General features: G+C 39.7%; 3 protein-coding genes across 9 annotated transcripts; 2 read left to right on the forward strand and 1 right to left on the reverse strand.

The window, feature by feature from the left end:
* The first annotated feature begins 17,924 nt into the window (after positions 1-17,924).
* On the forward strand, positions 17,925-80,718 carry SIM2 (SIM bHLH transcription factor 2). Of its 3 annotated transcripts, none has more exons than XR_015704812.1 (12): positions 17,925-18,911; positions 28,022-28,104; positions 31,110-31,199; positions 37,724-37,832; positions 53,781-53,866; positions 56,102-56,301; positions 60,100-60,206; positions 65,736-65,883; positions 67,789-67,957; positions 69,083-69,491; positions 76,379-78,747; positions 80,073-80,718. XR_015704812.1 is itself a non-coding variant. In XM_087757969.1 (12 exons), exons 2-12 carry the CDS (start codon positions 18,737-18,739, stop codon positions 77,104-77,106), a joined length of 2,304 nt encoding a protein of 767 aa, XP_087614095.1. In that variant the 5' UTR covers positions 17,925-18,523; positions 18,729-18,736; the 3' UTR covers positions 77,107-80,718. The 3 variants fall into 3 exon arrangements, 2 of the variants coding, with proteins under 2 accessions (XP_087614095.1, XP_087614096.1); XM_087757969.1 differs by having other exon boundaries at positions 17,925-18,523; positions 18,729-18,911; positions 76,379-80,718; XM_087757970.1 differs by having other exon boundaries at positions 17,925-18,374; positions 18,729-18,911; positions 76,379-80,718.
* A 137-nt stretch (positions 80,719-80,855) lies between these two features.
* On the reverse strand, positions 80,856-208,718 carry HLCS (holocarboxylase synthetase). 4 transcript variants are annotated; one of them, XR_015704811.1, is made up of 12 exons: positions 208,196-208,718; positions 204,586-204,738; positions 198,873-199,035; positions 195,091-196,028; positions 191,549-191,731; positions 161,998-162,269; positions 93,894-93,961; positions 92,740-92,900; positions 89,531-89,645; positions 85,654-85,867; positions 84,898-85,138; positions 80,856-82,635 (listed from the first exon to the last, which is right to left on the reverse strand). XR_015704811.1 is itself a non-coding variant. In XM_087757966.1 (11 exons), the coding sequence occupies exons 1-11, from the start codon at positions 208,395-208,397 to the stop codon at positions 84,967-84,969; spliced, it is 2,571 nt and encodes an 856-aa protein (XP_087614092.1). In that variant the 5' UTR covers positions 208,398-208,718; the 3' UTR covers positions 80,856-84,966. The 4 variants fall into 4 exon arrangements, 3 of the variants coding, with proteins under 3 accessions (XP_087614092.1, XP_087614091.1, XP_087614094.1); XM_087757966.1 differs by having other exon boundaries at positions 80,856-85,138; positions 208,266-208,718; XM_087757965.1 differs by having other exon boundaries at positions 80,856-85,138.
* A 5,655-nt stretch (positions 208,719-214,373) lies between these two features.
* Positions 214,374-221,315, forward strand: RIPPLY3 (ripply transcriptional repressor 3). 2 transcript variants are annotated; one of them, XM_087756302.1, is made up of 5 exons: positions 214,374-214,504; positions 215,417-215,486; positions 216,972-217,041; positions 219,002-219,065; positions 220,321-221,315. In XM_087756302.1, exons 1-5 carry the CDS (start codon positions 214,374-214,376, stop codon positions 220,466-220,468), a joined length of 483 nt encoding a protein of 160 aa, XP_087612428.1. In that variant the 3' UTR covers positions 220,469-221,315. The 2 variants fall into 2 exon arrangements, with proteins under 2 accessions (XP_087612428.1, XP_009471840.1); XM_009473565.2 differs by lacking the exon at positions 216,972-217,041 and having other exon boundaries at positions 218,998-219,065.
* Positions 221,316-226,097: the final 4,782 nt, after the last annotated feature.

Genomic DNA, 226,097 nt, shown 5'->3' on the forward strand with positions numbered 1-226,097 from the left:
CTCCTACTGAAACCAATGAATGCTTTCATCATGAATAAGGCAGGCCCACAGAGGAGCTTATCTAATAACATGAGTTTCTTTTTCGCTGGTTTCATGATTCACATTTCCTTATGTTCATACTTACAGGGAAGACTTGCTAATGTGATTTTATGTGACCTACCCAGTTTTCTCCTATGTCTTGTTGGGGAGCCCCTACAGCCCTTTGCTGTGCCCAGCTTTATTGCAGTACTCTGGAGTCTATTGGACTGCCTCCATTAGAAAAGTCACATCTGACTTTGTGTTCCAAGACTCATATTTGTTTATTAAAATGTGGCACTCGAGTCAATATTCTGTAAACATGGCAACCCAGCCAGGATTTTCCTGTAACCTATTGGCATTATGTTCAATAGCATGATCCTGACAACAGATTTATTGCAATGTTTAACACTATGTCAGGTAACATGTCTCCTTTAGTCAAATCCTGATCCATTTTAGTGCAATTAAATCACGCAGTCTAGAGGGGAAAATTCACACTTAGACAAGTATACTTCACTCTGTTGGCCCCTTGTGCCTTTTTCTTGAGGCTCAGCAGAGTTTGCACAAACACTTGCTTTCGCATTTTCCCAAATTACCGCCCATATTTTCTGTTCCATTCAACCACGTATAGACGTGTCCAACTGCTCCCAACATCATGGGGTTTCTATACATTGTAGGAGGAAGTCATGGACACTTCTTCAGTTGTATGACAACCAAACACACAACACCACGACTAATATTTGTCTCTGTTTGGTTAAGATGAATGGCATCTTAAAAAGTTCCAACATGTACAGTAATCATTATAATCATGTGGACAGCCCCTTCCTTAGTTTCTTTAGTCATGACTTTTGCCCTTTTTTCTTGGTTGATAAGTGACAGCTTTGCATTCTGGACCTTGAAATATATATTTACAGTAGTCTAAGAAATTTGTCCTTAATCAAAGGAGGCTTGACTTGCCAGCACATCTTTAGAATATTATTGAGTAACTCATTAAAATGTTAATAGCTTCTGTCAGGATTTATTGATCCTGATGTCAGCTTTTCTCAGAATAAGAAATAAAGCTGATTTTGATCTTATCTTCAGACCATGCTGAATGATCAGTACTTAAATAGACTAATAAGAAGTGCTTGAGTAGAATAATCAGCATCTAGCACATCTATCAGTTCTGAATACAGACAGAGCCCTCCAGATATATAGGTGTATTTTATGTGGTGTATGAAATAATATGTAATATAAGGAAAATGAAGAAGACATTTTATCTGGATGATTTTGACAAGTATTTTTTTCTGCTGAAGCAAATAGAGGGAATACAATTGCATCCAATATTTTGTCTTGAATGAAAATAAATTTTTTAAACATCTTAGTAAAATAAAAGTATGAGTGCCCTTGTTGTTCATTGCATCCTAAGTTATACAAGTTAAATAATGACCAAATTCTATTCCACTGAATTTCTATAAGACAAACATTAGATACAGAATATTCTCTGCTATTGTCACATTGTTTTGGCTATGTGTGGAACTGAACAAAAGACTGACTAACCTAGTGAAGGAGAGGGAGGGAAGGGTATTTGTTTTTCAAAGGCAGCTGCTAATCTCAGAATCTTTCCCACCATGAGTAATGTTGTCCAACAAGAGTAAAACAGCAAATCCCATGCTGACCCCAGCAGAGGCAGGATTGTCAAGTGTCAAGATGAATGAAAGAAATAAGAGAGAAGAATCTGTCTTTTATATCTTGCTTTAAAATGATTAAGTGAGCCTTCGTCAGGACACTTGAGTACGTCAACAAGTATTTTACAGCATGTTCAGGACTTGTAACAGATGGGTACAATGTTGTGATACTTTGCTAATTCAAAAGACACTGAAGACAGCATATAGAAATCTGTCCCTTAAACGTTTATTTAAGTAGCAGCCTACAAGGCAATTCCCTCTGAGCCTGGCAGGTAAGAGCCACTGTGTCCTGTGTAAATATGCTGTCACCTTGTACCTGGAAGGTGATAGGCATTTACTGGCAAAAGGACTGGGGCATTGCAAATGGGCTGAAAAGTTACCTGGCTGCATTTAAGCTAAAGCATGGTCAGCCTGTGAAAAGGCTATGTAATATAAGTGTCTGCAACAAAACAGGCTCAGCCTTCTGATACAAGAGATTCTTTTAAATCCTGTGCTCTTATAACATAAGAGTTCAAAAAAGACGGTGGGATATTTAGCAGTTTATTTATAAGATAAGGGCAAGAGCAATTGCCAAGAGGGTGATGAATGCTGTAAAACTTAAAAAAATAATAATTTTAGGACATCCTGAGAGAAGCTTCTTCTAAATCAGAATGCCTTGTCTGGATATTAAGTAGAGTCTGCAGTCAAGGAGAATTTATAGGAGTTATAGTTATGAGTGATATTGTTATGGACGTGGTCAACTTACCTTTTCATCAGATTAGTCAACATAATAGGACTACGAAATCTGGCAAAACAGCCAGATGTCATCACATGCTTAGTGAATTTTAATCTGGCATTTACAGTATTTGAGAATATAATGTGAAAAACGCTAAATGATGCCTAGTTTATGTGACTTGTGGGTCTGATTTTCATTAACACTTTTCTTGTGACAGTTGCCAATAAATCCTGGAATTACTTGCGTTCCTTTAAAAGGACGAAGGCAATAGCTGTGAGGATGCAGACAAGAAACATTATTTGGTATATGGTAAACAACATGCACTTCTGAAACCTGGTTGAATCCTTAATGTAGCATATTAAATGTTTGTGCATAAAGTGCAATCTTAATAACATTTGTCCAGAGTGACACTTACACATTAAGGTCTTCAATACGCAAACACTTAAGCTTATGGGTAATTTTACATTTATGTGTAATCCTGTTCGATATGCAATATAAAGTTGCTCACGTATGTAAGTGACTTTAGGATCAAGGTCAGAGTTTATAGAGTGATTTGAGATTCCTCAGGATAAAAATGCCATCTAAATGTAAAGATACTGTTTGTTAGGCATTAGTGTTTTACAGACAGTAAATTTAATGGGCCTGATTTTCATTTACCTTTACAGTCAGATGAGGGATCTATTTTGGAAAAGTCACCACTGTGGGGGAAGAAAAACAATAGCCAGGAAATTGCTAATGTTAATGTGATGTAAAGTCAAGCAACCATTTCGAATCTCGTTTAAACTTTGATTCAGGAAGGGACTGAAACATGCGCTTAATTTTAATCATGTCAGCAGTCCCAGCAGTCAGTGAGACCGCTTAAAATTAGGCGTATTCTGCCTGCATGGAGGTCTCAGTCAACAGAGTACAAAATACATTACCATTTCTTGTCCGAATTGCCTGTGCCCACTTCTTAATGGATGGATGGTCTTCTCCCAAAATACAATGTCAGAATTGATATTTAATGGAGCAGAAAAACTTCTCTGCTGAACTGAGTCAAATGAGATTTCACTGAGAGGAGAGAGAGTCTCATCCTCTGAGAGGCATATATTTTAGAGGGACTAAGACAGAAGGTCAAGCAAAATTCCTAATGTAGGTGCACTTTTGATGACTCATACTGGGTACCCATGCTCCTAACTTAACTGACTAGGCTAAACACCTAAAGTAAGAGGGCATGAACATTTTCCAGAGAGGTTTATCTGTCTTCTGCTACACCCCAGGGCAACATGTTGTGTCATATCATTCATCTGTGCCAGCAATAAATAATTACATCAAAGAATTCACCACAACTGTGCAAAGCCAAAGGCTGCTTCAGAACCACCTTCCTTTCAATGGCACTATTCAAATTATCTGTATTATTCCTCATTTTAGGAATTAACATTTCAAGGGAGCTACTTTGAATGCCTACTTAAAACAATATCCCCTTGTGTATTGAATTTAAAAATAAAGCATACATTCTGGCTTTTTATAGCACATATTTATAAATAAGACATGGTCACAGTATATATTTTGCACTTTCATTTTTAAATGCTGTGTGATCTAGAACTTGATGGGGTTTGGTGTTTTTTCACAAACACAGAGATCAGAAAGAATCGTTTATGCTGTTTATAAAGTAATGATGTGCAACTTAACGTTCTGCATAACCACTCATGTGTATTTATATACATGTGTATGTGTAGAGATATTTTTATATATTGTGAATATGCATTTATCCTCGTGTCTTTAAAAAGGTTGTTCACAACAGAAAGGATTACACAATTCTTCAGGCATCTGCATTCTTTTGAAGAACCCATTAAAATAAATTTGCTTCTGACACTCAGGAACTTAAAGAACTGCTAGTGTGTTTGGGGGTCTTTTTTAACTTTTTTTGGCTTAAAATTGGCAAGATGTATTTATTTAGCTTATATATATTTTCTCCCAATAGGCAACTAGGTATTGTATGTGATTACAGCTAAAAGAGGGGACTGGGAAACAAGAGTGTTTTTTGAACTTTGTAAGCATCTTACTGCATGATCTGGGAAAATTTTGTAGGTTTTAAGATCGTAAGGGATCATTACAATTTTCTATTCTCTTTCTCAGAGATCTCCCTGAATCTCCAGTGTGATCCAGGCCACAGGATGCCACCCATGGGACTTTTGTGTGTTTAGCCTCATGGGAATGGTATGAAATTTGAAGAGCTAGGAATAAGACTTGGGGTTTTTAACTCAACATGCTATGTATGTACACATGAGTTAATTTTAAAGGCCTCAAGTTACAGGAAATTTATCATATTCCTTAGTAAAAGTTGTCTTATTCCTAGGTTGAACTCTACATCATGCAGCCGGATACCACGTGCCTTTGGTATGACAGACAAGGAACCTCCGTGGGATGATACTTTCTTACAGCACATTTCCAACAGAGAAATGGGGAAACTAAGGCACTCAGATTCAGTTATTATTCCTCACACTGGGTCTGCTGCATGTTTGTGATCCCAGCCTGATGCTTTTTTTCTCAGTAATGACTTTCAAAACCATGGGTAAAATCTCCTGTAATTGTAGGAAACACATTCAATTTAAATTTAATAGTGTAAAAAACATATCATGCATGAATGCAGGACTACTTTAGACCACATTATTTTCCACTATGCCCAGGCTTTCATATAAAAGGTTCACTCTCTTAATTCATAGTTTACAATAGCTTTTAAAAGATCTGGTTAGGAGCAGTTACAATGTTTCTTCAGGGTGTTATCAATGTAGGAGGTTGGTCCAGTCCTTACTAGCACTGCAGAAGTTTCTACTCCTGCCAGCTTCCAAGGTCAGGAAGGTCCATGGAAACGGACTAAAAAGCTCCACAGTTTAAATTCTAAAGAAATCTCTGCCTTTATTTAGTAATTTACTTATCTTGATCCTTATGAGAATATGTATACAAATCTTACTAATGTAAGGCTTAAGCAACAACCTGTGGCTTAAGCAACAACACAAAAAAATGCTGCTGATAAATATTCATCTGATCATGACATGGCCCATGTGGCCTGGTAATCATTCACTCCTTAAATTCAATGTCAGAGCCAAAAAAATAATTTGAAAAGAGATCTTTAAAATATTTTACTAGAAAAGACCGTGAGCATTGAAATTTCATGGAACATAATTAGACATGTGAAAATATTCCCGAATAAAAATATAGCAAGGATATTTTTTATTCCATCTCCTTTAGCTAAAATTTGCTTCCAAAGATTCCACTTTCCATCTAATCCAAAAGGCTGTATTTTAAGTGATTTCCCAAAACCACCATTACGTCTAAAGGGGCAGCAGGAAAGAGACCTTCTTGGGGAGAACAAACACCTTGATAAAAGAAGGCATTTCTCTCTAGAGGTGGACATTTCCTAGAGTATCTGTGGGGTGAACATTTACACTGTAAAAAATTGCCAGAAAAGCCTATGAAGCTCAACTGGATCTGCTCTAGCAAAGATGCTATCGCTGACTCAGATGGAGGGCAAAGTGTCAGATGTTTTGTGTCCCTGAAAACACTTGAGATTTTGTGCCCATGACCTTGAGTGTCTCAGAACAAATCACTGAGGCAGACCCTTGCTGATTCGTTCATAACAGGATGCCCCATCCCTGGAAACATTCAAGGTCAGGTTGGACAGGGCTCTGAGCACCCTGATCTAGTTGAAGATGTCCCTGCTCATTGCAGGTGGGTTGGGCTAGATGACCTTTAAAGGTCCCTTCCAACCCAAACCATTCTATGAGTCTATGATTCTATAATGTGTCACTAATAACACGGCATGATCCATCCAAGCCACTCATTTATACACAAGTAATCTAACCATTTCTAACAGCGAGCAGTAATTTCTAAATACATTTCTCTTTCTCTTCTGGTTGCATAGGTGAGGGAGAGGGTAGAGGTGTGCTTCGTTGGATGCTTACAGCAACCAAGCAGACAAAAACGATGCTAGGAAAAGCTGATTGGTTTATTTTACCTGCTATCCCATAAAAAGTGGTAATTGACATTTTAATGCATGACATGTTGCATTCCTTTATAACGCTACAGTAATTGAATACACATGAAACTGTAGTGCACTGGGTGACCCCGGAGTGTGCCACACACCTGGAAGCAGTGAAGTTCAATTAATGTGTCATTGCTACTAATAACAGCTACTAGTGAGAACCTCCAGCCAGTTGCTACACCAGAGGAAACAGTAATCCTTGTATTTAGACAGATAGTATACAGTAAACACCAAGGATCCATTGTTTACATGCAGAGCTGTTTTGGATCAACAGTTAAAATCTTGTTCTCTTAGTAACTTGCTTTTTCACTAAATTGCACAATTTAATTTACCCCTGCACTGCATTTGTCTAACTTTGTGTGCAAAAATTTACAGATACTAAAATAAAATCAGCTGAGAGCCATTAGTAGACTAAATCAAATAGTACTGAGACAAAGGTTCATGCAATAAAAAGAGGACATAAATCACACACTTGTGGAGAAAAAACTACGGTAAAATGGCCTTAAGGATTTGATTTAATCTGTCGAACCCCAGGAAATTTAGAGTTAAGAGTTGAAACTCCTTCCTTAACTTGCCTTATTGTTAAAATCAAGTTATCCAAAGTCCTACATTAAGCATACGCATATATAGACGTGCTTACACAAACAGTGTGAATATTTTCTTCATTTAGTTTACAAAAATAGAGGACATCAAAACTGAAAATGTACATCTGTGGTGGACCAGAAAAGAGGCAGGCAGGGCTGAAGTTCTCCTTTTTAGTATCTCAGCATCAGGTCTGATTTCACTAAATAATAAACATCAGGCTCTTGAGACAAGTTATGTGTCCTAGGTGCTGAACCTAAGAAATTATTAAACCATTTAACCAAAAGCTCGTAGGGAAGAAAAGATCATTCCAGTGTGGCCTGGTTCCACAACATCTCTGTCCTCACTAGGATTACAGAGTAGGATATCAAGTTACAAACATTACATCATTTGAAAAAGCCTCCACTGACTGAAAGCCATGTTAATACTGAAGACCATGATGTTGATTCATGAGGAGTTTAGCCTCTTCACAGGAACCCTGTTTGCAGTATCAGACCTGTGCATTTTTACCAGTGTTGAGACAAATCTCAGAGGAGTTGTAGTTTCTGGTTGAGTAATCCCCAGAGATAAAACATCTTATTGAAAATGGGTTTGAACTTCTGCAGAGCTTCACTCCTCTTCTAGCACCTATCATCACCACATCTATTTTATTTCTCCAATCGTGCTGCTCTCTCATCTTAGATTTGTCTAAGATTTATCTGTCGGCTTTATCTGCCCCTAAATTAATTTCAGCTCTCTAGCTGATTCTCTCAGGCATTCATGATAAATAATATTCTCTGTGTTCTTCATGCTCCTATTTCCCCTCACTTTGCTTTTATATGTCTTGGTTTAAAGTCTGTCCTACTGACCTGCCTGAAATCCCATACGTTTATGGAATTAGAGTACAAACTTCCTCAGCCATCGGTCTCTAATAGTCAGTAAAGCACTGGGTAGGCAGTTGGGAGAATATTTATCTTGTATTAATTGCACAAATATTCAGCTCAGCCCAAGATCCTCTCCGGTTTTGTGAACTATCTAGTCCACGCTGCATGTGTTCAGAGGGTTAGAGACATCGGTGTAATCAATCCCACTGTGAGTATTTGCACTGTCCAATACTTGCAATCTATTCAGGGTAAACAGTTGTCTGCCAGCCCCCACTTCAGGAAGGTTTCCTAAGATATGCTAATAGCATGTCTCCAGTGCTGGAGAAACCCTGAAGCAGAGAAAGCTGGAAAAAAATAATACAGAAAAGGTTCTGAGTTCAAAATGGAGGAAAGAGGAGAAAAGCACTTTCTGAATTTGACTTTTATATTGGGCAGCAGGAAGCAAATAGATAAAAGACTTTGTGAAACCATTCAAGTGATAAAAGGAATGTTTGGAGACAACAGTATGTACCAGTTTCTGTTGATGGAGGGAATCTGCTGTTGTCTTCTCTCAGAAAAGAAATAAATTGCACTTCTGGAAATGCAAGAAAATTCTACATAGGTTTAGGGGGAAGGAAGGGTGGAGGGGATGTGCCTTTCTTTCCATTGCAGCATGGTGGCCACCATTTGGGAGACTTAAGCCCAAGAATCTTATTTGGCTGAGGTTTGTTGTAGGGAGATGGTTATATGAGAACAGATGATCCCAGGAATGTTCTGAAACTCCTAATAAGTAGCACCAGAAAACGGTGGAATAATTTCATATATTGCTCCATAGCGATGTGAAAACAGATTTCTCTTTGCTTTTTTTTTAGATAGGAAAATATCCAAAAAATTACTTTGGAGACACAAAGTTAGGTGTTGCAACCCCTCGAAAATTACACAAAACCTTTCCAAACTCTGTGTTAGCTACCTAAACTACTGTGGGATTGGACTCTTCCAAAGAGAATGCATAAAAAAGCTGAGCAGTGAAACACGTAAGCTAGCCATGAGGGAGATGTTAAGGGAGTGGGCTGGTTCTTACTGCCTTCTTCCTGCCTCAGACTTAAACACCTTCCTCATCATGAGGTTCCCTGACTGGGATTTTCTTCTAACCTTTTCGTTTGGTTTATTTGTTTGGTTGGTTGGGTTTGGGGTTTTAAGAGAAAAAGCAAAAGAAAACACTGTTTCAGCTCTAAGACTGGAGGCAGAACACCAGTTTTCCTCATCTTCCTAACATACCACAGAGTGGTCCTGAATTCATTAAATAAGGGGAAGGTTCAATTGCCTTTGAGGAAGTTCAAACTTTTATATGTCCATCTTTTCAACAACAGCAGGATATAAATGGGGCTGAGACTCGTAGTCCCTCCTGTTCACATCAGGCTACTCTGCCTAGAAAAACCAAAGGAAGGGAAAAAAAAGAATGTGACCCTAGCCTGCTTGGTAGGGCAGTTGGCTGGGAGAAGGGGGTCCTGCACCTCATCCTATTCCAAAGACTTTTAATGCATTTGTGTGTGATGTCTGTTCCCAAATAATATACATTTAAAACAAACAAACAAAAAACCCTTTGAAAAGTCACCAAAAGTTTGTCCTTTCCCCAGTAAATCTTGATTCTTCTATGCACAATGAAGTCAGTTCAGTAGCCCACAGGCACACTCAAGTGGACAATGGTCTGATACCTGGAACATATTCTTCATAGACACCAGAGCAGAGATTCCCCTGCAGCCCATGGTGAAGACCATGGTGAGGCAGGCTGTTTTGCCCGTGACGGTAATTGGCGAATGATCTCTCCGTGTCCTTATCTTGACCCATGCGCCTTTCATTATATTTTCTTTCCCCTGTCCAGCTGAGGAGAGGAGTGATAGAGCAGCTTTAGTGGGTACCTGGCATCCAGCCAGGGTCAACCTCCCACAAGAGGCCTTGTGGTTGAATCCCTTTGGACAACGGAAGGGAATTGAGTCTGGATATTCATGATCATATCTGACTAATCTATCTCCTGTATAAAATGAAGACATCTTCTCCTGTTGATCATGGAGAGGAAGATGCTTTCAGCACATTTTTGCAGAGTATTCATTGACTGTGTTGGGCACAGATCAAAGGAGAGAAGTAGAGAAATACTTGCTTCCTAGGTCTGCATTAGGTACCATGTTGAGGTACCTTGCTGAGGCTGAGGTGCAACTGGGGGTATGTTTGGGGAGCTGACATGATGAAAATCAGGCTTTAGATATGCCCGTAATTAGCCAGCAACTGAGTGGAAGTGTTCAGCATTCCCATTTTAGACTTCAGCATCTGCATTCTTCCTGAGTCCCTTTCTGGATCTGGCCTTGAGCTCCGAAACTGAGAGCACACTCAAATGGCATCCAGTGACTGAAGTGTCTAATTCTTTGGTGTTGGTGGGTCTTGGGGATCAAATTTCAGGATCAGTGTCTAAAGGTCGAACAGATCATTTTAGAGGGCAGTATCTTCTGAGTATCCTTCTGATGTTAACAGAGACTGAACTTAGGTCATCTTTGTTCAGTTAAGATCGAACATATCCCAAGGTCCCCGTAATAAAAGCACGGAAACCTTGATAATATGAACCCTGACAAAGGAAAAAGGCATACAAAGTTATAGACAAAGCTGGAAACAATAAGCAGTAAGTTCCTATACTGACAGTAGCTCCACTTTCAGATGCGTTTGCTAACTGACCAGCAGCTCAGATACAAAACCTGCTAGAGTGAGTTTGCTGAGGGGTGAGTTACTGATACAGGCAAATGCCTTGTGTGCCCATGCAGGATGTTTTGAAAAGTTTCAGCGTTGCATGTAATTGCATTGTGGCAATTACTGTCCAAGAAAACAACTGTCTGTTTTTATATTGGAAAGACATGAGCAGAGGCGCCTCTTGCATTCTGCCTTCGGTGAAGTCAGCTCACACGGGCTCCTTGCACACTCGCAAAACCTTGACTCTGCAAGGATGAAGGTTGGGAGGCTTGCAACCCATTTCAAAGAAAACACCGTGGTATGAGGCTGTTCTCTGCTCTGCCTTTTGAACCAAAAGGGATCACGTACCACACCACCAGTTGCCCAGGAGCTGAGCTTATGAATCCTCACTTTTCCCATGCCCGCGCCAGACCTTCCCCATCAGCTCAACCACACTAGCAAGGAAACAGAGCCCCCTCTCCCCACTCCTCTCAGTGCCTTGTCCTGCTTTGCTGAGGCTGCACTGCTGTGAGTATTCCACGCTGTTTTAAGCTAACGGCTTGGTGAGTTGTCTGGTACATCTTCATTTTCAGGGCTGAGGTCTTAAGTTCACAAAAGCATCCTTCACTGGAGCCTCTGCTTCTCTTCTCCATCCCCTCTCCCTTGCAATAATGTCCCAGTCCCATGTGAATAGCTTATTCTGGACTTAAATTTCTCTGCCTGTACGTGGTAAAATACCTATTCAGAAATAGGCTATTATATGTGTTATAAAGGGTTCAATGGACAAATGCAAAAAATATTGAATCAGGATGTTACAACAAACCAAAAGTACGGTAATTAACAAGAGCACATACATTTGCTTATGAATGTGCTTCGAACATAGTAAAACATCACATAATGATGTATAAACAGTGTTTTCCCTTCATCATTTCTAAATCATGACTGAAGTATTTATAAACTTTACCATAAAGTATTACCAAAGTTCTTCTGACAGCCATTATATAATATATTGAATGCCAAGCAGCATAAAATACCATCAAAAAAGAGAGATGTTTTTGCATCAGAATTCCTCTATTCCTTGCAGATCCATTACTCATCTCCACTAGATTAGTCACACTATTCATATAAGCCGAGGGCCACTGAGAAAACTAGTCCAAGTCACCGAACATAACTTAAAAAAAAGTAAACAAAAATACTTACATCGACTTTCATAATGTTCAAAGGATTTCAGACAAATAGAGCAAAAACGCTCCACTGTGTGCCTTTCATACTAGATTTTTCCTATTTCTTCAGCCTAGAAGCTTCCTCTCTATGATTGATACATTCCCTCTCCTGTTTCCAAGGACAGCTTTCACCTTTTAAACTACCTACTGTAGTTAAAAGAAATACAGTTTGCAGCTTATATAGTCATGAAAGTTTGGGCATCATAATTAATATCAATTATCTGAGTTTTCTGAAAATGCTTTCAGAAAATTCATCAAACTCCAGGTCCAGTTGGAAAAAAAAAAAATAAAGTTGGTCTTAACAAAATAACTTTATTCTCCTTAGAAAACTGAAATTGAAAACCTGACCCAAACATGAGCATTCACTGTTTTTAATTTAGACATATTTTCTGCAAATGTCATCCATTTGGATCAGTCCATCAACTCTGACAGCTCCTGCAGTGTTGCATGCCTATATTATCACTGTACATTATGTACAGGCACTGTACATTATGTACGCTGTGTACCCCTTTCTACATCATGTACAGAAAAAAACCAAACAATTTACTAGTTCTAAGGAAAAAATCCTTTTATTTCATTTTTAAACAGCAGCTGTTTTTTTGGATAGTTAGCTCAAGCCACTTTTGACAAACTCTTAAAAATGCTATCTGAGTAACAAGAAAGAGCGTTGAGTTTTCCTTCCCTCCTCTCTGATTAGAAACGGGATCCACGCCCCAGCTGGATATTTCCAGTTCATGCCCAGTAGAAATAATTTTCTGTCCGATTGCCAAACGTTGTCCCATGTGGCCAGCAAAGGTTGGACAATAGCAGTAATACAGCTTCAAGTAAAGAGCTGAAAACGATGCCGTGCAACCGGAGGCCTCAATTCTGCATAGTTTAATAATTCTACCACCATGATTTAACTTCCTTTTTTCCTTTCAAGTATTCAGTGCAAATTAATCGTATTGTCAATGCTTACGTCTCCTACCTTACTTATTTGTAAGGACATGTTCAAGTGGCATACTAGAAGGTTGATCCTGCGGTCTATGCTTAACTAGTAATCCTCATGCACACTAGTAACCCCATTGAATATCAATATAAGATTGTGGTGCCAGGGAAAGTTAAACAAATCCTGAGGAATCTGTTTTATTAGCATTTATAGGATTTGTGTGTGTGAGCGTGTGTGTGTATACATCCACACTTGGGAACAGTAGTTACAGGAAAAAAAAATATAAGGGATTCCTCTGGGGACAATAAGCGCTGCTAGTTCTTGAGCTCATACCAATGCTGATGTTGCAGCCTGTAAATGTTAAAATATCTGATGATGTTTTCTTTCCTGAGGAACCCGGTGGCATTTCTCACAGTTAATACGTTAGCCAAGCACATCAGACAAAAGTTCAGACCCGCGCTGCACTTGGCCCCGCAGCCCTGTTTTCCCTAGCCTGGACCCGTTCGGCGTTGCCTGTATTACACGAGCGTACGAGACCGAGAAACACGGGAAAATTACACGGACGCGCAGGACCGAAGCCACGGCCCTGCAAAGGTGCCTGTCGCAAGAGCTGACCGGGGTGGCACCGGCACCGCTTTCACGCACACGGGTGGACGGCAAGCCCCGGCCTGCCGCCTGCCCCTGCCCGGCCCCTTCTTCCCCGCCACCCTCCCCACCGAAACACGCCAACGCCTGCAAACGGCGGCCGAAGGGACCCTGGAAACCCCCGCCCCGCTCCCGGCCGGGGCGGCCGCCGCCGCCCGGCCCCTGCCGCCCGGGGCTGCCACCCCGCTGCGCACCGGGGGGGCTCCCGCTCTGCCGCCGCCCGCTCCGCCTGCGAGACGCTACTTGCGTCTCCTTCAGGATTACTAAAAAAAAGGCGTTAAACCCCTCGTTTTCAGCTTCTCTTTCCTCAGCGCCTCCCCCGGGATCTCGCCTCCGCGCCCCGGCGTAAACTAAGCCCCTGGGGCTTGCCCCCGGCGCGACGCGGACACGCGTGGGCTGCGCGCCCGGCTGCCCCCGCCACTCGCCTCCCTCCGCAGCGGGGCGCGGGGAAATGCCCCGCGGCCGCCCACTCGCGTAACACCCACACCCACACACCCACACACAGAAGCCCCGGGGCCCCTCCGCGCCAGCCCCAGTGCCTCCCGGCGCGCTGCAGCCGGGCGGTACGTGATTCGCGGCGGAGGAGCTGGTTGTGGGGTGCCGGCTTGTTGGTTTTTTTTTTTTACCCCACACGTTTTCCCCTTTATTTTTCATTTTTAGTTTAAACCCTGGGGAAAAAAAAAAGGGGGGGGGGGCGAAATGTTCCCCTGCGTTACAGCTCACCTGAGAAAGAAACGCTCTCCCTTTCCCTCCCACCCGGTGAAGTTTCCCTCTGGAACCAAGGAAAAGGGTTGTTAAATAACAGTGGGTTTTGTGTGCGCCCAATTTATGGTTCAACAACAACGTATGGGTGAAAATATGATCCGAATATTTAAATAATTAATTGTTTTATTTATTCTCCTTGCTTATTTTCGTCCCTGGCGTGGAGTTTGTTATTAAAACGGAGGGAGGGAAGCCCTTCCCCGAAGGTCCCTGCAGCCACCTTGGACTCACCGAGTTGAATATCGCAAATCCACCTCGATAGGTCTGGGCCACCCTTGTAGCAACGTGATTTTTCTTTTTTCTGTCGGGATTATGTTGCAAACATTCGCAAACCTGCCCTTTATCCAAACCCCCGTAATTTCTTAGAAACGTGACGTGCTCCCCTCTCGCTTTCCTTTGAGACCCAGTCGCTCGTCCCTATAAATTGTTTACAGGACACAGAAATGTCCCATGCCGTTTTCTTCTCGGGGTTAGCGATCGCGGAGCTTGTTGTATCGGACCCGTTAGGACCTACCTTGAAACACAGCTACATTCCGTATATATATATATGTGTGTATATATATATATAATATTTTTCCCCCGTATAATTTTTTTTACCTCTGCTAATAAGTCCAGTTTCGGCGGCGGGCGGAGGTTGTATTGAATTTTGAGAATTCCCCCGAAAGGCTGAAGTTTCTTTTCGAGTGGTGTTTTTTCTAGATTAATTTTGGTTTGTTTTGCTCGGCGAAAAGTCCCAGCCGGAGCATGCCTCCGTAAAAAGAAAAATACGGCGGCGGGTTTAATCGCCGACTACGTCTGCCGTCCCCAAGCCTGCACCAAGTGTCCCCGTGAGAGGGGCACCCCTGCGAGAGGGGTACGGGGCTGCTCCTGTTTTGCGGGTAAAAAGGGCGGTGCGGGAGGGTGAAACGGGTCGCGTCGCCCGGGCTCCTCCGCGCAACCGTTTCGCTCCGGTTTCCTTGACCTGGAAGCCGGCTCTAGCCTAAATCCCACCCAGGACGGCGGGGCAGAGAGCCGCTTCCCGATCCCCGCCGTCCTCCCTGCGAAAGCCGCTTTCCCCCGGACGCGCCGACCAGGGACGGGCGCGGTGCGGGTACCTGAGCCGGGAGGGCGGCAGATTTGGGACGGGACGGGGCAAGAGGCCGTGCGGGCAGGGCCCCAGGCCCGTCGGGGCGCCGCTCCCCCTTTCCTTGCCCCACGTTTCAAGCAGCAGATGCAGAAGGTGCCCCAGCCTCCCTGCTCGCCATCCCCCGGGCGCGGTGAGGCAACCGGCTTTCCCGGGCGGCGGCGCCCCGGGAGGGGAGAGCCGGGGCAGCGGTGCCGGCCCGGGGGCCGCGCAAGTCCCGCCCGCGGAGACGGGGCCTCCGCCGCCGGCGGAGAGGTTAAAGAGCGTGGCCTTTCCCTCGACAACGCCGGGCCGGGCCCTTTCTGGTGTAATAGGATAATTACAGAGGGGCGGGCGAGCTTAAGCAAACACACTCGCCCGCCGGCCAGGCCTCTCCCGAGGATTAATATTAAGGACCGGTGCATTGTGTTTTGCAAACGGGCGATCCCATCCCCCTCGGCGCCCTCCCCGTGTCCCCGGTTGGGGACTCTGCCCGCCGCTCTGCCTGGTCCCTCCTTTTCTTCGCACCGAGGGTTTTCTCCTCACTGCTTTAATCGCCGGCTGCAGCCCAGCTCCTCCCGCTCTGTCGGGACGGTGATGGGGCCACGCGTGTCCGTGCGCAGCCGGCCCGCGGAGCAGCTTTTTGCGAGGGGCGCTGGGCAGGGCTGGTTCCCCGTGGCGGTGTGTGTGTGTGTGTGTGTGTGTGTGTGTGTGTGTGTGTGTGTTTTACCCCACGCCTGTGCCTCTCGCAGCAGCGCGGCGGTACCCTCGGAGCGCGAAGGGCTCCCGTCGGGTCAGGGCCGCCTCAAAGCCAGGCCGGGCACGGCGCGGTCCTGTCCGGGCCCGGCTTAATCCTGTCGCTCGGGACATGACGCATCGGGAGGGGGGACCCGGGCATCGCTCTTGTTTGAGCGGCTGCCGTGACAACCTCTGCAAAAGCCGACTCCGAGCCCTGCAATTACAGCCCTGTGAGCGCCGTCTGGCCCGACTCTGCCCACGCCGGGGTTCGTGGGGCCGCCGCCGGGTCTCCGCCGCCCGGAGGGAGGGGGCCTGGGGGCACCGGCAAAGCCCGGGCGCTCGGGGAGTTTCTTAACCTTCCCCCGGCGACGCGCTTCGGCTGCTCCGGGGCTAAGCCCTGGTCGTGGGAGGCCCGCCGGGCAGCGGAGAGTCACGTCGGGGCTGATGAGCAGCGGCGGCCGGCACGGCACCGGCGGGGAGGGCAGCGGGGACCCCGGCAGCGCCCGCCACCTCCCCCGGGGCTCGGCCCCGCGCTTCCCCTCTCCCCGCACCCAGCAGTGCGAGAGGCCGTGTAGAAATATATATATATGTGTGTGTGTGTGTGCCTTTGTAAATGGACTCACGTGTCTACATGTATATATACGCAGACACAGGTGTAATGTATATACAAAATATATATAATGTGTATATATAGCATAAATGTGTGCTATATATACGTAGGCATGTGCACCTATGGTAGACACACACACGCCTGTGTGTACGCAGGTAAGTTTTCCCTTTTTACCCCCTGCAAAAACAACAGGGGAAAGCGCTCGGGTGAATTCATGGCGGTGCAGTGGGTCTGGTGAAGGAGGGCCCGCGCGTGTCGCGGCCTCACGCGTGCCCGTGCCTCGGCCCCCCTCCGGCAGCCGGGTGCCGGTTGGGGGTACGGGCCCCCCCCCGGCGCCGCGAGGTCACGGCCGGTGCACCAAGGGCGTACGTGAGCGGCGGCAGGCTACGGGGCGAGGGGGCGGCGTGTCCCCGCCGGCGCTCCGCGGCCGCTTAGGGGGGCCGGGGGGAGCGGGCTGGGGCTGCCACAGCAAAGGGCCCCCGCCCCCGGCTCCCCCCGCCCCGGCCTCCGGTCCCATCGCAAGTGCTAATTGCGGCTCTTCTCTGGCTCCTCTGTATTTGGGTCCCTCGGAGGGCGCTGCGCGGGAGGACACGTCACGGATACATTATCCCCTCCCCTCTTGAGGCTCTCCTGGCTTTCTGCAGCCTTTGCTAAAGAATTAACCGAGGGGTCCACTTCAGAGCTCCTTCTGCCCCTGGAAAAAAAAAAAAAAAAAAAAAAAAGGAAAAAGAGAAAGGAAAAAAAAAAAAGCGGAGATATCGGTGCCTTCAGGCGAGGAGCGTGGCGGCTAGGATTTCCGAGAGGAGGGGAATTTTACCTTCGATCCTTGCTGTATGGTGAGGATCACTGCTCCTTGCGGGAGGTGAATGTAGCAAACCCTCTCTTCGCCTTCGAAAGGCATGTCTATGCGAAAGAGCCACCGCTTTGCTCTTTAAATACGTGACAAATAATAATAATAATAATAAAAGAAACAATTCCTGATCTTGCAAATTCTTTTTTCTTTAAAAGGAGGAAAAAAAACCCAATCAATAAATCCAACAAAATCAAACCCGCGCCTTTGCCAGCGCTCGGACTTGTTTGGAAAGAGACAACGCTGAAGTGGCACTGGTCCCGAGGAAAACGGATCCTTTAATTTGACTCCGCATGAGAACCACATTTGGAGCCGGGCGCAGCGGCCGGAGCGGCGGGAGCAGCCCCGCGGCCAGCAGCCCCCGGTGCCCGCAGCCCCGCCGCCAGCCCGGCCCCGCCGCCGCCGCCGCCGCCCCGCGGGGCCCGGCGCCCCCCGCGCCCCGGCGCTGAAGCAGCCCCTCGGGGCCGGGGGAAAAGCGTCCTCCTGCCGCCAGACCAGCCGCCGCCCGCCGAGAGCCGGCCGAGGGGGAAGCGTCTGAAGGAAATGCGAGCTTGTGATTTCGGAGCGCTCCGGCCGTCAGCTCCCTCCGCACGGGCTGCGACTCTCGTTTAGCGGGGGGCTGCCTTGCCGGCTCCTCGTCTCCTCGGCATCTCGGGCTCCGGGACCAGATCGTTTTGCACTTCGTTAAACCAGCAGCGCGGTCTTTCCTTTTCTTTCTTTCATTCTTTTTTTTCTGTTTTTTTTTTTTTTTAAGAGACAAAGTGTCCAAAAATGGTTCAGCCTGCTTAGCCCAATGATTTCTTGCGTGGACGCTCTATTTTTAATATTTTTTTATTATTATTTTTGGACGGGGAAGGAGTGAGTAGAAGAAATCCTTCAGTGAAGGGAACCCAGTGCTTTGCTCCCCGTTGAGGAGAAGACCCGATTCCAGCTGCAGGCAGAGGACCGTGGTTCGTGTAGGTCTTTCAGTCTCAGTTTCGAAGCGCTAGATATCGAAGGGTCAAAACAGAACTGCCTTCTCCCGAGCGGCTTGCCTGTCGTGGCTGTGGCTCAGAGATCGCCTCCCCCCTCCTCGCACCATTTCTCTTGGTGGTGTTTTTGTTTGGTTGGTTTGGCTTTTTTTCCCTCCCCCTTTCCCCTTTTTTTCTCCCCTTTTTAATTTTTTTTTTTTGTTACCTATTTGATTTGATTTGGGTGAATTCCCTCCCTCCCTTCCTTAAACGAAAATACTAACTCTGAAGCCGAAATCCATGCCCCCTGCAATTCGGAAGAATCGGGTCTAATATGCCAGTGTCATCTTCGCCTTGCAGTAGTCGCGATGAAGGAAAAATCCAAGAACGCGGCAAAGACTAGACGGGAAAAAGAAAATGGAGAATTCTACGAACTGGCCAAACTCCTGCCCCTGCCCTCGGCCATCACCTCCCAGCTGGACAAGGCGTCCATCATCCGCCTCACCACCAGCTACCTGAAAATGCGAGCCGTCTTCCCCGAAGGTAACCACCCCGCGGCTCCCCGGGAGGGGCCGTCCACCGCCCGCCCGGCCCGCGCAGGAGGGACGGGGCAGCGCTGCGGCCCGAAACGGGGCGCGGGGGGGGGAGCACGTACCCCGAGACGAGGCCGCATCGACTCTACGTCCTGGGAGGAAGGGGGGGTGTTTGCAGGGCTCCCAGCCCCGGGTGGCAAGCGAAGGGCGAGCGAGGGAAAAGCCGCCGGGGGTGGAAAGGAGCCCGCTTGCCTGGGAAGAGGAGGCAGCGCTGCGCTGCTCGAAAGCGGAGGCTTGCGGCGGGGGTGGCGTGCGGAGGGCGGGCTGCAAGTAGCGGCTCCGGTCCTGTGAGGCCTAAACACGAACACAGCTCGCCGTGGCCGCGCGTATGAAGACGAGCCCCCCGCCCCGGGAGCCGCGCCCGGGGGTGCGGGCTGAGCGGGGACCCCGGCCGGGGGCTGCGCCGGGCTGGCGGCGGAGCGGGGGCGGGCGGCCCGGCCGGCGGCGGCGGGGGGGGGGGGAGGGCAGAGCCGTCCGGTTAATCCCCCCCTTATCCCCCCTCCTCCTTTGCTGCCGGTTCAGCTCCGTCTGCTCGGGGGGACCGTCCTGAAGAGAACGGGCTCCGTTCGTCTCCGCCGTGCCCGGCGTCTGCGGCCCCGGGAAGCAGCCGCCCCGGCCCCCGGGGCAGGCCCCTCGGCTCGGCGCTCCCGCCGGTGCCCAGGCACGGCCTGGGGGAAAAAAAAAATAGTGTGGGTGTTGTTATTATTTTGTTTTGGTTGGAGTTTTCTGGAGGTAGGGAAGCAGGCTGGGAAACAAGGCGCGGCGGCTTCGCAGCGAGGCCCTCCGCCTTCTCCGGCGGCCGGGGAGAGCGGGGAGGGCCAGCCCGAGCCCAACCTGCCCCCGAGCGGGGCCGGGACCCCGCTGCCTCCCGGCCGGGGCCGTGCGGGGCCGGGGCCGTGCGGGGCGGTGAGCGTCGGTGGCTCCCGCAGCTCTTCTCGGAGACAGGCAGCAAGGAGGCCTGACACCGCTCTCTCCTTCCCCCGCGGTTTTGTAAAAAAACAGCCCCCCCGGGCCATCCGCACACCTACACCCCGAGGGCCGAAAGGACGCGGGGTTGGGGCCGCTGTGGGCGAGGGGAGGCAGCCGGCCGGCACCCGCGGGGAGCCGTCGGCCGCCCGTCCTTTCCGTGCCGCCGCGGAGCTGATGGGAGACGTGAGATGAAACGCTGGTTAGTGTCTGCGGGTGGCTAAATAAAGCCCAGCTCCCCGCTTTGTCACTTGTTTGTGCCTCTCCGGACGAGGGGGTGTGAAGGAATTAGCAAATTCCGGAGTGGAAGGTCTGCTCTCCGTCGCGGTTTCTAAGAACCTTTATTAAAAGCCTGCAAATTAAAAAAAAAAAAAAAGGGGGGGGGGGGACCCACTCCCAAACCGAGAAAAGCTTACCGTTATGGCCATCTAATTCAGTAATTTCGAGAGCAAATACTAGCAGTGCTAGGGAAAGCCGGGGCTCCTTTAGCGTGCGCTCCCCAGGCACGCCGAGCCAGCGGAGCCAGGGGAAGCGAGGCGCTGCTCCGCTGCAATTTCCAGCCATTATCCCCCAGCGGGAAATTTCCCGATGAGAAATAGCGCGTCGTAATTTCGGGGGGCCGCTCGCCGGCCCTTGCTGGGGAACGTGCCCCCGAATGGCTTTGATTTAGGAGGGAAGAAAAGTGGCACGTTTCGAGATGCTGCTGCATGTATCCCTGCTTTTCCAGCCCTACCGATCCTCACGAGCATCAAGACGACCCCGAGAGCAGGTTTATACCCCCGGCTCGGGTGTGTTGTATGTGTCTGTCTTCCTTAAACAGGCCGGGCGTGCGCTTCCGCACACTCTGCTTATTAAGAGCAACGTTTAAATGCATACAGCGAATTCCTGATCTTTCATCGTCTTAAGTACGGATGGAAATACGTTTAAAACCAAAGCTTTGCATGCAGGGACGACAGGCCGGGGGAATAACCGCCTCCCGTCCCCGAGCCGTGCGTTCAGTGCCTGGGAGGGTGGAGGGCAGAGGGGGGAGCCGGAGAGAGGCGGCCGCGGGCAGTGCCCACTCCCCCGCCGGCGGCAGTAGGGCGCTCGGTGCCGGGCAGGGGGGGCTGCCCGAGGGCACACGGGGCATCGCCTCTCTCTTCCCTTCCCCTCGGGATTTGTGTGCGGAAGGAGGGGAGGAGGGGTTCTCCCTCCCCCCCTACCCGGCTGGTTGTTTCCAGTTGGCTTTACTGGGAGGCGAAGGGGAGAAACCCAACAGGCCGAGGGGGCGGCCCGGCACCGCATCTTCAATTCTGTGGGCAGCAAGACTGGGGGAAAGCGCCCCTTCCAGCATGCTGGACCCGATGCGGGGGGGACGACCCGCGTCCGAGGTCCTGGGGCTTGAAATAGAGGTGGGGCCTCTGCTCCCGGGGCAGTGGGAGCCGCGCCGCCCGCGCTCCCCCGGGAGTCGCCCCCGAAATCTGCCGCCGCGGGTCCAGCGCCCCGGGCCGGCACCGAGGCATCACCCCCGTAAGGCTCAAGGGGGTTTACTTTTTCCAGCCCGCGGTGGCGGGGGGACACAGGCCTGAGACCCCTCCAGCGTGCATGCTAGGCCCGGGGTAGCTGCAGCCAGCGTGATCAGAAACGTTGTCCAGCTATAAACCTGGCTCCCAGCTCTGTCTAGACTGGAGGGGAAGAGAGAGAGAGGGCTGTGTTTCTAAAAACTCCGGTGGATGGCTTCCCCCACCCGCTTTATTTCCAGAGTGAGCTGACACATAGTTTAGGCAAAGTTTGAGACCCTCACCAAGATGTCTGGTCCCAGCGCTTCGACAGGGCTTGTAAGGGGGCTCAGACAGGCTCCCCCTGCTCACCCCGGCCAGGGTTTTCCCGAAGATGCACATTTTGGACGGAACTCACAGATCCCCCCGCCGAGGCGCCCGATCAGGCTCAAAGAAGTGAGAGTGAAAGGAGATTTATATTCCAGCTCCTTTCTCCCCTCAAAGTGCAAGCCCTGGAAGGCACAATTCCATGCTCCGCTATCACGGATTTTGCCGTGCGGTTGCGCTCTGACCTTCAGATTCATGAATTAAAGTCCAGGAGACAGCAACCTACAGCCTCCCCCGGGCTCCCGCTCTGTAAGATCGTCGTCTCTTGTGTTTTGATATTTTGCCAAGGCATTTATTACTGTAGAACAAAAATACACCACGGGACTGCTTCTGTCTTGACTGTCAGTATTTTTTTTTTTTTTTTTTTTAGCCGGAAAACGAGCAAATGAAAGAAAGAGACGCGAGAAGGAATTGCGTTTAAAAACCGCGATTCTCTGCCCCCCGGTTATGGCAGACTGGTTAAATCGTTACCTTCTCCCTCCCCCATCCCCGAGGGGGTTTCCAAAAGTGGCGATGAAACTGCACATTTATGGATGTTTAAAGCGGATGGAAACGACGTGATTAATAAGGGACCCAAACGATAATGTGCGTTATACAAAATAATCTGAATAAAATGACTCAGCGGTAGAGCTTAGACCTGTTCCTTATTCCGAGACGCAGACAATAGAATTTACTAGAAGCATACAGAGTTTTCGGTCCCTATTTAAACCTGGCCGTGAATGTATATTTTAAGAAAATCAAGGCGAATTGCAGCTATTTCATCTAATTTTCATAGGCACTCGGAAGAGGTTCATTAATGAATCAAATAAATAAATAAAGCCCGACCCGGCGGCGTGAGTAATCCCTCTACGAAACCTCCCCTGTATTGTAACAGCCGCTAATAGTGGCATTAAAGGTCTTACTAAAAGAGAAGTGCCATTAGGGCTTCCCTGGAGCTGCGCGGCCGTTCCCAGGCGGCGGGAGCCGGCAGCCCTCGGTGCGGGGACGGGCGGCGGCGGCGGGGTGGCCCCGGCCTCGGCGGGAGGGCGGCAGGGGGTCACCGCCGTGGTAGCCGTGGCTCTGGCCGGGACATCGCTTTTTGCCGTGCGCCCGCTTTCGGGCCTGTTAACATGATCGGGTGTTTCTGGCTCGCCGGGAAGAGCGGGGTTTGGGTTTGTCCGGCTGTCCTGGAGGGCGTTTTTGTTGCTTTGTTTTGTTGGTTTGGTTTGCTGGTTTGTTTTTTGGTTTGGTTTTGTTTGGTTTTTTTTTTTCTTTGTCTGGGACTTGGCCTTCTTCTTTTTTCCTTTTTCTTTTCTTCTCTTTTTTCTCAACTGAAGTCTTGATCTCTACGTCCGTCGCTCCCATCGCCCAGCCCTCGGCCGCCTTTCCAGCCGGTGACGCTGAAGCCTGCCGAGAGGAGGCGGGCGGGCCGGTACGGCCCCGCCGAAGTTAAGCTAAAGCAGCCCTGCTCCTTCCCAAAGCGACCCCGGCGTGAGAGCCTCCCGCCCCGAGCAGAGGTTACCCCCGCCGGGGCCGGGGGCTCCCCGTCGGCTCCAAACCCGTCCCGGCCCCTCGGATCCGCCTGCCGAGCGGTGCGAGCCTCTGTGCCGTCGGGGCTGAGCTACCTCGCCCCCCGCTGCAGCCGGGGCTTAGGGCAAGGTGCCGGCTCTGCTCCTCGCCCCTCGCCCCGCTGCCCCACGGGCTGACAGGCCGCCCCCTCCCCACCCAACCCTGGGCCTCGCCTAAACGAGGGAGCCGAAGCTCGACGGAGGGCAGGGGCCGCCTCCGCCCCGGCAGCTCGCCGTCCCCCCGGTCGTTTCCCCTTCGCTCTCCCGGCCGAGGGAGGCACAACCGCGCTGGGGAAAAATCCCCCGGGAGAGGCGGCGCTGAAAATCCCGGCGCTTGTAGTGGACCCAGGTTCCTTGTGAAGGATGGCTATTGAATAACGCGGGGGGACCGTGCGCCCCGGAGGAGCCGGGGAACAATACAGCAGACACAAAGGAAATACTCCAAGTTACAGGGCAATCCGATACTTAACATAACGCGTCGCTAAGTAATTCTTTTAGCAGAATCCCAAGCAGAAAAGCTACCGGGCTTTCAAATGTGTGTGTGTACGAATTTATATATTTGGAGAGCAAAGGTGGGAGTTGTTCCCAAAGATTTCTAGATCTTGTTACAGTTTAACTCGCTCCCCTCCCTGGAAACTGGGAAAGGGTGCAAAGCCGATGTTGAGGTACTTTGTAAAGCAGCCAGAGATGCCAGAAGACGGTGGGGAGGAATCGTGCCCGGGGTTGCCGGGGGCGAGTTCGTGTGAGAACCCCCACGTCTCTCAGCGGCAGAGCAGCACGAACTTCGGGGTGCCGGTGCGAAACCCACTCTCTGTCCCCGGGACGCCGTTGCCGGAGCCGAACCGGCCGGCCGGTGCCCGTGAAGGGGTTGGCGGGCACAGCCGCCCTTAGGGCCGGTTATTTCCCCCTTAGCGTTGCCTGCCAGGCGTCCCGCTGCGCCCGTCCTGCCCTTCCAGCGCCGGCCCGTCCCGGTGGGGACGGGACCGGCGGTCGTTACAGACACCAGTAAATGGAGGGCAGACAAGGAGAGGGGCTCATCTCACCCGTGTTTGCCGACGGCGGGATGCCAGGAAAGAGGAGGCTGCGCCCGGGGCCGGCGAGTCGCCCTCCCCGCAGGCAGCGCTTCGCCGTGCCAGCTCCTGCCCGCCGGGGCGGGCTCTGCCGCCGAGCCCGGCTCCGGCTCTCCGGGCTTTAGGCTACCGGCAGCGCCCGGAGCAGCCCCAAGCCGCTGGCTGTAGGCGATCCCCTACCCTCTAGCGCGGCAAAGGGGCTGCGCTCGGGGGACAGGCCACCCCCCCCCGGTGTCCCCCGCGTTTGCAGGAAGGATGCGCCGGCTGCTCGCAGGGAAATCGCTCTCTGGGCCCCCGTCGCAGGTAATTCGTGCCGCACTGGGGCGTTTTCAAACGGTGCCTTCGAAGCGACCCGTCGGACAGCGCACCGGCTGCGCAGCCGGGCAGAGACCCGGCGGCCTTCCCCGCCGGAGACCCCCCCCCGGCCGGGGCCAGCCCGGCAAACTCCCACCGCGTTTAGGCGGTGTAGGAAACGCTCGCTTTGTATCGGCAGCTCTTTTGGCCGCGCTCCAGCCCAGTGAGCGAAAACGTGCGTTATTGACTGGCTGGGCAGGAGCAGCTCGTCTGAGTCTATTGCATCCATATGTTTACAGGACGTAGGCTGCGCGTTTGCAAATCTCTCGGAAGACAAGTTAAGGGGCGTTAGTCCTCTATCTGAACGTAAGGTTTTATTCGTTTCGTTTCCACCTTCAAAGCGATCTGCCGGTGGATTAAATGATAAAATCATCGGCTTTAAAATAAGCTCAGACGAATGCCAGGCTGAGCCACCAAACGCGTTTACGTTTGATGAGAGTTCGCAATTGCAACTCCGATTTACAATTTCAAAGGGAACAAATCTGCGGAAGCGACTTTTTTTTTTTTTTTAGTCCGGGTTAGGAAAGATCCTCAAAAATAGCGGTGATTTGGGGGATGCTGTGAAACCGCGCCTGGCCAGCCGTCACGGGCAGGACGGAGCAGATTGCCACGCACGGGCGAGGCAGAGACACGGTTCGTTCTTGAAGAGCTTCTTCGTGAGTGGCTCAAAATCTGCTTCGTCCTTCGGAAAGTTAGGGCTGGTTTCAGGACAGTTTTTACACCGCTATGCGTAACCCCCTTTGTAGGGATACAATACCCATGTTTCGAGATTTGCAATTAGCAAATCGAAATAAGGGCAAGCCGCGCAGCAGCGGGACTGACTCCATCGGTTGCGTTTGTTACCGCCTCGGGCAAGAGACTGCAGGATCTCTGCCATCCTCAAACTTTTCGCCCCAGGGGAAGCTGCGTTTCAGCAGAAAGAACATTTTGACGGGTCCCTGGAAGTTTAGGAGCCTTCTCCAAGCTGCGAATTGGGAAACGGCGGTAGAAAAATGCGACTTTTCGTTTGGTTCTTCAAGGCAAATTTCCCAGTGCGTGGCCAAGCGCTTCCCCCCGCGAAGGGAAGGTGTCCTCCCCCTGCCCGCACGGAAGCGCAACCGCACACCGCTCTTTGGAGAGAGCGGCCGGGGCAGCCGGAGCGACGGACACGGGGCAGGGAGACAGACGCCTCCTCTCGGGATTGCCCTGGGGTGCTGCCACTGCCTTGCGACTCCAGCAAGGAGGCGCCGGGGGCGGCCGAGGTCCCCGGGATACCCCGCCTGGTGCTGGGAGCCGCCGGCTCCTTTGTGCTTGCCCGGCGGGAGCGGGGCGTGGGGCGAGGCTCCGCTGCCACCGGGGCACCGGGAGGAGGCGAAGCTCGGGGGGAGGCAGGGCGGGCAGCCGCGCTTGGCCACGCGTCCTCTCCGCCGCCCCCCGTTCCTCCAGTGGGAGATCCTGTCCGCCCCAAGGGACGCCCAAGAGCGGGCAGGAAGGCTCCCATCCTTTCTAGACCTGCGGACACCCGGCCAAAGGGTGCGCGGATCCGGAAGGGCTTCAGGCGGGACGTTCAGAAACGCGCTCCAAAGCCGGGGCTTAGGGCAGGGCTTTCCGCCTGGGTGTCAACTTCTGCTCCCTCCCGTAACGGAGCCGAGCGGGGCTCCCGCTGCAGCGGCCTTTGCCCCTGCAGGCTTGCGGCGGGAGGTTTCTTTGAAAGCACCTGGTCGGTGAGAGGGCAGCGGAGGAGAACGCGGCGCTGGGTTTCATGGCCGCACGTATCAGTTCGCAGCGACGCTGAGGGCTGCCCGGGTGAAGGGCGCAGGGCTGCGCACCCACCGCACGCGTGTGCGCCCGCGCGAAACGCCGCAGACGGGACCCCCGGTGCCCCCGGCCGCCGCGACCCGGGCTGGCCGCACCGAGCGTCCCCGCCTCTCACCCGCCGCCGGCCCTGCCCAGCGCCTCTCGGCTGCAGGGAAGCACGGGCAGGACCGCGGCCTCTCAGAAGCGGCGCTGCAGCCCCGAGGGCTTAAGCCTTCTGTTCTCTCCAAAAAGGAGGCATTAAATGGCTGCGGCCCCCTTTCTCCCTCCTCCCCGCCCCCCATCTGTGCGCCCTTGCGGGCAATGGCGCGCTGCAGAGCCTGCCATCAGGTGCCGACGTGAGTCTCCAGCTCTTCGGCTGGCACGGGTAGTGGTCCCAGCTCCACCGGGGTGCTGGTGCAAGCCTTTTTTGCATGGGAGAAATGAAAAAACAAACAAACAAACAAACAAACAAACAAACCCCAGACCAGGGCCCTCACACCGCCCCCCAAGCGCCCGACAACACAGCTCCATCAATAACCTTTCGCTGTCCCCAGGGCAGTGCCGGGCGCAGGGGCTGCCCCCAGCCCGCCGGGCAGCGCTCGGGCAGAGCGGCGGGGCCGGAGCTCGGCCGGGGCCGGGCTGGCCGCGGGAGGGGGCGAAGCTGCGCAATCGCGCCGGCAAATTGCTCGGTGCCGTCCGTGCGCAGGTGAAGAGGCCGTCAGGGCACTTTCCCCCACGACTGAGCTCCGGCCCTCTTTAACCTCCTCAGCCCCCTCCCCAGCCGGGGCCCGCCTTGGCCAGCGCGGGGGTCGTCGGCACCGGCACCCCCGCGCAAGCCCGCCGGCCGGCGGCAGGGGCGGAGGGCAGCGGGGCGAGGGGCCGCGGCCGGGTGTCAGGGGCCGTCCCGCCGCACCTCCCGCGGGGAGCACGCGTGGCCGGGGCGGTAATAGAAGACAGGCGAGCGTCTCGCAGCTCCTTGTGCCTTCCGTGGGGGAACCCCCGCGCTGGGCGCCAAGCGCCCGGGGCCGTGCCTGGCAAGGCTGCGGGCAGGCCGGGTGCTCCGCGCCTGCCTCCACGACGGCTCGTCCCTCGGGTCCTCAGTGTGAGGCCAGTCTTCCCTCATCCCGGCCGCGGGGGAAGGGGGGACGGGCACGGTGCTGCCGGCAGGACGGTGCCGGCACGGCGGGCGAGGGGAAGCAGTTGGGCAGGCGCGTCCCCGGGGGAGCGCTGGAGGGCGGGCGGCTCTCCGGGGAGGGAGAGGGCGCGTCCGCGGGGGTGCCCTCGCCGGGACCTCCAGAGAAACAGCAATTCCCTTCCCGCGGGTGTGTGTAGAAGGCACTCGGTCTCTCCCGCCTCCCGAGCCCCCGCGTCGCGGCCTGGTCCGCTCCCCCCGGGAGAAGGGGGGAGAGCGTGTCCCGACGGGGAGGCAGGGCGGGCCCCGCTCCGCTTCCCGCTCTAACCAGCTCCTTGGTTCCCTTGCAGGTCTGGGCGACGCCTGGGGACAGCCGAGCAGGATAGGGCCCTTGGATAACGTGGCCAAGGAGCTCGGATCCCATTTGCTTCAGGTAGTGGACGCCTTCCTCCTCTCGTACGCGCTGCGCATCGGAAGCCTGGTGTTGCGGTGTGCTCAGCCTCCCGCCTCTCCTCCTCCTCCCGCGCCGCCAGAGGAGCCTGCGTGAAGCCTTCTCCTTACTCCCGAGCCTCACACCGGCCGGGAGGGGAGAAAAACCGAGACGCCAACCACTTCAATTATTTTGTTTTGTTTTGTTTTCGCCTTTGATATTAGCAGAAGTAGCAGCTTACCGTGGCACTAACCGCCTCTCCGTGCACGCAAAGTGTCTCCCGGCCGTAAGAGCGATAATCAGAGGCCCCAGAGCTGCCGGGGATGTCCCGCAGGCAGCCCCCGGCCAGCGGCGGCGGGGAGCGCCTTTAGGCTGGAGGGGTGCCGGCCATCGGGGGCCGTCGTTCTCCGCCGGTGACTCGGGAGGGGAAACCTGTGAGGGAGCGCTGGGCTCCCGAGGCGGGGGGTGCACAGCTGGATTAGATCTCCCGTGGACGTTAGCACCTGAAAATACCGTTGTTCACAACCCCGTTGATCTGCTCTGGAATTCCTCTCAACTCCCCCCGCGTAGGACTGTTTAGGAAGTCGTAGCTGGGGCGTGTGTGCCAGCCGGAGGAAAAAAAAAATAATTACGTTTAGCTCCAATTTTTTTATATGCTGCATTTGCTTAATACAGCAAGGGTTTTTCTCCCCCGATTTTAAAGACCTAGTAAACCGTAATCATTTAACGGCCGTTTTTATTGTGGGAGGTTAATTCCTGGTCACAGAGCTGGAGCTGTTTTAACTGTTCACTCGGCTGGGGATAAAAACCTCCACAGAAACCCTGTTCGTGGTCTGCGGCCGCTCCCCCCCGCCCACCAGTCGCCAGGAGGGCTCGCCCACCTTTCTCCCCGCTCGCCGCTGGCGTTCGGGGCCAGCCCCGGCCGTTGGCCCCCCCAACGCCCGCCCGCCGCCCCGCGCCCCGGCCGTTGGCCCCCCAACGCCCGCCCGCCGCCCCGCGCCCCGGCCGTTGGCCGCGGCCGAAGGGCCGTGCGCAGCCCCCTCAGGTAGCTGCCGTTCTCCTCAGGCTCAAGCCAGGCGCGTACTCCGCGGGAGGTAAAGAGGCTGCCGGGCGGGCTGGCTGGGAAAACTGTGCGAGGCCGCCCGGCGTTTGAAATGCCGTGCGCAGTTAGTTATTTGTTACTGCGGCCCTGCAAAACATCACCCGTTCTCCTGAAGTAAAAAGAGAGCAGGCTTCGGGTAGAGTGATTTGAAGCGTGCGTTACTGAGAGCATACAGTGAATGGAAATTGGTGAAGTTCAAAATTATCTCCTGTGGAGGTATTTCTAGCTTTGAAAATTCTGTTTTAAGTAGCTGATGTCCTATCAACAGTTTCAGAATCACTGGTCTACCTAGAAAATACATATACAGTTATATCATAAAAATCATTGTTGTTACACTTGCTCCGCCTCCCTGTTAGCTATTTCACATTTTGTCTGGCATTAAATGAACTTAAGTAACATTATATGCTAATCACCTGTAATACTCATTTTACAGTTCAGTTATTTCTGAATTATGAATGCTTAACATTTTAATCAACCCACATTTACTGTAGACTTTTTTTGAAGGGTTCTTAGACTGAAACATTACATGTGAAGTTTCAGCTTCAATGTGCTTCTCTGTATAGGAAAGTTAGAGACCTACTGCACCATATAATGCAGTAATGGAAGCATTGACACGGTTTTAGTTGTGATACTGGGCAGAGAAATTGCAAGATGACAGTGTTTAAAAGCAGAGTTATGGCTAAGGATGCAATAATTTATTTCCCATTTGAATACTTCTACAAAATTTAATTTATGTTCCAAAAAAGAAAAAAAGTAAAGGCAAAGAGTAATCTGGTTTCAATTACATGCTGTAGAATTGTTAGTAGGCCAGAGAATAATTTGGAATATTTTCTTATTGGGGCAGCACTGTAAGAACATGAAGCATACAGGATTTTATTGCTTCTCTCCCAGTTCAGTAACTTAAAAGATGAATTAAAATAGGTGTTTGTTTGATCTATGTACTGTAAAAATTTTTTTTCTATTCCACATATATTTTCCAATTATGTTCATACGTATGTGTTGATCAAGGCTTCCTAAACTGGTTAGACATAATGGATACTTTTTGACTGGGAATATCAGATACTCTTGAAAAAATGCCTCAAACTGGGCACTGAAGAATCAAGATACCCCCAGACTCATAGTTTGCATGTCCAAATCGTGGCCAGTTTTGGCTAACCTGTACCATTTGCATCGTATTATTTTTTCTCATACGAATGATATATGACTAAATGAAACTTTAGTTTTTACTTACACAAGTAGTATTTACCTTCCAGTCAACATCCCATCAATAAAAATTTGTAGGATTGGAACTCAAGTTTGCATTACGTATTACCATTGGTTGAGATTCACTAACTGTAGGGATATAGCTTAATGAGCATAAATATCTCTCCTCAAGCGTGATAAAGTTTTGAATGCTGATTTATTTTACTTTCTTTTCCTAAGTTTGCACAGTTACATAGCAGACAGCCCTCTGTTCAGAACGTCATTATTAAAAATATAGTCAAAGAAATTTAAAGCATTGCTTATGGTATCATTAAATATATTGCAAATAGCGGTAAGCTGTGTCTGCCAATTATACCATAAAAAATGGCTTGCATAGTACTAGACTTTCCCCTAAGTACCACATAGCTCAGGATTTGTACTAAGTACTAAAATAACCAGAATCAACAGGAGAATGTTAACTTAAAGTGAAGCAGTAAAGCTAGCATCTGTAGGGGGAATGAATTGGATTTCACAATGTGTGCGTGTGTCATAGGGTTTGTAGGAACAGCATCGGATAAAGGTTTCAGTTCCTTAAATTTTGCTGCTATTTGCTGCTGTTGAAGTTGGATAGCAATCTTCCTCCAAAAGACTTCAAACATTTTTTTCAGTGTAAATGATTTAAACAGAGAGCTTGCTTTTTACCCTACATATTTCTCTTTTTCAGACTTTAGATGGCTTTGTTTTCGTGGTAGCATCAGATGGCAAAATAATGTACATCTCAGAAACTGCATCTGTACATCTTGGCTTATCTCAGGTATGAGTGATTTATTCTGTCTATCTGTTAAATACGGATACTGGATTTGGAACCTAACACTAGTATCTTGCTATGTATATAATGTAATCGTTTTTTAGGGGTATTTGAAGCTTCAACTTTGTTCTCTGACAAATGGCCTTACTTAAATATTCAAGTTTCCTTTACTTACAATCACATCATGACTGTCTTTATATCTTTTCTTGTTCATTGTATTTTACTCCTCATTACCTTTAAGAAGGGTAATAAATAATATGATATTGCAAATTGCAGATATATACAGAGCTTGAAACCCAAACCTGTTGCCTGTGGGGTAACGCTATACGTCTGAAATAAAGTTTAGAATTCAAGTCTATATGTTTTAGATTGTGTAAGATATTGAGACTTGCTATGAAATACAGAGGAAATCTGATGTGGAACATGAGTTTTATGGTAAATGTGCTTTAGGAAAAAAAGAAAAGGGGGGCAGATTTATGAGTGTTCACATGGAATTCAGGGTAGTTTTTCCTGAGTTTTTCCAGCTCAGTGGTCTTTTCAGTAAAGCGTTTTATATGGTTGTGATAGAACTCATAAAACTCAGTTTACTACTGTTCTGCACAAGAAGTATAAGGGTTTTTTATTGTTTTTCTTCTTAGAAGGACATTTCTAATTTTTTGCCTTCTTGGGATAGGCACAAGGGCAAACAGTCTGAATTTATTGCAGAGTGCAAGCTTCTATACCTTTGTGTGTAAGCGTATTACACAAATTCATTGGTAGCACCTGACCTAAAGCTTGCTGAAGTCCAATAGAAAAACTAATTAATTTCACTGGGCCCTGGATGAGACTTGCAAGAAACAGAACTGTTTCTTCAGAACCAGTTGCAGCTCAAAAACTTCTCAGAGTTAAATAAAGTGAAATAAAGACTTAATAGCAGAGGGAAGAAAAATGAGGAGATGAAGGTGAGAGAGCACAGGGTGTTCTGAAAACGTCTGGGGAATATGCCCTGTGGCTATTCCAATAAACAGAGAAGGGGCTGAGTCATGGAGATAATATGTGTGCTTTAACTTTGGTAATAACTAATATTTTTGATCAAAAAACTATGAAGTTCTTTGGATGTGTGTTTATAATAGTGATATTAAAATTAGTAGCTGTAAGAAAAAAATAGAACTCTAAATAGCTAGAAAAAGCAAGTATATAATCTCATAAACACCACTTCCAAATCCAAAGACAACTAAATCCCTGTTTTTGTAATCTCTTTCAGAAAAAGTAATTTTAAGAATCAATATTCTGTGTGGATACTTTTTTTTCTGCCAACTTTTAAAAACATGTCCAGGGAACATTCTTAATTCAAGCAGTTTTTCAATTGAGTCTGTTACAGTATAGTATTAGTTGTTTCATAACATTTAATGCGTGTTCAAATTACTTTAAATAGTGCTTTGTTTTAGAATAAACTTTCCTAGACAATGGCCATATTTTCTACCCTGAATCAACAGCATTATTAAAAGTTTTTCTCGCCCTAACTTTTGAAAAGATCTACCACACTGCTGACTGCTTAAACAGATTCATTTAGTCAGTACAATTATTCCAAAGCACTGAGTGTTCCCATCTGTCCTTGCTGAAGTAGAGTTTCATTGTCCCGTGCTGCTTGCTGTTTGATAAGTGCTAACTGATCTTCCAGGTTTTGTCCAGAAATTGTTTCTTTCTTTTCTTTCTTTTTGAGGAATATCAAGTCATCAGATCTTGTAGGTCTCAGTATTATCCAGTCATCTGGTGAAATTAAAGAACTATGGGATCAGTAGGGCACTAAACAAACTTGGCCACGTTCAAGGAGAGGGGACTGAAAGCGTCATACAGGCTTTAGTCATATTTAGCCCTCATGACCTCATGGCCCTCTGCACAGACTGAATTCCATGTGCGTTGCACATGTAAATATCTATAAACCCTTAGTGCAAGAGGTGCTGATGAAAACTAGAGGATTTGGTCATATTGCTTATTGAAGTCAGTTTAATAAGTAAAATCACCAATATTTCACTTTAGCAGAGATTTGTAAATGAATATGCTGTATCCTTGAACTCCCCAGAAAGCCACAGATTGGAGAGGACAGAGGGAAGTGAAATTTAAGGGCATGTTTTAGATTCTCAGAACACTAAGTGCTCCAGCAGTTTCACAGCGCAGTTTTTTATTTATAAATACAAAACCCCAGCTAAACAAGGCAGTGATTTTTCACCTCGTACTGTTTTATCATCTAATCTGTTCTTGCTATTTCTCAATGTTCTATTTTTGAAGGGACAGTTTTGCTTTAAGTAGCACTAGCATTAATACTAGGCTACTCCTATGTACTAGGATATTAATACATTAACACGAGGATATTCCTGTAAGCTTCCCAGGGCTCTAAATGAGTTCTTGTTCCTACTTCTCTGGAAATCACTGGGAGTTTTGCCACTGACATCAACAAGAATGAGATTGGTCTGTAGAAGCAAATTCTGCAAGTCTCCCTCACCAAGTCATAATCCCACACTATATTTTCAACAAGTGCTCTTATAGAGCTCCAGCCAATACAAGCTGAGACCAGAGTGATGATGATTGTAGAAAATCTTTTAGAGTGTGCATAGAAAGGCCTTTTTATTAAATAATTTGACAATTAACTAGTCCACACATCAATTTCCAGTTAAAGTGCAATTTATTTTAAAATATATATTTAAACTAAATAAAAAGTCCATTTAAAAATATTTTGCAGGATATTCTTGGAGACCTACTACAGTAGGCTTTATCTTCTAGTTGATCTTGAATTTAACTTCAGCAGGAAGAAATTAGAGCTTCTGAATAACTCTTCACTGGCTGGTGTAGTTAAGCTAGTTTAAAATTTAAAAACAACATTAAGGATTGTTTTTCAGCACTACTTCACTCACTTCTGTCTGCAGAATCAGAGAATCAGAAACAATATTTCTGAAAAGGCTACATCTTCATTTGTGGACTTATCACTTAATTTGTGGGTTTGGATTTTAATCTGCCTTTGCTCTCAACTGTACCAGTAAACACTGTAAATACTGATGGGTAGGATGCCCTCCTCCATTTAATTTCAGCTGGCCTCAGACCAGTGTTGAACTGACTTGTACTAGCTGAGAGAGCCAATTTCTTGCCTCTTTTTTTCCATGGATAACAAATAGGTTCAATTCCCCAAATATTTTTTCCCCTTAGAGGCCAAAGACAGAATGGAGAGGAAAATCCTCTTAGGAAACAATGGTGAAAGATTTTTTTTTAATTTTTTTTTTTTAAAATTTTGAAAGTCTGGAGCTTATTCCAGCCATTTTCTGGGTCCATGAGGGAGCCAAGCTTATCTTTGGCTTTTGATAAGTCTTGAAATATTTAACCACAAACATCTGAACTTTTCCAAGAGTTTATTTTACTTTCATCAAATAAGTATATGAAAGGCAAAATATGTAATTATTTGCTCTAGAATCCATCTACTTAGTCCTCTGTGTTTATTATGAATTGTTTCTTGGCAGGAAAAAAATGTGCAGCTGAGTTACACATAAAAACCCTCTTAGTAGGAAACAGCGATATTTGGTAGTAAGCAGGTATTTACAGATAGTAAAAAGCTGCATCGAGGAAGCTGGTTTAATAAGCCTGAGGCATGGGATTTTAGAATGTTTATGAATTGAACCATATAATTTATTTTTTTAAGTTTTCAGTGTTTCATTGTAGGCTTTAAAATAGCATGCATGCACTATGCGTAGCAGGAGACTGTGGTCAGTTTCAAAATTATGTATACATATTTTGGTTATTTGACTCCTACATAGCCCCCATCTCTTTGCTGACGGCTTTATGTTTCCACTTGCATTTTTACAGTCAATTTTGGTTTCAGTGTTGTATGTTCACCTCCTGCTGATTTTGCTGGGGTTGCAAATGCATACATCAGAGTAGAAAATATTCCTATGTGTATAACGAGAAAAACTAGTCCTTAGTTTGACAAAGCACTTTAGTTCTGAATTTTAGATATAAGCCCTGGGATACAAATTACGGTTTAGATAAAACTGTGACCTTGGGTCCAGTCCTGTGAATCCTGTGAACAAATGTGTGTTTCCATGAGTAGTCCTTTTGAAATAGGTAGTGACTTTTGGAAAAGCAAGAGATACCCTTGAGTTACACTTTGTAAGAGAGTAGATGCATGTTGATGTGGTTATGATTATACTCAGTAGTAGCAGAGTTGCAACAAGATCTTTTGAATTACTACAGTTGATGTTGCTAGTCAGTTTGGTTGGTGTTGTTTTTGTAAGAAAGTCCTTATATTGAAGGGAGAGATTGTTTGCACATAGTCACCCATGAACAATTTTTTTTGGGAGCTGTATGTAAGGTAAAACATACTCCTCAGTAAAATCACCATTAGCCAGAGATAAAATAGTAAGAACGGGGTCATAAGTGATACTCCTTTTGGTTTGAACGCTGATCACAGCTGTACATTTTTGCAATGATAATTTTTTTCATGTTCTGGTTTAGCATACAAGCCAATGACATGCCCATCACTGTAAGAATTATTAGATTTTTTTTAAAATTGGTTTTATGTGTCTGTAGGTGATTATGATATTTAGGGAGATAGCTATTTACAATGTATTTTTCCCCGTGTAATTCAAAACAAACAGAAGCATTGAGAAGCATGACTCACAGTGAGATTGTATATTCTCCTTCCTCCCCCGCCACTAAGCTTGAATATGGGATGTTACTATAACAGGTCCCCACCTGTTACAATCCTGAAAAGAAACAGCTAGTGCTTTTTAAGGAGAACATTTAGAGAAAATTTTATAAATGAAGCAACACAGATAATCTGCTTCCTTTCCTTTCCTTTCCTTTCCTTTCCTTTCCTTTCCTTTCCTTTCCTTTCGTTTCCTTTCCTTTCCTTTCCTTTCCTTTCCTTTCCTTTCCTTTCCTTTCCTTTCCTTTCCTTTCCTTTCCTTTCCTTTCCTTTCCTTTCCTTTCCTTTCCTTTCCTTTCCTTTCCTTTCCTTTCCTTTCCTTTCCTTTCCTTTCCTTTCCTTTCCTTTCCTTTCCTTTCCTTTCCTTTCCTTTCCTTTCCTTTCCTTTCCTTTCCTTTCCTTTCCTTTCCTTTCCTTTCCTTTCCTTTCCTTTCCCTGCCCCTCCCTTTGTCCTCCTTTCCTTTCTCCTTCTCTCTTCCCCCCTTTGTCCTCTCTCTCTTTTTCTTTTTCTCTTTCTTTCTTCACTTCTTTCTCTCTGCCTTTCTTTCTCTCTTTCTTTTTCTCTCTTTCCATCTCTCCTGTCCTTTTTTTTCTCTTTCTTTCTCTCTTTTTTTCCTTAACAGTGAAATTTTATTCTGGTTAGAATATCAAATCAGTGTTAGTGTTTTTGTTTTTGCAGGGAGGGGTTGCTGGAAAGAAGCAGTGGGGAATAGATGGCTAGAAAAAAGTTAGTTTGCATAGTCTTGGGAAGAGACATTCCATGAATAATGCAGAAAATGGAACGATGAGAAACATTTTCAGAAAAAGATTGCTTTGTGGGGTAGGCAACTTCATTTATTCCAAAGAAAAGGCAACTCGCACATCTTAGCAAATCAGTAGGATTGGCTCAGAATAATAGGTTAAATTACTTCACCTCTCAGCTGTCTCTGATCTTAGGGGCCCAAGGCACATCAGGCCACACTGAACAATTGGGCAGCCTGACACTAATTTAAAACACAGGCTCAAAGTATTGGTTCACTCCTTAAATCAATTACTGCATCTATCTGGAGACTTTTGTTGGTGAGTTTTATACGTGGCAAATAGAGTTAGCAAAAAGGACATACGGTGCGCGCCATTCATTTTTTTGTGCAACAGTTATTATGGGTACAACAGTGGGAAAGACAGAAATACATTCTTGTGCGAACAAAGTTCAAGTGAGAAGAGGGAATGCACAGATATTTAAGACAGATCTAGTCTTTACTGTGCATGTTTACTTAAAGCAGAGAAGGCTCAATCCAATGCCCATGAAAATCTATGGAAGTCTGCCTTTTGAATTCACTGGCTACTGTTCTGAGCCCTTCGCACTACTGCGGATTGAGTGTGGTGGATCATCTTTGAAAAGACACAAAGGAATTGTGTAAGTCTAGTGGTTTGGCTCTGAAGGCTGAGCTGCCAGCTGAATGCAGGTGATAGTTTCTGGGAACCTGTAGAAACATTATTTTTTTGGATATCTGTCTTCTTGAGAGACATTAATACAGTTCACAGGGATTTTATCCTGTTTTGTGGCAATCTAACATTTCTACAGCTGCTCTAGTTTGTCACTTCATTTGCCAGCTCTCTCTAATAGCAGCTTTTCTGTATCCGGATCATCACTAGAAATTCCCACAAAAGTGCCTATAATATTAGTTACTGCTGAAGAAGGAATTAATTCAGTTTAATGGGTATAATTTGGAACATGGTTTTGATACATTCAACTTATGTTTTAAAAATGATGTGTAGTTGCCCAGATGCAGTGTATGAAGGTTACTTAAGAGCACTTTTGGGATAGGAAAAAAAATAGTCGGCTGCACTGCTTCATGTGTTACATATCTCTTCACAGGTGGAGCTTACTGGTAATAGCATTTATGAGTACATACATCCTTCCGATCACGATGAAATGACAGCTGTTCTTACTGCTCACCAGCCTCTTCATCCTCACCTCTTACAAGGTACTTGCGTGATCTGTGACCAAACTACCATTGAAAAACTAAAAAAAGTAACAACCCTAGGCTCAAAAGTGGGAAGTTCGTATTTATCTGATATGAAGCTATGCACGTGAATGGAGGAGGAGCATGAACTTGAAACTGTGACCCAGGATTTTGGTTTGTTGTAGTAAAGGGAACAATGTATCTTAGATTAAATAATGCTTTTCATGCCATGGAGTCCATGCAGTTTTAAACAGGTTTTTAGATTTTGCCCAGTGGCCATTTCATCTCTTTTACTTTGTCATCACTGATGAGGTTGGAGGAATGTTGCAACGGTCTAGCTGTGCACAGCTGCAGCTATGCGGTCTTAGTGGAAAAAAAAAAAGAATAATACATTAGGCAATTGGGAAATAGGAGGATACTTTTAATGTTTTAAAAACAACTGTTAAATTTGAAGCTTGGACAAAAAGCCAGACCTAATAGCCTCCACTGTAGGAAGAGCAAAAATGGGTTTTGTAAATGACCTACATTTAGAAACTCTCATAAAAAAGTGATCTCTCCAGGAAAATAATGTCCTCTTGCCTTGATACTGGATCACTGATTCGCCAAGCCTCTCCACACATCCTGTTCGTGTGCTGCAGATGATTCACCCACGCGTACCCATACAGCATGATGCTAAGCTGGATGCAGTGTCAGGGAAGACAGCAGAACTCTTATTGATTATGTGAATGTCTGAATCAGACTGTCCACTCTGGCTGTGCTCAGCCACCACACATAAATATTAACATAATCCTTTGTGTATTAAGTTGTTACTTCAGTGTTGTAACTACTATATAACTAACAAAGATATGCTCATCTTTGCACTATTTTCTTCAGTAGCTTTTGTTTCCTTGGGGGCAATTCTTTGAACTTTAAAATATCAGAAATAATCTGACTCCACCATGTACAATGTGCTTTCACATATATTTCATAATCAGCTGGAGTTCACATCCTGCTAGGTTTTACTGGCCTTCTTAAGGCACAGCTCCTAAAAGCATGAGGAGCTTTGGGTTCGCACTACAATTCTGTTTAGGATCAGGCATCTTTTTTGCAGTTCTGGTGCCTCTGCATTTTCTGTACTTGGTGATCTCACCACAGTTCTGACTGCTGTGATTTCATCAGCACAGAACCATGTACCCTCTGCATGCAGAGAAGTTTAATGTTCCTGGAAGCATATGTACTGCTCTGAATGGTGTAAATGAAAGTACTATCTTAGCCTCCTTCTCTCTTCTTCCTCCCCAAAGGGGTTGTTTTGTGTATCCCTTGGTGTCTTGAAAAACAAACTTATTTTGCTTGGACTCTTCTGATTCTAGTTGTTACTTGACTGTTTCGTAGTTTGCTTATTCCTCTGTCAGGGATTTTTTTTTTTTTAAATGTTGACACTTTTTAAATAACAACATTTTTTTCCTCGTTCCTACCTTACCTGATAAGCAGAGGGGATAACTCTGGTATAAATCCATGACTTTTTGTGCAGTTCTGCTGGTATCCAGAATTGGTAGTAAGACCAGTTTTATACCCACTGTCTCGACAATGGCAATAACCTCCTGGTTTTGTTACAATTTTTTTTTTTTTAATTTGTTAAGTGGAAATTTTTTACAAATTTAAAGTCATGGGCGGCTGATTGGAATTAATTTCTATGTCAAATGCAAATAAGCCTGCAGCTCTTCCTGTTCTCTGTTTAGTGTCATGACTCTGGTTTACCAGAAGCAGTGAGACAGCACACTAGTACTGCAGTTCCAGAAGGGTTTCTTTTTTTTGTTCAGAACTAGGTAGTGCCTGTTTCTTGCTTACATTTGGATGTCTCTGGATGCTTATCTTGCCTATTAGCATCTGTTTTCTGAAACAATCAGGTCGTTCTCATTTTAGCTACTTATGGTCAAATTCTTGATTTCCTTAACAAATTCTCCTCACCACATGTGAAGTGTAATTCTGCTCTGGTTGTGTTTGAAAAGACTTTACACACAAATGAAACTGTTAATTTCAGTTTACTTGCAACTTTTTTGGTCTGAAATTCTGCCGATGGTATAATTAGCCCCAGATATATGCCTCATTCTCTGTAGCTTGCTTTACCTCATTCTACATAGATGCTGTTTTTTATTAGCATCAAGCTCTGGTTTCTCAATAGTGCAAAGGTAAAGGAAAATTTACCTTGAAATGTGATCCATTTGCATATGTTTTGTTCTGTTTAAAATTTTGTATTTTAAGAGGAAATTGATAAAAACCTCAAAATCAGATTCCTAGACTTGGAGAAGATAAATAAAGGAGTTAAGCCGTGTTCTGGTTTGTGTAGGGATTATTTTATGCAAATCTTACTTCTGCATGTCTCTTCCCCATACAATGCATGGAGTGGGTGTATTAAAATACCCAGAATCCATAGCTAAATCTTTTTAAAATGAACAGAGTGATCAAATATTTTTTTTTTTATTTGTCTTCCCTGTCCCAGTAATTCCCTTTTCTTCAGTGTATATATTTTATACGTATATATCTTGAGGTATAACCTGAAACTATCTGGCCTACAGAAATCAAAACAGGTTTCCTATTTTTCTTCAGTGAAGCCCTGAAACCTATTTAATAAATGTCAGGAATGAAGCAACTCCTGTCTGTATCTTCGTAGATATTTTGAATATTTAAATAAAACATGGAGTTCTACAAATAACTTAGGACAGAGGGAAGTTGAGTGAAAGTGGCTTTATTTTCCAATAAAAAGGTAAACAGACTTTTAAAAGAGCATTTCTTGTCATTTCAGTTCGATTTTATCTCTTTTAATCTTTTAAAACACATCTGAATCATCAAGTCACTGAGTCAAATAAAAACTTTGCTTTTATAACTTCATTATCTTATAGATCTCTCCAATCTGTGGTATTATTCAGGAGTAAAATCAATATTGCACTGCAGACACAGACTTTCATAACATAAATTTACAGCTTGGCTCATGTAACTTTACTGGCTCAAGATGTGTTTTTCAGCTAATTCTCAGATACGTGTATACATTTTTAAGTTCAGTTGCTATTTCAGCAGTTGTAGCTGGGTAAGATCTGTTATGACAGAAATAAAATCACAAATGTGAACATACATATCTATACTTTGTGGTATTCTGTTACTGGTATTGAATAACCCAGAGTACAGATGATTTTTGACCTCCAGTTTTACAGTCTTTGTAAATTTGGATGCTATCCCCTTATTTATTTCTTCGTTTGCTTTTCATCATCTTCATTTTCCTTCATTATTCTCTTCAAACCTTCTCTTGCATTTCCAGTGCTTCATCAGTTCCATAGAAGCTTTTCTGAAGGACCAAGCAACATGAGAAATTTAGAAGCCTTGCAGCTGTCGAGCTCTAGAAATCTTATTTGCATGAGTTTTATTTCTCAGGGAAATGCAAATTATTGCTCTCTGCATAAAATCAGACATAGTGTGGATTTCTTTATATAATGCTCACTGTCACATTGTTTTTCTTCAGATTTCTCAGCCTGGTACTAAAAAAATTATATATTAGTTGAAAAGGCATAAGCCTTCTTAAATTATAACTTTTTAATTTTTTAAGTTTGCCCTGGACTTCCTGATGTTTCAGGTACAACAAGGCACATCTTCAAACATACAGGGTAGATACTTTGTTTTTTTAAAAGACAGTGAGAATTCTTGAATAATCACGTGCTTCCAGAAGCTGGGACTTCATAGCAATATTAAATGTAATAAAAATTGGGGAAACGGATGTTGGTGAACTCGCTGTTGTGTCATCACTCTTTAGATAAGTCCAATACAGTGCTACAGCAGGTTTTGGTAAGGAAAGCTTTTGGGACAAGAAACTGGAAGGCAGCAACTCTGAGAAGCATCTAAAGGTCGTGACGGACAAACAGCTCGGTTCGAGCTCATGTTGTGAAGCTGTGGCAAAAAGGGGTAATGGAAAATCCCTGTGCATGTAAGCAGAGGAATAGTGAACAGGAATAGCAAGGATGAAGAATTGCATTCTTTATAAAGTATTAGTGAAATGGACACTGGATTTTTCTGTATAATTCTGTTGTCCACTTTAAAAAAAAAAAAGGCAAATTGGAGAAAGTACAGAAGAGAGCCACAAAAATGAATGAAGGACTGGAAAGGCTTATAATGAGAGATTAAAGAACACCATCTGTTTGGTTTATCAAAAAGAAGATTGGGAGGTGACTTGATTACTGTGTGTGCATACTTCCAAGGGAAGAAAATACTGGGAACTAAAGGACTGTTTTAGAAGAAAAAAAACATATCAAGAACCAATGTCTGTGAACTGAAACCACAAAAGCTCAAATTAGAATAATGCATACATTTATAACGAGGAGTTTGATTAACCACAGGAACAAAATACCGAGGGAAGCAGTGGTTTCTTCCTCTTTTGATGTCTTCAGATCAAGGCTGCATGGCTTTATAGAAGATACACTTTAGGCAAACAGAAGTTACTGAGCTCAGCACAGGAGTAACTGCCTGAAGTTTAATGAAGTTACACCTATGATCTAATGCTCCTTTCTGGCCTTAAAGTCTACAAGCTATGACTCAATGAAAGCCATAAGCCCCATGATCTGTGGAGGTTTTGGAGAAAATAAGCTTTAACTTACAAAGTCTTTAAGCTGCCTTTTTACTTGCACGACCAGCTTTGAAAATGTAAAGCAATATGTACTGATCCCTTGCTATGAAAGAAGCCAACAGCTGGACCCTCTTTCTGAGGGTAACTGGGGTGGGGAAAAAGAATGATCTCTCTCACATACACATTAAAGGTGGGGTATGCCTCAGCAAATCACCTCACATGAGTCTTTAGGCCAACTTTGCACCAATTGTAACAAAATGAATCAATTATATTCAACTGGGATGGACTAGCAGAAAAAGAAAAAAAAAAGAAAAAAGAGAATAATTTGGTATCTTTTCTAAATGATGTGTACTGGCCGTGCTCAGATCTCAGATGACTTCACTGACCCTTCATGCCTTTCCAAATGTTGCTTAATGTTTTTCTGGTCTGCAGCATTTTAGTGTGTTCTGGCTTAGTTTTGTACCTGTGAAGCCTTACACTTCAGTTTTGCACTCCCTGTACCACCTGTATCTGTTGCATAGGCTGATATCAAGATTCCTGGGCCTCTATCCTAAGACATGCAACACTTAACTAACAGGAATGTGGGAATTGTTTCATGGTGTAGGGCTGAGAAACTGATTTCTTAGGATGTAGAGAAGTGGTTTTGATGCATGCTGTCTTTCCTTGAGCACTTACAGCTCTGAAAGCTTTTCTTTTCTGTTTCTTCAAGCAGTGGAACTAACAAACTGGGTCCACTGGATGAGATTTGCCTTCTGGGGCAGAAGGTAGTCATCCAGCAGGATGGCTGGGCTCCAAAATGTGGGGATGATGAGGTAACAGTAGTTTCTGAATCTTGGAAGGCTGCGAGGTTACGTTTATGACTGACTGTAGAGACTCAGTGCATGCTGCGTATCTCCCCTGCTTAGTGCAGGAGACCTAGTAGGTTGTGGCTGTGGTGCCATGCAAAATTCTGCCTAGCCAACAATAGCTCCAGAACTTCATGGAGGCATGTGAGGAGCTTGCCCCTTTTCTCACCTCACATATAGCACAAAACTAAATGTCTTGTCAGGCTAGTAAGTCTAAGCTGCTACAGCTCAGCAGCAAAGCATTTTGGTACTAGCATGGTAGGGGCTACAATGCTGGCAGAGGTTTGTGAAGCGACTGTTACAAAGTGCCTTGTCCAGAGGTGATAAGCATTTTGAATGTGTCTGAAATAGTGGCTGGCTTTCAGGGACAGAAGGTTGAGGACTGCACCAGGATTATTGACTACACCCAGCTCCCCCTAGCATGCTCTTTAAAGGAAACAACATACTGATGCAAGCTGGGATGCATATGCTACGATAAGTCCGGGACCTTAAGCCCTCAAATGATGTTGCTGTCAAAAGTGTGTCTGTATGAACCATTTTTGCAGAAAATTTTCTTTAACAGTTAGCAGCACAGAGAGTTAGGCTTGTAGCAGGATAGTAACACTTAGTAAACCATCTGGAGGTTGTGGGGAAATGCTGTACCTCCTGAACCATATCTATAAGAATAAAGAAGGAAATTTTTGTGTGAAATAATCAGGGTAGTGAAAGCTGGGTATGACTACTCAGTCCATCTGTCATCATTGCAGCTGAACACAAGCAAGCAAGCAAGTGAAATAAGAGATATTTGCACTGCAGGTTAACTGACACAAGAAATTAAGCAATGCTGTGAGGGATTCAGCATTGTGTGCTGCTCTTCCATGTGTGTAGCTGGAGTCAGACATTGTGTGTCTTTTGTTGGTTTCATATGCTTTTTCTGAGATTTTAATCCTTTAAAACATCTATAGCATCCCAACTTTTGCTGACTTGCACACCAAGGCATGGTGTACTAAAAGCAAGTTTATCAACATTCCCCAGAGCAGACAAAGGGAAAGAGGAATACTGTAGTTATTGTTGACTTTCCAGTTGTCTGCTGACTGGATAATTCTTATATGATTAGTTATAAGCCTAATGTAAGTTACACAAGGAATATGGAATACATTGTTTCAGGCTTTCTCCACTCTAGTTGATTCTTTAAGGGCACCATTTCAGTCAGCTAAGAAGTAAATGCCAGTGCATGCTTTTCCTCTCAAGGAAGAACATCTTCCCTACATACATTTTGTTCGATATTAAAAGAAGGGAACAGAAAATTGTACATCTGGAAAGATTTTTCTTACATTAAGTTTTAAAGAAACTTTTCTAGTAGTACATATGCAAAAGACAAGTGTCGATAGGAATTTTTGTTTTAATTAATTTTAAAAGATTTTATAGGAGAACAGTTATTGAAAGATAACGGTTTAACATGATGATCCTTTTACTACTGTTTGTTAATGTTATTTTCAACTTGAGAAACCTAGAAAATATTGTTATTATTTTGGATGTACAAAAGTGGAAAAGAGGGCAGACTGCTGGAACCCCATTAAAAAATCTTTTTTTCATTGGTAATTAACAGTAAAATATACCAAAGAGAGCAGAGTGTCTCGGACTGCAAAAGCTATCCTTTTCCTTTCTGCCTAGTGCTCTGTTGCGTTTCCTCTCTAAGAAAAGTTTGGAAGCATCCCTTACAGGAGCGAAGGAAAATTTGGGCAAACACTAGCAAATGTCTGAGTTTGGATGACAGAAATTATAATAGAGACAATATACCCTCTGCAGCACTGACAGGATTCTGAATACAGTCAGGACACAGAACAAACTGTCCAAATAGGGAGGAACAACTTGCTCTTTCTATACATATACTTTGCGATTTTGCCATATAATCCATTTATATTTTATATTTTATCATTCAACTGGTGCCACGCATTTGCTAAAAAGATGAGTATTCTCAAATACTTAAGCCTGTAACATGCATGTGTATATATGATGCTGCAGTGTAATAGGGAGAAGGGAAAGTATGTCTAACAAACAACTGTTTTATTTCTTCTCTCTTACTTGAAATCAGTTTTGACCACACATACCAAGGAAGGACAGGGAAATGTTGTTTTCATACATCCCTTTGCGTGCAGTATTTCACTTTGCAGACTAGTTCTAGTCACAACCTCGCTTTTGCACTGTTCTTTCTGGCATAGCGATAAAGATGGTCAGTATGCACCAGGCATACAGGTCTGACTCCTCATTTTCCACTATCTCACCTCCAGGCCTGCTCCTGAACAGGCTCCAGACCTGCTTTCCTGTCATGAGGAAAGTCCACCAAAGGCATTTGCAAGTCCCTTCTCACACTGGCCCTGTTGGTCTGTCCTGGATTCCCAGCTTCAAGGACTACCTTAAAACTGTGTGTGCTATTAACGCAAGCATCTCTTTTGCATGTGCCCTACAGTGCTTTTGCCTCTTTTTTGTTCTAGAAGTTGGTGTCACCCTAATTCAGAATTAAGGAATAGAAGTTTGGCATTCTCTCTCCTGTGTCTCACAAAAGCTATAGCCTTGTTATGCTCACAAGAGACTAGCCAAGATACTCGCATGCTCTTTTAGTCAGCAATGTGCTGTGTGGGACCCAGATGCTTTGCAGATTACACAAGAATAAGAGTAGAACATGTGCGACTTTATAGTGTAGAGGAGGTAAGATGAAAATAACCAACTGAAAGGGCAAAAATATGCAGAGTGTTTGGGGGATGGGCAGTAAAGCGTTATCCAGACATGAACTTGTGGTATCTGTGTTTCCACCCTGTAAACAGTCCAGCAGGGACATGGAGCGCAGCTTATCACACATACGTGCCTTGTCTCCAGAGGAATGCACTCCCTTGAGGCAAGCATGTGTCTCTGCACAAGTCGGATGGGAGGGAAGGTAGAAGCAGGTGACCTTGGGCACAACAGTGCTTTGGTCTAAATGTGCCCTTTGAGAATAGTTTTCATCTCCTACACTATAGCTGAAATTTGACATGGCACCCAAGCTGCCATGTAGAGCGAATATGAATCACTAGCTGTGTCAAGAGCTCCCAGTTTTAATGCTGCTTTGTGTCTTTTGTAGTGACAGATCAGACATACATTCTTAAAACAGCACATGGTGCAGCAGTGTGTAGTTTGCATGCTGATGTATATTAATTTACAAAGTGGTTCTTCAACAAACCAATGCCATATTGTGCTAATGTCAAAACTTGGGAGCTTTGGGTAAGAGATATAAAATAGTAGCTTTTACCTTAGAGAAAATAAAGGCATGAGAGGTGAAGCTGTAGAAAAAACTATGGTGATCTTTTTTCTCAGTCCACTGTGCAAGCAGCATGAAAACCACAGAATTTTGTGACTGTTTTTTTTTTCAAAAGAGATGAAAGATGGAGTTGAAAGCAAAGATGGATTTCATAGTTGCACCCCCAGGGATGGACAATTCTGGCTTCCATAAAGCTAACCATAATTTCACAGAAATACTTGGAGAATCCTGTTTGGCAGTCATGTGCAATATGAGTGAACAAATGCACAAATTCTTTATCCAAAATAGCAAGACTCATTTTCTTTACCATGACATTTATTCTGTTTATGAGAGTAAGAAAATACAAATCTGTAAAATATAAACAGGCTATTTTCTTCTTGACTAGTGCTTGCAGTCAAACTGTATCGCGTGGTGTACTGAACTAAGAAAAGAAAAGGGATTAATGGAGAAGGCATACTTTGTAGAAATGGTACTCAGTGCTGTGAGAAAGAAATACATCTTCTGTATGTCCATAGACAGCAATGTTTTTCTATGTTCTCATTCACAAGTTGCTATGTTTCAGCTCTGTGAGGATGTTAACATATGGATAAGTTTGTGTTGGGATTTGAATGAAGCCATTTACTCTCTGCTTTATTTATAGCTTTTACTGAATCTACTAAACTACATTGCAGCAGTGCTTCAGGGAGGGAGCCTCTGTAAGATGACCAGGCAATATAGTAATATATTAGTAGAATAGAAAAACTTCTCTGAATCTGATAAGCGAAATATGAACTTTGGCTAAAAAATAAACAGTGATGCATTTGAAACTGACATCTTGGACATGGATATGGACTCTGACTTGCAGTGCCTCCCCCTATAAAAGTCATTATAAATGATACCTCAATTTTATTAAAATATGTGCTACTAGACATATTGAAAAACTTGGGATCTCAATAGCCTCAGTTACACCCTTCCAAAGAAGAGCATCAGAAAAGACAGAGAAATCTGCTCCAAGTATATAATTATGTTGATCAAAACTAGTATTTTACTTGCATCAGTTTTTATTTCCAACTATCACCAATCACCCAGCTGCGGAAAAATGGAAAACTGGAATTCCAGGATAAAAACTGAGAGTCTCACAGGTCATTCTTAAAAAGATTTCGATAAAAGCTTGTGGAGCAGTAGGGAGAGGACAATCACTTTCAAATGTTAAACATTGAAACAGGGCAAACAAAATCAGAAATTTGCTATCATAAGTAAATCCAACTTATAACAAATATTGGAAGTAGCTGGAATAGAAAATAGGCCTGTGATTGTGTTCCACATAACTGGATAAAGAAAAGCACTATACCAAAAATGGGAGGGTAAACATTTAGAAAGAACGCTAAAGCTCTGCTTTTCATCTCTAATTCCTGTAGTAGATAAACATAATGTCAATAAATTCTGGGAAATGTTAAAAGCTGTACTAAGATGGTTGTTCCGCTTTTCAGGAAGCTATCATCAGAGCCTTTCAAGATACTTGACAAATTTTGTCATATGTGGTGGACTTGCTGGAGTAGTAGGTATTTGAAAGAAATGGTGCTGAGCAAGAGATACAACAACAGTAAAATTTAGCATGAGTTGCAGCAAAATTTGCCATTTCCTTGTGGTGACTGCTCAGTTTTTTGAAACCTCACGTGGCTGGGAAAGGAGTGGCTGGAGAGCAGCCCTGCAGAAAGGGATCTGAGGGTGCTGGTTGATGCTAAGCTGAGTCCTTACTGGCAGCCAAGAGGGCAAACCACATTCTGAGGTGCATCAAACACAGTATAACCAGCCAGTCAAAAGAGGTGTTTATCCCACTGCATTTAGCATTGAGGTGGCCTCACCTTGAGTACTGTGTGAAGTTCTCAGCCCCACAATTTAAGAAGGATGTTAAGGTCCTTGAATGCATCCAGAGGAGGGCAACAAAGCTGGTGAAAGGGCTGCAAGGCATGTCCTGTGAGGAGCAGCTGAGGAATCTGGGTTTGTCCAGTTTGGAGAAAAGGAGGCTGAGGGGGGACCTCATTGCTCTCTATGCTTCCTGAGGAGGGGGAGTGGAGAGGGAGGTGCTGAGCTCTTCTCCCTGGTATCCAGTGACAGGACGTGTGGGAATGGTTCAAAGCTGCCCCAGGGGAGGTTCAGACTTGACATCAGGAAACATTTCTTTACCGAGAGGGTGGTCAAACACTGGAACGGGCTTCCTAGAGAGGAGGTCAATGCCCCAAACCTGCCACTGTTTAAGAGGCATTTGGACAATGCCCTTAATAACATATTTTAACTTTTGGTCAGCCCTGAAGTGGTCAGGCAGTTGGACTAGGAGATCATTGTAGGTCCCTTCCAACAGAAATAGTCTATTCTATTCTGTTCTGTTCTGTTCTGTTCTGTTCTATTCTATTCTGTTCTGTTCTGTTCTGTTCTATTCTATTCTATTCTATTCTATTCTATTCTATTCAGCTTATTGTCAGTTTCCCAGTTTTTCAGCTTGCTTCTGGAAGCTGTAGTCAATGGGGCAATGTAATATATAATACCTCCTGCAGCAACAAATGTGAATTTACTCCAATCTAAAATATCCTCCATACTACACTGTGTGAAGATACCGTTGTTTCAGTTCCAGGTGGTGTGAAGGCGCAGTTGGAAAGTACAGTTTACCATGGGAGACATTGCTATACTTAATGAAGTCTCCTTTGTTTTTTGCAGCTCTAAAAATGCTGTTTTGTAAATACATCAAGTTACAAACACACACAGAGTACATACATGGAGATTACAGTGCTGTAATAGTGTTCTTTTAATCATTATCACTAATAATAATATGAAGTACATCCTCATGCAGAGAAATGGGGTTTCTTTTGTTAGAGATGAAAACATCTTCACATTGGATCTGGTTTTATTTCTTATTCTCCATTTTCATAAAAGGAAAAAAAAAAAACAAAAAACAAACTAAAACCAAAGCTGAGCAATATGTAGTTATCAATATCTATAGGGTTTGAATGGATTAATTTTTCTTCTGTGATACATATGGAAGACAAAAACCAACAAAGATTGTTATTAATATGGTTTTTTTTGTGTTAACTCAGCTGGAACATCTCTGTAAGACTTTCTGGTCTACTCAGTAGCATTTTGTTTCTCGTCCTTCATTAGCTGATGTCTGCAACCTGTTGGTTTCATCTTTTCTCTATAACAAACATAGTGTATATGTAGATTTTTAACATTTTGTTAACACTTAAAGGAAAGGTGTTAACATCACAGTGATGCATTTATATAATTAAATACAGTGGTTAAGCTTCAGTTATTAGATGGTATGAATATTCTCTAATAATTAAGAAAGGTGTTTTCCTTCAGTGTTTCTTATATCCTGGTTCAGTCATAACATTTTTCTGTTCATTATTCGCTCTCTTAAGTTTCATACAGATGTGCTTAACTCACAGTTCTCTCAGCCTTTAACTACTTAAGAACTGGTAGCACTTGATTGGTTTCCTCTCTGTTTCAAACCTCTTTTACCTTCTTGGTAGCCTAAGATTCTTTCCATTATTTATATGTGCTGTGCTTGCATGTTTGCCTGAAAGAACACTAGTGATATCAATAATTACATTACTAGGTCTAGATGCTTTATGTTGTTATATTTTTGCAGTTTTTCAAAACTTAATTCTGATAGATAAAATCACTTAACTCTTAAGAATAATCGGATACATACACCTCTTACTTAAGCCTGAAGTGCTTATTTTACATTTACTGTTTTTCAGTCTTCCCTAATTTGAGACTTTTGGTACATCCCTGGACATCTCCAGCCATTCTGCCTTTACAGCATGTGCTGGCTATTTATCCTATAGTCTTTTTTCCTGCTTTAAAACTGAGCTTTCATGCCTACTATCTCCTCACAATTTTGTGATTAACCTCTGCAGCAGGACAGCATGCATTAGTAAGCACTCTTCTCACAGCTCATCTGATTTCTCCTATTTGAATATTCAGCGTCTCCCTCTTTGCTTACTAAACATTTAAGTACCTCATTTTCTTCCTATATTCTCTTCATCAGAGTAGACCATCTTAATTGCATCAGGTACAGCCTGGATGTGATATTTTAAGTTTTGCATTATATTGATGGATGTGTTAGCATCCAGCAGGATACCAGGGCTCTTTATTTCCCAATCAGCTTTACAATTACAAATTTACTTCGGTTCTTTTTTGCTTTGCTACCCCCTTCTGCTACTTTCAGGGGTATTGGGGAGTCACACTGGCAAAGGTATCAGTTAATATGAATACTAATTCACACTGTTCACAGTCTTGCACATCTAGATTCTTTATGTGAGGGTTTCAGTCTTACTGCTCCTTTGTATTTTGCAGTCTCTTGATCAGGTCTGGAGATAGTTTTATTCCCAGTAGGCATGCACAAAGACACATGTACACAGAGCCAGTCAATGTCAGATCAACGTGGAGAGCAGAGCAGTGCTTTTACAGGCACCACATACACACTAATAGCACTCACAGATGCCAGATGCCATGTAGCACCTGCACATTGTTCACTAGGCACCTTGATGCATCCATTAACCTTAACCAGCCACGTAACAATCCCAGCTGGCTGGTTAAAAATGCTGTGGCACTCTGCATCCACCTGTGCTATGGGACATGCTGCGCTACTAAATAACTGCGTTAACAGTTGTTACGGCCCCAGACCATCCAGGAATTATCAGGCTCTCCTTTTCTCCTTTAGACACATTCTTCTTTCCCCCCCCCCCCCCCCCCAAAATGGCAACTCTCACAGTGACACTGGGCTGCCACACAAACACAAAAAATCACTCTTAATACACGCAGGAAGAGGAACACTTATCATCATGTATACACTACTTTGACCTCTTCAGGTAAAAAGGCAGTATGTCACTCAGGGCCCAGATTCTGTTTGGCCACATGGGCCATCTCTCTTTTTGCTTACTTAAGGCATCTTAATAGCAGCTAGCTCAAGCCTCAAAAATGGAAGCTCCCAGATGAGTCCCCAGTTACCTCATGGGTAACTCTTCCCTCTTTGGATTGCAGGCATGAGAAGTAACTGATTTAAGAGGTTAGTGTTTGTTGGTTCAGCAACACACTACTAAAAACCTAATAATTCAATGACCAATAATTAATAAACACATCATTATTAAATTAGTTATATAATTTTGCACTTGATTACACACAACGACAAAGCTGCCGATTATGACTCTTCAGCCTCACAAATCGCATGCAGCTACTATTGAATTACAATTCTATCACCCTTCCCTCCCCATACTGCTTAGTGCTAGGGTGCAACTCTATCCCTCTTTACTCTGTCCTCCTACACCACACAGCATCCTTGCCCTTGAATTCTTTTAATCACCCTCCTGATTTCCTAGGCAGCCTGCAGCTAGTTACAAGGACTAGTGTTCCAGAGGGACCTCTTGCTTACAATCTACCATCATGAAATCAGGGAGACAAGAGCCCTTCTTAAATAATGAAATAATTACCAATTTTAAACGCTAAAGGAAAAATTACAGTCTGGGTACTACTCTAGTTTTGTAGACACCTAAAGACTACACTGTACATCGTAACCTATCCCTGGTAGAATAATGAAATTAGAGCTGAGTGTTTCCGTGGCAGTGCACTAGTCTGCAGTAACATTTAAAAATGAAGGAAGCAGCAAATAGAAGGCTAACGAATAAGGTGCCTGGAAGGAGCTTGTTACTGGAAGAGACTCTTTAAGGGTTTGTGGCAGGACATTTGAGAAGTTTAAGGCCTTGCTTCCAATTCCACTCATCATCTCTTTTTATAGAAGAATGTAAGACATTAAAATTGCTAGCAACTCAGTCCATGTCCGAAGATGGTCTTTGTACCCTCATTACTGTGTGTTAATTATTTTTCTCCTTTGGCACCCTTGAAGGGAAAACATTACCTTTATTTTGTGTGCATGGGATAGCAGCAGAAAGAGAGCAAGCACTAGCATTAGGTCACACAGAAAATCTGTACTGAAGCCACGAATTGCACTGATGTTCCCAACTCCCAGATCCATTCTTTACTCATGAGATCATGCTTCAGCAATAGTAATCTGTACTGTATGGCTTCCTCCCACCAAATTGTATACATTTGTATTTAAAACTCAATAGTAGATGTGCCAGTTCATTTAAATGCTTGCTTTTCTCCATATGGATCTAATTTGCATTAGGAAGATAAATGGAAAATTCAAATACTCAGGAAGGCTGATACTATTTGAGATGCACTACATATTGCATGTCTTTTCCCTCCTTGCTAAATCTTTTTTCCGTGGTTGTATCTTCAGACCTTTAAACTCAGAACTTAATGTAGAGAATTTATTGGTTTCCAGGTAGTGGTCTGAGGCTCAAACCACTGCAGGTGTGTGGCTAAGAGGTGTTAATTGGGTGATGGATGCACAAAAATTGGGAACACAACTCAATAGTTAAATTAAAGCAAGACTCCAGCTGAATACAGTGGACTTTGGATCAAACCCTGCGGGGAGTTAGGAGGTAATACACATTGCAACAAGTCTGAAAACCCCTCTGCTTCCCCGATTTTCCTATTCACAGACGTATGAAATGAGTTTTCTTTTCCTGATATAGTTGTGTTCAGCCAAGCTGCAACTTTCAGTAAAAAAAGTCAGAATTATTAATGATGTCTGAACTGTTATTGAGAATAATTAGCATTAAAGAGAATAGTAACTTATTCTTAGCAGAAAATATGTGTGTACCTGAGCAATATTTAGCTTTAAAACATTTCTGGAGGTTATCATCAAGACATTTGTTTAAAAACTGTCCACCAAGATGGTTTTGGAAGTCAGCGAAACAGGTAATAATATTGCATACAGAGGCCAGAAGTTCACCAGTCGGGGCATGACTAGCTATGTACACTCAAATTATTACAAAATAAATTAATTTTCTTGTTTCCCATTCTGCTATTATTTTAGAGAGTACCTTCATTTACCTACACTCCAAAGGAGGAGTTTCCTTCCCTTTAACAATATGGGCTGGTACCTAGCTGTTCAGAAACAAGGTGTTTGCCTTGTGAAGGGTGGTAAAAACAGAGATTTGGAGACCTAGTCATGCTGGCTTGTTCAACTTTCACAGGGAATCCTAACACAAAGGTGAAATAAAACCTGAGGGCAGAGATTGAGTGGGAAAGTAGAATGGCTGACTTCTATTGCTGCCTAAGACTGAGACATAAATACATCTGTTAAATCATGAAAGGCAGTGTTATGGACAGTTTTGAAATCTTCAGTAATAAATAAACAGTGTGGTTTATGCTTTCAGAATATGAAATTGAGAGATCATTTTTCCTGAGAATGAAGTGTGTCCTAGCCAAGAGGAATGCAGGATTGACATGCAGTGGCTACAAGGTAATGTATATAAGCTTCCCCCCCCGTCCCTGCCAAGTATTCAACAAGTGACCAGTTTATTTATTTAGGTTTTTTTACGTATGTGTAGCTGAAGGCAAAGTCTATAATGGAAAGAATCAGAACAGATGCAAAAAATGCCACTGCAGATTGCAGATTCCCTTAGTAATGCAAGTCTAGACTCTCTCACAGTGGGCTGGAGTTTGCTTTGTGGGACATTCCCACATCCTGATCCCTGATCTTCCAGATTGGGGAATTGGCTGGAGCACAGCCACGGAGGTGCAAGGAGAGCACACAGCTAGGTCTTATTCCTCTATGGAACTGGAGGCAAGTGAGGCAGGAAACCAGACACAGGAACTTGGAAGTCTTCCCACATCCCTCTTCCTCGGTGTTACCGTGCTCTGGCTGAGCAGCCACCCAGTTGCACAAGTCACCTCATTTGGCCTGACCAGAATTACCGCAACATTAACGAGACCATAATGTTACCCTAAACAATCATTACTATCAACTCAGGGTTGAATTGTACTAAGCCACCAAGTCTGTTTATAAATCTTACAGTTTGTATTAATTTTCTATTTATTACATGAAATCAGAAGCCACAGCAAATGCTGAGATTCTGTAATAACACCTGCCATTCAGGTAGTTCTTATTTTCAGCTTTACAGTGTGCATTTGCTGCTCTTTGAGCTACACAGTATAATTCTATCACTTAAGCATCAGGAGAGGAGGGTACTTCACGTGCAGTCTAGTGAGGATTCATTTTGAGTCATTCAAAAGAAAAGTATGCAAGAGAAGCAGAGCTCTTTTAAGGAATGCGTTCAAGGTCCAGACATATATCTGTCTATTTACACTCCTATCTACCTGGTGAGACTGATAATTCTTCATTACATGGACCCCTGTTTGCTCAGCTGCTTCCCAGCAAAAATGATTCTGTCCCAAAGCTGAATCTGAAATCAGGTAAAAGAGTAGAGCTTGTAGTGGTGGTATCTCTGTATGTTTTGGTTTTGTTTTGGTTTGGTTTTTTTTTTCCCATTTATGACTGCTAATCAGAGGGATCACCTTTCTTCTTTTGCTCACTATTAAAAGTTTACACAGTGAAACATTTAAGGATGTATTCATCTAGAGAGATGTTGGCCTAAATTTATTATCTTTAACTGTATTAGAGTCAGAACTTAATAATTTTGAAAATATCACCTGATTAGCTGAAGCTCAAGAAAAACTCATGAATCAAATAGTATGGGAATTAGTAGGATCTGCTGAGAGATCTTAAATAAGTTTTGCTTGCTACTGTACTTTTGCTAACCACGCTAATCGAAGGAAGGAAGGTTATACAGGAGGAGCCTATTTATAGATGACTGTGTAGTAGGTTGTCCAGGAGTACTAAATACAGTGGAAATTAATTCCTTTCCTTTGAACACAGTTAAAAGTCAAACAAATACAGAAATTAAGCTGAAGGATGTGTAGTATGCCTGCTTTTTGGACTAGAAAATTGGCAGAAGCACAAATGATTTCTAAACCAGCACTACATTGAATAAATCTTATGGTCTGGAATAGTCCCCAGGTTACAATTTCCCCCCTCTTTAGCTGACATTGTGAATTTTTACAGTCTAACACTGAAGTTATCACTCCTGTGATTAGGGATTGTATATGGGGATTCAGGAATCTGGTCTCAAGACCCTGGGCTTGGTCACATGTCGAAAGAATGTCATCTGAACTTGACTGGAGAACTTAAAACTCATTTCTAGTGCATTTACATGCACAGCAGTTAAACATGATGCATTAATTTCCACTGGATTTTTAAAGTGTCTGTTTTTCGTCAGAATAACAACTCATTGAAACATAAATATTTATATATACCTCTGTGTGTGTGTGAGAGTCATTTTAAAAAAAGCAACTTCCAGATTTTTTTATTAATGAACAAGAATTCTGACTGTATCTACAAGAAATCTATATCAAAGAGAATTTAAAGTATTAACTAGAAAGCCATCTAGACAGTCCCCAAAGCGCACGTGCTTTAGTACTGGATTAATCATGTTGAGAGTAAACACAAAACTTGCCTTTACTGTATTTTAATCTCCATTTATAAATTAACCACACTTCTGAAGCCTTAACAGACTATGCAGTATTTAATTGTTATAAGGGTGTATTGCTTTACAAGCTCATTGAAACTGGGTGGTCAGCTGACTTGCAGCCTCTTCCACTGCCATCAGATATTGAGTGTGTTTTCTTCTCATGCCAGGTGATCCATTGCAGTGGCTATTTGAAGATACGGCAGTATATGCTAGATATGTCTTTGTATGATTCCTGTTACCAAATCGTTGGACTGGTGGCTGTAGGTCAATCTTTACCTCCCAGTGCAATCACTGAGATCAAACTTCACAGTAACATGTTTATGTTCAGAGCAAGTTTGGACTTAAAATTAATATTCCTAGATTCCAGGTAAGCAGCTATTTCATTTCTAACATAAAATGTTTTCAAAGTCAAGTGTTATCATAAGCTACCGTGGTGTCCAAACAGATCAAAATATCCATGAAAAAATAAAGCAGTCCAAAATAGATCTGGAACACAAAGACCATGCAGGTCTTCAATGCCCTTCAGGTACCTGGATAGACCATACTTAGTCTTGAAAGCCAACATATAAGAGCCTGTACAATTTACCTACAGTTTCAGAGAGTCACCTAAAGCCTTCTTGCTGTGAGTAATTGGCAGATGAGCAGTAATACATTTTTACCTTAAAGGACATAAATTTTAACATGCAAAGCTAGCAAAAGTAATAAGGATGTGCCATCATCCATAATTTAAAAAAACCACAACTGAAACACTGAGGTCAAATGACTTGCTGGGGTCATCCAGAAAGCTTTTGACAGAGTAGTAAGAAAACACAGTCTTCTGCACTTTAGTGTAACACCTTAACAATGAAACCAGCCCTACTAATGGGGTTGTTAGAATGAAAATTAATTCAGTTGACTACTACATGAAAACATAGGCTTTTTAAACAAAACTTGAGAAAACAGCTATTGCTGAGGAAGGAGAACCCTTACTCTACTCTCAGCTGATATAGCTCACATACCAGCTAAGAGCACAAACCAGAACTGAAGGGGTTGTGAAATGATTCATTCCTCTCTTTTTGAAATATGGTATCTTTTAGTATACAATGATACTTTGTACAGTGCAGTTCAAGATACCTTGAGGGGAAAAAAGCAGTTCCCAGACAATATAACAGATTTGACTATTGACAAGATGATCATTCTTCAAAAATCCCTGCATGTGGAACAGTATGTCACATACTCTCTCGTTTCCCTGGCATGCTGGATTTGCAAGAAGCAGAAGTGATATTCACGTGTAGCAGTGAAAATGAGTCCAAGGCAGTAGAGAAGTTTTGCGTGGCAGGTCAATCATGCAAGAACATGCTCTTTCTCCATGCTAAGTCAATGAGATAGTGGGCCATCAGCTGCTAAAATACAAAGAACTAGTTGTTTCTGGAATCCTTTTTTTTTTTTTTTTTGGCATGCTTTACTTAATGTAACAGCTACAAAGAAGCACAAGTGGTTCAGCAACATGTCTTTGCATGTGGAAAAAAGGAAATGATGCGCCTAAGAGGAACTGCCTGAAGACATAAGTGTCTTCAAAGGAGACAGTATAACCAGAGGTGTTGACAAGAGCACAGATAGAACCAGTACTGTTGCATAGCTGTGTTTACCAAAGAGCAGATGGGTGTCATCCACACATAGGACAATCAGGGGTATTAAACATTACCAAAGCCCTTTGCTCTCCCAGCTGAGCAAACCGAATTATATTTGCTCAGAGCAGGGATATATTAGGAATAACACAAAACTGCTTTCAGGTTTGCTTCTGATATCCATACAAGGAAAAATGTTGCTAGATCTTTAGAGGTATCAGTCACAGCAGACAGACCAGGATGAAAGCCATAGGAAGGAGCAGTTAAATAAGCCTTTCTAGACACTTGATACAATGTAAAACGTGCAAGAGTTCATTTATCAAGGTCACTGGAAAAAGGAGACAGTTACTTGCCTCCAAAGTGATCTGCTGCTTCTGATTTTCATGGTGCAGCCTAGGCATTTGTTGCTACGTGGTTTACAAAGGCTCTAAAGAACTCTAAGGGGCAGAACTGATCATTGGGGCAAGCTGTTTCCTTCCGTGTGCCCTGTCACATGCAAAGAACAATCTTCAGAGCCCAGGGTCCCTACAGTGGCTTATTGAGGGGTTGGTTTTATGTTAAGCAAGTCAAGCAGCTGAGTTTACGTCCAGATTCAAACTTTTCAAAAGTTTGGGTGTCCTCGTAACTGTTAATGGTGTTTTTCCGGCCCATGGGAAGACCAGCTTCAAAGTGAGGCTGCACCTCCAGAAAAAATAACACCTGGCTTAGGTTTGTGGCATTTAGTTTGTTTTCGGTTTAGCTGTTTCTATACTCGCCAGTTAAGTGAGCAGGATGAAACTGCCACTCTTGTTTTAATTGCACTGAAGTTAGAAGGAGCACTGAAACCTGAACAGGATCTTTCACCAGTATTTCACCATGCTGATAGGCTTAAGTGAGAATTTGGGCCCCTAGAATTGCAAGCCAGGAGGGACAGTGCACACTGCAAAGGAGAAACACAAGCATATATTCACATATCCTCCTGCAGAAAGAGAACACGTGCCACTCCACGTTGGCAGTCCCTGACTGAGGCAAAGGCATGCAAGAGTTTCCCAGATGAAGGCATAGCTAGGGGAGGTATGGATGTATTTGTACTGTACTTATAATAAATCAGATCCCAAAGGCATTTTTTTTGATGTTTTTCTGATTTCCTTCAGAAGAATCCCACCCCCCAACACTCTCTCTCACGTAGAATGTAAAGTCCCCAGTCTCTGTGGGGTCCACATGATTGCTTAGTGTTAGGGTAAGAGTAAAGAAGATGCATAATAGTTACAAAAGAAAAAAAAAGTAATCAAAGTTTATGTTACCTGCAACCTCTCAATGACACAAGTTTCTTGAGACCCCTGTATTCATTTTTGTAGATAGTACTGTGTTATTCTCTGATACAGTGTATCCTTATTAGTGTTTAAGTTCAGACCAGAAGCATCCTTTTGAACGTCCTGACTGTCCTCACTCATTGCACTGCAGTACGTGTCATGAAGAGGCCTTAGGAATGTGAACTGGATTCCTTCTAGATGAATCTAAACTGGAAGACAACCTCCAAGAGCATGTCTAAGGCACTCCAACTGTTATAAAGCTTTCAGTCCACAGGCCTAGATTAGAGCTAGTCCCAAGTAAATGTCCTGAAGTTAAAATATACAGATGCATCTGCTGCTGCAGAAGTAGATCCTCAGCAGTAATAATTTTACTCTACAGATCACCTGCTAATGGACTGTGTTGCTTGTTAATGTAGATGTACCTTTGTACGGTACCTCTGTTCTGCCTTTTTAGCTGAAGAAAGCCCAGGACAGTGTAAAACACCCGCAGCAACACTAGTTAAACAAGCCACATTGTGGCTGAGTTGCACAATGTACTTTAAGGATTTTTGTTCTCAAGCAACTATGCTGAACAGACAAAAGTCCATTTTGAACCATGCAGTTTGACTCTTCAGGTCTGACTGAGTGTAAGTCTGACGAGCGTAGCCTGCTTCCTTAACATCTGCAGAGATGCTGCTGTTTCACATTTGTTCCATTATTCTACTTCTTATCATGTGAGGATGTTTTTCTGAAGTCTAGCTTCAGCCTTCCTTTTCTTAGCTTGTGATCTTCATAGCTCCTTGTCTTTCCACATTCTCAGCTGGAATAAGCTCCTGCTTCCTTCTTCTGTTAGGCGTTAGCCTGAATTTATTTATAGACCATGATCACAGCTTCTATGGACTGACATCCATGCTACACTTGTATGTTTGCAAAAGCAGATGAAAACGTGTCAGCGGTCCACAAGAGTAGTTTTATGATTTCATTAATGGCTCCTCAACTAGATCTTTGTGCAAAGGATCATGCATGGCAGTGGCAAAAGCCCAAAGTGGAAATAAGTAAAAGAACTCTTTTTCCTGCCTATGTGTAAGGCTGGCCAGGGAGTATCCAACCTTGCTTTGGCTGGGTTGAGAGACTTTATTTTCTTATAAAGATGAGATGTCTGTTTCCAAAACTAACATTTTGGCCTGCATTTTTTAGGCACCTAATTTGTTGGCACAATCAAATATTAGGTTAATGAAACTTAATATTCCTAGAGATTTTGTTTATTTTGGGATCTTCCTTTTCCAGGGTGACTGAATTAACTGGATATGAGCCCCAGGATCTGATAGAAAAAACCCTCTACCACCATGTTCATGGCTGTGATGTGTTCCATTTACGATATGCTCATCATCTGCGTAAGTAAAAAGAATGCTAGACTGAAATTTATTAAGTAGAGTGAGAAGTTTTGCAGACAACAGGCGCTATGCTGGAAAGTAGAGAAAGCTTTCCAAATCTTGACTGGAGCTAGATTTTCAAAAGTGCTTGGCTATCACTTAAGGAAACCATTAGTTCTGCAAATAAGCTAGATACTCAATATGTTGTGCTTCTGAAAAAAACATATCTGGCTACTTTTATCTTTCTACTTGAAGGATCTAGGCTCTTTTGAAAATTTGGACTTGATTCTGGGTGGTGAACTCTTGAAGGAAAAAAACCAAAAGAGCAAGTGAACGAGTGAGAGAAAAAAATCTGAACTTTACTATCCTCTGTTATTAAAAGAAAAATTACGCAACAGCTCCCCATTCCTCTGAAATATGTTAGTAATAATCATCCCATGTTTGAAGTGAATGCAAACCCGAAAAATCCTCAGATATATCATGTGGATGAGGTTTGGAGAATGGAGTGTCAGGAAAAAAAATTACACATTTAATAATTCCCCATCTGCCAACAGAGACACTAATCATATCTTCAAACATCTGGATTTGGGAAGTAGTTCATTCGGTAGCACATTAATTTGAGAAGCAAATTGAGGGAATAGCTGAACTCTGGATTTGGCTCAGTCTGCCGCAGCCCATACGATGCAAAGATGACATCCAAAAACCAATGTCAGTGAATTTTTTTCCAGATTGCTCCTGTGGGCTGAAAGCAGCCAGATTCAAATCCTTCTCTTAGGCTTCCTGAAGGAGAAAGTAGTCAGTTCTTCACCTTAATATGTGCTGTTCATGAGAACGTGGAATATAAAGGAGGATGTATCTGTATTTGGCAAGTCAGTGCTGAAATTCCAAGTGCCGAATTCTGTTGACGGCAGTGTGTGCTGCACCTGGGAAGGCAGAAACCGATCTTTACAGCAAGCTCATATTTACCAAAACACCACTGAATACTCTGGGCCATTGCAAACTAAAAACTAGAATGACCAAGGTAGATGGTAATGTCCTGTTGGGGGCATCCTCTTTGTAATGTTAACGCCTGCATCTGGATGTGACTGTTGACCTGTACAAAATATCACTCATTATTTTCACAAGACTGTTTGAAATACCTATGTCAACCAGTATAGAGATGATTCCATTATAGCCACCATCACCTCTGGAAAACAGTTTTCCATTTTAGAGCAAAGTGATGGATAATTCTGTGTGTGCAGTAGAAGACTTGTACTTTGGCTGCCAGTTTGATCTATGTATGACTGGAGTTTTAAATAAAGAGACATATCATGTTTACTGAATTAAACCCCCTCCCCCCCCCCAAGAAAAAAAAACTCAACCAAACAGAATAACTAAAAGCAGTTCTCTAGATACCGTATTTGAACTACAAAGATAAATTATTGTCAAGTTTAAAAACAGAAGAAAAATGCAAGACACATGCCTAGAAATTTATGAAAGTTTCAAAGCAAATAAATGCCAAGAAGCAAAAAATAATGACTAATGCTTGGGCAACAGTGGGAACAGTGCAGAATCACAGTCAGAATACCAAGTAATAGGAATTATTAAAACAGATGTAAAGTGTACAGACTTCCTCTGGGGAGCACTGTTATAACTCCCCCACCATCCATCAGTAAATGTCTTAAGAACATGAACAGTAAAAGGTTGGCAAGTTTGACGTACCATTCTATAAAGCAATTTGATGATTAAGTGTCATCTGATGAAGAAATCTGGAGAGAAACATCTTACACCTAATAAGGGTATAAAGAAAAAAAAAGGCAATCCTAAGCTAGGGTAACCAATTGCTTTTTCAAAGAGGAAAAAAAATTCCCAAACTGAAGACCAAAAGCAACTGAACTTTAAGTTAGGCAGCACAGAGAACAAAACAAAGGAAACAGTGAGGGGAACAAGTTAGAAGGGATATAACAAGAACACCAGAGTATGAGGAAAATGTCGATGTGAATATTTGCCTAAGGTGTGCTGGCAGCAAACGGTGTTTCCTGTTTTAAACATTTGATTAGCTTCCAGCTATATGAAACAGCTTCTGGTGTTTGAACTAGTGTTGTTTATTTCTATAGCACCACCAATATACACAGTGTTTACTCTGCAATTGGGGAAATGTGGCCACACAAATAATAAGTCCCTACCTAAGTATCTTGCATTCTAAAAGACGGGGTAGAGAAACTGTTCCAGTACAGACAAAATATTTCTCTGTTCCAGTACAGACAAAATACTTTTCTGGCCTCAGAGAAATCACTTCCTTTGTACCATTGTCTCTCTGTGAGGAGGATTTTGTGCATCCACATGTTGTAACATCATTGCTCTTCCCACATAAACTTTTACAAAAGTCACGTCTGTGCCTTGGCAAGGCAAGCCCCAGCTGATGTCATCACCACACTGTTCTACCCCTTCCTGGAAGTCAACCTATGTATTTATAGAACCTGTCTTATAGCAGAGCACAGTTTACACTCTGTCCATGGCATTGAGTCTACTTTTGCTCCCCCAGCAATCAAGCCTTCTGGCAGAGCTGCACTAGTTTTTAAGAGGGCAAAAGAACTGTAGAGTCTGCTAGGGCACCATCCATGGACCACGCTGCTCGAGGGCTGGACCGATGACATGCCAGGTTGTGTGCACCAGGGAAGCTAAAACAATAACTGCTGCAAGTGAGGAACCAAGAAGTCCATTTCTCTTAGCGGTATCCTTAAGTGCAGGCTAGGAACTCCCAGCCACATGCCTGTGAGCCTTCTGGAGCCTTTTAAAATAGCCATCTATGACAGACCAGAAGGACCAGCCCAGCCAGCCCAGTGCCTTTTTCAGCTTGCCTGCTAAACCAGGAGGGAACCACAACAGCGGAACACCCAGTTACAAATGGCACATCTAAAAGCCAAGACTAAAGCCACTGAATCCTCCCCATTTGACTGCAGCGGAGGCCACCAAGAAGTCTGAGCCTGCACAGATTCTCTTGGTAGTGGATTTACCTCACTCCTATTTCTGAGGTTTCCCAATCAGCATCAAACAGGATAATTTAACACAGAGCCAAATGGAAATTGACCTCATTTACTGTATCGGAAGTGCAGCTACTGTCCCCTAGCCAAGGTCAGACTTTCTCCAGATTGCTAAAAATGCAGGAGACACGGAGTCCTCCCCTGTCCCAGGAGAAATATTGGTTTATCCATATAACTAGGAAGGAAAGCTGACCACTGTAGTCCTCAGTGGTTTTCACATCTTTTAAAATACTGTCTTAACTGAAGAGCTAAAACAGGGATTTAAAAAAAAAATCAGTGGGAGAGAGAGAGAAAGTCAAAACTAGTCCCAAAGCACACGGAAGACCTTTGTTATAGCTAGTGATCCATTACAACATTAATTTCTATTTTGGAAGACTGAGTAGCAAAGCATTTTGAATTCAAGGAAAACCTGACCATTAAACTAGCACGAAATCTTAGTTCTGAAAAGCCTAGACCACATTACAAAAAATATCTGTGAGATGATCTAGGCCAAAATGTAAGCATCATTTCCTGGAACTGGACCATTTGGATTATAGAACACCAAGAAACACAGTGATTCCATGGCATATAGCTGATTATTAACAAATATTTTTATGACAGACTTATTTGGCATTGTTACACTGAATCTTTGAGTAGCAGCTACAAGACCTTTACCTTGGAGCGATATGTTGCACTTAAAGAGTACATATGCCTTTATATTTTGTAGGTGTGTTTACATACTTACACACATATTCCTCATGATTTTCTTAAATATCTGTACATATGCGCACCTCCACCCCATAAAGTATTCTATATAGAAACGTAGGTGTGAAAAAGGACACCAGCAAGTACGAGGCAAAAAGCTGATACCTAAGAGAGACTTCAAACTCTAAACAGTAGTGACTTGGTGTCAGCGAGGATGGGTTTTTGAGTGTCCTGCAAGATGTTGTTTATCTTGTTGCTTTCTGAACAAATGGATCCCATATCCTGTAATGGAAGGAGAACTGACACTTCCAGAAAGACCTGTCTATAGTCATTTTCTAAGAGCCTGATTTTCTTAGGGAGATGAACTGGATTTGAAGAAAAGTTTAAATATGTTGTGACGTGTGCAAATGAATAGGAGAGTAAGCAGTCCGGAGAGATGGCCTACATGCTAGAGCACCTTTTAGCAAGAACAAGAACTCCTGCTCTTCTATTTCTGTCAGTCTTACATTGGGCTATTCACATTATTCACATTATTGCAGTCTCTGCTAACTATTGAACTCACAAACTTCTAATTCCCCAAGTAACAACTGAACAAAAAAAGCCAATCCCAGTGATGACTGATAGCTGTATAGTTAATGACCAAACAGTAAACAAACCCCCAAAGGTTATGCACTCCTTAGTTCCCGATTTAGCATTGGATGTCCTCCCTATCAGAAAAATCTTCTATGAATCCTAATTATAAGGCCATATATTTTAATTTCAAGTGGTCATTTGCTCTACTAGAGTTGGCTGAAAGAGAAAGCTGTTGTTTTATTTCCTTATTATGTATCTGCTTCTGCACCAAGCATGTACAAAATTACAGTGAGCTTTGCTACTAAGTTCAGTCTAGTACAAGCCCTGCCTTTGCAAGCAGTAATTCCATTTCTTAATCATGTATTATATAAAGGAATTGCTTCTATTGATCACTTTTTTTGGACATAGTTTGTGTAGCAAGCTCAGTCCCTTATTTCCTAATTTAACATAAATAACTGATTGTATGGAAGAGTAAGAAGATGGAATTTCCTAGAGGAATGCTCCAGGGTCACACAAGAGAAGAACCACCTTCTAAGGTTGGGCATTATCTTCCCTTGAATCATTAGATAAATGCCTGGCACTGAACCATAAATATTTGTGGCTAGATTAAATATTTAGAGATGCTGCACAACTCCTATTATAGCATAGCCTTATGCCAAAACTTCTTTGTTCACACAGAATCCAAACGGGTGTATAGAGGATTACACTTCCAGTGAAATCTACCAGATAACTGATTCACCTCTCTGGCCTTGTCTTTATTTGTGTGCTTTAGAACCAAATAGCATTTTAATTTTCCTCTTTTAAATCAACCTTCAAAATGTAGAGCATAAAATACATTGCAAAATACACAATGATCTATTAAGCTATGAACGACAAAAGTGCTTCCAAATATCCTGGAAAAATTCAAGCTAGTTATGTCTGCTTCAAAATACTTTTGTTGCCTTGAACTTTTCTTTTTCAGCTAGAAGGTTAGAAACAGTAAGCGTTTTTGCAGAATGTAAGCATAAGAGAGCAGGGTGAACTGGAAAAGAAGGAAGACAAACTCTAATAGTTTGCAACATACTATTTGTAAACAATACTGTGACCTTGTGAACCTGTGTAAAGGGGCAGGACAGATACCTTTGCAGGGGAGCTATTTAAAGTTTGGTGGGAGAAGGAGGTTTAAAGGAGGGGGAGGAGGGAGAGAAGTCCCTGCCTTGCAAATAAATGTCTCCAGGAAGTGCTCACAGGTACAAGCAATGTGAAATGCTTTTTTGTATTGTATTCACAGTGTTGGTGAAAGGCCAAGTCACAACCAAGTACTACCGACTACTGTCCAAGCATGGAGGCTGGGTTTGGGTACAGAGCTACGCTACTATTGTGCATAACAGCCGTTCATCACGGCCTCACTGCATAGTGAGTGTCAATTATGTCCTTACGTAAGTCAAAATACTTTGTACCATTACGTGTTATCAGTAATTGATTCATTTTGTGTGTTATCAGTAATTGATTCATTACTAATTAAATCCTTTAAGTTTGCTTTACTCGTGTCTTCCAGTATCATTCTGTGCTTGCATGTTACAGACACTTTTCTCTCCTTATATTCTCCCTCTTTTACTTACATTGAGCTAAAAAGAGCTAGCATTCCTGATGATTACCTCATACACCATATGCTTGAATGTAATACCACTTGTAGCCATTTGCATTAAACCTGGACCCCAGCTCTGTAATTAGCATCAGAACTGCGCTGGGGCTGTCCAGACACAGTGAAAGCTGCTGCTACCCAGCAGAGGTCACAGAGTCAGTTTGCGGGACAGAGACATGGTAGGAAGCGTTACTCCTACCAGGGACAGGTGAATCATCGAGGATTCCCGTGCTTGCCTTGGGTTGCACAGATACTCAGGGCAAACCTACATTCTCACAATGGCAAGTATCTCCCACTGAGCTGGTGAACGTACAGCGGTTTGGGTCTCCAGTTTATGAATTCAGTTCAAGTCACAAAGGTGTTACAAAATTCCTATCTTGATATAAACCTGAGAGAGACAAAAATCTATATAGATAAGAGGGATAAGTACCAGTGAAACAGGCTGTGACTGAACAGACTATCTGTGGGGAAAAGAAAAAAAAAAGGGACAGTGGGGACCCCTTGCATTGAGTAGTGTAAAAAAGCAGGGAACTATACACTCTTTTCTTTTGTCTAGACTGGTCCATTTCTTGTCTGGCTTGAAAGTAAGCTGTGTTTGCATGATGTGTGTGGTAGGATGATGTGTGTTTGCATATTACAATGTTGTCTCTGATAGCTGACTTTGGGGAGTTAAAGTGTATGAGTTGAGAAACCATAGGGTGTTTCCTTAAGCTACTTGAAGTAGGTACTCGGCTCCAGACACACTGGCTAATGCTGCCCTCTTTCCTGTACAGATGTGAGAGCCAGCAGTATGAGGGAAAGACTCAGCCCTGCAACCTCCTTGACTCCCATGAGTTGGGGCAAGTGATTTGAGTAAAAAGGAGGAAACTGTGCCAGGGATATATCAGCATATTCTTGAGGTGAATTTACTCCCAGGTTATTCACCATCAAAAAGTGATGGAAATGAGTTCCAGCTAGGAATTGAGAGATAAGTAGGTTTTTTCTCTAGTTATCCTTTCAAAAATATGCTCCGCTGTTGCTACTGATAAAACCAGGGGAGACCATTTAATCATCAGGACTGTATCAATTAATGTTTCAAAATATGATCCACAGTCTGTTCTTGATTTGTTTTTTAACCTCTTTTATACAGAAATCTGCCCTGTCTGTGGGACAGGTAAAACTGAATAGAACAGAGCAGAAATGAAAGACTAGAGATTGTCAGAAAAACAGCATTGCAGCTCCTGTGGTCTAGTTACAAGCACTTTGCGCTGACAGGAGAGGAACATTGCTCTTTTTCCTTTCCTCAGGGCTAATTGTGAGAGCCAGGGCAGAGACCAATTCCTGATTGAGAAGGAGGCAGATGAATTGAGCTGTGTCTTTCTATCAACTGACATGGATGGCTGGGATTCCAAACTACAGGGTGCCACGGATGGCTGAGAAGTTGGCACAGCTTAGGTTCAGAGAGCGGGCACATTTAGTACAAAGATGTTAACGCGGTTCCCAGTGGAAGGTTTGTGATTGATAGACTTGCATGGGGATGGGGTCAGATCATAAGATCCACTGCCTGCTGACATCCCCAGACTCACACTGCAGAGTCAGTGAAAATCTTGGAAGAATTAAAATGAAAACATTGTGAAAGCTAACATGTATTTTCAAAGGAGCTATTTTGGATTTGCGCGGTATGGTTGAGCATGTAATTTATTGGACTGTTCTTTTGCAGAGATATTGAGTATAAGGAACTTCAGTTGTCACTGGACCAGGTTACCATTTCTAAGTCACAGTTTTCATGCAGAAACTCAGTATCTACCTCGCAGGAAACAAGGAAAATAGTAAAACCCAAAAGTAATAAAATGAAGGCAAAACTCAGAACAACGCCTTACCCACAACAGGTAACTTTTGTAGCAATATTTACTTACCAATTGTTGTGGTAGAACGCTTGGGACAAGGTAGAGATCATCCAGAACTGAACTTACTGTAAAACTGACTACAGTATGCTCTGCCACAGGAACTCCCTTGTAGGCTGGAATACAATTAGACCCTTTTGTTCTTGGGATGGACAGCACAAGTAGTACAAAGCAACTCTAGCGAGTGATGCACACACAAAAACTTTTGGATTTGGAGTATATAAAGTACTTCAAAACCAATCTGCTTTCTTGGTAAAAAGAAGAAAAACATGTACTAAGAACAGCTGTGTTGTGAAGATTTGTGCTGGTGTAGAACGCATCTCATTCACTGTTGATAGACTGACTTCTTAATGTCACGTAGGTATTAGCAGTTTCCTTATGTTGGAGAATGCATCATGAGAATTAATCCTAGCAAACAGAGCACTGGAGTGGGATTTGGAATATCTCTCACTGTCACTGGGTGAGCTAGAACCAGATGTGAAAGGAAAGTATGGAGACTGTCCATAAAACTGGGTTGGTGAGACTGACACCCACCATGAGACATTCTGAGATTTTGCAATGCTGGAAGGGGCTACTATTACCTTAAACCAGCAGTGAATGCAGCTACATTCAACACAGTGAGAGCGCAAAAAGCATTTGGAGTCTGGAGAGGGGGGTGGGAGAGAGTGGGAAGAGAAAATCATTGTGATAGAAGCTGATGCAAAGGACAGATTTTGTGTTCCTACCATTCTAAAGCTTGACATGCCAACACACGCAAAATCACGTTCATGGTCTGCTACTCCATTTACCAGTGACTTCCAGTGCTTTGCAACGAACTTCTGCCCTCTGGTATTTGCAAATGCCTACACTTACTAGCTAAAATCCAACAAGCAAAATTATCAAATAAACCCTTAACATTAGGATGACAAAATAGTTTTTTGTTCGCGTGAAGGTAAAGTTATTGTGAAGATAAGGAACTTTAAATGCACTGGTAAGCCAGTCCCTTTAGCCAGTGAGATCACAGTTCAAGGAGGTCCAGCCTTGGGCTCCTGTATGATATGTTACGCGGTTTCATATAGAAGTTAGTCATTTAACTCTCTTCCCCTCCTTTTTTTTTTTTCTTTCCCTCAGCAATACAGCTCATTCCAAACAGACAAACTGGAATGCAGCCAGGTGGGAAACTGGCGATCCAGCCCTGCAGTGAACTCTGCCACCATTCAAGAACAAAACTTCCATTCAGAAAACAGTGAACTTTTATATGCCCCGTCATATAGCTTGCCTTTCTCTTACCATTATGGACACTTCCCTGTAGATTCTCATGTCTTCAGTAGCAAAAAGCAAATGCTACCTTCAAAGTTTGGGCAGTCTCAAGGAGCACCTTGTGAAGTGGCTCGATTTTTCTTGAGTACGCTGCAGACAAATGGAGAATGCCAGTGGCATTATGCCAACTCCTTGGTACCCAACAGCCAGTCACCATCCAAAAATCTTCCTGATCAGCCAGTGAACATCATCCGACATAATCTTGCACAGAGTTATGAAGGTGGGTGTCACTTTAAAAAAAGAAAAAAAGAAAAGCAAAGCTGCGGGGTGTCTGGGAAAGATTTGTAATTGTAGTTTGAAAACAGGAATTACAAGGTGTTTAGGAAATACAGAAAATCAGAAACAGTGAAGTGTAACTGCCGCTGTGCTTATAGTATTTACATGGTCATCCCTCTTCCCATTACCATAAGCACTTGATTAGGAATATTATCAAAGTATCAGTTATAAAAATGTATTCAACAGAATCACTTTTAGAACAGGGCAGAGATACTACCTCCTTTAACACTGGCACAGTTTACCTTCATGTTTTGCACTATCAGAGTTATTTAGTGGAATTCCTCAGGTAAGTCACTCCCAAAGTCAGAAAGAAACAAATGTACTTCAGCTGACATACAGAAATTAAAATAAACACAATCTATTTCCATAAAAATTGAAGGTTGTGCTTTCTGAGTGTCAAGCCATTCTGAATGTCTTTACCTTACAGTGAATGAGCAAATGAAATGCAGTCTTCTGCTTAATTTAAAAATGTCTTCAGTGCTCCTCCGCAACCAACGGCATCATCTCTCTGTACAGACGGTCAGCTCAAATACTTTGAAGGAAGCACTGAAGACATCGACTTCCCTGAGGTGGCAACCTATAAGAAATAACCTTGCAAAGCTATAAAGCAACTAAATGGAAACAAGCTCAAGACACACTCTAATCCTTAGATCTCATATACATTACATCTATCTGCATGCACCATTTTGATTAGTTAAAAATCACTGGCGAGGACTGACTGGTTGACATATTGTTATGAAGTTAGATAGAAACGCTCCTTTCTTCTAGCTTCATTAAGGATGGGACGGAGGAAGCAGTACTGGAAATCTAAAATAAAAAGGCTAGAAAAGATAGGCTCAAGATTCTTGAGTACCAGAAACAAGCATTTATTCTCTTAGGGACATGACATTAGATATCCTAGATCTGAAGGGAATACCTGCATATATTAAAAGCTGAGCTTGCTACGTCAGACAGAAGACAGTATCAGACACTGAATGTGTCTTCCAGAGGCGCAAATAACTTCTGCCCAGGGTTTTGTACTTCACAGGACCGTTTGATCTCACCTAGCTGATTGACCTCACCTAGCTGACCTAAGCATTTTATTTTACGGTTCTGTGTTTAGGTTGGAAATGAGCAAGACTGAAGCTCTTCTTACAGCCTAGTGCAGGTTAAATGCTTTTTCTGAGCTCATGCTCCTCTAATGTGCTGGCTTCCTTTTGTTGCCGTTGTGGACTGGGTGTGAAAAGGATAAAAAATAAGAAATGGTTGTATCCTTTCTAAAGATGCTGTATCTTTGTGGAGAAGAAATAAAAGCTACATCTTTTGAGGATAAGTATAAGGATTGAGGTAAATCTTGCAGATCCCCAGTAAGTCTGCAGGAACAAAACTATTCTAGGTGTACAGAAGTCAGTCCAGCTTTTCTCCTCTGCTTCCAGACTAACAGATGCCATGAGACTGACTGAGAAAGTAGATCCGCCCCTTGCTGGTCAGAGGGTGCCATCAGATACACTGAGAATGGATGTGGAAAGAACAGCCTGTTCAGAGAACAGCCTGCAAAACTGATCGTGGCCATAACATTTGCCAGAAAAGCCCAGTGAGCATAGCAGCAGACAAGCAATTTACCATCGGTCGGTTGATATGGGCAGATAACTCCTAGTAAATATATTGTCAGAAGGATTCCACAGGAATACTGTTAAATATGTTAGGGGAAAAAAAATCCCAACAAAAAACTGCAAGCAACTGCTGGTATTTTTCAATTGCATCATGCATGCATACCTTCACCATTTCCTCATGAACTGGAAAACGGAGCTGTGGTACCAGCGGTTCTTACTTCTGGTTCTACATCTACTTAAGATTTTATTGCTTAAGCTGGAATATGTGGGTTCTCTTTCGAGCACAGATGTATTTTAACGGATGTTTAGCTATTGGGCATTTAATGAAAACTGACTTGGTACAATTAATTTTCTGCAAAAGCACTTACAGTTGTACTGTTTAGGAAGGAGAAAAGAATATGGTCAAACTCAGGCCTGGTCAGAGATCATTGCTTGAGGTCACACACAGTGTTATGAGAGGGGAAAGAAAAACGGAGCCTCCACTGCAAAGAGGATTTATATCTGATTGTTACAGAGTTTGTTTCCTCCTGAGGTAGAATTGTTGTACTTTTGCTGAGGCTGGTGGCAGAAAAGAAATCTGAACCTTTGGAAGCAACTTTTTGCTTTGAATTGAAAGGGGCATCTGATCTTCCTTACATTGTCAACTGCTGCTTTTTCCAGCGGTTCGCTGAAAAACTGACAGCCAGTAAGCTTCAAAGCAGAGAGGATCTGCTTAGCATCATTATCTTCAATCCAAAGGCAATGCCAAATATGACATCTGGCAACCGGGTTGGATGCAAGGGCTATTCCACATCACATCCATAGAAGCATCTGCCAAAAATGCCGTAGGCCAGAGACATTTTTCTCTATGGAAAATAGCTTCTTTTGGAGAGATCAGAGATTTTAAGATGATCATGCCAAGCCATCAAAGCTCTGGAAAAGCACGTAGCAGATAAAACTGCCTGCAAATCAGATGCTGCTGCCTCAGAATCTGGTTTTGAAGCTTCTTCCACTTTTTTCCAGCTGGCCTAGTCATCAGAAAAGAAACTCACTTCAGAGAAGGCAACCATATTCTTAGTCAGAGAAGCTTCCTTTGCATGCTTGAACGGCTACCTTACTTCCGTGGGTACCACAGCACCCACTTCTCAGTAAGTTACGCTGTTGGCCAGTCTGTACTATCTGCGTGAAGCTTAGTGCCACTAATCATGCCAAAACTCTGGGAATGATGAAGAATACTAAGAAAATCTGTGAAAAAACTGTCGTCTATTTTCCTCCCCCAAACGAACTCCCCAGGTTTCACCTGAGACTACTGGACAAAATACACGACATCTTCTTTGAAAAGTGTATTCCACTAGAGACAAAGAGGGCTTGAAGATCGTGTCGTCTTACTATTGTTTTTGGAGGAAGAATAATGGAGAACATAGTAGTTACAACATCAGCCCATGCCTCAGATGATTTGCAATTAGGGTTCAGACCAGGACACAGCACAGATATTGAGCTAATCTAAAAAATATCTTTTTCACGGACATGGATGTTATTAAGACTTGTTGTATCTTTGCCTTGTTTGACACGGAGGAATATCAGCATGCCTTTGTGACACAGGAGTGCGTGACCTGAGCAGTACAGCAGCTCTGCTTGTTGGTCTTCAGCAAAACTCAGAGCGATTGAGTAATTGCTCCTCTTCTCTGAAGGCCCTCTTGTACAAAGGATTAGGAAACATACTGAAACATCATGGGCTACATGCCAGCATCCAAGTGTCTTTTCAAAACATACAGTAACTGTCAGGAGTACACTCTTCTGAGATTAGTGTAGATCAGAAAGCCCAAGAAAAATTATGCAAGACAAAGCATGCATGAAGAGGGCTTCAGCTGTGTCCTAAAACCAGACCAGGTTTTTCACAGACAGGATGCAAGACTCTGTTGATAAGGACTGCATACCTTTTGCAAGAAGATCAATGCTAAGTACCAGTCTTTCCTCGCTTTAACCTGTTTCCAAGATGCCTTTCTTTCATTTTTACTGGAATAGACGGGGCAACAAGAGAACAAGGAGCAGCTCTACCTATTAATGTCTTGATACAGAAAGGCATGTCTATGAATGAAATACCTTTTCTGCAAGCATCTTTCCCCATTGAGCACCATCCGACTGCACTATTTAAAGGTGAGGAGGGAATGCTCCTCACTGCAGCGCTATGTTTGACAGGGGAAAGATCGCTCCAGTATACTGTAACTATGAATAGACATGATATGTTTTAAACAAAGGCCAGTACCTGCTAGAGTCGCCTTCCTGTTCCCACTTGGATGGCTGGATGCTGAAATCTGAGCAGGCTGCCAGGTGATGGGGCTCTTCTCTCCAGGTTTTCCTTCAACTTGCCTGATCTGCACCCCATGCGCCAGCAGGAAAGCAGAGCTACTTGGCAAGAATTAACAGAGACATGATGCCCGAAGGACTGAGTTCACTGTTGCAGTTGTAGGCAGCTATGAATGGAAGCAGTGTAAGTAGGTATAAAGGGCCTTCTAGAAAGCTGCTATCACTCCGGTATGATGTACAAACATAGATGTGCAGTGTATCTACCTCACTTGGCATAGCTGAGTTGCTCTGGCGGAAGAGTGGTCCGGAAAGCAGCCCAAATTAATGCACTGACTTCAACGGCTGTAAAGTCTTTTCAGCACTGGAGAAGTGCAGAATGCATGGGACCCCCTGCACCTGCTGAGGCAGGTACGCTGGCAACCGCCCGCACCCCAGATGGGTGGGAGCAATGCTGGGGTGCTGCCCTTCTACAGCAACACAAAGCAGCTGGTCAGCTTTCTATTAAAAGCTCTGTATGAACCCCGCCCGCCCCAGGAGGAGTCTGTCCCAGGGCATCCTTGCGTTTTTGTCTGCAAAGGAAGACAAAAGCAGGTTTAAGTCTAGCTCCAGTAACTGTTCTGAGTGTGAGCGGACAAAAACGACTGTGCTCTGTTGCACTGCAGACACGACTTGCTTATCTGTCTGGTCTAACTCCATGAATGTGCTGACAACTTTAATGGAAGCCTGCAAACAATTAACCAGATGCTTACCTTCTTCTCAACAAAAGAGATGAAAACCATGTTTGAGAAACAGGATAGAACAGAATGGATAATATCCTGTAAATCTCCCAAGTATGCAAACTACTTCTTGGTACCAAGAAGGCAGCCATCAGCCCAGCAGAATTTGAGATTACAAACATGATGATAACAAGACGGGGGCCAAGTGGTTGCTGTGATGCTTCAGCTTCTTACAAGCGTGGGCTCTAAAAACGGAAAAGGAAAATCTTTTATTCAGAGATTAGAGTACAGCCATCAAGTGACAATAGTCCATGCTGCAGTAAGAGAACAAACCCATCACTCCTGTGGGTGTCTCAAGTCTGAAAAACACTAAAACCAGTACCCTGGATTAGTTAAACCATAGTAGTTATATGTCAGTCGCTCTCAGCATGTATACTTATTTCATAGTAAAAATGCCAAACGTGGAGTTACAATTATAGCAGTATAATTACACTGGTACAATTTCCCAGTTATACTCAAGCATGTGGCTGAATTCCTGTTTTGATCTAAGAGGGCCATTTTTCAACAGCTGATGAGAATTCAGTTTACTTAGGACTGCATATACTTCTCGGTACAAAATATGTACATGGAAATTAAAAAGAAAAACTTGAAAGGTTGTTGTTTGTAGGAGGGTGGTGGGTTAATCAAGAAGAAATTGGATCCAGATTCCTGTTTAAATTCTGGTGTTAATTATGTGGTGCAACTCCCTCTGAAATTAATGAAGCTCTGCATATAAAAAAAGGTACAATTGAGGTATTTCTGCTTCTTCTGTTATACATGAAGGCTCTGCCAGTCTACTATAGCACAGGGAATATTTAATTATTAGTGGGTACAGTTACGTCAGCAACCACTACAGGGGAACTCCAAAACTTTTAAGATGTTGAATAAAATTTTTAGAAAAACAGAAAATCCCTTTTACAAAAGGCACTTAGGTGTCCAGGGCTTTCAGCGAGCATAACACAAAACAGAGTTTAGGTTTAATTTGAGAAATTTGCTAAGTGCCTCATTTAACCTTTAACATAAAACTTTCAAATATGCCTTGGAGGAGAAGTATAACTGTCAAACTGTTCATACAAGACAGCGCCAAAAAATCAGTACTCGCCTAATTTTAGCCATACTGTATAGAGGTAAACCAGCGGCTCTTTCTCTTACCATTTGAAGACAGGAGCGTACAAAAAGGAAAAGCTGCATAAGCCAAGCAGAAAATGATAAAACCAATTCAAATTGTTTCAAGAGTTCAGCTATCGTGCAGAAACTTAAGAGAAAAGTAAGATTACTCAATATATTTTAGAGGAAAAGCCTGAATAGAAATCCTAGGTTCATACTCTCTTGAAAATTTAAGAATCCAGCTCCTGATTTTCCATGCATACGCCATTTAGTCCTCCCACATTCAAACAAACGTTCTCAGTGCATGTTGTAAAATACATTTATATTGTACATATAGCTTTATTACACGATAGCACCTTAAAAGCAGAGATACAGCATTCCTCAAGAAGTATTTAAGTTTCTTTTCAATAGGTGTTTTTAATATCTGATGCTAGTTTTTCAAAGAGAAAAAGCAAAGCCTTTAACGTGACGCAATCTAGATCTTAAATATATCACAAAGAGATGCCATGCCTTAGATACTGACACGTCACTATCTAATCCAACACACTCTTCTTGCCTTACAAGGGTAAGCGTCCAATAGACTTCCACAGTGACAGGAAGAATAAATTCTGGTTTACTCTAATCACTGAATCATTGACATTTAATAAATGTTTTCCATCCTTTGGTGAATCGTTTGATAAATCTCTGAACAGACCTTACTTAAGGTCAAGGTTTTTGATAGCAGGTCACATTCCCAAATATTTGCGTTAATTTCCCCAATTTAACCATAGTAATAATGACAGTGATTTATAATTATTCAGTCGAATAAACAAATGGGCATTTCACATGGAAAACCTTTACAGAAGTGTTCAACACTGTTGGCCTTTCTGAATGGGTTGGGTTTGGTTTTTTTTTTTTTAAATTTTCAGCACTGTCTCAAAGAGACCTATACAAAGCCACGGAGGCAAACGGGAATGTCTCTGATATCTTCACTGAGACTTGGATCTGGCCCAAACCAAATGGGTATTAATGTTGAGTCATGAGAAGTGCTAGAGTCTAACTATTACATGAGCTCATTGTCAGTAATTAACGTGTTTTCTCTTTCCTGCAAGTGCCCATCTCAAACAGAAGATACAGCCAAGATGCTCTATCTGACAACTTTACAAGCTGCACAGCACCCATGCCAGGCAGCCGCTACAAAGAAGAGATTTATGATTCCGGCATCGTGAAACCCAACAAAATAGAAACCAGGATTCAGCCACCTCACCACCTCATTAAAGAAGAAAACAAGTTAGCTTTTAACAGAGACCTACAAGAAAAAATGAGCATTAATGAAAGTTCTTTCTCAAACTCAATAGCTAACTCCTTGCTGCCAAAATCAGAATGTTTCCAGTCTAAAGCTATAGGACAATTAAGTCATCTCCTGCCAATGCCCTCAGTATATGAGCAAACAAGAAGGATTTGTATGAAAGAACCCAAATACGGGCATATTGGTCACCACACTACAAATCTAGATGAACTGGAGAGCGATGAGAGAATGACTGTAAAGCTTGATCATGACTCCGAAAGCGAACGTGTGATGGATGTGAGACCCTCCGGACAAGTTCCATTTGTGCTTTTAAATTATCACCATGTTTTAGCCAAACATGGTACATTTCAAACTTCATCATGTACAGCCACAGGACACGTAGGAGAAAATTACGGATACAATTCTGAGGAAGTAAACACATTTATTTACAAAAACCAAAGCCCCTCATCAGCTTCTTCTCCAGAAACCCACAAGGAATCTGCACTACCCCATTATATTGGAACTTCTGTAATAATAGCCAATGGAAGGTGACGGTAATAGAGGAGTATTTACATTTAATTAAGAAGCCAAACTGTAATGATTTGCAAAACGCATGAGAAAACATGGTTACATTTACTGAGCATAGCTGAAGGTCAATGAGGGGCAGACTCGTGTGTTCCTGGCAAGCCACGTGCAACAGTACCTTCAAGGTCAGGAAAAAACCCTACATCTAGCTTCAGTGCTTCGTTGTCACAGATCAAGCTCTGGTGCCAGTGAGAAGACATGTTACAGATCTTATTTTTGTTATTTTATAGTGTGCAACAAAATTAAATGATAGGTGTTATATGCAGAGATTTATATGAAGAACATTTTTTTCCTTAAGCCCTCCTTCTCAAAATACATTCAAGATTTTTTTATCATTATCATAAACTATACGCTCTAGTTTAGGTATTTTTGACAAACTGTGTGAAACCTTACATCAACTCTCCAGCCACGTGTTAAACATCCTGACAAATGAACTTTGTTTAAAGAGTGGTGACTTTTAGTACCCATAACTCAGCTGTACTAACTAAACAGAACTTTTTTTTGGAAAAAGCTTATTTATTAATTACCCAAAAGTTTTTAAACTAAATAAATCAAACCTAAATTTGATTTATTTAACATAGATTTCAGTGTTCTGAGATTGTTAGCACCACCATTTATCTTGACAAGGAACAATATGACAGATTAATACATACAAAGATACATATTAAAGGGTTACAGGTCTTGTCATGGCAAATTGGGACAAATCACATAGCAGGAACTAAAGACTATTCCCCATAAAATGTTGAAATAAGAAAAAGAAACTTCTAAAACGTGTGTGCCACTGACTATTCTGGGAGAAGGCTGTGCAGATTTTCAAACCAGCTAGTCAAAAATACATCTTAATAACAGCACCAGAGATGTTTTCCTTATAGTCAAGGCAATAATGAATATTTATGCTTTATTTTAAACTTACCAGTAGCCTTCTGAAGTTTGAAAGGTTCAGCTTTTACTGCACTGAACTTCCTTAAGCATAAATCTCATTGTCAACGCAAAGGTAAGGTTAATATTTGACTGATCCGTGCACTTCGCAAATAATGTCAGCGGACAATCCCAATACAGAAAGGCGAAAGTCATTGCACAACCACAAACCCCAAAGTTGCACTTGAAGTAAAGCAGAGTTGGAGGACATTGGGGTTTGGACCGGAACGCTTTGCGCCCATCTCAATTTGTGCTAATAAACTGTAGCAAGTGAAAAGCATACAGCACACACTTATATTTTGTCCAGCCTGTTAGGAATAGCTACTCCCCCGGTTTTACTTCTTCGTAGAGTTTACAAACGAGGAGACATACGTCCCCGTGTGTGTTTAATTGACAAGTCAGTCCACTCTGCTTTTCGACCGCTTCCCCAAACATTGTGGGCTCTGGATAAAACAGCCAATGACTCCCTAAATAATAGCTGTAAATACCAACAATAAAGGTGGTTGTAGAGCTGCGTCAGTTATACTTAGCTATATTTCTTTGCCCAATTCAAGGCTAATTTACACTTTTAAAACTCTCTCTCTCTTATCAGACTCTCTCTAAAGAGACCTTCACTGAAGAAAGCGCTTACCTGCCTTGTGCAATATGGAAAAAGAGTTGCCTGTGGATCGCACCTTGTCAGATAAAAACGTAATGAAACACACGCTTTTAAAAATTACATGTTCTCCATTTTTTATATGCAGCAGTAATATTCAGCCACCTCCTTGTATGCATGAATATTGACTGCTATGAGTACATAAAAATACTTCTAAAACGTACGTTTCAAAACAATTTTCAGTATTTTTATTGCTTCCTATTAAAAGGTTAACAGAGAAGACTTCATTATGAGGCTAAATTGATGTTCACTGGGGAGCTCACAGTTGTCTTTTTTCATTTGCTAAAAAAGCATGAAAAATAGCTTTCGTGGTAAATATAACAAAGAAATACCTGCTCAGCCAGTACCGAGTACTGACTTAAAAAAAAAAGAGCAGGTCTAGAAGAGCATATTCCCTCACGCAGTGTAACTGCGCCCCTCGGCTCGGCTGACGCTAGAGAAGCGAGCCAGCCTCCAGGAGCGCGAGGAGTGACTGTTAATCGCCATTCGGACGTCAGAAATTGAAGCGATGAGACACAAGTTGGTTTTACAGTGGCTTCGGTTAGTAGCCCTCCAAGCCAGTGTTACTAATAAACGGGCCCAGCTCCTTGAAAGATACAATTATGCTGAGACTGGTACATTACTTTTTTAAAATTAAACCCATGCCCTGTAAAGGAGCAACTGACATTGTTTGCATCATTAAAAAGAAACCTGACACATACCTCTCATACTACACTTTTCTCTATACCTCGTTAGTGGCATTGCTGCACACAAAGTCAATCTGGTGTATTTTTCTGTTCTCATAAGTACTTCTCACTATAAAAACATGTTTTCAGGAACCTACAAATTAGGCTTCGGTTAAAAAAATGCCATTGATATTTTTAAGTAGAATACCACAAAATATTTTTCCAGCGTCTACCTTGTTATTCACACTTCCAGGCTTTATTCAGTGAGGCTGAGCAGAGGAGGTGTTCCATCACTCTCCCGCAGATGTTTTACAGTATGCGATATTCAGGCACGTGAGCTTTCCCTCCTAGGCAATAATGAATCAATTACGCATTCACATATGATAATACCAGGTCGGTTTTAGTAAAGACCTGTGATTAAAAAAGCAAATGTGTGAAACAGTTTTCCTGCCATTCCAAAATAGAAACAACAATTGCATGTTCACATCTGGAACGTGAGTAAATTATACTGAGAGAAAAATAGGACTTTCAGGCAGTTAAACTACGGATGCTCATAGCACACTCGTACTGCAGAATGCGGCACGGCCATTGACAGTGGCGATGTTTTTAATAATTGGAAAAAATTATGTCACAGAAGTGGAGTGTGAATTGGAATATATTATGAAACATAACCTCATTTCTCTCTGCCACCACAGATACCTTTGTCATGCGACTTGATGGGATTTTAACTCTTAGGGGAGTTCAGACCTAGCAAGGAAACGATACGGAGAACGAGGGAGAAAGAGAGCGAGAGGGGGAACACTTTACCAAAATTTAAAGTCGGGAATGTTAATCCCATGTTGAGGTCTCAAAGTTTTTATCCTATTAACAGAAACACTGCAAGGTAAATAAGGTGATCAGGGAGCAGACTTCTCTCCGGGTCGCAGTAGCCCTGTAATTTGAAAAAGGGTATTAAAGTAATTCAGTGAAATGAAGCACAGTGGGCAACAGATGTAAAACTGGGGAATACATCACTGAGAGAAAGTGCAAAGGAATGGGAAACCTGCCGGAATACCAGTATTCCTCTAAAAATCACAAAACAGGACACAAGGATTTTTTTCAACATTTCAGTCATACTTCAAAAACAACACAAAGAAAATTTTATTATTCCATTTTTTCCTGAACATTAGATTTTGCTTTTTTTATATGATGCAGATGAAAGCTATTTGGCAAACGTAGGTGAAAAAGCACGCAAAACAAACAACCTATTAATGCTCAGAATTATATATGTACTCCCTAAAAATGTAAAGCATTTTTGCTTATTTATTATGTAAAACAAAACTGTTAAAATATGAATAAAATCCTGTAGCCAAAGGAAAAGTGCGTTGGATTTCTTTTTTACTACAAAACACAGGGTTTCACAAAGAATAATGTTGCATGTTTGAAACCTTATTTCAATTGTAACACGTACTATATTTGACAGTTAACGTACTATAAAATACAAGGACTTTTTTTTATTTATTGTATTTTAGCCACGTTGCACTTTAAAGGAAGACTCTTGGAGAACGGCAAATAACACAGAATCGCTAATGAGAGGCGCTGATGCAAGACGCTCAAACACGACACCAGTTCACAATTCCTCCCTGCAGTTCTCCTCTCTCAGTTGTGGCTCACCCGGCCGCAGCCTGCGGCGCGCCGTTGTTTTTTGACCTCTGCTCTTTCCTCCGTCCAGATTTAATTTCTTTGGTGCCTGATCAGTGCGGTGCATCGCTGCAGTAACTTCTGCATGCAAATGCTTTTATCGAGCCAGTCATCCCCAGGGAGCGGCTCTTTGCGGCACAAATCTTTTTCACGACAGATAGTAAGCTGTACTTCAATTTTATTTTTTTTTTTACATAGCTACTGTATATTCCACAGCAGTGGCAGAGAGTAATTTTTTAGACTGCTGATGTCTTGTAACTGAATCAGAAAAAGAAAAGAAATTAAAAAGATCGTTGTACCATGAGGCAGCAGCAAAAAGAATTAAATGCTTTAATATTCTTTCTAGGTAATAGCCCTTGAGGTGTATGATACTTGTTGGATATATTTTAAAAAATGCTCTGCAGTCTTACAAAACCTTTTACTAGAGGCGAGATGTACTGCTCTAACTCCTACATGTTAAGTACATTATTACTTTTTCAAATCTTTGGAAACAGCATTGGCGCTGACGGGACACGACCCGCTCGCTCTTTCTCAACACAGCCACGTGCCAACACACCCAGCTTGCTCGGCAGAAGTTTTCCTATCAATAAACAACCTCTACAAATATTTTCACAATGTGTAATGAGAAATGATATAACAGAGTCCAGGAGGAAAGAAATGAAGTCACAGAAATACGGACACCATAATAAATGTTTTTTGAAAGCACTTCATCAAGAAAATAGTTTAAGATATGACATCAGCCTTACAATGAAAGAGGTGTTTTACTAATCTAGACAGTTGAATGAAATTAAGCATTTTCAGTGCATTACTTCTGGATCTGGAGTCGTCCGATTCCCTCCACGCCTATGTCCAGAGACGCTCTGCACCACGTCTGTCTGTCCTACCTGAAGAGCAGCAGTAACAACAATTCCCGTACAAAAACGTTGTGCCTTTCTGGCTGTGCCACGTTTGGCACGCAAAGAACAAGATGGCGGGCTGCGCTCCTCGCCCACCTGCAGGCGAGCGCGGTGCTGGAGGGGTCACCGGCTTTCTCGACGGAACAGCTGTGCCTCAGGAGGGCCGCAGGCAGCTGCCCGCTGTGCAGCCCGAATGGTCTTTGTCAGGTGCTTTGGTTCTTCGGCAGGAAAGGCCAGGGTTGTGACAAACGCTTCGTCCAACTCCAGGCTGTTTCCTCAAGACAACCGGTAGTTCTATACACGCAGAACAAAAAGCAGAGGCAACGGGGCACGTTCCCACAGCACCCGCCTGCGCTCCGACACGCCCACGCTGGGTTAGTTCTCATTTGCAGAAAGGAAGCGCAACACGGAGTTTCATTCCAGTGCAAAAATTTTTGGAATAATCTTACAACTCAAAGTGAGAAGAGAACAAGCTTTTCTTTAAGAAGGCTATGACGAAACCCAAAAGGAACAATAGCAACCAGGAAATATTGCTGCGTTTTACTATTAAAAAATCCATCTGCCTGCTGCTCAGACGCCGTGGTAGCGTAGCCGAGTGAAGGTCTGCAGGTCCATTCTGCCCTTCTTCATACCGGAGCAGGTTGCGTCACTTCCCCCCGTCACTCTTTTACAGTATTTGTCCCTAGCGAAGGGAGAGCGTGTTTTGAGGAAGCAATTCAAGTCAAAACCTGATGCGTGACCTGGCCGTTAGAAGAAATCCCTACAGGCGCTCATCAGTCTATCTGGAATATGAGCGCAATCAAAGGTGCTCCCTACAGGCACGCCCCCCGGTACCAAAACAGAGAGAGTGGTTTAGCTGCAAGTATGGGACTGAGGTACGGATGTAAAGCTTTGCAAAACTCTGTGGTTGGAAGAACAGCACCAGAGCTGCGCTTGCCACAGCTGACCTGCAGCAGCATGCGTTGCTCATAAGCTGCTTGAAGGAAAAGGTAGAAAAGAAGCGAAGGAGCACAGAGATGTGGGTGTGCACATGCACACACACATTTTTTATATATGTATATATAAATGGGCTCTTCTTTTTATTTCAACTTTGTTAACTTGGACTCAAGTTTCATTTATAATATGCATCAATATTTGATTCTGAAATAGAGGTAGCTGCCAAAAATTAACAGCCCAAAGCAGTTTTGAAAGCATCTGGTGGGAAAAAGCAAAAACTGGTGTTCATGTGTGTCATTTTAACTATGCCAATTAACAGCTGTCTACGCTCCACTGTACAGTTCTATGAAATATTGGTGTGCAATCTCATCTGATGCGGATCATGGGGGAAAACAAAACAGCAGGGTACGGACAATCAGGCACACAGACAAATCTACTGTGATATGGAGCATAAAATCCCAAATGTAACAGGGACAACTTAATTTCTAGCACTTGCTGCCAAACCACCTAAACCCTAATATGTGAGGATTACTCTAAATTACCATTACAGACTAGCTTCCTTGTTTTAAGACTTCTTGGCTTTATAACTGAAACAATCTCCTAACATGTTCAGATTGTTTATGAGGTGAACTTTAACCTAAATAACCCATTTCTGGCTAGTAGACAGAAGTCCTTTGTGGAAACCAATTTGGCTGATCCACCTTCAGTAGGGACAAGGTAACGTAATAAGCAGCGCTGCCCACTTGAGGAAATGAAGCTGGCCACATCACACCTACGACAAACTTTTCATTTGCAGAGAACTGTTTGAAGTGCTGTGGTGGCCAAGCCTCCTGGTGCAAATACGCCTTGCCCGGGAGAAAAACCCGACGAGCTGCCATCGCACGGGAGCTCCCACGTGCCTCCTCGGCGCTGCGTTCCAGTCGTGACCAGGCCGTTACATCTAACCTGGCACCGCGCAGCCGGCCCCCAAAGCCAGCTGCTTTCAGGTCAGCAGATGTTAAGCCTCTTGCTTTTAATGGTTAGCAGCAAGACCAGATGGTCTTCTTTGGGGAAGGGGGTGACAACAGAAGCAACGGAAGAGAATTTGGACGCAGGTTAACGACGTGTTTTCTCTTTTTCACTGTAGTAGTTGTTTACAGCAGTGATTTTAAAAGCGGGCGTTTTTCTCTTATTTATTCGCTTAACTTCACTACTATTACAATAGAATTACTATAAAATTGTATACTATTTAGACTTCCCTCTCCTGACACGGGATTCTACAACAACCTGGACAAGAGGATTGCAACCAGGTGATACGCTGCTCCAGTGGGCTATTCTTACAAGGGCTAAGGCCTCTTCGAAGGCTACGATTCAAAGGAGATACGAGATGATTTACTCAGATCCAATTGACTAAGAAGAGCAGAGTACCAATAATTTGGATCACCAACCACAGTTCTGAAGTGCTGATGGAAAACTCCCCAAAAACTCAAGGCAGCCATGACAGAGTTGCAGACCTGAGACCAAAGCACAGGACGGTAAACTGTTGCACAGGCCCACGTGGAGAACCAAATCAGCAAGGCTTTACTTAGATCTGAATCTAAACACAGCGGTAATGCCAGTAATTCAGAAATATATGATGAGCTCTTCCAGCTGTTTCCACCGCAGACAACGCATAAACCAGAATTTAGTTTAAAAAAACATAGTAAAAATGTAAATATTGTACTGGCTTGTGCTAAGGCACAATAAAACACAGAGCCACTTCCGTTTCTCAAATACAGTGTGTAATTGAAGAGAAAGTTCTGATCATTGCAAGGTATTCCTTTGCAATCAGGCTCCTTTTAAAGAATAGATGCTTACAAAGAATGACAACATAGATGTGTTTTAAAGTTAATATGAAAGAATAAAGGCCTTCAGCAATGAGAGAATTACCTCTTCTTAACTGGTGAAGTTATCCACGTCAAAGAACAAAGATATCAGAAAATCAGAAGAAAAAAAAAAAAAAAATCAAGCCATCAACTACCCTTCCCACCTTTAAGCAAGTTTAGCTGCTTGGTGCCAAATACTAAAGAGCCTCCTTTTGCGCTGCGAGCTCTGAGGACTATGAATGCTTTGGGACTATGAGGTTTCTCAGCATGTCAAAGGAGTTGCCGTCTGGGTGCACAGACACTACACCCTTGCCTTCTTCATGGACCTGAAGGAATCCATAATCATCTATCCCGACTATCCACGCAATTGGGCCCTCCTCATTGTGGAGATGGACTTGCTTACCACTGCAAATAAAGAGAACCAGACAGTTAGGAATTAAGTGGTGGACACTGCACAAACGATTAAAAATAGCTTAGAGGACTAATGTCTAGCAGAATATTTTTATTTCCCACTTCACTGCTTCTTTACAGAGAATGATTTTCAGCAGCGTTTTCTACCTACTTTAATTTCTTTCTGTGGAATTACCAGAGTTGGAGTTAATCCAAACAGTCTATTTTTTTGTAGAAGACATGAGTACAGCAGCTTCATCACTAGCTAAACAAATCATTCCCAATTCCCTTTGTTTCGAGGTGATCCATGTAAAATACCGAGAAGCATTCTTTAACTCATGCTAGTCCACTGATCTTACTACTTGCCGTTTTTATTCTCCCTTAAAAAAATTACATCCTACTTGGGAGTATATTTTAATTAAGTCACTAGTTTTAAAGGCAATCTAGTAGAAAAAGTAGAAAAAGACAAAATACCCATGAGTTCTTTCCAACTTTCTTAAAAGAAAGTTCGAGAAGAACACTATACTTACCTGTGTACCCAGTACTTGTAGTAACGGGGGAGAACTCCGTTGGGCCCTTTCTCCTGAAAAATATCTACAAGCCTCTCTAGCACAGTTACAGTTCTTGCAATAACACAGTCTGTAGTTAAAGCCTTCAGCTTTGTCCCCTCTTCTTTATTAAATTTCGCAATGAGATCATTGATGCATATGGTGGGGTTGCTGTTATTCACATTAATTCCAAAGCCTGAAGAAGACAAATCAAAAGAAGAGGACAGGATGTGTAAATACAAACGCTTTGTAACCACCAGAAAGTCAGTACTTTATTCAACTACTTGGTACAATTATCTCTAAGGATGTTTCCAGTAGCTGTTTTCTTCAGTCTTTTACACCTTTAAACCTTCCTACTTGCATAATTACAAACCACAGTCCAGATTTTACTTGTTTCGTGCCCTTAAAACGTCTCCTCAAAATTGTAGAAGCAAATCCAGCGCAGTGCTTTCAACAACACACCACCCTATCAATGAGGCTTAGGAAGCCAGTAAGTTGTAACTTGCACGTTGGTTACAATAACATCAAAGTGAGAAATTCTTTTACTCCCTAGAAGCTGACAGGTCATTAGCTAATTGAGAGTAAATCATTGATCATACTCTAAGACAGAGTTTTATCTTTCAGTCTAACATTTAATAAAGAGACCTTTCTGTTTACTACAGTTAGATGATTGCATTTTCTGAAAATTAAGCCTTTTTTACTCAGCTGATAAGCCTTGTTTGGCTTGCTCTGAAAAACCCAGAAGACTTAAGTTAGCTGCGTAAGCCTCCAGTTTGCTTAATCTGTCTTTCCACAGCATATCCTTTAGAAGCCTCAAGTCTCTCACTGAGATTTCTCCAGCTAGAATAACGTTGGCAGAACGCCTTTCTTATTTAAATATGGCTCTTGGGGCCTTTTTTGCAGCCTGCTGAAACAGGCTTCGAGGGATGTAAAGAAATATATTGTATTACCTGTTTATTTTTTTCTCCTAATAATTTGGATTTTTCTTTCCTCAGACATTTGGGATAAAACCCCAGTCTGTCAGTCAGGTTTAGATATGATACACCTCCATCTGCAAGAAGGTCCAGATGCACTGTTTTGTAAATTTGCTATTAGTGAGACCGTTCATGTATGGAAGTAATTCATATTAACTATGAGGAGAAAGATCTCTTCAGTGAAAAGGAGTTTTTGACTTTTAACTAGTCAGAGAATGCAAGCAAAGAAAGCCACAGTGTTACCAGTACCAATACATAGATCCTATGGAATTGAGGAGAAATGTATTATCAGACAGAAACAAAGGAAAATGAACTGGAAAATCTAATGTGCCATGCCAGCAAATCCCAACTCGGCTGGTTACACTCAAATACAGTACAAGTGAAGAGAGAGTGACCGTGGCCACTATCCTGTGATTGGTACTGTCAGGGTGCATAACGGGGCCTTGGAGTCCATCTGCAGGCTCAGGGCACTCAGGTGCGTATGTATGGAGATCAGTACTTAGCCATCCAAAAACTGAAATGGACACGAGAGACATACTGAGATGACAAGCTCAGCTGAGGCAGAAGCATCTGGGGATAAATGCGGTGGCAAAAATGTAGCCAGCTAGTTTGAAAAATATTAGGTGTTCAGGACTCTTAGGGCATCTCTGCATTGTCCATGTGAGGAGAGTGAAAAATAAACATCTAGCACCGACCTTGCAGCGTGCTGATGTGGCTAATACATCTTCCAGTTCCAGGGCTAGCCCTGCCTTCAGCATCTGTGCGCTGGTCGGACGTGCCTTAGCTGCATGCAGAGGCAGACAGAGCTTTTGCAGGTCAGGCACGTTGGCTGTCCCTTGCATTCCAGTTGTGTTTGGCTACCTACATCTGTTCTGAGTCTGGCCCTTACATTAATGACGTATATTCTTCTGCAGAACTCTTCTTCCAAAAGTCCTGCAATAATTAAGTTCTTAAAAAAAGGTTTTCAAAAACATGTTTAAAAGTATGAACGTGAACTGTGTCATCTGTGAGGCCTTGAGCACATAGTACAGGTGAAAAGGCAGGTTTGTGCCTTAATCTTCAGTGGTACTTCTCAGAGCAGTGAAGCCATGTAGATGATCTTTGATTTTGATCATTTCCCTCATATATAGAATACTCTTCGTGAGCGTCATGTAAACAGTGAGGTCTAGGAAAGGAATCTCCATGACTGTAGAAAGGGGATGATGCATCTGGCTTACCTGTCCTGTTACAGAAGTTTGATCTCGATGCTACTACTAATACAAGAAGTTAGACCTACGACTCTCAGTGACATATATCACTGAAATGATGAAAAAGATCCTTTGATCCTATATGGCAAGTAACTTGCAACCTTAGAAGCTTCCAGACAAAAGAAAGTTGATGAAAATGTACATCTTTGTATATACTCCAGACCTATCACCACCAAGATGACCCCTAGGGACATCTGAGAGAATGCATACAGAAAGTTTCCATTTTAATTTGAATGTTTTGGTGTTTAGGATAAGAAACACGAGGTCCAAAACTAATACGTGATGTGCAAAGAGATGTTTGATAAGATGAACTATTTTTGGAGCCATTTTTGCTTTTCTTGTGTTAACCAGAACAGGCTCTGGAAAAACATATGGAAGCAGTAAATGGTTGATGGGGCACAAAGAGGCTCTCAAGTGTCTCGGTGCAACTTCCATTCTGTACATGTAGACTATTTACAAAATGAGAATATAACAATTGAACAAAAAATTTAATGGCTGGGCATGTTTCACAGAAGGAGGTGATGACTACTTCAATCGTTTTGCTTGTTCGTGCCTTAGAATTTACAGCACCTTGACAGAAACGATATCATGCCCACACGCCCTTTGCAAGATACTTTACTTATTTACTGTGCTATGTTCAAATATAAACCAAATCTTATAATCTTCTTCTTTAACCTTTTAGACTTGCTAAGGAACTTTCACTTAATTTTTTAGGCATAGCACAGATAATTATTTTTGGAACCAGAACCTAGATCTCTGCTGGCAGGTTTCTAAGCACGACTGACAGATCTGTGCTGCTGCTGGTTAGGGGAAAAATTTTCCTTAACAAATAGCAGGATGATTATCAGACTTGAAACAACAGAAACATCTCAATACTTATTGTGTGCACTTAAATGTCTTCTCCTGTTACAGCACTGGGACTTGCTGGAAAATACATGTACAGCCTTTTTGAGACTGGCCATGCTACCTTTTTGGAAGCACCCTTCCAGGTAGACTGTTCGTCTTCACAATAAACAGATTGTCGCTCCTTGCTCCCCCATCCGGCCTTCCCAACTACTTAGCAAATTTTACTTTTTGAAAGAACTAAAGAAAGTGATTAATTAATCAAATCATTACTTCACTGCTGCTTCACCAGCAACACTCCAGTTTCTAGAAAGGTATCAACAGAAACAAGTTATGAATAAATTTTAAAAAGATGAAAGGAGAAATTAGAACATTACTATGTGTATCGTAGCTATTTTTCTCCCAATTTAAAAAGTACGTTATTTATTTAACTATTTGTCATGTTGCAAAAAAATAAAAATTGAAAAAAATGGATACATTTTTCAATATATTCTACTAGTTTTGCAATAGATCAAGGAGGACATTTTCCCTCTCTCCTGCAATGCTCTTTCTTTGAACTCCACTACACCAGCCCAGATGCTTGCATTTATGTTTTCCTTGTCAAGCATATGGAATTATTAAGAAGAATGAAAACATTTACTTTTTGTCCTTCCTTTTGATTCAATATTGTGCTTTATTTCCTTATGCCAGCTGTCACTATTTGTTCTTGTCCTTATCATTTGAACTCATAAAGACATTAACAACAAATTTCTTTAGAAAAAGACAGTATGGAAAAGTTTGAGAATAGACATTTACCAATAAGTACATGAAATGTTGTTTCAATAAGCGTAGAGTTTACCAGAACTCCACCAAGCTTCATAAGATCGCTGTAGTAAATATCATTTGGCCATTTTACTCGCAGATCAATATCCTAAAGAAATAAAAACATACATTTAGAAACACTTTGCTCTTCGATATCGATTATAAGAACATGGCTCATTCATCACTCCATATTCTACATTTTCTGTACCTCTTTGCCACACTGAATGTGATACTGTCAACTGTTCTTCATAATGAGAACCTATTTAAGTGCTCCACAAATGTACTGAAAAAGTCATAGTAACATGGTTACATGGTTTACTAAGGAGGTTGGCAGCTGTCAGAGAAAAAAATAAAAATAAAAAAAATTATGGCAGATAATAAAGGTTTAGAGCGATCAGAAGGAGGACTAAAGATACTAGAGATTTTCAGTCTCAAAATTGTGAGGTTTTATAGAATTCATTTCCTTCATTCATGAGTGCCTATTAAAGATTTAAAAGATCTATTCAAGAAAGATGCAAACTGTGGCAGCCACTGTGGCTTACTGCTGATAAACAATCAGGGTAAGCCCACAATAACATCAACACCATACTTGAGGATCCTTGCAGAAAGCAAACAAGGAGACAATGACATCTTGAATTTCAGAAAGGAAATTTAGCAGACAGGAGAAATTCCAGTTCACAACTATGTAAATACTTCAGTAACGTCCTAAATATATTCACGCTTTCGGCAGCTACGCTCAAGCAACACCATGGAGCTGGAAACACAAACTGCGCTGTGTGACACCATTCCAGCGCAATAGAGAAGTTTTTGTTGAAACCACAGATCTGAACTGAACTTTGCACCGGCTACTTAAACACAAAAAGAAAGCAAATGTGCTTCCTGTAGTTTGAAAAACTGCATATGACTGTATCCCCAGAGGCAAATTATGGGAGGTGCTCCAGGACTACAAGAGTCGCATTCCCTCCTATTGTAGATTATGAAATCCCTTTACAGGATGTGTGAAAACTGCACCTGGGTCCATGTCTACTTTTCTGACAGATTTAAAGGCCAGAAAGGAGTCCATTACACGTACATTGACAGGAAATACTACCTGATTTTGCTATCAAAGCATTCTAAGAGAGAGTATCACCAATTCATATTCATTATGGAAAACAACTTGACTCTTCACACTGGGAAAGGATTTATAGAAGACTCTCGAGACATGCGAAGAATGACACAGTTAAACAGTATTATCAGTGTTAAGAGATCTTCCGAAGAGCTACTCAGTAGATCTTATTTAAGGAAAACATACACCTGTAAGACACCAGACACTAGCTCTGCAACTGAAGTGACAGCAAGCATGAAGAACAACCAAGTCAACTGGGTATTCTCATGATGTAAACTACACAGCGGAGACTTTGCCACAAAATGGAGTTACGAGGTACTGCACAACTATCTGCGTGTCAAAGAAACGATGGGCTTCACAAACTATGAAGGAAATGGAGCACTTCTTACCTTCACTTACTAGAGAGAGATGTCTGCTGTTCTCAGAATGGGAAAGCAAAGCACTCTCTTGATATAAGGCCCATTTGCATTTGCAGCACTAACATCTGACAGCAAAACTTCCAATTGAGCGGTCAGATTTTCTGCATGAGGACCCAGAACAAAGGCCTCCGTCACTGCCTGTTTAGCACAGTCAGCATTCGTGGCAATCCTAAAAATGATGACTGACCTGAGACACAGGTATTTCAGATTTTTGAAGGGAAATCCTGAAATGGACTTTGAGCATAGCAAACGACATTACGGTGTGTTAAAGTATTATTGAGATTCTGACATATGGCCACAGAGGTAAGGAAATTTGAAGGAGAGAATGAAACCTCATCTATAGATTAGCCCATTGTTTGCAGCTACTGCAATTTGCATAACACGGATGTTCATCTGACATAAAGAAAAGCCCTGCATTACCTAAGTCTAAAGGGGAAATGTAAGCATTGCGTTTCTGATAAATCTTTTCATTTCCTTGCTTTAACGTATTTGAGTGCAGCCCCTTAACATTGCTGTCACCCGTTGTCTAGGGTGGACGTACTGTTAAAGACATTCAGTAGCTCTGTCTTGGTCATAGCGAGCTATGTATTGTACATGTGCTATGTACAGTACATGTACTATTGATACATACTGCTTTTATATTATTATTTTGTACTTCACTCACCTTTTTCCTCTTGAATGGAATAAAATAAACCACGCCACAGTATACCAGGGTAGGTGTACAGAAGCAAAACCACCTCCATCATAAATTAACTCCTTCCCCAGTCAGACTCATATTTTATAAAACTAACTCTTGTCCCTTCTATTTTAAATGGTTAAATTATTCACTCTAGCCAAATATTTTATATTGCAAATTTTAGCCTGAAGCATTTTGTTTTTATAGTCAAGTTATGAAGCACTCAAGTTAGAAGGTTTTAATAGAAAGGCTGACAGACCCTAAACTACAGCAAAGCTACTGGGTGCCACTATAATAAAGTTCATGTGTAAATGTGTATAAGTCATTGATTTTCTGTAATATAGGAAACATATGCTTTAGTTAACTACTTCTGTAAAATACCAAAGTTTTATAGTTAGCAAATATTAGGAAATGGTAACATTAAAAAGGAGATATATGAGGTGATGAAGAAGACTGGTTCTTCATTTTAATACTGATGACAGGACACTTGATTCCCTCTTGAGAGCAATACTCCTAAGTTCTTGCTTTAGAAATCAGTTTTCAACCTTAAACAAGGGTTGGAAAAATCCTTTAAAAGGGATAAAGTGACCACTGAAACAGCACCAACAAAAAAAGCAGAAAAGGATTTGTCAGTTTTATTCATTTTTCCCTCCTCCCTCTTCCCCAGCTCCTTCAAAATCAAAACAAATTAACTCAATTGTTAGACAAACAAAACTGACGTTTTCTTTACGGCTGAAGACTGAGTCTTAAGTTTCATAAGATTATGAATGAAATGAGTGTAGTATACTTAATCAGGTCAATAAAAGACAGTATTCATCATATGTGTACTAGATTTCTTAAAACATATAAATAATCAAGCATGTATGAAGGCTAAGTTTACCACTGTATTAGCGCTGAAGAACTACATTATGCATTCAGTCATTCAACGCATAGAAGACATAGTTAAAATCTGAATTTAATGAAAATGGAAACAGGAATTTTGAGATAAATTAGAATGACATACCTCATATCCTGGTATTGATCTAACTGACTCTACCATTGCCAAGGACACTAGGTGTTGAATAAAAGGAATTCTCTGGCCCAGGTTGGAATGTAGAGGAATGGTGATATGTAAAGTGGATAGTGCACAGCCCACGGGACTGAGCCAAACATTTCCACCACGGCCTGAGGACGGAAAGAATAAAAGTTAAATTCAACTCAAGAAAAAAAATATTTATAAAAAAGATCACTTTGTTAATGTAACAACTACAAAAGAGAAAGATTCAGTAGTATTCATCCAAGAATCTCCCATAAGTCCTGTAATGGAGTTTCCAAACTAATTTTGAAGGAAAAATGGTTAAAGTGCAAAGCTTTTTCTTTAAAAAATCAGCAGGTTGTTTAATGTGCATGCTGCTACTCGGTTTCCTAGAATGTCCTAAATGACTTGCTTCCAGGATTTTCTTGGTATCTGGTAACATACACATTTCAAAAAACCTTGCTTTGTTTAAGTGAAGCAGTATTTGTGAAGATGCTCTGTGTGCGTCTAGAAATCCGTCCACATTAGGAATCAACTCGACACAAGCTAGATCTGTACTGAAAGCCAGGTAACCATCTTCTTGTAGATCTGTGCTCAGAAGAGCTTATTAGGCTGGGCACTGTGTTCTAATAAAATGAACGTGGCTTTTAAATCAGTGCTAGCACCTTCCTGGGAAAGAGACAGAACTTGCTCATATTTATCTACAAAAGACTGTGAAAGCCCACACGACAGTTCAGGCAGGTCCTGCAGACTCAAGAAACCTCTGTCTCGGAGCAAGTCAAGACCCAGTCTTGTTCCAGTTAAGCCGAAAAGGAGTTCTGATTTGGAAGTCTGACTTGTATTACACTAAATGTAGTGATGGCAGTTTCCATGACTGGGGAGACTTTTGGCAGAAACTAGAAGACCACTAAATCATTTCTGCAAAAGCCACGAAATGTCCTGAAAATGTTTACTTTGGTCTCTATTAACTTAGGTTTTGCGTTTGAATCCACGGTTCAAGCAGGAGGAGAAGACGACACGATTATTCTATAGATTATATTATCAAAAATACTCATAATGTATCTTTAAGGCAGCTAGGTGACATTAAAATGTCCTACTTCATATGTTTAATACACATTTATTAGCACTAGAAGGAAACTTACCTTTCCCTTGTGTTTGTTGAACAGCAATTGCTATTAAACCCATCTCCTCAGGCAACTCGAACATTAACCTGCCAATTAGGAAAAAAAAAAAACCCATGCTTATCAGCTGGAACACTAAGCTACATTCATGAAAATCTAGGCTTAAATATCAGGTAATATTTTATGTTAACATTGCACTACCATTTATCCGTTTTCAGTTAACATTTATTCTTGACCAAAAAGCATTAGAATATTAAAAAAAGATTAACTGAAAAATGATCATGTAAAACATTATTATATCTATTACGCTGGAAAAAGTTATAGCCGTAGTTCATTTAAGGTGCCTTCTGATAACATACGTTTTGTATTTCTTCCTGTTTTCTTGAAGTGCTTATTTTTTGCGTGTCACTATCTTCAGTAAGTGACAACTAGCAATTCTAGACATTTGTTTCTACTTATAGCAAATTTTTGTTCATACTACAGAATATAAGAGCAGCAGTTTCTGATTATTTAGAAAACCAATATGGTGGCAATAAAGCAGTTTAAAAGATACACTATCCCCTGAGAACTAATTATGATTTAACTACAGTAAATAAATCTACACCTTCTGAGAACTCTAGAGAACACTGGCTTATTTTAGGCTTGTGTTCTGCTTTTAAAATAGTTTCACTTAAAAGAATACTAACTTTCCTCTGGGGATAAGTAGAAAGTGCACTTTAACACCACCAAATGAGTCAATGCTAGACTTGAAAAAAAGAAGAAAAAACCCTACTGTGAGAACTTCGTTCAAGCCACTTTAGAACAGATCTGAACTGTACTACGATCCTCCTCCATTTCACATTTTCAGGAAGAGTTATTTAACAGATAAAAGAGATATTCAGGATGTTGCCAGCAAGGTAAACCCAGAAAGAGATTTATAGCCTACAAACCTACTTCTAATATGGGCACAAATATCATGTTGTTCATTCATATAAAAGCGATCTTGTCTTGGAGATAAGTGCAGTCCAGATCAGCAAAGAGTACCGTTCAAAATTATTTCCTCTGAATTTCAGATATGTATGAAAGGTGTTTCAAGTTCTGCAATCAAGCACGTATCACTGGGCAGCAGATACCAGCTGCAAGCAGAAGCGTCCCCCCGCCGCTCACAGACATGCGACAGCTAAGGCACCATCAGGCCAGCGGCAAGCTAAGGAACTGTCCATCCCTCCTGCTTCACAAGTTGAAAAGCAAGGCGTCAGCAACTCTTGGGGCTGTATCGGTAGCAAAATACAAGTAGGATCCCCCCAAGGTTTCAGAGTATCTTTCAAATGGCTGACTTGCTTTCATGGTGATCACAATGGGAGGCTATTGGAGGGCCCAAGCGAAGTCTGGACCACAAATGCCTTCACTAATTAGAAATGCTTGAACCCAAACTGACGGAAGCCGTAACAGGCCCCACGATGTTTTCCCACATTACTCCTGAATCAGTGAGATGTTGTCAAAGAGCAATACCCAGATGATCTCTTTGCCAGTCCCCTTCCAGTTCACGTGAAATACAGCTCAATAATTCTTTCCTTTGGACCCTATGGATTACACACTGAGACCAGGCTCACCTATCTATCACCAACCTTTAACATTAAAAATACACCTCTTCTTATGCTGGGACCTAGGGGAAAACCCTCTGTAGCTCTTTATGCCCATGAGGCTTCAGCCCTGTCTTCTGGGAACAGCATGATTTCAGTTACAGCACCAAGTTCATGGTTCTGCAACATGAAAATCTAATTTAGATTTGGAAGCACAGTTAGGAAGAGATCACAGGCTTTGTCGAAATACACTGATTTCTGTTGCTTCTCCATTTACATATTTGTTTTTAAATAGGGGGAATAAAAAAGTCATGTGCTGCCATGATGGGAGGAAAATAATCAGAGCCACGATGGGAGGAAAATAATCAGAGCAGGAAAAAAGTTAATTATGAATCCAAAACACAGGCTTCTAGAACAAAGAGATATGATTAACAGAACATATGAATGTAGCTATTAGAGGCTTGGCAGCAGGTAACAACATATTAAATGCAGAGACTGAGTTTGTACTTTTAAGGGCCATGAAGAAATTCTTCAACGGACACAACATGGGGAAGTTGTTAATACCCAGACTGATACAGCAAGAGACAGACAGATTTATTTTTACTGCTTCCTGAGATTGTGCTGGAATTACCATGAAGCTTATGATAATAAAAAACCCCACACAACCGCCCCCCAAAACTTCAGAGCTTTGTAAATTGCGTGTGCTTGTTAGTTTTTTTCTGGGAGAAACAACTTGGATTTTCCTTACCAGAAAGAGTAACTGTACGTGCACTTTTTTACATATTGACTTCCCTTCTTTTCTTTCAACTTAATCAGTTGCAGATTTAACGATTTCATTTTTCTGCAGAACGACTTAATCACAGTGCTCACCACATTTTTTCCCCTGAAATTTTTTCCTTCAAGAAATTCTGTTCTTTTTTGTGTTCTTTAACTAACTTGGTCTACATATTAACTCAAAAGACCACACTGAGATACAAGAGTAGAGAAACATGAAACGTCTTGAAGACAAATTTAACCATCAGGAAGAATATCAGATGGCACCTATATGATTGTAGAAGATGATGTGAGAATTTTGTGTAAATTTTTCTCTTCTGCTTTGAACATTTTTGTGGTATTTTCCAAAACGTGAGCAAGGCACTTTTAGTATTCAAGAATACTAAACCAGCTGAAATATTAAAAGAGAGATTCTATAATTTTTTATACAAATACCCTCCCCCCTGCCCTGTAGCGCATACTACGAATGCTGTCAAGAGTAATAAAAAATACTTAATTGTTTTATAGACATTTCAAGTCTAAGGAGGCCTCTGTCTTCATGCCTAGTCAACACAATGACTTTTCTTCCTACACGAACATAAAATGGGAATTGAAACCACAAAAAACTATGTTTGAATAATGTTAACGGCCTGACAACTATAAATTTCATTGATGTTGTGGGTTTAAGGTTGAAACTCTCATTAATGCATCCTGCTGTGTTACAGTATTGCAGAGGTATTGCAACAGGCAGCATTACATTCCAGATGTTAAAATACCTGGGCACAAGAGGGTAAGTTATGAACAGATTTCTCCCTTCGCTTCAAGCTCCTTGTCTGAAAATCTCACTCTCAGATATCTTGTTTATAGAGTATTATAAAAGCAACATTAAAAAAACCTTTCCATTTTTAGTCAGATGGAAAGGAACATGTCTTCTGACCAGTTTCTTGTATTATTTTGGACAAAAAGGTGCCCTGAACACTTGCTTTACTACTTTATATCTACTGTTTCTGTCCATTATGTCCAATGGGAAAATGAGCAGTGTGCCTACTAACATTTTTCCTAAATTCTCCTCTGTTGCCCTCCATCTCCTTTTCATAGCCCTCAACTGCACGATGCTGTGTCTGATTCCAGGCTCTGTGTGCTGAATGGCCTGCCGGAGGGCGTGCTGGCCAAGCAGAATAGGTAACTCTTGAGTCCACACTGCAGACTCCTTGGTGGCAGCACTGATCTGGGTCTCTCTCTCCTACCTGGAAGCCTGTTTCCATGAGAACATGAATACCTGAAGGAGCTCAAAGATATGAAGGTCTTCTGTAAAACAGGCAGTAGACTGACTGAGAGCTGGTGGGCCACAATCAGAGAAGTCACCAAGAATGACATCATGGTGGGATTCTGTTACAGATCACCTATTCAGGAGGAGGAAGTGGAAAAAGTCTTTTTGAGCAACTTGAGGATGTCTGCAGATCACAGATCCTGATTCCTATGGGAGACTCCCATCTCCTGATATCTGCTGAAAGGCAAACAAAGTGGGATGCAAGCAATCCAGCTGACTTGTGAGGGATGCTAGGGACAAGCTCTCAACACAAATATCAGATGATCAACTGGAGTGATCGACTCCATCTGCTACAAACAAGGGAGAGCTGACCAGGGAGGTGGTAATCTATGGCAGCTTTGGCCATAGCAACCATGAACCAATGCTGTTCAAGATCCTGAGAGGGATGAGGAAGGCACATAAGAGAGCACAAACCCTCGTTTTCACGAGAGCAGAATTCAGTTTATTCAGGGGCTTGACAGATGGGATCCTATGAGAGGCAGCTCTGAAGGGCAAGGGAGCTCAATGGACCTGGTCTTTAAAGACAACCTCCCACAGACACAATAACAGTCCATCACAATACTGAGGAAAATAAGTAGATGAACAAGGAGTCTGGATTGGCTAAAAAGGGAATTCATGACTGTAAAAAGAATGTACAAAAGAGACGGAAGCAAGGAGAAATGCCACACGGGAGAAATGCAGAAACATTGTCCCGACAAGCAAAGATGTTAGGAAAGCTGAAGCTCAAGTATAGTAGAGATTGGCAAGAAACATGGCAAGAGGAACTTCCAACTGCTACATGGTAAGAATAAACAAGGAAAATGTGGGCCTGCAGCTGACTGAGGAAAAAGCACAGTGGACACACATAAGGCTGAGATACTCAATGCGTTCTTTGCCCCAGTCTTCATGAACAAGGCCTCCCAGGCTTTTACACATACAGACAGGGTTCAAGGAGAAGAGGAAACACCAACAGCAGAAAAGGATTGATCTTATAAATCTCTTGAGAAACCTTGACTCATACAAGTCTATGAGGCAGATGGGACGCATCTGAGAGTGCCGAGAGAGCTGGCTCATGGCACATCAAGGCTGTTTTCTACCATCATGGTCATGGAGATCACGGGAAGTCCCAGATGAATGGAAAAGGGCAAATGTTGCAACCATCTTCAAGATGGTCTTTCACAGCATCCTTGTATCCAAGTTTGGCCATTGTGGTCTAGATGGATGCACTACCAGATGAGCAAAAGGTGTCTGGATTTTGGGATTGAAAAGTAGTGGTTTGTACTCTACCTATAGGCTGGATACAACAGCAGTTCCTTGGGGGTTTATCCTGAGACCTATCCTATTTAATATCTTAATATCTTTACCAATGACCTGTAGGAGGAAATGGCATGCACATTAATCAAGTTTGTGAATAACATTGAACTATGAGGATAACTAAGCATTGGAATAGGATGCCCAGAGAGGCTGTTGAATACTTCTGTCCTTGGGGGTTTTCAAGATCTGGCTGGAAAAAACCCTGAGCAAGCTGGTCTGAATTCATTGTTGACCTTGCTTAAAAGAAGGAGGCTGGACTAGAGACATTCAGGGATCCCTTCCAGTCTGAATGATTCTTTGACTCCAGGAAATGTACAGAAACTTGGTATCTCTGCTGTGTCTAGCTGTCCTTTAAGTTTGGTTGAAATTTGTCAGAAATGAGCCATTAGCTACTAATTACTAAATTAGCAATTTAGCCCAAAGGCTGTTCACTGGAATCCCCTATCCCAAGTAGGATCCTAGATTAAAGTCATTTTTGCACTCTCTTACTAGCCTAAATATTTCATTTTACCCACCTTCCACTTCCCATGCGGTATTTTATACATGACCAGGTGCAATATGCAGGCTCCCAAAAGACTGACTCCCACAGCTGAGACAGGTAGAAGAACACCTAAACTGTTAATCCTACTGAGGCTTATTTAAATGATAGGAATCTTACCGCTCTGCACCGTTATAACTTTGCCTGTGTGCAGCAGGCAAAATATGTGCCAGAATACACTATTACATGAATGCACTCTTCTGTTCTATTGCAAAAATTCATAGCTTCTTTCACTTTATAGTAGGTTTCCCTATAGCGATGTTAGTAGAGAAAGGACCGTTTAGTGTCAAATTCTCTTTGAACTCCTTCGATACATTAAAGTCCTACATCAGTGAGAAAAAGCGTTAAGGGATTACAATGTCCCATACTTGTGGAAAACTGAAAAAGTACTGGAACCTTGGACTGCTAGTTTCTTGTACCTTACTTCAATAAATACTACAAAAAGAAGATTGTCCTTTACTAGTGATGACATTTGCAGCAAGGAATAATCTATCGATACTATGAATGACATAGGTTAGCAACTTATATATATACTTTGGCTAGTTGGTTAGTCCTTGAGAGCAGTGCACTAATAACAATGTTGTTTCAACAAAACTGCAATATATAGGAAGACTGTAAGTAGGGTAAACTCATGTGAGTTATTTTTCAGCTGGATCAATGCTCTAATCTGGCTCACCATAAATGAACACTGCTGTTGGCAAAAGAGAAGCAACAGTAAAAGAGGCCAGTGGATAGAAGGGAAGACTAAACCACCTCTTTCTTACCACCCATGTACTTATGCTTGATTTAAATTATCATATTATGGCCTCAGAATAGTGCATACTTTGCTTGTGGAATTGCTTTGAGAATCAGGTCTGCTGAACAGACAGGGTAAAACTCTACCATTAAATGCTCATTTTTTCTGCTCACTGCATTTTTCAGCTGGTAATTTTCTTGTCTCTCTATTTTTATACCAGATATTTTATAATTAGTCCTTTGTATATGTTTATAGGTTTTTCCTCTTAAAAAAAGAAAAAGAGAATTTTAAAACACAGTACCATACAGCCAAAGGTGTCAGGAAACATACCCAAATAAGAAAGGACTCCAAAAAATTGGTTTGCCAACAAAATGCCAGTAAAATTTGAAACCTGGGTTCAGACACACTGGTAATGTTCCAAAACTGAAAACTTAAATAACTTCTTTATTCAGTAAATCAGCTTCTCTGTGAATATCATCAAGACCACAAAGTTACAGTAAAGGAGGGAGTTTCCAAGGGAGATGTGAGGAGAGTTTAGGAGTTTAAGTTGTTTCAATTTTTGATTTGAAAAGCAAAAACCTCTACTGTTTTGAACAACTTATTTCATTTTTTTTCCTATAATAAGTAATCTTTTCAAGTCATGACTTTTCTTTATTTGAAATAGCTACCTGAAGCATACTGAAAAGTTAACATAAGACAAATGGAAATGAAACAGATTTCATTAAAAAAATGAACACTAGTGCCAAGATTTAAGAAACAGAATAGTTACTGGAATGCAGTGAAACGTATTTATCATAACATGTTAAGAATAGAATCTTCAGAGTGGAATAAAAAGTTATAAACATATTGATCAAAACCAGATCTAACCACTCTTGTCCAAAGTAAAGCACAGTACGGATGCTATAAAAACTTTAAAACAGAGATCAATGCAGCCTGTAGTGATGTTACTTTTAACAGTAATTTCATCACACTTCATTAGATAAGAGTGTACAAGTTTGGTCACTGTCTGGGAGGGAAACCTTAAAGTAACCCCATACAGTCCAGCAAGAAACAACAGCATTTCAATAAGGTGGCAAATCTATTTTAAATCAGCATTGGATTCACTAACTTATAGTGTGAGGCATCGCAAGCATTAGGATCTCAAAAGTAATCCGTTGTGATTCTGAATTCATACAGTATTACTTAAAGTCACCTCTCAGATAAAATAGCAAACCGAGAACTTTTTGCATACACAGCGATTTTAACTTGATATTCTGGCCAATTTCTAGTCTGGGTAATTACATTTCCTTACGAAAATTTCTCTGCAATTTACTAGGACAGCACTTCATTTCCTGTCTTAAATCATACAGGGTGTTAAATAGTTGCCACGTTCCACCAGAGAAGTGATGAAGTTATTCCCAAGTAGCCACTCAAACAGTTAGGGTTAATGTAGAACAAAAGACACTGGACATATCGCGCAAATTAAAGTGAGCATGAAAAAGAATTCTATGTAAGCAGAAACTAGCTGCCCTCCCCAGATCCTTCACAGAGGTTTCCATTGCAAACTGGGAAAAATTAAAGCATTTCAACAAAAAACATCCATTCCTTGCTAAGTAACTGTAGAAGACCTAAAAAATTAGCAATAACACTTATTTTCCTCAGATTCATAATTTTTCCCTTATCGTTTTACTATTGAAAGTTTCATCAAAACCAATCATACTTAAAATGACAGAAGTAATGGATAGTTAAGAGAATACTCTAAAAGCCTTTGAATTTTCCTCTGTGATTTGCTTTTGTTTCTTTTATTTTATGCCTCAACATATATTGTACTCCAAATTTAGGCCACGATGGTTTATGATAACGGTAATGTGGTTGTTGCTATAAGCCTAAGGATGTAGCAAATTTCTAGTCTTCCTAATCCAATGGTAACTGAAAAATAATTCTATTTTTTCTCCTCTTTCTGAAGGTACACTCAATAGTTTTCCTACACTAAAACAAGATGTAGGATATTTTTGCATTGTTTTACATTTCTTGTGGTCTATAGATTAGATTTTACCTTTGGGGGACCTGTTGGTTAGTTTAACATTCTTTCTGAAAAATATTTTTAATGTGAAAAACAATTAACTAAAATTTCACGCAAATTTCTTCGTTACCACTCTTTTCCTTGGCCAAAAGCATCTGAGTCTCAATTTTAAAATTTCCATGTGTCTCTCTTACCATGTAATTTAAAAATACACACAGAACTTCTTCTAAGTTCTAAACGTTTGTTCATATTCTTATTTCTATGATATGGGGTACACTGTACAATGTATGTTACAAGCATTGTCACGAAGATGGCAATTTGACACGTTATTTGGCATTAAATCAAGTCTATGCAATTTTGTGCAGGTGTTACAACTATTATAAAACAACTATGGCTTCATAAACTGGCAGGCAAAGCACAATTATTTTACTTGTGTGTCTTTTTTTCCATTGAACACTGTGAAATACGAAATCTTTGAAAAAAGTATGACTAACATGTGTTTTGCTGTGTAAAAGCAATCAAAAGCACTGTATTCCTTCTGTGTCAATAAGCCCAGAATTTAATTGCAAAACTCCCACAGACAAAAATGTCATTTTTTTTCCTCCTTCTCTATTAAAAAAACCTACATGTGTAACATCTAGAAATTTCTCAAGCATAATGTAAGAAATTAATGCAGAAGGAAAAATGTATGTTAACCTGGGAAAAAAGGTATTTTTTTCTTTAAAGAAAAAGTATTCCAGTGAGAGGCATTCTTAAAAGAAATTCTTAGAAAATGGCAATTTAGCTCTAAAATTTTAGTTATAATTTGAAATACTTTGTTTAGCAAGTAAAGTTCAGAATATTATTTTTTAAAAGGCATTATTAGACCTGATCAGATGTTTTCCGTATAAATAATTTTTCATAGAAAATATAGATTCAGAAAATCCACTATTCCATAAGAGAAGGAGGAATTAATTTGTCTGAAACAGTGCCATTTTTCCTTTGAAACACTTAACACTTTTTGGAGGTATTTTCAGCCTAGTCAAACATATAAATTGCTTCAAATATATGGAAATGCTAAAGTTTTGAATTATTTAAGCTTTGAAATGTATCTACCCATGGTGCCACAACTGGGCTTTCACATGCCTCAGTTTCCCCTTGAAGCCTCAGGTTCCGTTAAGGAGCTACATTTGCCATCCAACTTGTGGTTCCCCTTTGTTAAGCCACACGATGCTTCAGAGAGGATCCATTTTTGGATGAGGAGTCTGGCCCATCAACCAGAGCAGCAACATGAGGTATCCTAACCAGAACCTTCACGAGGCATAAAAGTCCTATATGCACTTCTAATTCATTGTTGAGCTGACTTGAAATGAAGCATTGAGCTGGGTTATAAATCCTGAACATCACACTTCAACATGCCTAAATAGAATTTCCCTGCAATTTCTTGTTCCCTGTGTGAAGAAAGAACTGACGAGACTTCAGCTTTTTTCTGATTTCAAGTTGCAGATCACGTTAGAGATAGTAATCCAGAAAAATTATTGCGTTTTTTATGGTGAATAAAGAAAGGCAATAAACACAATAGCTGAACTCAGTTGGCTCTGTATTCATGCATCTAATAATTAAAACACAAAAATGCTCTCATCAAGTACCAGAGTCTTATACTAGCTGCTCCCTCACAGTGCCAACAGAAACCACAAGATTTCTAAATTCAGTATTAAAGCATACAGCACTTTTCTCATGCAAGAGCCAACATCCAAAAACATATAAATAAAGAACAGAAAAGTTCTGTTTCCAAATATGTTGTTAAATATTTTTAAACCCCCTACTATTAGACTGTGCCAACTTGAAGGCAGTCTCCAATAGTTAATTTCATGGGTGATTAAGAATGGATTTCAAAATAAGGAAGTTACTTTATGCCGGCCACAGCATCCTCTGTAGACTCCAGAAACAGTCATCATAACATAGACTTTAACCACAGACTCAACACAAAATGTAGCTGATACTCAGATCCCAAAACAGTGGATTCTCTTTGTCAGCGTGGGTAGGAGAAAACCCAAAGGTCCCCATGTAGCCTCGTTACTTGAAATTCTTCAAATGCAAGAAAAGCAGTAACTTCCTACTTCTGTAAAGTTCAAAGGCATGCCCAGTATGAGATATTAAAATATGGACAAATACCTCTTTCCGTGAGACATGGATGAATGGGGAAAGCCCTGAATTGGAGGGAGCTGACATCCAAGTGGGGAGGGCTGCACGATCATGAATCACGTATCTGGATCATGCCTGCTGCTTAAGCAGCAATTGCTAGGGAGCAAGAAACCATATAGGTCCCCAGATAAATCTATACTTGGATCTTGGCATCTTGCCACTTCTCTGAGCAATGACCACTGACATTTGCACATAGTGGATGATGAAGTCTGAACATACCAAATATCGTCGAAGAAAAAAATACCTTTCATTCTCTCATTACTTTAGTAAACTCAGGAATTGCTTGCCAATACTGACAAATATATCAAGTTCTAACTGTATACCGCCATAAACAGTATTTCAACTTCCTTATATGAAAACCAGCTCACCCCCTGCCATGTCTCCCTCTCCTCCATCTCCGCTGCAGTGTTACTCTGTTGTAGTATCTCAACAGTCATGACCTAGTCACAAGTCCTGTTGTCCGTTACTAGCTCTCAGTCAATGTGTTTGATGACATGCCATTCTTGCATTTGCTCATCAGATATGTAATCAGTACTCATAAAGTAATAGTTGAAATCTGTCATAAATAATTTCTGAACCTCCTGACAGACCTCCTTCACCTAATTTTTTTGCGCATTCATTAGCTGTAAAGCGAAAGCAAAGTACAGGCGTAGAAAAGAAACTTTCTCGTTCAGCTGTACTGATACATTTCTACAAAACAGGTGTTCAGTAGACCCTGACACTTGAATTGAGTTGTACTAAAGCTTAGTCAAATGTGAAGCCTTAGCAGAGGTGTTGTGGGCTAGTAAGTGAATGAGCAGAACCATTCGGATCACATGCAATAGAAGCCAGCATCAAAGAGAAGGAGGAAGACTTGGAGGATTAGTTACACGATACTATGACTCTTAGCAGTACTTAACACTAAGCAAGCCGAAATTGTGAGACAGACATGGTGGCGTTTTCTTTTAAATGAAACAGCAAGGTTTTATCCAAAGTTAGGGTGGTCTGTAGAAAATAATCCCTTTGGCTCTGGGGAAGGAAAAAAAATGGACTGGGAAGAGTGTCTTAAATGGGAAGCATCAGCACTGACATATACATGGTACTACGCAAAAATGCTCAGAAATAGAAATGAATAAAATGAATGCACACGTAGTTAGCACATTTGTGCAAAGTAAAAATCCACCCAACCAGCAGAAGTCTATATCCCAGTACCCAGATTTGTAATCATGGCAAAATGAGCCACAGCTGCATGGAGGCAAGCTGAAACCCTACTCTAATAACAGGTCAGTGCTGACAGCTACAGTATAAGTTGAAGATACAATTTTACACACAGACACAGAGGACTGGAAGGAACCTCAAGTGCTATCTAAGTCTTTATCTTCTATGTCTGGTAAAACTTTCTCTGAACTATTCATAAAAACTTTCAACAATGGAGAAACGACAGCTTACTTAGGCAAACTACCTTTCTTTAGCAATTTTAAAGGAAAAATAACTGCATCTGCATTTCTGCATTAAAACGTTGTCCCATACCCACTGAAAATGGAGAAGTGCTTATTCAGTTTCTTTCCATAAAGGACCATTGACATGAGTAAAGGTTTCTTTACACCAGTCTTGTCTTCTTTTGATGAAAGAAACATAGTTCTTTTATATCCCACTTTCCCCATCCAAGGAGTCATGTTTCCTAGACCCTGAACTACTCCCTTTTCTCTGCTTTGTACTGTGCCCAGCAAATCCACACCATTTGAAGCCTGGTGCTGAAAACTGGACCAATAACTGCAGTTAAGCACTCCCAGTGTTGAGTAGAACTGGAAGGATTACTCCGTACATTTTACATGTAGCACATTTTTAAGCACTTTTGTATGAATTTCAGTTTCAGTCCTCACTTCCTTTGTTACAACAGTAAGACTTCTTTTTTAACCTACATCCAGTTGCTGACTCAAACTTCCAGAACCTCTCTTGTGCACTGATATCCAGCCACCCTATCTGCATTTAATGATTTGCATCTGATTATTACTCTATATCACACTTACCCATAAAGAGCTGCATCCTATTTATTTCAGGGCATTCTTTGATTCATCAAGACTGTTTAGAGTTTGAAGCCTACCTTCCTAAAACCTTACAGCTAGTCCTTGCACAGTTTAGTTTTTGATATGCATACCCTCAATTCTGTCATCCAAATTATTAAAGAAGATGACTGAGTCGCATTGAAGCATCAGCAGATATGAAGCCTCAGCAGTCTGGCCTATAAGTGAATCAGCAGAATTACTAAGGTCACATGCAACCTAAACAAGTATGAACGTTGCTTAAGTGAAATCAGAAAAAAACAAGCCATGTTCTCAAACGCATACATCCGATAACGAAAATATGATCTGTGATGGTGAAGCTCCAAGCAGGGAGATCAATAACTGTAATCTTCAACAACCCGTTAGATGCCATCCACTTTGCCCAAAGCAGATTAAACTAAATCATGACTAAGAAAGGAACAACTACAAGTACAGCAGAAATGGAAACAAGCAAGTCAAACCGATGGGTCTTGTGCTATAGTTAAAACAGGAGCCTTAGCTGTAGCACCTTAAATTCCTTTATTCCAAGAAAAAGTAAAAAGCAATTGCATAACTGGTTATTGGCCCAGATAAAGTCATTTTAGGGAACTACTCTTCACTATCTCCAAGTGCTAATGGTAAACATACCATTCCTAGGCAAAGCATTTGAATTTCTGGAAAGGTCAGAGCTATTTCCCAAGCTCAAGAAGCTCTAATGCAACAGGGAAACCTATTCTGTAAACAATCATGGGTTTTGGATAAAACAAGATCCAACAGGTCATAACCTGCTTTAAGAGTTGGAAGATCTTTGGTAATGCACAATCCACATGGGTGTTAGTTTTAAGAAGGGTGTTTAAACACTTCAGCTGTGGTACTAAGGAGTTAAGCATCTAAAAGCAGAAAGATCACTGAAGAAAAAATGATCACCTCTCCCTTTCTCCACTAACAGAATTTTAACAAGAAACTCTTCACAGAATTAATAAAGTTGCAGCTGTAAATGTCAAGCATTTGCAGCTGTCTGTCTCCTCCACCTTTCACAATATATTTAGTGTTGAATATAACTGAGAAAGAATAAGGTGAGGAAATACTTTTCCTTTTAGGTGTTTTTTTAAAAAGTGGCTTTTTCAACAAGTACTCCATAAATAATTTTGACTTTTCAACCATGGGCATAAGACTAACATAACAGAACACTATATTCCTACCCATCCAGAATAAACCTGTAAAATTCATCTTCCCATCACCCTTGTTTTCTTTTATGGGATAACTTCTCTATTGCAGCAAATATAAGCTCCTTGTGTTCACTTCTGAGACCTTTTTCACTATCATTTGGTCTAACATCCCGTAGTCATCCTGTCCCTGTAGGTCTTTTTCTCATTCACAATTTGTAAGCTCTGGGTCAGAAACCGTCATTTTGTGTTTGTGCAACTTCTAGCCCCTGAGCCATGACTGGGTTGCTCAAATGATTCAACAAGAGAAATTCAAATGGGGTTTACATACTGTGGGTTGACAAGGCCAAGTGCAGGTAAAATAAAAGGCTCAGACAGCGATGGCACATCTTTTACCTTTGCAGTCCAGCCACCACGGGGAAATGATCCTCTCTCACATACAAAATTCCCACTAGTATTAGCAGAACAGACAGAAAGAACTGACTTTTGAGACCAGTAAACGAATCAACTTATCACCCAACATATGGCTTCTTATCATGAACATGTTCAGATCATAAAAACACAGGTTTTCTGGAATTCTAGGGGCATTTCCCATGTATAGAGACTAAACTGTTTCAGGTATTGAGTTGCAGAAGTGTTACATTAATTCCACGGCTATACATCAGAACGTAAGCAGAGCCCGAAGTTTACTAACAGGCAAGATGTATGCTAAGTGCTCAACTTGGGCAGAATACTTTTACACATCAGATACTCTTATGCAGCAAGAAATGGAACATTCGTTCCAAAATCAAATGCAGACATGATCAAATAGACCTCTGTCAATACGCAGGGCAGAACCTAATTCTCCGGTGGGTTTTTTTGTTCTACAGATCCTGAAAGCTGAGACATGCAGCGATGCAAGCCAAAAACAACAAAAGGAGCGTAACTCTCAAACTGAAAGTACGAGGCACATATTCACCGTGTGACACTACCTGGAAATTCTCAGTGGTTTAGCAACAGCAAAAGATGAAAAGACATTTTTTTAATAAAGCAGTATCTTTGTATCTAATGCAGCAATTGAATGGTTGAATATTGTCAAGTTACATTTGTTTATTGCCTATTTATGTATTTTTATTTTTAAATAAATTATGTATATGACTATCCATTTTTAAAAGCTACTATAAAATCTTTTTAAGAGTAAAAAAATTCTTCCTTCAAGTTACATATTTCAAGTGATAAAACTTATATTAGCTATTCCAGTATCAGATAAAGCACGGTGGCTTCCACAATCATTAAGTGCATTATCAAGTTGTCAATTTTAAATGCTTTTTTTAAACCCTACCACCAAAAAAATTTCTTGGAAGTTAACATAAAATACATCTCTGATTATTTATCACACTCTATCCCTCCTCTGACATGAACATCTATTTTTGTTACTGAGGCGTTCCTATAATTGAATTTCCTTGTATTCATTAGCTTTTAGGATACTTCCACAAAGAAAAGATGACTGACTTTTAGAAAGGAGGTCATAAAATATAAAATGTGACAGCAGCAGAATGCTTTATTTATCTGTCCATTAAGCAAAAGTCACTATAACTTAAGCAGTTCTTTCTGTGGAACAGACTCTGTGAGGAGTAAGTCCAAACAATGTTTGTAATATCCTATAGGTTTACATAAACTCACAAAAATTAACTCATTCTAGCAAGTGAAAAAAAAATGTTTGCGGTCAAATTAAGTCACTCCCTTAGCCCCCCTTTTGTTGCCGGTGCACGTGCACATCAATGAAATCCCACAGGCCTTTTCTACTCAAAAATTTTTGATAATCCAGTTAAATAGCATTCACTGTAAATTGAAGGACTTGCAAGAAGTAATACATAATTATAGATGTGCCTTCCCATATGAACGCAAAGTTATTTGCATGGCTGACTAACAACTCTGGACTATATTTTGATGGTTTTGGTTGTCTTGCAACTCAGTGAAAACATTATCTGCAAGGCAGTTTGCCATGAGGCCTCATGAAACGCAGCTGTTCGCATGGCTGCCTCTTTCCCAGACAAACTGGGATTAAGTTTCTGTTGCCACAAAAGCTCTGCAGTCCTGACAAGCATTCTTCTACCCCAGCGTTAGGGCTGTGTATTGGGCTATCATATGAGGATGGCACGGGCATGGCAGAGTTCACTTCAGACATCACTTACATAAGTAAAGAAAATATATTTTTTTTTTAAATCACAGAAAAGAAACAAGAAGCTGAATAGCATAAACTATCAGTATCAGTCCGCACTTTAAGAAAAACTTTATGTCACTCAAAGTGGGGGGGAATTAACACTGAAATTTTGATCAAAGTCCCCCTCTTCTAATAGTTTTGAATATTGAAGATTGCATGCAAGGAATGGTTAAAACTATGGTTACAATCTACTATTATTAGATAAAATCAATTTGATTTGTCTAGACAGACACTGCTTGCTATTTAATCCTACTTTGACAGTATGGGACCTTCCCATAAACAATTTTTCATGTATGCATTTGTAGGATCCAAAGCAAAATAATAATTTTTGTGGTTCTGTTTCCCCATGTTAGTATGCACTTAATCACTATTTATCTACAGTGTTTCTAAGAGATCTTGGAAAGCTAAACGGTAAGTACTGGCAAAGCATTTAAAAAAACACAGATGGATGATGCTATAAAAGCACGAAAAGCATACTAGCGCCATTTCTGAAAGATGATACAGTTAGTGACTTAGATACATTGGGCACTACTGTTCTACTACTCTGTGTTATTTTCTGCATAGGTAACGTTATGAAGAGCTTTGCATGTTCACCGAAGTCCCTCACTGAGAGCAACTTGAAGGACGTGCCTTGTTCGGCATCTGAACTTCTGACTTGGCACAGGCGAAGGCCTCTGCGTACTATTTCTAATCCCAGAAGTGACATACATCAGTAACGTGTATTTCTAAAAATCAGAGAAAATAGCATGATGGTCTAAGATTGAGCTGTAACTATCACGTTTATCACACACCCCATGGCTGGGGATGAAGGCACTTGGGTATCAGAGAAACAAATCAAAGTGTGGATGTGCAAATGACTGCAAAATCATTATAGGAAAAGGTTTTATGTAAAACCTCCTATTCTCCCACAACCACAGGCATCATGTTCCAGAAATACAACATTGTTGCACACATTCAAATATGCTGTGCCTTTGCCTTAGAGTACTATGAATGTCTGACAGCAGCTCTGACCATAAACTCATCTGCGGCTATGCATTGAAAAGCACTGTTGAAACAGCTTCAGGGCACTCACAAATTACCATGTCTAGTTCTAGGCCTCTGCATAGGAGTCACCTGGACTTTCACTTTCCATCCATCTACTGAATGTCAAGGCCAACTAATATTTCACTAGTCATGCAACAGATGCACAGTAAAACCACAGCATTTGTTATGTCTGATAATCCAAAGCAAGGTACACAGGCAATTTTAGAAGGTTCTCAGACTCCTGGAGGTGGTGTCTATACAACATCCAGATCTGATATCCATGCAATAGAGATCCAAGATTGATTACAGCAGAACAGCTTAAGCTAAACTATACATTAAACAATGTACTAGCACAAAAGAAATTATTGACTTTGTCATGCCTTCCCACCTTTAAATGCATATGGTCTTTGGTAGCTAATCAAATGTTCTATCATTTTCTTCAAGCTGAAAAATCAAAACAGTAAACTTCCATCACACTTTTTCCTTTTTTAAATATGCATTTGATACTCATCAAATCAAATTTGAAAGAATTATTTTGACTTCTTCTGTTTGTAATGAAGCAAATGAGATCAAGTACATCTGCAACCACCCAAGATATTTCAAGTGCATTCTAAGACAGACAACCCCGTCCCAATATACTGCTGAAAAAAAATGTACAGCCACTGCAAAAATTGCTTAAATCTCACTCCAGTCTGTGAAATTACAGACACAATTGAACAGAGGTTCATCTCTGCGCAGAACTATAAGGTATTTTTAGGTCTTGAAGTTTTAATTATTTGTGAATCATACGCATAATACAGTCCTAATATCCTTTGAAGTCGTTACTCTCAACTGCATTGCAATACACAGAATATTCTATTTTTATTCTATGAAATAACTGATGCATATTACAGAATAGTAATATTAGGTCCCTGGCTAAATGCCAGCTGTGCAATTACTTCCTGCCTATCTAAAATTCCAGTGCAGTTGCACTTAGCAATTGTAGTGGGCACGTTCCATTCTGAACATTTGCCTGGCTCCACTTCTGCTTAAGGAACACCCTCCTTCATTTTAGAAATGTAGGGATCTCACTTTATTTAAGAGAATAAATTGAGACATTTGCACATTCAACACCTTAATTTTTAAAGGTACTTTTTTTGATGGGTATTTAAAAACATGCAAACACTGGAACTCAGAAACTAGGGAACAAAGCTCAATGGGAAACATCATACTTCTGCTCATTATATGAAATCACCTCAGCAACAAATGACAGCAGCTGTTTTTCAGCAAAACACGGTATTACCTTGCTCTTCACAGCAAGGAATTTGGAAAATATTTTCCAACTGAAAAATGCAAGAGAAGTTCAGGCAGAAAGTAATTACCCTCCCTCAGTCATGAAGACGACTTCATTATGCAACTTATTATACAGTAAAATTGGTCTCTGTCTCACAGAGACTAAAGTTTAAGAATAAGATGAGAAGACAGAACAAGAATAAGATGATGGGCAACAACACTGACAAGGATTAACCTTCTTTCTGAAAGATTTCAAGGCTAGAAGAGGCTTCCCAAGGCCTTGAAAGGAAAAAGTGGTCAAAACCTCAACATCATGTCCAATCTGAATACTCAAAATATTACATGTACTTTTAGGCTCATAAGATGCACATTAAAAATACTTTTTTTCCTTCTCCTTCCCTTTGTTTGGTAGACTGGTTAACCCATACAACATTTACCATAATTAAGAAAACTAATACTGCCTCAGGGATTGATATGTTCTTTTTCTTGCCATCTCCCACTAAATCTCTAGGTTTGAGTTTGTGGGCTTGACATCTGAAATCCAGTCTTTCATGAAGAATTACTATCCTAATCTAACTGTCCTAGCTTACAATGACAGTTATGAAAAGAGCAAACAAAATCCACATAATTATTGTAAGAGTCATGTAGATGCAACTAGGTTAAAAGTAAGACTTAAAGATTTACAAAATTTCTTAGCTCAGCAATAGAATTATTAATTTTCAGTTCCATCTACATCTTCCCATCCTTATCTTTCAGAATTTGAACCTATAAAAACATACCATTAGACAAAATGGCAGCCGGAGGGGAAAAACAAACCCCAGAAGATAGTAACTAGCATCCCTCAGATAACAAGCTGACTGGCTTCACAAAGAGGCCAGCATTTGCACTTCTCAGGAAGACAGCAGACATTCTTATCTCAAATCCTTACTCAGCGCATACACTGTGCTCTTCTGAGCTGTACAAAGCCGTCAGAACAATGTACACATCATGATAAACATACATGTACAAAACCATTAATGCAACATCTTCACTTACACAGTAAGACAAAAAGACTTCCAACATGTTTTTCCTCTACGAAAATGGACGGTCTCTTTTTGCCATCACACAGCATTATGTTAATGCAAGAGTCATAACAGCCAGCCACCTTTTGTAATTAAACACTTCTTCAGTAGTGATGGCAGATATATAGTAATTTGTTTCTATTTTAAGAGCACAGGCACTTACAAACCTTGCCGAAAAAGAAATACTGAATAACATGTCCCGGAACACTTCTAATCTACTTAATCTCACAAATCATTAACAAGTAAAAAGAAAAATCCTTACTCCCTGAATGTTGTGCATTCAATCCTACATACAAACTTAAAAATGAAAGGTTGCATTTGTTTACATTTACATAATTTTTTATAGAAGTCATTCTTGCTCTTAGCATCATTAAAGGTCATATTTTCAACCAATGTAAATTAGATGAAAAAAGACTACAAAAATGGTACATACACTAAACTCTACTTCATCTACACGTCTTCAGTATAAGAAGCCTCTTTGGGCCAGGTTTTTCCCACCAAAGCAAAGATCTTTTAAAAGGGGCTTGTGGCAATCACCTGTCTTTGCTTCCTCAGAAAGAGTGACTCTTGTTCAGATTATAATTTCACTTCATTCTGAATGTAACCAAGTTTTAAAAAAGTTATTTCTGATAAGGTTAAGACTTCCACCAGTACATATACAACTACCTGCACTGCAAATATATTAAAAGGTTCTTTTAATTTAAACTGCTCATAAAGTAGTTGGATGATCACTAATGCAGGCAGCTGTCCTAAAACTCCAAGGCTTTAAGAAAAAAAAAAAAAAAGCCAAAAAAAAAAAAGCCTCTACAAGCGTAACAGTCCTTTTTATTTCACCTGTGCAAAACACTGCTGTGTTGTAATACTTGGTATTATGCATCAATCTCAGGAGTTAATCTAGGAGAGTAATCAAGCAATGCAAGCACTGAAACAACTTTTTCTTACACAGGTAGAAAACAGCTGTCAGACAGCTACAGTTTTGTAAGATAATTATTTTAGCAATAATGAACATTTTTTGTATTCTGAGACTTTGTTAACATCAAAGCAGCAACACTGGATAAATTACTTAACTCATCCTAGCCCAGGTACTCATTTTGGTCCTAAATGTTACTGCAAACAGTAACCATTTATACCTTCAAATCAGAGTCTTCTCAGCACAACGGACTTCCCAGAAAACCAAAAAAATTGGTCCCATTGTGTTTGTATGCATATACTCCTATGTATGCATGTATAGTTATTTCCAAATATAAAAATTAAAAAAAGAAATCATGCATTTTAAACTCTGAAATATGTATTAAATAAGAATTCCATATTTTCAGTTCATTCATCCCATAGAGCAATATATGTCCTTGGTATTAATTCTCTTAAATTCCCATAATTGTTAAACTACAAAAATATACAGTTCGTCTGCTGACATTTCACTTACTAGTTGCTTCACATCCTAGTGAAGTTAAATTTTCACTAAAATCTTTCCTACCTTGAAGTTTAAATAAATTGTACTATCATGTCTTGCAAATATTTTTCTTGGTTTAATGAGTTACTTCAACAATTATCTTAATCATTTAAAATAGGGAATTTTGAGAAAGAAAGAAATACTACTATTCTTTAGGAAAAAAAGATCTCTACACTATTAAGCCTGGTCCTTAATAAATTAAGCTTACAAGTAGTTAGTTTCTTTTAGCTCAGTGGTTTACAGCATCTTCCCATGCTCTAACAAACAAACAAAAACTTTCTGAGATCTTTTCCTCCCATATTCAGAATTCCTCATATGGTTCAAATAAAAAGAAGGGAGGGTGGAAATGAGTATAGAACTGAAATGTCTTACACAAACTTATTAACAAGTTTTCTGCATGCCTGTAGAAACAGCAGTTACAGTTTCCGTTTCCTCCTTCCCCTGATTTTCCTGTTAATCATCTGCAACGGCAACTTTTATCCCTGCTGAACATTACCTTAACTTCGCATCTTTTGCAACTGACTGGAATTGTACTATTAGAATAGCAAGATACTTTTCAATGTAAGCAGTATAATGAGATCTTTAATTAAAAAACTGACACTCTTTCACTTTAAGATGGGCCCTCAGCTTTTTATTTCCCTTTTTTATTGGTAATGAGCATTCATCAAGACAGTTCTCATATATATGTCAGTTTTCAGTTTTTGAACACTAAGATGGAAAAGGAGTGAATGCATAAAAAGCTGAAAATGCCCTCCCGCAGGTATTAATCAAAATCCTTCCAGTGGAAGAGGACCATCAACTGAAATAATCAATATAAACCAAAAGATATGGATCCTTGGGATCTGGCTCAGATGTAACTTTGCTTGTTTGTTTGCTTGTTTTATTTATTTTTATTTCAACTACCGATTACCACTGAAAAGGGCAAACAAGCAGTTTCACTGGTTCAAGTGGTAGGCTTTCTTGAAATTTTATTGATACTGATATTCTGGCATTCGCTGTGTTTTGTTTTCCAAAATTTTGTCTCTTTAATGGGCCTCTACTTGGAGTTGCTCGTACAGCAACAAACTATTTACTTTGGGCTCCTGGTTCATGTGCTATTTATCCTCATTCTATAAAATACTTCAATACATATATAGACATCTAGCACTCATAATTTATAGACAATAATTAGTAACTCAAGGATTTGACTTTTAAAGGAATTCATCAGCTATCACTTTACATCCTGAGCTCTGTATTAGTTAATGGCCTCCAAGGCAGCCATACCGCTTTCAGAAACTTCCCTCCAACAACTCAGAGACGTGCATTATACATCATTAGTGGTTAAGCATTCAAATATCACAAGATCTGCTGATTAGAACAAAGAATGCATTGCAAAGCATCACTGGCCTCTGCTTTTATTTTCGTAGACTAGCAAATCTTCTATAAAATAACTAGAGTCCAGGGCAACCCCTCCCAGACCGGAATCAAGCCATAGAAAGTCTATGAATTTTCATATTCTTCAGTACTGCAATGAAAAATATTTTTCCCTCAAAAACGACTGAGCATTCTATACAGAAGAAGAAATCTCTACATCCTTCAAAAAAAAAAAAATCACTCTACTGATGACAGTTTTCAAGAACAGATCATGCCTTGCCTTCCTTGCCCCTAGGAACCAAGTACACGTTTTCAAAAAAAACATTTGGGATCGGTTCTTGGGTGCTTTTTAGGCTGGCAGTGCATCAGGAAGGAACATGACCTCCCCCGCTCTGTGGCAGGTTAAGCAGTCTGATTGAACGTTGCTGCTAATTAAGAGCTCTCGTTGTTTGGCAGGACCACCAGAGTACCTTCTGCACTTGTTCATGACAACAGCACCTCTTTCAGAAATTAACTCTTGATGAGTGCAGACAGGGGGCCCAGCTGGTTCTCCCAAATCCTCCAACTATATAAATGAAGCATAATAAGAACACTGGTGACTACCGAGGGAAGAAAGGCTATTCGTGACCTCTTTTTAAAAAACAGAGTATACTTTTACATTGACTTAATTTTCTACATTGGGGGTAGATAACACAGCTGGGAACTGCGTGAACAGAACTAAAAATCACAGGAGGTGATAGTGAACAATTCTGTAAGAAATATTTTATTAGGCAAGCTAAAATATAATTCTGTTCACAGAGCTTTCAAAATTAGTAAATAATATTCAGTAATCAGGCTACAGAAAGAAAGTTTCACAACAAAAGCTGAAGATGAAAAAGGAAAAGGTTTTGTGAAAAAAGCATTTTATTAAAACTGATTTGATATTTCATTTCTAAATCTTTAGGATGCATTCAGAAGTGCAGCTTTGTAATATTCAAAAGGGATGTTCCACAGGTATAAATAGTACAGCTTACCCTATAAAACACATCCAGAGCTAAATCCTCCACAAAATACAACCCACTCCCATTCAATGTTAATATCAGAGCATAAACCGTCAATTGACAAATCACTGGCATCTCTGCTGACATTTCCGCAGGTTAGCATGATTTTGCCCATCTGAAGAGGCGCTCCCTGAAGACTTGGCATGAAACACACTAGAAGAGCAATGGTAGGAAGCTCGCCGTTATCTTTGCTGTACTTACTCTGCACGGGATTTCAGACTTCAGGACAGCTTGCTTAACACTACATCCAAATCAAATTCATAAGGTGAAGTCTACAGATTGACTTCCAGACAAAAAAAGAGTGGATACCAAGCTGATAATTAAGTAGCAGAAGTACTGTCTATTAATATACTAAGATGCCACAGTCACAAAACAGTGATTTTTTGTTCCTTTGCATTGTTTCAGAATCTGATCTTTGTACAAAGATCCTATGCGTCTGTCAGCCTTAACTTGGTTGTTAAGAGCTGAAGCTTATGGAGATGTATAAGAATAATTATTACTATTTTAAAATATTTATATCAGTATGGTCTATTAAGTAGCAATTAGAAATAATTATATACAGAAATAATTACATATGCAAAGTGCTTGACTGCATCCTTCTGTGCAAGACACTATCAATTAGATATGACAAAAGAATGTGAAAAGCTATGATGATTGGAAGCAATCATTTCCCTCAGTTAAAAAAACGCATTTTAAAACAATTCAGTCCTTGTATTTCTTTTCTGCCCCCCACCCTTTGGTTACATCTTGCATAAAGCCTGAATTTCAAGGCAGCTGATGTTAGAAAAATCTGAGAGCGGGCAATATATATTTGCTCACTTTAAAAAAAAGAAGCAAGAATATAATAAGAGCAGTAAGCAAACGTTTTCATAAAGTGCCCAAGGAAAGACACCTTTACATGTGTTTCACTGGGATGAAAAATACCACCAGAAACAAATACTTCGACACATATACGAGACGTGAACTGCACGTTTTGTGTGACTGAAAAGTTTGTAATATACATCCTTCCTTAATTATTCCTTGCTTTTTTCCTTCTGAAATGATTTCTACTTGAAAAAAGCAGCCTAACATTCAACCTAAACAAAGATTAAGGATGCCTCAGTGGTCAGCATACTCGGAGAGCATTCAGATCAATCACGATATTTTAGTGGTGCAAGATGTTACTGCAAACCTCACACTGTGGTGGTATGTGTGTACTTTTTAAGGTGCCTCAGCTTCTGAAATCCTGCAAATATATACTTCAGTTTAAAAATCAAAACACCAGCCATGACAGGTCCGTAGGTTAGTTGGAAAAACATGACCTAAAAGTCCAAATAGCAAATAAGTCCCGCCACAGCTACTTTTTCCTAATCTGAGTACCAGTGAACATACAGACCTAGTACCAACATAATTTTTTTTCTTATATGCTGGTAAAAAATAGGAGAGAACTGACTCTCTTTTTCTAATTGCATAGTTTCAACAGTCTCCTTCCAGCTGCTTCAACATTTTTCTTATATGTGGAACCAAGCACTGTGGAGCCACAGGAGGAGGGCTGGAGGGCAAAGAGCAAGTACCTCTGAATCAGTTGAATCCAAAAGGATTCATCAGAAAGCACCGTATGTTTTCATTGACCATTTTCAACTGTGAAATACAGCACTAAGAATGGAAGCAGCCTATGATGGCCATCTTTCAGTACAAGGTTTTCCACTAGATTAAGTGCGTGCTCTCTCTCACATTCATATCCCAAACTAAACTCTAATGGACAATGTTTGAGGGCAGCAATAGAAGATGGCATGGAAGATTTTTGCCTTAGTTTCTCAATAAACCTCTTTAGCTTGTAGGATGGATAGTAATTATTTTTAAAGTCCTGAGTAACTGTAGTTTAAGATTGCACATAAATCACCTTTTAACAAGTAACTTCCATTCATACCCTTTCCACTTTTCCACCACAGCTTTAGGAAATGTTTCCTATTCGTTATGACTCCTGTTCTGTCAAACGATCTCTCTACCTTTTCTGGATGAGGGCAAAGGGGGAAGGGAAAGCTGCATACCGAGTCTCAAGCCTTCAGTTAGGAGCATAATTATGTGTTGTAGTGGGCTTCAGATTTCCTCAAACAAGCCCTTTTTCCAAAATCACCAATTGGTAAGTGCTCAAAGGCAACACAGTCTCAATTAAAGGTATCTTTAAGCCATCTGTTAGTTTTGGGAAGAAGGCGATTCAAGTCTCCCCATACAACCAGTAATTCTTTTTGCGATGTGAAACAGCTGCCTCCAGGCTAAAAGAAGGTATATTCCACAACCTGGAACTGTTAAAAGAAAGAACAGACTTAAAACAAGATTTCTGAACAAATATAAGGGGCAGGGAATTGTGAAAGGAAAAATTCAGAATCCAGCTAGAGTGGCAGACATCGACAGTACGGCCCAGGGCTTGAGGAAGGGATTGAAAAATACCTCTTATTCCAAAAAGTATTCCAGATAAAACTATGGCACTCCATTATAATGCCATATGTTAGAGCATTGTACTGTACTTGGCACATATACTACTTTATACAGTCAAAACACTATATAAAGTAATAATTACAGCCTCAGTTAGTTCATCAATTAATATCTATCAGAATGGACAGCCTACAAAACAAATGCAAAACCAATGGCTCTTAATAGCAAGTCGGCCAATTTAATGTGGATAACTGTATATATAGTTTCAAAATAATCTCTAAAATTCAGGGAGATTTTTTTCTTCAAAAAAAATGAAAGAAACTCTGAGGGGAAATTTTCATAGTAAATCTTGTTGCATAGTGGCAACACTGTGGTTAAAGGATCAGGTTTTGGTCTGACTGATTAAAGGTCTGTTTCTTCTGGAAGGAAAACTTTAACTCCTTCCCACATCAGAAAGACCTCCTTGAGGCAGCATTTCGTCTTCAACTTTCATGTAAACATCCACCAAGAGCTATGCCAAACTGTGCTACAAGCTGTAGAATAATTCTTTCAAACCTGGCCATAATACCTGGTCAGTAACGTAAGAAAGACAATGCTGTGTCAGAGCAAAGCTTCAGCTAGGTTAGCATCCCAACCACAACAAGGACCCAAAGCACGGCCAGGGCAGAACAACGGACCAGAGCAAGTAGAAAGCCAAACCTTTCCAGGATAGTCTCCCTGCTTTTAACAATTTGCAGCTCAGAGGCTTCCTGAGCCAAAGGCAGTATCTTTCCATAAAAGAACCCTCAGTGGATATCTTTTATATGAACTCATCATCTGTGCAGCCATTTTGTTTGCATTTAAGACATCTTTGCATACTCTGTCATCGGAAAAGGTATACTTTACATGCACGCATTGCTCATTACGTATCTTTCATCTCTTGTTTGAAGCTGGTTTCTTTCACATGCTGACAGTCTTTTTCTCTTAAGTCACCTAAATTCTCTCAAAACATTTAGCTGGGAGATGTGACACACAATTCTTAAAACCAGTTAAAAGTCAAACAGAAAAACTAAACGGCTTTATTCTGCAGACAGAGGAAGTGACTCTACCTTAGAGAGGACACCTATCAACAGCTGGTGCCCTTGCAGGTGATCACAGTACAGGCTAATCTCAGCACAGGCTAATCTCCTCGCAGACGAGGATTTTTTATTTTTGCACTCAAGTGGAATACTCCAGGTAAAAAAGGCATTTGAAAGTTTTCTAATCTGCACTGCTAGCCTTCTGCTAGAGTCTGCTACTGAAATAAATTGATAGCAAAATTAATTGCTGTCATATTAATATTTACTTAATTGTATTTTCTAAAGGTTAGATAACAACATTAGATTGCCCAATTTCATGTTGTGATCTCTCACACTATCAAAGTGAAGGACTTTGTTTGCAATAGTAGCGGACTTTAATAAAAAAGTGTTGCATAAGAAAACTACTACAATATTCTCAGGCAAAACAAGTTTTGTAGCCCATTTGTTCTTTTAACAAAGAAATATGACCTTAAACTGTTGGTATACTTATATGTATTTGTGGAGAATAACCTGTAAATGATAAATAATAATATGCAAGTCATGAAAAAAAAGAAAATTTATTTACTCTGTTCTTTCTTCCTTCATTTTCACACAGACAGATTCTTAATTCAAAAATTCTTAAAATCAGGTCTTAATAAACCATTTCCGTTAGTGTCCCTGAATGTATTATTTGCTGCTTGAGGTTTCATTCATATCGTTGGAAGTATCACAGCATGGATTTTGCTAGCACTTCTATGTAGAAAGAACACAGTTTGGAGCAATACTAAAAAACAAGCAAGAGAGAACACCATGACCGTCTTTCAGCACTATACCTTTTATATATTGACACAAGTATCCCATTTAACATTGCAAGACCTTATCTGCTATAGTTTTGATGCAAAACTTGTTATTCTCAAATCACACTGAAAAAAGCTAGATGTTTTGGGCTGACAATTCCACTTTTCTTTGTTTTTTTGGGGGTTTTGTTTTGTTTTTACAAATGCTAATTTAGAGTGTCTTTTCACAGAACAGTATTTATATTTATAAACAATGAGAGCTTTGTCATATCTGAATTATACTCCTAAATTTATCATTAACATTTTGTGCCATTTTGGGATGGACACAGCGGTCAACAGACTCCAGTGACCAACCTTGGTGTTTTACAGCTAACCCCCACTCCATCTGTACTCAGACCCACAGTTGTCAACCTTTGCAAAGCAAGTTATGTATTAATTGTGGACTTTTTATTCTGTGAAATGCTAAACTGTAAAAATAATTCTCAATGATAAATACCATTTTCCAGATTAGTGTCCTATGCTACAGAAGTGTAAAGACAAAGGCTTCACCTGAGGTTTGGCCTTACCTATTTTATCAATACATGAGCTACGGCAGGATCTTTGTTATTCTACATGCTTCCCAGTTATCAATGAGCTTTCTGTGACCAATGACTCAGAAAACTAGCCAATAAATTAGACTATAAAAAAAAAAAATCACAAAAAATGATGATCTGAAATGATTTTAAATCTGAATTTATTTTTTCTCTTTATATTAAGCCATTATTGGATTCAGCAGCTTACACTTTCAGACCAAATATTATCAGGTGAATATGGACACTACAATCATTCCTGACAGCCTGAACACCTACATTCAAATTATATGTACATGTAACTTGGAATCATAAGGTTCTGCGTAAGGAAAGTTTTCTGAAAGGAAACCATCAAATAACAGGCCTTTCTTGGATAAAGGAAGCACTGGTACAACCCATAGATCATGAAAGAAAAATAAAGCATCAGCTTATACTGAAGCCAGAAAAGGTCCACAGATTCGGTGCCAAATTTGACCCATGGTGTGTGTATCATTGTACAGTAATATTCACAATGGCTGAACTGATTTGGCATCTTTGGTAGGGAGGGGCACAAGGACCTTTCGTCATCTCTGACCTTAAGAAAAAGATTTATGTGGATGAAGCTCAATTCAGAAAAACAGAAATAACAGGGGAAAAAAAAAAAAAGGAAAAAAAAAGAGAAAGCAAAAATGGAGCACATCTGAACTCCATAAAAGACTTCACTACTCTTTCAGGGAGCAATGCAGTCAAATTTAGATATTTATAGGCTTTTGGGGACAAATTTTACCTGAAACAGTTTGAACTCTTGCAAACCAAATGTGAATCCAAATTTTTTTCTTGTAAAATAGTTATATGTACACTGCACTCATGAAAGGTAAAGTGGAAAAGGTGAAAATACAAACTGTAAAATGTTTAATTTCCTGGCATTTTTCATCATGATGATTTAATGAATCTACAAGTCAAAAGTGAATTATAATTAAAACTTCTCTTGCATTTTAATATAAAATAGACAGTATTTATTTTTAAGCTAATTCACATAGTAAAGAACAATCTGCTTTTGTGCTTGACTTTTTGAATTCATAGAAACATATTATATGTTGTTAAATACCAAAAGCTATTACCACCCCATCAGAGACATTTGCTTTCAAATGAAAAGAATTATTTCAGCAAGTTGCAGCTGCAACTCAGTTACGCTTTCTCAATATTTGTAATACTTTCTTTTATTAGATGTCCTTATCCTGCTCTTTCTACAATACTTTACCATTCAAGTCCCCTGCTCTTTTGCATAGCTTCAAATAAAACATACTGTTTATCCATAATGGTCCAACACCATCATATGCCACAACGAAGGGTTTTTTCCTATGTGTATTTATTTCCAGTTTTAGCAACTCTGAAAATTCTATAAATATGTGGTCAAGTAAGAGAAAAAAATAAATGCAAGACATCAAATTATGTTAAGCTGTGTTCCTGATTGCTCTTACTAGGCAGTTACATTGATGGTTAAAATAAGACAGGAATGTTTTGTTATACCGCTGGTTTTCAAAGTATAGTTGTGCCATTTGCAAACTGCAATTGGTTAATGAAGCTAAATTTAATTAGCTCAACTTCCTTGCAGATCCCATCAAACACCACTATTTGATGTATTCTGTAAGATGACCAAGTCTCCTACAGCTGGCTAAGTGTCACAATGAAAAGGCATCTATACTTATTTCTGGGAACTGAAATGAGCTGTTTTAAGTGGAGCTTTTCTTCCATTTTCTGAGGCTGCACTGCTCTGACCTTCCCAAAATCAATCCTTTGCGGATTAACATGTAAAGCAGTGTCGAATTAATTTCAGAAAGCGAATATGAGATCAGCCTGGGATCATACAAAACATCTAACTCCTAAATACACTAATGCTTCTAGCCGCTCAATGAGAAGCTGTCAATAAAAAGGAGGAGGGGGTAGTTAGAAGGATTTGAAGCGTGGAGCAATCTATCAGGCTAGTTAGAGCTTTGCCTACTTCTGTGGCATGGCTAATGCATTCCTCTAGAAGTTAATCCTATTTCTAAAGACCCTCCCGTGAGGAGCACATAGGCCGTGCCGAATGAGAACTAAAATGCATTAAAATTCTCAACAACGTCACCAAAAGGCATACTAGTAGATTCTGAGAGTTGACAATAAGATGGTTCATTAAAAGTGCAAGGTCTTAAAGAACCGACTTTTGTTACAATATTTCGGATAGAAAACACTCAATGCATCTTTTCTGATGCACCTGCAAACAGCATAATTTCTTAAAAACTATTAAAAATTCAAATAAATAAAAATAAACTTATATTAATGCTACCACTGTAAACAGAAATTGTCACAGTTTCCACGACATTTCAAATCCACTACAAAAGAGGAGTCAAGCCTCCTTTAAGCAAATATTTGTGTACAAAACTTACTTAGTATCTGTTACAGTGACACAGCATATGCAAATATGTTTAGGTATGTTTGCTTGTACTTCAGAAAGAAATAAAAGTAGATTATCATGTTACTACCTGAGAACGTGGCACTTCTACTACACAAATGCTGAGTTTTACAAATGCCAATAACATCGTCAAATGCACGTTCAGTCTGTACGCCATGATACAATTAGACAATTTTCAGGATTTTTAACTGAATATTGTATCTAAGTCAGCAATTTAAGCATTCACGAGCGATAAAGCAAGGAAACCTCTGAACAGGCTAAATATCATCTGGAGACCTTCTGCTCTGTGAGCAGCCACATCAAAAGTCTGAAACGTCAAAACGAGAATCCATATTCATCAGTAAAGACAGAGAATAAAAGAAGGTGGGGACCACAAGAAAACAGACGTAGTTCATATTATGAGGTAAATTTTCTTAGTAATTATGAGAGGGTAGTGGAACCATATTATCTGAATATAGATGATGTTAATCTTTATGAAACAAAATCATCCATTTCCAGATGAAGAGGATACCAAAAGGCAATACAAACTTGTTTACTATTGCTGTCCTGAGGTTGAAGTGTGATTGGGAGAACCAAAAAGCAAACCCTTTGCCTTCTGTGTACCTAGAATCTTTCAGCATATAAAATATAATAGAAGCAGGTTAAGAAGCGTGCAATAGTGTCACCAAAACTGGATTAAGCAGGTATCTTGACAAAAAGCACACTATGCACAAAACATTTTAGAAAACTGCATTAAAAACTTATATTTTCTATTATTTTCTACTTCTCAAAGTTTAGAAAGTGAAATGCATGCCCATCGCTCATAATTAAAGACTACACATCTCATAAAACTTATCAATAATAGTGAACTATACTTGACAGAATATTTCTTGATTATCAGATCCCCAAATAAATCTTACGGTAAGAAAGGTCCCATTTAATTTGTAACCTGATAAAATCTGATACAGGATATATGAAGAAAAACCCATAAAACTGACTGTCATTTCCACAAACTCATTTTTCATCCTCTCATCATACATATACACTGTCTAGTATGGTGATTAAAATGTGCTGTGAATTTGCTAGCACAACCGATCAAGAGTTATGGCATGTCTATCTACTGGATGCCTTCAATTCAGAAAAGGAATGGAATTCAGTTTTTTAGGCCAAAAGACTCTGGCAAAAGGAATTTTATGACTGTTTGAGATCATACTTCATCTAGCTGTTTTTTAGTCAACACTATTCATTGAAATGCCTTGCCGACATCGACATATAAGCAAACTCAGAATATATCATGCAAAACAAGCGAGCAATTCAGCAGCGAGAAATTCTCACTCTAAGCAGGGGAAAGGGATTTGTACCACCACATTTTGCTAAGCCGTCACACAACTAACTTTCGGTTGGGTCTGCTTTTGTGATATAATCCTGCAATCAGCACACAAGCACCATCTTGAAGATACTTTAAGAGAAGATGGAAAATCCAAACTAATATTTTCCGCTATTTCTGACTACCACAAACTGACCTACTTAAAGATAAAAAAAATAAATGTTTTAACGCATTTTTTCCCCTCAACAAAAACGATGTCCATTTAGTCTTTCAAAAACGGAACTGAAGGGCTAGTGAAAGATTGCAATGTTGACATTAAAACGTTTCACATTCTAAAATCACAGAACATGAACCAAACACATAGTTTCCACAACACAATGAACTGGCATAAGTTCACCTAAGCTTAATGGGATAAAGTCTCTGCTCACAGAAATAACTGAATCATGAGAAACAGTTACAAAAAAGGCCATTAAGAACAATTAAGTAAAAAGTGAAAACTAAATTAAAAGTTAATTTAGTACTCAGTGTTGCAATTAAAAACTAAGAACTGACTTTTCACTGAAAATCCTATAGCTGAATAGCTCTTAACACACACTTCCATCCAGACAATAAGGTAATGGCTTTCTCCTATTATTCAGAGCAACTGAACTTAAAAAAGTTATAAAAGTGACACAATGCTGGTAATGTTTAACAATTCTATTACAGAACCATAACAACAATTTAGTGAAGGCAAGCTAAACAATATACTGTAGTTCCACTTCAACTCACCACTTTTTGTGCCATAGGTATTTTTGTGGCAGTATTTATGTTCATGTAGGTTTATAAATATTTATGCAGAAACTTAATGTTTCTCAGTTTTCCAGAATTTCCAGATTCCATCCTTAATATTTTGTCAGAAGAATTCCAAAAAGGTATTATTAATCAAAAGTAGATGGAAGCAATAAATATAACTAATTTGTACAGAACAGCAAACATGCATTGGTTTTCCTTGAAATACTCCTAAAAGGGGAAGTTGGTAAGAATTTGGCTCTGCAAAACCTTTTATATCAATTTCTTTCCATAAAAGATACAAAGCTGGAAACTAACACTGTATGAGATGTAAATATATTTGTGAAAGAATATTGTGAGAAAACCTGCACAAATCTGCATAAAGAAAAGACGTCATAGTTTTCTTCAGGACAGCACTGAAGCTGCACAATACAACTCCTAGTACAAAACAAAGCTTAAGTGAGAAGATCACAACTGAAGATTAGCAGCCTTTTATTCTCTAGTTTGAAGTAAAGAGAAAGGAACAGAAACTATACCTTTTATTCTGAACTTGATTTTTTTAAGGTAGATGCAAAGAAGTAGGAAGGGGAACAGTATTTTGAATCATATATTTTAATAAGATGGGAGTTACATCGTGCACTTGTGTTAAGTCTGATCTTACTCCAAAACTGTGTCATGTCCTTGGAAAGGCAGCTCATGGGAAATGCCTTATTTTCTCATAACCTAAAAGACGCACACAATACATGAAAATGTTCCTGTAGTTATAGAGTAAGGTTGTGCTGCAGAGAAGTCAGGGATTTTGTACAACCGGACTGAAATTCAGATTTTGAAGGGAATGTTCCTGCTGCTGGAAACCTGACAGTGCTTCCAGTTGCTACACTGACAATATATTTTTAGGTCCTAACTGTTAAATTAGGGAGTGAAATTAAATTCCATTAGGAATGAAAAGGTTACGCTGCTATTGTGTAAGTAAAGACTACACTGACCAACAATATATAGTGGGTCTAAAAGATACCACCCACAATAATCCACCATGGAAAAAGTCATGTATATACAGAAGGACACTGATCTTTTATAGCAAATGTTTTTCAGGTAATGTTATTGTCAAACAAAAAAATATAGATATAGAAATCCAACATAATTTCTTTTTTTTCACATTTCTAATACTTCAGGGAAATTTAAGTCTATATTTTAAAATGTATGTAGAGGATGGTGATATCATGATTTTCAAGACATCTTTTTGCATTGCCTGCCATTTTGCACTTACTTTTCCATACCAGAATATCAATTATTATCAGGTTATGAAGATAAGCCAGTTATAGGAAATAAACTACTAATATCACCGTAAAGAAGAGGGTCATCACATCCTAGAAAGGGTAAGTTATTGAACTGCATTTGGTAAAAGCATGCTCACAATTACAAAAGATATCAGATGAGACCATATCAAGGCACTTTGTATATGCCATGCCTAGCAGAAATGTTACTGATTTCTGTTGCATTTTGATAGCTACATACCAGCACCTGTTCACATGTAAACCTGAAAGCTCTCCAACGGGCAGTATAACTAGTCCAGACTCTGAATATCGTCCTGCAGGGCTCTTTCATAACCAGCCCTGAAAATCTCCCAAAGGCAGGAACCTTGGTGCTTATCCCTCAGATGGCCCTGAGCAGAGCAACGGACTGCTTCTTCCCAAAGATACCCACAGGGCTATGGTACTCCGATATTTAATAGAAAGACAGGTTCTATGCAAAACATCCAGCAATATGCAGCTGCCAACACACAGCGCCATTTGTGCATTCACACTGTGTCAGAAAGAAGTTATCCTACTGCCTCTGCTGACCAAAACCTGCCCAGGCAGTTAATAGCCACCATGACTCTAACACAGCGTAGGTGGGTTAGAATGCACATAAGTGCATTCATGCACCTAAGTGTATGAATTTTACAAGATACCAAGCATCTGAGCCACTCACACACCTAAAAGAATGCACACATTTAAGCATTTCAGTGTACGGGAACAGTTACAAACATGTTTTTATTACAATATAGCCAAGTGAATGTCATAATTCTGTGTTTAGTGTTCTTCAGCTCAAATCTAATATCAAAATACTAACATTGTCTAAATGTTCATTTTAAGGTCTACAGCAAATACAGCATGGGAAGACCTGCTTAGACTTTTATTCCAAGTCATTTCAAGACAGACAGATGTTCAACAAGATCCAGAAAAATGCTGCTTGATGGATTGAACAGCATTTCTCTAAGTGGATTAAAAGACTACAAGAGTCAAGATGTTTCTATTTGTGCTCCACACAATTATGCTCTTTAAAGAGACTGTGTTAAAACTGTTACCATGGTGTCTATATTCTAAGGTTACACGTTGACAAGTATGTCATTAAAAAAACAGCAGACACTTCAGTGAGAATCTGCTCCTGATCACCAGAATTAAGCTGTTTTAGAGAGACTGTTCTGACCATGTGTTTAGAACATTCAATTCTTATCCACTTCAAAAAACAACCATAAAAGGTTTTTTTCCACACGATAGCATAAACCATATTAAAATGGTATCAGATTTTTACTGCTTGGCCATGCTGCTTTTTAATAATTAAGTACCAACAAGCCGATTTACCTAGCAAAATGTATCCAATTCATCAAAAGCCTGACACTTTCACTGACTTAAAGCCATCCTACAACTCCAGCTCTTACAACAGAGCAAAAATCTGTTTGGTTTAGCACCCAATCCTGTAAAATAGCCAATTCTTCCAAGGGGATGACAATGAGTCTGTATCTGCAGAGGCTGCAGCAGCTAAAGCGTGCTATGCATGCACCTCACAGTCCTTCTGTCAAAGCTGCACACGCAGACTCACTCTTTGTTATATGCTGAAGACTACAATAGATCGAAGGACAAAACAGAGCTGGGCAAACCCTCTGTCCATATAGCACTGCATACGCCAAGAGAGGAGTCCACAAGTGAACCAAGGCTCCATGAAGGTTTCCCCTTGCCTATGAAAGGCCAGCACGTGCATACCTCAAGTTAGCATGCTGACAAAGGATGCTGTTTGTTTCCTTGACTCAACAGGCATTCAATTCACCCGCTAAATCATGTGAAAATGTAAGAGAACTACCTTGCCTTTACTACGATGCTTGCTCTCTCTTAGCTAACTTAACTTATGGTTAAGTTTTTAGCAATAACAATACCAACGGCGATAGCGGGCTTTGCTGTGTATTTAATGTTCATCTGCTAGAGAGATTTTCTGTTTAACACATTAAAAGTGGGTAAAGAAACAATTTATATTATTTTATTTAATTCTATAAAATACTGTGTCTCACTTAAGGGAATTAATGCCTTAAGCAATAAACAGAAGTATGCAATAAATGGCATATGTGGGATCTATTAACCTAAGTGCTTGACTCTACCATCTAAATAATCCCCTTTTAGAGTTTCAGATTTAAAGTTTATATATGAATGATTGCTAAGAAAGTTTATTTATAAAAAAAAAAAAAAAGAGATTAAAATAGACTGTGGATCTAATAGCATGTGCTGCTGCTGAGGATTTAGTGGTGATGCTGGTCTAACTTTTGATCCCCTGAAAGTTCATTTTCCCACCCTCAGAAAAATTACTGGTAGTATGAGTTAGTGTCACCAGATTAATTGTCAGATAAAGCAGGAACCTGTTTGAAGCTCCTGCACAATCTATTTCTAGCTTATGTGGGCAAAGCAGCTTAAAGGCCTTTCTAACTTACCCTCCCTCTCCTTTTCTGTGTTGCTACCATATGTTTTGCTGTGCTGAGGATTTGCTGGCTGCCTACTTGATCCAGCAGGTCAGGCTGATCTAAGCTGGATGGATGTTTCCAACTTTCTCCCACCACCTTCCAGCATGATTCTGGAGTAGAAAAATGGTAAGACTGTAAGAGGTGTTGTAAGTCACCACTGAGCCTGCTGTTTATCCTGTGTGTCAGCACTGTTTCTTATCTACTGTCCCAGTGGATAAGAGCAGGACAGTGCCTAAGTAGGGATATAAAACACCCAATCATTTTGTCCTGTATTACATTAAATACCATCCAGACATAGTTAGCAATTCACATTAGAACATTATAAAATTGCAGCAATGGCTTACAGCAGTCAGGACAATACCAATCTCCTTGATTAAAATGAGAATAAATTCCCAGTCCTAAACATTAAATATTTTATTACCTTTCCCTTACCTTGTGTATCTCTCTGGATAAAATGTAATACATGACATCCTAATACACATCTAACAACTATTATGTCAAACATTAATTCTTTAGCTAAGAGCAACATTTTCAATTATATGCAGAAAATGAATTGTTTGCTTTTTGTCCTTTTCTTCCCATAAATGCCTTAATGGATAAGAAAGTATTTTTCTGCACCCCCCAAAAATCAAATGAGCAGGGATTATACCAACAAACATCAATGTTAATTCAAAAATGGATTAACAATTAAAGATTTGAAGTACATTAGCATTGATCTTCAGCATGAAATACTTGCGATCAATAAGCTAATCTGTAAATTTGATTAATTGAGTAAATCCTGTTTACTGAAGTATTCTATAAGCATAATTTACAAATAAAAGATGATGAAAATCCTGCTCTTACTAAAAAAAAAATCAAAACTATCATATCTGTGTTTAGACAGGAATGGAAAAACAAAATTTTCTTATTCAAGAATGTATTCCTACAGAGATATCGGAACTTCACCGGTACAGTGCTGACAATATACAAATCAAGAAATGTCCTCTCAATACTACAGAAATGGGACTGACACACAGTGAGCATGGCCAGTGAAACAAGAAATACATAACAGGGCTATAACTACTTCTGTTTTTTTTCTAAGACCTTGCTCATGTACAAAGTTGTACTGCTTTACAACTATACTGCTAGACAGGAAAGGGAAATAAGAAAAATTGGTGGAAATATATCCTCATACTTACATAACTATATTTATTCTAGGAGTTGTATCAATACGACGACATTGGTTAAAAAAAATAAATCATACCTCTGACTGACAGGTTTAAATAGTACAAAACTGTTTAGGCCAAACCTTAGTATTGAATGTGAGACTTTAAACTGAGTAGGTAAGCGCTGCTAATTGACAATAATTGAAGCATTAAAATGACAGGTAGTGAGATATGGTATTTAATTTAAAAGAGGAAAAAAAAGAAATAAGATTTAATTAAGAATGAAGTGAACTTTTTTCTAGTTGTGGATAACAACGTTTTACTCAGAAGTTAAAAGGCATACAAACTTCCATTTTTATCTGCAGTTCTAAGTTTTGTGATGGGTCAAGTTGAAATGGTTGCACTTCAAAACTTACGAAATAATAGCCTTAGTGAAGACAGATAAATGATGGGCACTAATGTAAGGAAATTTAGGACAACTCAATGCACTTCACATGGAAATGCAGAATTTTTTCCAATTCTTTTGTTCTCCTCTTAACCCCAGCTGGGAGAAAACACCACTTGATTTTTCTACGCAGTCATTGCTACAAACCCCTAAATAATGGAACTGACAGGCCTTGAGATACAACAGATCTTACGCTATCAAAATCCAGAAAAAAACCTGTCATGACACGTGAGATCTTCATACACAGTGAAAAACATGAATACATGGAAAAAAGATCCTTCATCATTCACTTCATGAAAAGGAACCAGTTATAATATCAAAACTTAACATAAACTGACATAAATAAATTCCATATTCAGACTGCTAAGTATTTATTCATCCAGCTTTAACTCAATTCACAGGCCCTTTAAAAGACAGATGAAGTCTGTAAAAACTAGGCCTATTCCAGCAGCCACCTGTAGTAAGGGAAGACACTTAGTCAACCATATCTGTAGGACACCAGTAGGTTTTGCTGTAGTCCAGCCCCAGAGGAATGGACCTCTGAAGTGTATCAGCCAGTCTGGTAACACTGCACTTCTCTCAAAACTACATGGTCTCTCTGTCATTGTAGGTAACGCTGGCTACGTGTAAATAGCAAGTAGTGCAACACAACACGAGCAGATCTGCAGAGCAGAACAGCTGGTGAGGAGGACGCAATGTCCGCACTGTAAAAGGGTTGGGGGGTGGATTTTGCAGTAACTCCAGCCTGCTTCCAGGGACTGGATGCCAATGACTGGTTGAAACACACTAGGTGTGCTTCTGGAGCACATCTTCTGGTTATGTTTAACCTCAGAGGAATCCAGTTCACACTATGAGAACACTGGAACGTGAACCAAAGTGCAGTAAGGGAGGATAAACGCATTTCTTTCAGAAGCTCATTCCTGATCTAAAGAGGTAACACAGACGGCACTCACTGCCTTTCCAGGGCACGGCTCTTTCAAATCAAGACTCCACTTGCTCACAAAATGAGTAAGTGGAGGCAAACCAAATTTTATGCAGAATTCTTCTGACCACTTCAGAGTTTTTAGCTGTATGCACCACAGTTTACAGTATCTTCCCAAATAGCCTGTCAACTACAAGAGGTTAAATGTGAAAAAGCTCAGGTATCCTTAAAAATGTAGAAACAACTGCATCTTGCTTTAGTCCCTTAGAGAATATCATTTTCACATTATGATTTTTAGAACTGCTATATTATTATAACAACTAAGCATGAATACAGCAGTGTGTTTATTGAATTTTCTTACATGCATTTTTTTAAATGTTTAGCCAAATTTTGGGTTAATTTTTAAAGATGTACAAAAAAGCCTCATGGCTGGCACATTCAATTTTAAATGGAATTCAAGTAACTGAGCTTTAAAGTTTTCTCAAAGATTTGTAATAGAAACTAGAATTTAATCTTACCTTAGCTAACGGGTGCTGCTGTAACTCTCTGAAACAATCTCCCCAAATCTCTGACAGAATATAAGATATTTTAAAGTCCCGTTTTTCCTCCCAGCAAAACTAGAACATATGAGAATAACTAAGAATTAGTAAGATCAACAGAGGTCAAAACTAAAGAAACGAATGGTAATTTTTACACATTGAAAGAGCTGTTTTCTCACAGAAGTGTAATTTTAGAGAAATTGGCAAGTCAACTGCAATCATGAACATTTTGTCAAACTATATAATGAATGCTACTGTTTTCCATACAGCCCACATGAAACCATGAAATTCTATACATTCAGTCAGAGTTTCTACTCTGTACACTCAAAATTGCTGGTTATTCCCATAATACATACACACTGCTTCTTGATACACTTCACCATCTCCCAGCTTTTGAAAATATCTCGCCTTGTATGTTTGACTTCGGAGGAAAAAAAAGTTCAGGTTATTACTTCATGCCACCTGACTTGATGTATTTGTAAATCTATAAAGGAAAGTTGATTGCAATGGGACTTGAGCCCATCTTCATCTTAAAAAGTTTCATAACAAAAAAAAGTTTGTGAAGAATAAATACACATTTTCTCCAAGTAGCTTATAGTTTTTTTGCTATGCAGCCCATTTGGCTATAAGAACACTTAAATGCATTGGTATATTGATGCTCTCACTAGGATGTACTACAGTGTTACCAACACCTCTGATTTTATAAGAAGCCTCGCAATAGTTTTTCAACTTCAGTACCTCAGAATAAAACTGTGTCCGGTGCTCAACATTTTGCCTATCAGACAAATAAGAAATATAGCTTTAAAGCTATAGCTTTAAAAATAGCTTTATAGCTGTCCTAACCTTATTCTGTTTTTTTTTTGTTTTGTTTTGGGTTTTTTTTGGCTGTTTACTTCAAGTGAAGTCATGAATTGTACAAATATAGTTGAAGATTGGCTATGTACGTAATTTTTTGCCCTTTAGAAGCACAAAGAAAGAACTGACCCACGACTATCAGGCCTTCCCAGGAACTGCAGCAACATCACACATTACCTAAGCAAGTGCTGAAATGACAGAAAAGAGGAAAGGCAGCAAAACATAAATGGAGAAAGGGAAAACTGGCTTTATACCAAAATGAAGTGGTTTAATAATACGTACATCACTAAAGCAGCTCATGTCAGAAAGCGCAGAATAGTTGGCACAGTACAATCTGTACTCAAAAGCTACAGTCAGAATGGATTTAGCACTTGTTAATTGTAGGCTGAACACTGCCATTACTTTAAGATAAACAGACAGGACCACTGATTGAATTGTAAAACTGTAAAACATGATTATGGTGGCTGCACAATACATGTATGTGAACAAATGTCTCTATCATTCATTACACAAAAATTTGACAGATAAGGGAAGGCCAACATGGTTGCACTGCCCAGCTCCCCAGCAGTTTCCACTCTTTTACCTCATACCCACTTACAGGGAGTTGAGTATTGAGACTTGGTACTGGAAATATATATCATCAATAACACTGGTACTGTAAAGGAAATTCGTACACGGTCTTGTCTAAAAAAATCCATCAGACTGTCCTACATTACTTCTAATTTGGCAGCTTCCTGTTTCTGTTATTTTTCTGGCAAAAACTCTATTTTAGAACAATAAAACAGTTCTACACTTTTTACACACTAAATAATTTTAGAACTCTCAAACCTGCATCCAAGGTTTTTTCCTTAAAATGAGAACCGTGTTACATGCATCTTCAGTATCCACAGAAACTAGAGGTAGGGAAAAAAAAATATAGTGGCCCTGGTGGAATCTTTAGTGGCCTGCACGATGTTCACAGAAAATGTTCTCACTGTTTCTTCAGGCTGTACAATAAGCTGCCCAAGAGCACAAATGATTTCAGATGACGTATCCGTAATATAAAAAATAAAGCTTAAATATAAAAAATCTGATTCTCATTCAGGTTTAATGGAGGAAAAGTTGATTGGATGAATGTTTGAGCTAAAGGATATCAAATCAAAGGATTTTATGTATTTGTTCACATCAAGAAAAAATGTGCAATTTTTGAATTACAATCTGGTACATATATGGAGTATGATCACTTATTGATAGTATCTGTCAAATGAGTTTAATATTCACAGACACTATACTACCTTAAAAAAAAAAAGAAGAAGAAAAGAGGAATTTACTCCATGAATATATTCCTTTGATATTAGCACAGTACAAGCTTCCATTTATTGATGGTATTTGTGCAAACTAAACAAGGAAACATTTGATAAATCTTAGTGGAATTCTAAAGAATATTTCTGTGTGTTGTTCATTGTTTTAAAATCTGATGATCTTTGCAGAAGACTGAAATTTAGAATGAGCTCTGTTACAAAAGTCACAGGTGCCAAGGACACTTGAATGCGAAATATCAACTGCAAAACAGTTTCCCAATAATTCCTATGAGTAAGTCTGAATTTACTGAGGATTTAGCCTCCTACACCCCCTGGGCACATCCATACATCCTCCTGTCTTAAAGACTACATCTAAAAGCTAAGAAGCACTATGTAAACACCGCACTGAATTCAAACTTGGCAAAACATCTTTGGAGTTTTCACAGTAGAGATCTTTCTAGTCTTGTTTTAGATATAAGAATGTTTTTACTTGGCAATTTTGTTTAAATTTAGATTAGCCTACTTCTAAAGAGAAGGCTGACAAAACCAAGCAAGTAAAAAGTGAGGCTTTTTCCAATAAAACAATGAAAAAATTGTTTTAAAAGCTGAACTGCACTTATCATTTACCAATAGAGTACTAACTCTACTGCTTATTTTGAAAAGATATTTTAATTAGAGGGACATTGGAAATGACTTACAGTAGTAAACATGCAGTTTCTCCATTTCATAAATCTAAGCATCAATGAAAGGATCTTCACCACATAAAAAAAGAAGTGGTTTGCAAAAGTGCCTCTGTGTATCAGCTGGTTTTCGTAACAATGTTCTTTATTTTTACATTTGTCTATATAAGCAATGAACAAATGTCTCTCTTGCGATAAGTCAAATATGTTTCTTTTTGGCATCTTGAAAGAAAACCTGTTTCATTGCTATCCACATGATTTCAGGTCCTAATAAAGAATAGGAAATAAGCTGTTTTACATTTTGTCCTTGGAAGGAAAACGGGACTTGAGAGATTATTCAAGTTCTTTAAAAAAGTAACAGTACATCTACACAGTCATTACAGAAACTGAACTTAGAAAATTTTCTTGTGGAAAATGAGCTTTTGTAAAAAACAACACACTGGAACATTCTTGAGAATGTGTTGCTAGCAGAAAATAAGTAACACATTCTTGGACTCTCGTCTTAATTTGTTATGTGAACAAGGACTACAGGGAAGGGAAGATGTAAGAAGTTAAATTTTTTTTTTTTTCAATCCAGAAGCCCATAACACAAGCTGAAAAGTAAAGGACTATCATTAACGGCAGCCCTGGATATTTCCTTGGATGGAAAAGGCAACAGACCCCAGACTCTTTCTCTGTCTGGTAGAAATCACCATGTACTGTGGGACTGTGAGCCCCAAATCTTTTTCTAACTGTATCTGTCTAAAAAGTATCTCTGTACTAATCTTGCTGCTGCTTATAACTGTAGAAAATCATGGTCACAATAATACTTCTTAGTAATATAGCTTCCATATGAATAAGACGAGTGCCTTGGTAAGTCTGATAATATTGATCGAAGCATTGATTTAACATACAGGTAAGCTAGCAAAAGACACTTGGACACCTCTCTGTAATAATGTAGTCCTGCACCTCAGGTTATATTCCACAATTCAACTGTAGCACCATCAGGGGATGGGACACATGATAAGAATCCCCTTTCCTAAAATTCCTCCCTGCCTTACTCTCAGGAAGGGAGAGTTTACAATGCTATACAGCCTGTACCTACGGCATTGTCCAAATGATGCAGTGAAAATCCATTCTATTTAGACAAACTCCAACTGATGCATAATGCAGTCTTCGTTTCACAGGTTTGAAAAGACATGGGGGATGTTGTAGAAAGCTCCTGTACTTTGTAAAGGTTAGTAGCTGCTTTGGGAGCTAGCAGAACATTTCAAAAAAGATTCTTCTCTTTGGAAAAGGGGCTATTCCTCTATCAGTGACTTATCTCCAATGAGGTCCACATGGAAACAACTGGAGTGGAAACTTCATTGGCAGCTTTGCACAGCTCTCCCCCAGTTGCATTTTCCATATTACATTTTATAAAGTAGGAGTTAAAGAATAACTTTCAAATTGTAGTTTATTTAAAAAAACGAAGCCGTGAGAGCTAGGAAGGCTGGCAACCAACACAAGGTTAAAGCTGAACCTTTACCCTTGCAGACTGTCATAACAATTTCTTTGAAAGGAGTGCTATATAAACTGAACAAGCAGACAGGTTTTTGTGTTCTCACATAAATGGAAACTATGTCATATAAAAGAACTTTAACGGGCAAATGACACTGGCTTTTTTTTTGCGGCAGAGTTTAAGATTTTCTTTCTTTCATTTTTCCTTTTTTCCACTTGAAACACACATTCTATCATGCATACGAGCAGCACAAATGGACAAATGCTATCAAAAGTTTCAGTTGCACACAATATTTCATATTCCGTTTTTTCACCATCCACTGCATTTTGTCTAGTGTTAGTGGATGTATTGGTACTGTACTGCATTTTTTAAGACTTCACAGGGAAAAACTATTACATTACGCTGCATTTGGTGGAAAAACTTTACTGTTTACAAAAGAAATGTTGTAGAATTTATTAAAACAAAAGTGCCAATAAGATTTTACTTTAATACCTGAGGGAGAAATATGATCATCTGCACCAATAAGAAAAAGATGCATGCACTAGGTGCTCTACTAATTACAGCTGCTTTGGTGGGCAATATCATTGGTGAAACAGATGTTAGGGACCTATTAACAAAACTTTTTCAAACATCTGCTTACAATTTTAAGGCAATTGTAAATACAGCACAGAAGGTCAATTGGGCTCATTAAGGTCTATGTGCAAATCTACTGCTGCAGGTTTCTTTTTAGCTAATACTGACTTTTTTTAACACAGGAAATAGAGTTTAATAGCAACTTGTGTCAATTTTGATTGTGATTTCATACAACAACAAACAACAATTGCATGCCCTATGCTTCACCAAATAACCCATTTTCCTTCCTCTTTTTCCTCTCTACCTACAGCACACTGCCATGGTTCTATGAGGTGAAGCACAAGGTAAAGGAAAGGTTATAAATTGGGCAATTATATAGAAATGATTGATTTTACTTTTAAATACCAATTATGAATCTTGCTAGGAAATCTTCATTTGTTGGACCAAAGACAGATTAGTTTTGATTACAACACATAGTTACGATATGCAAATTATTCTTAACAACTGGAGTCAGCAGCCCCTTTAAGCGTCAGAGCAAGAACACAGATGTTCAGTAGGTCTAAAACATGTCAGTGATTGGAAATACTCTTCATCAGTCTTCCTCAAACTGGCACAAACCAGTAACACTGTTTTCTGATGAACTGCTCCAGACATAATCCCCTGGCCATAGTCCCAGCGACATTGGTAAGGAGCTACAAGGTTTCCATTGCAGCTGTTAATTAGTTCTCCAAAATTCAGGAACACTGACTTGCACAGGAGTTTCCAAGATTGGTTCTTTGAGAAGACATCCAGTAAACTTGCTACCTTGAGTTAAAGCTTGAACTAACCAGGTGACTTTGCACTAAACCAGATCTGTAAGTTGGGTGTTCTGTGAAAAGGGCCCAATTGTGAGTAGCAACCTGCAGCTGAAAGGCTTCCTCAACCAATTCAGTTACATTCCCAAGAACCTGTTTTCCACCTGGAACTATATTGGTTATACGTGGGAAAAACTCTTTGTAATACACAAACCTTAAAGATTTTAACATAGAGAAGACATTTATGAAAACGAGAAGGAAAAATGCTGTGATGTAGAGGTCAGTCACTATTAAAATCACAGCCTGCATTCTCATAATAAAGGTCATAAATTTGATGGCAAGTGCTGATCTATTAAAAAGAAAAATTAATTATTTTGTAGAAAATTCTATATGCAATTTAAAAAGACAATTCTATTACTACCTGTTATAATTCACTACAGGAAAATTAATGATTCTACAGTAAAATTGCATTTGAAAGCTTCTGAACTTTGTGGCTTGCACCAAACGTGAAGATTCCACTTTATGTACTTTGCTGCATATTTTACAGCAAACTCAGCTTAGGAAATAAACAATAAACAGCACCTTCTACTATCAGTAGTAGTACACAGTTGAAATTATTAAAAATAAATTAAGTATAATATAGATGAAAGTGTAAAATTTGTAAAAGTTCTTTATATCTGCAACCTTGAAGCTGTGCTCATATAGACCTGAAAAAGTAATATAAGTCCTTCTTGTCCAAACAACGGCTAAATCTGAAAGCAAACATCAGAGCTTTCAGAAAACATTCCCATCAATAAAGACTTGTCTTTACTCAGCTTGGCCCAATATTGCCTGCTTTAAAAACTTATCACCCTATCCATCTTCTCTGTGACTTACTAGAAAGGATATTTTCAATGTCTTACGAATTTTTTTCCAAGCCATTTTTCCTTCATCTAGCATTTAGAAGAATCTAAATGAACTGTGGATTTCTTTATTCCTTGTAAAAGAAGTGGGTAGCTTAATTTTGTAGGGCTGAGGAGTCCGGAGATTACCACTGATAATCTGTAAACTAAGATTTTTGATTCCTGTGTTTTTAATCTTCAAGTTACACTTAGCTGAGCAGAATGTCATTAATTATATCCTTGAGACTGAGTAGGTAATAGAATTAATGTTATTCTTTGTTTTTAGAAATCCACAACCCCATTGTGGCAATTCCAGAGACTCCAGGTACACTTCATACCAGAAAGGGAAAAGTTTAGTGACATAAATTATCCCATCTCCAACCTTTCCCTTAGCATTCAAACCATTTAAAAAACGGTTTGCATTCACGGTGCAAATTTTAGTGGCCTAACCTGCTTTTACTGAACTGCTGGGGATATTTTTCTTGCCTGGGGAAGTGAGGAAGGAGACAGAAGAGAGGGAAAGGAATAACATTTCCCAATGAGAACAGAACTAGGGGCACCTACACATAAAGACACTTAGAAGAGAAGAAAAGCTATCATTACCCCTTGCAGCAACTTTTTATATTTCCCATTTCAATACTGATCCAACTTCACCTATGCAACTTAAATGAGATGCCAAAGAAGGTAAAATCCTTACATTTTACTAGGAGTTAAATGAAAAATGTGTCCCTTCATTATACCACTTATATTCATTGGATATTATTCAGGACCACTTAATTAAAAAAAAGCATACACTTCCAAATCAAATCCGAGAAATCCCAAAGAAACTTGTGTGGGAAATGCAAGGATCTAACTAGCAAAAAAACAGCACAGAGGTAACACTGACGATGAAAGGATTTGCTTTAGCTGAGGAGGACATAAAAGATGAAGTTCTACAAAGACCATTAAGTGTTCACCAGCTCACTGCAAATTACACTAAACACTTGGAAAAGAAACTTTTGGCAGATGTCAGCAATATGTAAGCCAAACATGTTCCTTACATTGAAGGATAATGTAACTACAGAGAGGGTTTGTTTTGGAACGATTTCTATAGCACAAAAATAATCTGGCCTCGTCTCCTGGCAAGGCTGGATTTACCAAGCAAGAAACAAGAGAGAACCATGACTACTTATGTGACAAATCCACATTTCTGCTATTTAGATACTTAATATCACTCCTGAAATAAGATATTATACACAAATTCGGATAATAAAACATTTAGTTTTAAAAAAGATTGCAATAGATCTTCAAAAACTCAAATATTTATGTAACCTCTTGTTTTAACAAGTGTAGTATATACACTACTGCATACACACAACTACTTTCTAAAGTTAAAATATTCCATATTTTGGATTTTGCTATTCCACTATTCTCTTCTGCACGTTTGAAACTACATTCCTAAGTGTGAGTTACAAAGTTAAAACAGAACCTAAACCCAGTGAAATCTGTGGGATTTTCTTCTCCTCTCGATCTGCAAGTAGAAAGAAGTTTTTTCAGGAGCGCACAGGTTCACCCCTCCCCAGTTATTAGAAAGGCTGACTTGAACATTTAACGTTAAAATTAATGTACTGTTAGGTTCCACTTTAGGAAAACTATGCTTAAAGACAAGACAGAAAGGAAGGCATCTGTTTATAATTAGGAAAGATATCCTTGGCATAACTGACCAGGCTGTCAGTAAGTATCATTGCTAGGTAGAGCTTTTAGATTTCTTTTGTGGCGTATGAATTTCCTAGAATCAAGTCACATCCTTACAGCTGATGCAGTCAGTACTCCAAGACTTTATGTGCACAGCAAGCTAAGAGCAATTGAGATTCATGTGGGATTCCCAAACTTGCTTTCGCTAGTGAGCTCAAGTATCTGTAAACAGTAAGAAGGGCAGCAAAGCACAATACTCAAGGTAACTCAGGTTAGGAATCCAGGCTCAACCAGGTATGATAATGTTGCATATACTGGTTTGAAGCTAGTTCAGAGAATCTATAACAGTTTCATATCCAGACTGATTTCATTGTACACCTACCTTATGCCAGATAAAGCATTCCCTCAGGTTGGTATTTTGACTAGGAAAGTTGGCAAGAATCTTTTTATTCTCTCTTCCCCTATTGTTATATATGTGTTTGAAATATCTAGTTCTTTTTTTTTCCCCCCTTCTCTCCTCTGACGCCATCAGGGCATCATGTGCATCAGCACACATTTAATACAAACTAAATCAACAGATTTTAAAATAGAGGGTCCACCATAAAGGAATACAGATTTGCTCTGTTTTAAATTTTTGCAATAAAGTGTCTGAACTTTAAAATTGCCATGTTATCTGCTACTATCACCTACACAGCTACCAAGTTTCATGCAGCTTACTGAGACATATAATGAAAATGCTATTGACTTTTATCATCGTAAAACTGTTATCATTTTAAAATAGCATGGCTCTAATCCCAGTAAAAGAAATCATCTTGACAGCTCTGGGCCTCTGCTTATTACATGGTTGTAAGAGTGGCAGCTTCTCGAATAAAACTTCACAACTATGAGTTACCTGGAACTGATGTAAGGCAAATTTTTATTGTCATATACAATTCTTTGCGCCAACAGACAAACATGAGAGATGCAAACAGCAGCTAAAGCGTGAACAATTACATACATTTCTGAATGCTGGAGAAAAGGGAAAAATAATCAGGCTTTCCCCCAGATACACAACACATACAGTCCCTCATTTTCATGTCCCCTATAGAGCACAGAGTCCTTCAGTCTCACCTCAATTAGATGTCTGTTCAAGTTCTAGTTCAAGTTTCCCAACAAACTCATCTAGGAACAAGATCACTGAGTCCTCATCAGCTGAAAATTTTACTCTTGCTGAGGCTGACTAAAATCAAGCAGGTGAAAGTCTCTGTAGCTTATCAGCGGGACTCCCAGGCAGGAATACAGACACTTTCAGAAGCTCATGCAAAGACTAGCTGTTCAAACAACTGAATTGAAATTACAGCCCATGAATCTCCATTGGGAAAGAATCAGCAAGTGGACACAACATCTTCCAAACAGAAGACGACCTTCTGCTGAGAAACACACTTCATTTAAGATCATGAAAACAGGGTTTTAACTATTTACACTGGTCGGAATTGGGAGTGCAGCTAGCTGTTTATTATGCCTCTTGAAATGGCTGATCTTCTACTATCTTAGGGCAGCTGAATTTCTCAGAATTAGCTCTTCTCATATATAACTTCATCAATGTCAGTTCTATGTACGTACCCACAAAAAAAGGCATGCTAGTTCTATCTGATGGTTAAAAAGACTTTTCTGTTCAGTTAGCTGCATTTTCCCAGAGAACTGGACAGGTGGTTTCTTTGGCAATCTGCAATTTTTCACTGGGCAGTACTTCAAAATGGTGGCCCTCATCTGTGACATTCATTCCTAAAAAGGACATGTAGTGTTCACGTCACAGTAAACAAGCAAGAGCTATCACACATCAACCTTTAAATTACCTATCAGGAGTTGCAGTGCCTGAAAAGGAAATATTGCATCCCTAGCAAAACAAACCAATGAACCACCCACATGAACCAGCACTTACCCGACGCAGTGCAAATGAAACAGTGGTCTATACTCATCCAGTCACCTAACCACAGTAAGGAAATATTGTTTCCTTGGAGGAATTCTTTCTCAAAGTCTCTGTTTAAGCACTTCATACTTCCATAATTCTGTCATAAGTACTTGGCAGAAGCTGTAATACAAACATAACGAATGGCAACCCTTAACAGATTACAAGCTATAGTCTCTGAAACTTGGGCCTCCAGAGACATCTATTTTATACAGCAGTTTCGCATGTGTAGAGATGCATCCAAGTGGAGCTGGAAGCTACACTTGCCAGAAGCACAGTAGCCGCTGACTATATTCCTAATTCTAGGCATCTCTTCTATTTGAGCACATTTCAGAGGATATTGTGACAAGATATAAAAATTTCAGGCAGTATTTCAAAATGCCCAGAGAACTTCCTGGAAGACCTGTTATCCTTTCCCTCAGCAGTATGTCCAAGGTGTTGTCTTGCTTGACCTGATGCACGAGGGGTTTGGGGGATCATTTCTGACCAGAATTTTAAAGCTGATGAAACCAGACCTACCAATGTTCTACATTTAAAAAGATGCTTGGAATGACCAAAGACACATATAGGATACTTTGAAAAAGCTTCATTTATTGCTTGCAAGACTATGCAGAAGGACTGCAGAAACAGTTTCAGCAGTGGTAGTTTTCTGCGCCACCACTGCAGAATTAAATTAGAACCTGTTACCAGAAACCCCACTTCAATTAGGCGGGGAGTGGGTCAAAGGGTGCAATTTGTATTCCTAGCTGAGCTTCCAAGGCTTTCTTCTTGCTCATGCTTCTGTTGTGCATGACACAAGTATTTCATTTATATCAACAGTGCTGCTATTCTTTTGTACTCACTTAAGTGCAACTAATCAGAAATCTCCTACGTTACAAATCAAAAATCACCTGTTTTGCATCCTCGCTATGCTGTTTTGTAGAATCCACAGTACTGTAGGTCTAGAAAGTACATATCAGACTGCGTTCTATTAAGAAAAACTCAATATAACCCATTTTTCACCATCCTCTGCAGAGCTCTTCCCTTCACATTCACATAAACTTTTGGTTTCCATAGGGACTGTATCTGTTAGTTACAGCATTCCTATTCAACACATGCAGCATAACAACATAAATATAATTTAGAAAGATGCTTGCTGACCATTACATTCAAAGGGCATACCTTCGGCTCTCTACCTTTTCATCTCTGTGATATGATACTACGCAAGAAATTACTTTTTTTTCCACAAACATTTATGCTTGGGCTATTTTGCAACTTTTATTCAACATCCTATAATACACATACAGCTATAAAATCTCCTATAGAGAAGGCAACTCGTCTGATATCACTTAGAATCTGAGAAGCAAATTTTATTTTAGTTATTTTTTTTTTTAGCTAATTTTGAAAATGAAACCTAACAATTCAAATCCTCCTAAGTGTTGAAATAAAATGTTATTTTAGTAATTCTCTGAATTATGTTCTGTCAACACAACAAGAAAGAGCTCCCACAAAAATTTTTCAATTTTAGCCTATCATAAACCTCGTGAACCAAAGATGCATGGAGTTATGAAAACTAAAGGATGAGGAACAAATCACATTTTATTTTTCTTAAATATGTTAAAATTCAACTTTACTGGAAAGTTGTAATTTGTCTCTGAAAACTCACAGCATAATGGTCGCATGCTAAAAAGGGTTAGGGAAGACCCTTGAAAAGTATTCTAGCTAGTTTCCAGAACAGGACTAAACCTGCTCAAATCCTAAGCATAAAGAAATCAGAGCACAAACTTTTTATCAACTTATTCATATAAATGTATGAAAGAGATGCCTTAAAGCATCATGAAACCCCTTCATAAGACTAAATTTTGTCATATAAAAGACTAGAACTAGATACTTGCTTCCTTTCAGAAGCCTTCAGATGCTTATATTATTAAAGCACACAACTGCAAATACATTTCATATACTCAAATGTACATGAGTAAATTCTAAACCAAAACTCTCTACCAGCTGTATTTGTTAAAAATATAATATCTACAAAATGAAAATAAATATATTTAAAGGGGTAGTGCTTTTTGTTCTGGAAGAAAAATTATGAGGTACATGGAGAAGAAAGAAGAAATTATTCAAGAAAACCCAAGCAGGACTGCTAAATTCCCACATTAGGGAAGGTCAAATTATACTTTCAGTTAGAGCCTGTAGTCTCGACTTGTATATTTAGAGCCTGCTGAAAAGAACTGTAGATTTAAAGAAAAAAAGTTGGAAAATGGCACAAATATGACAGCTAAATTTAAGCCCCTCTCCTGTACCAAGTTCTACTTTGTAAGTATCCTTAAAACCACACACAGCCTCAACAAAAAGTTATGTGATTTGACATGCAAGTAAAAGCATGAGCAAGTCAGTCTTGAAGCAGCAGCAGGAATACTGCAGAATAAGTATTATACCAAGTACTTTATGGCCAGTACTATTTCTGACCTTAATTTATGAGTCCACTTCCATGCAGAACTGCTGTACCACCTTAAAAAGAAGGCTTTAAATTATGATATGCAGTTAGATGGGGCAAAAAAAAAAGGGGGGGGGGGCAAGGCAAGGGGATTCTCATTTCAGAAACAAACAAAAAAAAAAATGCAAAGCTGACTAGATTGATCACAGTCAAGAAAAAAAGAAGCTGCTCTCCAAGAAGGACAGGATAAGAACCTCTGTTGTTAGAGGATCAGATCACTTGTGTCATTTACTTATACAAGCTGCATAAGACTGACAAACAGTAAACTGGACTCCTGAATGATCAAAAGAACTAAGGACATGGATATAGTGAAGAGCAAAACAAAACATAAACATATCATCATTTCTTGCAGGTAGTGACAAATTTTTGAGTTGATAGAGATGAACAAGCAGACGAGAATTTCTTTCCCACTGTAGATTGTACTCACCAATTATGGTCTGGCAGAAGAGAAGCAGTACAGAGAAGAGGAGAAATTTAAGGAAGGAAACAGGTTCTAGTCAGTAGATTTTGACAAAAGACTGAAACAGTTATACACTCATGATTATGGATTGGCTGAATCTGAAGGAGAAAAATCTGTAGTAGAAGCAAATAAGGTATCCTGAGAATTTCTTGATTCTGCTTGAAACACAAAACCTTAATGTGAGCATCTGCCATACAGCTGGTGCTTTAAAACAGACGTAGGTAAAATCAGAGTGGAAATAAAACTAGCTCACATTTTCTGAAACCAAATCCAACTCAGATTACTGGCAAATAATGCAGACACCACACATATCCCAGTAACACGAATATCAGTGTTTCAAAACCACCCTCTAGAATGTGTTCACACCGAAAAAAACCTACATGTAAATGTAACTAATGCTAGGAAGACCTAATACACTATGTAATATGGTCCAGTGCAGAAATCTACGCACAAATGGCAAACACACCAATAATCACCTACTTAGGAAAAACCACATCTAGGGATCATATTCCTACCCTTCTTGTAATGAGGTGGGTATGAGCCACTGCATAAGATGGAGAGATGGTTAATGTATTTTGAAACCTGAAAACCAGAACGAAGCACCTCAGATTTACTAGAACACATAAAACTGAAAACACAGACTAGGCAAATACTTCTGCCTTACAGCTCGTTCCCTTGATGATATTAATATCACACAATAAAAAAAGACCTTTAGAAATACTGAAGTACATTATGGATTGAAAACACAACAATCAAAGTTTGTGATTTTTTTTTTTTTTAATTAAAGGACAGTTCGTAATACATAACCTTCACAATTTAGCTTTTTAACAGTTACGTGGTTGAAGCTGGTAAAGACATTCACAACATGATTTTTTGGAATTTGGTGTCTAACGATTCTGTTAAATACAGGAAAAAAACACCCTAGTTTACTGAAGAGCAGTGCATTCGTATCACCTAGCGTTGTACTGGATGTGACTGCCAGATGGCTCCACAGCCAGCTAGAATGGGCGATCAGTCCCATCAGGCTAGCCTGCAAAGCTGCCTGGCATCTCTTCTGTGAAGTCCAGAGTAGGGGGCCTGGAGCACTGTTGTGAAAACAAACAAACAACTTTCTCTTCAACCAAATTAATATGTGAAGTCTCCTACGCCAGCACCCATTAAACACATGCATAAAATGTTCCTCTGAATTATCTCAATGTTCATCTGAATTATTTCACAGCACAAGGAAAAGTGAAAAAGAAACTATAGCATAGTTTGATTCCTGGTGTTAGTTTTAATATTTTATTCATCTCTGATCTAGTACTTTGTAATCTGAATTTAGCTTAGGCTTCCTTCGTATAGTTACCGTCACTGTGAAAAAAACTTCCCTATTTCCAAAAAGGTTTTGCTAGGTACTAGGTAAATGCAACTGCAGACCTAGCCAAGTAATTAAGAGAACCTGGTTCTGGATTGAGTAAATGCAACCTCCATTTCTACATTTCTTGTCTTAACACCATCTAAAGATTTTTTTTTTTTAAAAGAACTGAATAAAGTGTGTGTTTGAAGTACGTGAAGAATTCTGCTGAGGATTTTAATTAAAAAGCTATAGCCCTCCATGACTAGAAAGCCTCCTGGCATGAGTTAGAGAACAGTTAAATAAAAGGAAAATTTACATCCAAAATCTTGAAAAATCTAGGGTTACCACACTATATGAGCCATGTCTAATTTGTATGTGGCACATCTGGTATAATAGATATGATATACAAGCAGGCAAATATTTGAAGTAATAAGTGTTTCCCAGTGTTAAAATAAACACCTCAGCACTTCAGATTTTTGCTCAGCAATTTTTCCTCAGTGGGAGAGGAAGCAGGGAAGGAAGGGTACTTATCTACTTATCTACTGTTACACTCTACCACTTATGAATTATCACTCACTCACCCAGATTTTTGGTTTCAAATCCAAGTAGAAAGCATTCCATTTCACTTGGTTCATGTTCACAATATTTCACTGCTTAACTTGGCAAAACATCAAAATAGAACATTTTCACCCTTCTTAACCTCTTCTGTTGGCACACCAGTTTATTAAGCTAATGCTTCATAGCAAATTACCATTTTCCCTCTAAACCAATATAATTCTGTTGTCATGAACACCCTGTGTTAACAGCTTCAGCCAACTGGAGAATATTCATTCCTTCTTGACAGGTAAAGGGCTACAGTTTCTGTCCAGTTGTTCCCCAGTTACTAGTGAAATATAATTTGTCAATGACTAAATATTATCTGTTCTGATGACCACTGAATGCTGAAACCTCCAAATAGTACATTAGATGAAAAACAGATTATCAGATAGAATCCTAATGTTCCAATTATCTGCACTCCCAAAACCACCTACCATACTTTCTATGTCCATGCCATGTTGAAATAAAAACCAGAAGTCTGGAATAGTAACATACCTTCTGCAAGGAGCTAATGATGACCAGCAGACATTCTCCCAGGCTGAATTATGTTAGAGCCAACATGTTACAGGACCTGCTTATTGATTTTCCTGGACTTCACAAAGAAGAAATCTTCAATTTTACTCCAAGTTTACTTATTCTTCCCTTTTCCTTCCACCCTCCTCCTAAAAATCTGACTGTCTTCTATCTAAAATCTTCAGAAAGAATAGTTTCTCTGTTGCCTTTACTAGCTAGTTTCCATAGAACTCTGGGCTGAATTTTCTGGTGAGTCTTGCAGAATAGTATCAATTAGTATTAAGTGTACAATGTGTTACACCTATTCTTGCAGACATACCCAAAAGACATTTATGTCTATCTCTTCTTGTCTACTCCTACTTCTGCATAAAACACTAGGAAAAAAACCTTTGCCATTTCTGCTACTCATAGCTGACAACAGTTTAATTTTAAGAGTTCATTCTTTCCTTTTGGTTTTACCTTTTTGAACTATTTATGTTGTTAGTTAAAGAGAAGGTGGAATTGTGCTGAATTTCATATTTGATACTACTGTTTAGTCATACCGTGAAAACAATACAACGTTTGAATCCATTCTCTAGTGTGAAAAATGTCTTAACTGGTTTTAGGAAGAAAAATTAAAAATAATAGAGAAGGTACAGAAGGCAGCATGCAAATTCCTGATGACACACATCAGAAATATGTATCATTTACACATTTCAAGTCACCTGACACTTACAGAAAAAGGGAAGGGGAGATTTAGAATATTACTCATTCTTTTTGAAGTATGTAATCATTACAACTTACTCGTTCCAAACCGTGTTCAGAACTGTAGGATTTAAAGCAGACCAATGAAGAGTTTTAAGACAACAAAGTATAGGAAAAGCTAAATTGAATACATTTACCAAAACAAGTTTTTTTTTCCAGCATATGCCAGGTCAATATCTGAGTTCTTAACTGAAATAAGATTGATTTCTCCTAATTTTTTTTAACTTTTTTTAACTTCTGATAGTCAGCAACTATCAGAATAATTTTAACATGAAACTACATTTAAAAATAAGAAAGACATGAGTTCTGCAATTTCTGGTTTTGATAATTGGTACTAATTAATTAAATTGTAGTAACAGTACGTTATATCTTATCCATCTCAAACATGAAATCAAACCAAAAACTAAAAACTAAGGAAATAAAAATTACTGATACCAGCAAAATACTGGAAATGTGCGATGAAACTACTGGGAATAGAAATAAACATAATATAAGCAGAAATCTTCTTTTTATTGTCCCCGAAAGATAAGCATGAATTTGCAGTCCTTGTCTATAAGAGAGATTAAGAAATAAGAGATTAAGAATAAATTTGCATAGAAGATTTTAATATGTTTTGTATACCTAAAGTTATAACTGCTTAGATAAATTACTAGATGAAATTAAGACCATTTTATAATACCATTTATGGTGCTGTGAAGGCAACGTTTGGCTGTTAAGCAAAATAATTCCTCATCTTGCTTTGTCAGAAGGGTTAAAAACCCCCTCAGGAACATGGCATGCAGTGAAATACCTATGACAATATATTCTGTAATCAGTTTCTAGCTCTGTGGCTACAGCACATGGCTCTGTGGAAATCTGAGTTAATCAAACTTCAATTCCTAGGGATGAGATTAGCATAGTCAGTTAAATACACTGCAAAGGTGATATTCTATGCCTGAATGTAGTTTTCTAGGCTGAATCTTTCCATACAATAGGCATGTCAATGAGCTACGTCAAGAATATTTAATTGCCATTACTTCTTAAAAGCAAGAAGCCTCTTGTGATACAGATTCTTTCCTACTGAGAGCTTTATAGCATGCTGGTACTGTGGCACGCAAGGGCATCTTCCATCTATTTTTTCTGTCAGCACATTGTCAGTATTCTGATGGAGAAAACACGCCCCAGAAGAAGGAATCTGCACTTAGTTCCAAAGAAAACCATGTAAATGTAATAACTGAATGGTAGCAGAATGCTGATGCTAAGATGGAAACAAAATGACAGGCAAATAAGCTGAAGTCACAGCGCTCTACTGACTTTCCAACACCTTCCCATTAAAAATTCTGTGGTGCCTGGCTGCCACAAGAAATATCCAAGCCACTCACAGCTGCTTTTCAAAAACCTTGGCAGAGGGTGATTATTTCACTTTTGTTTTTTCAAACGGATGGATAAATTGTGATGGAAAATATTAAACATTCCACAAGCATCAATCCTTGCTAACCTGACATGGTCTACTAACTTATTCTCTATCACATGAATTCTACATGACATCAACTACCACACAAGATTTCAAACGTGCATTATAAAGCAGGTGGCCACCAGCAATTTCTTTTATCTCTCACATCTGGTACCATACTGCATATGAAGTATACATGTTATCTTTTGTTAATAAATCAAGACTTGAGTGAGAACTTTTTATCTAATTTCCAGTCTTGAAACTTAAAAGCTGTAAAATAATATTCTTTCTTTTTTTTCTGCATCTGTGGACAGTATTTTAAACACTTTTCTTCTTTCAGGGAAGCCTGACAGATGGCTTATTGAGATCATATAAGCATTCTTCTGTATTACTTCATAAATGTATGATCTGAACAAAACTTCTGTTTCAGAAGCCAGTAGCACAAACAGAGCTTATTGGAGGAAAAAGGTTAGAAAAACCTAAGAAAATAGATAGAAAAATTTTTCTTTCTCCTAGGGCTGGGATGAGCGTTTATATTCGACAAAGAAAGAAAATGGTTTTTAGTACAAGATCAGTACTTCATCAGAGAGTTATATCCAATGCCAGTAATAAACAGTTCTACAACGGCTTGTAAGCCTGTTTGATACCCCTGACGCCCGCATTTACACCAATATATTAAACAACTATTTGTTCTGAGGGCATCAAGTCCTGGTTTATTCCAGTGAAGAGTGAAATATTATTTTTAGCCACTAAAGCATTATATGCCTGTTATTCCTCCAGTGTTCATAAATCTCAGTTTCACAGCAACAGTCATATTGTGCAATACACATCCTTAAAAGGAAGCTGGTTCTGTAGCAACTAGTTTGCAAGACCAAATTAGTTTCTCCTTTACACATATCAGAAAATCAAGTCTTATGTTTAAACAAAGCAACTGATTATATGGGTGAAATATTTTAGCTGAAAGATGATGCAGCAGTACAAAAATACGTTATTCTCTTTCACTAAGCCCATGGCCCATCTAAGTCTACCAATAAGTTTTAGGGGCTCAGAAACAGGTGCATGAAACTCCATTTTGAAATTTTAACTGCCTATCCAAGGATTTGAATAAAGATAGTAAATTAATGGATGGAAAGCATTACAGTCAGGTGCCATGAATTCTGAAGCTTTTCTACCGTCATGTAACAGTACAGCTGAACAGGCTGGATTGATGGGCTGAGGCCAATTGTATGAGATTCAACAAGGCTCAGTGCCGGGTCCTGCACTTGGGTCACAACAACCCCATGCAATGCTGCAGGCTTGGGGAGGAGTGGCTGGAGAGCTGCCTGGCAGAAAAGGACCTGGGGGTATTGGTCGACAGCCAGCTGAATGTGAGCCAGCAGTGTGCCCAGGTGGCCAAGAGGGCCAATGGCATCCTGGCTTGTATAAGGAATAGTGTGGCCAGCAGGACCAGGGAGGAGATAGTACCCCTGTACTCGGCCTTGGTGAGGCCGCACCTCGAGTACTATGTTGAGTTTTGGGCCCCTCACTACAAGAAGGACATTGAGGTGCTGGAGGGCAATGAAGCTGGTGAAGGGTCTAGAGAAAAAGCCTTAGAGGAGCAAATCACACAAAAAGCCTTAGAGGAGCGGCTGAGGGAGCTGGGGTTGTTTAGTCTGGAGAAGAGGAGGCTGAGGGAAGACCTTATTGCTCTCTACAACTGCCTGAAAGGAGGTTGTAGCGAGGTGGGGGTCGGTCTCTTCTCCCAAGTTACAAGGGATAGAATGAGAGGAAACGGCCTGAAGCTGTGCCAGGGGAGGTTTAGGTTGGATATCAGGAAAAACTTCTTCACTGAAAGGGTAGTCAGGCACTGGAACAGGCTGCTCAGGGAAGTGGTTTAGTCTCCATCCCTGGAGGTATTTAAAAGACGGGTAGACGTGGTGCTTAGGGACATGGTTTAGTGGTGGACTTGGCAGTGCTAGGTTAACGGTTGGACTCGATGATCTTAAGGGTCTTTTCCAACCTTAATGATTCTATGATTCTATGAACATGCAATTTAATGAATTATACAATATCCAAAAAGTATGATGTAATATGTTGTTAAGCCGCATTTTTAAAAGCATGAAATATAAGCAATTTGTTGGATTCTGATTAGGTATTCAAAAATTATTATGATAGCAGAAAAGACTGAAGAATGACTAAAAACAAACAAGTAAAGCAAGGCATCATAATTTGCAGATTCAGTTATGACTGTAAGCAAAATTATTATTTAGCCTCAACAAAGTACTCCGCTTTCCTCATACTCCCCAATTTTCAAACAAAAAAAAAAAATAGAAATTGAACCACCACATGCTTAAGTGGAGTTATTACCAGCCTTTATGACTTCAGAAGAAAGCAAACCTGAACACTATGTAAATTATCTTTCAGTAGACAATTTGCCATTTGAACAAGGGAGTATTGGGCTTCTGATCAGTAAGTGGTTTGCTAAGCACTCTGACAGCATGTAGATTTTTTCCCCAATTAATACTGCAATCTTCTTACATCCCACTTATTTTACCTTAAGCTTAACGTATTTGCTAAGAAATTCAGTAAATACAGATAAGATTTGTTTCCCTTGAATGCTGTATTTTTACTTCCTCTTTCCTATGTCTCAGCCTCCATCTCCCTACTTCTTTTTCTCCTCTTGTTTTCTCTTCAGTATGCCTCTTCATCTTCCTCTGTGAATGGACAAACTGATGATCCATTCAAACACAGATTAAATTGAAAATGTCTATAGGATAGTTTATAATTGTATTCTGCAACTGCTTAATGTAATATGCCATAAAAGCCTTGTGTTTGCAAAGAATCCTTTAAAATACTTTTGGGTTTTTTATGCAAGATCACATCATCAGTAAAAATAGTGTCAGTTCAAGTTTACAAAAAACATTTGGAAGTTCATCCACGTTTAACAGTTAAGCAACAAGAACAATGCCAGTAAATTCTTTTGAAAGCAACATGAGGTACAGCATTTTATAGTAATCCTGGGGATCACAAAACTGCAGTGGGGGAACCTCGCTTTTTTTACACACCATTCTACAGGCCATGACATTTTAGACTAAATGATATGAGGTGTGATAAATGCAAGCCTTTGTTTGAATACAAACAGATTCTTAAAATATTTTAACTAGGAGTATAAGTGAAAATAAATTAGGCCAGCGGGATTTAAGTAAAGGATTCAGATTCTGTGGGATTTTCTTAGTTTGCTGCTTAAGGTAGAAATCACACAAGCTTTGAAAGTTTTTGGCCCTGGAAACAATTAGGGAATTATTCTGCAATTAAATCACTATCTTCTGACTGGCAGCATAAGAACAAACAAAAATCAGTGTATTTATTCTTAACACCACCAGAACAGGTGCTGTCTAAACTTCCCTAAACAGCCATGCAGTAAGTTTCTTGGCTCCTACCTTAGCTCCCATACTGCTGTAAATCCAACCTCTTTTTCTTCTTTTTTCTAACAAGGGCAAAGAGATGGAGATGTGCAAAATGGAAACTGAAAGCCATGACCTAACTTTGAGTTTCTAAGATATCTGACTATGCTCTTATCACTGTGCAGTCAGAATGAGAAACTGGCATCTCCAGAGAATAATTCATATTTTGTGTGAGTGCACTTAGTTGTAGTTCAGCATTCAGATTTTTATTGTAGTTATAAATAAAAGTAAAGTCAAAACCTAGCACACAGCATGTTTGTCTCCATGGCTGACAACAGTGATTCTTCCTATCAGCTTCCTAAAATGATCAGAGAAAAATTACTCTGTAGATGTAATTCCAAGGCTGAGTTGGGCCCTACGCGTCACTTAAAGCAAGTATAATTGCCAGAGGAGTTGCCAAAGCAACACATACTGGGCTCCACTTCTCCAGAATTCCCATTTTCTGAAAAAGTAGGGAGTCTGTTTGGAACTTGCATGTGCTGAATATCTCCAGCACATCTCCTTCAAAGGTCAAGTGTAACAAACATGCAGTGCCCAGCCAAATGGATTCTTTACTGGTTCCTAAACTGGAGCTTCCTCAGCCACACATAATGTGGGCAACCCGTTAATCAAACACATTATCAAGTCACTTAGATACCTAGCTGCTATTCTGTTTTATTTGAACGCAACATCTTCAATTTATGCTTTCACTAGTCTGATGATTATAGCAATTACAATAAAAAGGTATGGGGGAGACATGCAGATCCATGACTTGTCCAAGCCCCGAGCTACTCAACGAGGTTAATTAGGGAGGCGGAGAGGTTGTTTCATCTGGCCACATTATCAACATATCTAGTCTTAGTATGCCTTACCCTCCCCTTTTTGAGTCAACGGGTCATGTCCTACACTGACTTATGCCTGTCTGAGTTTTTTAACTTATTACTATAAGCACGTGACTTCATTAGAGGCTATATTCTGACCTGAGCTCGGACCAGTGGCAATAAGGTGGCAGGTTTCCCAGTGCACAGAAAGCTATTTGATGAACACCAGGATACCCCTACCTGATACATGTTCGTACTGACACTACAGAACCGACACTGTTATACTTAACAATATGCTACAAAACAATGATTGAAAAAGCATGAAAATCTCTTTCTCAATGAAGCACAAACATTAATCTATAAGTACTTCTACATTAATCTATAAGTACTTCTGGGTAGTTTAAGCTTAAGCGATATGTCTTTTTACTAAATAAAAGTTAAAATTCAAAGGCAGAATTGACAATCATGGAATTAGCAAATGAATAGCAATAATATACATGTACTATGTTGTAATTAATGGCGTTAGCAAATGAATAGCAATAATACACATGTACTACGTTGTAATTAATATTATAAATATATAACCATATATTATATATTATGATGATATATTGTATTCTATTACATATATACTTTTTCAAGTTAATCCTCTTAAAAAAAAAGTGATGATTTGTAACTTTAGTGTTCAATTTTTTCATCTTAATACGAAGAGTCTGTTTTAAAATGTGTGCAATGAAAACAGCACTGTGTAAAACCAAAACAGTAAAACGTTATTGAAATCCTTCCATCTCCATTCTTTAGCTCTCGTTTTAACTGTGCAGTCTTATGGGGTTTTCTCTCATATTTAAGGAATGATGAGTGCTCCAAGGCTACATGTGTATTCATACGACAATGCGAATTGTTCAGGAACTTCCAGCAGCAGGGTAATACAATATACTATAAGAGTTCAATGTGGGTTAATTGCTCTGCAAAACGGGTATCTTTTTTTTATGACTCAATCCCCTTTGGGAATGCCAAACCTCCCCCTGCACTGACAGAAACCGTGCAAGCGGGGGGCCCACTTCACTAACAGGAAGAAAATCTACTAATTTTACATAACAAAAAAATAAAGAGGAACATATTTTGCCTTCAGTTCCATGAAAAATCAGACACACAAGGTGCGTGACAAGAAAATAGGGACCTAATTGTTTAGCGCCCTCAAGAACTGTTCACAACAGGTGGAAAGAAAGGCACGGAAAATTGACGCAAAGGAGATGACAAATCCTAATACAGAAATCTTTCAGCAAGCATGTAATGAAAAATGGTATTGCAGAGAAGAGTCTGGGAATGGCACAGAACCAAATCAGTGCCAAAAACTTCCGAATTCCTCCCTTTCTACAGGCGAGGAAGGGAACAGACTCTTGGCTGTATTACAAAAATTCCTGCATGATCTTTTGTTATCAGGCTGAAGGACAGCTTTCTCTAACACTGGATGATGCAAAACACTACCAATAAGTGAATGGAAGAATAAAGTATGAAATATTATACATTTAAAACTAAATTAGCAAAAATTACTGTTGAAATTAATTTGATTTGATTTAAGGGAAACAAACATATTCTGTTATTTGAGCTAATCTTTATCACCAAAGGAAGGCACAAAGTATTGAATATAAAAAAAAACCTTGAGGAAAACAAGCATGGAAGCAGCTATTCCCATGCACTAACTTTCTTCTTTTGAGAATAAAAAGCCCTTCAACCCTATAAATAAAAATAAGGGAAGTTTAAAAGCTAGTAACCCCAATGATGTAAAGAACAAAGGAAGATGGTACTATATCAAGGCTAAGTCAAATGAGAGGGATGTAGATTAAAAGCATAAAAAGCCTTGAAGAGCAAGTCTATCGCCACTAGTATCTAACTTTAGTTTTTAGGCTAAACGTTCATCAGGCAAAGCATTCCTATCCCACACTACAGTTTAACATACAAACAAAACCAAGGCATCTAAGCTTTTAAAAGCAGTATGAACTATTGCGAGAGCTCTCTGCACAAAGTACTCATTATCCAAACTGATAAAATATTTTTGGTTATGTATCTGTAGAAAAGGTTATGTATAAAATGCATACACCACTTAAATGCAACTGACCAATTTATCAGCACACATTTTTCAAACATCCAACAACAATGCCTATTTCCTGAAAGAAAGGCATCCTTCCTGCCCACCCTGGTATTTTCCACCTCTCCAACATGCATTCTTGAAGGAAAAGGGTGTAGGGGGTTCATTTTTACTAACTTAATGTTGGTGATAAAACATTTATTTATAGCAGACTATTAATGCACGAGGATAGTCTCACCATGCTAAAAGACAAAGATTACTCTTTGAAGACTTTGTACTCCAACAACCCATACATCTTCAAGAGAGGAAACCACAAGGCCAGTGACACAGCTTGCAGTTGGTTTTGACTATTACAGCAAAATGGCTTCCTCCAGCCACCTGAGCCTAGATTATGAGACACAGCTAGCTAAAAGTAGTAAACAATTTTCATGGCTTTTAAGAAAATGGTCAATCAAGTTGAGCCAATAGTTGTAAGAAGAATAATTCTGGCTTGTAGTTACAGTCCTAGAGGAATTCTGAGGCAAGTATCTGAGAGGGGAGGCTTTAAACAGGTACGCCTGAGGCCAGAATGAAAACAAGCACTGTGACTGTATGGCATATTTTGCAAAAGCCGTGTTAATGCCAAGTTTCTATCTTCAAACCACACTTCAACCCACTCCCCACAACTTATCTGATTTTAATTTGTTTTTTAAAAGGATATGGTTTAAACAGAGAATAAGGGAGATCACCGAGGTGCATGGAATGACTAAATACGAGGCCACTGTTTACATAGAATAAAACATCACAAAGACCTGGGAAAAAAAAAATCATTAAGTACAAAATACAGTTTGTCAATCTCAACTTGTTTGCTTGTGCCTCTGAAGTGCCATTCCGATCTCCTTCAACTATACGCTACTCTTACTTTTCACTAACTCGTACCTGCATTAGCAGCACGCATATTTGAATACAACTAAAACACAGGTTTTAAAATAAGCTGAGTCCTAATGCTCACTTTCCAAAATTAAGAGCTGTAGTACGATTTTTAAAAATTCAACAGTATGAATCTAGAAAAGCATTAAAAAAAACCCTAAAAGGGCACCAACAATATAAAGGATTTTGTTTTTCAAAGCTTTTTAACTGTTTGGAAATGTTAATTCTAAACTGACATTTTATTTAAATATCCTATTCAGGAATTACGAAAGCAACTTTGTCCCACATTTTATTTCCACTAAAATTCACCATTTTTGTGCCAAACTCTTCTTAACACGGCGCTTTGTGCTTCTTAAGTATTGGGGCAAAGGGATCCACAATGGCATTTCATATAGAATATATCACATGCTGGCTTAATCATCTAAACATTAAAACGGGATATAAGGTGCCAGTAATGAATAAAACTGAAATGTATATCTAATTAATTTATTCTTTAACGAAATGCTTGTGAAACCACTCTGGTCAATTAGAGCGTGCTAGAAATATTTCTTTATCTCAAGTCTTGTTGAGTCTAATAAGTATATCTCTACAATGTAACGCTTGTATCACTGTACCCGATGCATCCTCAAAAATAACGGTTTCATCTTAAATCATGCAATCCCAGGCATGCTCCGAGGAGAGGAGACAGAGAGAGTGGAACTGCTTCTGGCAAGGTTAACCTGTTCAGGTGGCATTAGGATAAATATCCTTGAAGACAAGGTTTCTGAAATGAAAGAATTTCCTTTTAGAGAAAAAACAATCTTCTAATCTTTGGTAAGGATTTTAAATTTTAGTTTAAGAAATAAAAATGGAAATCCTTTTTAAAATAGTCTCAAATGATTAAAATAAAGCTTTTAACATGAAATCATAAAAGCAATCTTGATCATTTAAAACTCTATGACATTTAAACAAATCTTTATTTTACAATTAGACTACTGCCATTTAATTTTAGATACCTACAGGTGAATTCACACTTCGTTTGTTACCTTAGGACACATAAATGTGTGCCAGTGATAATACAGTGTGTGTGTTAATACGCAAACCACCAAGACCTGCCATCTGGAGAGTTAATGAACAATCAAGGGATCCCAAATTAAACTACAGAATTTTCCCTTAGAATCTTTAGGACAACACTGTCAAGTTCAATCTATTCACTTAGCCTCCAGAATCAATTTTTCAAACTTTATGACAGGTCTAATAGTTTCCACCTGTTTCACTTGCTTGACTTTTGACTGGCACGTTACCAGCCAGGGTGGAAATGCAGACAAAGGCCCCTATTAGGCTCCGGCTGTTTCTCTACTGTGAGGTCGCTCAGCCATTAAATTAGTTCCAGCCCACTTTCTCCTTCCACGTCTTAATTTTTGGGGGGTATGAAAGTTTGGGGAAGTGGAAAGGAAGAGAGACAAAAGTTTGATATTCTGTTGGTGGGAAAGGTATAAGAAAATCTACAGTCACTGAAGTTAAATGCTAAATTTATTTATAATTTACTAACTAAATAATTTACTAAATTTACTACTAATCACACTAATTAAGTTCTTGAGGTGTCTGTATCATATTTTCAATCATCACAAAATTTGTAAATTTGAGACACCTAAGAGAGTCTATCATGCAACGTGCTTATTGCGATACACGATTACATAAACACGGTATTGCAATTTTTTTCTGGGAATCACAAATGATCGATAGGTACCTGTTTTTTGTTCAAGCAAACAAACTCTTTTTTCCTGAGATATGTTTTCCTGTCATTCAGAATTGGCAATTAGAAAAAAGTGACATACGCATATGCTAACAAATTCATATTGGTTCATTTGGAAGTACCTTAAAAACCTGACAACCTTTTTCTTCAATAAAAGTTACCTAGTAGGTACTTCCATCAGCTTCTAGTGATTTATGAAATGTTATCATCTGTGAAGTCTCAAGGTACTTTGCTGAATTGCAAATCCCATGGACTACATTATTCTGTTATCCATGACAACAAAGTATTTACAACAACATCAACCATAATACTTAAGACAAAGATTTTAACTTATTAAAACAAAGGTCTTTCTGTAAGATAAATTGAATTGTTCAAATTATGATCTGACTAGGATTGTCTTCCCAGTATAAGCTACTTAGAGCCAGGACTTCTAGTTTACATCTTACCCAAAAATTGACTACTCGAGCTGCATCTTGATGGGGAAAATCTTGAAGACCTACATCTGTAAACACTTCATTACATTTGGGCTACTTAATGTAAAAAAGCAACCTGAGTGCTGACCACTCTGCTGGTACAGCACTTTAAATATAAGAGAGTAAAGGTTCCACTGTCATTGAAAAACCAAGACCACTTCTCTTGGCTCCCTTGCCTTTCTTGATAATATAATCATATATAAAGTGGCCAGACATGATTCCATTTAGCTTGTGATATCTAAATAAATTCACAAAACTCTGAATTATATACTTCATCTTATTGAGATGTGTGAATAATGTTACTGAGAACCACCACCACAATGCAACTGTCAGAGAAGAAAGGTCTTGACCTATTAAATTATCACTTTGTCAGTTTCTTGACAGTACTTCTGCTTTCAATCCAATGGGCTGAACACGCTGTGAATACTAAAAATTAAGAAGCAACTGATACAAATGTTTCTATAAAATAACTCTCTTTTTGTGGCCTCTTATTGAACCAGCATGTCTGTCTACATCCAAAAGCCATTGCAAAATCAGTTGCAGGACAAGGACGTAGGTCTGGGGGAAGGGGAGTGGCAAAATCAGATAGCAACATTTTTTTAATGTGTGTGCACGTGAGTACATATGCACACACAGATAATACTTCAGAATGAAAAGAAATTTGCATTTGATTCCAACTGTCTCTAAATTGCAATATTTTAGCACAAATTATCATTTGTAAATTCCATCACAGTGCCAACTGTAAGACTACAAACTGATTTACTTTAATACTGTTATAATGCATCCTCATTCACAGATTTTCTGTGCATATATTCTAAAATAAATCACCTTTACTACTTGCAAGAAGGCATATTCTGTAACTTAAATCAGTCTCACAATTTAGGCTCTCTAGCTGAGAACCAAAGCTATTATTGCTGCTTAACTAATCAGTTACAATAACATTCAAGATGATATAACTGATGATGTTGATTAAAAAAAATATCTAAAACAAAATTCCTGAGGTTATTTTCAACGGTAAAATTCATCTGCAATTTCTGCAGATATTTTAACACTGATACTCAAAAGTAGCTGTCAAGAAAAGTTATAGCTGCAGGTAGAAACACACAGAAAAATTCATCCTGAAGAGCAACAACTTCCCAAAGACAGTTTTTTCCGTCAGACTATTTCACGAAACATAACAGTATAGTCTTTGTACGCAGACTCCAACTTAAGATTTAGTAACTGTGATTTTCATATCGCTTAATCCCATTCAAAACCCTAACGAACTACCTTCTCAAAGGTATCCCACAACTCATTCACAAGGGTCATCTATGTGATGATGAAAGAATGCCTAGCATAACCCTAATCGATGTTTAAAAAAACCCCAACAAACCACTAAAGAGCATTTTAGCGAAATATTCAGTAAAAGGAATGAGAGAAAACAGTAATGTTTAAATTAAGGCCACAATCTACTTGGTGTCGCTTTTGTCAAATAACTAGCTTAGAAAATAACTTGTACTAGAATATGCATATAAATCTCCTAAATATGTATATCTAATACCTTAAACATTCCTATGGTGATGTTCATGCTTTGCAAGAGGAATAATGATTAAACTCCACTGTCAAGTTAAAAGTTGTCACACTCAGATTTTCCCACCCTTTATGGCCTGGTATTTCATACATTATCAATTAATATTCTGTGAACACAAAGATCTCTATATTGTGTCCTACCCAGAAGATAATCAGCTTTTTTTTTTTTAAACCACAGAGTAAAAAGTTTCTTTCTGAACTTGTGAATTCCAGATCAGAAAGCTTATTTGGTATGGTCTAGATCGCTATCTTACCCATCTAGAAGATTCATTGTTGTTGTGGTAACTTCAGTAAAAAGAAGAATCTTTCCAAGCTTCTTTGTTTGAAGATTCTGTTGATATGTCTTCAGGCTGAAATGTTCTGATGAAAAGCTTCCCATCTCAGTGATGACTTGCATGAAAGATGGAGTTATCTCCATTTTTGATTCACAGGATGAAACAAATTTAAGAGACACCTTGCTGGATGCTCTTAATCCTTCAGCATCTACATTTCCCTCAAGCCATTTCAGAAAAGCAAGATGGATTTCCTGTGGGCAAGGGAAATAAAATAAGGCATAGAAATAAAGACCACTATATGTGAAGACACACAAACATTCAAACATTTTTATTCAAGCAATAATCTTCTACTTCAAAACAGGAAAATTAACTCAATTTCCTCTTCAAAGATCAACTTCTGCTTCTTGTTCTAGTCCAGCCTGGCCTGACTACTTGGTAGTCTCTTTCTAGACTTGAGACCATGCTCCTTTGCAGATCAATTTGGCTTAATCTTTCCCTATAACAGAGTTTGTAGTGGTTCTCCTAGATACCGAAGCATGGAGTGCACACATTCATCTGTATTATGCAGGTTCTTCAACATGCAAGGTTTCTCTGCTGGAAGCCCTTTAGTCCATCACTAAGACTCAATTTGAAGGATAAAGCAGCAGCTAAGAAAAACATTTACTGATTTCTCAGCGGAATAACTGCTAAAAGGACTCGTGCCTTCAGCTAATGGAAGCTTTGCTACTATAACCTTAAATATAGACAAAAAGTGACTGTTAATTAGCTAGCTAAAAAAGAAACATGTAAGTCAAGAATGCACACAACTAAAAAAATTCTATCATCAGTGTATGAAATGCAGTTATATGTATGTTCTGTTGTCCTTGTCCCATCTAATGCACAACTACTACACATTTCCGTGCAAAAGAAAATGTGTAGTAAAATGTGAAATATACATTTACATGTTTATAAAATTTTATATATCTACACACCAAAACTTTGATTTTTCTCTCCTTTATTTTAGGTTATTTAGAAATACATTTGTTTGAACATGAAATGAGGAGATGAATTACTGGATTACCTGTCTGGTGACACCCTGAAACAACTGTTACACATTCACAGAACTCTTTCTGGAGACACCTAATGCTATTCTGAGAGATTTGTTAGGCAACGTTTGCCATGTCTTCAGAAACAGTAAGCTAACAGCCCACGAACACAGATGCTGGGCCTTCTTTTTTGCTAAGTGCGTAGCTTAGATTTTGAAGAGCTCTCTTTCTAGAGACATAGTGGTCTTTTATATGATATATGATACCACAAAAATTGTGTATTCTGTTCTACTGAAAATAATGTACTAGTGATTCTTGCCCTCAAATTTTTAAGAGGAAGACATTTGACTTTTAAATAAAAAACTTCTAACCAAATAAATGCCTCCCCTTCCCATTACTGCCGTATCTGGGAACCAGAATACAAGTGTTTCCTATGTGAGTGCTGAAGACAGGACTACGCTCTCTTGCCTTGAACAAGATGTCCCTGAGCTCCAGCCCAACTCTTTAAAACCCACAAACTGCAATTAAGAGCAAACTTCCTATAAATAGTTATCTATCCAAGGAATTACTCCAATTTTCCAATCCCATTGTTATATCTTAAGAAGGAATCAGAAAAGTAGTCCTGTTCCTAACACCTTTCTATAAATTTTCCATCCTCAGAAACTACACATTAACAAGTTTCACACCGACACTGCTTCTTGTGTGACATTCTTTGTATGCTGAATGTTAGCAGACTTACCGGTTTGCAGCCCTATAGTATGGGTAGCAGAGTATAACACTAAGAAAGGAATAGTCTCTTTCCATATGCAATCAGACACTAGCTTCTAAGCCCCAGGACGATCTAAGAGTGGCTCAGTAGCTAAATTTTAGTTACAGAGAAATTACTTCTCATTTCTTGGTTTTCTAAAGCTCCATCTGAACTCTTTCCATCTAACTTCTTGGATAAAATATGCTTTAAATATTTTCTTCCTTTTTTTTTTTTTTTGCACGTGCATCATAAATGATGATGTGGCATTAAAGGTTTTTATGAGCATTTCTTTGACTTGATCTGCATGATGCACTTGTATCTTCACTTAGTGTAAAATCATAGCTTTGACAGACTGCTGCTGAATTCTTTACACACTATCCTACTTGTTTTACACACACACACACACAGAGTAACTTATTAGCTGTAACTGACATTTAGAAAAATTACAGCTTTCATTCTTGTGAGGGAGTATATGGAAACTGCTTAATCACAAATTGCATTTTCCTATTGCTTTCCAAACACAGAAATTCACTTAGCATAATTGAGCATGCAAGTCCTAGACACAAAACTGTAATTTTAACTCACATAAGGACAGGTTTACAGACTTACAGAAACAGACATTAAGTTAAAAAACAAAGGTGCTTAAAGTATTATTACATTCTAAACAAACAATAAAAGTGCTTGATATTACGTGTCAGAAAGTCTGGTGTACTTTTGCCACAGCATACTTTCTGAAAAGACTCAAATAGCATATATTTATGTGTGATGTTACATTATTACAAATATGGCACACAATTCCTACCATTTATCCTCAAGTATATTCTTTCAGGTGATTTTTTTCCCCCCACAGGTTTTAGGTTTACTTCTTGATTTAATTTGCTTGTTTCTAACACAGACTGAACCGTTTAAGAATTGTTACATGTGTATAATTATGAAGCTAATTTTTCCCACAATGTACACGTTTATTGAGCTGATCAAAAATATAAACATGAGTAATACATAATCAAGAACAGCATTTGATTTTTACAAATTCCTAAAAAATGTTTTTACATTTTTAACAAAGCAGTTTCAAGTGCTGTCCAAGTACACGCTATAAAAATTAATTTTCACTGTAAGAACCTCCTTCACACACAGTTACAGAAACACGGATGCTGAACCAATGCATACCAGCACACAGAGAAGCACATTTTTGTATAATGAAATAAACATATTATATTGGCTCTGGCTGAGATGGAGTTAATTTTACCCATAGCAGCCCTCATAGTGCTGTGCTTTGTATTGGTAGCTGGAAAGGTGTTGATAACACACCAGTGTTTTGGCTACTTGCTCACACAGCATCAAGGCCATCTCTCCAACGTTCCCCCCTCACCAGCAGGCTGGGGGTGGCCAAGATCTTGGGAGGGGACATAGCCAGGACAGCTGACCAAAGTGACCAAAGGGATATTCCATACCATATGATGCCTGCTCAGCAATAAAAGCTAAGAGAAAGAAGGAGGGGGGGCATTCGTTATTTATGACGTTCGTCTTCCTGAGCAACCGCTACATGTACTGATGTCCTACTTCCCGGGAAGTGGCTGGACATCTCCTGCTGCCGGGAAGCAGAGAATAAATCTTTTGTTTTCCTTTGCTTCCACATGTGGCCTTTGCTTTTGCTTTATTAAATTGCCTTTATGTTGAGGTTTTTTCCATCTTATTTTCTCCCCCCGCCTCCATCCTGCCGAGGAGGGGAGTGATACAGCAGCTTGGTGGGCACCTGGCATCCAGCCAAGGTTAACCCACCACACATATACAAGAAGTCAGGGTTAACCTCTGCTTCAACTCCATTCGAAAGGAATATAACCACGTCAGAACCAGAACTGTGCGATTTGTTGCTAAGTTCAGGATTCAGCTTTTAATTCAAAACCTATCCCCAGCTGCATCCGCCGTTCTGCAGCAACCTCTGGTGGCCATTTAAATGAAAAGTGTTGGTTCAGGAACGGTCTGGCCTTCCACACACCTCTGGGACCAGATCAGGTGTGTCAAGCAAGGCACCCAACACAAGGTAAGGGAATACCCAAACTCCTGGCCACTGCTTACCCTGACCCTTAACAAAATCCTAAAACATGCAGGTACAAGCTTGAAATGCGTATGCAATCAAAAAAGCTGTAGCTGTTACATATTCAGGCACCAACAATTTCTGCAGCTACTCACATACAATCATACTAAAATCTGTATTATGCATATTATCAGTAACATACTTTGTAAATATAACTACTACACTCGCTTTAGGGTGGCACAAATATATTCTGAAATTGTTACTCATCATTACTGCATCAGTTTTGGATAGGAGAACTGAAGTCAAGCGAAATTTAATTTCCTAAAAAACTGTTCATTTTTCAAATCATATTTTGTATGTACATTCTCTAAAGCAAAGTTATTGCCTTCTTTCTTAAAGAAAGAATGAAATTTGACATGTCAACCAAACAAGTTGGCAACAAGAGAGCTAATCAGCTTTTCACAGTTAAAATAATCAACTACAAATTTAATATTTATAACGAGAAAATTTTTCTACCCGTATTTTAAATGGTAAAAGCACTACATATTTTCAATGCATTGTAAAAAACAATTACCAAAAGCAGAAAAGCACTAAACCAACAGGAACTACCCACCACTTCTCACTAACAAATTGTCCCCCAGCACTCCAAAGCACAACTTAAATCATCCCGGAGAGAAGGATGGAGAAATACGAAATTTCGAAGCAGTGACAGCCTCACTGATCTGGTACCCAGGGATAAGGAGATCAACCACCAGAATTCTGATTGTCAGACTGAAAATGTCACTAAATGAAAAGTTGTTTTGAGTGGGTAGGGAGATATTGTGGATTTTGATTCACAAAATTCATAGAGAGTTAAGCTACTACATACTACATATACTCTCAGTTCCTCCACTGATCAGCAGAAAGGTTTATTAGGGGTCACTGTATCAAGGATTGGAGGACTGACATTGCAAGTTGTTGAACTAAAGTTTAAATGGTAATTGTAACGTAAAGAAGGAAGAGTAAAAGCTGTATTTTTTTATGATTTAACATCTGCTTTCTATGATTTTAAGAGTTTGGCCAGGTGTGTGAAGAAGCTGCTATGTAACAGAAGTTTTCCTTTGCTGTTTAAAATTCTTTTTATTTTCATAATCATTAGTTTCACTTTTTCCTAATGCTTACTTAGTGGTTGAAATTGAACAAAAAGGAGAAAAGAAGGAGACATGAGAGACAAAAACCAGCTGCATATGGACCCTTCTCTGTTGTAGTATAAAATAACAGAAAATAACAGCTCCTGACGGAGAAGATTTTATTTGCACCTGGGCTCTACCAACCAATAAGACTCACCACAAAGTACATAAACTTTCAGTTATAATGGTTCAAAATAATCCCAAATCCAAGACTTCATTCTTACATTCTATTTATATATATATATATATAATTTTGATGTATTTTCTTATTTTTATACATATGTTCATATACATACACAGATATATGCAAATCTCTCTCTCATTGGGCATATTTGGGAGCTACTCTTTTCTACCAAACTCTGTGATGATAGATCTTAAACTCTGTATCAATGGAATTCTTTGTTAAGACAAAATTCAGTTACAGCCTAAATTCATTTGGTTTCTATTAAAAACATGGAGGTGAAGCTAAATAAAAGCTAAAAATATAATGCCACAAAACAAACAAACATTATACATCAGTCAGCTCTCTCCTTTCTTGGGAGGAAAAAGAAGACAATTTTAACTACCGATGGTCTAACTAATGACTCAATATTGTGACTATAAAATAACACTATATTTTAGCTGTTGCTTGTTGAATAAGCGAGGCCAAGCATTCACTTCACTTTCTGGATACATAGCTAGAATACGATTTAACAATTTTTCTCCTTCCTTTGCATAAAATGTAATCATTTCCAATGAACTACCTCTAATTTTGCCCCACTGTACTAAATAAAGTTTGCAGTTGATGTATTGATTCATATATTATCAGCTAAGGTACTGATTAAATCACATACACATATATGCTTATCAACTGAAAACAAGTGAAGATTACATAGGCATAAAGTACCAGTCTTTTAGAGGGACACATGAATAGCCCGTTTGGAGCATAACCACATTTATAGACATCACACCTTCAACATGGCTAACCTGCTTTTTTTTCTGATTTGGCTGTTTTCAAATGGTATTATTCAGTTCAGCTACGCTCTTTGATGTATATATTTCATATGAATTCTGTAATAGCACTGATGGAAAAGAACACATTTTAATGAAGAGTGCACGGCATTTGCAATCTGATTTGAACTTCAGAATATAAAAATACACACACGCATATACATATACACAAAAAATATATCCTCCTTGTATTACACAGCTTTGCTCAACAGTGCTGCAAGTTTAAAGGTGTTAAATTAGCCACTGGAGAGCTTCCATAGCATCCCTTGAATCCAATAGAAACAAACTGAAGTCCAACGTCGTAGTAAGCAGTAGGCTGGCGCCAGCAAAAAACACATCTACAGTGGCAACTCCAGCCCCGAATACTAGCGACTTAGGAGGCCAGCAGCAGGAAAAGTCAGCTATTAGCACAAGAGGGCAAGGTTTTGGCAGACATTTCTGACTAATGAGGCACACAAAATGCTTTTCTGATGCTGCCTGTGTTTTTACTTCCTGTAATAATGCCATGCTTTGAGATCTGAAGCAGACGACAGTTTCATAACACAACCATAGCCCCATTTTAAAATCATGTTCATACTCAGTCAATATAGAAAAATGCTAAAAATAAATAAATAAATATTAAATGGCACAAAAAACCTCTTACTGTATATATACAGAAGATGCAGGAAAAAAGTGAAGCTATATGCTATCCTTTATTGCCTTCAAACCCTAGCATGTATATATTACCTTTTACTGAGGCTTTTTAAAACAATTTATAAATACTAAGTATAGTATCATAACCATTCATGAAAAGGTATTATTTTCTTTGACAAGGGAGGGAAAACCCGGTACAATGTCTTCCTCTTTAGGAAAAGACTGAAGAAAGGAGAAAAAAAAAACAAACAGAACTTGATAGATCAGGTGAGGAACAAAGATAATCTCTTGGTGATCACAGCCTTGACAGAGGAACTGGAAGAGAGTGAAGACTAGGCCTGCTGTAACGTCTTCCACAGAAACACTCACAAAGATGGGAGAAGGGTTGCTCTTCTCTCCCAAGAAAACCAATACTGGCAATTAAGTTGCAGTAGCCACCTTCTAGTAGTTCAGCAGGACTTAATAAAGCTGCAAATAGCAGAGGTATTACTTGTGTTTGTGTGTCAAAGCCAGTGTCTCTAATCAGACAATCAGATTAAGAGATTTCATTAGGTAGTCATAACCATTATTTCAATACTGTTCAGATGTCACTAATATGTAATAACATGACCAAACTACACATCAACGCCTGGAGTCCTGAATAGTTGCTCTTTTAGACTTAAGTAAGTGTAAGCTTGAAGATGGATTTTGTAACAACTGAAACAAAAAGGATAAACAGAACAGTAAAACACAAAGGCTGTTTACAACACATTCAAAATCTGATTTGAAATACATAAAGTACTCAAATGAATTCATTTTCAGAAAGCATATATAAAACTTTTCTCTTAATGTTAACTGCTTGTAATTAATTTCAAAGTTCAGTCCTTGTTCAAGGAAATAAGATAAAAATTGAGAAAGCTAGATAGTTTCCCTTCACAGCCCCATGGGCTGGTTTTAATCTATCTTCAGATTACTTACAATATTTTCATTTGTTTTGCATATTTTATTAATTGGAAGACACATCGTAACTGAGGTCACTCCTCTAGGCTAAGTCAGGGGAGAATCTGTGCATCTATCTATTCAGCACGCAGAGGGCCATTATTTTTCTGATTCTGTGTTTTAGTTCATAGTATAAAAATCTTAGGAAGGAGAGAAATCCCCAGTTCTCCACTCCCTCCTTTCCCCATCCCCCAAAGAACTTCATAAAGATTTTATTGTAGTACAACCGAGGTGCATTCTCATTTCATGTTCTCATGAACTTTTGTAGTTACTTGGCTGATATTTGGTCTGCATTCTCAGGATACTACATAACTAGGAAATCTGTTTCAGCTTATTAATAATCTTTTTGTATTTCCTAAACCCAGATATGGTGCAAAACATGAGTTGATTGTGGAAAATATGGAAGGGCATTTAAAAAGATGGCAGGGTTTGGTAACTTTTTAAATTCACAACCAACTGGATTTTTAGGAGTCTCTAGTGGTTTGGGTAGTTACTTTAGTCTGCGATGTACTTTCTCAAGAGAGGCAGAAAAAGCTGATCATTTCTTAAAGTTCATTCCAGAGACCAAGTTCTTTATTTTTGTCTCCAATTCAGTGTGTTTTTAAAAACAAGTATTACATTACATAAACAGTCACACAGTGCATCATCTCAGCAGTATGGGGAGTAGAAACAGCCATATATATGTGGGTCCATTTTGCCAACTGATAAGTTGAATACCTAGTCCAAAAAAAGGGAAAGATTTTTAAGAAAGTGTTGCAAGGTATCCTTATCCTTTTCATTGCAGTTACATTTCTTTGAACACAAAGCATCTTAGATTTCAACCCATTCCCAGTCTACATGTCCAGAAACTGCTCATAAATCTGTGCCTAAATTTGCATCCAAAATTAAATTTAGCTTTAAAAAGCACTGTACGTAGGCAGAAGATTAATTTATCCAACGTGCAGCAGTCCATTCTAAAAACAGGGTGCAGGGTCCAGGTCAGAATTCACCGACTAATGAAAAATATATCAGATGTTACCTTCTGCAGAGAAAAGAATGCTGTCAATAAGGTTAAAAATAAGATAAAAAGAAATCAACTAGCAATGAAAAAGAAAAATGGTTTTCATGTCAAGTTTCTTATATCAGTATCTCTCTGTTGTTTTTAGCACAGTGTTATGCTTGGGTATTAGGTTGCTAGAAGGCACATGCTATCATTCAGTCATGCAAAACATACAGGAAATGAGGCAATGGCATTTTTTCTTTATTGCTATATGCAAAAAAAGTATCAGAAATTCTTAGAAGGATGGAACAACTAAAAGAATGAGTGAACGCGTACTGCTCTAAGTAGAACACATTTGTTTTGATTTCTCAGTTTTGACAGAGTACTACCATTTACAGTTCCTGCCTATGTAACAGCCTTCGCAGGACAAGGCCAGCTACAGAAGGCCCCACTGCGCTGTCCTCAACGCAAGCCAGAGCTGAGCGGAGGAACAAGGAGGACAGCAGAGCAACGCTGTAAGGTGCATCCTGGCTTCTGCTTTTCTTACTCAGCTGCAACAGAACAGTCTGGAAGCAATCTTCCCAGCAGCTGCTCTCATCAACAAACTGTTTATTGTAAGAAAGTGGCTGGGTCAAAGGCTAAACGTCATCCAGAGCTGAAAGCATGTCTTTAAAAAAACCTGAAGCCATCCACGCATATGAAACAAGCACATTACATATGAAAGAGAACCATATTCCATTTTGAAAGGCCAAAAGTCTACTTAAACAAAAACTCCTTAATTTGCTGAAGCAGTATTTTATAACGTTGCACTAATTTACTGTGGCTTGTGCCGATTTTGAGACCTGTGCAAGGTTTCTAAGAAAAACAGAAGTTATTTAAAATTCGATCTGTGTTTCATGGTAAAAAAAAGTAGAGTTGTATTAAAAAATATTCTAAAATATTTTATTAACATTTATTAACACTGAATAAGTTAGCTCCATATTCACACATCAACAACAAAATGAGTACTCCTCTAACACATTACAAATGCACCAACAATGCGTTACATGAGTTGAAAAAACAGGTTTAGGCTCAGTATCAGTTTTACTAAAAAAATATCGCAAGTTTTATGGTGCAGGTAGCAGAGCAAGATGACGTACTAAATGTATGTGTATTAAATCCTTCGTAAGCACTTGCCAAGTCAGTTTCAAACCTTATTTGAAAACTTTTGAATGCAAGAGCCCATATTCAGATGTCAGAACCTCTTCCAGAATTCCCAGCTCTGTCAAGAATCACTAAAGGATTGAATTTAACCAGGTTTTAAGCCAAGCATACTTCAAAAAAATTGTAATTGCACGTTACCATATAACTACATTGAAGCATGTGAAGACACACACACAAAAAGAAAGGAACAAAGAACGTATGCATCAAAACCCTCTCATATTTAGCACAATTTAGTAACACCCATAATAAAGTTTTAGTTTAAACTACAGGATACTAAAAATTACAGGACAAAATCTCATGTAGTCTGTAGCTCTTAATCTCAGAAATTAAACAGCATACGACCACCTATGCAAGGTAAACTGGTATCATAACATAGCACAGCAATTGGGGTACGTTTGCTGCAACAGACTGTAAAGCTGACTTTGAGGGTACAGGATCAATAAGAACAAGGTCTACCTTTGACATAACATCACTACATAACACTTCACAAAAGTGAGCACCGCAATGAAAGGGCTGATAAATCAGAGAACTAGTAGGTGTTGATTTGTCCTACCAGAAAAAGGTGTGATAAATTACGGTTTGACCATTTAATTCTTCATGACACCTACTTTGTAACAAAACTGTTGTTATTTTTTTGAAGAAAAGCGTACAGTAAATTGAGCATATGTGCAACTGTGCTAAATTTAAGTATAGAGAAACCAGGGAGAAGGAAAAAGACATTCCACTTTTGCACTAAACTCTGAACATTATGCATATTAAAGTGTTTTTTTTTTTTAAAAAAAGAAACAAAACCCAAAGTCATGTTTAGAAGAATAAATTAAGATATAAATCTAACCCTAAATGCTGTACACGTTTATTTCAAATTGCTCTCAAAAGTATTCTGTATTGACTAGGAAAAAAAATACAGAAGAATTTTGTTCTCAGCTAATAGGGCAATAAATTAGATGCAATATATTCAGCTGGTAAAACTGGCTCTGTTAAACAGCTATCACATAATAGTATTTTTATTTGGTACCAAAACTTTTTTTTTTTAATAAACTGAGGATAAAATTGTTTTTTGAAAATCTTGGAATTAGTAGTAGAATGAGTTAAGTAAATAAAACCTAAAAAAATATTTTTTCTTAGCACTGATAATACACTGTTCTTAGTTTAAGGTTTTCCATCAGGTTTGTTTTGCCTTTCAACAAGTTTATATACATAAAATGTGAGTGAATTTAGTGTTCATGAATATGAAATAGTAGAACAGGAGCCAAAGATTCTCCTCTTAGCACTGCAAACATGCATTAAACCCGAACGACAAGATTTCAGCTGTACCTCATTTTTGCCGCTTCTGAGTAAGAACTCCCAACTCTGTCACACTGTAGGGGTTTTTGAGCTAAAGAAATGCCTGTGAAATATTAGGCTGAAACCACAACACGTTTTCACATGTACCACAACTCAAAGATTACAATACAGTTATGTCCCTAAAGTTGCACAGCTAATGTTCAACATGTATCATATATTTTATAATCCTTTCTAAAACCTATTCAAGTTGACATAACAGCTTATAAATAAAAAAAAAAAAAGATACTAAAAGAAACATCTTAGAAAGGAAGAATTTCTTGGGAATTATATGCTATAATGGCAAGAACATGCTTGGTATGTTATTTATAGTATACCTACTCCAAAGATAAAAAACAGTATTAAGGTAACAACTACTAACTTTCACTGTAACTAAGGTCTCCTTGCTAACTGAGGATTCTAAAAAAACATTAGCCTGACAGCATGGGATTATTTATTTAAAAAAAAAAACAAACAATCCTTCTTATTTAGTGGAGTCTATCAAAAAATTTAAGCTTCATGCTTCGAAAAAGCCATCATATACATATACAGCAATGTAAAATTTAGGTGTCAAATTGAGAACTCTGAAGGAAGCCTCAATACTATTCACTTTACCACAAACTAATAAATTTTTCTTACAAAACATGGGGAAAAATACAGTATTCACATCCACGTATTATAATGCCAAGTTGTAAGAGTGAATGATACATTTGCAGTTATCCTAGCTGCATGTTTTCTAACCCATTGTAATTCTTTTCTCCCTTTTTCAGCCCTTTCAGATTTAACATTTACTTTCTTCCACTGGGATTGAAACCTTGTTCAGAACAAAAAAGGTAAAAATTTTTCCTCAGAGGAAAAACAAGAAGATAGTAAGCAAATCATACACGATACCTTCCTGTAGCTCTAGGAGTCCTGATACACAGGCAGCTTCAAGCACTAACTTCAGAGCCAGCCTCCTTAGAGAGCAGCCACCTGAAAGCATTTCTGCAATTGTCAGGGATAAATGGGAAAACACCCCCAAGTTTAATTTGTCCTTTAAAGATGGACATACAACATACTTAACTCTCACAGGGATAAGGACAAACATTTATCTAGACAAACCCTTTAGCTAGTCCAGGGCTCAGCTGACTTTACTTAAGTCATATACACCACTAGCTTCTACTCCAAAAGACCACATTTGGCATGTAGAACTTACAGTATTGCAGACAACACAGCAGAAGTCAAAGCTCATGACTGAAATTCAGGGTTTTAGGAGTGACTGGGAAACAAGGCACTCAAAGAAGAAACAAGAACAGACTCGAGACTGAGGCCGTGTATGAGAAGTGCGCAACAGAAGCAAATACAGGCAGTCAGGAGCATTTTTGACAATGGCACATTCTTTATTCTGAAGGACTTCGGATTCCCTTGACTTGTCTCTGAGGATAACCACCTGTTTCTGTGCTTAGGAATATTTATGCTCTATTGCTGCTAAAAGACTTGAGTAAAGACCCAATCTGTCAAACAAAATTTTGCAATATTCATTAATGCAAACGGTAACACTTCATGTAGAATGTATCCTAAAGAGACCTCATTTAATAAAATCTAACCACAATGCTTGGAAACATGGTCTTGCATTGTTTTAAGACTCAACTGACTAGCACACCTGAAAAAGGAGATGGCTTCATTTTTTAGACTTTTCCCATTAAAATTTAGTATTACCCCAGATAAGGAAATGTCTTGGGGAGCAGCAGTCTGGAGGGGACAACAAAATACAACCTTATGGAAATACTTGTTGAAAACTATGTAAACAGTAAATGCTTGCTGCATATGGGCACTAATGTAGTCTACTGCAAAAGTCACTGACTGCAGTGCAAGCCTCAAACTTCTGACAAGGTATGAAAGCTTTTAAGCGGAGTAACAGTAAAGCTTAATGCAATTTTTCGTTCCAGCTCAGTGGCCATTGAATGAAAAGGGATTACGGCTCCCAAGGCATATAGCTGTATTGTGCATTTCCTAGCTCCTGACTGAGCATAGGAAGTGGTAGAATTGAAACTTTTGAACCCTGCTGTAATACTAAAAAGAAAAATAGCCAAGGTCTGAGCAAGAGTCTTACAGAAATGAGGACTGAGACTACAACATCCATACCTGGACTACGCTTCTAAAGTCAAGAACCTGACCAGAAAAAAACAAAAGCTTTGAAAGACTGAAAACCAGCTCTGCACATATCCACTCCAAAGGTGAGCTTTTAACTGATTAAATGTGAACCATCTTTGTTGAAGGCCCTTAATTAATAGTCCCAAACCAGAGGGTTAACTTCTAAAAACGAATTGTCTTGAGGGAAAAAGTTTCAGGGATTACTTCAATCAGTACTAAAATGTGAAAAAAGAGTTTAAAACACATTTCCAGAATAGTACCACACAAACTAAGGAACTCAAGCTACAGACAAAGTCTGTCTACTCTGTGTGTGGCACCTAGTGATTAATTTATCCTTGGTTAAATAGCAACAATTTGGGTCTCTGTTTCTTGAACGTAATAGCCTGGGAAACAGGAGACTGAGAGCAAAGCAATTATTATTTAATTTTGAGTTTCAAGTCTGATGTGTACTTTCAGTTTGTCAAGCTAGTGTTATTACATAAAATCACGAACGTGACAATGGCTGCGAAAGTAACATTCTACCAGCAAATTATCATATGCTTCCAAGATGAAGAGACATCTTTGAACAGAGGGAGAAATTGTTTTGTATGGAGCAATAAGGATAGCAATAATTGTAGTAAGGTTTATTGCAGTTCAAAAATGTCTAATTTGCTATTCCTGTACTGTTAATTGGAGACCATCATTAGACAGAGTGGATCGCATAGGATAGAAAAAAAGCTTGAAAATATTTTGAGAAGACTGAAGTCCACTCCCACCTTCAAAAGGAAATGGTTGCTGCAGAGATAACAAAAGCATATCCTTATCATTGCTAGCTATTCATACACACCATTTGACTGAAATGCCAAATTAAACATTGTTGCTTCCCAGATGTTGCCTATGGCTAAAACAGGTAAGAGGAAAAGCTTCCCATAATTGCAAGAGCTGATGAACTTCTCTTTCAAATGACAAAATAACTAACAGCAGAAAGGGGCAGCTCTTGTCAAAATCCACTGCTGCTCAAATGATATGAATACACGGACAAAGCAGCAGCCGTATCAATATAATATGCCCCTTTAAATCTGTACCTTTTCTCCAACAGTGGCCAGCAGCAGATGCACAAGAGAAGAACACGGCAAGCCTAAGATAAGCATCTCCTCTTCTAGCAATCTACATCATAAGGATTTGAAAGCCAAAGAGCATATGCCTGACAGCTCCAGTGAAGTATTCTCCCATGAAAGAAAAGTAATCTTTTGAACTCAGTTCAAAACATTCCTGATATCAACTATTCTCATTTAAAACAATGACAGAAGCATTCTAAAGATAAAAGCACAACTTTAAATGTTTTCAGGTATTTCTAACAAAATCTCAGGAATTCAAACAAGCAGCTCAAATATTTATGGTAATTTGCAGCTCATACTGTTCATGGTAACTTTGGGAAAGTTCCCCTCTCTCTAAAGGAAGCAAAAAATAAGAATGAGCATTTGCTTTCAGCTACTGTATTTTCATTTCCATCACCTAATATATTGTATTAATATACCAATATGTAAAACACAGTAAAAAAATGGAAAACTAATTAGATAACTTTTATCTCTGCAGCTGCTACTCCTGTCGGGTAGCTGTGGTACATGAACTAATCTTAATACCAACAATTCCATTTTAGAAAGAAAAAAAGTGTACCTTCCAGACCAGAAAAATGCATGCATAATTGCTTATTTCACGTAAAGAGTTCTAAAGTCAAACATGCCATATGTAATTTTTTACTTAAATCTGATGATTATGCATCAAAACCCAATAATTTTTCCTTATCTGGCAAAAGATTTCAGAAATACCTCCTGGAATTAATTTTTGTTGATTTTGACTACATGGAAACGCTGAGACATGCTCCCACAAAATAGTTCTCTCCATCTTAAAATTCAGAGGATCTTAAGATGTTTTTCTATTCCTAAAAGTTGTCTTTTTGCAATAGGTAGAGAGCATCCAGGCACAGTGCTTTAAAGCGGAGGAGATGGTGATATGCTTTCTCCAACTGAATATTGCTCTTCCTTTCAAATCATTTTTATAATGAGAACAATGTAACTTTTCTACTGAAGTTACCACCTACTTCATCACTCGAAAGGCAAGTTATAAACAAATTATGATCAATTACTCTGTAAAAAAAGTATGATGCACAGAAAAAAGGAAACATATGCATACTATTCAGTAATACACATTATATCCATAATCTCCCTTCACATTTGGACCTCGGCAAATAAAAAATCACCTTATCTTTATTTAGATTCTCTCTCTGAAGTTGTTAAAACATGGTATTCACTTTATAGTAAGTCTATATTGAAGGGGAAGAAGCTGCTCAAAAATCTAGATGCAGGTTTTTTGTCTGAAGAATGTTTTGAGACTCGGCAGTCCGTGTACCCACCTCTAAAGACTTATCCATATTAAAACAAGTAGGGACAGACTGCACTAGTCTCCTCAGTACTAATCCTGCTAAGGTTTGGCTTTAACAATTATTTTAATTATACCTTTATTCAGTTTTTACAAATTAAGAAGGATATTTTGAAATGTTTTCTGAAGTAGTACTTAAAATATTTCTTAAATAAGTTCAACAGTGCAATTTAGTACACACTTGAGAAACAATACACACTAGATAAGGTGATTCTCAATAAAGCAAGCCGTAAAAATCAAATGTTGTCCCGTATCTTACATCCTAGTGAAATGATCAGTCCTAAGTAGCATAGATTTTATAGTTAAAATTTTCAGATATGCATTATAAGAAATAGCAGCTGTAGGGAATGCTAGAAAATGCAGTAATACAAGTTGTTTTCTATATGGTCAAGACCTGCTCCTTACCTCTGCCTCTTCAGCTGTTACCCCATTCCCCTCTCTCCTCCTCCCACAGTGTCTGTCTTCTCTTTCATCTGGTATCAAACTAGATCCACTAGCTCTTTCTCCTGAGGTTTTTCTCTCTCAAAAAAGTTCTTACCCTCATCAGTCAAGGAGCATGCTCCAATTTACACACTAGATGAATAACTCAACTTTTCTCAGGGCTGGAGTTCTTCTCCAGGGCCAGTAGTCTTCTCTGGGCCTGTGACACCTTCATAATTTCTACTATATCGTACATTTACTAAGGAAGGGGTAAAGAAAGAAGACTTGACTTAATTTCTGAAACTTGAGGTTGCCAATATGGCTAATAAAATACGATTATATACAGACTTTTTAAAAATACACATATTAACCCACATATATACACAGACTTATATAGGTCAGTATATGTAATAATATACAGGCGTAGTGCCATAGTTAAGTACAGCACTTCATCACCGTTGTAGATCCTCTAGTGTCCACACAAGGAAATACTGGCACAGATAAAATGGTGACCAGCTGAAATTCTTAAAATTAAATCATGTAATCCTGTGAAGCACAGCTCTGTATAATCTAACTGTACAAATACAGGTTGCCCTGATGGACTTAGCTACACAACACTTTTACAGAGGATACTTTTACTGGCAGAGTTAAAAAATACATGTGCCGTGAAAACAGACAGAACAAGATTTATTCTGATTTCTTTCCTTCTGAGAAAATCTTGCTTCAATATTCATGTAAATCTTTTGTAATTAATGTCACTACTACAATTGCCAAGTAACTGAGTACAGTGATTTACTAAACTGGAACACATTCCACTTGTGAAGACCGACTAAAACCCAAATAAAAAAAGCTTTCACATAAAAGTTTTAGTAGAAGCTACAGCAAACTCTCTGATTTAAGCTAACAGCTGTTCTTTAATCAGCTTTTCATTATAAGAACTGCATAATGTCAGCCAGATAGTCACATGCCAAATTCCATTCCCAGTGCACCTGGAATTTCAGGATTTCCTCAACATGTCAGAAACCCCAAATCATTTCTTAAAATGAACTGTGAAATGATAAATACAACAGAATCTCTAAGTGAGTCCCTTCCCTATTGACTGCTGACACAAGTTATACTTGATAATTTCTTTTTGCAGTCTTCGTCTTCTTTGATAACAAAGTCTGAGAATACTGGAATGTCTTTTAAATCAATGATAACTCTAATTAAACTCCCATCTTAATTTTCCAGAATAAATTCAGCTTGATAAACTTAAATAATAAGCTTTGTGTTGTGGACAATTTTTTTCTGATAACATTATTGTGTAACTGAATTGTCAAAGAATTGTTAAGAGTCAAAGAAATATATTCAGAAGACCTCAATGTGGTAAATGCACTGCTTCAAAAACAGCTTAAGTTTGCAGTTTTATCTTTTTTGAAGAGCAATATAAGGAGACACTTCTATTTCCTCTCTGTTATATATTTTTATTCAACTTTTCCCTTTAATTAAAATATATTATCTTATATCATCTAGCCATAATTTGTTTAAAAGTAAAGATACAAAGGAAGCACTAATTAAATTGTTAGATAACCATTATAATGATTTCTCATTGTGGAAATGTATCGTCATTTCTGAGCAATGGTAACATGATAGCATCTCACAGGATTTCAGCTGATGCCAAGCCTGTTCTCATTTTCCCAGTCTCACTTACATAAATTAGCCACAGGCCCCACTGACAGTCAGAGAATCTCAAGTTTTTTATGTTTGGAAATACTCCACTTTTGTCAGATCTTTACCAGTGAGGTCATAGTAAACGAATCGATGCCAAATTGCCATGGCTCTCCAGAGCGTTTGTCCCAAGTTATGGATTCTTGCTATCTAAAATCACCCATCTGCTCAAAGGCAGTACCCTGAACCCTGACTCCAAAAGGTTTATCAGTTACAACTTTTGAGTGCTAAAATAAAATCCACGACCAGTCACTCTAACAGAACAGATAGAATGTGTGCCTGTGTTAGACACAGAGCCAACGTGAATTTGGATTAGTCTGCCACTGTGGATTTTACTTTTTTTATTTAGATTCCTGTTACAAACTCCAAGATAAACTGAAACTAAGAAAATTCAGCCTCACACACTGGCTAGCAATGCTCTCCGCCGAGTGACCTATACTTAAAAAAGGATACTCAACCCTAATGCTATTCTCTATCATTTCAGGAATGAGAAGTTAGGAGAAGACATGAACATCAACCTCACAAATGTTTTAAATATATATTACATAAGCAATTCTGAAAGGATAATAAAATTTTCCATTCTCTACAGTACAGAAAGAACATGCCTACTGAAGAAAGTGGTTCTGAAGTTATCATGCACACCGACTTGAAGCAAGCCTTGAAACATGATAGAATATACTTCAATGAGTTGCACTTTGGTCAGATGCCAGCACATAATAATTTCATATCAGAGCTAGCTCTACAATAAGATTAAACGCTACTCAGTACAAAAGGCATTAACTTTTAGTTCTCACAGCAGCATAAAGACCCTTTTTATGGAGATTGCTATAAACAAGATATTTTCTTTCATTCCTCAAAGCTTCTTGCATTTTCCAAATGATGGTCAAAAACATTTATTGAATCAATACATAGTCAAAAAGTTGTTTACAAACTATAATGCAACATAAGTATGCTATTCATTATTATGTGCCTACAAATGTGATTCATGGTAGTTTAACATAAACAGCATGCTTGCTGCTATCATGCAAGAAGGAAAACACGTTTTTAATAGAGAAGCGTAAAATAAAGGGAATGTTTGCCAGATTTCTTTTCCCCCCTCCCCCAAATATATGGCAAATAATCCCTGAAGATAAACAACAGAAAAGCAAAAGGTAGCTTTAGCAACCACCTGGAATTACTTGGCTCCATGTTTGGAGTCCCCTTCATTGCCCATCAACATTTCTTAATTGAAAATGTTTTACCGTATTTTGACACTACATACCATCGCTTCCTGTGGAATTTAAAATGGCGTTTTAAAACTGAGGAAATATTATACAGGGCAGCCGCTGCAAACATGCAAAGATATTTTAATGCAAATCTATATACAACACACTACACATAAAATGTTTTCCATCCCTTCCTTATTTTTTTGTTTTACTGTGTTCTCTAAATCCAGCTCGTAAGTGACCCCTAGTGGTAAGAGACCTTCCCTCACTAAAGGCGCTGTATAAAAAGCCGCAAGTGCATCCAGCTTTTCAGAGCAACAGAGATTCACGGCGATTTTAATGTAACGCCAACACTGTTCTAGCTCAGCTGGGCAGCGACGCTGATCAATACTGGAGTCTCATCGTGCTGGTGAACGCAATGAAAGTACCTGCAGCATGACAGCCTTTCTTCAATAAACATGAGTGAACAAATTAAGAGATAATTTGGCCTTCTAATACTTACAGGAGCCAGCATGAACAAAGCTCAACTGTCAGTCAGATCCTGAGCCTGGACTACTGAGTTAGCACCCAGGAAAAACAATCTCTATTGAATACTTTAATTTTGTCTAAAAAGCTAGTAAAAAACGTTTTATAGTTTCATAGTCATTTTACACTATAAGATTGGTTAAAAAAAGCAGCCTCTGAGCAGAGAGCCAGGAAAGCCTAGTTCCCTGTAATTGTGTCTCGTAGTTTAACTGCAATAGCCCTCATCATCTTTTTCTCCATGCCTTCTACGTACAGTCACTATTACTATTTCTGTATCTCCCACACCTCTCTTCCCTCTGTCTCTCTCCTTTCTCAACAGGGCCAGTGTCCTGGTTTCAGCTGGGATAAAGTAAAATTTCTTCCTAGTAGCTGGTATAGTGCTGTGTTTTGGATTTAGTATGAGAATAATGTTGATAACACACTGATGTTTTAATTGTTGCTAAGTAATGTTTATACTAGTCAAAGACTTTTCAGCTTCCCATGCTCTGCCCGGTGCACAAGAAGCTGGGAGGGGGCACAGCCAGGGGGGGCTGACCCCGACTGGCCAAGGGGCTATTCCACACCGTATGACATCATGCTCGGTATATAAACTGGGGGAAGAAGAAGGAAGGAAGGGAGGGGGTGACGTTCGGTGTGATGGCGTTCGTCTTCCCAAGTAACTGTTACGTGTGATGGAGCCCTGCTCTCCTGGGGATGGCTGAACACCTGCCTGATGGGAAGTAGTGAATGAATTCCTTGGTTTGCTTTGCTTGCATGCACGGCTTTTGCTTTACCTATTAAACTGTCTTTATCTCAACCCACGAGTTTTCTTGCTTTTACTCTTCTGATTCTCTCCCCCATCCCAGCGGGGGGAAGTGAGCGAGTGGCTGTGTGGTGGTTAGTTGCTGGGTTAAACAATGACAGCCAGCTAAATACTTCTCAGCAGCATAGGCAGAAGTTGTTTTTTTTAAGAACAAAACAATTTTTCAAGGCAAGATGTCAATTAAATGACCCTCACTGATCCAAGCAAGCTCTTTGTATCTGAAGAGAGCCAAGAAAAGACACTTTTTTCAGCCTCTGGAGGGGTAGGACTGCTCCTGTTTCTAGGCAGTGAGACCAGCAAGGCTCCAGTCAACAGCAGATACCTGAAAATCCAGAAAGCATTGCCCTTTCCTGTGCTCCTCCCTTATCTGGGGGTGGGGAGGTGTTATGAGAGGAAGGAGCCAGTTCAATATCGCATTGATGTTCTTTCTGTGAGAGCAGTGTGCTGCCTCCCTTGTCAGGCTCTCGTCACCTCTTTCAGCTATGGGGAAGAAGGTAGGTGTCAGGCAGCAAACCTACACTTACCTGTTACTGTTCGTGTCATTGCGGCTCCCCATAAGATCACCTATGCAGTTACACATAGAGCTGGTATCACTCCACCACATCTACCCTGTATCTCCAAGCTGCTGTGCCTCAACCCGCCATGACACCCCATTCCTCCCTTCACAGCAACACGCTCAGTCCCTCAAGTTCCTGCCTCTTTACTACGACTTGCCCTGCCAGCTGGGAGAGGAGCAGAAGAGGGTGGGTGTTTCTGGCAGAGCGGTGTTTAGGCAGACTGGCAGTGCCACTAGCATCTCCTTACTGCCAGGCAAGACCGACAGGCTGTCTTGGCATGTAACTAGCTTTGCAAAATATCCTGCCCTGGACTGTATGCTACAAAATTTGCTATAGAAACTCAGCTTCTTTTAAGCTTTTACCTCTACCAAATAGCTGGAACCCAAAAGTTTAAAAATTTTACTGAAGAACTGGCAGATCTATTAGGAAACTACACTAATAAAGGTATGCAGAGTAACAGAAGACTGATGAGAAAGAAGAAAAAGACATGTTAAAATATACAGTACTTACTCCACCTCCGTCTACTACATGACTGTATGGCAAGTTTTACAAAACTGTTCACTGAGGTACAAGAGGAAATATCACTGAGAAACAACAACCAGCATCTTGGTTCCCATCTGCAGATTTCCTTCTCTTCCCCATTCTCTCCATCCTCACTCATGCTGCACCTACCTTCAGGTCCCGTAGTTCATCCTCCCTCTGTAGGCTAGAAAGGGTAAGGACAGAAAACAGCAGAGCACCCCTCCTCTCAGTTACTCTGCTAAATTACCACAGATTAAGAAATTACCCTGTGCTTGGTAAGCCACAGTAACTGACCATAATCATTCTCTTAGCCATTCACAAGTGTGAAGTAGTAACACGCCATCTTAAATCTCTACAGTTTATTCTGCCATGTCATTGAGTCCTCTCTTCTTATGCCCAGCACTATCACGGAGCTGGTGCCCAAAACGCCCTACGCAGCCTAAGCACTCCTGAGACTGGCCTTTTCCCATACTGAACCTGCAGAGGATTTAGCTGGCAAACTTCTCGCCTCTGGAAGTGGGCACAAACCAGGAATGCACAGGGGCTCACACCTCAGTCAGGGTGGCATTAGCTCTCAGAAGAACGGCTTTCTGCTTTCCTCTGACCAAGAGAGCTCTGAACTGTCGAAGAAGGAGATGGTCCCTATGTACCTTCATTATCTTGAGTGCTGATGGGGGTGGGGGGGGAAAGGAGCTACTGACTGTCAAATAACCATCCCTTCTTAGAGGGCCACTCCTTTCAGAACCACATGCTTAAACACCGGCAAACAGCAGGGACTATTATTAGAATCCAGACATTGATACAAAGAGCTTTTCAACGAATGACAACACTGAAATGGTTTTGGTTTACAATCGGTGTGACCCCTCTGGGTTTGCAAGTTTTGTTATAAAGAAACAGAAGTTAATTTGAGGAGGGGAAGGGGAAGAATACAAAACAAACAAAAGCAAACCCACCCTCCCTGCACACATATACAACTCAAAGCCTTGCAAGCCAACAAATAACTTTGAATTTATTATAGAAAAAAAAACCAACACCTAAACACACGGAGTTAAATTACAATTTTTTTTTAGTTGATAGTACTTTGTTATCAGTCCTTGGGTTAAGTTTTATGTATAAATTCTTCAGAAAGCCACTTAAGAGAAAAAGCATATTACCTGTCAGAACGCAAATGGTTTGCCAAACACACTGCATTGCCTAACCAACCTAGTAGAAACACAGCTTTTAACAGCAAAGAGTTCCACACATGGCATAAATTAAATCCATTTCCCAAAAAGAATAAGCTGTTCCAGCAAATATACATTTTTACTGGTACAGATGCATTTACATTGCTGTATCTACTTTTTTTTTTTCCTGAAACAACTTTGCCATAAAAGACATTTTCATTCCTAGCCAAGAGACAAACTGGCAAGGCTTTCAAGTAAAGACAAAGATTTCTGGCAAGAATGCACTGTTCGTTTGAAATAATGTATATAATACGTTAACTGAAGTAAAAAATGTTAGACACAAACTATTTATCAGTGATCAGCAGAATCCTTTCAGATCTCTCACATGGTGTGCTTTTCATTCAACATTTTTCTCAGCTCTCGGGTTACTTCTGAGCTAGAGCAAAGAGCAAATTTCCTTTCTGGAATAAATAGGGATCTTGCTTTTTGTCCTACTGGCTAAAAAGGCAGGGACAATGCTTATGCTTTGAGGATGATAGGAGAAAATAAGCAAGTCTCCTATTTTGTACATTATACATTTCTGGTTCGCTTTTAAGAACAAAAACTTAGATAGCAGTAAAAATAAGGCTTCGAAATTTCAGTATAACTATCCCTGATTTTAGCACTGGAAATTTTTAAAAAACTCTGAAGTTTCACAGTGGAATCTCAAGTTCTACAATACACATTAATATGCATGGAAATATTTCAGAAACAATTGTCTCAAAATGTACCCTGAAATCTAGGTTCATTATAGTGTTAGCTGAGAGTTCAAATTTCCCATCCTCAAAGAAAGATTTATTCAGGATAAAGTAACTTCATACTCTCTTTGCTGACATAATGGACTTGGAATTTAAAAACAGCCGATGCCACCACAGAATCAAAACTGCACCTCAAGACATGTAAATTTGGCCCAACTGAATTCTGATTGAGCTGTAGTGTGCTGAGTTATTCAAATACACAAAGTTGCCTTTGCACTGCATTACCCTTTTGAGTGCAGTATTCTGTATCTCAGTGTCCTTTAAAGGAAAGTTTGAAATTCAAGAGGTATGTTCAATTGTACTTTTAAATTACTCTTTCTGCCTCCAATAAACAAGAGTTAAAACCCCCAACTTCAAGCTTCAGCCAATATGTTTGTATTGACTGCTTATTATTCTGGAAGAACATACCGTTTAAAAGATGGTTACTAGCCGAGCCAAAGTAACAAAGACTGATTACATTTCATCATTTGGCTGGCATCCATTTGGAAGATACTGAAAAAACTGACTCAGCCTAACACAGCCTGAGAATATAGTAGTCAAGTTTAAGAGGCTTCAGATCAGCAAATGTGTGGGTGTAATATACTTCCTAATGGAAATAATCACTATTCTCACAAATCTCTCTCATTCTTCAAGGAGTGAATTCTTGTTTTGAAACCTAGAAGATGTTATGCTGAAACTTATGGCAATAAAATACAATCCTAGCATTTATGTCTGAAAAATTATCCTTTAAGATGGCAATGTGAAAGAGTAAATATTTGAGCATTTAAAAGCAAAGCTGCAGAAAAAATCAGATCTCTACGCCTGAAGCTGCCACTGAACATATGGGTGCCAGACAACAGGCTTACAGTGATCACCATTTGTTTCAACGCTTTGAGTTCATCGTGCACCACAGCGACACAGAATTTTCTTTTTACAGCAATGTACAAGTCTACAATTTGCTTAACTGCTTTACACCAGATCAAGGAAAGAGGAAAAGAAAAAGGCGCTGTGTTTCAGTATCAATACTTGTCTCTAAAATTACATTTAACACCAACAAGTTGTGCAGATTTAACTAAACTTTTAAACAGCAAGTAACCTGCCTTTCATACTATATTGCTCTTGGTTAAACACTGCCTTCGTTGATGTTGTAGCACTGTATCAATATAATACGGATTCTTCCCAGTTAAGCGAATTTTAAAATGTCCATATGTGTCTATCTGAAGCAAACCATACTTGAAGCCTTAGTGCAACAAGTCTTGTGATGAAAGAGTTGCCTTGAGCGCTGTTTACTCCCCAGGCCCCCTACCTTATACTCTGCTTACAAGAAAGGAGATCAGGAATAAAAAGCGCACACTGTCACAGCAATCATTCAACACCAGCAGCAGCGAGCACTAGCTGAGGATTGACTAGCATAATTCTACATGGTAAGATCTAGACCTTCTAACAGATGGACATTAGCATCCATTATTCAGATACTAGAGCTTTTATTTGAATTCAAAGCCATAATATTATCAGAATTTCAATCTCAGACTGGTAGAGCCTGTGGACATTTTAAGAAAAAGCCAGGTGAACAAAAGAAACACCAAAGTGGGGGGAAGGAAGAGTAAAACTGAAAATCCCCAAGATATGGGAATCAATCACAACAGTTAACATTATTTGAGAACCGCAATACACACAAAAAATTAATAAATCATATTTTCTAGTTTGACATCTCAATCTGACATTTATTTTAACTTTCTACTGAGAAGTAACCTAAATATTGTTACCCCAATAGTGGTAACATTGTGATCTAATTTCTGCTGTTTAGAAAGATATTCAGCAGCTAAAAGGAGACTCGGTGCTTATTTAGTACAGCCTCCAACTCACCCTATCTCCAACTTGAATCTAGCACAGCTGGAAATCTCTGCCTGTTTTAGAACAGTATCAGCAGCATAAATCTAGTCTGGCTAAGGCATATGCAGTCAATATATCACTTTTTTTAAAAGCTTGACCATCCCATTCCTAATGTATTTTCTTAAGTGATAAAATTTAATTGTGTAGTTTTCAACGTAACTGCTGTCAAGGTTTAAAAATTTCTTCCCAGGTCTCCTACATTCCACCCTAAACTAAAATTTTCTTTTCATATGCCAAAGGCAAAAAGTACACTACAAAGTTCGTAACTCCTCATGAAATATCAATATCTGCCTTTCCAAGTCTTTTTTTCAAAGCCAAGGACACTACATTCAAATTTAATTATGTGTAAGTTAATTATACCTTTGCTTATTTTTCATACATCAAACTAGCCCCCAGTTTTTATTACATATAAACTTAAAAAAAAAGTAATAGATAACCATATATGAAATCCTGGACACTTAAAGTCAAACTCTTCTCCTCAGAATTAGCTTGCTTTTTTTTTTTTTTTTTTATTAAAGGAATTAAAGAAATTGTCTCCCCAAATTCTAAAGTTACACTGATTTTCAGAAAGCTAATGCCAGTTCTGCTCATATTTTATTGTTTTTTTTTTAATCCATAAGATTAAAGTAAAACTGTGATTTTAAGATACATGATAACCATATAAACTGGAAACTAAAACTTAAAAATGTAATCCTAAGGAGGAAAAAAGAATTTCCAAACCACCCCTCAGAAGCAGCTAAAAATTACATTGCAAAAGGCGCCGTCCAAGATCCAGAGAGTAGACAGGAAGATCTGAAAGTCTTAATAGGGAAATTTATAGCAATCAGCATAATAGATTTGATGGGATTATTAACAGCATCGCAACAATGATGCAAAAAGACACAGATTGTTCAGGAACCATAGGCAGAGGAAGAGACAAGAGAAGCTATTTATTCATATAAAAAAGTCGAGAAAGTTTTATTTGATGTCCACAATGTAGTAGAAAATAGGTCTGATGAAAGTTCTGAAGTGATAAAGGAGGAAAGGGTGTGGGGAAGAGAAACCAAGGAAATCACACAGAACAGGGTACAGCTCTACCGTAAACTGAAGCTTACAGATCAGAAAGAAAAAACTCACCAAACCAGCACTTTAAATTTAAAGAATTGAAAAACGACTGGAAAAAAAAAATCTAAGTTTTTTCTTAATGGAGTAGAAAATGCAGAACAAAATAAATTATTATTTCTTCCACATAAGCAAAAGGAGCTTGCAGTTTCTAAAATTAATTCAAAAAATCCAACAAGGTTAGGTCTACTAGTGGTTTTTACACCTAACAGTACAGATGCAACCTCCAGTTTGGGGGTAAGGAATCAGTGAACTGCCAACTCTTAGAAACAAGGAGAAGAGTGTTTGCCATTCTTCCATTTTTGGAACTGCTAACAGGACATTGAGTTTGCTTGATTGTTAGTTGACTCATTATGACATTTCTTATTATAGGGAAGCATAAGAAAATAATCCCAAAATCACTTGCTTTCAATAAGTATTACTTGGATAATCTCTCAGGGAAGGAATATACTATCCAATACATCCCCAGTGACCTGTACCGGACAAGCTCTCCATACAAATAGTGATAAAAAAAAAGGAAGTTCAAGAGTACTAGAGCTTGCAAGACAGTTTCCTCCATTTCCAGTACTACCGACTCACTCTGATCTTAAACAAGTTTAAGTATTTCCTCAAGTTATTCACCTGTCAGGTACATTTCTGGTACATTTCTCTCTAGGAAAGCAAGAAGACCTATGTAGAACATGATGTACGGAGAAAAATAAATAACTTATTAGAAAGCTGAACTATTACATACTCCTTATTTATTTTAATATGCTATCTCTTCATTATTAACTGTAGTTTTTACACACAAGTTGCAACTTCCTTTCACACAACATTCTGGAAGCATGTCATGGCTAAAGCGAAAAACGTTGAAACAATGGCCACACATACAAGCACGGAAAAACTACCATTTAAAAAAAAAAAGTAGAATAACAACACTTAAAAAAACCTTTATTTTGGTATAAACTTTAACTATACAGCATACATTGCAAATATCTTTAATAGATGGCCTGCAACCTGTAATATGCCACTAGATGGCAAGTTTGGATTGAAATTAGCTAACGTTTTTTATTCACGGCATGTTTGAAAATTGCAAGTGGGTAGGAAAGAAAGAATTGTGAAAAAAGAGTGAAAGAGAACAAAAAAGGAAGAGTTCAATAAACTGAGTCTTCTGTATAGAGCATGTTTAATATTAGTCAAAAAGGCTAAATCGGTTTTAGTTTTGTTTCCACATCTGCCACACAAATAGATAATCAATTCTTACAAATTTACTGCTTACGGACAGGGAAGAACTTGTTTTTTATTTGGTCACAGACAGCAGCATTGGCTGTAGCAACACAAGAATCCAAGATCTAGAGGAAGGCTGAGAAGGGAAGCAGCAGAGTTAGGTCTTGGGAAAGCAGACTTCAGCTTATGCAAGGAGTTGCTAGTTAGGATTCCTTGGAAAGCAACCACAAAGGGGTTAGGGGTACACAACACATCTATAAGAAGAGGATAAGGAAGCTGGGTTCATTCAATTTGGCAAAGAGGAGGCTAAGGAGTGATTTAATAACGAACTGTAAATACTTAAGAGAGTTAAAACAACAATAGAGCCAAATGCTTCTTTGTAGTGGCAGACAATATAATAAAGCATCAACAGCCATAAACTGCAGCTTGAGAGGTTCAGGCCAGACATCGGGGGGGGGAACAAATCACTAGAATGATACAGCAGCTGGAATAGGTTGCACAGACAGGTTGTAGCATGCACCCTTGGAGGTTTTCAAGATTCAACCAGACAAAGGGCATGGTTGACCTGATCTAGTGTTGGCAACAGCCCTGCTTCAAGCAGAAAGCTGGATAGAAGCACTTCCAATAGTATTTTCGCCATTGTAAAGTGGAGACGCATCTAGCAGAGTTTAGCACACATGAAAGGGCAATCATTCCAGGGGAATAAAAAAAAAGCTCTCTGCATTTTGCCTAATTTTGATCAATTGTTGCATCCAATCCAAGTTGCTACACAAGGGCATTACTTAATGCACTGGTAGAAAGTTTTGGCAGTATCTTCAGAGACATCGAAAAAACCACAGATTTGAATTTACAGATACATCTATTAATAGTATTTTAGTCAGTTTGTCTGGATCTGCTACTGACTTGCCTGCCATACAACGAAGTCACATATCACATATTCCCAATCTGTAAATTGTGCAATGCTTATCATACCCACCTTCCAGATTAATGAAGTGTTTTGAAAAGTAGAACCTAAATCTAAAATATCATCCAAGTTATTTAAAAACATTCAGCTGTAATGTCGCTTTGTTCATTGATTGATCCTCTAGCCAAAAAAGGATGTTACATATGATACTGCTGGAAACAGGCTTCCAACAAGGAGCTTGTGTAGTTGAGTTCCCCTAAAGACAGACATCTCATTTCTGTGCTAATGTAAGGGTGGTATAGAAAAGGAGCAGAAATCAGGCAAGCATGCTAAGAGCAAGTAATGACAGCTCTATAAGGGTTGGAAACAACAACCTCAAAGAGCCTGAGTAGCCTGTATTGCTTTTTAATCACCTACTACTTCACCCCTTCGATCAATATAATACAGTTCTCATGTATTTGAAGTCATGTTTAAAAAAAAAAAAAAAAGTTAAAATTCGTGCTTTATATGTTCTTCAAAATTCTCCACAGCAATGTCTCAAATTGAGGAGGTCCAGAATAGTCAGCTGACTACTGGAATTACAAGAAGCTATTCTATTTCCAGGAAATATTACAATATCCTCAGGAATTTCTTCATTTCTTCATTGTGTAATCACACACTCTTCCCTACTCACCCAGGTCTTTCAGTTTTGATCTGCCACACCATTCTCCATAATTTGGGTTTGATCTTTTGTTGCCAGCCTAAATAGAACTTTCTATCTTGTTTTAAAAGAAAAACAAATCCTGTCTTTTAAATCAATTCTTTCTGTAGCTTACCACGGCCTTGTGTTTTGACATTGCAGAAGCATGCAAATAAGCATAAAAGTTTTTAACAGAAATATAGCAAATATATCTGAAAAGTTAACCCTGCACAATTTCCCCATGGTTAAATTCAAAACTACTACTGGCAGGTAACAAAATAGTGACAGAGTAGAAATTAAACTTTTTGCTTACCTGTAATACATATGTAAACCTCTCCCAACAAAAATACCACACAAGAAACAAGGTGTATTTAAGTGAACACTGAATTTGTCTTGTAGGGTAAATCTCAAACAACTGAAATGTAAGCAGAAGCCTTACCTCATCAGGAGATAGAAGGTAAATAGGCGTTAACATAGGCATTTCACTTAATTCACAACTCAGGCCAAGTGATATCAGGATCTCCTTGAGAACTTCATATCTCTTGGTATTGCTTATCTTAAGCGAATTAAAATCCTCTTCAGTTTGGACATCCATAGAATTGATATCCAGTTCCAAGTGTGCCTGGCAGGATACGTGCAAAGGGAATAAAAAAATTATTTTGTATTACACATTTTAACATGGCACAGAGAGATAAGAACAGTTCCAAAATCAGCTTTGTCCTGACTGCGGTTCCTGAATTATCCAGTGTTAATAGTGCGATTTAAAAGCTTCTCATGTCTTCAACATATCTACCCAAGCAGGGCTTTATTATTTATTATCCTAATAAATTAGGGAATACCTATATATTTATAGTTTCTGATTCAGGGATCACAGTTGCCAGTACACTACAATTTTCTCTGAGAACCGCACAAAATATCCCTTCTTAATAAACTGGTCTTCTCCTGGTGGAGTTGTTCAAACTTGTATTTACTAAATTAAACTTCTCCTGCTTTTCACATTTGCTAGCAACCTAGAACCAACAGCAATATTGGTCATATTCTGGCTTGTACAAGAGCAGAACTACATTAAAATTGAAAGAGCTTTATCAGAGGTTGCACAAGATATGTAGAACTCAGGCTGAGCAAGTCCTTAATGTGTCACATGAATTAAGTTGCAGTCAATGCAGATAAAGAAATGCTTCTGTCTGAAAGAGAACCAAGAACCCCAGAACATCACCCTGTAGAGAATCACTTCTCAAGGCTGAAGCAGATGCTTAAAAGTAGAAATGAAATGCAGAAGGAAAAAAAAATCCCTTATACACCTCCTTTTCCGTTTGTTTTTGGTTTGGTTTTTTTTTGTGTGTGCGTTTTGTTGTGGTTTTTGTTTGTTTTTTAAATAAGTGTTCCAAGATATTTAGAAGCTTTTGTACCCTACTATATGTATATTCATTTAATGAAAATCACAAGCTATCATCTTTGTTCATTTCTCCAATTTTGCACATTTTAATGATGTTCTTCATCTTTCATATATGATCTACTTTATTGAAATTCAGGGAAATATGCTGAAATGGAGGGGGTGTGGAACAGAACAGTACAGAAAAAAGGGAAACAACAAGTCTGTGACAGAATATTTAATGGCTGATGTCACTGTCAGTCCCCTGAAGAAAAAACAATAAGGCTTTTCAAATCCAGACTGGAAGTCATTTAAAATTATAAAATGACACACTAATCCTTTTAATCTGATTTTTGAAGCTATACTGTAATGCCCTTTTTCTGGGGAAAACCTCTGCAGTATTAAGTTTTACTACAGCAGAAGAGGCAATTTAAACGATGCAGCAAAGCAGGTTTTACCATGGAACTTGCAGAAACAGATAGCAACAGTATCTAATCAATTTTCTAGTACAAGCATACAGCACATGGGTGGCAAAACTTCCTACATAAAGCTATAAAGATGCTACTATGTATAACAGAGTTTCCAAAAAGCTAGCAGATTTAATCTGATAAACTGGTAAGAGACGAAAATACTTCTAAGAAACCCGATGAATATTTCTGAATTACGTAATTGCTAAAAGAGTATATGCTACCTGATATGCAAGCAGTTAAATTTGAGTGCACTGGACTCCTGAGAAAGTTCTCCTGTAACTCAAATATTGGTAAAAATAGGTCCTAGAACCTTTCATAAAGTTTGTTCAGCTATGTCCCCATTATATTCCTCATCTACTTAATACTGGTAAATAAATCTTGCTCTGCTTTTCTCAATGTGCTGCTCGAAAGCACAGACCATGTAAGGAAAGTGGTTTAATTGTGAACAGCCATGCTAAAAAGAAAATGTTTACCTCTGCTCCTACTGAGGCTCACTCAAAACATCCAAGTTGCCTTCAGGCTCAATTTAAAAGTTTTACTATGAAATGGCTGAAATCTCTCTAGATTTAACAGCACAGGTTATACACAAAGGATGATACATACTTCTGGGGCATAGACTTAGTTTTCTAAACTTAATGGTACCTCTTATCAGCCTTTCTGTCACTCCAAACTTTAGCCAGATATCTGTGAATATTTAAATAATTGGTGACCAACATTTACCTTTAACACAGCCATGGAAACTTCCTCACCCATTATCCAGGAAGACAGAGTAACAATAACAAAAAAGATTAAGAACACTTGAACTTATCTGTTTAACTTTTTGAGGGTGTGCGGGTTTGGTTATTGGGGCTTTTTAAACAGAGATCATGATACAGTAACACTGGAGAGATACCTATTTGCTGGGATATTATTACTCTTCAGTAGAATGAATAAGATTTTGGCTCATTCTAGACTCGTTCATTTCTGTCCCTCAGGAGCTCTAAGCCATTTGTTAGGTGCAGAATGTTAAACATGTAAAAGTTTAAAGCCTGAAGGAAGACTCAAGAAACAAAAAAGCAAGTTTCCAGCGGACTAGATTCCCCCTCTCCCCACCCCACCCCCCAAAAAAACCCAGGAGCATATATTACTGACTGAAAACATGTCAAGGTTTAGAAAACAAAAAACAAGTTTTAGAACTTTTATTTTGATAGTAAATAGAAAAAACGCATTCCAGTTGAGTAAAGGGTTTTTTTAAATAGCAGAACAGCAAGGCCAACCATCGTGAACCCAACATGCATCTAGGAATTAGCCTTAATCAAAACACTGCTAAGGAAACCATAAAATGGTTTGCTTCATTCACAACACTAAGATACAAACAGAATATAACTAAGAAAATGGTAGCAATACTAGCAAAAAAAGAACCAACAGACCTAAATCAACAATGGCATTTCAGTGCTGTCAGAGACTAACCTTTATTGTGTAGTTACTTGCTCAAGCAAGAATTGTACAGCAGTTTTTCTAGACATGGCATGCAACAAGTAATAGAGGCTGGAATTCTCTCATCCACTAGTCAGATTTCCAGAATTGCTGGCTACCTTAACCTTAAAAGGAGATGTCTTTCAAGTTTCTTGCAAGGTTTATTTTACACCCTCTCCTGACATTCTGCTTCACCCATAGTTCATATCTTTGTAAGGATATCTCTTTTTTTATCTTGCCAGTATAAGCTTTCATCCCGAGTCCACCAACGACTCGGCTCTTCCTGTTCCCACCTCCCAAAATCTGCAAAATGCACAGTTGTATCACCGCACAACTTCTAGAAGGCAGAAGACGATAGCTCTGCTCTTGAAGATGCTTGCTTACCATGCAAATCTGCTCTCTCCTCTACCACCCACTGTGATCTTGTATGACCTACATGTGCATGGCTACATGGTGAAAACAGGGAAGTGGAACAGCAGTGACATTCTCTACCATTCTTTAAGCTTCCTGAGGACCAAGCGAAAACCATTCTGCATTGAGTCCTTGTACATTCACTGAGACATCCGTCTATACCTCCCCTTGACAAGCAGCCTCAAGAGCATGCAATGGGAACAAGTGAACTTTTTTAGCATACTACAACATCAGGTAGCAATGAGCAAATTAATGCTTCTGCATACACAGTACCTGAGAAAGAATGGCTTCTCCTCCACTGTCTCCATAAGTCAGATGAACAATAACTGTATCTTTATCAGCATTATTTAATTGACTCAATGTCTTCACTTTGCTGGTATCTTCCTTCATCACTTCCTCAAAAATACAGCCACTGACCAAAAGGTTTAACTTAATTTCAGTGCTGTCTGTTTTAGAGACCACTAATTCACGAACAGTCTTCAGTTTGCTTTTTCTCTTTATTTGTATGCCATCAAATGTAAAAGATGAAGAAAACCCTAGAATCTTTCCACCTTTAGATAAAAACTTCATAAATTGTTTGTGGTTCTCCTCAGAAATAGGTTCCTCTGTGGCAATGATCAACAGCAGTGAATTATCAATCCACGGAGCCTTCAGAACCTGTTCCTCATGCAGCTCATAGATGGCGTAGCTGTCTGCATCAATGCATTCCTGAAGGATTGATTTTACCTGCTCAAATTTCACTTTTGCAGTTTCAGAGCCAAGATAAATCAATACATTAGGGGGCTTTCCCGCAAGGTTTACTCTCTTTATTCCTCTTGCTAGACAGTCATCATTCTTCTCTTCCAGTTTGCTATTGCAGTCATCAGAAAGTTCTGGAATGTTTTCTGCAGAGGCAAATCTGACCGATTCAATAGTACTGTTTTCAAGTTGCAGGCATTCATGACAGCTGGAAAGATGCAAGTGATGATGGTCTCCAGCACCTGTCTCTTTGTCAGATAGACTGTTGGATTCATCTTCATGCTCGCTTTCTTTCTCTAGCTTGGATTTCTCTTGTCCTGCAGACTCAGCTACTCCTAATCCTGATTTAACAGTAGTCCCAAAAGTAGCAGCAGGAGTTACTTCATCCATTTGTGTACTGCTTACACTTTGCTCTTTTACAGATGGTGCCACCTGTGCCAACTCCTTCAGAGTAGATTCCTGTAAATGGACAGCTGGAACAGTTAAAGAATAAGAAAAAGGGGTTATAAAAATTATATTAAAAGAGCTATGATGAATATCACTACCACAGTGGGATTTAGATTTAATTTCAGTACAAGTCATCTATAATAGCACGAATTTCACTTGTTTGTTTGACACACCAAATCCTAACCCCTCCCCAAGAACATAATAAATTTCCACTCATAACACAAGTCATTTACTCTAATGACTCTTTATTTCAGGAAAGTCTGACTGAGAGCACAACACTCGATATTTACAGGGCACATTCCAACAAACTAACATGTATTGTGAGTGCAAAAACATCTGCACAAAAGTAAAACATGACAGGTACTGTACACAATGCAGATGTGTCCTTAACGGAACAATAGGCTATGGGTGGGAAGGTGAGGAAGTTCTCATGAATGCGTCACCTTGTCAGCTTCTTATTTTGCCTGTCCCTCTGTCCCCATCAAAGGACAAAATGGACCAAGGGAAGTACCTTTGGAAAAACACTGGTCTCTTAAGGAGGGCAGGGTGGAAAATTGCTTGCTGCTATTTTGGAATAAACTATTTTGATATAAGCTAATAAAGTGGTGATATTGGGTAAGACGGAGACATTGAACCATGTCTCTTGCATTGCTGCAGAGAGAAGTCTGGCACAAGTAAAAGGGAGTAAAAAAAATCTGAATTGCTTTCAGTCTGCAGAAAGGGAGTCATACGCACCCATAGCAAGACTTGGGAGCCAAGAATCTGAGGGAAAACTAGCAAATAGGAAGAATAGTTAAACCTTCCCCTTTCTCCCCCTGAAAAGGATAGAAATGGGAAGATGAAAAATTTTTGGCGAATACAAGTGAGAAAAGAGTGGCAAAAGATGATTATTGTCAGCGTGAAACTTGCAGAGCAAACTAAATAAGAAAGAGGAGAGGAAAAGTACTCTTCATAAGGTAATTTTTTCAGCTGCTGAGCCATGAAAATATTTTCATTAAAAGTCTGCAAAATTTTACTGAATCCATCTCCACTCACATAAGGCCAAATAAACTTAGTATGCTTTTGTTTCTGATTTCTCAAGGAAATTCAGTGAGAAACTTGATTAACAAAATAGTCAACTGGCACAGAATACACTAAATCCAAGTTCAATCACTTTCTTTGCTTAACAACACTTGCATTGCCTTGAAACCATATTCCCTTTGCCTAGTTTGGAGCAGAAATTTGAAGCAAGATTTTTTCACATCCCAGGAGAATTTCACAGCTACCAGCCTATACACTATTCCATCAACAGCCTGTTCTCCTGGAGCAGTTCTAGCATGCACATGGTACCTGAAGCAAAACGAGCCAGAAAACGTTCTGAAAAGTAAATGACTGGGGCACTCTTTCACCTTCCATCCCCTCCTTGTGTGAATATTTTTGCAGAACAGCACCAAGAGACAGAGTTTCACATCAGATGCATTTGTGAGCATATTCCTACCCACTTGCACTCCAGCTAGCTGTTCTCCATTTTGTCACTCCCTGACTTCTGCCAAAGCGCTATTATCTACATAAAAAAAAACAATCAAGCAAACAAAAAAAACCCCACAACCAAACACAAAAAACCCCAAACCAAAACAATAAACCCAACCCCCTTTTTTGGGGGTAGGGGAGGGGGTAGCAGGGAAGAGAATTTTTTTGTAGCCCATATCATTATTTTATTATTCTGAGTGACCCACAGTTTTATCAACACAGCTGAGAAGACACAACTAGGCAGGAAGAAATGAGACTGTTGCTAAACAAAAACAAACAAACAAACACACACACCAAAAAACCAACAACAACAACAACAAAAACCAAAAAAGCATGGCTCTACCCCCAAGAGCTCACTACTCTACAATACCCTACAGACTGCATATTATGGCACTTTTAGAACAGTGCTGGAAAAAAAGAAGTTCAAATCTCATGCGGCAAAGGGAGGTGGAGCTTGGACTTCCCACAGCCCAGACAACAATTCTGTTTAAGAATGGTGTTACAAGTGCAACCACGACTACTTCCTTCTCCTCTCTGTGGAATTAGCCATGAACTCCCTTCCTGCCTTAGCTGAAACTATTAAACTAATGAAGACATAGTTCTGATATCATTAAAATCACCCCCTAAAGAAATAAACCATCCACCAAAAATTCAAAATTCAATTAGCAATGACACGACCCTCCTTCCCCTGGTTATCCCTTTCCCTGTTTAGAAAGCATCTGTGAGCTTTTCTCTCAGTGTTCTAAAGGATTAAGGTGCTCAAGTTACAGAAATTGTTCTCAACCTATGTTTAGCTTTGAATACACTTTTTTTTCAAATCTGAAAAAAAAGAACATTTGCCTAAAACCTTCTGTATTTTTTTTTCAAATAGATTAGTTAATCTAACAGACAAGAGTTACAGAAACAATATTTTCTAACTTCACCTTTGTGACATTTATGCATTCATGCATTTGCAAAAGCTTAAACACCATCCTGGATACTTGGAGATCTCATCATACCAAGATTAATTACTGGCAGTAGCTTATGAGGCATTAAAGAAAAAGAGGGGGATTTATTAAAAAAATATTTTGATCCATTTTTCTTTTATTTCTGTTGCTGTATTTGTAAGACGTTCTGTAAGGAGAGAAACTCACAGAAAAAGTAGTCTAACTTTTCAAGGATCTCTATATTTGACAGCATTCAGTATAAAATACGGTAGTGCTACAGAGTGATCAACTGCCTAGAATGACAAGAGGAAGAAAACATTGTGCCAAAATAAAAGCATGGGTTTTTATGTAGGTATAAAGACTATATGCACAGTCCTAAAATAACCATGAAATAAACATGATCTACCATTAAAAACAATTTGTGAAGATACTTACAAACAATCTTGTGTGGCACCATTCCATTATCCATTTGAAGCCTGTCTTCCATGAATGCTATACCAAGGTTACTGAAATTATCTACACTTGCTTCAGCAATTAACTTATAAGGCTCCCCAGCTTTATAGGCCAATGGTGAACAGTAGTCTGACCACTTCACAACCTAGAATAAAGCATACACGTGTTTTTCAGTTTGAAAAGGTTACAGAAAAATATCAAAATACCAACAGTATTATGAGTCTGCAAGATGAACTGCAAACAAAAACTGCCCTTCCTTCCCGAAGGATTCTGCTATTAAAAAGCAGCAAAACAGTAGCAGAGCCAACAAAGGGACTTTATGTCAAAATGGCACAACTGGCAAACCCAAGGACTGGAAGTAATTTTAAAAAAAGTACTTTAAAAAAAAAAAAAAACAAAGCGTAGCTAACAGGATTACAGAATACTAAATTGCCAGAATCACTTTTAAGACTTGTTTCTGTGATGCCTGATGTGTTTAAAACAGCTACTACATTTAATAGTATCATGAGACAGCACATCTCAACTAGAGAAGGCTTTCAGTTGTCAGTTCCTTTCACACAAAAGCGCACCCTTCATGACTACAAAGGTCAATGTATGAGACTGAATACAACCAAAAGAACCTACTGAGGAAGGGTAGCAAGCAATACCCGCTACACGATTCAGTCCTGAGGGAAGTAAACAAAGCAACATCCAGGCTAAGTGTTGAAAGCAAACTGGGAGTACAAATACATCTTCCCCAAAGATCAAGGCTATAAAAGCTTCAAGCAACACACAAAAAGGCAGGAGAGCATTATCACATTCTATAAGTAAAATTCTATTTGTATTTATTTCCAAGACATAGCTTTCAGCACAAATTCTAAAAAGAATGCTGATAAAAAGAGCAAAAGTAAACTACTAGGGTTTAATAAAAGTACACACTGACTATCAGAAGCATTAACTAAACACAGAAGATTCAAGCTGCTTATCTACATCAAAAATTCTGTTCTCCAGAAAAGAAGCATTATGAAAGTGACACACTTAGGTTTGTTTTCTTCAATAAGGTTTGTTAAACACAAACTACACAGCCGTACCCTCTTGAAGAACAAGTTTCAAGTTTAACTATAAAAGCAACAAGTGGGGGGAAAGTGAAAAGTTTTGGTTTCTTTCTGAAAGGTGGACACATTAATAAAGACTACAAATCTGTCTGCTGACTCATAACTGAAAATGACCCCTTTTAAACCTTATGTTTATAAAACAACAGTACCAAACAAGACAATATTCAGACAATTGACAAACACAGTGATATAAGAGTCAATTCTGAAAGCAAAAACCAAATAAGGCACCCGATTTCAGTAAAAATTGTGTGACTGATACCACAGCCTTTATCCTTCATAGGATACACAAACCAACTGTTCTCCTGTAAAGGCATTTTTAGAGACAATGAAGCACCATCTGTTTTCATGACCTAAAAAAAAAAAAAAATTAACCTTTGCCATGTAATATGTTCCAAACACCGAGAGGCAAAGCACAATTCCCACATAGCAACTCCAGCACTTTGACACTGTCATCACCAAACCACTTCCATGAAGTTCACCCTTTTATCACTACACACAAGATGTAACACACTGATTAAACACAGTAAGAAAAAACACTTTTGTTGAATGCACAAAATGAGAGTGAGCTCTTGGATATTTTACTTGTTCATAATTAGACCATCAGCTAAAATTACCTTTTTATCTACCGCAGTTAAGTGGTTTACATAATATTTAAAAAAAAATCTATTTCCAACTTTTGACTTTACAGTATGCCCCAAGGGAACAAGAAGAAGAAACTCAGATTTCATACAACCTTAATGATCACATGTCCTTTCTAAATCATTCTCAAAGACAATCTCTGATTAGTGCAACCCAGAGGAGACCAGCCAGTCCTTACTCATATTGGCGGCCTTTGGATACCTAACAAGAAAACTGGCTGGGTATCTTCTGATACATCACCTATACCAACTCTTAGTGAACAAACTCAGTTTCAAAAAGAGAAAAAGATAGCAGTGTGTGGGTAGTGTGTTGGTGTTTACCACAAGGTCAGCTGCATGCTTTAACTGATAGGTTAAATTCCAACTCTGTAACACAAGAGAAAGTAACAGCTTCAAACCAGCCACACCAGGACACACAGTTGTGAGAGCCAGCCCTCAAATTCATGACAGGTGTATCAGTCAGGTCCTGAACTTCTGGACATAACCACTCACTAGTAAAAGCAACAACAGTGAGTTTCTACCTCCAGGACCTTCTGAAAGGTCATCTCCATGACTGTACCACAAAGAAATACCAGCTCTGAAGTTACAGGATATATTTCTGGGCACCCTAGTATTGACCTGTTCTGAAGCAAAATAAAATCTCCTTCTGGAAGATAGCTATGCCAGACCCTGACAGATTTGAATCACTGTAGTTGGAGCATCAGTCAGACTTCATCCCACTGTCACTAGGGAAGTCTGTGACCAAGTCAGGCAGAATTGCCCCAACCAACTGCCTTGAGTGATGACCTGGACAACACCATCGCTTTCCAGATGGAAGGTATTCCCAATTGTGTTTAGTCTATTGGTACAACATCCACAGCTTTAATGGAAGTGTCCAGTTGTAGTTGTAAGGCATAAAACTCTAAGGGCCTGCTGCTGTTGGCAATTCACGATCACCAGTGACAAACATGGCAGATACATTTATGATATTTATGATTATTGTGATATTTATAATACCAGCTTCCTTCTCTATTTTCCTCAGCATATGACTCTGGGCTAGTCTCTATGGTGGAGGGTAAGAGACTCTCACTGTATTTAGATATCCTTTCTTACCCAGAGAACAGGCACAAGCAGGTAACACCCACATCACCTGGAAACTGTGAGGAGGGCATATTGATGGTCTTCAGCCTTTTTTCATGGCATCAAGTAAAACATTAGACATCCTAACAAGTAAAAAGTAGTTATTGCTGTCTAGTGCGAATAAAGTGAATACACAAAAGAACCTTGCAAAGTAAGGCTGTTGCCAAGACGTATGACCTGTAATCCTGCTCATGCAACAACGACTTTCTTCACAGCACAACAAAAATCCTCAGAAAATATTTTCAAACAGGCCAAGCTTTCCTGCTACAGCTAGAAATCTTCATCAAAATTTTGTCAGAATACAAAATTAAAGGCCAGGTCTCAGTAAGATATGAGAAATTATTTATACTCCTGCTTTCTGAGTCCACCTCAGTTTCAACAGAAACCAGTCACAGATCACTGATAGCCCTACAAAGAATGGGGTTTCTGTCTAGAAATTATCATAGGTCACAGGGAGCAATCTGTTCTTACAGCTCCTGTCTATGTCGACAGCTGGCTGACAGAGGTAGCAGAATTAAAAGCACTTTGCTAGAAGTGACATGTACACAGGAGAACAATAAACAAAATAAAACAGCAGTCCTTTTCCTCTTTAGTTTCGATCTTTTGCCTGGACTATCACTTCTGAGCTTGACAAATCATATTAATTATTAACGTATACATAAGAACGCAAACATTTTCCATTCTAAAGAAAATGCAAACAAAACCAACAAGATTAAAAAACTCCACTGAACAATAAATCCCAAAAGAACAACAAACCAGAGCTTCAACTCAGACGTTTTTGTGGACCTCTCTGCTACAAAAAAAAGTAAAGTTTACAAAAAAAATCTCCCTTAGCCTTCTGTCCAAGTTGGCCCAGCACCCCCCAGGTGCGCTCTGAGACAACGTAGGGAGCACAGCAGGTATTCTATCTAGTTTATCTCCTAGAAGCAGAGCCCCCACCTGGATGGATTCCACAGTCTTTACATCAAAGGCAATAAAAACATTTACAAACCAGCTAATGTGGCTACTTCCTGTGTGCTCCAAGGAAACACGAAGTCAAGACTTCAGCAGAAAAGATCTCAGAGTTCTCAACAAGCTTTCAGTGTCTCCAGTCCTCACACTCTGAGCTTCATGGAGATAATGATTTTGCCTGATGCAGCACTTCACCTGGACACCATTCCTCTAGAGGGCAAAGACTAATATGCTCCAAATGCATGCTCTGTTCTAGAATTGACAGGCCTCCATGGAGTGTGAAGGTACTAAAAATTTGATTGCAGGCACAAATCTGTAATTGTGCCCATTCCCAAACTGTCCTTCTGTTCCTGCACTCAAGTTAGATAAGACTATTTACCAACCACTCTGTTCTCAATGTTCACTCCAGCAGAAGACTCCTGGATCATCTCCCAGAACAAGTGGCCTGGAATATGTATGTTCCTCATCCAGGGAAATGGACAGGCCGCAAGCACCTGTGTATGTGACAGGTTTCCTTTAACTCCAAAAAGGAGCTTGAAACCTGGTGCCAAAAAGCAAGGATGACAGATTGCCCTTTAAGGTGCCAAGCAGGGACCATTCAGGAAGACACCTTATCAACTGCCCCCAGGTGGTGATGCCAGCCTGTGGCATAGCCTGTTCAATGGGAGAGCTCTGTCGATTTTATGGTACCCCAGCGACCAGGCCAGAGGTTTTATTATTGCCTACCCAGTGACATCCTAGCATGCGTGTCTTTCCATTTCTCCTCTTTCCAGCAGTCAATGAGGTCCATTCTGTCCTCTTCACTACAGAGAGCATACAGCACACACAACAACTGACTGCCTTAGGAAGGAACTATGACAACGTGTACTGCTTAGAAGATTTTTCCTCCCTGCAAAGTACATTTATCTTTTGCTTTGGGTTACAACCTTTCACTCCCTTCAGACCTGCATCCAAGCTGAGATGCCTAGGAAGCAAGCATGCCTCCTGTGAGGAAAAAGTTATAAAACCAACAAAATTTAGGGGAGAGAGAGACACTATCTCAAGTTCATAGTAAGTTTTGATAGCGTCTGGATACTATTTTTATGCATAATCTGTTTAGAGATGCTATACATTCAGTAATTCAAGTTTTAGAACCTCATCTTTTAAATCCACATCTTGGCACTTTCAATATATTAGTGGAGAAGACACTTTTTAGATTTCTAAGTATCTAGGACATGGACATTTTGTGAGTATGCTTGCCATAAGGATTTCAATACTAGTTTAATTTATATCTTTGGATGCCTCAATAACATTTTGTAAGTATTACGCATTAAAAGGCAAACACAATTTATAAAATACCAACCAAGAAGTATTGCCATTCCCCCACTGCATTTTATAGAAAAACAAAGAGATTAAAAACTTGATTTTGGCCTTACTTCTGCAGATTGACAAAATCAATCAAACGTATAATACTTTAACTTGTACTTATAAATCACAACAAAAGGAAGCTTCCAAGAGAGACTTCTATTTCAATTACGACTTTTCACAACCGCTTGGCTGGAGGCTTGAAGAGCTTTTCAGAAATCTTAACATATGCTTGCTCTCTATATTCTTACTGAGGCATTTGTTTCAGCTAGTGTCAGAAACAGGATACTGAGCTACATGGACTTCTGATCTGCCTTAGGATGACAGCTTTCAAGCATTTTTTTCCTATTCAGTGTATCTAACCATACATGCCTCATCCAAAGTCACAATGGAATTCTGCAGTCACCATCCATGGCCAGGGAAGTGTGCTACTAAAAAAATCACAATCTATCTGCCACTGATTTTTTTCCTTCAAGTGTTTTAGGTTTATACCTACCAAATGACCTATCTGTACTACTTTCTATGCAAGAAACAAAGAGAACTACTTACCTCTTTTGAAGAGCCAGGCACTTTCTGCAAATTATCTGTCTGAGCTGAAATGCTTTCTGTCACAAAAGCTATATGTTCTGCTTCAAGTAACTTATCAGGATAAATCATAGGAGAAATGAGAAGCAAACTCCATCTGTTTAAGTCATCAAGGAACTGAAAGAGACAGGAAAGAAAAATAAGTCTGTATAGAACGCACCTGATTTCATAACTCATTTTTAAATTATGTCCAGCCTAAATTCAAATGTGACCCTTCAGCCTTACATAAAGGTTCTCTACCATTTCACGTTCCCCATGAGGGAAAAAAGGGGTAAAGGTCTGAAGCATTAAGCAGGAACACATTAAAAATAAAACTAAAAGTGACAACCAAGCTTTTAAGCCAATTCAGACTCCACCTTTCAGCTTTACAGGATGAGTGCACAAGTGAGGGGGCCGGGAGACCACTATGCCATTGGTACTGCGACTGTTGTGGGCCATTTGCCACTGGCAACATCCCTCTTTCAACCCGATCCTCCTCTCCCATTCACACCGCAGTTCACCCTGCCTCTTCCTTCCTTCCCTCTTCTCCCCTGACTACACAAACCCATGGCCCTGCTGTCTCAGTTCTGGTGGCTGAAGGGCACCGTCCGCTACTTGGCAGGGACTGGCAAGGGACTTGCTGCTAAGTCATATACACTGTCTCTATACCCAGCTGCCAAAAGACCCACCGAACTGTGAGCCACAAGTGACCCAAGAACTATATACTACACAGGTTTAATTTTTAGACCTAATTTACAAAGTTTCAAGACTTCCTTTGTAAAGCCAGTTATATAAAGACAGTTATATTTTGCGGACATGTACAATCCCAGGACAAATTCTTTAAAAAGTGATTTGAAAAATCTTAAAAAAAAAAATTTGAAATAAAAGGAGAGGGTACTTTTTTTTTTTTTTTTTAATATATTAAGTCCTCATGCATTTGCACCAAAATTACTCATTCAGTATGTAACTCTAAGTTTAGAGTTAAAGAAAAAACTCATTCAAAATACATTTGTCCATAAGGTAGTCTATCCACTTTAGCAGACCATTGTACAAACGTTTCCTTCATTAAATTATAAAGACGGTTCCCTCTCTTGTCCTCACAAATGAGCAAATAAAGCTCAATAGCTGGAATCAGTAGACCGAAGAACAGTTTTAAGAACCTCAAAGCTTCGCAATACATAATCTGATCCCACACCATATTACATCAATTTTTATGTAGATATTGCATTGAACTTAATTTTTTTGTCATAGTTTAAAAGTGGCAAACATTAGAAATAGATATTTTGCTACTACTATACTAGAAACACATGCTTTGCACATCTTCAGTAATTTTATGTGGAAACATAAGAGAATTTCCCCATAGCACACTAAATGTGTACATCACTCCACATCTAAAATGAAACTGCACAATATTAAGTCTATGGGGATAGATTGCCAATTGAACCAGCTTTACTGAGCAGAGCAGCTGCTAGGGTAAACATTGCTACCTTCCATGAGAAAGTTAACTGAACTTATGAAGCACTATATTATCTTAAGCATCCAATCTGATTAAAGATTAAACAAAAAAACTTCACAGGTTACGATTTATGATTTGCTGGTATCTTATCTTAAGGAAGTTACTGACCACAGTCCAGAGGCAGTTATACCTACTCGGAAAGCAAAGCAGCTCAGCTAGCTTCCTAGAAGCCAAAAAAGCATGCTACTTAATCTTTTTCTCTTCACAGTGTTCACAGATGATGTAGAGAGCTCCTCAGTGATGCTGTCTCTATCTTTAATGCAGCCAGATCAGAGCCTTTATATGCCACACTACCGAGGTGCAGTGTGGCAGGCAACTTCCACAGGGATTCTCAGAGCAACTGGTAACTTTCAATACATATTTTCAAGAGACAAAACACAGTTTGAGTAATAGCGTTGACTTTATGCCAAACTGCAAGGCAAACTACAGTTCCCTAGAGGGTTTCCCAACTCCCAATAAACACAAATAAACTGACAAGCTTATAAAGTCAGTCTGCATGAATAACATTGCAGACAGAAAAAAATGTGCTTACTGTGCAAGGACCAAGGAGAAACTATTTCAGAAATGAGCATTAGTGGAGCAAAGAACAACATAAATTAGTTGAAATATGATTTACAAAACAATAATCCAGGCCAACTGAGGCCGAACTCCTCTAAACACACGGACAATTATTTGGTTTTGGTTTTAAGAGCTTTATCGAAATATGAACTATGCATTTAACTTTCCTGGGAGAGATTCTGAGATTGTCACCATCGCTTTTAAATATGAAATAATCTGCTTATTACGTAGCAAAAAGACTATTTTTGAGCAAACACCATTAGCATTTGTGATCTTATTCTCACTGCACTGAAAAATATCCTCTTTACACACTGAATTTATGAAAAGCTTCTCTGCTTTTAAAGAGTAGCACTTAGCCAACGACAAATACATTTCAGTAACACCGGTTGAAGTGAAATGTGAAACAACTGAGATAATTTCCACAAGCACACATATAAATATCAGCAGAAAGGAGATCAAGAAGATTCTTATCCACAGGAATTCTGGTATTTAGCAACAAATTTAGACAAATCCAACATTCATTTAAATGATTCAGATGATGGGGGGGTGGGGGGGTGGGGGTGGTGCCAGAGGAGTTACACTCCTAAACTTGAAAGGCGGAAGCAAACTTACTTTCAGTTTTATTTCATGAGATGGCAAGTGTAATTTGTTCAGGCACGGTATTTTCCACTGTCATGGGCTACCACAGCCTCACCCCACCCTCCTCTCTCACTGTCCTTTTGCAAAAAAGGGATTTTCACAGATCTTGTTTTTCATGTCATTTTCCTCACTTGAAACAACGTTTGGTATCGGGAGAAGCCCGCAGTTCTCCATAACCATAAGTCAATTCAGACTCCATTACAGATTCAGCTACATTTTTAATCTCTGACACACATCTTGAATGCACAAACACAGCAAACATTTTTAGACTAAAGCCTTGCATGTGCTAAAAGTTTATTACTAATATGGAAATACTAACAAGCTGTCCTAAGTGCTTCTATTGCCACAGCTGTACTTACAAAGCTGCACCTCACACGCGTGTGGTAAAACACACTCCTCAGCCCACTCCCTAAGCCAGCGACCTATAGTAGTGAAGAGAGGTAGCTACAACCGTACCAAGATTTTCTACCAAGGCAATTACCTGGGCCTTATCTGAGCCTGACCCTTGACAAGCAGGACTGTGACAGGCCTGGGAAGCTACACGAGGCGTTTTTTTCAACCGCAAGTCCCAGCCCGCCACTGACACGCTCGCTGTCACGCGCCGAAAGAGCAACCGCTGCTCCCCTTTCCCTCCGGGCTCCGCCGCCTCAGCCCACGGCCGCCGCCGCCTCTCCCCTCCCCTCCCCTCCCCTCCCCTCCCGCCGCGGGAGGCGCGGCCGGGCGCCGTGGGGGAAGGGGCGGCCGCACAGCTCCGCCGGCGCCCGGCGGGGAAGGCGGTTCGCCGTTGCCACAGTAACACGGCTGCTTCCCCGCCCGAGAGGCCCCGGGCATCCGCCGGGCGAAGCGCCTCTCAGGCCTCGGCCCCACGGCTCGGGGCGGTACCTGCGTCTCGTCCGTGAAAAAGACTTTGTTCCCTATCCTGAGGCAGACTCGCTCCTCGGGCGGCACCTGCCTGCGCGGCTGCCGAGGCGGGGGCGCCGGGGGCCCGGCGCAGCAGCAGAAGGTGAAGGAGCAGCGGGAGCGGTGGAGGCGGCGCACGGTGCGGCGGATGAGCGCGGCCGAGCGAGGCCCCCAGCGCGCCCATAGGTAGAGGTAGCAGAGCGTGATCAGCATGGCGCGCGCGCCCCCCGCCCCGCCCCGCCGGCCCGGCCTCTCAACGGCCAGCCACGGCCGCGAGGGCAGCCCCCGCCCCGCCCGCGCCAAAGAGAAAGGGGCGAGGCGGTTGGGCGAGCCGGCCGGCCGCTCTGATTGGCTGGCGGCCTCGCGCGGCCGGCGCCCCGCCCCTTTTAAACCCCGGCGGGGGCCGTTGAGGGGCTGAGCGTGCGGCTCCCGCAGCGCAACCGGCGGTGAACGCTGACGCCAAGCACCACCTGGTGCTGCAGAAAATACAAAGGTATGCTTTGAAGCGACGTGTGAAGAGAATAAAAATCAGAAAAAAAAGCCAGCCTGGGGGTTGCCTCTTTGCGCCGTGTTAGTTGTCCTCCGGCTCCCACATGAGGGGCGGTGAGGGAGCGGCCTACGTTCTCTCGCCCCAGGCACCACAACCTGGCTTCTCAAGGAATCCTGCAGCTTCGGCTCTCCGAAGCCAATGCTGTCCTGATGGACAATGGTTTTGGATGAATGCAAACGGTTCAGTGTCACGGTGAGGGGTGCGGGACCTGCCCTTCAGCTCTGTGTCACGCGTGGTGCCATCTGCAATGTGGATGCAATGCAGGGAACTGAACTTAACGTTTCCACTATAAAAAGATCGGTTTGCTATCCTGTCAACTGCCCTTGCCGCTGTGGGTGACAGAAAAGTATATACCCGGTAGGCAAAACAGTGAGAGCCAAAGTATTTGTTGCTTGTTTCCATGCAGCAACAGGGAAGGATCCCATCTTCCTCAGAAACAGCTCTACTCTGCCACCTGACCTTATTTCAGGGTCCACGGTATCCTAGAGGAGCGGCATCCCCTCCATCACAGAACCAGATGAAAACACCAGTCTTCAGGTCCCACACCTGTTCCAGGGGAGCCACCAGGGTGCAAAGCAGGCATAAACAGACGCATTTGATTTCAGCCGATTCATTGGATTCACCGAACAAGAAAGATGAAGTCAGGGCTCAGCAGAGCTGGTCATTGAGGCCAGAGTGAAGGGGAATAAAGGCCTGTTGGGGAATAAAACTGTAGGATTTGCATGTGCCATGTGTGCTGCAAACACAACTTGCCACTACAAAAGATGCAACAGAGGTAACAAGGTATCCATTACTCCTCTGGTAAGTCTATGCACGAAAATTATTAAATAATTTCTATATTTTATATGGAAGGTAGTCACAACATTAAGCTCTGTGAAAAGAACAGCTATATCACTCTGATCCTAGCAGACATTTAGTGGGTGAGTGAAAAGAGAAGGGAAAAAAAAGGCAAGAGGAAAAATGCAAGAAGGCTAGAAGAAAGAAGCTGACGCCAACATTAAATAGTTGTAGCTGGCTGATACGTGACAACCCTTTCCTGAACAGGGCATGAAGCAACATTCTTTTTATTATTCTGAACTCAAGGCCTTGTATGTGCTTGGAAATTTACTGAAATAGGTATTCTAAAAAGAACAATTTCCTAAATGGATCTCTGGAAACATCACAGTGGCATTGTAGATAAACAAAGGAACAAATTGGCCCTGCACATTTTCGAGCGGGCATCAATGTGAAAAAAACACCACCAGTACCAACAGACATTTTTACTTCTTTAAATCTGCACCTACAGCAGAAGCTTATCCGAAATGGTAGGAATCGCTGACATAATTTTGATTTCCACAATGCATGGCAGAAACAGGTGACAGTTTCTGCTGGAGGGTCAAATAATTTAAATAATTCTCCTTCTCCCTCGCAAGCTTAAGACATACCAGTTTTGTGCTGCTGCTATATCCTGTACGTATTATACAGAGAGAGGAACAAAGTCTCCAGTGGTCCTAACTTGGCATTATACACTGTTCCTTTGTGTGACTTTATCTTATGCAGGAAGTCAAAAGACTTACCCAGGCACATCAAAAGAAAGAAAACAAGCAAAGTATACAACCTCAAAAGAAAGCTCTCAACTTTGGAATTCACTTTCTCTGTAATAGTTCAACAGCACCTGCATTGCTGACCTTCAGAGCACACCACAAAACACAACTGTTTATATAACCTTTGCACGATGAGAAACATGCTTCACTTAATCCTGTAGTGGCATCAAATGCAGTCAACTATATTATGATCCTTTTTGGTTTTAAGGTCCCCTTGACCTGGAAATGTTTATGAGTAAATGAGAAAACTGAGTCAAAACTTCATGATGCAAGGGAATGTAAAGGAGAACAATACACAGGCAAAAGTAGTCACCATTTTAAGACAAGTTTCTACATATGTTGGCACATTCTCAATTAGAATAATTTGAAGCCATAAAGCTGCTGTAGGTTTTCTAGTTTCTATCATAGTGTAGCTCAGACTTAATCATGACAAGCTCTGATTAAAAGGTTAAGAATTTTAGATTGGGAAACATTCTTTCTTTATTATTGTGAAGCCAAGGCCTTGTATGCACCAGGAAATTTACTAAAATAGGTATTCTAAAATAACTATGTCAATCAGTTCCTCCTTATAGGAGGATGGAAGGAAGCCTTGGAAAGAAACAGTGAGTAATATTAGCCCTCAGGCTTCCCAGAACACTTGGGTTTTTGTCACAGAGAAAAGATTACAGAAAGATGTTGCAAGATGCTGAAAACTCTCTCTCTCTCTCTCTCTCGTTGAAAGAGAATTTGAAAAGGCTAAATTTTGAATTTCTGCCCGCAAGCTTGGAGAATCCCCCCCGCCCGGAGAGAAAGGCCAGCTTTGGTCTGGGGGGGGGTAAATCTCCCTTAACTCTTCAAACAATCCACGTGGGAAGGCTCCCAAAGGAGGACACTCAGAACAGGGAGCCAACTCTACCATGTAACCTCAGCATAGATGAATGTCTCTTTTTGACTTTGAAGGAATATTATGAGACTGGCCTTGCTGTGCTTTGTGAGTGGCTCCGTTTCCTCCTCCCTCTGTCCACCGAATACTGTTCCAACAATTTCTCTTTGAGGAGCTTTGCATGCTATTAGTGGCTACAAAAGCCTATGTCATGTTGTTTAATACCAGATATTATTCAAAACTATAAATACTGTAGAGCTATCCTGTTTCCTGGACTACACCGATTTATATTGAATGCTCTTTATTCTTGCAAATGCGTAAGTGCTTCCATGAGAAAACTGAGTAAAACAGGTTTCTCACAAAGATAAAAAACGTCTTCCAATTAACACAAAACAATTATCTTATGGCTCACCTCTCCGTAAGAATCAAGTCTGTCAAAGTTATCCTCGGGTAGTATCAGAAGTCTGAAAAATACTCCTGGCTGCTGGTAAAAATGGATGAGCATCTGTAACAGAATCAGTGTTTTCTGAGTCTGTGAAGTGCTCTTCACCAAATACAGCACGTTGTATTAAAATTAAGTATACTGCAAAAAGTAATATAGTTCTTAAAATTAGACAGCTATGACTGGCCTAACTGCTGCTTTTTTTTTTGCTTTTTTTTTCCCCCCAAACTAGAGATCATACACTATTACAGCTGCTTGTATTTTATTGGAATAAACCATTTTCCACAGATCTGCAATCTGATTTTAGCTAATGATTTCCATGAAAATACTAGTTCAAGTTGTGTGCTTTGATTAATTAGTACAATACTGTAATATTAACTTACATCTTTTCTACGGTGTTACATGTAATTACATTAGATTACCTTACAGCTTCATTAACAAAATTATATTTTTGATATTTTTTAATAAATTTGGTCTTGCAGGGCTTTATCGACAGATTTATTTGATGGTAGGTTTTCATCTTCTGGATAGCTATACTTTAATAGTTCAGGCTTTGGTCCTGCACTAATATCCGTGTTGGCAGATTCTATCCAGAGTTATAAATCAATTATCCTCACATACGGATCTGATTGCAAGATCAGGACCACAGACATCAGTTGTGTAATGCACACTTCCCTTTCAACTATCAAATTAAATTAGGTCTAAATAAAACTAAGCTGATGAAATTATATATGTGTATTTAAGACTGTAATTCAGCAAGATATTTAATTATGGTTTAGGTTACTTAAGAAGTTTGCCATTTTTTTCTCAGGACCCATGCTGCTATTCAATATATAGTTTGTTATTTGAATATTACTCAGGATATTTTTCATTCTAATAATTGCATTGATTTTGACACAGAAATGTTTTAAGTTATTAGACTGTGCATATATTTTCATGAGACTGTGCATATATTTTCTTCTTTGAGATATAGTATTATTTACTTAGTTACGAATTTACAAATATTACACCACATTTAAACATTGGGGAGAGTAGATTTAGATTGTGAATCCTCTATTACATATTGTCAGTGCTTCCCAGAACAGCATGTAATGGCTTTGGCCTTTGAGTTTAAACCGTGTCTATTTGTCACAGCAAGAAGGGATGTTTTAAAGATCAGGAAAAATTAATGTAAAAATTGGACCTCAACAAATCAAATCCTGGAAACTTACTGAAGACTACTTCAAAAGCATCAGAACCTGTGTTACACTATTCCTTCTGGCAGTCTTAGGAGCCCCAAGTAGCTAACACAACCATACAACTTGCATCAACGTAGGAAAATCACTCTGACTTTCAAATCTGACCTAAGTTCCTCCCTGTTGGAAGAACAACATTTAAATTCAAGCAAAATCAGTAGAATGCACAAAAAAACCTACTCGTGCAAAGGTGTATATATAATGTTTTCTAATTCAGAACAATTTCAGGGGGAAATTGTATCTCCAGTGGTCTTTATCTGTGAGTCCAGCTCCTTCTTGCTGACTGCACACGTGCTACCTCCAGCTGGATCATAACTTGAAAAAGAGCCACAAGGCTTACCTTGGAGGGATCTGACCCCCACAGAGAATTTTCAGTGTCCTCTCAGACTGACTGTTTTGATGGCTTCTTCGGCTAAGTCAGCTAGAAGGGACATAATTTGTGCTAAATAATCAACAGACACTCCATGTTCAGTAAACAAAATTATTTTTCTCTCTCTGGGAAGAAAGTTCACAGTAGACACCAATTATATTTGGGAGCTGAATCTGTTTCCTTTGATGTCAATGTGTAAACAGCACTGGTGGAAAGAGAATTCAGCTTTAGGTTCTTATAATCCTCCTATATCTCTGCAGTAATAAAGGAAACAAAGTGAACCGTACCAATGAACCACAACAATGAAAATCAGATAATGTCACCCGCCTGGTAATAAATTGTTCTTGTACAATGTAACAGGCAATGAGTAATGCACGCTACGAATGAAAACAGTGGGAAGAAACCTTGGAAGAAGGCTGTTTCTATTCAGTCTTTACAGGCTTAAAGCATATATTGCATACTTTGAAATAAAAGATTCCTCAAAGCGATGGCATTCATAACCCTTATTTGACAGACAAAGTACTCTTTCTTGGCATAAGCTTTCTTCTCCATCCATCAAATAGCAATTAAAGGAACATCTCTCTAGTATTGAGGAAGTCATCAGGGCTGTCTTTAAATCCTCTCACCTTCACTCATTTCTGGTATCTTTTTTAAAGTTAGGACATGGAAAAGACTTCAGTAATTTAAAAAATTATTTTACATTTAAAATTCTCTTCTAGTCTCTGTTACACTTTTTTAGGACAGGATGTTGATGAATTTTCCCAAGACATGCATAAAGAGTATTTACATCATATATTTCATATAGAGCAAATAGGGAGTTTGTAAAGCAGTGAAAGATAAAGGGCACAGATTATTTTCCATGTGATTTGCTAACTAAACTTAACAAAAAGCCTCTGTTTCTCTAACAGTGCTCTCCCCAGGACAGCCTGCCAACGTGAGAGCCCTATCTGTGAACTGTTTGGGGGAGTCAATAGAAATCTCATTAAGGACCTTGCTCTCCTTTTACCTGAGGCCGTGTTTGTTTTAGGTAAAGTATTCTTTGGGAGTTAAGATAAAGGAAGGGCTGAAAGGCCCAGGCAAGCGCCCAGCCTGCCACAAGTTTTAGACCACCAAATGCCATGGAGGGTGCAGCTGGAGGTCTCCCAGTCCAGGCTGCAGCGGGGCGCATCTGTCACCGCTCCCGGGGCGCCTGGCGGCCGCGGCACCAGCACCAGCAGCATCCACCCCGGCCGAGGGAGCGCCCAGAGAGGTAAGGCAGGCGCAGCGAGACTTTTTCAGCAACCTTCCTTTCAAAACTCTGACTGTAAGTATCATTTGAATATAAGGATTTTGGCATTGAATAGACAAGAAACAATTACCAGCTTTAGAAGTAAAGGGCAAAATATATTCCTGAAAACGTTTCACTTGGAACAGGTTTTTTATTTGTTTTGCCAATATTTTATCCTTTTCAGTCAAATATTTCAGAACTTACTTATAAAAGGAAGTAAATTAAAATTACGGTTGCGATAACTGATTTATTTTTTTTAAGTGTATTTACCTTTCATATCTGAAAGCACTTTTCCATTTGCCTACTGGTATGGATCCGTTACACAGCAGCAGAAATGGAAAGTACTGTAAAAAAGAGCATCCATAACTGTAGTCCCCCACACCAAAGGAAAGGCAGATGTAGCATCCACCACTGCACATGCTCCCTTCAGCTAATTAGATCAGATTGCCCAGGTCAGTTTAATGCTGGAGTTGCTTTCTCAGTAAATAACTAGCCACTCACTGATGACATGGAATCTGTGTTTAGACATACTGTGCGAGAGCGAGGGTTACTTTTTATTTTGTAGCAGTGCTGCATAAATAAAAAGATTTCAGTATTAATTGCATCATCATTTGGAGTTCAATGTAGTCACTTTCAGTTGTGAAATCTTAAAGGGAAATGACACCTTAGTTAAAAATTTGCGAGCCGTTGTCTAGTTTGTTTAATCAGATCATGGACAGAAGACAGACTAATACTGCCACAGAAATCAGATTCACCAAATCAAAATGTGTTGAAAAGAAAAAAAAACATGTTATTTCAAAAGATACCAACAGAATCTAACAAAAGGAGCTGTACTGTACGGATATTACCACAAAGAATTAACTGTGGGAGCACTATTCTATCTTAATCTTTCAGCAGCCCTGCTTTATGGAGGCCCTGGATGCTCACAGCAAGAGACAGTGAGATGACAGAGAATCAACAAATGGTGAGACTAAATTCTGGAGAAAATAATCCTTATAGAAAACAGGTGCAGAAATTGAAACTATTTGAACACAGGAAGTGAGGCTTGGTCATCTATTCATTTCTTCTTTCAAGCATTTCTTCAGTGTTATAAAATATGGTTCAAATTACAGTGTTCTGTACATGATAATGGTTAAGAGTATCTCTAATTTTGTATCAGATACAGAATCATTATCAGTTCTTAAAGAGCTGCAGAATGCACTGCTTACTCAAAACTCTCTTTTTAACAGCAATTTTTATTTACTTGATTATAAAAATAAGAATATCCTCAGTTTGAAATTTCCAGGCCCAATCGGTATGTGATATTTTGCATATAGGGAGAACTTGAGTGAAAATGACTTTAAGATGAAATTTAAAACATACTTTCGGGTGCACAATTTTACTGATTGTTTTTTGGGAGGGATGTTGCTATAGCTAATCCAGCTAGGAAATCAACAGAAAATTGGATTTTAAAGTAGCTCTTACTGCCAAGTGCCTTTGAAAGGCACCATGATTATTATGTAGGAAGATTTGTTAGGCTCAAAGAACAAAAATAGAGAGAGACTGAAGCACATTCAACATAGGTCCTGATGCTGCAAACTTTAAAAAGTGTATTGAAATGGTGCTACTCCCATGCTCTAGTTTTAAGCACCTGCACAAGTTTTTGCAGCATCCGATCCACAGTTACATCTTCAACTTTTTACCAAAGGCTCAGCAGGTTAAGACAACGACTCTCCTTATGCAAGTCTTTAAAGATTCATGATTTCTACTATATTCTAACATGTGCAACACATTTTTACCTTGTACTTTTTGTCTGCTGAAGATGGAGGTTGTAACTGTACAGATCTGAGGGAGCGCCACACTCCTCCTGGCAGCCACATTGGGAAAGCCTGTGGAAGAATGTCCTTCCCCGCAGTGTTCCCAGCAAGCTTTGCCAGAGGCACCTGTAAATTTGCTAAGGATAAGAACGTCTTACTCTCATGAGAGTATATGCTTACAGTGATGATTTTGAAAAACTAAGGTTTCTGAAATCAGGAAGTTGTGATTTATTACTGAGGTTATTTTTTGTAGAAAATTTTATTCAACCAGCTCAAAAGTTTTAATTCACACTTGGGCTTCTGCCCACTGGTGCGAGAAAAACAAACGATAGATGAAGTTTTCCACATTCATGCTAACAGCCTGGCATTGTTTCAAGCCAAGTATAACTGAAACAATTCAATTTTTTAATATTTCTCCTTCCTGCCAGAAGCTTTTCAGATCCTTTTCATCCATAACTTATGGCCCATCCACACTGCTGCAGCATCCTAGATGCCTCTGTAGCTTGGGACCTAATGAGGGCTGAAGGAGGGCTTCAGGAGCCCTTTCATATGCTTTTTAACAGGGTCACGACAACTGAGAAAAGACGCTTGGATACTTTGGGTGGTGCATAGGTGGGAAGAGGTGCTCCCTAATGCATACCTACATCCCACAGCTGTGGAAGGCAAGAGGTACCTTCTTCAGCAAAATTACTGAGGTTTCTAGCGGAAGGCCTTCCAAGATGGGTTGAGCACAATGTTTTTACTAGTTAGTTGCATGCTGGCTACTTTTATTTTCTGCAATGTATACATACAAATGCCAATGCTTTACAGATTGGTAGACACTCCAAACACTGGAGAGTGAAACAAATAAAAGTTTCAATATCCTCTGTGTAATTAAAAAAAAAATGTTTAGGAATATACATATAAGAATCTATCCTGAGAAACTGAAAGATGCAGAGCAAAGCACTAAAAAATAAAAGTACAGGTAAAAAAATTTAAACTAATAATTTCACCTCTATTACCAAGAACATGTGTTACAATATACCCTATAGTTACCGATACATAATATACTTTTCCTTATATGAAAAGTATCACTCTTCCTACTACCTAAATTCAAATACATCATTATTTATGCCCAAAGAAAAGCCATGAAAAGTAATTTAAAGTTATTATGGCCATATCTAAAACATAATACAAATTAACACTGAAGATTTTCTGCAGTATGCAAGCCAAGTTAGATTTTGCAATTACTTGGCTTTTATCAGAATTGGTTTTTAGAAATGCTATATTACAGTCTAAAAAGAAAAAGCATATAATGTGTGTTTAATCAATATGTATTATTACATATATAATTATTAAAAACCAATATGTATTCCAAAAAGGAGACAGTAGAAAATACAGGTCAATAAAGATAAAAAAAAGACTATTTTAATGCAAATCTGGAAGGAGAAAAATAACATATGGTATTTATCATAGATATTATGATCACATCTACAATGTTCAGCCAGATCAGGAGTCCATTTTACTAGGTACTGTGGAAACAAAGTAAATGAGTCTCCTGATTAAACACAAAAAACCTCAACAAAACCCTAACAGCCTGAAGACAAATAATTTTGGCTACAAGACAAACAGGCGGGTATGAGAGAAACAGGCCAACGTAAAAGGTACAAAGAGAATTCTCCAGGACCCCTTGCTCAGTCCATAGCCCAAGGGCTTTTTGGGGCCCAACAAAATATCCATGCTGAAACCTACTTCCTCAGAAAGATAGATGAATTGCTCTGAAAGTGGCAGAAGTCATCTTTGTCTGTTTGTAGCAGAGTGGACGGTTTCTAGCTTCTCTTCACTAGAAGTTCTGGTATAGCAAAGATAAATCTTCCTATTCTATGCACCATCAAGTTTATAGCAATAGGAGGAAAAAAGAAGTCGTCTTGTTTTAAGATATGGAAGAGAATACATGCCTATAAGACGAAGTGATAGGGCTCAGTGACTTTGGGAGATGCTTCCAGATTTACATTCCAGGTTTATAATCCTAATAGGATTTAGTAACATTAACACTTGCAAATTATTGTTTTATATTGTCACCTTAATTTGAAGGAATTTATTCTGTGCTAAATTTAATTTTGATATTTAAAATATATTTTTGCTACATACTCTGTTGTATCAAAAATGCTTGCTGTTTTTATTGCTGTTTGCATGGAAATATGACACACCAGTTGTCTCTTAATTTTACTGTTTGGACTCTTAACGTGCTTCTGTGACCTCTGATTACAATTAAGCTCACTGACTTGAACATTCCAACTCCAAACTACTGGTTAGTGTAGTTAAAGAGGTATTTTATAAAACCCTAACCTCCCAATCCTTTAAACCAATTGGAAGAAAAAGGATTTTCAATCACTGAGCTTCCATTTGGTGGTGTTATTAGCTCACCAGTTGCTATAGATATTCTGTAAGGACTTAAGCAAAATGTACAACTTCATGGCTTTATGGCTCATAAAATGTACAAGTTCAAATGCTTTCTTAAATGTGCAACTATTGGCAGACTGTGGGCACATATATTCTCTGAAGTACTTTTAGAGTAAAACAACATGCAGCACAGCAAACAAAGCAACATTACTCTAGAATTTTACAGTTACCTGTAGAAGAAAAAAGTGAAATCTTCATTTTTAGCCTGTTCTAAATAATAAATATGTCTCTTTACAGTCAGAACTGGATGGTCAGCTAATAAATTTTAGACCAAAAGGAGCCCTGGGGTTTCAACATCCAGTGAGGTGAGTTAAATCCTATCACTTGATACAGAAAAAGTGACACCTTCCAAGACAAGACATAGTCCCTCTTGGGAAAAGTATCAGTTTGTCTCTGGAATATCTTTTTTTAGGAATGCAGTTAAACTACTCAACAGACTCCATAGACTTTTATCCCTCCACAAGGAAAGATGCCCAGGCTGAACAGAACCTGAAACAATATGCTAATAATGAAAATAAGAAAAAAGTAATCTTAAAATAAACAATCTTCTTCTATCTTACCTAACTTACATTTACATTTATTAATATGATAACAAGCCCACAAAGTCCAAATAATTAATGTGAACAGCTGCTAATGTAATGTGACTTGTTACAGATCTGCGTCGAGCTTGCTTAAATTTGCACTTATTAAAAGTTGAACTCCAGGTAACATTTTTCCTATGCTTGGAGGATTTGTAAAGGTTTTCACCAACATTTGGATTCTTTAAGGCTTAATGATGTAGAAACTCCTGATTTGGACTTTTCATTTAGAGGAGAAAAATTAATGGAATATCCCTCTTCTTTACAAGCACTTGTTTTTATAAAAGTTGTAGAAGCTTGAAGTCTGTGTGACCATTAATCACCATCAAATTTAATTGAAAACTGGCCAAAGTGGAATGAAGAGGAAGAGATGTACATACATATGCTCACCAAACCACATACATATGTATACAGAGCACCTAAGTTTTACTTTGGTGGGAAAGCTGGTGAAAACTTGAAATGTAAATTAAGACATTTATTATTTCAATACAAAACAATATGAATTTCAAAATAGATCTCTCTCAGTGTACACCTCCTCCTCCACCTGAAGACACAAAACCCACTAAGGTCAACCTCTGTGCAACAGGCAACCCAGCCCAATCTTAACCTGGTGTCTTAATCTGAAGTCCAGAATCTCAGAACATTCCTCAAACTTCCCCCAGTCGCACAGGACACTTCCATTCTGAACTGTGCTAAAAACCAAACCAAACCAAAACATTTCAAGCAGCCATGATTGCCCTGGCAACACTTTATCAGGGTGGGACCTTAGATAAATCCAATACACAATATGCTCAAAGCAACTGAGGGAACTTAAAATCAACAGTACCTCTTAGTTAGCAACTTTTATTTTAAAAGACAAGGAACGCTAGGATTTTTCTCTCTCCAAAGAAAGATAAAAAAGAGATTTTAATACACAAGCTAGCTTAGCTAGGAAAGTGAAACATAGTTTTACTTTTTCTCTTAAAATATGTTTTCTTATTAGACTTTATTTGCCCAAGTCCAAATCTCAAAAGTTTCTTAATAACATCGGAGAGAAGGTTCTGGCGAGTTTTCCAGTACAAGCTACAATTCATTTCTACAATGATGATGCAGACTCTGAGGAAGATGAAGAGGAAATCGGTTCAGCCTAATAACGAACAGTGGTCAGCCTTGACAAACACAAAATAAAAATTAAAAAATCAAGAGATAAAAAAAGAACTCTCAGAAACTTATGGACAAACATCTGACCGAACAAAGAAATACATCAAAGCTCAGAAGAAAACTATTTATAACTATCTTACCAAGAAGAATGAGTCAATGCAACTGGAAACTAAGAGGAAATCCTTTTGTGTTTTGAGAGACTTTTAAATAAAACCCTGAAGCTGAACAAAAGATTATAAGGTTTAAATCAAGTTGGTTTAAGTAACACGGATTAAGAACATTAAGAGCACTGTACTTAGTTACTCATTAGTTTTTACATTGCAGTCCTGATAAAATGAAAATAGGATTGATTATGAGGCAAAATAATGTAATGTACAGCCTCAAAATAACCCGAAGACTTCGAAACACAATGTTTGAATTTAAGCAAGAAATTATTTAAAATGCAAAGACTATTGCTTATAAGCTCCATAGGGCATGTTTATTCTGATATAAATGCTGTACGCCAAATTGACCTAATCCATTTCCAGTATAACCCCCTGTCAAGACAAGTTCTAAATGACAGCCATGGTGTTTTCTGGGGTCCTGTCATTCTGTTGTTATCAGATTTCCCCCCTGTAATCAGAAAAGTGCCTTTTTGTTGGTCAGAAAAAAAGTCAACCTTGATTAAAAACTATGATTCAATTCAATGGCACATTAAAACATGCATTATGTGCTACCTTTTTGTCTTCACCACAATATTCAAATCTTTATTTCTATCGCTTAGTGCGCTTGAATCTATGTGCTTAATATAACTGATCTACTGTTGATTCCCGTCTAGTGGGGTTTGGATGTGTATCTTACTATCCTGATATTTCTTTTAAATCGATGTTCAGGAAGACTTAAGTTACTAATTTTCATAAGCATCTTTATGTTATGTACAATGTAGACACATTTATTCCAACACTGTTATTCCACTAGCAAAACCTGCTTTTTCAGTACAGTTTATTTCATTCAGAGAACTGGTATAATCTGTTGTGCTTAACCTTTTGTTTGCATAAATTGTGTATGCTCAGAGAGTTTGCCAGTACTTGTCTTGCTATGCTAGCATTTTTTAATTAGCTCAAGGATTAGCTATTTGGCCCCACTATGTTTCAGAATTATGCTTCAGGTATCTTATCTCTAACCAAAACTGCCATAGTTTCCCCAGAGACAAGGCAAAGGCAGAATCCAAGATTCTTGGCCTTTTCTACCCCACTGTTGGTGGTGTAGGTAAGGTCAGACAGTAGTAAGAACCACTTAAAGTGTATGGCAGATCTTCATCTTAGTACAACGCACTGTCAAACAAAGCAATAGTGTTATAAATGTTAAGTCTAGCAAATCAGGATTCGAAATGAATCAACATATTAGAATAGAGGGTTTTTTAAAATTTTCCATTTACAAACTAAAAAGTGGATCTATTAACTAAATTTACCCAGGGAGACAGCATCCTATAATATATGGAATTACAAGAACTAGTCAAAATTGTAAACCCTGGTGTAACACATGAAAATTCAGCTTTTACATTTCACTCATTCATCATCTCCACATCTTCACTTCCCAACATATGGAACTAAAATACAGACATTTTAAAAGTCTTTCATTTCTCTCACAAGATATCAAAAAATTATTTATGCTCCAGCTTCATCATTATTCAGTCTATAGCACAAACAGAAAAGCATCGAAGATCACTTAACAGGTCAGCGATGACGTATTTCCTACAATGGTCAAATTATTGTCCATTAAGCTTCAACTTCTTCCTTGCAAGAAGCTCTAGTCTCCATCAATGCTCAGCTGAGTTCACTCCCAACATTTGGAGTTCTGCCCTCACCTCGAGTCCTGAGCAGGGCTTTTTCTCACCTTTTAAGACACCTCTGTGTGCATCCATGCTGCCATTTTAATCCGTGCTATGACACAAACCAACCTGGTTACTGCTGAATTGCTCAGACCTTCATTGAGGATTACTAGAATCTGGAGGGATGTGTTGAGGAAACCATCTCAATCCCCACACAGCACGGTGCTCCCTAACACGCACACTACAATGAAGAGCCATTTGCCTTTACACAGATATTGTCACCATCTAAGGATACATTATGTAAAGGAAACTCTGTAGGTCCTTCCTTCCTAATCCTTACCTTTCTATTGAGACTGTGCTGCCTGTTACTTCCTCCTTTACAGCTTCTCTGCCTGCCCTGCAGATGCCCAGCTGTGGGCTCTGGTTACTCTCTAGAAAAGCATCAGATGAGACCAGTGCATGCTTGCAGACATAGATGCCCAGCAAGAGCTGGTGTTACTAATATCCCCAGGACCACATGGCATAAATGGAGACCAGCTTTAGATGCAACTGAGACTGATCTTCCTCCATGAAGGAGAGGTTTTGAGCTGGAGGGATTAGCATCAACAGGTGGGACTATGTGTTGACGCTGAGGACTGGTTATTAACTCCAGACAGAAATCTTCAAAAGCTCTATCTGAAAATGCAGTAACTGGAGCTTGGATGACCAGCAGAATTTAGCATGTTTTCAGACAGAGCTTTTGAAGATCTGTGTCTGGAGTTAATACCCAATCTTCAGCATCAACACATCATCTTCCAGGCACTCACTCTACTTGCATGGAGCTTTGTTATCCTGTCCTTTACTCTCACCAGCTGGTGGGCAACCAGTCTGGAGTGGCAAGTGGCTCATTGAGATCTGTGAAAAAGCCTCCTGGACAAGTGCCAGCCGCATGCCGGAACACCACCAGGTTCTAAGTCAATTTTTGGTGGGTGAAGTCTGCTGAATGTTTTGAGAAATGGAAATCATTGGTTTCAGTGTACTAACTGTTTTTGAGGAGTGTTGGTAAAGAGCCTTTGGTCAGTAGAAGTAGCTTCAGATGGGGTAACTAGTAAAACACACAACATAGGAGAACAGATACAGTGTGGACAATGGCCCTACATACTAATAGAACTATCACATCAATACTGGATGGGGCATCTCATTCCAAGTTTCCTGGTAACATGTCCAGCCAGAATCTGAACGTTTTGAACTGGTCCAGAATTTCCAGACCTACAGCAAACCAAGTGGGACAGTAGCTCCATTAAAAATATTGCCAGGCAGAAAAGAAGAGCAGTTCTAGATAAATGCTGGAGGTTTGGAAATCCAACAATTGGCCACTGGATAAATGCAGATTGACTACCCAGAATGTGAGCCGTAAGTCTGCTGTATCCTAGAAAATGATATTCGTACTTGACATGAATGCAATAAAGGTGGGGGGGGGGCGGGGAGGCGAGGATGATCAAGTAGATAGATTACACAAACAACAAAATAGATCAGAACCTTTCAGCCTGGAAGACATGATTGAGTATATAAATGTAGTCTCTAACATCTTGAGTGGCTTGGAGATGGCGCAGAATGATTGAACATCAAATGAAAATAGTGAGCAGCGAGTTTAAAACAAAAGGAAGCGCTTAACCCAACTTGTGATTAAGCTGAGACGTTGTTTAAACTAAGAGTTTACCTACTTACAACAAGTAAAGATTTTCAGAAGAAAAATACAAAGATACAACATCTGGCTCAGAAGTTTTGCATTGTTGCAGGCTGGGGAAGCATTCTGGGGAAACATTACTAGCTTCTTGCCCTAATCTTTGCTCTCACTACTATAGCAGGCACTGTTAGCCAGTGTTGGAGGCAGGATATTAGCTGTATCTATCTTTCGTCTCCCATGAAACAGCCGTTTTAATGTTCATAAATGGTCTACATCCTGGATGCTTCAGATGTAGATTTAATGACATAAGCAAGTGCTGTTACAAATCTACACCTCTGAAACAGAAAAAAACATCTTAAGAGAAGTGTGTTCTTTAAGACAGTAGAACAGACACTGTTATTACAAAAATATAATCGGATAATGGATGACAGTCTTAGCAAAGGCTGTTAGAAAGATCAAAATAAATCATCTTGCACATCTGCTGAGGTCTAACAACATTGTATCGGCCTAAACTGATTCAATTTCTCAGTCTCTGCTAAACATTCCATTATGGTTTCCCCTGTATTGTCAAATTCCATTTTCAAATTAAGGTAATATTACTGTACTATTTACTTGATGAGTAATATTTAACTACAGTCATTAGAGGAAGCCAAAACTATATTATCCTTTTCCCATCAGGACAGCATTTTTTTTTGTCGAATAACTGACTGTCTTTTCATGTTACAATGTCAACATACCCTTATTTGCACACTTGAATAAAATATGCATTGCGATCCCTTACCGGTTTGTTAATAATTAAGAGAAGACTAGAAGTGAAGTAATATAGCATCTCTGCTATTCAACTGCAGTTAACTTTCAGTTTTCCGTTCTGGTTTGTTACTTCATCTGCGATTGTTAAGTTTTCACTGACCTTAGAATCATCCATCATTCACAGGAAAAAGATAACAAAACATCCCCAAAGAATGAGTTTATCATGAGCTTACTACTTCAAAGACAAGACTAGAAACATAGCATTTCACAGATTAAATTGTTAGCTCAGGATCTCTGTTCCACAGAACCTCCCTTAGTAGTTCAACAGCTGTAACATTTCCAGCAAATGTTACCTTTCAATTTCCATTGTCTAAAATTACGATAGTAAAAGACAAGTTAACGTTCCACTGGTACATGAATGCTGGAGAGGTATCTAGACAATGTCTACAATTTTATATTTCTGCTGTATGTATTCATGTGAAGAATCAAAGTTAAAATATGTTCATAAAACAGTCTTGAATTCTACTTCTAAGCTCTTTTAAGACAAGCTCTTGAAGGACACATATATCCAAGGGAAGCAGATCCTCCCATGACATTAAAGGCTGTTGAGTGTTCTTTCCAAATATGATGCCATAATAATTTGGATTAAGAGAAAAAGAACTATCATGGGAACAATTTTTTGCTAAGCTACATTCATACTGAGAGAATAACAGCAGTATCTTCACAATAGCAGACGAGCTTTAGACACAAAATCCATCCAATTCACTGAAACATCTACCATTTAATTACACTCCATATAATCATGCTTTCCAGACTGGATTAATCTATCAGCTGCTTTTAGCAGAAGGCTGAGAATTGATACATAAACTGCACAGCATACCAACAAAATTTACTTTGGCAATCTCTCTGTAAGGAAACCGGCAGAACAAGACTAAATGCTTCCAAAACATTCTCCTTGGTTCAATTCATGAATAGAGGGAGAGATACAAAAACACCCATTCATCTCAGTTGTTTCAGAGCTGACTGGAAATCTAACAGTACAGCAGCAAGCAGGACTTTGCACTAAACATTTTAGCCACTCAGACTCAAGTGCCCAGGGAAAGGTGCATTATGGAACAAAATGTATTTACACAAAATCATTTATTAACTATTCTGTTTGTAAGTCAGGAATACGTTATCATTTACACCCACAAATGAAACTGAAGTCCATAGAAACCGCTTGGTAAAGAAATCAAGTATTCAAGAAGTCTTTTCAAAAGAGCTTTAGTGGTGAGTTTCTCATTGTACCTGTAGGTGGGAGCTTCGGCATGAATGTGAATTAAGTATTAGAGAAACACTGTATTAGGGCAAAGATCCCATAGCTTCTTACCACTCTTATAAAACTGAACTGCTG

The sequence above is a fragment of the Nipponia nippon genome, unplaced genomic scaffold (assembly GCF_047370975.1).
Source record: "Nipponia nippon isolate SJK-2023a ecotype South Korea unplaced genomic scaffold, ASM4737097v1 scaffold_2, whole genome shotgun sequence".
In the NCBI taxonomy this organism is placed as follows: Eukaryota; Metazoa; Chordata; class Aves; order Pelecaniformes; family Threskiornithidae; genus Nipponia; species Nipponia nippon.

Excerpts from the sequence above, each read along its gene's own strand:
- SIM2 (XM_087757969.1), top strand. The coding sequence starts at position 18,737 with ATGAAGGAAAAATCCAAGAACGCGGCAAAGACTAGACGGGAAAAAGAA. Across the intron at positions 18,912-28,021 it reads GCGAGCCGTCTTCCCCGAAG|GTCTGGGCGACGCCTGGGGA; the intron begins GTAACCACCCCG and ends GTTCCCTTGCAG. Across the intron at positions 53,867-56,101 it reads TGACATGCAGTGGCTACAAG|GTGATCCATTGCAGTGGCTA; the intron begins GTAATGTATATA and ends TTCTCATGCCAG.
- RIPPLY3 (XM_087756302.1), top strand. The coding sequence starts at position 214,374 with ATGGAGGGTGCAGCTGGAGGTCTCCCAGTCCAGGCTGCAGCGGGGCGC. Across the intron at positions 215,487-216,971 it reads TGACAGAGAATCAACAAATG|CTGTGGAAGGCAAGAGGTAC; the intron begins GTGAGACTAAAT and ends TACATCCCACAG. Across the intron at positions 219,066-220,320 it reads GGGTTTCAACATCCAGTGAG|ACTTTATTTGCCCAAGTCCA; the intron begins GTGAGTTAAATC and ends TTTTCTTATTAG.
- HLCS (XM_087757965.1), bottom strand. The coding sequence starts at position 208,426 with ATGCTGATCACGCTCTGCTACCTCTACCTATGGGCGCGCTGGGGGCCT. Across the intron at positions 204,739-208,195 it reads TTTTCACGGACGAGACGCAG|TTCCTTGATGACTTAAACAG; the intron begins GTACCGCCCCGA and ends TGTCTCTTTCAG. Across the intron at positions 92,901-93,893 it reads TCAACAAACACAAGGGAAAG|GCCGTGGTGGAAATGTTTGG; the intron begins GTAAGTTTCCTT and ends TTCCGTCCTCAG.